General features: G+C 35.4%; 6 protein-coding genes and 1 non-coding gene across 11 annotated transcripts; 3 read left to right on the top strand and 4 right to left on the bottom strand.

Moving 5' to 3' along the window:
- The first annotated feature begins 13,251 nt into the window (after positions 1-13,251).
- On the top strand, positions 13,252-18,066 carry LOC126814739 (uncharacterized). 2 transcript variants are annotated; one of them, XR_008787404.1, is made up of 4 exons: positions 13,252-13,295; positions 16,584-16,735; positions 17,758-17,802; positions 17,994-18,027. It is a non-coding gene; the product is annotated as an uncharacterized LOC126814739 (transcript). The 2 variants fall into 2 exon arrangements; XR_008787403.1 differs by having other exon boundaries at positions 17,758-18,066.
- A 15,497-nt stretch (positions 18,067-33,563) lies between these two features.
- Positions 33,564-52,387, top strand: LOC126814740 (neuronal acetylcholine receptor subunit beta-3). The gene is made up of 6 exons (XM_050540115.1): positions 33,564-33,662; positions 38,348-38,499; positions 49,149-49,193; positions 49,413-49,522; positions 50,496-51,019; positions 51,717-52,387. The coding sequence occupies exons 2-6, from the start codon at positions 38,473-38,475 to the stop codon at positions 52,055-52,057; spliced, it is 1,047 nt and encodes a 348-aa protein (XP_050396072.2). The 5' UTR covers positions 33,564-33,662; positions 38,348-38,472; the 3' UTR covers positions 52,058-52,387.
- A 5,378-nt stretch (positions 52,388-57,765) lies between these two features.
- LOC126814733 (neuroligin-4, Y-linked) lies at positions 57,766-60,236 on the bottom strand. Its single transcript, XM_050540101.2, has 2 exons — positions 58,621-60,236; positions 57,766-58,113 (listed from the first exon to the last, which is right to left on the bottom strand). The coding sequence occupies exons 1-2, from the start codon at positions 60,156-60,158 to the stop codon at positions 57,825-57,827; spliced, it is 1,827 nt and encodes a 608-aa protein (XP_050396058.1). The 5' UTR covers positions 60,159-60,236; the 3' UTR covers positions 57,766-57,824.
- Positions 60,237-60,630: 394 nt separating this feature from the next.
- Positions 60,631-64,638, bottom strand: LOC126814732 (neuroligin-4, Y-linked). Its single transcript, XM_050540100.2, has 2 exons — positions 63,053-64,638; positions 60,631-61,952 (listed from the first exon to the last, which is right to left on the bottom strand). Exons 1-2 carry the CDS (start codon positions 64,594-64,596, stop codon positions 61,655-61,657), a joined length of 1,842 nt encoding a protein of 613 aa, XP_050396057.1. The 5' UTR covers positions 64,597-64,638; the 3' UTR covers positions 60,631-61,654.
- A 19,669-nt stretch (positions 64,639-84,307) lies between these two features.
- Positions 84,308-127,341, bottom strand: LOC126814726 (metabotropic glutamate receptor 8). The gene is made up of 3 exons (XM_050540079.2): positions 127,190-127,341; positions 100,240-102,555; positions 84,308-85,056 (listed from the first exon to the last, which is right to left on the bottom strand). The coding sequence occupies exons 2-3, from the start codon at positions 102,376-102,378 to the stop codon at positions 84,394-84,396; spliced, it is 2,802 nt and encodes a 933-aa protein (XP_050396036.1). The 5' UTR covers positions 102,379-102,555; positions 127,190-127,341; the 3' UTR covers positions 84,308-84,393.
- Positions 127,342-151,227: 23,886 nt separating this feature from the next.
- LOC126814742 (U3 small nucleolar RNA-associated protein 4 homolog) lies at positions 151,228-170,483 on the top strand. 2 transcript variants are annotated; one of them, XM_056099913.1, is made up of 19 exons: positions 151,228-151,357; positions 152,912-153,018; positions 153,665-153,719; positions 154,730-154,849; positions 155,480-155,548; positions 155,896-155,980; positions 156,913-157,081; positions 157,996-158,071; positions 158,314-158,361; positions 160,223-160,394; positions 162,422-162,498; positions 163,471-163,567; positions 164,052-164,212; positions 165,117-165,306; positions 166,000-166,106; positions 167,137-167,232; positions 167,606-167,788; positions 169,470-169,556; positions 170,348-170,483. In XM_056099913.1, exons 2-19 carry the CDS (start codon positions 152,915-152,917, stop codon positions 170,462-170,464), a joined length of 2,013 nt encoding a protein of 670 aa, XP_055955888.1. In that variant the 5' UTR covers positions 151,228-151,357; positions 152,912-152,914; the 3' UTR covers positions 170,465-170,483. The 2 variants fall into 2 exon arrangements, with proteins under 2 accessions (XP_055955888.1, XP_050396075.1); XM_050540118.2 differs by lacking the exons at positions 151,228-151,357; positions 152,912-153,018; positions 153,665-153,719; ... (6 more) ...; positions 160,223-160,394; positions 162,422-162,498 and adding an exon at positions 162,524-162,536.
- Positions 170,484-175,769: 5,286 nt separating this feature from the next.
- LOC126814738 (uncharacterized) lies at positions 175,770-282,835 on the bottom strand. 3 transcript variants are annotated; one of them, XM_050540111.2, is made up of 6 exons: positions 282,625-282,835; positions 282,448-282,480; positions 208,843-209,220; positions 199,238-199,300; positions 185,441-185,613; positions 175,770-185,133 (listed from the first exon to the last, which is right to left on the bottom strand). In XM_050540111.2, the coding sequence occupies exons 1-6, from the start codon at positions 282,647-282,649 to the stop codon at positions 184,564-184,566; spliced, it is 1,242 nt and encodes a 413-aa protein (XP_050396068.1). In that variant the 5' UTR covers positions 282,650-282,835; the 3' UTR covers positions 175,770-184,563. The 3 variants fall into 3 exon arrangements, with proteins under 3 accessions (XP_050396068.1, XP_050396067.1, XP_050396070.1); XM_050540110.1 differs by lacking the exons at positions 282,448-282,480; positions 282,625-282,835 and adding an exon at positions 224,639-225,845; XM_050540113.2 differs by lacking the exons at positions 282,448-282,480; positions 282,625-282,835 and adding an exon at positions 213,620-213,771.
- Positions 282,836-288,358: the final 5,523 nt, after the last annotated feature.

The following is a 288,358-nucleotide window of genomic DNA, read 5'->3' as shown; positions in this document are numbered from 1 at the left end:
ATCTGTTGTCCACATTTGGCGAAATGTTCTATTGCCCATGAGTGACCTTTTTTTTATGTGATTGATTATCCAGTATTTTTCGGGAAGTCAGGTAAGAGTTGTGCCCTTCCCGAAATAAATCTCGGAATTCATGCATTATTGTAAATAAACATGAATCTTGACGACAAATTAGGATTAATTTAAATATGATCCATGAAGAGAGAAATTTTACAATAAAAAATATTAAAGAGTGCTGGATAATGAACTGGCAATGCAAACAGATTTTCTGAAATGACAATTAATTTCATGGGCGTTGACATCTTTTTGTAGGGATAGTTACCTTCCTTAGACCTTTTCACGACAATGTCAAAGACCGGATAATCTAGCCAATGACCTATTATTTTCAAATGTTGACCACACATCCAGACTAATATTCTAGGAATATTTGTCTGAATGATAGAGACTAGTAATTTTTAACCAGCGTGCATACGCACACTACTATTCTTACCGAACTCCTGGAAATGCTTAGAAACACAAAAATAAAGCTGACTTTTACTGATTATTGAAGCTAAAATGCCTATTAAAAAGTATAGAAGCACAAATACGTTCAGAGGAAGGCGAATTCGATGTTTAGACAAGAAACCCCGGAATGTGCCGATAAAGCGAATGCGTCGAGTGACATTGATGCCCTAGTTTTAGAGGTCGATCAGTAGAACGATAACAAAAAGAACAATAATTACGAAGATTCTGGGGTAAATTTTGACAGTTCGAACGGCGATAGTGAATTATTAGATGAATCTGACGACGAAGCAGATGTCCAAAATGAAAACTTAAAGCGATAATTTCATATTTTCTAAGAAAGTCAAAACATAATTATTTCTATGTCTTTTGCTCAATAGGTTGTAAACTCACTATTATACGATTATAGGTATTATTCTCCCTCTTAAAAATCCTTTGACCCCGGAAAAATAACACAATTACCTCCCTTGTTTTTCTAACCCCCCCCCCCACCCCATCTTCAAAAGTTTAAAGTTTAAAATGATATTTGGTGATGGAAAGGCTGACCTGGACAAATTTGCCGTCTTACCTTGGGCAAAGAGACGTTTTCGAAGAAACTACCAATTGCTAGTCAACGAACATTTGCAGGAGGCAGCCAAGATTATTCGAAGGGCATACATTGAGGAAAAGCCAGTGCTTGCTTCGGATGAAGTTATCAATATTTATGTTGTTTGCGATGGAACTTGGCAAAATAGAGGCTATACTCATTGTAATACGACAGATATTATTACAGATCTTCTAACTGGATTAATTTTGGATTATGAAGTCATGTCAAATTATTGTACACCAGAAGAGGATAACGGCACCATCAAACACAAACGCTCATCAAAATCGATGGAAACAGAAGCTGCCTTGAAATTGTTTTGCAGATCAGTTGAAAAGTACAATTTCCGATATACGACATTGCTAAACGATGGGAATTTTGTTAATCATGTCGCTAAACGCATGAAAAATGGCCTTGACAAAATTATCCAGACACTAAAGGCAGCTGGAACTCCCAATTGATGGACAGGGGTGTCTGACTTAAAACCGAGTGCGAGCCTTGCAAAATTATTATGAGCGTACCATAAAGGATAACGATGGAGATGTCAATGCAATGGTTCAAGCAACATGGTCTATATTTTACACTACATCGATGATACCGAAAATCCTAGATACCATGCCTACTTCATGGTGTTGGTATAACCGTCAGTTAGCAGCAGGAACAACACCATAAAGAGAAACACATTCAAACCAATATCTAAACCATATTGCGTCTTTTCAAAGACTTATTAGCTAGATGTGTTGTTCGAAGTGCCACATAGAATGTCAATTAGTCCTTGAACCGGGTGATTTGGAAACGTGCTCTGAACCACAGTCGTGAGAGTGTGCAACCTGCCGTTGCACTTTGTGTCCACGACGATGGCTGTAAAGGGAGTCTCGTGGTCATGCAAAGGGATTCAAAGTTGGTGACCGATCAACAAATTACAAAATTACATATTTCTCTTATATGTCACCAGGTAGTGAAAAGTATCTCGGCGACGTTTTAAGTGGTTTAAATCAGTCGTCGTTCAGTACTTATAATGATAACGACGGCAACGACACCAAAAATTGTGCTCTTCAATATGCCGGAGTGTGTTGTTTAATGGTCGAAACGATTGCTCCAGAAATTTTGTTACATAGTTTTTCACATGTCCTACCTCAAATTGTGATCCAATGACAATAAAGCAGTTTCCAGATTGTCATAGAAATTCCTCATTTTTCCCTTCACAAGCGCCAGGACGCTAAAATACATACCTTGTTGTAATTATACGCATATTGTAATTGTGCGCTTATAGGATTCGATATAATCATCTTCATTCACCATCAAAGTATGTAGTCTTACAGAACATTGAACATAATAATAGTAAACACGATAAAAGTTTAATGGTATTAGGCCTATATCTAGAGAATCTCATAATTCTATAAAGTCCCTTTAATCTTGTTATTTTTATATTATCTCCCTGCTGTGGTCATGCCTCTCACATTGTGTATTGTTTTGTGTTGTATTTTATTGATAACATTCAGATACTTCTTTTCAAAATGTCATATTAATATATATTACATGATGTCGTTCAGGTGATTTAATGTAGATATATGTTATTGAGCTGTTTTGTATATTTCTCTTTTATCATATCCAATTTATTTTAAATATTATTGTCATTTTTATAAATATATCTGCTGTTCTTAACGGATGTATTGCTACACTAACCTATTATCTTATCTTACTTTACCTATCCTTTACAGACCAGGAATATAAACGACACTGTTTCAGGACTTAATCATCAATTTTACTGAGCATTTACACGAGAAATGTATTGTCTCTCCCGTTAGTTTTCAAATACAAATGATATTAATCTTAGTCCGCATATAAACACATACTAACATTTTGTATATGTGGGCTGTTTTCCATAAGTAGGTGTTAAAGTTATTAAATATTGGTAGTTGTATTTGAAATGATATTTAATTTGAAGTCCGCGATATGATTTTAAAGTATAACGTTTTAGAATTGTACAAATATCCTTGTTAACAGCAATTTTATTTATGTTATAATATACGGTGTAAGAAACACTCCCTTATAGTGAACAGTGGTATAGTAAGAAACAGTTTCTGGTATTGAGATATAGGATTCTGGAGGAAACTATCCCTTCTTTAAGACCTTGTCCAATATCACTTGCAGTCCGACTCATAATATATCTGTTTACTTTTAAACTTTAGAAATTCAGTCGCTGAATGATTGATAAACAATTGTCAACCGTACAGTGATTTGTTGAAATCCACTGTTAATGAGTTTGAAGCATATATTAGGAATAAGACCAAGTAGACACAACCGTTCCTTGGAAAGAGCACGAGAGCTTAAAATTTTTAGAAATCGGATTTCCATCCAATATTATACCCGCAGCACATGCCTGACACTGCACGCGCTCCTAGAGACTATCCACATGGTGTTACCCATACTCTTCGCATTGTTTGTTTCGTTTGATTATATCCATTGCTGGCGGGATGTCTTGGGCCATTGCTTCAGGAATACGAGTTTTACCGTAGGACCGGAACGTTGTTTAGCACTTGCAAAAACGATTAGACTTGAATACCAAAAGTGGACTGTGCGGGTATTGGGTAAAAAGGTAACTATGGGTATAACTCGAATTATCATATTTGTATACATGTTATCAACATTCAAAGTGATGGACATCGGGCAATCGCATGGAACTATGTGCAGCCCAGACAAAATCCAACGCTTCGGCGTTTTAGCAACATGGTGACAACAAAAATGTGTTTTAAGGTTAAAAGACGCATGAGTGAATGACAATTCCTGTTGGTAAGCCACTTGTGAATTTGGAAAAACTAATTCTTTTAAATGTCCGTGATTCGAGATTTCTTCTCAAAGACTTTACAAACGGTGGGTGTTATAACACCTTGACACACCGCGAAGGAATAATATTATAAAATAGATCAGATAAATGCGGATTGGGTTTCCATTACCATGGATCAAGCTAATGGTATCGACAGATTAATGCAACGTCTTTTGGGGTGCAACCGTCAGTTTATTGAATTGGATAACCTTAGTTCAGCAACCTTACTGAATACAGATTCATTAAACTCATCTTTGAATCTGTCACCATTTTTATTCTCTGAAATGGGATGGTCAGATTCCTCATATTCAGTGGTGTCCTCAACCAATAAAAAAATTGAATCGATATCAAGGTCAACACAAATAAAATGCAAAGATTGTAGAGGATAGTTTATCTGTTCGTTCGGATGAGACGAAAGACGGGTCCAGTGTATACAATGGTACCGTGCTCGCACAACCTCTCATATTAGCCTACACCAAAACTTTCCAGTGAAAATTAACGTACTGCACATTACAATTCAATTTAGTTACTAAATAGTGTGAAACGTTTAATGGAATTGCGTCCCTTTAATAAACCAAGATTTCGTCTAAGCCATGAAGAGATAGGGTAATATTTTCGAATAGATTAATACTTTTCGAATAGATTAATACAACTGCGTCGATCTTCTTTTGTCCGGTCAAATAGGGATGGGGACGGATAGCCTTATGGGTGCGCTTTAGATCATAAGGTCTGTCATTTAGTTATCGATTCCCATCTAGTACGTCACAAAAGTTTTCTCCGGGTCCTCTCACTGCTAAGAACTCCCTCTCCCAGCGATTTTTTTTAATTAAATTGAACCGTTGGTCATTCCTGCAATGACCTAATTTGTAGCTTGTGGAGTTAAACACCATCTCTCTCTCGTTCCGTATTTATTAGCCCAGTTTAGGAGCCGAACAGTAGGACGTTAAACCCCGTATTTCATTTCTCTCTCTCTCTGTGCTGGGGGGGGGGTGAATGGCTAGCACGTATTTCGATTACCGGGTTGTACATGACAAGGAATAGGGTGGCCTGTCCAACCCCATGTGTTTTCTGCGGGTCCTCCCATTGCTAAAGAACCATACGCGCAAGGGAATTATTGAAATACAATTGAACCATGTGATAGTCCCGAGATGACCTAGTTTGTGTCGATTGGAGGTTAAACCCCATCTCTCACCCGGTTAGATATCATTTACTATTTAAATACAGACCAGCAATTACAATAACAAATGATGTCAGTAACCGTTAAAATTCCAACGATACGAAAATAAATCCAAACAGTCTTATTAAATTTATACCAATTGGGCACATTTAAAGGGGGCAGTATATGTATTCTAATAATCTCTATTATAACATTCTGATTTTGCAATAACTTACTAAATTATTTAAAAGAATTAGAATATTTCATGTTGCTGTATATGGTATTTATGACATCTACATCAATTAATCTAACAAAGAGACAGACATTAAACCATCAGTCTGTGTCATGAATTAATAAATACAGCAATCTCACACCTTGAACTAGTAGCCAGTGTCGGTTCGTGGCGAGGGCAAGAGAGGTAAGTGCTCGGCGATTTGGTGACGAAGATATTTTTTTTTATATATATATTTTGCAGAAAGAAATAATGAAGACCCATTTCCCAAACATCTTGAAACATAGTGACATAATTTCGATGAGTTTTGAAATTATTAGGCTGGGGTCCCAGAGAGTTAACGGTCAGAAAAAAATTGATATCAACGATTCCACGTTAGGTGGGTTGGCAGCGGGAAATTGATCTCAGAAATGTTTCCATAACCCGAAACCCGAAATATTACTTCTGGTTGACAGGTAGCGGGCTTGTTAACTGTCCAATATTGCCGTCGGGCCCACGTTTCTTACTCAACCAGCTCGCTTGACAACAAGAATCGCGAACTGATGTCATTGGGCCCGTTCTGACCCCGCTCTGTCTGCGATAGTTTTTTTCTGCTTAGAACTAAGTATATGACTTCCCGCCCGGGATACACTCCACGGACACCATTTCAGGTCGAAATTTCGAATTCATGATCCGTCACTGCTGGGGGCCACGGTTTCTCGGTGACTAAAACGTCGGCTCGCTAACCTGGAGGTCCTGTGTTCCATCACTGTGTTGACTGAGAATGTTCATCGGGATTTTTCCGGCGTGGTTCCCCCTTGTAAGAGGCGGAGGACCGGATAAGGGACAACGCATATTCATTTGGATGAGTCGAAGAACGGAGGCCCTGTGTACACATTGGCATGCGGGTAGAAGAACCCTTAATATTAGAGTACGCCAAAGTGCCGCTGTCCGTGCTGAATTCCCCCCCCCCCCATAACACAGGGGGTATGGCACATGCCAGTGTTCATTCGTCTAGTCGGTGCAGAATAATGGGACGTTAAGCCCCATTAATTTCATTTCACACCTTGAAGCACGCCACTAATAACAGATCTTGTGATTTAAAGCACATGCGTCTGGTCTTAAGTGTACGCGTTAAAACACTCAAGTACCCAGAACGTAAACTGGTGTCAAATAAGAAACTAGTATTGCGTGTTACCGACGTACCCATTATTAAATGCCTAACCAGCGGTGCAATTGCCTACCCTTATTTGGAATTCCAACTGACAAGACTATCTTATGTGCAAGCCAACGTGTACAAGGGATCTCGATTTGTTGTCCCATCCGAAGGTTGTTTCTTGCTAGACCCTCCGTTCTGCAATCTTATCTAATACAAAAATATTTAATCGATCCTTTGTTATGGTGGTTTTGCCCTATCAATGGGCGTTTAAACTCTACGTTTCGTCCGTTTTGACTAAATTTTTGGTCGATTTGGTTTGAGGCTGTTTTGTCTTTAACGTTTAAAACAAGGAGGCGTCATCTTTGATTTTTGCTGAATTTTTTGTTGGGCTTGTGTATTAGTCCGATTGAATCAGATTGAATCCTTGTCCAGGTATTATCGTTGGTTCCTTTTTAGCCGCTCAGACTTTAGTCTGAATGATTATTGTTATTACTTAAATATTTTACCGGTACCGCCTATTTCTCGGTGTCTATAATTAAAATTTCCCTCGTTTCGAAGTATAATGGGAAATTATTGTATTAACGTTAAGTATAAATCACTGGCACGTGATCTGCGTCACGTGATAAAGGCGGGAGTTAGAAAGTAATTCATTCTTCTAGCCCACCTCGAGTTGCCAACAACAATGGACGACTTATAAACCACGAAGTTCAAACAGCTATCAATAGAAATCAACAAGTTTTGCTCAACAACTCAACAGATCTTATCAATTCCAGGTTGGACACTTTTAAGAGGAGTATTACTAGTCTCGGTCACCCAGAACCTCCTAGTCTTCAACATACGGAGGGTCTGGGATAAAGGCGGGAGTTAGAAAGTAATTCATTCTTCTAGCCCACCTCGAGTTGCCAACAACAATGGACGACTTATAAACCACGAAGTTCAAACAGCTATCAATAGAAATCAACAAGTTTTGCTCAACAACTCTTATCAATTCCAAGTTGGACACTTTTAAGAGGAGTATTACTAGTCTCGGTCACCCAGAACCTCCTAGTCTTCAACATACGGAGGGTCTGGGACTGTTGTCAATATTTGACGTAAAGTCCATTGCCCATGCGTAACCGGGAGTTTGGTTTTTAATGTGATTGATTATCTAGTATCTTTGGCCAAAACAAGTAAGAGTTGTGCCCCTTCCCATAATTCTTGCATTAATATAAACAAACATGAATCGTGACGACGAATTCGGATTAATTTAAAACGCATAGATATGGCCCATGGAGAGAAAATTAACAATAAAAAAATTAACTGGCATGCAATCAAATGGATTTTTTGAAATGACATTCTTAAATTGATTTCAAGGGCGTAAACGTCTTGTTTAAAGAGAAGTTACCTCCCTTAGACGTTGTTTATGATAATGTAAAAGACCGGATAATCTAGCCAATGACCTATTATTCTCAAATGTTGACAACGCATCCAGACTAATATCCGTAGAATATTTTTCTGGATGATAGAGACTAGAGTATTACCCGCTCATAACAAGAAATTTCGAACGATCAGGTCATAAGAATAGAAGAGAAGATAACCGATAATTACACGTTTAGTAGAATGGGGAATGGAAATCAGTACAGGCAAGAATCGAAGGTTTTAGCCAAACTAAAAGAAGCCAAATCATGTTTAGATGCCACAAAATCCAGTATATTAGAAGGTACAGGTTTAGTAACTGAAAGACAAATAATGATAAAATTGGCAGATTCAATAGGATGGAGGGTTGTGCAGGAGTACGTCACAAATCCTATAGCAGACCACTCAGAAGATGAGAGCTAGCAACCGAGCAGAAAGAAAACATCCAGTAGAGAAAGTGAAAAATCTTAAAACGAAACGAACACCATACAGTCGCATCTTTAAAGATAGAGACGAGGCTTCTACTAGTAGTAGCAAGCCGGGGAGATATTTTTCGTGTGGTAAATCTGGCCATTGGTCCGACAGCTGTCCAGAAAAGAAGTCCAAGATGAGTATTTTTGATAATTTAGCTTATTTAATTAATATGCACGGTTGTAAAAGTGAACCGAAACCTTATTGAGGCAGTCAGTCGACACTTGTTACGCATAGTAGTATTAGCGTCGAGCCGTCTTTAAGTGTAACTAGTAAAATTAATTCACCTGTCGGAAAACTTCGAGCACGCTCACATGAGTGGGATTCAATCACAACAAATCAGAATGCCATCGATATTGTCAAATATGGCTATAAAGTTCCCTTTAAAACAAATACTGATTCGGTTTTTCTTAGAAATAATAAATCAGCAAGAGACAACCCCGATTTTGTAAACTCCGAAATTCAGAAGTTTTCAATAAACCTGAAGTAATTAACCCTTTGACAGTGGCCACCAATATGACCAAATTGCGTCTTGTTTTGGGCTGTCGTCATAAAAATTCACATTTATTCAAATTCAGATTTCAATATGAGGACACAAAAGCGGCAAGGCATCTTTTCGATAAAAAAAATTTTTTTTTTTTTATTTATCCCAAGCTTATCATTTGGAAATATGTGAAGACTATAGAATCTTTTTGGGTTTCGCTTGGCATATTGAGGGTAGAACGAGGTTTTTCGTGTTTAACGTATTGCCGTTCGGACTGTCAACCGCAGGATATATTTTCACAAAGGTAGTGAAGTATTTTAGATCTAACGGTATAAGAATTATTGTTTCTTGACGACGGATTAGGCGGAGCAAGTACAAGCGATTCGTGTTCACAATCCGCTAGAATAGTGAGAGAGACCTTGATTTGATTAGGCTTTTTGATATCAGAAGCGCTGAAAGCAGTATAAGTTGTGTTTTTAGTGCAACAAACGGAGGGCAGTTGTATTTCAGGGCAAGATTTTTGGCCAGTATTGTCGGTAAATTAATATCAATGCAGATAGTCTTTGGTACTATTGTTAGATTTAACACAAGATTTTTTATATATTATGACTGTATTTTGGGGAGAGCAAGTTGGAACGCTTCCGTCAAAATAGCACCTGAGGCTTTAGGAGAACTGCGATTTTGGAACAATTCTCTAAGACATCTCAATAGTTCGGTGTGGAAATTTGCAACCTCGATGCAGAAAACACGTTTGATTTTGAAGTCTTTTGTTAGCCTCAGATGTAGGCTTTGGTGGATAATTTTCCGCATGTTTGGACGCTCGTTTTGAGAGCGGCGAGGTTTTTGGTAACTGGCACAATCACGAAAGAGTTCAGAACTCCACTTAGCGAGAACTAGCTGGTGTTCAGAAAAACGTTTAATTGTTTCTTCAGACAAGAAAAACGTTGAACATATTTTTAAAGCCGGTAGTAGTAAAATGAACTTGCATTGTATGGCTTCAGATATCGGATATAATTGTAACGAAAATAATATAAATTTGAACGCAGTCTGGGTTCCGAGGGAGCAAAATAAGAAAGCAGACAGGTCGATGATGACTGGAGTATAGTACCTAGTATATTTCACCAATTCACTAGGTGCTGGGGTCCATATGGTATAGATAGATTCGCACATCTCATTATAATGCCCAGTGCACGAGGTTTAATTCAAAAGTTTGGTGTCCTAACACTGATGCGGTTAACGCGTTGGGACAGTTTTGGTGAAACGATAACAATTGGCTTGTCCAACACCCTGTTTTGATTCCTGCAGCAATCAATAAATTTGTGATGGACAAAGCAATTAGAAATCCTCACCCTTTTGGCCTCTTATATGGAATCGTCCTTTTATCAAAGAAATCAGAATCCTGCCAAGATTTGGAGTTATTATAAGAGGCGGGGGAAAGAATTTGGAGAAAGACCTCTTATGTTTAATTTATTGGCACTCAGAATAGAATTTTGATTATGTTTTGTCATATGTAGGAATAAATTTAACAGATGGAGTGAAGTCTGTGGTTGAGCAAAGCGGGATACACCTAGATGGAGATACCAAAACTAAGACGCTGGCAAAAAAAAAATGGTGGAATCTAGAAGTAAAAACACATTAAAGAAATACATGTCCTCATTGAATCGCTGGGAAGCATTTATTATGTCGCTAGGACAACCAGCAGTGCCTGCCGATCCATTACATGTAGCGTTATATATAGCTTCATTGATAGACGGCAAATCTTCACCAGGTACTATCGAATCTGCCATAAAATGGGTGCACGGATTGCATGGTCATTCCGATCCTTCAAATAATTCATGTTAGATCCCTTCTAAAGATCAGCAAGAGGCTAAACGGTAAAGCTGTTCACAAAAAGGATCCGGTCACACCAGAAATGTTAAAAGATTTAGTTAATAAATATGAACCTTGCGAGGATTTACTTATTGTACGGAACCTAACCATGATTCTGATCGGTTTCGCATTAGTTTAAATGACGATTATTTGAAAATATTTATTTGTAACAGTAAAACAGATCAGTATAGACAAGGAAATTAAATTTTGATTTCGTACGGGAACTGTGTGTCCAGTCACCATGTTTAAAAAGTATATTGCTCTTGCCAATATTGAACTCGATTCGTCAGATTTCGTGTTCCGGCCAATATTTAGATCGGAAGGTTTAGCGAAGCTTATTTATAAAAATAAGAAATCAAGTTATACTGCCACAAGACAAAACAAAGTGTCTTCGTTAAAATCTGTAAATTTAAATATAGGCCTGCAATCTCCTAGGTTCTGAGGCGCAACCCAGGCTGATCGTGCACGCATAAACGAAAGATGTATTAGGAGGCATGGGAGATGGAAATCCGATATAAGTAAGGACGGATATGTATTAGACACCATAGAAAATAGATTATTGGTATCCCAGAGTTTGGGGCTTTAGATATCTACAGATGAATTTATAGTACATTTTAATTATTTTTTTATCATAATTAATAGTTCTATATAATTATTATTAACTTCGCAAAACATTCACCATGGCTCGACCCTTTCTTTTATTCTTATAGACGATAGTCCTAATCTCGTCTGGGTGATTTGCAAAATATGATTTTTGTGTTTTGTATTAGACAAAATTAAATAGTAAAGTGTGTACTTAAAATTTCCCTAGTTTCGAAGTATAGAGATAAATTATTGTACTAACGTTACGAGTTAAATTACTGGCACGTGATCTGCGTCACGTGGTAAAGGTGGGAGTTAAAAAGTAATTTCTTCTTCTAGTCTACCTTGAATTGCCAACAACAAAAGTTGATCACAGTTATTGTTTATATCAAAGATTTTCTATACCGTTCGAGTATATCTCCGGAGACGATTATTGCATTGGATTCGAACCCAGGTTCCAGAGCTTTTTTGATCAAAAAATCTCTTTATCTCTGGTTTTCCCGGCCGGCGAGGTCATCGTTGATGGATAAAAGTATAACATGTTCGTTATTCTTGTAAGTCGACATTTAGATCAATATGTATCACTGCTTTAGCACTATTTTGATGTCATTGTAATTAGCGTCTTGGATAGTAAATTGTACAGGAATAACTTTAGAATCTATTCTTCATATTCTCCATTATTGTTATATTCCATTATTTGTATTTTATCACCCGATAATACATTCTACAGAAGATATCGCTTGTGTGATTAATTTCATAATCTACTGCGATATCTCCAATTTGATTGGTCAATCAAAAGGGAACTACTTTTTTTTATTTTATAAGAACAGTTCATTTTTTATTAAACGTAACTTCTTTCTTATTAAAAAGGAACTATTTTTATTTAATTGGCCTTGAATTGCTATCAAAAAAATGATGTATCACTACGCCGTAATGTAATCGGGTTCAGTAAAAGTGAAATCTATAGCAAAGAATTATATTTATTTATTTGTGCATGTAAGAAGGGATTGGGTGATAAATAAAATCTCCTACTCGTCTTTTTTGATACAACACTCGTCGATAAAGTAAAAAGAAAACTCGGTAGAGCCTGTTTTGGGGCTTTTTTTTCTTTATCGACTTGTGTTGATATTTTTTTTTATATCAAAAGACTCGTAGGAGATTCTCTATATATCAACTTATTCATTCATATATTCCTTTATTTGTATGGTATCAACGTATTCATTTATTTCATTAATTGTATTATATTAACGTATTCATTCATTTATAATTTTTTGTTAATAAAACACGGTCGTCCTGCTCTCGTCTGGGCTATCGGCAAAATATGATTTTTGTGTTTTGTATTAGACAAAATTAGATAGTAAAGTGTGTACCAGATATCGATTACATGAATCCATGTGTTATTACTAAAATTATTATTACTATCATTTTCTAAAAAGATTTATATATTTAGATAGATGGCGTAATTACGATTCTAACGATATATAATATGCACTGGGTTACCTAAATTTAATTTTTGATATTTGATATTGTAATACATCCCTGCTACTCGACTAATAGATTGTAATGAACATATGGACTCCCTAGTGTAATCACACAAATTACGGACAGTAATATCAAAGGTCTAGTTTGATTTTGTTTTCTTTATCAAATGTTAAATAGTAAATTTGATTGCATTTTAGTGCGAATTAAGCCGTAGATAGGATTTTATAGACATTAATGTGAAATTAATATAAACAACTTTTAATAATACTAATATCTTAATTTATATCGATCGATTTCATTTTGTTTGAGTAGTTTTATTCTGGCATGTTATTGTTAATATAATATAGTTCTTTGCTTTGTTTTTCATTCAATTATTAATTCCGGGAATGTTTTACCTTTAAAAGATATCAATTAATAAACCCATTTCACCATATTGCTAAAACGCTTAATTGCGTCAGTTGAGTCCCACGAGCCTGATTATATACGACTCGGCGCCATAGGATGTACGCATAATAGGAAATAACCTTTAACAGAGGAAATGTTGATGCCTATGATCATCGTTTTGTTTTATTTTTCTGGTAAGTTCATAAACATTTTATACTTATCTTTTAAAGTATTTGTATTTAAACGATAGATATCGGATAACTTTTTATTAAGATAGTAAATCAAAATCAAGGTCATGTGGTTGATTGGGGTGGTATGTTATATTTGTAGAACAACGAAGGAATGCAATTAAACTGAAAGCTTATTAAAAAAAAATACTTTCATGTGAAAATATGACTTTTTTATATTAAGTAAATTAAACGAACCACGTCTAATATATCTGTAGAATTAATGAAAACAGGATATTTTAATACAAACAAGAAATAATTCATAATGGGGGTATATTTTGGCATAATGATAAGTCTCACACTACGGCCACACCAAATGATTTTCTGTTCTTCTGGAACACGTGTAAAAAAAACTATTGCTCCTGCAATGACTGTCCGTTAAAAATTTAAAAAAAGTAGAAAAATCAATCGTTTATTCCTGTACCCATGTTTGATAAACTCATTCAACATGATGACAATGAAGGTGGGTATTACGTTAATGAATACATGGACGTTGGATGATTGTGTACTATGAAACGTTACAATAACAGTATGTTAAACAAATGATACAGTACATCAGGTTACAACTAACGATGAAAGAACGAACGGTTTCACTGAAAAGATAAAAATACACATGCATGTATTTACAACACGCCAACAGTGAGGCCGATGTCCCCCGCCGAAATCCGCAAATAAATAGATGACACATATTAATTATTCGCATATTTATTCTTTTCAAAAGTATCAAGCAATCAAACCGATTATCAACTATACACCAAGTTTCATCACTCTTTATCAGATAAAATCAAAGTTATCTGGACCCAAAGAATCGACCAATAAAATAGCTTAGCTCTGTTTAGCTTTAGCTCGAAATGTTAATCATGGAACTCAAGTCAAGACATTCGCCTAATTAACATCAACATCAAGTTTAAACATTCTACCTCAATTAAAAGCAGAGTTATGTTCCAAAGTCTGGAAATTGTGCAATTATGATCATCGATCACGTCGTTTCGTAGTCTCGGTCACCCCGAACCCCCTAGTCTTCAACGTATGGTGGGTCGGACCCGCTGTCAATATTTGACGAAAAGTCAATTGTACATGCGTAACTGCGAGTTTGGTTTTTAATGTGGTTGGTTATTCACAAATATAATATAAACAAACATGAATCGTGACGACGAATTGGGATTACTTTAAAAAAAAACATAGATATGGCCCGTGAAGAGAGCAATTTTATAATAAAATAATAAGAGTATTGGATATTGAACTGTCGTGCATCAAATGGATTTTGTTTATGAAAATGTAAAAGGCCGGATAATCTAGCCAATGATATCGTGCTTTCATAAAAACTGTACGTAAATGAAGCAGCTGATGACCTAAGTTAAGCACCACTACTACCGGCTATAAATATAAATCTATCAATTAATAATAATTAGCCAATAGCAGATAAGTTAGAATTGGCTGACTAATTTTAGTAGCATGTTCGTAAGATTCGCAACATATCATGAACGACCATGAATGATCACGAACACCTACGCATGTGGGACGACCGTAACTTCATAGATAAGTGCCCCTGATTCTGTGTATCGAAAACTGTGTAAACGCGATAGAGGCTATAGGTTTTAACAGATTTTATTTTCAAATTTGGTTGGAAGCAATGGGGTCATAATAGGATCAACCATAAAGATTAGATTTTTTTATTTATACCAGATCTTTATCAAATTTGCTGAACATCTAAATTTCCTTTCGGACATGCTACCGCTAACACAAAGCTGTTGTTTGATGGGCATAGTGTACGCTTTGTACCGGTATCGTTTTATACGACCACTTTTTTGTTGTTTTTTTAAAGGAGGGGGGGGGGGTCTAAAGACAAACATACCTATATGCCAGTGTTCATGATCTTGTCAAAACGTGAACGATTTTTTCATTTAAGTTACCTGACCATATAACAGAGGTTATAACTTTTCTTCTATTGAAACTTTTAATGAAGTCCAAATATTGTATAACATCATGATTGTCCCGAATTTTCTTGTGAAACATATTGCTGAACCAAACTGAAATAGGTTTACATAATTATGAACTTTTTTAAGACTAGGTAGCAAATACGTTGGAGCTAATGTGTGTATAATTTCGCCATTTAACTCCCGAAAGAATTAAAGACCATTTGAATATGTATTAGAAACCAGTGGTATGACTGTCATTTGTTCTCATAGGTCCATTTAGCTTGTCCACGTTGACAGAGAGCTGAAATATATTTCATGTCGCCATGTCTGAAGATTTGCATTATATTTCTCCCATGATGATATAATGTACTGAAATATATTCGAGCTGCTAACTAGAAATAAAACACTATTGGTGTTACCAGTAATAACAATCCTGTTATCTCATGCTATTACTAGTTGACTGTAAAAAGGGGTTATTATTATTACAAACAAATAGCACATCTTTGTAGGAAAGAGCTGGGTAAATCTGAATGAGAAATATAGTCGAGTTATGGTTACGTTATTTACATCAGGGGAGCCACGGTGGCTAGTTGGTTAAGACGCTGGCTCGCTAGCCTGGAGGTCGGGTGTTCGATCCCTGCATTGGCCGAGAAAGTTCATAGGGATTTTCCGACGTGGTTTCCCCTTGTCAGTGGCGCAGAACGGAGGGCTTGACAAGGACAGCTGTCTAGTCCCTCGGATGAGACGAAAAACCGAGGTCCCGTGTATACATTGGAATGCACGTAAAAGATCCCTTGGCAGTTGGAATTCGATATAAGAGTAGGCGATAGTGCCGCTGCCCGGGCAAAATTTCCCTCATAGCACACTGTATGGCGTATGCCCGTCTTCATTAGCCCAGGTTAGGGGCAGAACAGTGGGACGTTAAACCCCATTTCATTTAATTTCATTTACATCAGATTGGTGATAGTTTCGGTGTAAAATCAAGAGAAACGAGCCATAATAATTTGTACAATCATCTGTTTGTAAATTGCTTGAAATGGTCATTATCGAACCTAGTCAGTGTACTGATGCAATCTATGTATACATTACGTTTAAGTTAGAAATGAGGTTTCGAATAATTTTTGGTCCAATATATCTAAATATTAGGGATGCTTGGGAAATGAAATGATGAGAAGAGTGCTTTTGATTGGACATGGTCTTAGAATTGATTTTTGTACTTTTAACAAACCCCCCTCTTACATATCATTACTGTTAATCATTGTTCTATTCGAAACGTTTACATATCATTACAGGTATTCATTGTTATTACATTCATGACGTTTATATATCATTACAGGTATTCATTGTTATTCTATTAATGACGTTAACAGGTTAAAAGAGGATCTCTTTAAGAAGTCAAATTATTCTGCAATGACCCGTCCCAAGATAAATCAATCTGAAAGAACAGATATTGAAATAAAGATGTATTTGTCAAGACTGCTGGGATTGGTAGGTAAATATTATACAATTTGGACAGTGACGTAAAGTTAGCTTGTGGGTCTTCGCGAATAACGAACAACGAGTAAGTTTGTTGTTCGGTATTCGCGAACTAAACCTTGACCGACGTGTTTGGTCGCACGAGTTAACTGGTTAGGGTTAGTGGAGTTATAACCTTTGCGGTCGAAACGTATATTCGCTCACTTGCACTCACTCTGCTTCATTTTTGTTTGTTTATTTGTCTGTTGTATATTATTTAACATAAATGTATGACACTTAAGTATTATAGTAGACAATGCGACAAGCGGCTTCTAAATGTTATAGAAGGCAATGGTGGTGCTTATTATCAGTTATTTAGACAATTTGATATCATTATTCTTGTAAGTAATCGGTAACCTTTAACAAAATAACTACTAAACGCGCTAATAATTTATTGATTTTTGAACTGATATCTAAATAATAACTAAACTTACCGACATGCTGTCGGTTAAGCCACACGACCAAACACAAGGTTAGGTTGATATTTGTTTTTGCGTTTAATCATAAATGACGATAGCCCCGCAAATCGTGGAAATACGCCCACACTACAGCGGTGTCACTTTAGTAAAGCTTTCTTCCGAAATGGAGCGAAATCAAAATTACAAAATAAACCGATGACATTCATTAATTGTTAGCTCATTGATCTTTCTGTAGAGCAAAATGATAATTATCGGCCTTATTCAAGGTATTTGTGCAATGAAACTATACACCTTAGCAAAACAAATGGAACTTAGTCACGGTATTGATGTAATTCAAATTAAATTATTAAACTATACACCACGTTTCATGACTGCACTCCGTGAGAAGCAAATAGCAAGTGAAGGAGGTACACACAAATACAGATATTACAACAGGTAAGCAACAAAATGTGACGGACAGACAGGGTTCTTTTAATGTGCGTGGACAACCATTTTATGGGATTAAAGTTTTTATTTGGAAAATGTAATTAGTGATGTAAATCTGTATTTTTTTTTTTTTTTTTTTTGCTCTTTCAGGATACACGGGAACAAGTTTTGAGAACATCGGGATTTTACGTCATAGTTTGTATTATTATTATTTATTCAGCAGTACACCCCATAATGATAAGTATACAGGGCCGTTTGTATTATAGTTCCAACCTAACAAATATTTGTCCCAGATAGAAAATCACAATACATTTGATATTGTAGGCTTCTTAATAACCTGGATATTCCCATCTATATCAATAAGTTGCATTCTACATATCTTTTAGTCTTGGACAGATGAGCTACTCAGATGGAATCCCGACGATTATGGTGGTATTCTCGAGATAACTGTTCAACAAAAAGAAATATGGTTCCCCGATTTATATGTATCAAATTGGTATGTATACCTGAAAGTGAAATAATTCTAAAGAGTCAATTTGGTTAAAGTTACAATTTCATATTTTTAAGTTATATTTTTAAAATGTATTAAAATGAAGCCCTAAAATAGATGGTATCTAAAAACAGTCCTACCTTGTTAAAGAATAAACCTATTAAACCTATAATTCACTAGCCAGTTGAGAAATTGGCAAAAATATCATTTTCCAATTTAAATTCAAACGGTTGAAGATAGCTACTCCATGGTGGAGAATAGAAAACAAGGGAGGTAATTGTGTTATTATTTCCGGTGTTCTAATTTTTAAGTGTGAGAATGACACCTATGATCGTATAATAGTGAGTTGACAACCTATTGAGCAAAAGACATAGAAATAATTATGTTTTGACTTTCTTAGAAAATATGAAATTGTAACTTTAAATTCTTTAAATCGATTGGCAAAATCAAGTGAACAGTGAGTGAACTGCCTAAGCGCGAAACTTTCAAAATGATTATACCCAATAGTGAAGTAATATAAATATCACATCTCAAAAAACAAATATGCCTAAATATAAACCTTTTGTATAATGCTGTTTTAACTGGCGACAATCATTTCAAAATATTAAAGTAGAAAAGGGACACACTTTATATTGTCTCCTATCTTAAAATGACAGATTTTGATCAATAGATTATGTAGGTAGAGTACGAACAAGGAAATATACTGAACGTTAAGAAGAAATAGGAGTCTTTAGCAGTGGGAGGACCCGGAGAAAACCCACGAGGTTGGACAGACAGGCAACCCTACTCCTTGTCACGTACAACCGGCGACCTTTGAAGTTCAAGTTTAAAATCAACGTGCTTGTTTAAAGTAAATATTTGGATTGGTGAACATGCCTAAGACTATGTGTAATCCCCATCTTTCGTTTTATTTTCCCCTTGTCTGTCTGTCCGTCACACATTTGGGACACAATAATTCAGCTTCTAATTGAGCTAGATTGTTCGAACTCGGTGTAGGTGTTTATTAGGTGATAATAGCCTTGATTGAGTTCGAAGATGAGCATTTTCTGCTTAGGGTAAGCAGAGATAAACAATTTGATTGGCTAATGCTTTGGGACACGATAACTTTAGTTCATAATTGAGAGAGATGAGACTTGGTGTATAGTTTCATCGCATCAATACCTTGACTAGATTAGATAATGAGTATTTTCGGATGCGGGTAAGCAATTTGATTGGTCAAGACTTTGGAGCTGGACAACTTTGATTCTGATTGAGTGATCGTTGTGAAACTCCGTGCGTAGTTTCATTGCATCAATACCTTAACAACGTTCGATGCTGAGCATTTTCTGCTTAGGCAAAATAAAGACTTCAATAGAATGTTCAGACTTGGTGTAGGTGTCTATTAGGTGAATGCCTTGACAGAGTTTGATCATGTGCATTTCCACTTAGGCTAAGCAGAGATAGGTAATTTGATTGGTTGAGACCTTGGAACACGATAACTTTGGTTCTAATTGGGTGAGACCGATAAAACCCCGTGTATAGATTCATTATATCAATATCTGGACCATAACAACTCTGCGTTTAATCGAGGTGGAATGTTTGAACTTGGTGTAGATGTTCATTAGGCGAATGTCTTGACCGAGGTCAATTATTAACATTTCCCGTTGAAGCAGAGCAAAGCAATTTCATTGATCGATACTTTGCGGCAAGATAACTTTGATTATAACTAATTGAGAGTAATGAAACGTAGTGTATAGTTTCACTACCAGGTACTTCAAAACTTGACTGAGTTTATCGTGAACATTTTTATGCTTTAGACTAAGTTAAGATAGTTAGTTTGACTGCTTGATACTTTTGAAAAAGATAAATGTGCAATTAATGAATATGTGTCATCTATTTATTTCGGGATTTCGGCGGGGATATCGATCTCACTGTTGGTTTGTTTTTCAGTATACGTGGTTATCTGAAGTTCGGAAGTGATGATTTAAGACTTTATGTTAATCATTCCGGTACAGTTGATTGGGAACCAACTTTTGCAATAAGTACAAGTTGTGTTGTTGACGTGTCGCTGTTTCCAGTAGATTCCCAGATTTGCAGCATAATAATCGTGCCCTGGATGACAACAAACCAGGAAATTACCATAAAAAATCCGAAATTCGACAATTCGCTCTTCGAAGCCCCTAATGGGGATTTTGCAATTACACAGACAACTGTGACTCAGGCTTTCTATCCGGTATTTAGCAATCCAAGTTATGAACTAACTGAATCAAAATTTACCCTTACAATGAAACGAAAGTCATCGTTATACCTTTTAAATGTTGTTGGACCTTTCGTGGGTATCTCATCCCTGTGCATCATCAGTTTTCTCATTGACTCACAGAGCGGGGAAAAGTTGTCTGTATCCATGACAGTGTTGCTATCCCTTACAGTATTTTTGAGTGTTATAGATGATCTGTTACCTAAGACAGCTAACAGTATTTCTTATTTTGGTTAGTATATTTCTACGGAAACTCCGTTTATCCATCCACCCGATCACTCGAAACAGTTAGACCTAAATGATGTCCATAAGAAGGGCGTCTTTGCTCGGCATCGATTTGAGGTATCCTCGAATATTGTCAGTGTGAAATACTGTTATTTATTAATCTGAGGACTTTGTGGCGTTCAAAGCAAATTAGATGCGACTTAAAACTTTAAAGCAAATGTTCATATTCAACGCGTGTCCGAACCATGCAAACACTTCTTATGGCAAAATATATCAACCCATTGCTTCAATATTTTAGTTCATTGTCATAGGGGGGCCAAACTGAGTTATGTGGGGGGGGGGGGGGGCTGAGGTGTTTTGCCCCTTTATTTTTTTGTCACCCAAATTTTCAGAATGAATCAATCATTAACTAAAACGAATTTTCCCACAATTGTTATTGCGCGAGGTCTTAGGTAGTCTAGTATTCAGAACGTAAACCGGCTACGAACAACTTCATTTAACAAACATACAATTATATTTCTATGATATATGGTCTTATTCTCTGATGTTTTTGCTGGAAAAGGGGAAATACACTGAATCTGATAGGGCCCCCGACGCGTATGTATAGTTTGTGATAACCGATGACCGGGAGAGATGGGGACACTTTCGCGGAAGCTTACCTTTTAACCTGACGTTTTACAAGACTTTTCACGCACATCCGATTTGTTAGTAATCACTTAAGGGATTCTATTTGACTCCGTAAATCTGCTGAGGTAGGGTTTGCTTTTACTAGGGTAGTAACTCTGATCACTTTATGGCCATAGTATATGCGACAAACTTTATACAATAAATGAAGCCAGTTGTTTACTTCCATATAATTTGTAAACAAAAATATAATTACTTCCCTTTACTTACCTTCATATCTTATTCTCTTTTCAGTGATTTATGTGGCATTAATGATTGGGATGAGCTTTCTCTGTTTACTCTGTAATGTAGCTACCCTCTACATTCACAACAGAAGCAAAGAAACCCCAATACCGACATGGCTGAGAGTGATTCTTATCAGAGAAAATTTCACTGAAAACTATAAGGATTTTCCTAAATCCGATCACAAACATTCTGTGAATTCATCAACAGATCTGGAACCATCTAGCTATGCTTGTTGTGATAACCTTGATTCCGGAACTAGCTCTAACCACTGGCCAGAAATAGCCAAAATATTCGATCGGGCATTCTTTATACTAATCGCTTTGGCCCTAGTTTCTATTAATTTGGGATTCCTTATAATACATATTATTTAATCCCCAAGCGGATGCGACTACATCTGACTATTCAGGTCAGGGTCGATTTTAACAACTTCTTTTTGCCTTGGAATTTTACAATTTAGACAATAAAGTTTAGTTAATCAGAAAGTTAAAGCCGTTTGGTTGTCGTGTTTCTATAAATTTGAATGAAGTACTGTTAAACTTCTACACTCAACAAATCCAATCACACTTGAAAGTTTGTTTGATTTAAAGTATTAGACACTAGTGTTATCATGCACCGTGAGGACGTTTTATGGTTTATTCGATGTATTAATGGACATATTATAGTGGGGAATGTGTCCTTATATGCACCCCCACCGCCTTATGGTGCCTCCTTGACAGGTTATCTCTGTCACACAAAATATTTTTTGTCTTATGTCCTGTTCTCTATCCCCTAGCTTAAGTTTTTCGGCGGTGTTTCCCATCCTCTCAGCCGAAGAGGCTGTGGAAACGTACTTCTGAGAATACGAAATGATTCCTAAAGAACCTTAAACCATGACGTTCTTTGTAAAGAGGATACGTCCACGAGCCCCCCCCCCCCGAAAGTGGTCAGGTATGCCTTTATCTCATTTTTCAGCTGCGCAGAAGCTACCCCGAATTTCAACACAGTGTACTTGTACAGGCAAGGAGGGCGAGTGTCCAAGTTTCTAACGCATGGGATTACCATATTTGGATTACAAGACTGTTGTCATTGCCCGCTTTTAAAGTACCAGCCATATCCTTGTTAGTCTAGTTATCGTTGTCACTGGTACTAGCTATCGACTTCAATACAATAACCAGGGCATCTTTTACGGAACTTAAATAACCTCTACAGTATATAGACCCTATAGTATTACAACACGCCCCTTTGCAATAAGTTAATTAACGTCGTTAACTAGCATGCAATAAATACAATACAAATACTTTTAGAATGACATTTCAAAATTGTCATTCCATATCGCGAACAATCTTTAAATAATCACTAATACTAATTACAAAACGCTTCTACTTATCGTTTAAATATCTCAAGTCCTACTTCTACAATAATATCACCACACTGATACGTATGCTACCACAATATAGATACACTGATTCGTTGTAGTTCTGTACCACTAAATAATAATATGTCCTATTCACAATTGTTCTGTTTTTCAACTTTAAATTTCATGATCCTTAAAATCAACACTTCTACAAATTCCTATCCAGAACCAGATCTGCTTGAATATATTTGTGTTAGCTTTTAGTTAGGAGACCCCTTGAAAACTTTCCTTTTTCTAACCCAACGTCCACATAATTATATAATTATTCATGCAACATGCAATAATATGCTTAAACATACAAGATTACATAAAATGATCAAGTCTGCTTCAATCTGTTTCAAAAATAAAAGTATCGACGAAAAACATTAATAAACAAAAATCAAAATAAAGTTCATCACTGCCCTTCAAAGTCCTGTGATACTTAAATTTAACCTAAACATAGTAAAATATAACTTAAATGGTTATAATTTCTTCACGTGTCCTAATTTCAAAATACTATATTTTACACTACACGTAATATTGCCAAAGTTCAGTCTCACTTTATCTTCGGCAATTCATCTTGGATTTACATTGTCTGTTTCAGCTACCATCGTCTCAACATCAAAACAATTCTTTAACCTAAACACAGTAAAATATAACTAAAATGTTCATAATTTCTTCACATGTCCTAATTTCAAAATACTATTACACTACACTTAATATTGTCTCAACATCAAAACGTTTCTTTTCTTGTAAGTAGGGTACAAGTCCCGACTTTAAAGTTCACTGGTAAAGGCTTCATTATATCCTTAACGACTGCCTAAATAGTTTGCTTTAGGGTAGTATTGGGTAAATCGTCCCATGTAATACAATATCATTTGGTATCTCCATTTTAATATTGTATTTTAATTTTATATTTCACACACTCTATCCCATCTTTGGACATGTTAAGTGACAGATAAATTGTAAGATTTAATCAGTAGCAGGTGTGGGGTTCTGACATAGTATACTATTCAAAAAAAGTAGGGGATATTTGATTTTGGGGGCATAATACTAAAATATGCAAATTACTACGAAAAAAGTCACTATAGAACCTAACAGAAGAAACATTTCCAGTTACATGTGACGCCCAAACGCACCAATAGCTACCGCATGGAATGCAGGTGATGCTTGGGATCATCATGGGGGTCCAACCCAAGATTTGCACGACTCTGACTTTGAATGTTACAGTCATTGTGGCATTGAATTCCAGGGTGGAAACATCAGTTTAATTGTTTTAGTGACCAGAAAACAAATTTTGATATGCGTCGGCTTACCCAAAATGAAAGGTTACGTGCCCTTGGCATGCTACAGATCGGCACAACACAGGCGGTTGTGGCGCGGACGATGAATGTTTCTCAGTCTGTCATAAGCAGGCTATGGTCCAGATACCGTGATACACAATCTGTACAGGACAGACCACGCTCAGGTCGACCAAGGGCGACAACTCAAGCCCAGGATCGATTTATCCGTACTTTGGCCTTGAGAAATCGTGTCATCACAGCAAATCAGATCAGCGCTCGTCTTCAAACAGACACTGGTGTGAGAGTGAGTGGCCAGACGATTCGGAATCGACTGCATAGGGGTCACCTTCGCGCCCGACGTCCTCGCGTGATCCCTTGTTTGAGAGATCATCACATTCAGGCAAGACGTCGTTGGTGTAGGGATCGTCAACACTGGGATAATCGACGCTGGAGCAATGTGATGTTTTCAGATGAGTCAAGGTTCACTGTTGATTTTTTGGACAGACGTAGGAGGGTGTGGCGTCGTCGAAACGAGCGCTTCCAAGACGTTAACGTCATCAGACATGATCGATTTGGGGGTGGTTCTGTTATGGTGTGGGGAGGCATCACTGTTACTGGAAGAACGGCTTTACATGTTGTTGCAGGGCGTGTTATAGGCCAGTACTACCGGGACAACATCTTGGCAGTCCATGTTGTGCCGTTCGCACGACGTCATGGCCGCCGTTTCATCTTCCAGGATGACAACGCAAGATGTCACAGGGCCAGGATCGTTACAGGTTACCTCCAACAACAGAACATCACCACATTACCTTGGCCAGCACTGAGTCCCGACCTCTCCCCCATCGAGCATGTCTGGGACATGCTTGGACAGAGGTTACGTCAACGTCAACAACGTCCTGCCAATGTCCAAGAACTTGCTGCTGGGTTGCAACAGGAATGGGACAATCTGGACCAAAATGACCTTAGACGTCTCATTAGGAGTATGCCACGTCGGATCAATGCTTGTTTGGCAAACAGAGGAGGATTTACCCGTTACTGACTTGGTTGTGATGCTGTGGTAACTTTGCTGTTTGACCCCGGGTATCATTTTACCCTTATAATGGTCAGTCTGTGCCTTACTTAGTCTAACGATCATTTGGAATAAATCGATGAATGTGAACTTCATTTCATTTTGTCATTTGTTTCTTCGTCAGTTTCATTAGGTGACTTTAATAACACTTAAAAATCAAATATCCCCTACTTTTTTTGAATAGTATATTATGTAAGATGTAATATGTTGTACAAACTTGTATACTCGGCGTGCCTTTAGACAAATTAGATAATATAAGAATTAAGTTTAACAGGTATTAACACATATTGTCTAGAGTTAAGATGTGTGACTCTTAATAATTAGTTTTCATTGTTCTGATTACCAACGCCTATTTACTCGGCGTGCTATAATAACAGACATCAAGTCATTAGTCTTTCATTGTTCTGTTTACCGATGTGACTACGAGTTATCCAATCAGCTTAATACTTTATATAACATGAAAACCAATCATTATTGTCTGCCGAGATCATGTGACAGATGTCGCTCGACATTATTAAAAAGCATAGTTTGAGAGTAAAAGAGAGAACAGGTCTTCAGAGACCTGGGAGAGGGTGTGCCCTCGGACCCCGGAAGAATTAGGTCTTCTGAGACCTAGGGGGAGCAGTTTTAGATAGACGTTAATATATCTAACCACAATGACTTTCATACGTAGAATTGTACATGTTAATATGTTATCCAGTAATAAAATATCTTTTTAATAAAAAAGGAGTTATGTATTCTATCACACCCACCCCCGTGGGATCGCGTCAGGCAAAAAAAAATAGATAGCGTGCGTCGCGAGACTTCATCTATGTTTAGCGAACATTCATCTATGTTTACCTGTGTAGAAATAACATACGCAGTTATCTGCCCTTTGGTATTTCAAACAATCGGATTCGTCAATGGGTCATTGCGTCATATTAGTCTTCTTTAATGTCAACAAATGATCAAACATACGTCAATATCGGCCTTACTTTCTTTACGATGGCAGACATTGAGGAACTATAATTTTTTGTCTAGCCTTACCAGTTCGAACAACCGCGAGACGTGATCAATTTAACAATGATTCATGCGACAACAGGCGAGACGTGATCAATTTAACAATGATTCAAGCCAGAACGATTTGTCCAGCAGTAGCGATACCTCTGAATCGGAAGGTCAACTGCACAATGTAACGTATTGGTTAGTACCATTCGACTTTTTTATTGTCACTATTAGGCCTATTACATCTATATTAATAATTTATTATATTCATTTGAAATACATAAACCCAAATAAACATGCTTCGTCGATCTAGCGTCAAGACGATAGTCGAATGGTCGGCAAACAATTAGAAGGCCTATAGGAGAGTTACCGCCAATACCAGTATCGGTCATTTATTTCAAGGTGTCATGTCCATGGGCCTATTTAATGTAGAATCTGTATGGGCCTAATTAGTACCTTTGTCAGAATATAATTTACCTCTACAATGTGATCTAATGAGTCCATGTAATCAAGGAACAATTTTAATGGTTATTTTAATAGCGCTGATCACGTAGATACCATCTATTGATAGGCTAGGCCGCCTAGGGCCTACTATTAAACTTTTGTCCAGGTGCAGTTGTGGACATTGCCTACAAATGCAAGTTCCACGTGAAGGAAATGCTGTAAAGATTGTCTGCAATGTGTGTAACAAACACAATCTTATATGGTAACAGCGACCAGTTTAGTAAATATAGGATTTATTTACATTCGATATGAATATCAAACAGTTACATAAATACGACATGAACTAAACTACATCGGGAACTAGACTACAACAGGAACACATATAACAATATTAAATCCACCATTCCGCTCCTCTGCCAAGCCTTTCTTCTCCTCCCGTCTAGTCGTCTGCATAACCGTTGTTGTTGTGTTGTTGTTCTTAGTCTTTAACGTCCGCTTTCACCCAAGGTGATGTCTTATTTTTATTATTTTAGCGCACCCGCTGGGGTCTTTCCTGTGGGAGGAAACCGGAGTACACCTACGAGGTTGAGAAGGCGCCCCTATCTCCAAGCCACATGCGCTCACACCGAGAATCGAAACCACAACCGCAAGCCAGAGGCCAGCGGCACTCCAGACCACTAAATACACCCCCACCCCGCCTTACTGTTAGTCAACTCCTTGTTATATACCTTCGGACAATAGATAAGACTCATGGTCATATATGCAATTGTCTCTTTTATCTCGTCATGGCATGCTTACTGACCAGTGCGTATTCATTTTTAAGTAATGCGGAGCGTGTGCACAGACCATAATATAATATGGGATTAATTACATGTTTAATTAGAACGTGGCTAAACAGAAGTATATACAGAGTTGAAAAGTCAATATCATATACATGTATTATCAAAAACAGCTTAGGTCACTAAGTTCTATGCTCATAAATGGATCGTTCAATTTGATGAAAGTTATAGAGTACTTTGTTACATGTGTCCAGAAAATAGGACAACGTAGTTGCATCTGTCAACATGAAGGTTTTGTTGGAAACTGTTTCAATCCTCGTGTACTAGAGGTCTCTTTTTATGAGTACATTGAACAGTAAGGGCCAGTTGGTGATGATGAACCTATACACGAGTACGATTTTTTTCGATTTTTTTTTTTACACATTCAGGTTATGGTTTGAATTTCTCCATTTAGACTCTAAATGAGTCAGATTTAACTATTGCTACATCTTATTATCCCAGTAGTATTGCTACATAAATATTCAGTAAAATACACTGCCACACACATGGGAGCAGTTTATTACTTGCATAAAAATATCTTGCTTGAGCATTTCAATAATTTAACAACATACAAAATTGATTATTGAACTGCTCACATGCAATGCTTTTAGTTAATGGTACCCAATTTATTTATTTCAGGGTCTATAAATACATAGCCTACAGACGGTTTACAAGATGGATATGGTATATCCTTGGTAAAAAGAACAGAAAAATCAATCCATCCTGTGTCGCAAATAAAATTCGTGAAACTTTTCCTTCCAGTTCTGAAACTTACACAGGATTTTAGTATCCTGATAACTATTAAATATAAGAAAATAAAATTTCAAAGTGTTTTGTTTGATTTTTTATTACATGGTGCCCACCTTTAACCAAAATGTTCATGGCCACTTTACTATGTACAATATAACATGAAATGAAATGGGGTTTAACATCATACTTTTCTGCACTAACCGACCTATAAAAGAAGACGAGAATATGCCATTCAGTGTGCTATGACGGAAATTTGGGCCCGACAGTGGCGCTATGGTCTATGCATACCGGTAAATCTCAAGGAGCTTCTACTAACACTTGGAATATAAAACTTATAGTTATCTATATCACAATTAGTTGATCAGTTCGACCCGCTATAACAAGGTAATGGTAATCGAATATAATCGTTACATTTTTTAATTAATGGCCATGTAATAAGTAATGGAAGTTTTCAAAAGTAATGAGTAGTGGAAATGTAATTAATTACATTCCAAAAATTACATTTTATATTATAGCACATATAAATATTTCCAATATAACAAGCCTCAAATTTAATAGCACCAAAGAAGTAAATTAAGTGTATCTGACACAAATCCAATTCATTATAATCTATAAAATTAAGATTTAAATCAGTTTTAACAAATCATAATAAAACTAAGAAGGCATTAAACATTTTCATTTAGTACTTTTTATTTAAGACCCTTGTTTAGACATGTAAGCTATTAAGGTGGATTTCTGAAAAGATGTATATTGTAATCAATGATTAGTGCTAATTTGCAGGCAATCAATCAATCAGTTAGATTAAAAGACAATAGTCTTACTACACTTTAATCTTAATGTTAAGGTAACAAGTGACAAACCAAACAATGGCCTTCAAGTATCTCATCATTTTATGGTTACTTAAGCGGCATTGTGGGAGATTAATTGGCTCTAATCAAGACGGGAATATGCCATGCTTTGTGCTATGAGAAAAAATTGCCCGGACACTGGCGCTGTGGTCTCTACTCAAGTAGTGTTAAATCTCGAATGATGCCGAGTAATGGCAACATTCAATTCAATCCTATTGGCAGACTTTAATGGCGTTGGTGGTGGAGCATCTCGACTGACCAATACCTGATCAGCTTTGTAAGAGGGAAATGCTTCTCGAAGCGCCATTACTTCTCGGAGAAGATCCTTTACATAACCTGGAACAAAGATGTATAAGAATTTAATTTTTATATCCCAAAAGTATTTGCCATTTTTGCTTCGATCTGCTACTATTAAGTACTTCGTTATAGTACTGTATTGTGAATTAAGTCACAGCATGAGTAGCTTTTTAGAACAGACTTTTAAATTGGTCTTCCATCAATTCACTCCAAATTCACACAACTGTAAACATTATTCAAACTAAATATTATCCAAATAATTGTTTTGACCCACGTTTAGAACAAGCTTCATTATTTAGAAGAAACCTGACTCAATACCGCAAGAACGTGAATCCAATACAACCTTCGAAGTTGGTCTCCTGTTTGACTTTTGGGTAGGTTATTTTTCATTTGGCATTGCCATCCTTATTAGTAGCCTGTTTTCTAACACAGTTTTCATTGTTATGCATTGCAGTCAATAACAATCTGTTATTATAGTAATTAGCATGTAAATTGTAATAATAATGATAATGTATAAGAATCAGATAAATAAATATTATTTATGCAGACATTTATATTGATATGTTGAAAATGAAAAAAATATAAACAGAGCATTATTCTTAAACTTTCATATGCCAAACCTTTCAGGCTAGCCTGTTGGAAATTGGGTGCAAATTGGCAGACAACTGCGTGGTAAGATTCCAATTTGGATGTCTGTTCGGCTGGGGGACAATTTTTAAATATCTTTCATAAAACTGTTTTTCAATAAACACTCTTTCAGTAGCTTGTGTGCTTTTGACCTGTTTGTAAAAAAGAAAATACCCCTGCTTTTATAATCTAAATACTATTATGTTAACAAAACTTAGGCCTACTGACAAAAACAATTACTATTTATAGTTGATCGCAATACTGAGGATATTATGGTTACTCGCTTGTCATAAATATATAATCAATAGTTTGAATGGGCAACATGAAAAATATAAAGTATCCTACCTTTCTTGATGCAATGACGGACTAGGTGTTCATGTTGGCATCTTTGGTATAGCTCACGATGTCCATCATGAAGATTGGCCAGAGATGTTATTGACTTCAATTTTGCCTCTACCAAATCACCATCTCCATCACTGCTAACAGCTGCCCAATGGTTAGATATGGATTGTGCCTGTTCTTCAATCTGTTCACAGCCTTTCTTCTTAGATAACAGTATCAGTTTCTTATAAACACCCGAAAATTAAATGTTCACAGCCTTTCTTCTTAGATAACAGTATCAGTTTCTTATAAACACCCGAAAATTAAATGTTTTAAATGAATAAGTCATAAAAATAGTTTGGCCATTTTCATGCCTGAAAGTAACGATTTAAATATTGACTAAATGTCAGGCCATAATAAACATTTTGAACTTTATGCAGAACATATATTATAGATAACATTGAAAAGGACAAAATGACAGGAATCACTGTACAGAGATTGAGCAGCCTGACAAGGCTTTAATTTGTGTCTAACAAAGTCTGTGACAAGGGCCTTATTTTCAGGCTTTGTCATTTGGAGTCTAAAATGCAGTTAATTTTACACTTGGGCTGATCCACGATGTTACATTTTGGTTTTAAAGTCAGTTATTATTATCTACATGTATACACACTGTGCTTTACATACGTGACTCATTATTCATTACCTTTAGCAACATGCCACACATCCAACCAATGTTAAATATCTGGTTCCATAGTTCTCATGTGCTTTCTCACTGAACAATGTCTGTCTGTGATTAGGTCTGTTGCTTGAACCCCTTTTCCTTTCAGAGCCTGTAGTCCCCCGATTCAAACCCTCCTTCTCCGTTGCATATGAATTATTGACTTCTGTCTGTAAATGAAGACACATGTATTCTGTTTAACACGGTAAGAAAACAGGATACTTACAGAAAGTAACAAGTTTCCTAATAGTAACTGATTGTTTGATGGCTGACTACTCCACAGAAACATGTTGCCTGCTTCACATGTATCCTCTATAACAACCATACTACCCACATTTTGCTTAAGCACAACTACACACTTATTGTGACATTCTTTGCACACCTCTAGAGGCTCTTTCAAAAACAATATATTTCCTTTCTTCGACCTTATCTGTGTTTAAAATATAAGTAATATTTCTGAAATAAATACAAAAACAAAACCAGCAAGTTAAAAATGAAATCTGATGAACCCTGGCTTATAGAGCGGTTACAAGGTTATGATGACGATATTTTATAAATAGAAATTAAGTCACGCCCACTCTATTTATAGCTAGAGTCATATAGTGCGGAAACAATGTCAACCTACCCTTTGTCTTTCTCTCTTTCTGAAAACACCTCGGTGCATCAGGTCCAAGTATCGTCTCATCCTCGGTATCCCCAGTGGTTTCATTCCGTTGTACTCCACTAACCCCTGGGTTAATCTATGGGGGAAGACACGTTTTCAAATTATTCGCCCTTTATGATTGTGCTATTTTTATCGACCAATCCTATGCATCGTAAATTGATAAGGAAGTTGGTAAAGGGAAGTAACTTTCATCGGACAAGTTTAGGAGTTGGCCTAAATGAGAAAAGTTCAAATTAATCTAAATGCGTATTTACTAATTACAAATTATATAATATGAAATTAATGAAGACCGGACCAAACTGCCAAGTATAAGTTCAATAATAATACACTTAACAGAATGAAACATTTCAGATAAAGAACGAAGAGTAATAATAACAAAACATCAAACATATAGATATTATACATATTTGAAATCAGCGAAACATACTATTATGATTTCATTTTCTAAAGAGGTTTATATATTTGGATAGCTGACGTAATTCCGTTCGTAACTTAAACAAGCGGTTGCCATGCAAGATACGCCCACATTTTGCAAGAGATGGACAGAGAACAAGCTCAAAAAAGAAGTGATTTTTCGTACAATCAAGGGCCATAATTCAGGAAGTCACAATCCGATATGCATGAATGTTGAAAGGAACCAAGATCTTTGGGTTATTAACATGTATTTCAAGTTTCATCAAAATCGGATCAAAATTGTGCCCTCTCTCTAGAGGGTCCAAAACCTTGATATACCATATATTTACAATATTTGCGTACGAGAGGCAGCCATTTTGTCCGGCAGTTTTGGCCCGATTTGTACGAAATTTGTAGCCATCCTTAGGGTGTAACGGTGATATACTAAAACGGTTTTTTAAATCGGATAAAAATTCTGACCTCTACAGTGTTCACAAGCTAAAAACGTGATTTTTCGTACAATCAAGGGCCATAATCCATGAAGTTACAGTTCGATACATGCCAATATCGAAATTAACCGAGATCTTAGGGTGATAAACCTATATTTCTAGAGTGTTCACAAACAATTGTGGACGGACGGGCAGGGGCGACGACAATATACGTCCACATGAAAATGTGGTCGTATAAAAATATGCATTGAGTTACCTAACTTTAATTGTTGATATTTTCCATTGCAATACATCATAATTTTATATGCCTGATACTAGAATAATAGATCGTATTGAACAAATAGACTCCCACATGTAATCACACAAATTACGTACATTTGACAATTAAGGTATATCCTATATTTTTACCTTTTTTATCGTCTGTCTTTCAAATGGCAACAGCGATATTTTGCAAGTTACAATATTTAGTAATAGTAGTATACAATGTGTAGGCCAGTGTTTGACAGAATATGTCTCTTGTCTGAAATCGCTACAATCCTGGATAATCGAGACTTTGTTTTTTCTTGTACCGACTTTAGTAATGATGATGATCGAGTCTATGCCTAAAATTTAATTGTTAATATCTCGGTTCAGAATGGAGCAATGTGACTGAATTTTCCAGCATATTCTTTAGGCGTTATCAATTTTTAACTATTATAGCGATAACAGTCAACTCTTTATATAATCTCCCATATTGCCCCTTTTATCAATTTACATTTAGCGCGGATTAAGCCGTAGATAAGATTTATACACTTTAATGTAATGTAAAATTAATATAAACAACTGTAAAAAAATAATAACTTTGTGTCGATCGATTTAATTTTAATTGAGTAGATTTATATTATTGTACTTATATTGTTATTAATATACTAGAATTCTTTGCTTTGTTTATCACTCAATTAATTATTAAAACCCAAATGTTTTTCCTTTAATATATCAATTAATAAACCCATTTCACCATATTTCTAATACGAGTAATTGCGTCAATTGAGTCCCTCCAGTCTTTTAACAACTCTGATTACAAACGACTCAGCGCGATAGGATGTGCGCATAATAGGAGATTATCTTTATCAGAGGAAATGTTGATGCGTATGATCATCGTTTTGTTTTATTTTTCTGGTAAGTTCATAAACATTTTATACTTATCTTTAAAACTATTTGTATTTAAACGATAGATATTGTAGGTGGTATAGATAGGTGGTATGCAACTGAAATAATGAAAACGATTATTAAAAATGTATTCTTATGTGAAAATGTTACCTTTATTGATAAACTAAAGTGCACCAACTATGTATAATATATCTAAAGAATTAATGAAAACAGGATATTTTAATACAAACAGGAAATATTTCATAATGGGGGTTACATTTTGGCATAATAATACGTCTCAAACTACGCACACCAACTGCTTTTCTGTTCTTTTCTTATTTCGCCGGGGGATCACGTGGCTAAGTGGGTAAGACGCTAGCTCGCTAGCCTGGAGGTCGGGTGTTCGATCCCTGCATTGGCCGAGAAAGTTCATCCAAATTTTCCGGCGTGGTTCTCCCTTGTCAGTGATGCAGGACGGAGAGGCTGACAAGGAAAGCTGTCTAGTCGTTCGGATGGGACGAAAAACCGAGGTCCCGTGTACACATTGGCGTGCACGTAAAAGATCCCTTGGCAGTTGGAATTCGATATAAGAGTAGACCGTAGTGCCGCTGCCCGGGCAAAATTTCCCTCATAGCACACTGTATGGCGTATGCCCGTCTTCATTAGCCCAGGTTAGGAGCAGAACAGTAGGACGTTAAACCCATTTCATTTCATTTCATATTTCGCCGTGAAAAATTCAAAACGTTCTTGGTTGTGATGTGAAGGAGCATTTAGTCTTGCCATTTTTAAGTTTTGAAATGTAAATAGACAAAACAATACATCTTTAAAATTATGAAATATTTTAACACTATAAGAACGATAGTGTGAAGCGCCCTTAAAGTTGATATTCTTAATTCTATTGGTAATGTGAAGTCGTTTCGTTTAGTCGACAGACTAAGGGAAAAGAATACATACGGGAAATACAAAATTCATATTAATAAGGAATAGACACATCCCCTCAAAAGCTTAAGTATCAGAAGCCAATCCAGCTTCGTTCTGTTTGGTTTACCCACCTATCTTCACCAGACAAAATTTCACGGAGTGCGCTGTGTGTTAATTTTCGTCATACTTTTATTGAAGGTGGTCCAGTTCTACAGTTTCAGGCCTATAACACTGCAGCCTTGCACCCTGGTTTCTCAATACAAGAATTTAGTGGTAAAATGTTAAAATCTTTGTGCTCGTCTTCAGATGCATGATTACGACATTTTGCTGAGGTTTATTGATGCTATGCTTCCACATGTTTTTGTACGTGCAGGACAGTCAAAGACCTTGCAGGATACAATTAATGCAGCCAAGCTTGGAGAAGGTTATGGGTATCGACGGTAAGAGCCAATCAATTCTGGTGATAAACCTTTAATCCTTACATCACAAGTCATCGCGATAGGAAACAGCTTTCCTTTAACCCTCCATCTGTAAGCTACTCAGATTTTGTAAACTTACATCAGCAGGGATTCTGCACTGACGGAACAGTTTTCGCCGATGCATACATCTCAGCCTCAGCCCTCGTCTCAGCCACCGCCCAAATCGTACAGTCACCTAGTCAAATGTCGACGACTTACCATTCAACGCCTGTATCCTCACAGCAAATGTCTGTTTTGTTTGTCATGCCCCAGGTCACCGTAAAGCTGGATGCAATTGGATCAAGAGAGGTAACTATAGACCCGATCTTCATTGTTACCAATGTAAACAGTATGGATATACAACCTTTCAATGCCGACTACGTAAGTTACCTGACCATATAACAGACGTTAAAACTTTTATTTTATTAAAGCTGTAAATGAAATCCAAATGTTGTATAAAATTTCTTCTATTAAAACTTTGAAGTCCAAATATATTACGTACAGCTATAAATGTCTATACTTACTCTTGTGAAGCATATTACTGGCCCAAAATGAAATAGGTCTACAAAATATATATACACTTTTAAGACTAGGTAATAAATATGTTGGAGCTAATGTGTGTTTATAATTTCGCCATTTAACTCCCGAAAGAATTAAAGACCATTTAAATATATATTAGAAAACGAGTGGTATGACTGGTCATTTGTTCTCATAGATCCATTTAGCTTGTCCATATATTTCAAATTGCCATGTCTGAAGATTTGCATTCTTTTTCTCCCATGACGATATAATATATTGATGCTGACAGAGTATTGAAATATATTCTGAGCTGCTAAACTAGATATTTTAAAAGAATACTCGTAGCAAGATTGCTAGAATTTTTGCTCTTTTAGTTAGTACCATATTAATTAATATCTTTGGCTAATTATTAGATTCACACATTGTATAGAAGTCATATTGTCTAATATGTACTTAAATCAAAATGAGTGACATATTGTTATATAAAAAGAGTTATAATTTTAAATTGTGAACAGATATCTTGTGTGAAATTTCTACTGTATCCATATAAGGGTGGTTTTCGGCGTCATTAGGCAAATTAACCAATCTTTATAATTATTTACGTCATATTTGACCAATTAGATGTTTGAATGTCCAAACCCAAAGCTACAAAACTATCATATTTTTGAGCATCGTCAGACGCTTGATTCTGGAAGGAAAAGATGTAGCAATTTCTATCAGCAGACTCAGCGAGTCTGGCTGGATGGGGTTTGAGGAATGACTTTATTATTGTAATCTATTACGCTTGTATCTATGTGTCCAGCTATGATATATAAAATGTAAAAACGAAGTATGGCATTGTCATTCCTTGTAAGACAAACGTCTTAACTATTGATATAGTAAGAAGCAAATACACAACGTGAAGAGGAAGCAAAGACGACAAGTGAAAATACTAGACGATTACAAGGCTATTAAAATATGTAGTAGGAAAGAATGCATGGGTGGCGACCGGATTGGGGTCCGCTTTCCACGTCTGACAGAAAGACCCATGGTGCTACACTGCTATTACCCGTGCTAACAATACTCTTCCCTCATGCTATTACTGGTTGACTATAAAAAAAGGTTATTATTATTACAAACAAATAAGCACATCGTTGTAGTAAAGGGCTGGGCTAATCTGAATGGAAAAAATTGTAGTGTTATTGTTGCGTTATTTACATTAGAGGGTTAATGATTGCGGTGTGAAATCATGAGAAACGGGCTAACAGTGAGACTGATATCGCCACGCCAACCCTATTTGTACAATAATCTTTTTGTAAATTGCTTGAATCGTCCATTATCGAACATCAATACATTACGGTTGATTAACTTAAAAATGATGCTTCGAATAATATTTTGACAAATATCTTTAATATTAAAGATGCTTGGGACATGCAATGATGAGAAGGGTATGTTCTGTTCATGTTCTGTTACATCACAGGTATTCGTCGTTATGTTTTGTTTTTCTACAGAATTAAACTCTATACTATCCGAAAGGTATTTAGTTCAAACGGTGAATGAATAACTAAAACTTCAAAAATGATAATAGGAAGTGACGTCATCGACCAAAATAGACCAATATTAGACATCAGAGAAAAATTTTGTTTTTAATCCAATTTGAATGCGGTTTTTACCAATTTGTAGCTGTTTGTATTTCTTAACTTTTATGTCGAGACATTATGGTCTCTACCACGCATGCGATGATCTAATTTTATGCTCAAAAGTGAAAATTTTTAATTTTGAAGATTTCGACTTGAAACTTTCAGAATACATTACAAATGGGTGGATTAAGCCAAACATGTCAACAAATTTTTTTTTTCGATTATATCCCCTTTGAAGATGAAGTCAGGGTTTCAACTTCTTTAATTTTGCCTTATTTAAAAATATTTGTCACTACGAGTCGTCTATCAACTTTTTAGAGTAATCGCTTAAAGTTAAAATTCACAGGAAGTGCCACCATTTTGAAAATGCAAGTCAATCTTCAAAATCCTACTTGTCGTACAATTCTTATCGAATTTTCAGCATCGTCTTAATTTTGGAACTATTCGCAATCGATTGCCGCAGTAGAAAATTGATACTTGACCTACATCTTTTTTAAAGTGACGTCATAAAATTGAAAAAAAGCCAATGACAAACGATAAAATGGGTCATTTGATGCATATTCGGAAAATTTTATTAAAATCAGTTTATAAACAATGGTTATGTGCACCTTTTAAACAAAAATATAGATTATATAACTTAACCTTTAATATTGGTTATGTTTAATTTAATTGTTTACCAAAATACGAGTTTCTGGCTTCTACAGTGCATATAAGTCATTTGGGTATGTAATTGGTTGCCATCGAATTTATATAACGCGTCTTTTGTCCACATGACGTCTTCATTGAATACCATTAAAACTAAAGTAAACCGATTATCTCATAACGTGAAGCTATGCACGCGCGATAAGAACGTTTGGGCCTGTTTCTAATTTTATTCTTTCAAAAGAGTCACGGTGACTCAGTGAGCAAGGCGGCTGCCTCGCTAACCAGGCGGTTGGCTACCGGTATTCGCGTAAAGGAATTATTGACGGAATTCAAAATAAAATCAGGCCGGATTGCCGCTGTCCGGGTAAAATTACCGCATAGCACACTGCATGTCCGTCTGCCTTAGACCTATTAGTCTAGGTAGTTCACTTAGCACGCATTTCGCTGGCTGACCAGGAGGATAGGGTTCGCTCCCATTTTTTTTTCAATTGTATAAGGTCAAGGTCAACAACACACATTCTATTCTATTTATGAAGTATATATATTATTACAGGTATTCATTGTTATTCTATTAATGACGTTAACAGATTAAAAGAGGATCTATTTAAGAAGTCAAATTATTCAGCAATGATCCGCCCCAAGATAAATCAATCTGAAAGAACAGACATTGAAATAAGGATGTACCTATTAACACTGCTTGGACTGGTAGGTAAATATTACAAAGTTTGGACTAGTAGGTTGAATGCGATAGAAGCGTAAGGTGTTAGATTAGTGGGATGCAAATAAAGTTGCAGTGGTTCATTTTATCTCTTTATCACACCGTCTTCTAGGTCGTAGTAACATTTGATTGGGTGGTACCATGTGATACGCATAATCTTGAAAGTGGGCCTCTATATGTTCATACGATGGAGATTATAAATTTACCGAATGATAGAAGCCTCCCATTAGGCCGATTTATTTTTGTTAAAAAATATCTCCTTCTTGGCCGAAATAGTATTGAATTTTGACAATATGATATATATAATAGACTGAAACATTTATGGTTGTAAAGGAAATGAAATGCGGTTTAACGCCCTACTTTTCTGCACCAAACCGGGCAAATGATGTCCACTCGACGCAAAGTGGGTCATTTCGGAACCAACATATGGTTCAATTTTATTTCAATTGTTCGCTTGCGCTTTGGGGTCTTTAGCAGTGGGAGGAAACGACGGGGCTGGACAAGCGATCCTACTCCTTGTCGGGTACAACCGTGGAATCGAAATCACGCCCGTTGTCTCAATGACAGACCTTATGATATAGCGCACACGCGCTAACCATTCGACCACCCAACCCCACTCTTATGAATATAGTTTGACCACACCAGAAATGGATTTCTTGTAATGATATTTGAAGAAATAAAAACTTTTGTGTTGGTCATACGTTCTCCAGTCTGTTTTAATCTGAAACGTTTAGATAAATAGGCGATTTCTTCAAGTGCTGCTGGCATTGCTTAGACCCACTTTTATTTTGGGTATCTAAGGAATGTTGGACCACCCGTTTTATTAATTCAAAGACACCTACTGCTATAACATTATATATCATATTGTAAATATACTTATACCCATACTTTTTCTCGACTCTTTGATGAAAATGGGAGGGTATACACCGATACACGGCCACTTTTCTGAAAAGTGGCCGTGTATCAGTTGAAAAGGGACAAAAATAACAAAATCATGATTTACATATTTATTTGAACATCTACAACCCGTTTTGAACATGTTATGGTAAAAGAGTCATCATTTTCAACTGTCTCAGCACTTTTCGAATGTGCGTCACTCTCAGTCATATTCTTACATTTTGTCTCACATTTCTTTACATTTTGATATCCAGTCGCACTTTCACATTTTGTCGCGGCTTATGCTCATCTGCAGCACATAATCCAAATATTTTACTACTATAAATTAATCTCTTGGCATTTTCAACACTAAAAACTTTCACATTTTGTCGCGGTTTATGCTCATTCGCAGCACGTAATTCAAATATATACTGAGCGCCATGGAAAACGCATCACTTTTTTTCCCAAATATTTTATTACTAGGTGGTTTTGTATGTATAATATTATACAATACTATGAACTATTGTTTCACACAATGCTCCAAAAAGCAAAAGATATCGGCCCGTGTGCACGAAAAAAATTGCACGGGATGCACATGACAAACCAAATATTCACGTGCAGCATTAAAATTGTGTGTGATCCCTTTAAAAGCATGTTTTTAACTTAATGTGCAGTACATGAACTGTGAAACGTCAATTTGTCGTAATTTGTTGTTGAACGTGTGAAGGAATCAAGCTAGAGATGCCGAGACTTACTGAAAATCAACGGAATGAAGCCACGGGAATGTCCCGGGCTGGCATGTCTACACGTGCTATTGCCAGACACTTCAATTATCATCAGACCACTATTGTAAGGTTGGTGGAACGTGTTAAGAGTTACTGGATCAAAACGTGACCGTCAACGTCCTGATCCACAACGCGTTACAACCCAGGCTCAAGACCGCTACATTCGGGTCACTCATCTGCGTGACAGATTCCTCCCAGCGACTCGAACGAAGCAGTCGTCGGGAGACAAGGACCAGTAAGTGCCAACACCGTAAGACGTCGTCTAAGAGAAGTAGGACTCCGTGCACGACGACCTTATGTTGGAGCTACCCTCAAGGATCATCACCGTCAGCGGTGGAGCAGAGTAGACTGACAAAGTGTGCTCTTCAGTGACGAGAGTCGCTTTCATTTTTATCACGCTGATGGCCGTCAACGTGTGTGGAGACGTCTTGGGGAACGTCTTGCAGACTGCTGCGTCTTCGAAACGAATCGATAAGGTGGGGGAAGTGTAATGGTGTGGGGAGGCTTCACATTTCATCACCGGACCGCCCTACACATTTGCAGGGGTCGGGTTAATGCTGTAGCCTACCGTGATGATGTCTTGCAACCAATTGTTGTTCCAATGTTTCGAGCGCACCCACAACAGGAAAATGCACGTCCGCATACCGCCCGTTTTAGTATGGACTACCTGGCTGCTAACAACATCATTGTCTTGGACTGGCCAGCCATGTCTCCGGACATGGCACCGATAGAACATGTCTGGGATGAGATTGGACGCCGTCTGTATCGGAGACCACAGATGCACACCATTGCTGCTTTAGAAGCTGCTCTTGTCCAAGAATGGAACAATTTGCCACAGGCCCTCTTTCAAACATTGGTTAATTCCATGCGACGTCGCTGCACAGCGTGCGTAAGAGCCCGTGGAGGACACACGCGCTACTGACATGTGTTGTACTTTTGGTTTTGACCCCTCTAACTTTGTACGGTTGATTACAGATTAAACATCCATAAGTGCACACATGTGTTGTTATTGATGTGTTCCCATTTGAATATTGTTCACAATAAGAAGCAAAATGTTTACAGGATCATTTTGTTATACGAAAAACTAAGTGATGCGATTTCCATGGCACTCAGTATATTACTACACTACAAACTTGAGAACTCTACAATTCAGACTCGTCTTCATTTAACGGCTGTTCTTGTTTTTGTCTGTCAGTGGATGTCAATACCTCGCGAAGTTAATGAATTGATCTGTGCGGAAATTACTGTCTGATTCATCGTAAATTTTAAACGGATTTCTTCGATTATGAACAAACTACTTAACGTTGGTTATTATAAACTTACCTGTGTGTTTGTAATGAACTCCCGTTCGATAAAATCCATTGCACAACTAATTATCACAACGATGAAAACAAGTTCTCTCTTGAAAAATTGAAATATCACAAACTTTTCCCAGAGAAAAATACCAATATGGAAGATGGTTACGTCACTCTGCGGAAGATATCATTTCGTATTAGGGGTGACAGTATAGGAAATTCAAGTACAATTACGACAAGAATCCATGACCACTCGGACCAAAGATCACTCGGTTCAAGACCAGTCGGACCAAGTGATAGACCACTCAGCCCAAACAAATAGACTACTCGGACCATACAAAAAGACTATTCGGACCCAACAGAAAGACGACTCGGACCAATAATAAAATGTTGTTTTAATAAATTGATAATTGCGTTTGTTTTAATATAATTACTCGAACCAATAATAAAGTGTTATTTTAATAAATTGATAATTGTGTTTATTTTAATATGACTACTCGAACCAATAATAAAGTGTTATTTGAATAAATTGATAATTGTGTGTGTTTTAATATAACTACTCGAACTAATAATAACGTGTTGTTTGAATAAATTGATAATTGTATTCCAAATCGCAAAATATCGAGAACCACACTTGTAGTCACGATTAAAAAGGGGCATATAAACGTCCGGTCTTCGTATTATTATGTGCTGTTTATATTAACGCATCAAGGGCGGATAACTTGAAAACGTGTCTCCACCCCCCCCCCATATATAGTAACCCAGGGGTTAGTGGGGTAGAACGGAATGAAACCACTGGGGATACCGCGAATGTGGAAAAAGTAAAATTAGGCTATCAGACAAGAACAGTATACCCGTATATGTAGAAACTGTCAAAAGTCTGGAAATACCGAGTCTCATTGCAAGAGTAAAGAAAAATTAGATTGATATTTTTTTTTTGCACCATTATTAATTAATTTTAAAACTAATCGTTGATTTATTTACGTACACAAAATTGAACCAAACAACTCTAAATATAAGAATTCCGTATAAGAATTATTTGCTTCTTTGTATTGTGATTTAATAATAAATAAATAGCATATTGTCTAGCCTTATAATATAATTTAATTGGTCCGACTGGTCTTGTTTTGGTCCGACTGGTCTTAGTCCGAGTAGTCTTTGGTCCGAGTGGTCTGGATACCTACGACAATTGGCATTGAGTTTGAGCGTTCGCACACATAACTACCCGCATTCCTGTATTTAGTTACCGTCTTTTACATTCTAGTAAAATCTCTGCAAATTTTATAGCTTTACTTTTTGAAATATTTTGTTCTAATTATTTGATTAGCGACTCGGATGTGATTATTTACTTTTGAACACGCATGCCGCACAAACACAACTATACATTCGTTTTACGGGCTTTATCACACTTCGGTCAAAACTGTCGAATCGAGAATTAATGTTCCGCTTCTTACGGGGTCATACGGGCTTAGTAGCATTATATACCCACCCGGGCACCCAATACGGCAATAGACACGCTGAGGGCTGCCGCAACAATCTTAAAGATGTTACTGAAGCGGTTATTATTCGATCGAAAGAATGCGTATAAAATTAAAAATACACTCAGAGAATTCGGAGGTAAGCTTCATGATCCTTGTTAAATTATTTATAACATAAAGAAGATAGGATATTTATAGTTTATTCATGACTTTATTTTTACGAGTATCCGTGCAATCAGTGATATTTTAATTGTGAAGAAAATTTGATAGACTGGCGATCAATGGTTTCCATATAAATCTCCTATGTAATTGCCTTCAATTGATATTTTTCGTCGCCCAAACCCATATACGATCAAAATGATCGCGCTGTCAAACTATCTGTCAATGTTAACCAACCCCCGCAATAGGTATATTGGATTCGACCAATACGTCACGAAGACATTGTTGACATCGCCTCTGTCGAAATTGCAAGTAAATTTTCAAATTTTTCAAGAGAGAAATTGTTCTCATCGTTGTGATAATTAGTTGTGCAATGGATTTTATCGAACGGGAGTTCATTACAAACACACAGGTAAGTTTATAATAACCAAAGTTAAGTAGTTTGTTCATAATCGAAGAAATCCGTTTAAAATTTACGATGAATCAGACAGTAGCAAATGTACTTTGCTTATCAAAAAAGTTAAAATCCAATCTTTTGTACTGATCCCGAAGTGTCACCATATTCCTATGCAATTTTTTTTTCTCGTGTTTGGCGGAATTCGACTCATCTGCATGGCTTTAAATTCTTGATATTATAAAGTAGGATTCTTCGACGAATTCCCGCATTCATTTCTGCCATCCACTACAATGACGCAGTCAGGGTGTTGGCAAAACAACAAGAAATGGCTATTGTACAAAATGATTGGGTGACGTTTGCTTTTCTCAACCAATCAATATTCCTGTTATGAACATTTTCCCTGACTTGATTTTAACCGTGAAATGCACGTGTGGTGTACTGACATCATTTACCTGAGTCGAAATATGCGTTTGCGATGAGATAATTGGGGGGCTCTGAATGGGAAACTTTGATAAATTTGTGAAATGAAAAATGCTTTTGAAATTGGGAAAAATAGAAAAAATCTCTATTTCCCGAAAAAGTATTTAGTATAAGTCAGTTATATACCTTGTTTTATCGGTGTATGGGTTGATATACCGTCTCTTTTTTAAGTGGAGATCTCCTCGGCGATCCCTCGGAGCCCCACTCAAAAAAGAGACGGTGTATCAACCCATACACCTTGAAAACAAGGTATATAACTATTACAAAAAGCAACTAACCCTTTTAAATATTTATAAACTGTGTTCATTTGCTTGAGCAAAGTTTTGGTTCGCCTTAGTTAACACGAGTTAACTGGTTAGGGTTAGTGGAGTTACAACCTTTGCAGTTGCAACTTATATTCGCTCATGTGCACTCTGTTTCAGTTTGTTTGTTTGTGTCTGTTGCCTATTATTTAGAATAAATGTATAACACGTAATTATAGTAGGCAATACGACACGCGGCTTCTAACGGTTATAGAATGCAATGGGGGTGCTCATTATCTGTCATTTAGACAATTTGATGTGATTATTCTTGTATGTAATCCATAACCTTTAAACAAAAAAATACTAGCCGTGCTAATAACTTATTAATTTGTGGAACGATATCTAAGCCGTATAAGAACTAAAATTTCTGGCAGGCCGTCGGTTCAGCCACACGAACAAACGCCAAGCTTAGGATGATAATTGCTTTTGCGTACGTCTCCATCTTCTGTTAAAACACTATAAATTAATCATTACATCAATGACGATAAGTGTCGCGAAAACAAGCCAGTAGCTTATCTAAACGTAAAACGTGGAAGGATGACTTCAAGAAATCTGATCTCTGTCGTGTTCACTATATTTTCCAGACACGTAATATATCTTTGAAACAAAAATTCATAGAAATCAAAAGGTTTCATTCTCTCCAATCAGAATGTTTCACCCCAAAGCCGGTGGACATGTTCGTTTCATTAGCGTAATTGGTGAAAAGCAGTAAGACGTTAAACCCCATTTCATTTCATTGTTTATCTACCGATTTTTCATTGAGGCCATATTCTCTCCATTGTACTGATCTTCGTGTTTTCTACTTTCACTTTAATTTCTATTTTACTTTGTTTTTACACCACCTACGCCAGCTGATTTTCGGCTTAATCTTGTGCTTTTCCCTCTAACTTCCTATATAGACCAATATTCCTACAATTAAGGCTATGTAGTCGGACCACTATATGGTACTCTACACAACTCTGCACTGCGGTTATATTTAGCTAATCCAAAATATGGTTTCTTAATTTCGTAAAATCAAATCGCCCAGATTTTAATGCAATGCTAAATATTTAGTTCAGAACCAGCCAAAGAAGGCGACATCACAATCGACAACATCTTTGAAGAATTCGGGCTGATCTATTTCAGCAAGTAATTGGTGAAATGAAATTAAATGAAATAGTGTTTAACGTCCTATTGTTCTGCTCCTAAACTGGGCTAATGAAGACGGGCATACGCCATACAGTGTGCTATGAGGGAAATTTTGCCCGGGCAGCGGCATTATCGCCTACTCTTATATCGAATTTCAACTGCCAAGGGGTCTTTTACGTGCACGCCGATGTGTACACGGAACCTCGTTTTTTCGTCCAATCCGAACGACTAGACAGCTGTCCTTGTCAGGCCCTCCGTCCTGCATCACTGACAAGGGGTAACCACGCTGGAAAATCTGGATGCAGGGATCAAACACCCGACCTCCAGGCTAGCGAGCCAGCGTCGTACCCACTTAGCCACTTGATCCCCTAGCAAGTAATTTGTACTCATATGGGAGCAAACTATGCCCCTTTAGTTTCTTATATATTTTTTATATTCTTACGGGACCGATTTTATGTAAAGCTTTCTGCCGATAAGTCCACAATGTACAGCATGATCCCAAAATAATAATTATCACACTTATTCAGGGTATTTGTGTAATAACAATATACACGTTAGCAAAACAAATGGAACTTAGTCACGTTATTGATGTAATTAAAGTTACATCCCACTTCTACCTCGTTGCCAGGGGCAACCTTTGATAAAACTGTCCTGTTTATTTCCAATACAGGCATAAAAGTATCCGTGTATCAGAAATGGACAGTACGCTTTCCAGAAAGAGTACTGTTCATTTCCGACAAACAAACACTTTTATACACGCATTGAAAATACGCAGGATGAAAACAAACGCCTAGAAAGTCATAAATTTTATTACAAATAAATTTCAACGGATGAACCATCCGCCGATGCACACTTCACCATTATTGACCCACGTTTTGCAGTGTAATTGCAGTCCTCTACGCCAGGGACAAGTTTTTTTGACGATGTGGTTGGCTCTATTTTCACGTCATCTAACTGTGGAGTGGGCAGTTTTGGCGATGTGGTATGCTCTATTTTCAGATCATCTTCCTCTTGGGCTGGTCGTTTGGGCGGTGGCGGCTGTAATACATCCGATATCTCCTTTTGCTTAGATGTAGAAGTACGTTTGTAGACTCTTACTGCGTTGCCTCGATGCCCTGTCCTTTCCATTACTAGCTGTTCTTCATAGCCTTCTTGAAATAGGATCGTGGCCAAAGTAACCTACAAAAAACAGTACGAACATTCGTCAACTGTATGGCCAAAATATTAGAAACGAAATGAAATGGGATTTAACTTCCTACTTTTTTTGTACCAGCTGGGCTAATGAACACCAAAAGACATGCAATGTGCCACGGCAGCGTCCATTACGCCTACTCTTTCGATTTCCAACCGTAGTAAGGGGCTCTTTTACGCACTGACAATTACATACACAGGACCTTGGTTTTCATCCCATCAGAATGACTAGGCGATTTTCCGTACGAGGCGCTCCAATAACATGGGAAGAAACGAACAATCCCGATGAAACCTGGGGACCCACTGGTACGTGAGCCAGTGCCACACTCACTGAGCCACCGCGGCTCCATAAGAAAACAAATTTATTCAAAATAAACTTGCCTTTCCTGAATGACCAGTAAAGCGTCCTTCAAGACCAGCTTGATTACACATTGTGCTGAAAAATTTCTGGATTTTGTGTAATCCAAGCTTTTGCCGAGAAAACCTTGTTGAGCTTTCTTTATTTGGTGAAAGTGCTCGTCTATAGAAGGGTCCTTCTGGGGGTATGTTGCTTAAATAAGTCTTCAACAGTGCAACTGCACATCGTTCATTACCCGGATATGCATACTGCTTAATGTCTCTACAAAAGAAACAATTATTAAGACATTAAAGTAGCTAAGTCTGTAACTCAATATCATCAAAAATCTTCGATATTGAAAACACAAATTATTTGTCAATTCAAATCAACATTGGTCTTATGATCTTACAGGGAAAAGATGGGCTTCTGAAATCCAATATTTAAGACAAAACAACCATTTTACCATTGGTACACGAATCGTGTACCAAAATGCGTTTTAGCGCCATTTGGAACAAACTAATCAAAGAACGCGGCTAGACATATTCCACAAGTCATGTCAAATGTTGACGCTATATTCTTATCTGGAGAGCATGCGCAATAAATACCATCAGTGTAGACTGGAATAACCAGACGCTAAAGATTGCCATTCAATTGAGACTCCTGACGTATTTCGCCGAATATAACTGATTAGAAATTACAGTAAAAACAGAAACGATTGAATGTAAATCAGTTTATATACAATCAGATTACATTATTTTATGCGTTGCGACCCATTTGTGTCAATTTCTAGATCCCAAATATTAGCGATTTAGCTCCTTTAAACACCGACTTCCAGAACTATCGGCAAATAAATATTCTCATATAATTAGCATAATTAAATTATAAGACTAGTCGCAAAAAAAATAAATAAATAAATCACCCTTACTTGAACTGTACTTTGTCCAAGTCCGCCCTGGTTGTTTTTCGTTTTTCTGCCTTGAAATCGAACAAATTCACCCTTGTCATCCTCTCCAAATGCAAATTGAGAAACTTCAAGATTACAGTGCTCATCCGCAGCCCTCAGAACAAACAAATTACAATTATAAAAATAAACAGCATTGAGTAATCCTCTGGAATTATTCAAAGCAAACGTTCCAGAATTCCACAATTCCTGCTGATCTGCCCGTGTCACAGGATCAGCACGTTTTGTATGCGTTCCTATGCCTTGGCTGTTTAACTGCTTCATTACTGCGGCTAATGTACTCCGGAAATTGACAAAATGATTGTTATTGTTGTCCATAAAATTCAGGTCATACCGTTTGCATGTGTCACGAATAAATCTCCAAATGCCAATACATATACTTTTAAGAGACAAAGCAGGGTAGTAACTGCCGTCCTGCCTTCTAGCTTCGCACACAAATCTGCACAGCCAATAATCCAGACTTTCTGCTGTTATTTTCGAAGAGAGAGGTGCCACAAAACAGTATTTTTCACTTTCTTGGACGCCATTCGAAGTCACAGATGAATTTCTCTGCAAGGCCCACGAATCATAAACTTTGACACACCACCGAGTATTTCGCTTGGTCTGAGTTGGAATTCTACTTTCCTGCATCGATTCAATATAACTAGCACTTACAGGTTTAGCAAACCTACTTTTTTCTTGCTCTTTCGTTAGATTAAAGTCCTCTATATCGTCAAGGGGAATTTGTGACAGCATCACGTCACCGACTTCGTCAAATACATCCTCCATCTTTCAGTACGGAGTGCAGTCTAAAAAAACACGTGACTGTTTTACGCTCAGGGTAACGCAGCAAAACGCACGTGTAAATGCAATACTACTCGGTCGTTTCTCCACTGCGAAATCATTCTACCATGACATGTAACGTGATGCACAGAAAGGGATAAATGAAAGAACAGAAAATATTTGTCACATTTCGATAATGTGATGTAAGTAACTTATTAGCACTACTACTTACATTATTAAACTATACACCATTCAGTCAGAATCAAATAGTAAGTGAATGAGGGACGGGCTACACATAACACCGACAAGACATACCCGCAGATGAGACACACAATTACAGACATTACAAGAGGTAAGCAACAAGATGTGACGGACGGACAGGGTTCTTTTAAAGGTGCGTGGACAACATTTTTATGCGATTAAAGTTTTTATTCCAAAGAGATAATTGGTGATATAAATGTATGATTATATGTTTTCTCTTTCAGGATACACGGGAACAAGTGCTGAGAACATCAGGATTTTACGTCATAGTTTGTATTAATATTATTTATTTAGCAGCACACGTCATAATGATAAGTTTACAGGGCTGTTTGTAATTTAGTGTCCGACCCTAACCAAAATTTGTCCAGATACAAAATCACAATAAATATAATATTGCAAGCTTCTTAAAAAAACCTGGGCATTCCGATCTATATCTTGCATTTGACATAAACATTTTGGGGTTATTGTTATTTTTTTTTATCTTTTAGTCTTGGACAGATGAGCTACTCAGATGGAATCCCGACGATTATGGTGGTATTCTCGAGATAACTGTTCAACAAAAAGAAATATGGTTCCCCGATTTATATGCAGCAAATAGGTATGTATAGTTGGAACTGAAATAATTCTAATCGGTTAATTTCGTTAAATTTCAAGGTATCCAAATACATATTTTTTAAAAGCGATTGGCAATCTCAAATAATGAATGAACTGCCTAAATACGAAACTTTCAAAATGATAATACCCACTAGTGAAGTAGTATAAATATATTTATCTCAAACAATAGATATGCCTAAATATAAACCGTTTGTATAATGCTCTTTCAACTGGCGACAGTCATTTCAAATTTAAACTTAAAGTAGAAAAGGGCACATTTAATACTGTCCGATATCTTAAAATGACAGATTTTGATCAATAGCTTTTATATGGCGCTAGTATGAACAAGGAAATATACTGAACGTTACGAAGAAACATTACCAATGAACAGCAAAACAATGGCGATTGCTTGATCATTAGCTATCTTCGTCAATTACTTAAACAGATCACAATTCTATGAAATACAATTACTGCGTATTGCTCAGCGACGTTTCGACTAGACAATATATACATGTGTACAACAATACTTGGTCAATTCTGAATTAATTAGTTGTTAAAATCACATGGTGAATAGTGATCCTCATTAAAATATAAGTTATGTCGTCTCCACTGCGGAAAAACAAAACAAAACCGTTTTACTCATAATCAATGTGGTTGTTAAAAGTAAATATTTGGATTGGTGCCCATGCTTACGACTATGTGTAATCCCTATCTTTCGTTTTAATATCCCCCGCCTTTAAAATTGGGACAAGATAACTTTGATTCTATAGCTGATGGAGAGTGGTGAAACTTGGTGTATAGTTTCTCTACCTGGTACCTTGACTATTTTGATCGTGAGCATTAGACTAAGTATGGATAAGCAGTTTGATTGCTTGATACTCTTGGAAAGATAAATTGGCAATTAATTAATATGTGTCATCTATTTATTTTGAGATTTTGATGGGTAACATTAATCTCACTTTTGACTTGTTTTTCAGTATACGTGGTTATCAGAAATTCGGAACTGATGATTTAAGACTTTATGTTAATCATTCCGGTACAGTTGATTGGGAACCAACTTTTTCATTAAGTACAAGTTGTTTTGTTGACGTGTCGCTGTTTCCAGTAGATTCCCAGATTTGCAGCATAATAATCCTGCCCTGGATGACAACAAACCAGGAAATTACTATAAAAAATCCGAAATTCGACAATTCGCTCTTCGAAGCCCCTAATGGGGATTTTGCAATTACACACACAAATGTGACTCAGGCTTTCTATCCGGTATATGAACTAACTTTATCAAAATTTACCCTTGCAATGAAACGAAAATCATCGTTATATCTTTTAAATGTTGTTGGACCTTTCGTGGGTATATCATCCTTGTGTATTATCAGTTTTCTCATTGACTCACAGAGTGGAGAAAGGTTATCTGTATCCATAACGGTGTTGCTAACCCTTACAGTATTTTTGAGTGTAATAGATGATCTGTTACCCAAGACAGCTAATAGTATTTCCTATTTTGGTAAGTATGATATTTCTACAGAAACTTCATTTATCCATCCACCCGATGTCCACAGTTAGACATAAATGATGTTCGTAAGGGGGCGTCTTTGCTCGGCATTTAGTTCAGGTTTCCTCGAACATCAGTGTGAAATACTATTATTTATTTATTTGAGGACTTAGATGTGACGTAAAACTATAAAGCTATGGTTCATATTCTGCGCGTGTCCGAACTATGCAAACACTATAGTATAAATCAACCCAATACTTCAATATAATTTTAGTTCATTGTCATAGGGCATCAAACTCAGTTGGGGGGAGGGGCTGAGGCTTTTTGCCCGTTTATTTTCTTTGTCACCCGAATTTTCAGAAAGAATCAATCGTTAACTAAAGCGAGTTTTCCACAGACGTTATTACGCGAATTCTTAAGTTTTATAGTATGGGAAATACATTGCCCGAAAAATAGACGGTTCACTGAAACTGTTAGGTCTGTAACCCCCTCCCCGACTCCTAAGCCTATGTGTAGTTTGTGATAACCGATGACGGGGAGAGATGGGGACACTTTCACGGTAGCTTATCTTTTAACATGTTGTTTTACACGACTTTTCACGCACATCGAATTTGTTAAGGGGTTATCCATAATTCGTAAATAAAAATTTAATTACTTCCTTTGCATGCATGGATATTTTACTTACCTTCATTTCTTATTCTTTTTTCAGTGATTTATGTGGCATTGATGATTGGGATGAACTTTCTCTGTGTACTCTGTAATGTAGCTACCCTCTGCATTCACAACAGAAGCAAAGAAACCCCAATACCGACATGGTTGAGTGTGATTCTGATCAAAGAAAATTTGCTTGAATCCAATGACACACATTCTGTAAATTCCTCAACAGATCTGGAACCATCTAGCTATGTTTGTTGTCATAACCTTGAGTCCAGAACTAGCTGTAACCACTGGCCAGAAATAGCCAAAATAGTCGATCGGGCATTCTTCATACTAATCGCTTTGGCCCTAGTTTCCATTAATTTTGGATTCCTTATAATACATATTATTTAATCCCCAAGCAGATAAGTCTAAATCTGCCTATTCAGGTCAGGGTCGATTTTAACAAATTGTTTTTGCCTTGGAATTTTACAATTTAGACAGTACAGTAAAGATCAATTAATCAGAAGAAAGCCGTTTGGTGGTCGCTACCGTTAAACTTCTACACTAAACAAGTTTAACCTCACTTGAAAGTCTGTTTGATTTATATATTTAGACACTAGTGTATTATGCACCGTGAGCACGTTTTGTAGATTATTCGCTGTGGGAATATATGCCCCCCCCCCGTATTTATTTTTGGGAGTTTGTAGCCCGGATTCTGCTGGAATAAAAAGTCGTATCTTGTCAGATTGCTGTTACCTGGTTTATAAGATGAGATACCAACCCCAGACGTGTGTTTAAACACCAACACACACCTGGGGTTACCTCGGTGTGTATTCCTTAGACTTTAAAATGTGTTTTGATGGATCATTTGATCAAATAGAATGGCTGTAACACTACGGGAACAGTTGTGACTATCTAATTAGGAACTCCCAGAAAACGGCCCGTGATACCAGGACTGTACATAGACTTATTTCCCATGATCAAGTAAATCTGGAACACTTTGTTGATAACTATGTTTTTAGATCTTAATAACATCTATAATACAACGGTTATATACAGGAAACTACACACACAGCTATGACATTTTAAGTTCTCTATCCCCTAGCTTGAGTTTTGCGGCGGTGTTTCCCAACCTCTCAGCCGAGGAGGCTGTGGCAACAAAAAATGATGCCTAAAGAAACTTAAATACCACACGTTCTTTATAAAGAGGATACGTGCATGAGTCATGTACTGACCCCCCCCCCCCCGGGAAAGTGGCCAGGTACACTTTTATCTGATTGTTCAGCTGCATAGAGGCTACCCTGAATTTCAACACAGTATACTTACAGAAGCGGGTGTCCAAGTTTCTAACGCATGAGATTACCATATTTGGATTACCAGACTATGATGCCATTGCCCGATTTAAAACTACCAGACATATCCTTGTTGGCCTAGTTCTCGTTGTCACTGGTACTAGCTAACTTTACAGAACTTAAATAATTTCTACAGTATATATGCCCTGTAGTATTACATGGCCATGAGTGACTGGAAAATCCCGCCATTTTCTGGGCTATCTACCGAAGACCGTAGGACTTGACTGCAGAAATTCCAAGCTTGGGCTCAAAACTACATGGGTGATAAAGAGAGTATGTGCAGTCGCCTGAACAAAATCGATAACGACAAAATGTAGGTACATTTCCGTGGTTTATTAAGTCAGTCAGTAGTACAACATGTACCTGAAAATTCATTTGAACCGACAAAACCATGATTATCGCTTATCCATAGGCTCAGATACTGTGCCAATTCTGTGTAATGTGTTAAATGTAGGTCAAGTTCAAAGCACAAGAATTTTACAGACCTTATCCAGTGCTGGAAAGTTAATTGTAATATTTTCTTTTGTTATACCATGTATTCATATAAAAAAAATTGTTTGAGACGGGCTCACCTTTACAGACCTGAAGCAATGGCCCGAGAAATTCGCACAGAGAGCGAAATGTTGGGGTTTTGACGGAGTGTCTATTTATGTCGTTCAATCAAATCTCTCCTGACAGCGGAATCTGTATTCAGCAGCCCTTCAAGGGAATTTTCATGACTGGCCGCTTAACAGGAGTGACCTCTTAATAAAATCAAAGTGTTTGTTAATAGGCCTACTGGTATCTAGTAACATTGTACGCTTGGATGCATCGAGTGTCGTCGCCGCCGATCAAAACACTTTTGACTTAAATCTCCGACATAAATTATGTAAACGTGTCTGTTTGTATCAACCTTAATTAGGGCCCACCTATCATGTATTCAATGATATTTATCCATTTTTGTGAAGAAAATCCATGAAGTACTTTTATTTTATCAAACAAGCACAAGCCAAAAACAACTGTTAGAAGTCAGCTACGTGGTTTAAACTTATGATAAACAGCTACCACGTATGGTGATTGTACAATGTTTACGTTTGTAGCTATTTTGGATAGCCTCCTTTGTCACACAATTAATATGTCTGCAATAGTTTACTATGCACTGCTTAATTAAGCATAATAAATTTAATTTCGTGCGTTATGACGTAATGTGGTCGCGATTGTCAATATATACTTTTATAGTAACCTAGTAACGATCTGACTAATACCGATTGATTTAGTAGGCTTTAATGTATTGATTGTTGACCGGACTGTTGATCAGTCATAATTTGGCAGTGTTTGGGTGGAATTATGTCTAATCAAACCAAACACTGCGAGGAGGATATCGGTTGATAAGGAGAATATCACATGATGCATGTTAAATAATTGGTCAGACGACCTGTGTCTGTGTTCTTTTTGAGAGACTGTAACGCGGAATTTGGATTAAAATGTATCTTGTCAGATTGCTGTTACCTGTTGCAGCTGTGTAGATTACTCTGTCCCTACTATCTATTTTCTGCCGTGATTCATCTTTCTTTTCTTTTTTTTTGGGGGGGGGGGGGCAAAAGGAATCAATTCTTCCCACATCTGACACAAATTTTATAATAATATAACACTATTTTTTCAAGTATAATTTTGCGATTCAAAACCTTAAACCAAATACGTTTGAATTGGTTCACCATTATGAAACTCGCGTTTGCGAAGATCGGGAGTTGTGGGTTCGAAGCTTCGTTGAATTTTGTGTCCGATGTGACGAGAAATGACCCCTTTTAGCGAACAATGAAGTATCGAGGTGAAAAAAAGAAGGTAAGGAATCCAAAATAGCCTTAGAACAGAGGTGGGATAGAGCGGTATATTCCTATTGCAGCTTAATAGGGACGGACAGGAATGGTGAGAGGACATTGTCCGATCTGAGACGACCGTTCCTATAGGAACACATATGACAGCAAAAGGGTTTAAGAAGTTAACTAGTTCATTGCTACACAAAATATTGAAAATAAGAGTATTTTTAAAAAAACACAGCAAGGTCAAAGATCGGTTGAAATACAACAATAGCCATTACCCTAATAGTCCAGTCAATTTACGAAAAATAAGTGTCTACCCCCAACAAATTGCAAGACAAAGTTTTTGATGGTTGTTGGGTATACTGAATGACATTCTAAAATTTTACCAAAATGTGACTTTCTAAAAGTTCCAAATTTTGAGATTAATTGTTAGGTCTTTTAGTACATCAGTGAAATTATGAAAAAGGGGAGGCCACCCCCCAAACAATTGCAAGAAAAGGTTTTTGATGGTTTCTGATAGAGTTCGGGGTACTGAATCACATCCTAAAAGTTTACCAACATCGGGGTATCGGAAAGTGGTAAATTTTGAGGGTAAATGCTAAATTCTTTAAATTATTTTCCTGTAAAAGGGAAAACTTCAGACAAGCATAAAGTCGTCAATTTCTAAGCGACACAAGGTGTCCGGGTCAATCTTTCATATGAAATGGTTTCCATATTATGTCCGATGCTCCCTTGTGCCATTTTCATGGGTAACCCTACCCTAGAAATCTATGACAGAGAACCCATATATATGAATGGGCATAACTCTGCATTATTGCGTCATAAAATAGCAAAATTGGTTATTCTCTCAATTGTAGACAGGCCCGCAACTGGGGGGGGGGGGGTGCAAAAAGTTTCGCCCCCCCCCCCCCCCCCCCGTGAAAAAGTTGTTCAGTGGGTTTGATAGTATCCAGGATCCATGGCATTGGTCAAAATTTGCTGTTCCAAAATTTTATAAAAGGAGATCAATAACAGAACGTGCAATATAGACCGTTTATGGCGACTATAACGTCGTGTTATTCTGTGGTCGCCATCTTAAAGTTTGGAGTGATAATGTTGCGCTACAAGCACCGTCCACTCATCTCCAAAGGAACTGTGTTCATGAACTATCATGATAATATCTTTAGGGTAGCTTACAACAGCTATAAGATGACAACCAAGAAAGACATGACATAACAGTACATCATAAACTGTCCACCTTGCGTTATTATAATGCCAGATGTAATTTTTATGATCAAAGATACTTCAATGTTAATTCCTGTTAACCTCTATATAAAGATTTATAGGGCATAAAAGCAAAACTTTAAATGTTTTAGTACGTAGATGTGCCGGTCGTCATAGTATGTCATTATTTGGCTATATGACGTCATATTACTTTTAATGGGGTCATTTATTTGACATTTTTGTATCATATTGTTATATGTTTATTATACATATAGGTTCTAAAAACAACCATTTAGGATTTTCTTGAACATTGAGTAGTCTAATGTAGGCCATCTTGGATTTTACCAATTTTTACCACGTTCTGGTGCGCAAAATTTGGTAACTTTTGGGATGTAATAAAGTATACGGTATACCTTATAAATAAACGCAAAAATGCATTAAAACCTTTTCTTGCAATTTTTTGGGGGTAATCATAAATTAACTGGCCTATAATCCACGCAATACTGATGGTTTTAATAGACCCCAAAATCAAAATGAAGACTTATTGACTTAGGGTGTCCATTAAACTGTGCTCAAACTTTGGATGTGTTATGTCCGTGAATGATTGATCAAAATGACGCAAGTTGGTCATTATACACGTTGATTTGAGAATAATTGTATACCTTCATATTTTTAAAACAAAGATCATAGTTACTTCCCTTGCACTTTGCTAATTTATCTATGGCGAACAGCATGTAACGATAACACAGTTGTAATACACCAATCTTAATCTTGTTTAAAGTTAGTAAGTGGTTTATCACATAATTAGAACCAAAATTATTCTTTTTTCATTATAAAAATCTTGAAAAGAGAATAATTCTGGTTTGTTAAAGTAAAAATAGTTTAGAAGCCAGGGGCCTGTTTCACCAAATCTTAACTAAAGATAAAATCTAATTTTAGCAGATACTTCAATTTTGATTGGCTAAGCACTAAAATCAATCTAATATTATCCAATCAAATTACTAAAATTTGGATTTTATCTTAGTTAAAATTTTGTGAAACAGGCCCCTGTTTGATAAAATGGGTTATTCCGTGTCAAATCAAGGCTGATATTCCAAATTTTATGTTGATCGGCCTGTCCGTTCATATGATATATATGGCCCAATTAATTCGGCGATTTCAGCAAAATGGGCGTGGCCGCGAACATCGAAATGACCATATTATTATTCATTATCTCAGTAACCAATGAGAATTGTTAGAAAGACAATCCCAAATGGGTGTTTTAAAGAGTTTACTGGTAACAGCGGAAGTTTGAGGAGACGAAGCATCAATCAACGTTCTATACTTTAAACGTTGTTGGGCCCGTAGCGACCATTTCTTTTGATCTGAATGATTCAAATCCTATAACTTTACTCACGACACATTGTTTTAAATACCAATATGTATTTAAAGTTAAAGATGCATTATGTACGAGCTAATTCCACCAATTGCGGGTTTTTGTTTTTGGCTTCAAATGATATAATAATAATTTGAATTTTAGACATATATTCACTTGATAAGCCTAACACTCTAGAACATCGGATGGGTGAGATTTAAATGGATTGAAACAAGATCGACATTTAATAATTTAATTTAAAAATGGATAATCTAGAACTTAGTCCCGATTATCAAGTACTGTTGCTACGATATTAAACCAAAAAAATTATAGCAAGCTTTTTATCTAAATCTGACATAAACATGATTATTTTAAGATTATTTTAAATAGATATGGGTTACAGGATTATACTATGTGATAAGAAACCATATTTATTAAGCGAAAACAAAGTTAGTATAGTCGTGTTTTCTCTACATATGTGACAAAAAGACAAATAATATCAATACAAATGGTATTACTATGTTACATCTGGCAATAGAAATATTGCAAGATGAGCTCGTACAGTACTCGTTCTCTTTCACAACAGTTTCTGTAACTCGTTTGATATACCCAGGAAGATAGTTTATCCAAAAGTCGACGTGTTTGGCATCTAAATTGTGTTTCATAGCTGTTCTTTGTGATGCAATGTATAAATATTCCCTTTTCGTGTTGGTATATTCATTCCATTCTATCGTGGGCGACCTCGGCACATTAGGATCACTGAAATTTGATTAAGTGCAAATTTAAGAATAAGAAACGATGTACATTACCGGATATTGAAAGGAAGCAGCATATCCATGGCACAGATCCTGAAATGTTCTTAAAAGCGGGGTGAACAGAGATGCAACCCGAAGAAAATGCTTGTGTGAACCTTAATTCTGGTGTTAAATACGTGCATCTTCTGTGTAAGCTAAACAGAGTTACGCTATTTGATTAATATGGGAGAGAGGTACATATATTTAGACAATATTCTGCTTGCGTACACGGGTCTTAAGCAGTGGAAGAAAACGGGAGAAAACTCACGAAGTCGGGCGATCCTACTCTTTGTCAGGTACATGTACAATAGCTTATAATCTATAGCGCACACGTTAGTGACACCCCCCCCCCCCCACACACACACACACACACACACACACTAGTTATGAACGACTACGCATGTTCCTACTTAAGAATGTCTAAACACCGTAATATTTATTTTATATTACTTAAACTATGAAAATATCTTACCCCGATTTGGCAAAATTTGTCCAATAATCCATCACTTTAGCAACTAAATTCCATTGTGACGCACTACCTAATTGGGTATAATTGTAAAATGTCTCGATTGATTCCGGAAAGCCAAATACATAAAGAGTTTCATCCGAATGGACAGCGCCTTTGATCCAAGGATCGCGATATTGAAATGGGAATAGTTCATCAAATTGGTATTGGTAGGTTTTAGCCCTCGTGTTTTCATTGGCATGGTTGTCTAGAGCTAAAATGGTTGGATATAGAAAGTTTATAGCTGTCATGAAATCCGTTGATTGTTTGATATGCAGATCTTTATTGGCGGCTTCCTCGAAGTTTGTATACTCAAACATTACAGCGTCAAGAATTTTGTGGGCGACACTATACCCATACCTCTCATACAGTACGGTAGATATTATATGTCTATTAACGCTTTTAATTTCATTGATGGAAGTTGTAGAGTTGGTTAAAATAGCATATTGCATTGCAAAGGCTGGTGGTGTAAGGAACGATTGACCATCATATCCATTTAAACCCATAAGTAAATCCAAATTATTAAATTCTGACAGCTTAGTGTTACTGGTGGGATCCGTCAACGCAATTAATTTATTTACGTCTACAATGTCGTCATCAAGGGATGGGCCCCAATCCTGGTCACCGATAGAGGAACTCAAATCAGACCACTTTGCAATTAAGGTAAGATTATCTAGATTTCTTAAACATCGAACCATGTCAATATTGGTGATGACAGGACAATTGAATTTGCGGGCATACTCTTTAGCTTTATCAACAGGTTTTGAAATAAGGGCCCATTCTGCATTACAAGAACCACTTTCAGCTATAGCTCTGTGTATTATACCTTGATTACCAGGATATGTTGCTTGATACATGACAGCTGCTGCACCTGACGATTGGCCAAATAGTGTGATATTATTTGGATCCCCGCCGAAACTTAGTATGTTGTCTTTCACCCACACCATAGCCATTCGTTGATCCCATAGGCCATTGTTTGCATCCACAATATCGTCGAATACGTTTAAGAACCCAAGTGGGCCTAAACGATAATTTAATGTAACTACCACCACTTGTCCATAAGCAGCTAATTTTTCACCACCGTAAGCTTTTCCATCTCCTATCCTAAACCCTCCACCGTGGATCCAGACCATAACAGGTACTTTGTCGGCACTACCAGTTGTATCGGGGGAATATATATTTAAAAATAAGCAATCCTCGTCCATTTTATCAGGAGTATAATAAGGCGAGTATTGAGGACAGGATGCGCCAAATGTCAACGCAGAAAAGGTGTCGTTAAATTTTTCTTTTTTTACCGGTTTTCTAAATCTCCGATTCCCTGTCGGAGGCTCGGCATACGGTATACCAAGAAACGTGGTAATGGCCGCTGAGGTTGGCCCAATAGTAATAGTTTGAACATCGCCTATAATTATACCCACACTAGAGTTAACTGTTCTATGAGATGCTAGACTGGTTACAATAAGTGTTAAAAACTGTATCCATAAAATCCTTTCAACGAAAGTCATGGTTGTGTAGCTATCACACACCGCTCTAAACCACGCGAGGACTAAATTTGGTCGCCAACCTAGTCTAATTTATCAAAGGCCGTTCCCACCTTTATCTTTCTATAAATATAAACCTCAATATCAACATACATTCATTTCGCGGCGTACAAGGGTGGATCCAGAGACCATTGATAGGGAGCACGGGCGGCAAAGCCACAGGCTGTGAACGCCAAAGACGCAAAGCGCACAACTGGGGATCTGCTGAGTGGTCTCCCCCGGAAAATGTCGAAAATTAGAATCCCGAAAATGCCATTTTCGGTATCTGAGACAAGAATCCGGTTCTAAAATAATGAATTATAATGGGACTTTTTCAATCAGAAATCTTGGAAAATAGTTCAGGTCGAGACAGGCAGTGTGAACAGTTTCTTCTGGAACTTATGAACTGTATAAAAGACGAAATTCTAAAAGTTAATTTATTAAAACATCTGACACCTGGATCCAGTTAAGGCGGGGGTGGCGGCGTGCACGAAGTGCGCCCCCACTAAATCCGCCCTTTGTGTACCTTACACATATTTGTCGAGGTCGGTATATTTATAAACACAAGTGTAGTAGTATCTTGTCCAATCAGGTCACCGTTGTTGTGAAATCATGATACAATTTTGTATTCAGTCACGTGTTAGCTAAAACGGGACGGGGTCAATTGCGACGGCGTATGGATCTATAAATGAGGCTATACAGTGGTACGCTTTGCGAGCGAGCGAAATATAATAAACATAAAATTTTGCTATTTTTATAAATAATTGATATTTGAACATTCGAATTTCAATTTAAATATTTAAGTGTGATATGAGCATAAATATATACACCAACACTAAATAAACTTTAACATGCTGTTGGTATACGCATAATATATACACCAAAACTAAATAAACTTTAACATGTTGTTGGTATTCGCATAATATATACACCAAAACTAAATAAACTTTAATATGTTGTTGGTATTCGCATAATATATATACCAAAACTAAATAAACTTTAACATGTTGTTGGTATTCGCATAATATATACACCAAAACTAAATAAAATTTAACATGTTGTTGGTATTGCCATAATATATAAACCAAAACTAACTAAACATTAACATGTTACTACTATTACCATAATATATAAACGAGAAATAAATAAACGTTAACAACAAAATAGTAAACTCTTTCGAAACAAAACGTGTTCGTACCGTAATAAACATTAACATGTTGTTGGTATCTGTTTAATATATACTCCAAAATTAAATTAACGCTTATATATACTGCACCAAAAATATATAAACGCTACCATATTGCTGGTATTAACATAATATATAAACCAAAGATAAATTTACTCTAACACTGGTATTAGCATAAAGAGTCCTTCGCCGTGCTTAGGAAAAACTTAGATGTCTTTTACTAAAATTATATTAGTTTCCATCCTTCATAAGAAATTGTCAGGTTTATCTGTTGATAGATTAAACAAATTGAAGTTTAAACGGAATAGATTAAAGTTAAGATCAAGAAAGCAATATAGCTAACATTAATCGATATTTTGGAGGATGCATTTTTGGGAACGGGACATGGTTTGGCTGCTGTATCATTTGTTACGATAGTTACTCTTTTAATATACGCAGGTAAATAACTGGTCCAAAATTCCACACGTCGGGCAAAAAGATTGTCTCGTTGTTCTATAAGCTTCGATGTCATATATAAATATTCTTTCTGGGTGTTGCTGAATTCCTTCCACTGAACAAGAGTCGAAGTTCGGTCGTCAGCATTTGTAGGAGATCTGAAATGATAAACGTTTATTTTACTTTAAAAGTATATGCTTTATATTATCAAGGGGTATAACTCGGATTTTAGTTTACTGTTGGTTTCGGGAATCGTTGATATTTATGGGTTCCATTCTAATCGCACAGAATCTAAACCTCTTAATTAAATATTTTCCATAATATTCGAAATAAAATAAAAATAAACGACATGGAATTCAATATTGATTTATTGCATTCAATATTGATGTCGTTATCTTACCGTAAAAATATCTAATATTTAAGACAGTGAAGATTTTAAAATCAGTAGGCTATACGACATGATGATTTCGAGCGCCATTTGTAATGAACAAAGCAAAATATAACTCAGGAGGCAGTGCTGAAGTAATTAGAAATGAATGACAAAATGATAATAAAAAGGTGTGTAGAATGGACTAAACGGGCCTCAAACAAGCACAATTGATTACAAATTACAATAAAAGGTTTAAAAATGGAATGTAGATCACTTTATATACGCCCATGTTACATTTATGTGCTTTTAGGCACATTTCGTCTTTTTTACTAGATAGGGTGAAATATGCAATTCGGAATATATAAATGACATGCTGTTGATATATTATGTAAAGCTAGTCCACAAAAAATGAATTGAAGTTTGTGTATTTTAGACAAGTGAAAAGCCTGGTCTCGTCTAGTAACTATATCTCAAAGGAATTATAACCGTATCCTGCCCTGTTACTCGCACCTATTTTACTACATTTTTAAGCAGCATATTCTATTGAATTTATTATCTAGATAATTATGCATTATTTATGAGATTTCTCATAATGCATTACTTAACAATAAGAAATTATTCTAAAATTTAATTCTATTCATATTCATTTTCGTTTCAAGGCAATAGGGGAGGGCGTTCAAACACAAGCTATTTTAGTAATCATTTGCGGTCGATGTAATATTAAAGGTATGTGGGTTCTTTCTATAGTAGTTCGTATTTGTGTACTTGCACAGGTAAACGATAGACTCTGGGACAGCTAAACGTATAAAATTTATTTTATTTTAGAATGACACTCTGGGATATACCTGCTTTGTTATTAGATTAAGAATAAAACTATTTTTTACTTACCCCGTTTTCGCAAAATTTGTCCAATAGTCCATGATTTCCGACGAGAAAGGCCATTGTGTAGCACCTTGTTCACTGGTAAAATTATAGTATACCTCTAGTCCTCTTGGAAAACCAAATACATAGGGGACGTCGTCTCCGTGCACCGCTCCTTTTATCCAAGAATCTCTATGTTGGAACGGGTAGAGTTCATCAAACTCATACTGAAATGTTTTAGTTTGGTTTTTACTGCGGACATGATTTTGTAAGGAATTGAGAATCGGTATGTAGAAATTTATGTCCGTTAAGCAATCGGTCGATTGTTTAATATGTAGGTCTCTATTGTTTGGCTCGTCAAAGTTCGTATACTCAAACATGATTGTGTCTAAGATCTTCCCGGCCAGGTCTTGTCCGTACGTAGCCTCTACAAAAAAGGAGATGATATTTCTGGTTGCCTCTTTTATATCGTCGATGGATGCTGTCTCATTTTTCATAACGGCATACTGTTTGGCAAATAATGGAAATGTTAGAATAAGAAATCCTTCATAGCCGTTGGTTCCCATTATAAGATCAATGTTATTAAAAGGTATTAGGTTTTTTTCACCAGTTAGGCTATTTAGGGCGTCTGTTCGGTCTTTTGATACAATGTCGCCATCAATTGATGGGCTCCAATCAGTTCCCCCTTGAGCAAAACTTAAATCAGACATCATAGCAAGTTCAGTCACGTTTGTTTTGCTTCGCAGACATTCGACCATTCCTGACGTAGAAGTTACTGGGCATTGCAATTTTGCAGCATATTGTTTTGCCTTTTCAGCCGGTTTCGGTACCAAAGCTCCGGGCATATTAGCAGCACCACTTTCACCTATAGCTCTTTGAAATAATCCAGCGTTCATGGGATATATGGTTTGGAACATAACAGCAGTAGCGCCAGCTGATTGTCCGAAGATAGTGATTTTCGTGGAATCCCCACCAAAGTCTTCGATATTATCCTTAACCCATTTAAGTGCAAGATGCTGGTCCCATAAGCCATTGTTGGCGTCCACAGAACCATCGTCAGTGTTCAGAAATCCAAAAGGTCCTAGACGATAATTTACAGTTACCACGACCACCTGACCGTAAGCGCTTAACTTTTCGCCGCCAAAGGAATTGCCATCACCGACAATGAAGCCACCCCCATGTATCCAGACCATGGTAGGAAATCTGGCCACGCTGTTAGATGTAGCTGGGGTATAAATGTTCAAAAATAAACAGTCTTCGTCAGTTTTATTTGGTGTGAAAAGTGGACTGGCCTGAGGACAGGATGCACCAAGTTGCAAGGCAGAAAATGTACTGTTAAATTTCTCTTTCTTCACTGGCTTAGAATATCTTCTATTTCCTGTGGGTGGTTCAGCATAAGGTATGCCAAGAAACTCTGTTATATCAGCTGTTGAAGGTCCAATAGTGATAGTTCGAACCTCCCCAATTACTGTTCCAATATTAGAGACAACTGTTCTTTCAACGGCTTCACCAATTATATAAAAAGAGAATAATAAATTCCAAATTAGTAAACACAAACTTGACATCTTCATTTTATGCCTGTGATAACTGTCTATCACCCGTGGTAAATAGCTCTCGTCAACGTCGTTCGTGTAGTGCGAGTCATAGTTAATGATCTTTATATACACGCTTATAGATGTGCCGAGTCATTATTTTCTTTTAAAGTAACCACTTTATAACATTGTGAAACAGATACAGTTCACTTATACATTGAGGTCTATTACTAATGCAAAATGGAATGAAATTGGGTTTAACGTTCTATTGTTCTGCTCCGATTGGTGTTTGATCGTCTTGATTATCCCGGTTGGTGCTGAAAATTAGGATGGCAAACCCCATTATCATCACTTATCGAAATAAAATACTTTAAGTTGGTAAATAGTTATATAACGAGACGTAATGAAAAGACAACCCCTTTAATTAGGTGATCGTACCTCTCGTTTTCGAGATTACACTTTATTCTAGCAACTCTATATATGTTATATCAGCTTACATGCGAAAATCATGTTTACACGATGTTCTAAACCCACCATAGATTAAAATGGAATTTGACAGAATTAGAATGTTGAAAATGTGATTTTATGGTATAAAATGTGGCTTTTAAAAAGCTAAGGTCACTACATTTAACAGGCGTGCGTTCCATCGCCAATGAAAGCAGATTTGCTGTTAGATTTGACAATGATCCCACAAGCAGTCATGCAGATGCTTACGGCATGTTGTATTTGATATTCCTGTCTCTTTAAATGTCCAGCTGACTATCATGCCAAAATGCACACATTTAAGCTAAGTATATATCTCCAGCACTCCCAGTTAAATCGGTCGTTTAAATTTCATCGGAACGAAAATACTTGCAAAATATAGGGGAGCTGAAGCCCGGGTACACTATCTATGATTTGACAAAATAGGCGTCTAGAAGTCGGGTGTGTAATATAAATTAAAAAGACATAATACGAAGTTATCGTTCGAGAATGTATGAGAAAGCACATTAGAGTTAGCTAATTCAAGGTAGTGGGCAAAGTCCAAATTTTTAAAATGTGGGGCATAATGCCTAGTGCATCACTTATATTCATAATATTGTATTGGAAAATAGACAGGATTTCAATTCATTCATGTACACAAATTCATTCATGTACACAAATTACTCTTTTAATATAGTTTTGTACGTCTTTCAAAAACAATATATGGGCTACATTTACTGACTAAAGCATGAATATTGTCAGGAAAAAACTTTTTCGCGACGGATCAATATATATACCCCATGAGATTGTGTAGGTTGTTATATGTGCTCGTCTGCTTTACCCAAAATGTAATAGCATCTCTGTAAATTTATTCTCACATTACAACAGAGGCCCGATCCCAATGCTTCTACTAGTAAAATTGAATGTATATATCTGTATATCTGAACCGAATATTCTTTTCTTGTTATATTGTGCAACAAAATCCTTCGAATTGTTTTTCATTTTAAAAAGCTTTTGGTCATACATGTATTCCGATTTCCCTCATAGCACACTGCATAGTATGTGTCTGTCTTCATTATCGCGATTGGTGCAAAAAAGTAGGGCATTAAACCCTGCGTACAATGCCTGTTCGATCAGTCTTAGATTGATTTCAACTTTAAGGGAGCTAAATCGCTATTCCTTGGCACCTAGAAATGGACACAAATGGGTCGCAACACATATAATAATGTAATATGAATGGATATAAACCGTATCTTTCAGTCGTTTCTATTTTTACTCTAATTTCTGATCATTTATCTTCGGCGAAATACACGAAGAATGCAAATTGAATGGCAGTCTTTGGTGTTGGTTAATCCAGTCTACTCCGATAGTATACCCTTGTGAGATATGTTTAACCTCGTTCATCCAGTCACTCCATTACAAATGGCGCTCGGAAGCATTCTAGGCTTTCTGACACGCGATCCGTGCGCCATTTTTTCATTTCATTTCATTTCTTTATTGGATACCAGGAGCCCATCTTTTCACGGGACGATAACATCATCAATGTTTATTTAAATTGACCAAGTTAAAGATATTTTATATAAATATCTCATGGTAGTCTGATATTGACAACTATGACTATCTAATATCTGAATTAAATCTTTAAGTCAATAAATGTCGCGTTGTCCCTCACTACACAGCTTGATACAAATGAACGTGTATTGTATTAAACAATATTTATAGTAATGAAGCCATTTAAACTACGGAGTATTTTAGATTAATAAATACTAACATATATCTTTATCATCATCCGATAGGGAGTGGTCATTCCGTTCATAGTTAATTTAGCGCGCCTTTATTCGTTTACGTTACACGATATTGTAATGTTTAGGTGATAAAATATTGTACTATTTATGATAAAAGATAATATTGTAATGTTTACGATAAAATATATTGTACTGTCTAGGTTATAAGATAATTTACTGTTTACGTTAGAAAATTATGTTGTTTGCCTTAAAAGACATTGTACTGTTTATGTTATAAGAAATTTACGGATTACGTTATATAATATTGTACTGTTTGAGTTATAAAATATTGTACTGTTTACATTATAAGATATTGTAATGATTACGTTATATTATTGTACTGTTTAAGTTTACGTCATAAGATACTGTACTGTTTATAATTTGTACTGTTTAGGTTATATGATTTTGTACGGTTTACGTTATCAAATGCTGTTATGCTTACGTTATAATATATTGTACTGTTTATGTTATAAGCTATTTAATTGTGCTATTTACGTTATAAGATATCATACTGTTTATTTTATAAGATATTGTACGTTGATAGTATTGATTATTTTGTTAAATGGTTTCCACTTGTTACCTATATATTGTACCACATTTATTGTTGATTATCATTATTTGCTTGAAAACGATATCTGTATGTGTATCGAAACCTAGCATGTTAATAAATTCAGAAGTAGTATATCCATATAAGTGTGTTTTATTTTTAGTGAAATCTATTTCTATATGTCTTATAAGGATTAAGATATTGTACGGTTTACGTTACATTATTTGTACTGTTTACGTTATAAGATATTGTACTGTGTACGGATAAGAAATTGTACAGTTTACGGTTTAAGATATTGGGCTGTTAACGTTATACGATATTAAAAATACATTATGGATACATACATTATAAGATAAAGAGCTGACAATTCTCACTATAATAGTTAAAAACTAGATAATGTAAAGGCAATTTGCTGAAAATTTCTGTCAAATTGATCCACTATGAACCAAGAATTAAGCGATCGAAATTTCGGCCTAGCCTCGATCCTCATTACTAAAGTCTGTGCGATAAAAACAAAGTCTCGATCATCCATTCCATGATTAAATTATGAATGGAAGTCGAGCAGCAAATGGGATCATAATCTAGTAAATATCGGAGGCTAGCGATGCCATCGAGAGTTGATTATGGTCTGGATAAGTTAATTAATGTCTAATTAATAATTTAGATAACATTTCAGGCCTAATGAAAGGCCTGCAATTGGCAGATTTAGCTCTTGCATGATGTATGTTTAACTGTTTACACTGTTTACGTTATACACTGTTAAAAATAAATGTAGAATTACAGTGAAAAATATGTAATTTCTTTAACATAACGCTGTAAAAATACCACTGCATGTTTTTATACTATACATTTACTGTATTAGTGCGGTTACATGGGATTACTGTAAAAATAAATGGTAAATTAACCATTAAAGTGTAGTTTTACAAGTTAGAACTGTATTTTGTTACAAATAACCTGTATTGATACAACTATGTTTTTTAACGTACATGTATGTTGTACTTTAACTGTTTTATGGGTAATTTTACTATTCAAACATGTTTAAATACGGGATTTGTGTACAATTTACAGGAAACTTTAACATTGGTAGACCCTTTAAGGTTTCATTACTTTTCGTCTATAGTCCACTTGGTGGGGTCTTGGTGGCTAAGTGGGTGAGACGCTGGCTCGCTAGCCTAGAGGTCGAGTGTTCGATACCTGCTTTGGCCGAGAAAGTTAATCCAGATTTTTCCGTTGTGGTTCCCCCTTACCAGTGATGCAGGCCGGACAAGGATAGCTGTCTAGTCGTTCGGATGGGTCGAAACACCGAGGTTCCGTGTACACATTGGTGTGCACGTAAAAGATCCCTATCAAACCGTTAAAAGTATAAATATATTTACAGTTATAAGTATACTTAAAATACAGTGTCCGATTTGGAATATCACATGGTTTGTTAACTTAAATGCATATGAATAGAAGGCCTGTGTAAGATTACATCAAACGTAATGTAGAAATACAACCATATTATGTCAGTTTACATTATGTGAACTGTATATAACAGAAATGCCATTTGAATTATTATTTTTACAGCAAATTGTAAATTAACTGTCAAATAGTGACCACATCGGTTATTCCCTCTTTGGCCACATGTAAGATTACATCAAACATAAAGTAGAAATACAACCATATGTCATTTTACATTAAGTGAGCTGTATATTAACAGAAATGCCATTTGAAATAGTATTTTTACAACAAACTGTAAATTTACTGTCAATAGTGTTCGAAACGGTTATTCCCCTTCGACCACATATCGAATTTTGTGCAAAATATTTACTGTTATGTCAGTCAGATTAGTCTATTTTTTTAGAAATAGGTTATTCAAAATATGAATGCACCTAACAGGCGCATGGAGACCGTGATATGTCATACATTGGGCTGTGTGGGACATTTTGCTTCGTTGCATGCCTCCCACTCTTTCCATTGTAAGAAGCAGAACAGTAGGACGTTAAACCCCATTTTATTTGATTTCTTTCCATTATCAAATGAGGTTTTGCATACTCGGCTGAAAGGTCCGCAAACCTTTATGTGTTCGCGAGGATCGAACCTAGGCCTACTTCGCCGAGTGGGGACAAACACATTCCCTTTAAAAATTTCACCTTTTGAAAGTATATTTCAAGTAAATATACGCTTCAAATTGTATTTTTACTGTAAAATGACTGGCAGAAAGTTGCCAGTAAAATCACTGTATTTTAACACTGACTTGTAAATGTACCCCTAAATGGTAGATTTAGATTTAAAAACACCACGTAAATTTACAGTGAGTGTAAAATAACTTTGAGGTAAATTTACAACCACAGTGTAAATTCACAGTGAGTGTAAGATAACTTTGAGGTGAATTTACAACCAGTGTAAATTTAGAGTGAATGTAAATTTACCTCACTTTCTATTAATTTACATCGAAGTTATTTTACACTCTCTGTAAATTTACATGCTATATGTAAATCTAAATCTACCACTTAGATGTAAATTTACAAGTCAGTATTAAAATACAGTCATTTTACTGCCAGTCAATTTACGGTAAAATACACAAATATTATTTACAGTGTAAGACATTTTACTGTGTACGTTAAAGTTTATTTAAATATATTCTTCAAAAAAAGTAGAGGATATTGAAATGCAAATATCTATGCAGGCTGTGAAATGATAAATAGTCATGGATACTTGACATGTTTTGAGAGTATGTTCACAGATGAAGAACTTATCGCCCCAGCAGAACCACTGTGCACATGCGACACGCAATAGCGCCATACACGTGGGAGGGGTTCATTGTCAACCTTGACACTACGAGGAAGGGTTGATGAAAACTGCCGTTGGCTGGTTTATCCTATCCATGTTTGCTTTCCTATCGGTTCTTTCATAAGATTTACTGTTTAGCATATATTTGATTTAGTGTGTTCGTCGACGTCAACGTCAACCGACAATACTGCAAGAATTGGCCGTTGCACTGCAAGAGGAGTGAGTCAGATTGTCCCAAATCGTGATTGGGCGGTTCATTAGGAGCATGCCACCACGAACTGCTGAATGTCCGAGGATTGGTGGACCAATTACTCATTATTAAGACAAAAATCAAAAACGTCCATTTCACTTTTGACAGTTGTCTCTTTGCGAGTGAAATGGGGCCGTCAGATAAGCCAGCCATATGAACTGTTTATGTTCATATGTAGGCAATTAACATACACTGGTTACCTCTAATAAAAACAGCAGTGCATTTCCGCAGTTTTGTATTGTTTCTGAATATCCCCTACTTTTTTTAACAGTATATATACTTACACGTCGGACCACTGATTAGCTTTCTACAGTAGGTGATACTAATATCGAATAGATTTTCACTCGTCCAAATCCAATTAGTTTGAAACGGTAACAGTTTAGCATTCATCCAGCCACTGTCGTCAGATAAGCCACCCATATGAACTGTTTATGTTCATGTGTAGGCAATTAACATACACTGGTTACCTCTAATAAAAACAGCAGTGCATTTCCGCAGTTTTGTATTGTTTCTGAATATCCCCTACTTTTTTAAACAGTATATATACTTACACGTCGGACCACTGATTAGCTTTCTACAGTAGGTGATACTAATATCGAATAGATTTTCACTCGTCCAAATCCAATTAGTTTGAAACGGTAACAGTTTAGCATTCATCCAGCCACTGTCGTCAAAACTAGAATAATATTATTGAGATTACTGTTTGAACAGGTCTAAATTTTAAACGGATTTCTTCGATTATGAACAAACTACTTAATTATGTTTATTATAAACTTGTACAATTAAATATTCCAACGAAATTCATCGGAATAGATCAATTCGTACAAAGGGGTGGTAAACAAAAAGGCGTGTCTATCGAAACTGTGTGTGGCTCTTTTACGACAATTCAAATTTTGTGTGTGAATAAGGTATCACTCTCAGGCCCAGTAAGGGGCCTAGTCGTTTACACACAAACATACGCCCGTAGTTTACCCCTGAGGTCCGGTTTTTTGTTTCGTCTTGTTTTAATTATTTTGATTTGAGAGTTTGGTGGGGTGATTATCTTTTGAATACATCAGCAGAACAAAAAGAACAACATTCGTTTAGGGGCTTTAAATTTCATCCTGAAATATCGTTAATATTTCTTGATGAACTACACCAGTCCTGTCAATTAACCTTGCAATTCTGCTATAGCCGAAGTAAACGCCGATATATTTTATATTTTCCTCAACAAAAAAAGAAACGAAATCATTGAATACATATATACCGTTTTTACTTAATTTTTAGGGTGTATTTTATTTTTATAAATTCATCCATCGATAAATACCAACAATTATCAACAAATCAGATATCTCCACCACCCATCGGTTTAATTGTCGACAGATACTTTCATTTCAATTCTCTTCGTATATTTCCATTGCTCAAGAACTGTTTAGAATTTTATAATCGTGCTTCTTCATAATTAGAAGATACCGGCTTGACCAAATTCGAGGGGCAATCTATCCATATAATTCCACTCTCAATTATTAACTATTAATCACCCGTTAAACCAACTTTCCATACATAACTTTTGTCACGAGTACGATCCCATTTTGAAATCTATGGCGAATATTAAATTTTCCGATGGTATTGCGTAGATCGCGATTATGCCTCCGACAATCAACGCTTTGAATTATATTACCGTATCCGACCATGTCATATAAGGTCTTGGATACGCAGTCTGTGGTGCCTCTTTTGACGAGTGATTTGTAAAAAAATACATTTCTATAAAGGCAATTAACGATATTTAGACATCCTGAACTATTCATATCACGAATGTGTCACTATCAGTATCTGTCGAATAAACGAAAATGTAACTTATTCGGGTAAGTATAAGGTCATATAAGGTCTTGGATACGCAGTCTGTGGTGCCTCTTTTGACGAGTGATTTGTAAAAAATACATTTCTATAAAGACAATTAACGATATTTAGACATCCTGAACTATTCTTATCACGAATGTGTCACTATCAGTATCTGTCGAATAAACGAAAACGTAACTTATTCGGGTATATTATTGTTATGGACCGGTGCATGAATTCAATATGGAAATTATTGAGAAGCGGTGGCCTTTTTTCATATTTTTTGTGGGAATCATAAACTATCAAAATGAATTAATAACTGTACGGCATAGCAACCAGAAAACACATTCCATTTCGATGAGATTCATAGCGCATGCTAGATTCAGTTATGAAATATGAACTTTAATTATAAAATACAGGGCAGTAAACTAATTTATAAAATTATTCTTAAGTAGTTTCTTCATAATCAACGAAATCCGTTTAAAATTGTTTTATTACCAAGGTCGCAACCGGGGAAGGGGTCTGATGCGCCGCTTGTTCGATGTCTTCAGCGTAATAAAAAATTGAAACTATCATAACTAGCTAGCTTTATTCTTGAACACACATGGTTTCATACATCATTTTATTCCGAGGTGAGCACAGTGTTAGTAATGGATTAGATCACCATAAAACTAGCCATACAAACGCTACCCCCCCCCACCGCCACAGACACACATGCACTCACACGAACACAGACACACCATATCCCACATACACACACCAACATGATTTTCGTTCGGACGTGATATTGCAATCAGATGTCGCATAGTTTAAGAATAAATAGTTATTTGGTTTTTACAAATATGTTGTTTATTTGTTACCTTTTGGATAATTCCTTTAGTGATAGTATACCTCTTGTTAGAGGCCGCCACACGTACTGGTAAGAGTAATAACAGTAATAACGTGATACGTTGGGTCAATGTAGTTTTAGAGTTTTGGCAGATTTTCGCGCTGCGTACGTATGATATAGCTAAGCTGAGCTTAGTTGTATTACAGCATGATGGCAGTTATCTACTACGATCAACGTCAGTACTAGTCAATTGCCTGGCCTACAAATTCCTGAAGGGAGCAAAGTCACACAACAGTCGCTGAGCTATTTAAAATAATTTAAAAAATTAAGTGTCGAATCTTATTAAAAATCTTCGACATCAAAAACAATTTTTGGTTTCACTAATGTATCGTTTCAGAAAGTATATACCCAGATTGCACGGTCCCACCTCACTAAATTTAGCAGGTAGATCAACCAGCATGCAGACAGACAGCAAAAATATGAAAATTCCGCCAAAAGCCCATCAAAAATAATGATTAAATTCCAGTCTTTATCATGGGTAAAATCACATCAAATATACACCTGTGTGTTCTAAGATACACATAGATTCATAAAAACGCTACGGCACAACATTTCAGCGTCTAAAACTAGCAAAAAAGACGACGATGTTATACGGACCTTTTCAGTTTGAAAGCTGTTCAATACGTGCTGCCGTTTCTATGTCCCGTATCACGTATGAGAAATACACACGCAATGATGGCGTCACACGCAAAATCAACATACGCGATAGGGGCCAGAACTTTACGATTGCCAAAAGTCTCTAGCATTACTAATAGACACGTGTAACTTTAATCGTCGTTTCATCTTACCTGGCATTTTTCCAACCGTTTTCCTCTTCATTTGAACATTTCCAGCTTGTATCTGTTCTAACTCCATTGCTTAAGACAACGTTGAGGCCGCATTGTCCGGCCTTATTCTCACATTTGATGGTTACAACTGTTGTATTTCCTGGTATGTTGATGGGTGACCCACGCTGCCATTTGTTATCATTCTCATGTGTATATCGAACACTATCAGCATAGAATTCCATAATACTAAGACACTGTGCGTTTCCAGTTATATTTGGACTGGCTAGGTAAATAAAATATCAATCTGATTACAACACAGATCCTTTTTCGTTTCGTCTTTTTTTTTTATAGTTCAAAATTTTATTTGTTTGTCTGTACTACACTAGGATCTGGAAGAGTTGTTATATAACAGGCGTTCTGGATGGCGTGGGGGATTAGCCATCTGTTAAGGCGAGTTCTTGGCGTGCCATGCACGGAACTGTGAGTAAACCACTAGAAACGTCAACGCTGATTAATTAAGTAATGTCTGACGTCATAGGTCAAAAGCCGCTCCTAATAGTACTACCCCTGACGTGATCTTCATGTAGTGTAGGCCATCGAAAGTATAAAAAAAACGAAACGAAATATAGATCTGTATTTTAATCAGATTGATCTAATAGAGACGTCATAAGAAGGCACCACCAGGCAGTTATATCTCGATAGCAGCTAATGCGCAAGAAAAACTTGGATGTTGATCAAACGCGATGAGGGTCCTTTGTGCCTACAAGAAATCTACACTCTATCGTGTTCACAAGCTTGAAAAAAATTGTAAGCACGAGATCGTCTTTCAAGATACGTCAATGATTTGCAAGAGCGGGGCGGAGAATCGGGAAAATCGATAATGATCATCATTTTATTGTCCCAATGCTTCACATAGAATTTATTAAAATGGTAACGTCAATCGCGTTCACGAGGTTTTAGGCAAAGGGAAGTTCTCGAGAACGGGAGGTGGCCAAATGCTGAATATCGATAGGGTTCGCCCGCAAATGATCCCAATGCTTCACACGTATTTAAAAAAAAATTGGTTAAAAAATGTAGCGACAGACGCTTTCACGCGTTTGAAAAAAAAATATTACACTTTCTTATAAATGTCATATCATAGTTGTCTATTTGTCAAGTAAACTATGTTCTTTATTTAATGCAAGGAAATGCAATGGGGTTTAACTTACCACTGTTTCGCACCGACTGAGGCGTTGGGGTTTAACGTAGTACTGTTCTACACCGACTGGGCTATTAGAGACAGGCATACACCACACAGTGTGCCATGAGGGATATTTTACCAGGACAGCGACACTACGGCCTACTATGCCAAGGTTGTTTTACACGGTACCTTGGTTTTTGTACTTTCCGAGTGACTATGCGTTGCCCCTTGCCAGGTCATTCGACCTGTACCACTGAAAAGTAGGAACCACTCCATAAAATCTCGATGAACTTTCTCGGCCAACACGAGACCTCCCAGTTATCGAGTCAACGCTTTACTCACTGAGCCAACGTGGCTATTAATTGAATTATAAGAAGGATGCCACGGCAGTAAACAACCAGCTTTTCATTCCTATGCCATAAAACAATCCTTTTAGCTATTCGAACGTCTATAACAAATAACTACACGGGATTCGAATAAAATAATTATTTATTCTTAAAAAATTTATATCACATTGGCCATTTGTCAAGTAAACTGCATAGGCAGTAAAAAATAACTACACTTTTATGTCATTGATCTATTTTGCTTTTCTAGCTTGAATAACGAGACATGGCCTCTGGAATCAAATAGCGAGTATTTCAGTAAATTTGGCAGCACCTTAGTTCTGTTCGGACTTATCTAAGTCTTTCGAAATAATTTCTTACATGAAGGATTGTGAACATATTTTGATTTTGTAGGGGGTGTAACAACGATCAAATAGTGGGTCTCTACGATTTACTATGTCTAACTAACATAAATACGTTCGGTTGATCAACTACGCTCTACTACGGCAAACTACGGTCATCACTCACTACGGCGAACTACGTGCGTGACCGTAAGATGAGACTGCGGCTTTAAGGCTAGGTTCCAACGAACACGATTTGCGCTACAGATCGTGTCACCTGAAAATGACCAGTCATGACTACATTGCATCCAAGAGCACCGAATCGTACTAGAACGAATCGACTCGCATAACCTCGTATTCAAAAGTGAAATGGCGACTATCGTGTTACATCTGGAAACGCAACGATCTAAATGGACGATTTCAGTCACAATTTTAATGTGTTATTATGGATGTTTGAATACTGGAGATATACTGTACCGCACACCAAACCCATGTAAACACAGGTAGTTTTTTGTAGGGGGGGGATGGGGGCGGTATAACTTAATCATTGATTCATGGCTTAAACCCAAACTATAAATCAAATAAAATGAAATTGTTTTAACGGCCAAGTTCTCTTTTCCACCTGGTCTCATTAAGTCGGGCATACGATTTGTAGTGTGCCTGGGCAACTGCGCTACAGTCTTTTCGTATTTTACGTGCATGCCAATGTGTACGAGACATCTGTTTTTCGTCTTTCACCACTAACAAATGGAATTCACGACGGACAATTCTGAACAACTTTCTAACCTAGCACCGTAATCGAACCCTAAATATATAGATACATGTATATATATTTAACCCGTCATCATTGGCCCTATCGGAGCAGAACAGTTTGACTTCAAACCCCATTTCATTTCATTATAGATATATTTAAACTTACCCATCACAGAATCAACAAAGCTCTGTAAAACAAATAATATGACTATCTTGTTTATTACCCAAAATGTCATCTTTGTGATCACCTGAATATAAAAAAAAGGACAACATTTTTTAATATGTGAGGGGGCGGGGCATATTGTGATTAACATTATTATGGTACATGAATAAAAATTGTTACAGAGATTATATAAATATATTATATAAATCTTTGCCGAAGTCGGTCACTATCAAGAATTTGTGCTCTCTATGTTTTTATAAAAGATTTTGGGAGCCACTGTGGCTCAGTGAATAAGACGGCTCGCTAACCTGGAGGTCGCGTGTTCGATCACTGCTTTGGCCGAGAAAGAGACAACCTGAGGTCATTCGGATGCGACGAAATACCGAGCTTACGTGTACACATAGGCCGCCGTAAAAGAACCCTTGACAGTTGGAATACGATATAAGAGTAGGCTGTCCGGCAAAATGTCCATCATAGCACATAAAGGATTGAAGGTTTACATTATAGTTTTCTTAAAATATTCAGGGAGCGCATAGCCACGTTCTCATACCAAGCGTGTTCAAAATAATATTGATCTTTTGTCTTGAGCGCGTGCGCCCTGTACCATAAGGTCTGTCATTGAGTCAACTGACATGGTTTCAATTGCCCGGTTGTACGTGACAAGGAGTGTGGTACGCTGTCTCTAACCTAGTGGGTTACTGAAATGAAATTGAACCATATGTTAGTCCCGAAATGACATAATTTGCATCGAGTGGACGTTAACCCCCCCTCCTCTCTCTCCCTCTCTCTCTCCCTCTCTCTCTCTCTCCCTCTCTCTTGTCTTGAATATTGAATAGTCACCTACTCCCATCGCCGTATTATGGAAGACTATTAAAAACAATATTCTGACTATCTTGTAATTACAAGATACGAAGAAGCCCCTTGGGGTCAATCAAATGAAAAAAAAAGTATTCTGAGCATCTCGATAATTCATTTCAAGGTCGCCATACACTGATTTATCGAATAGCTAGGACAACGCCATATATTATTTTATGTTACAGAATCGACACATTCATGTCATACTCCAATTAATATCTTTAGAATCATTCATTAACTTCATATTAACTTCATACTCCCACTAAATTCATACTCTTATTGATATCATTTATTAATATCGTGATTCATTGATTTCATGCCCTCCTTAAAGCCACAAATAACGCTATTTACATTTTTCGGAAAATTTCATTAATCTAAGCTAGAATGTACACAAATTGATTATTAAAGAAATCAAAATCAAGACAGCAACGGTAGATGATTTCCCGGCTTGTATTCAATCGGATTAAATAGAGGCGTATTAAAGAGGTTCAGCGAAACTTAACGATGGCAACGGCTTGTTTAAAAGGGGTATATACGAAACGGTGCTAAACCAAAATAATTAAAACTTATATAACTTTTAGTCAAAACGACTACAGATTGGCCATAATGGCCATAAAAAATCAAAACGATCGGTTAATATTTGTTACTTAATAAAAATTTAAGTAAATTTTGATCACATTTTTGACCGTTTTTCTTTCCGTTCTTTTTGATCATATGTCAAAACACAAGATCAGTATAAGTATATATTGCAGACAATTTATACTTACGCAATAAAGAATCCACTGTTGTCTGTTAATAGAAATACAGTTCTGGTTTTTATATACTCCGTTCAAGAAAGCCTTTGTTTGAAGAGACCATTCTGTAACTACCAACTTGATAAATATATAATGAATGGTTTGATTTACACAAAACTTAAGAGTATACAAACATATATGTTAATTGGTTTCAAGTAATAAACGATTTCACAAATATATTAAGTATTGTAAAGTAACTTTTAAGACATATTGAATTTTTTTTATAAGAGCTATAAGTATAAAGCACGAGTATCTCCATATACCTTAACAGGCCATAAGACACAAGGAGAAGGGGAAAGGTCAAGGAGAAAATATGCACAAACAGATTAATTATATGTTTATGTTTAAATCACAAAAATAAAATAAATCCATTTATGTTTACAGTAGATAAAGACATAAAAACGCGTTACGACACACAGACACAGCACCCGTGTCCCCGACGGCAGCTTATCCGAAAGGAAAACTTAGACGTTGACTAAATTTGATCATGCAAGAAATTTGAAAATATTTTGTTCACAAGGTTGAACAAAATAAGTTAACAAGCGGTTGCCATACAAGATACGCCGACATTCTGCAAAAGATGTACGGAAAACAAGCTAAAAAGGCGATTTTAGTACAATAAGGGGCCACAATCCTGCGTCAATATCAAAAGGACAAATGGACAACGCAATGAAAATGTTTTTTTTTTCTGCTGATTCATCTTTCTTATAAGTCAATTAAATGAAAAACGCAATTTACTTGACAAACTGATAATATGATATGAATTATCTAAGAAGCTAAAAAGGCGATTTTAGTACAATAAGGGGCTAGAATCCTGCGTCAATATCAATGAATACTGCTTATTCATGATTCCGCGACTGTCATATAATAAATATAAGGTTTGATGCGTTGAATTTATTTGAAAAATTTGACATTATGATGGCATTTCATTGCAAATTTAGGCAAATATGTAAACTACCACGAGAAACAAGGCAAGAGTTTTTATACAACTCATACTTATTTGAAATTAGCTGGGGATTGGCAGTATAGTATTGTTTGCAGCAGATTCTTGTGTTCATATATGTATATAAATTTACAAATATATGATGATGACTGCTTCTGTCAGCAATGTTTATCAAATTATTTATTGTATTAATTATTGCGTTTTACTCGGTGGTATTTATTCAGGTAGAAAATAAAGCCATGTGCACCCTTTGTAATTATTTAGTAACGTAATGTTCAGTCAACGCCAGACATTTTATAAAATGTTGGCACTGACAGAATTGTGGGGTCGAAACTATTAATCATTCTGCCACATTTCTGTACATATTTCTGTTCCCTCTAGAGATGATAATGACTTCCAATAGTTGGACCATTTTAAATCTTAATTACTTTTCGTGTATATTTCTAATATTTCACGCGTCAACGTTTAATAATTATTTTTTTTTACACCTATTTAAAGGGAGATAACCATCTACTGCCAGACGTTTCAACTCACCATACGTTTTCTCAGTGGCATTAAACAATTTTCCTTTCCTTGTTCGGTCCTTACATTTTCTGGAAAAAAATCCCATCACAAAGGAAGCAGCAAATTTGCATCAGGCTGGCAATGGACATCTTGATATACACAGTCTGGAAGTATGTAGTACTATGTACTTCTTTATTTGTTGTGTTTCCTTGTTATCGTTAATAGTACTACAGCAATAATAGTTTCACAGTTTTATTGGTATATATATGGCTTCTTGGAATGATCTGGTGAGAAGTCTAGTTAAAACTCACTTCAACCCTTCAATTTATACCGGTCTCATTCGGCAGGTCCTTGGTATTTTTCCATGAAAATACGTAATAAACTTGTTTATTTCCCACCACTAACAGAGATAGATATTACCTTATTTGGTCTAACAACCATAGGTCAATAAAAAGCTAGAATCTGATGACTATTTTGACAATGATTATAATTTGACCAAAATATCACTGTTTATACGTATAACTATACCGACGTTCAATAAGTAAGTGTGATTTGACTTTATAGATATGCAAAATTGAAGAGACAATTTTATAAAGACCCCAAATTGTCTCAAGGGCCAAAGTGCTACAAGTAGCCTACAAGTAGCGGAACAGTAAACATGTAATAATCCGCCACATCTTTCACCTTAACATGCCTCTTAACCATGTTATCCTTCCACCAAAAATGCATAAATACTCACCAATCAAAATGAAATCAATGAAGAAATGGCGATCCTTCAAGTGTATATCTTGCTTTTTGTTTTGAGGTACATCGTGTGTCATTTGTTATAAAAATGAATAATCTTTCTTAATTTATTTCGGGAAAATATTTTGAAGAGTCTCAAAAAAATGGTGTTTATATTGGAAATACTAGAATATTTTTCAAATTTTATTTTTTATTAATATGTATTTAAATATACATATATTTTCTCTCGAAACACCAAGGCATGTTTTTCAATGCTTGAACAATATGCAAACAGTAAATTTGCAAATCAACGCAATATTTCTGTCTATCAGAGGTCATCTGTGTTTTCACATACTCTTATTCGAAGTCCAACTGCCAATACTTACATGGGTTAACGACTAGGCATAATTTCCATGTTACCTCCTCAAGCTAAGTATATGTGAGTATATTGGATTTCTGATATCATGAAGGTTCTTCTCGGCACACGCTGGAATATATACCCGGGGGTGTATTTTTGTGGCTGAGGGCGGGGGTGGGGGGTGTGGTTGTGTAACAGGATCTACATTAAGAGGGTTCTTTGGTGGTGTGAACTCTTTAAACTGTGTATACATTAAAGATACATTATTTATAAATAATTGAAAATATTTATATTCAAAATTTCAGTTAAATGACTTTATTCTTATCGAAGATATGAACGTGTGAAGGTTTGTCAAGAATTAGTCTACGTTGTCTCGATTGTCAAGTACCACTGGCCTTCAATCGGTAGTCTCCGTGAGTGACGGCCATGATATCGATTAAAGAAGATTTATCACCCAATAATACATTCTACAGTAGATATCGCTTGTGTGATAAATTTCATATCCTACTGCCTTATCTCCTGAGGAGATATCGCTTTACATGAATTTGATTGGTCTGTTAATAAGGAACTATTTTTTTGTATTTTCAAAGTACACTTCATTTTTTATTAAAAATAACTCCTTTTTTTTATTAAAAATGAATTATTTTTATTTAATTGACTGGGTCAATATAAAGGACATTGCAATGTTTGAATTGTTGTCAAAAAATGATGTATCACTACGCCGTAATGTAATCAGGTTCAGTGAAAGTGAAGTCTATAGCAAAGAATTATATTTATTTATTTGTGTACGTAAGAAAGGATTGGGTGATAAATAAAATCTCCTACTCGTCTTCTCTGTCGAGTTTTTTTTTTACTTTATCAACGAGTGGTTTTTTTTTATATCAAAAAAGACTCATAGGAGATTCTCTATATAGCCCACATCGTCCAAGCCATCCAATCTAGAGAATTCATTATTATATATGGGGGTATGAATGTCTAAATAATAATTGATATAACATCTAAAGCCAGAAAAAAGACCAGCAATCTCCAGATTTAGTTTACTATAAAGTCAAGGTAACAATGTTTTAATTAAAGACGCTACAATACTAAGGTGGGCGAGAAGAAACCCAGCAACAGCCAGAAATAATTAGTTCTACTCAAGTTATTTATAATATTCTATTAACCCCTATAAACGTGATGTTTATATTACATTAACACAGAATTGTACTTTTTAAATTAATTGTTTCATAAAATAGGTTAATATAGCTTCCTTATACATGGTTTCTTTTTTCATCTCTTTTCCATTACCAGAATCCAGTTATTTAAAAGGAAGCACCCTTCAATGTAAATTAGATGAGAGTTATACTAATACGTGTAGGAGAACCGTACTACACACAATCAAAACCGATAAATCAAACCCGTGGACACACACATGTCAAGAAATAAACAACAAATAGCAAGTGAATGGATCCGAGGGCCAATTACTGGACTTTAGGAATCTAGTAGGAACTTTATGGTAACTTGGTACCTTAGGTGATTAAAACCTACATTAAGAATGAAATAAGGTTTAACGTCTGTACCGACTGGTGTGTGCTATACAGTGTGGTATGAGGGAAATTGTACCCGTACAGCGGCCCTACAACCTACTCTTAGTTCTTTTACCCTCACACCAACGTGTACACCGAAGCTCGGTATTTCACACCAACGTGTACACCAAAGCTCGGTATTGACTAGACAATGTCAATGCCAGGCTCTCTGTCTTCCATCCCTGACATAGCAAAATATTGAAACCTGCTTCTGCCAACGTGGGTAATCTAAACCACGCCACTTGACTCACTTATGGCTACACCCTCACCCCCACCCCGCAGACAAATACCTTAATCGTAGGGTGGACAACTTCGCATCTTTATCGATCTGGGGTCGGTTGTAACGGATCGTTATCTTTAATGGAGAGAAAGTCGAATCCCCGTTAACTTTAACATTATTGTTAACTTGCCTTTATCTGTTTGTCTTTAATCAAGTGTTGTGAACAGACAGCGCAGGATCTTTCTTCAGTTTCTATGAAATTGTTATACATGTACATCGAATTTAAAGGGACCCTCGCATGTCTCAGAAATAAAAGTCCGTATTGGTATGAAATTTAAGGGCCCAAATACAGAGGAATGGTGATCTTTTGGTCGTGAATGTCAAAACCGCTTATCTGGACATATTATAACCCATGGGGGGTGGGGGCGAATGGTTAGTGCTTGCGCGTTGTATCATAAGGCTGCTAGAGGTATACGCGAATACTTGTCTTCGGACAACAGGAATTTGCTTAGTGGTTTACATCGGACTATACGCGTACAGGGGAACGCTATACGCGTATACAAAGTATCGTGCATGTTCGTTTTATTTTCGGCGTATACTTGCTGCAGGGAGGAGTAAATTACATGAGGTGTGTAGAAAATAGGGCATTGGTGGACATATCCCTAGGCATGGAAGACTATTCTAGATTCTCCTGGACTATTGGAATGAGCCGACTCAAGACCTGACCTTCACGCCACCATCCTTCACGCCTCCGCAAGCAGAAACCAAGTCAGAGTTTCCTATTCTTGTGTATTCATTCTGTCCGGATATGAATGGGGGTACCAAAATCGGTGGGAAACATAACTGACCAGGCCAGTATACTTACGTATAGTATATGCCGTGTAAACCGCCGTGCCTGTATACCGTATACCGAATACCGTATATCGTATAGCCCAATGCCAATAGCAGTCTAAGGTGTAGGGTCGTCTGTCCATTCTCGTGGGTTTTCTCCGGGTCCCCCGGTTTCCTTCCACTTCTAAAGAGCCCTGCGCGCAAGCGAATTATTGAAATAAAATTGAACCATATGTTATTCCAGAAATAACCTACTTTGTGTTGAGTGGTCGTTAAACCCCATTTCTCTCTCTTCCCCTTTAAGATTGGGTGTCCTGATAATCTATTACCGTTCCTTTAGAGGTCAAAACAGTGCGTGATGCATGTTCTGTGCTTGATAACAAACGGTAAATTACACCTACACGTTATTGTCATAAAATAAAAGTCTGGTTTTATCCAGACACCGTATAATACAGCTTGGGACACCGGTCTCCATTTCCAGATGAATACTGACGGGTTTAAGTTGATTGAAAACGTATCACGTATATTGAGTTAGTTGCTCGGCCCTAAGGTAAAGGGTTATAAGGGCTTTCAACACAAAATTAAGCAGATTTATTCTCCAAAATATAATCGAGATTGGCATTTTAAAAATTTAAAATTCAGCCAATGAACAAATAGTCTTCTCATGGATTAACTTTAATCAGTCCATTTGCTAACGGATAATGACAGTTACTTTCCAGCAACGGAGTTTAACGGATCGTTAAAATAACTGAGTTTTGAGCAATCAGTCCCTGATCTTTCACGAAGTTCGTTCTATAAACTTTAAAAATACTCTCTTATACGTGTTGGGCCAAAACAACTTTGTTAATTTATATAACATTTATTATTTAAATTTATTATAACATTTATTATTTATATATGGCATGATGGTGTGATTTAATAGATGAATGCAGCATTTCATTTAAATTATAAATGATTCTATCCACAAAAGATTTCGGTAAATCTGAAACAAAAACTATGTGACACTTAAATCTGAATTTTCAGCTGAAGACGTGTTTGCTTGACCAGTGGAGCCATTTAATTTAGAGTCACTTTTAGTTTCTCGGATTGTGCCTGAATTCGAAACCACGGACGTGGCGCTCTCTTGGCTACCGACGAGCTGACTAACAGATTTGGATTTCATAAAGTTAGTGGTATTATTGAAACGATTGACAACGCCTAAACTAGTAGTCTCGGTGCGAATATTGAGTGGGTTGTAACACTTGTCTTGACTTTTCGCCTTCTGATGTTTTTGATGATATAGAGCGTATAGCTTTGGCACGAACAAACACATTAAGCTAACAACACTGTTCACAATTAAAGCTAAAGATAGTATGATGACTTTATAATAAGCTCGTGATGTCGTGAAATAAGTGGGAACAAATGATATCCACACTAACAAAGTAGTATCCACACAGAACGCGATATAACGAGATTCGTTATAATTATCCGGAAGTTTCCTTGTTTTGAACGCATAAAAGGTGCAGATCATTACCAAGAATAGGTTGAACGATAATGACGACAACAGACCCGCTAACGGCATGTCACAATATAATTCCACAAATTTCTCTGTTCGAATCGGCATGCGTAGCTTGACTGTTGGTGGTGACATAGTTGTTGACAAAATGATAATGAGTATCTGAAAATAGATTAACAAATATTAAATAAACCAATTAGCATGAACACGTACTGGAAATTCAAAAATCATTGATGTCTTATAATCATCCAATGGGAGCGCCACGGTGGTTCAGTGGGTGGGACTTTGTCTCGCTAACCTTGCGGTCCCGTGATAGATCCAACAGACTACAATAAGTTCAGGTTCTGTCTATCTGTTGTGCTTAAAAATATGAGGCACTTTTCAAGAATAACATCTGTTTGATATAGCTGTTATGACAGACTGTGTAAGTTCTGTCAAAATACACCCCAACCCAACTCTCTCTCTCTCTCTCTCTCTCTCTCTCTCTGTTAAAGATGCCAAAACACCCTAACCACATTACGTTATTGAAAGGTAGACATAAGATCGTCAAGCGTTCAAGGTCATGAAAAAAACAGTATTACCCTATATGAACACCGTCACATAAATCTTGTGTTTTAAACATTTTGTTTGAGCTTTAAAAAAATTATTCACAAAGCAGATCCAGATAATTATTCAGATTTTAAGCTTCGATCATGTTACACATCGATAAGACAATATCGCAGGCAATCAATGGTTGACGTTTTCACTAATGAATAATAGAACAACTTTACTGTTAGTAAAAGTACATTTCTAACAAGACCCTTTTTATGTCTTCTATGACGTTAATGCCATCTCCAAGTTTTATTTCTGGGTTTTAAAGTGTTGTAGTCTTAGAAAACAAACCCAAAACCTTTCCACCTACACTTTCTATTTTTATTGATAATACATTTTTACCACTCACATGCTGCATATTGAATTTCCAGGGCCGTTTTATTACAGTTCTTAACGAATGAGGCATGATATACTGGAATCGTGAATGATTTACATTTGAAGGTCTAGACTAATCAACATTTGAGATGGTTTAAGAATTTATAAGTAACCAAAAATAACTCTGTTAGTGACGATTTTCTATTTTAAGATTTATATGCTCTACAAAAACAGAATGCGGAGATAAATTTAAACAGGTTTTTCTTCCATTTTACCACGTTCTATATTCATTTAAAGGAGCTAAATCTCTAACTCTATATTGTCTATAATTTTCGAAATTTAAAACACGAATTGGAATTCAATATTGGTCCATTTCAATCAATATTGATGCTGTTTTCTTGCTGTGAAAATATGGCATCCTTATATCCCATATTTAAGACACAATGTACATTTTAAAGTCAGTACACGAGTCGTGTACCATATGGTTTCGAGCGCCATCTGTAATGAAAAAAGACAAGCATATCCAACAAAACACTGCGAAAGTAAGTCGTAAAGGCTGATTGAAAAACGACAAAATAATAATTAAAAAAACGCGTAGAATGGACTTAGTAGACGTCAAAGACTGTCGTTCAATTTGGACTGTTCGGGTATTTCACCGAACATAATTGATTCGAAATTACAATATTTTTTTATTTTTATTTTTAAATGAATATAAATCCCTTTATATACATTCATATTACATTAATATGTGCTTTTAGACCCTATTTGTCTATTTTAAGGTTCAAAAGAATAGAGCCATACGTCCTTTAATACGTACAATTGTTCTCAATTGTTACAATTTATGAGCCGGGCCCAATAACTTCACGAGTAATGTATACCCAACTCAATGAAGATAAATCGCGTGAGTGTAGCGGTCCTAATGATCCTTTGTCTCGCCAGATAAAGCATTCTTGGAAGAATATATCCCCAATCTGATGAAATTAGATCCCAAGGAGAGCATCATAGGCTTTGCAGTACAATATATAAGGCTGGAAAATATAGCGTATAAAACTCGAGAATAATGTTGCGATCAGGTATCACAAAATGACTACTTGGAGAAAACAGGGCGCGGTTTGTAGGCTACAGATTTCAGAGAAACATTATTACGCCGTGTATAAGTAGCTGTTCCGGCTTTTGGAATCCATGTTTGGCTGTAAGGCTGTAAGATTGGTGGTCTCCTACGTAGTAGGGCCACCTTATTGCTCCTAAACCCAATTTACACAATTTTAAGATCATTTATCAAGTATGCAATGTTTTCAGTTGGTATAGTATTTTAGAGAAATCTCAGTAATTCGGACTCGGATGAGTAATAGCTCAGATTTCTAAGTAGGGTCCGCTTTCATGTTGGTGGACGGCAACATTGGCCTTTAAAAGTTATTATGTCCACCGGCTTACTTATATTTTTCAAGCAGACATATTGTTTTATAAAAATGAAAGAGGTTATGCATCCCTGGTGTATTCTTTGATGAGTAAATTAATAAAACTAACATTATTATTGTTAGCCGAAAGGAAAATAAAGCGAACTTGTGAAATCACTACTGACGAACACGAAACGTTGTCTGCCTGAGTTAGCTCCGCTTGATAACAGACACGAAGCTGGTTCACCGACATTATTGATTTTAGTCGAAAACACTAAGAACGCTTCGAGAATTTTCAGAAGTATTTATTACGCTTCCATTTTCATATTTTCAACTCTTTATTGGTATTTGTGTGTTAAAAGATGTGACACGGGTTAGAACTCCATATGTTAATCGTGCGCAAATAAAGGAGAGGCGTGCCATTAGACCTACTCCATTATTGACAAGTGCTCATGTTACAACTGATTGAAAACCTAAACATTGGGACTGGGTAAGTGTCAAACTGCGATGTTATAAATCTCTTATGTAGTACTGGTTATTGTGGGCCCATTAACTTAAGTCATGCCAGGAATGAGTAATGTAGAATTCAATTTGCATGTATTGAGTGGTTACAAGGACACCGGAAGCTATTATTGCGCGACCAATGTTGCATCATTATGTTGAACTAAACAGTTGTGTTATTACGATCTCGTTGGACATGGAGTGCTACGTATATGGGGACAACATCAATGGCGATTCCAAAGGTTTACAAAGGACTAAAATAGCCCAAGGGTCCATGTGTATCTACCAGAGTTAAAAACTAAATAAATATTTTAAAAACCAAATCTTTGAAACGGGTGGGTGGCCAAAGGGCAGATTTCCCATTTCTTATGGTCTAGGGGAGCAAATCCATCAAAATTCGCTTGTCTCTGTCCTTTTTGACCCCCTCCCCCCTGTACATATGGCTTTGGGTAACAATCCATAAACATTCGTATGCCCCTGTCTCTTTGATAACCCCACCCTACAACCATTAATTAAGGGATTCGTGGAATGGGCGAATTGAGAAGTATACATGAGGGAAGTGTCATGCCGAAAAGAGGTACCATCCATTCACGGTTGGTAGCAATCTGCACCAAGGGCGAATTATATGAAAATGGTACTGAAGTGTGTTCTGTAGTGTTCCAATAAGCAAATAAAAGAGCTGCCATTTGATCTCCATATCGAATAGGTTTGTATTTCCTGATGTATACTTGAGAGAGAGAGAGAGAGAGGGGGAGAGAGAGAGAATGAAATGAAATGGGGTTTATCAACGTCCTATTGTTCTGCTCCGAACTGGGCTAATGAAGACGGGCATACGCCATACAGTGTGCTATGAGGGAAATAAATTTTGCTCGGACAGCGGCACTACGGCCTACTCTTGTATCGAATTCCAACTGCCAAGGGATCTTTTACGTGCACGCCAATGTGTACACGGGACCTCGGTTTTTCGTCCCATCCGAACGACTAGACAGCTGTCCTTGTCAGGCTCTCCGTCCTGCATCACTGACAAGGGGGAACCACGCCGGAAAATCTGGATGAACTTTCTCGGCCAATGCAGGGATCGAACATCCGACCTCCGGGCTAGCGAGCCAGCGGCTTACCCACTTAGCCACGTGATCCCCTAGAGAGAGCGAGAGAGGGGGAGAGAGAAATATGGTTTAACGTCAACTCGACACAAACTAGGTCATTTCGGGACTAATATTATATGGTTTAATTTTATTTCAATAATTCGCTTGCGCATAGGGGTCTTTAGCAGTGGGAGGAAACTGGAGGACCCGGAGAAAACCCACGAGGTTGGACAGGCGACCCTATTCCTCGTCACGTACAACCGGGGAATCGAAACCACGCCAGTTGACTCAATGACAGACCTTATGATGCCGCGCGCACACGCTAACCATTCGGTCATCCAAACCCCAATACTTGGTTGAAACTAAACGGTGCGTAAGTGGACTAAAATACTATCACGTCGTAATTAATGTCATTAGACAATACAGAGGGCCATGTTGACATTCTTCAGTTAGTGCCTTTATAAATGTCAAAGAAAAACAGCGCCCTCGGCATCTAATTAAATCCATGTGCCGAACTCCATTAAACAAAACAACATGCAGATTTATATTCGATAAAAACAGATCTCGTATTCTGAAAAGTTCAATGTGGATCCATGATTGAAATTCTGATAAAAACATTGTCGTCAACTTCTCTAAGATTGCATTTCCTTGCGTGAAAAATAAATCTATTGCTGTACACTCATTAATTGGTTTTTTTTTTGGTTTGTTTTTGGTTTGTTTTGTTGTTGTTTTTTTTTTGGGGGGGGGGGGCTGAGTTTCGGGGGGGGGGCATTGAGTTAAGTGGCGTAGTTTCGATTCCAAGCCTGTACGTGACAAGGCATAGGGTCGCTTAAATATGCAGCCTCGTGGATTTTCTCTGGATTCTAGCCCCTGTTTCCTCCCACTAATAAATACTCCTACGGGCAAGCGGATTATTGAAATGCGACCGTATGTTAGTTCCGAAATGGCCTAATTTGCGTCGAGTTTCAACCCCATTATATAATAATAATAATAGTAAATGTCCATTTCTTGAGCGCGAAATCCACCCATAAGGATGCTCAAAGCGCTTTTAAGAGCAATAAACTATATACATGTCTGTTCAAAAATTTAGTCAACATAAGAATGTTTGAGCAAGTGAGTTTTTAATTTGGATTTGAAACTTGTAAGAGTTTTGCTGTCGTGAATATATTGAGGTAAATTGTTCCACAGTTTTGGTGCAGCAGTGCTAAAGCTTCTATCTGTGAACTGTTTTAATTTTGATGATGGCATGCACAAAATGTTTTGATGCTGGGATCCCAAAGTACGAGTTGGCTGGTATACAGTTAGTAGTTCTGAAAGATACGTCTAGTCGGATTTCTTTCCGAAACTAAACATATAATGAATTTAACTGATTGCGTTTTAGTTACCTTTGATGTTGGATAGACAGTCAGTTATTTATTTGTTATAGACGTAAACATAGTAGATTATATATAGGTGTCTATATTGTTATTGTGTGTACATATGTATATACCATCCGACAAACAGGTGTGTTCTGTATAAACACGAGTATATAATATGTAAGTAATCAAGTAAATCATATTGACTACCTTGTTTAACCTAGTAACCTATAACTAATTCTTGAAAACATCGGCTCAGAGAGAGAGAGGGGGGGAGTGGAAGGGGGGGGGAAACTAGTTGATTTTGGGATTAACACATAGTACAATTATTTTTCAGCAAATGGTTTGCGCGCCTAGGCGTCTATAGCTATACTCTCTATCATCCAGAAAAATATTCTACGAATATTAGTCTGGATGCGTTGTCAACATTTGAGAAATATAGGTCATTGGCTAGATTATCCGGTCTTTTACATTATCATAAACAAAGTCTAAGGGAGGTAACTAGTCCCAGACGCCCATGAAATTAATTTAAGAATGTCATGTCAGAAAATCCATTTGATTGCATTACCAGCTCATTTTCTCTTCATTGGCTATAATCGGTGGCTAAGTGAGTAAGACGCTGGTTCGCTGGCTTGGAGGTCGGGTGTTCGATCCCTGCATTGGCCGAGAAAGTTGATCCAGATTTTCCGGCGTGGTTCCCCTTGTCAGTGATGCAGGACGGAGGGCCTGGGACAGCTGTCTAGTAATTCGATTAAGACAAAAAACCGAGGTCCCGTGTACACAATGGCGTGCACGTAAAAGATCCCTTGACAGTTAGAATTCGATATAAGAGTAGGCCGTAGTGCCGCTGTCCGGGCAAAATTGCCCTCATAGCACACTGTATGGCGTAAGCCCGTCTTCATTAGCCAAGTTCGGAGCAAAAGAGTAGGACGTTAAACCCCATTTCATTTCATTTTATTTGTTTATATTAATGCAAGAATTATGGGATTCATTATGGGAAGGGGCGCAACTCTTACTTGACTTGACCAAAGACACTGAATAATCAACCACATTAAAAACCAAACTCTCGGTTAAAGACTAGAAGGTTCTGGATGACCAAGACTACTAGCTGTGGGAGGAAACCGGAGGACTCGAAGAAAACTTCTTATCATGTACAAGTTTGGATCGAAACACTTGACTCATTAACAGACCTTGTGATCTAAAGGCACCCTTAACAGACCCCTCCCCCGCCCCTTCGATCGAAACCACACCACTTGACTCATCCATAGACCTTATGATCTGAAGGCCAATGTTGACAACGTCTCTTCGACTTTTTACGACTAACATTGTAAGTTATAATCTCGTGTATACAACAACGTATGCTTATTACTCTTTAGACACTATCTAAATAGCCAGCAATCCCTTTTGTGTATCAGAACAGTAGGACGTTAAACCCCATTTCATTTCATTTTATTTCTATTGTGTATTATACTAAATAACGGGCGTTGAGTGGCCAAATGCTCCGGGTCCTCTGGTTTCCTCTACAACCAAACACACGCATGCGAATTAACAATATGTTACTCTCTCCCTCTCTCTCACACACACTTGGCATCAATAAAACAACGTATCTGGTTTCTAATGGATCTAATATACATAATAATCGTGATAAAACGAAGAACACTTTGTGTATATACATGTAATAAGGAAAGTAACAGAATTCTCCAGAGAGTTTGGGCTCTGCGAATATCAAAGATGGTTGTTGATTACACTTGTATTCATAATAACTATCTCTTCGACATAATTAAAGGTGCATTATGCAAGGGCTAAATTTGTCGATTGCGAGTCTTTTTTGTGGGGGAGGGGGCTTCAAATGTTATATAAATTATTAATATAAAGTCCATCCTTAACCATCGGGTAAGACTGGCACTGTTTGATAGGAGGTTTGATGCACAGACCCCTAATACAAGTGCCGAGCACCGCAGGTGCAAGATTTCTAGGGCAGACCGAGTGCCAGAAATTTTGGAATCTATAGAGTACCTGAAATGCCATTTACTGGACTTTTTTTGGCGGGGGGGGGGGGCAGAATTCTGATGGTCAGAAAACACTTATGAGTAAAATTGAGTACTACGTATGGGAATTTATGTTATTTAAGAATTTTGTAAGAACGTACAAAGTACTGTGAATCTGTCACAACTTATGAAAGTGATAATAATTACATCATTTAAACGGATATCTACGATATATTGTTGTGGTGAATATACATAAATTAGCAAAGATATGACTATGTCCTGATATTTTCATCAAGTGTCCGTAAATGACCTAATTGACCCTTATAATATCGCCTAATTTAATTGTAACGTGGAAACTACGTGAATCTTTGGCGCATATTATGATCGGGACTATTTATCATCGCAGAAGTGGTACTTGACAATCGCGACTATTTTGCAACACGTCAAACACTCGTTACGTAATTTGACTGAAATTTTCAATAGACCTATATACATTTCTCATTATCTATTATAACAAGAACGATCAGCTCTTTATCAAATTTTTCAAAGTGAATCTGTAAATGATATGAAATGAAATAGGATTGAAGGCCCTACTTTTCTGCCCCAACCATGTTAAATGAGTTATTTTCAGTATATCATTTTTCATTATCTATTTTGAACTAGTATCGCAATAATGGCAAAATCTTACATAATGCATCTTTAAATCATTTGAAATGAAATAGGGTTGAATGTCCTTCTTTTCTGCACGAACCGGGTAAATGAGTTATAGTTGGATATCAAGTTCAACAGGTGGACTATGCATCTGGTAATACTTTCAAAGCATCCAGAGATAAGCAAAATATTTGATACAATTCAATATGATTAGAAATTGTTATTAACTCAATCATTTCAAAATCTTATTATACTATTGCGTGCAGTTCAAATACTCAAGTATGATTTATCTATGTCTGCATTTAATGCAAAAACGGCACATTGCATTTCAGCGTTATCTTTAACGGTATATTGCTTTACCTCATGCAATATAACTAATTTATAGTCTTAAAAATCTCACCCGCGGGCATTTATCACAAGTTTAAAGTTAAACAAAATTTACCAGGAACACATGTGCACAAAAATATTTATTTAAAGTGGTTTCTAATTATGAACTTCCTCAACCCGAAATAAGTTGAAATGCGTTTTAACATCTAACGTTTTTACTCCATCCGGGGTAATGAAGGCGGCTATGCCGTGTGATCTAAGGGACATTTTGCCAGAACAGCTGCATGAACTACGGCCTACTCTTTATTTCAAATTCCAACTGTCAAGGCTTCTTTTACCTCCCGGGGGGTTGGGTGGCCGAATGGTTAATGCATGCGCGTTGCATCATTAGGTATGTCATTGGGTCAAGTGGCGTGGTTTCGTTTCCCCGCTTGTACGTGACAAAGAGTAGGTCGTCTGTTCAACCTTGTGAGTTTTCTCCGGGTACTCCGGTTTCCTCCCACTGCTAAAGACCCTTACGCGCAAGCGAATTATTGAAATAAAATTGAACCCCATTAGTCCCGAAATGACATAGTTTGTGTCGAGTGGACGTTAAACCCCATTTCTCCCTCTCTCTCTCTATTATATGGTTGACTTTAAAACAAGTGAACCGATGACCCGATTGCACTAACGATATAAATTGGCTTTTTACCTGGATTCAACTTAAAGAATACAAATTCCTAAGTTCTGTATACGCTTGAATTCAAAACAAAAACCATCACATAACTCGAAGCTGGCAATTAAAGTTCTTCGCCGGAATTAATCATACGATTTTATTTAAAAAAAAAAAAACTAAACCACGACTCGAGTATACAAATATAAATTTAGTTTTACCTGTCACGTGTTTAATAAGTGATGACTACATGTATTTAAAACGAATGTTTTAACACCACATGTTGATATTAGGTGATGTGTTCACGTCAAGTGATATATAAAATCAAATGAAATGAAATGGGGTTTAACGTCCTACTGTTCTACCCCGACTGGGCATACAGTGTAGGCATACAGTGTGGGGGTGTTTTAAATGAAATGAAATGAAATGAAATGGGGTTTAACGTCCTACTGTTCTGCTCCTATACTGGGCTAATGAAGACGAGCATACGCCATACAGTGTGCTATGAGGGAAATTTTGCCCGGGCAGCGGCACCATCGCCTACTCTTATATCGAATTCCAACTGCCAAGGGATCTTTTACGTGCATTCCAATGTATACACGGGACCTCGGTTTTTCGTCTCATCCGAAGGACTAGACAGCTGTCCTTGTCAGGCCCTCTGTCCTGCATCATTGACAAGGGGGGACCACGCCGGAGGGGGTGTTTTAACATCACATGTTGATATTAGGTGATATGTTCACGTGAAGTGATATATAAAATGAAATGAAATGGGGTTTAACGTCCTACTGTTCTTCTTCGACTGGGCTAATGAAGACGGACATACTGTGTGCTATGAGGGACATTGATATATATAACAGGTAAATGTAAATAAACTATGGTAGTATCCTTTTTCTGGTCATAACATTGTATCTAAACACCAAATTCTAAGGAAATGAAATGGGGTTTAACGGCTAATGAAAACGGGCATGCTCCATACAGTATGCGGGAGAGCCTTTATCCAGACAGCGACACTAATGTTTAATGCCTATATCAACGAATTCGCCACCCATTGGCAATCATCAAAAGCGGGTCGCAAGAGTTACGAGCTCTACTCTTGCAACGTTGGGCCAAACGCTAGTTTTTAATAAATTGGGCCACCAATACCAATATACTGCTACCTGCACTTTAAAATAGTCCCTAAACGACAATACAGAAATAGAATGTCAATTAGAAATCGAGATTGGTTCGCGTGCTGTTCATGTATTGTTAATCTTTTAAAACTATTTAAGGAACCCGATGTCTTTAAATTCGGTTTTCTAATTATACTACTGATACATTTTAATCTTGCGAATGTGTTAAATATGTTTGTTATTGTGTGAGTCATTAAAACAATACATCAAGGAACTAATGGGAGGTATAGAATTCAGAAATGTTAGCACGCCAGTATTGCCCTCTTGGGAAACCGAACAATCAAACGAACACTGTACTGACATCTGCGGACACATCAAAAATAAAATGGGCGTCTTACATTTGTTCAAATAACATAATAAACAAGTACCCAGAATGCCAAGTTCGATCTAGCAAATTGTTTATCAAATTGAAAAGCTATTTTATTTTGTCTTTGGTTCATGAACAAATTTTGTACAAGTTCAAAGTAAACAAAATGTAAATTTAATCACATTCGTTCTAGCAAATAGTTGATCAAATTGAAAAGCTATATTTATTGTCTTTTACCTGATACCTTGACCCTGTTAAACCGTATACTGAAATGGCGCGATCCAATCTGATTAAAACACAGATCCTATTTCGTTTTGTTTTTTAAAGTTCAAATTTTCGTTTTACTTGTCTTTACTACAGTAGGATCTGGAAGAGTTGTTATATAAGCCTTGTTCTGGATGATGTGAGGGATTAGCCAATGAAACAGTCTGTTACGGCGAGTTTTTGGCGTGAGTTGCAACGGAACTGTGGGTAACCAACAAGAAACATCAACGTTGATTGGTTAACCAAACGCCTGACGTCATCGGGTCAAACGCTGCTCGTATTTCCATTACAACCGGTCAGATCTTCATGTAGTGTAGGCCATCGAAAGTAGAAAAAAAAACGAAACGAAATATAGATATGTTTTTTAATTAGATTGGTCGGGATCAGTACAAAACATTCCGCTAGGGTAGTTAAGGTCTGTCGTAATATAACATTTCCATTTACGAGAAAGCGAGAGAGGGGGGGGGGGGAATGTCCACTCTACACAAACTGGGTCTTTTCTGGACTAACACACGGTAAAAAATTCAATAATGCTTATCTGCGTAGAGGTCCTTTGGCAGTGAGAGGAAAATGGACAACTCGGAACAAACCCATTAGTACATGTATTTAGATTGCGCTGGCAACCCCACTCCTTGTTACATACACGCAATGACCCTTATGAACTAAAGTTAGGGCATTAGACCACTCGACCACTAACCCGCCCTTCTAATTAAGGTGTACTAAACCTCATCTAAGAAATAGTCTAGTTTACAACATAGATAACAGCCAACTGTGTCCTGTATTATAATTCTACAGGAGGTCGAGATTCCGTTTCACGTCTTCATCAGGTCATTTGCCGAGTTATTAAATCACCAGGAAATAATTCATGGCGTTTTAACCTTTTATGCCAGCAGCTCATAATTAAATCATACTTCAAACAATTTTCGTAGATTGATTTTTAAAGGGGGGTCTGATTTTTTATAATATTCTAAAAATAAATAAATAGTATAGGTATTTCATCTGGTTAGTTATCTTATGTAGCAACTTTGGTAAAAAGAAAAAAAGTATCCCGAGAATGTTTATATTAAAAACTGGACCAGTAAAAAATCGTTTCGTGATCTTATTAAAGATTCGATCTTTAAATTAAGAAATAAAGTTTTCCTTTTGCTCTGGATAATCACGTCTGGAATCTCAACACCACAGCCTGGCCTTTATTAACATCAATTATGCTAGAACATATATAATAATTGTATTTCATATTAAAGGACAGACGGCTATCGTGTTATATTCTCCAACAGTCTAGATGTAGAGATGCCGGAATAATCTACAGAAAATGAATTTCAAATCCCGCGGAGAAGACTGTTAAATCAGCAGCTACTAACTACTACTCTAATCAGAATGAAGTTAAAGTTTCCCGTAAGAGATACATTGGTACTTGTAATTTAAAAAATATAAAAACGAATCTGGAAAAGAAAGAGGTTTAGGGGTGGGGATCTTAAAACATGAAATGAAATAGGTTTTAACGTCCTACTGTTCTGCTCCAACTGGGCTAATGAAGACGGGCATACGCCATACACAACGGAAATTACTGCACGGCTCGTTTCAGTATTTTATGGGTATGCTACGTATATAGATTATCTTTTACGTTGGTCTTAAAGTAGCTAAGTCTCTAACTCAATATCATCTAAAATCTTCCACATCGAAAACACGAATTATTTGTTAATTTAAATCAACACTGATTAATGTAATATTACCGGGAAAGGGTAGGCTTCCGATATCCAATATTCAAGACAAAATAAACAATTTACCATTGGTACACGAATCGTGTACCATAATGCGTTTCAGCGTCATTTGTAACAAGGGACTTGAAGAATGGGGCTAGACATATTCCACAAGTCATGTCAAGCGGTGACTTCATATTCTTATATGGAGAGCATGCGCAATGAATACTATCAGTGTAGACTCGATTAACCAGACGCTAGATTTCCATTCGATTGAGACTTCTGGCGTTTTTCGCCGAACATAATTATTTTGAAATTACGAGTAAAAACGGAAACGACTGAATGTAAATCAGTTAATATATCCATATTCCATGATTATATGCGTTGCGACCTATTTGTGTCAATTTCTAGGTCCGACATATTAGCGATTTAGCTACTTTAAGCTGAAACAAGGCTTAATAAATGGGAATCATGAACTTGAATATTTACGTCAATGTAGGTGCTCGCACCCACTTTACACAGACATCGGAATTAATTCAGTATATTGTTACCTTTAAAATCAATAGATTATTGTGAACATAGACCTTAAACATACCAATAAGTTCGAAGTCGCTCAAATAAAGATTGCACTGGTTAGTCAGTCTACTAATTTTGAAAAAAAATATATATATAATGCTCAAATAATGTCATTTTCTTCTGATTTCAAATAAGTTGCGAAGTTTGAAATTTGTCTGATAGGACGTTATTTATCTAGGGTTTGGACATCAGGTGGGCTTTTGTTTTAGTTGTCAATATGCGATGATGACTTTGAACTTTGACCATCAAAATATCCGTCTTTTAACGTCAAAATACAGATGTTTCACGTCAAATTGGCAAAGCGTTCGTATTAAATGTTTAACTTTGGCTTTCAATTTTTTTTTTTTTTTTTAAAAAGTCTTGACCTTGAAAACCATGCCTTTAACGATTTCGGCGATTTTTGTAAGTTACTCATGGAAATGGGTGCGATTTTAACGCATATCTTTAGACCGTCTCTGGAGGACATGACTTTCCTTGTTTTATCTCCTGAGAGATTGGTCGTGTCTCTGTTCATGTCATTCTAAATTTGCCATGCACAATAATAGACCGCACTTTAAGAAACAGAGATGCAACCACATGGTTATAAAAATAGCTCACAAACTGCTGGATAAAATATCGATATGTCGGGAAGGAATTTACAATAAATCCTACCAACTAATAGAGGGATATGGAAAACAACAATATAGAACTGTAATTTGGCAACTTATTTAATTCGCTAAGAATTTCCAAAATAAGAAAACTAAATCTAATACGAAAATCAGATCCCTTCCAACATCGTCAAAATTGCAACAGTATCCCACTGTTCACCATTGTAAATCTTCGTAAATTGTAATATGTTAACCGATTTAATTCTATAAGAATTTCTAAAATACAAAAACGTAATCAGATCACTTTCGACATTGTAGACATTGTGATAGTATCGCCCTGCTAATCTCCTATGACTATAATTTTACCCAACGTCTAGTATCTCCTTCCTGACTATGATCAATAAGATAGATAGACCAACCATTGGGGTAAAATGATAAACGGAATTGATATCATATGAAGCAGCTTTCATCCACCGGAAAATAGCATCCTCTTTAAGACAACTGTAGTACGTCATGCGTCAAATATAATTCTAAAAACAGATATTTATTGACATAAGTCAGTATTATCAAAGCCTTATTTTGACATAATCAGATTGAACATGATCACGAATTAAGTCCAATTTCAATCTGCTTTATAGGTTAACACATGAACAAATTGTCCATTAATCTCAGACAAATGGTCGCAGTCGGATACAATATGGCTAACTACTGGAAAAAATCGATCAAAGTGGTAGACTGCGTCAATAACTAGCATAAACTACTATTTATTTCAAGTTGGGTACTCGGCAAGAAATTAAATTTCTTGTGGTATAATCTAATGGATAAAACCATGATTTTTCTTTTAGAAGAAGTTATATTATTCAGATTCGTATCAGGTTTCGTGGATATGGGCGAAAGGTGTGTAGGTCGGTGCACCTTTCAGCAAACTAAACAATACTGCGATGGTGACAAAAAACAAAATGATAACATCGTTTAGATGCATGACCTTAAATCTAACAAAAAGTATTGACACCTTTTATGAAAGCGCAGACGTTTTATAATTAGTTTATCTATCAACTATCAAAAATGTAAACGCATTATTTAAAATTTGATATAACACAACAGAATATAAACTGGATTCAAGTTTCAGGTTTTCTACAATTTAATTAACTTTAATATCCCATTTCCTGTCACCTTGTTGGGATTTATGTTGCTGAAACCCACGTAACGGTTGACAATATGTTAAAACATAATTATCCAATGCCCTATTCTCAGCAGAGGGATTATCCTATTACAGATTGATGAGTGCGCTTTACTATAATTCAGTATAAGATAACGGGCGTTTTAATCTGGTTCAACATTCCAATCTCATTTTACATCCGGTACATCACTAATGATTTTCATACGAAACTCCGACTATCCTTGATGTGCCAGAATATGTTGTCGGTTTTAACGTCCGCTCCCACTTAGGGGGATATCGCAGACTAAATTGTGTATGTAAACAAGGCGGCCATAATTCTATATCGTCGAGTATGTGTACAAATGAAGATTGTTTGGCTTCTTTAACATAACAGAATACAGAAAAGTGTTAGTTTCAATAGATTTAGATTTCCATTTTACACGTGTAAGTCAGGCGTTGGTGTTTCTTTTTAATTTACTATTATTGAAATGTTAAAATAACGATGTTGTCCTCGAGCATGAGCAAGTTTATATATCGCCGAAAGTATAATAGACGAAAATCGAATTCAAAGTTTGTCCCCGAGACAAATCAAGTCCTAGCGATATTTTATGTGATTTCTGAAAGAGCTACTTTACACACGTCAACGGAAGGTTGTCTGGAAAGAGTCTTATAACTTCCTGTTTTAATCATTAAAAAGGTGGATTGCATCCCTCATACTAACCTGAATGAAAATAATACCCGTTACTATGGCAACTTGTGATGTAGGGCTGGTACATTGTGGCAGTGCGGTTGTTTTTCTTCCCGCCCTGAAGATTCTGTAAATCCGATTAGTCTTTACCAGAAGTGGTGCATACACAAACGTGAAGGTGAGACTAAAACCTACGTGATTTAGGTAGCACGACACACTGTTTGGTACACTCAAAAAACTGAACACCAACATGAATGCCACAGAAATACCGACAAGCATCACTTGGCTTAATTCGCGACTTGATGATCGAATGATTCTCTCATGTCTATAAGTATGGAATAACATGACCACAAAAAGGGCAACAATAAGTCCTAATATGGCACATATACAAATAGAACACGCTATTAAGTCTGCTAAAGTGACGTAACTGGGAACTATTTCTACACACCTGCTACGCGTACGTTCATCCGGCCAAAATAAAAGCTCACACGTTTCACAGTGTGTAGAATTAACAGATGTTATTTCGTTGTTTTTACAAGATACACATTTCCAGCAACATGTTTCTCGCGAAAAGGAATATATTTGACCGCTGATGCAAGGTTCCGCACACACCGATTCTGGAATGGAATGGTCACTATCTGAACGATTACCAGTACTACTTCTCTTAAATTCTGACCATTTTAATTTATCCTTGTCAATAGACAATGCATTTGTTTTCATATCCCACATACCAACCTGTTCATGACGCGGAGTACCTTCGACCATTTGACACTGACGTATTTCATATTTACCCACTACGTCACCATTTTGGTCAAATGATATCTCACCGATTGAACTGTTAAATGTGACTTCCTTTAAGGCCTTTAAGAGGCCTTCTCCTTGAATACACTGCCTTACTGCTTTACCCTTTAAATCACCACAGTTCTTGTTTATATAGTCATGCAAGGCATGCGCAAAAGCATACACTGCGTCAATCACATATGACGCCGCAAATATTGGAACATAATTATCATCCTCTGTGCTTTGATGCAAACTACTTCTCTCCATTTCCGGTTCAGTAAATTTTCCGGATGTGACGTTGTATGGTAACCAGGACTGAACGTCCTTCTCAACTCGATGTTTCTCATGAAATAATCCTGTTTCACGTAAAGATTTCATATACTTAGAAAATCGTGGGACATTTGCTGAAAAAGGACGAACGCTAAGAGAACCCAAGCTGGAATTACAATATTCTGAATCGTCATCTAATATCAAGCTTAATGCGTCACTTCCGGTCCACAAGAATTCACGAAATGCGTTTTTACGTTTTGCTGCTTTTATAACAGAAGCTGCATGTGCACTATCTGCATACAATACGACTGCACGAGCACCCTTGTATTTTCTTAACGAATCGATGACACTGTCATACTGAGAATTACCCATAGAATTTCGTATTTCTATAGATTGCGCAACACAAATATCTAGTTCCCGAAAGAGTTTTATGAGTTGCCTTTCACTTTCCTGCCCATAACTTCCTTCCGAATATATGACGGAGACATATTTCCAATTAAAGAAATGCAACAGGTCCACTATAACTTTAACTTGGTACTTATCCGGTGGAACCATTCTCAGAAAATAGGGAAAGCGTTTCTTATCACTCAGTAGATCACTCGTGGACGTGTGACTAATCTGCGGTATCTTGAATAACGCTAATACATTGGCTAAAACTATACTTAAAGAACTCGTGTACGATCCTATGACGCTTACAACGTCATAAAATGGCGGTATTGTTTCGTTAGTGCGATCGAAGCATGGAGGACTTGGGCAATGATTTTGGAAATTGTGAAGGTCTGGCATGAACTGCATTGCTCTCGCTAACACCATTGATGGCATAAGGCAGTCATCCAAAATAACAGTTCCTAAAGTAACATTTGGTAAGATATCGGACCGGTTGTTAATTTCGTTGATAGCAAAGATAACGGCTTGTACGTATTCTATTGACGGAAATAAAGGAATACCTCTACCGCAATTTCGGTTATCTTCCGATATGTGTATAGATAACACTGCGCCTATGTTGATGTCCCCACACTGAATATATTCATAAGATTTATTAAAGATCTCTGGTGGGTAGCCCCATACTAAGAATCCACAACAAATCATATACACAAACCGGAGATAAAACGAAGATCCCATATCTTTAAGATAGTTGACCCATTAATAATACAATTCCATCTTGTGTATTTATTAAAGACGTTGCACTATTCTGATTCCTCATTAGAATCCCCAATGTATTGTACAACCTCAATATCTTCAAATTATCAGGTTTGGTAGCTGGAATGATATTCGAATATCGATTTTAACTCTTTCAACCTGAAAGTAAAAACGATGAAAAGAGTTTAACAATGCACAATATTGAACTATTGAATAATTAAACAAATTGTGGGAATAATAAATTGTTTACCTGCCTGGAAGCAGTACGTATTCTTATATTGATGAGGTTTGTTTATTTTACTTTACTCTGTGTATTTACACAAACTTCACAATCAGTTCAAAATCTAAACTAAGTTAAATATTTATGTATATCAACACGTTTGATACACATGCGTGAAAGCAAGAATTGGTATACTCCTCGTACATCAAACCCGTCACGCCTTATAATCTCTTGTCAAAAGCTTAATTGTCTAATATAAAATTAGTAAGCTATGCGATATGTCCAGATAAATGGTAACTTGTATAACATTTCTAGAAATAGTGAGCGTACAAAGTACCTTTAGAAAAATCTAACTTAATTCAAACGTTGAAAAACTACAAGACCTAACCAGACATGTATTTCAGATGAAAAACTAAGGCAATTTAATGCAATTTAAACAGATATGGTAATACTCCGATGATAATATTATAATGAAATGGCATTATGTTATCTCCACACATCTGACACCATCTGGCGACTTCAAGTCCCCATGATAACGGGATATAATAGCTATACAAGAAATGTGAATCAACGGGTTTTTTGCGTTAATGTCGATTATTTTGTTTGAATAACTAATTGAATACATGAATTGGAATATATCCAAGGACGGTGTTGGTGGTAAGCAACGTTAAATATGATAATACAAAAATATTGACAACACCGAAGAGTTCTGTCAGAAAGCGTCTAATATCTAGATACCGATCGGAAACTCTATTTGCCAAGCTTTTAGACCGAGTCATTCACAAGAAATTATTACCATTGAATATATAAAGCCATTAATAGGCGTCAATTACATTATTTATTATGTGACTCTTATCTTTACCATACTGAGACCTTCATGTCTGTACATGCTATCAACTTCTCGTAACATATTGACCAACATTTCAAACACAACACTATATACTGGTCAAAGGTTGACATGGGTGTACAGAGCAAGGGGTTCATCAACATGCTGGACAACATGTTGCTCATCATCATCATGTTACCGAAAGAATGCCAATACAACATGGCAGTCTTGGAATGGACACAAACTGACTGTCCTTAACCTGGTACCGAAACGTTGACCGGTGTAGACAAGGTAAAAATTATGACCTCGTAGATAAACCAATTGTACAAAATGCATACCGTGATATTTATGTCACACGTCCCCCCCCCCCCATCTTGGTTTATTAATGTCCCTGTTGTAATTGGTTTGTAGTATTTGTTTGTATTTGAATCCCGCTGCCCTATTGTCCAAAACTAATAGAACGTATGATACAACAGTCAAAAGTATCAATGGTTCAAAATTCCGATAGTCCAAAGTCTAGTTTCTGTATATTTTCAATTCCTTTGAATTATCTCACTCTTAGCTGCTGGACTAAGTTGTCGTTCTGTGGTTACCTTCTTTGGTAGAACAATCACTTGCAGTTTTACTGGTCAACAGTAGGATGGTTGTCAGAACATTTTCATTTGCTTACTAACTTAGCTTCATAGTAATATATTTATTTACGAAATAAATTTCTCTTGTGCGCATAAACATTTGATCGTTGCTATATTTTTTCTGTATACATTCATACAATCTAAGAAGGAAAACAGTAAAAGGAAAAGTCATAAGGGGAGCACAGATTTTGCGTTTAAATAGGACATAACTGTGGTTAACAGACAGACACATTGTTTAACACGGTATATAATCACACAAAAATAGCTCATAATACATAGGTTACAGCTGATCATTATATTTGACATTCATTCGAAAACAATAATGATAGCCTACTTCGGAAGTTACTCCGTTTTCCAGACAAAAATTATTCATTCTTAAATTCCTATACCTTTAAAAGCAGATATGGAGGTTTGGGAGTCGGGTATTTTAAAAAACATAAAATACATAAATACATATAGCTTTTACGATAAAATACCTAACCGCGCAAAAAATATCATTGTTGTCTCAACATTTCTATAATACAAAAAATATTTATTCCAGAGAACAGACGAAAAATTGACAGTAGGCTTAATATCCCTTAGGGTGTACATTGCAGTCTAGTTCTGGCATATCTAGATTATAATTCAGAGATTGGTATAGACTAAATATCAATAGGTTAAAGTGAACAATTGTAAATACGCCCTGGGGCCACCAAAATCATAATTAATCGTAGCTTAAGGGAATATATTAGAAGCAACTGTTAAATGCTATTGGTAATGGTAAGACTACCAGACAGTATTAATTCCAACTTTGTTTATGCTAACGTTTGAGTAAATGAAATGAAATGGAGTTTAATGTCATATTGTTCTGTGCGGTCTGGGCTAATGAAGATGGTCATACGCCACACAATGTACTACGAGCGAGCTTTGGCTCGGACCATGGCACAGCGGTCAACTCTTATTTCGAATTCTGTCAAGGGTGTTTTTATGTGCACATAACGTGTACACGGGATCCCGTCAAAACGACAAGACACTATTCCATGTCGCTAACTTTGGCCACAACATGGCCGTAGTTAAGAACAGATTCTATGATGATTATTTAATTCTTCATTAGGTTGACGGACCAGTCATGGATGCTACATACTTATGTTTAAGGTGGACCGCCTGTTATATATGAAATGTACACAAATTTATCACAAGTAAGTGATCTTCCCAACAAAATGAGAAGAGGCATCTGGTGTTGTAGAAAAGGGCAATAAGTCAGAAATGTATTGTGACAAGCGAACCGAAATTGAATAAAATGCTTTGTCAACCTATTAGTAAAGTAGACAGTTATGGAGAAAAAATCTTAACAAATTGAGAAGGGGCATCAGACGTTCCAGAAAGAACAATTAGTGGGTGTCAATATTTTAGTCAAGTAGCCAGTTTTAGGGTAAAATATCTTAACAAATTGGCCACCGAAAACAGAGCGAATGGACAAAGCTTTACTTCCCGTAGTGTGGTGTAACGCTTACAACAAAGTTGGCAATATTTTATAACGACGGCCTAAGTAAGCAAGCTGTGCGCCTGGGAAGAGTTGAGAACTGACCCGCTTCACACCTCCCCCACCCCTCCAATCCCCGACAATGGTTACTGCCAACACATCTTTAAATTTGTTGTTTGCCTCATGGAAAATCAGCGATTGGACTTCTGGCACCCTGCATAAGAAATCTTTTATTGACAGAATCTTGACCGGCTGACATTTCAAATATCTAAACGTTATTTCCAGTTGTGTTAATTCTCCAAGTTACTTTTTATCTGCCAGCATCTGTAGGGGATCGATAAGAATGAAATAATTATTGATTTTTACATAATCGTGAATAGATCACCATAAAATGGACATTAGTAACTGATGGTAGATCCTTATTCAGCTTTCTAATCTCTCAATAACAGCTGAGAATGGTATCATCTTGATCAAACATGCAGATTACATTTGTAAATATATCTTTGTGACATTTACATATTTATTTGACTTTTAACACGTCCAAAAATATTATATTTCGTTTTCCGTTTTAAAATACAATGTAAAATGTATACGGCGTAAATTCTACAAACACAGTCATGAAATTGTGTAAAATTCTTTGATCTTTTTTTTTTTTGCACCACCAGAGCTAAAATAACATAAACTATTTTTTTTTTGTTTCATTAAAGTTGGTGATTTCTTATGTATCAAATAATACAGAGACGAAATTCAACTAGAATGTGACAACAATCTGTAGAATGTAGGAACCTTTCTCTATTATTTATAACTAAGTAATGATATTAAAACAACATTACAAATCTATCATACTGATTACTTAATAATACTCATCGATCTTCCATTCGGCTCATACCTTGTGTCCAAAACAACATCACTTCCCGATATGAAATGTCAGAGTAACACTTAGTTCCAGGTCTAGTGTGTTGTTAACAACTTTGAATAAATAATGAGAAGCTTCATTTGGAATGAAGATAAATCATTCAGCTTTTGAAGAGTGTATCATAAAAGATATACCAGTAATGAAATGGTTGTGAACATTTTGAATAACAACCAAATCAGAAAAAAACAGTGAGAACAAAAGGGCTTATCACTTCAACCTCTCTCTGGTCCATAGCCATCAAAAATCTGAGAGAAAGGGGTCGACAATCTTTTATTTCCTTTTTTGATCTCGTTCATCTTCTTCAAACTAACATGTTAATGTATCATGTCCATCAAAGTCTGTAAGGGGAAGATGAGATACTTTGTATTCAATTCAATATGAGAAAGTCACCATATTCAGTTAAAAATATCTTTCATCGTATAAATTCTGCAGAGATTGAGGAACGTGGGATAATTTCTTCCAACCTGTGAAGTTAAAGATATCAAACAACATTATGTAAGATCAATGATATGCCGTTAATTCAAAAACTCTTTCATCAACCTGACTATGTTGCCGTGGGGATGATTTGATCAGTTTCCTGGTTGATTTGTTTTGCTTATCATAAATAGATTTGTTTGATTTATCCTCAGAACATCGGCTCGACATATCGTCTAAATTTTGCAAAGGTGATAGTTATAATTCACCCAGAAACAACACGTATTTTACAACACATTACCGAAGCCGACTTCCGCGTTCTATTGCCATTAGTCCGTAGCTAGCTGTACGGGTACAATCGTATTAATTACGTTGCTCGGTAGCTAGTTGTGTGCCCTTGGGCGGTACTAAATTACATTGCCCGTAGCTAGCTTTAGCCATTGGGTGGTAACTAAATTACATTCCCCCGTAGTTAGTTGTACGCCCTTGGAAGGTACTAAATTACTTTGCCCGTAGCTAGCTTTACCCACTGGGTGGTAACTAAATTACATTACCCCGTAGTTAGCTGTTTGGCTTGGGTGGTACTAATTACATTGCCCGTAGCTAGCTGTATGGCTTGAGGGTTCTAATTAGATTGCTCGTAGCTAGATGTACGACCTGGGTGATACTAAATTACATTGCCCGTAACTAGCTGCATGGGTTGGGTGGTACTAAATTACATTATTACATTACCCGATCTAACTGTATGGCCTGGGTGATACTAAATTACATTGCCCGTAACTAGCTGTATTGGAAGGGTGGTACTAAATTACATTATTGCATTACCCGATCTAGCTGTACGGCCTGGGTGATACTAAATTACATCGCCCAGTCTAGCTGTAGGACTCGAGTGATACAAGTTATATGGCCCGTAGCTAGCTGTGCGGCTTAGGTAGTACTAAATTACATTGCCCGGTTTAGCTATACGGCTTGGGATGTATTAAATTACACAATTAATCTACACAAGTCTTGAAGCCCTAAACAAACAAATATATATATATATATAACAACTGAATATGTGTAAATAAATATAAAAAATTGGATATGCACGAGAAGTTAAAGATAGTTTTTGTTTCCAGTGCATAAAGTAAAACAATATTAGAAATGAAATGAAATGTTAATGAACACGGTAAAAACATCATAATATAAAGCTTTAAAACATGTCGTTCACAAGACATGGTACATCTACTTGCTTCTAACACAGCTGCCCATACATTTTTAAAGTTTTGACAATGCTGTTGATTCGGTTGACAATCATGTCAAAAGGAAAAATATGCTGATACTGGTTTTAAATTTCATGGTTTATTTTTCACGTTGAAAATGTCCGATTGGCGTGTATGAAACAAATATAGTGGGGCAACATGTTTTATTACCTAGTAGGCGTACAGGGCTTTCTAAGAAAAGGTTGACGATGGCCAGATCTTATTGATTTAGGAAGTTTGCGTTGCTGTCAACTATGGCTGCATCTTGATTTTGTGCATATATTTATTATTATTATTTGCATTCCATATAATGCATGTATAATAGTCCATACATTCAGATGTCTTAAAGGAGTCGGGTGATCTCAGTGGGTAAGGCGCTGGCTCGCAAGCCTGGAGATCTCTGGTTCGACGCCGATGATGGTCCAGAAAGTTACTCGAGATTTTCCAGCGTGAGTGTTGCACCCCGTTAGTGTTGCAAAACGGACCCTTGGCAAAGAACAGCGTGTGGTTCGGAAAAGATTGAAAATCCGAGGCCCCATGTACACGTTGACTTGCACGTAAAAAAAATGCTTGACAGTTGGAATTCGAAATATGAATAGGTCGTATATTGTCGTTATCTGGGCAAAAAGTACCCGCTTAACATGTTGCATGGTGTATTTACGTGTTCATTAGACCGGTTGGTGCTGAACTGTAGGAGTTTAAACCACATTTCATTTCCGATATTTTAAACCTTTGTATTCCAGGGAGCATTGCTCTCAGACGCGTTAGCGTTGACAAATCTATTTAGCTCTTTGCCATTTGTTTGACTGTACGTATATAATCAGTGCCACTTTTTATTCAATATTACTTGATCTACATTCATCCTGTCTGGTGTTAGTTAAAGAAGTTAGATATGTGTGAAATACAGGGACTGACAAGAAGAAACAGATTATTTAGAATAACAAAAGCTCTTGGGGTCTTCCTCTGCAGACGAAGCTAATCTCTGAATTATGAAACAGTTTATTATAAAAATTGATACTTTGTTTTGAAAGTTGGGTTTTGTTTTTTGAAAGTTGATCTTATTGTTTTGATAGTTGATATTTTCTTGATATTTTATTTAATACTTGACATTTTCTTTGTATTTGAGAAGTTGGTATTTGCTTTGAAACTTTGAAAGATTTATATTTTTAAGGACATTGGCTTTGGAGATGGGGTATAGAGAAATTACTTAAAGAGATAATTTGTCTGTGTTGTTACACAGCGGGTTTTCCAATTTGATCGTATGCTGCAAATCTTAAGAAAAGTTAAATTAGCTCACCAGTAATTGTAATTGATAGATTTTCTTGATAATTGTTCGCCATATTGTTTGAAATCTACAAGTTTAATACAAAGAGTGTTCAATACACGATGATCAATTAATGTATATACTTTCTTTGATGATATATTATTGATCTACCATATGATGTTTTTGTACACTAGCTAAGTAGGTGGGTCTACATCATAAATATTATAGTCATTGATTTCGAAACAGACATGTCTTTCTAGTATTCGATACAATCTTTCGATAAGGCCCCATCAGTTTGATTTTCGTTTCTACGGGAACACCTGTAAAAATTTTCCTTTTTTCCTTTTGATTTTTTCGACAAAAAGACTTATTTTACAGCCAAAGGTATTTGATTGTGCTGTTCAGAAGCTTTTTCTTCCCAACTTTTAAGTTTTTAAATTTTAAACAAAATATATTACACTTGATTCCAGTGTATGGAAACCCCAAAGAGCTGAAAATGAAACTGGTGTGGCCTAAGACAGAATATTTTCCCAGCATTTACCTTTCAGACTATGGACGCGAGCATTCATAGAATATAAGGATGAACTGGATGATTGTGTCTGTCCTCTGAAGCCTATTGGAGAATGGTAAAATATAACCTGAAGATTTATAGGTAACGTGACTATTTCTAGATAGCCAGTGGGTTTGCACGCTATCGCTAAAAGCAATCAATTACACTTCTATTAAAATACCGGTTGTGTCATTAACAGTGGAGATTGACGAACACTGCCGATTTCTGTTACAGTCCTTGCTTAAAGCTGAACTCCTATTACAAAACTACAGAAATAAAAAAGATTAACGCCCCAAACAACCGCCATACTTGTTTTGAATTTGTAGAACAAACATAGCGTCCGCTTAGGGGTGACAAAGACACAGACAGGTCACGACCACATCCAGTATATGCCGTGTCAAGCAAAGTGTGCACATCCGGTTAGCTAGTCAACTACCAATTACCTCCTGACTGATTGAAGTTTTTTCACTATCAACTTACTGAAAATATTATTGCTACACAATTATTATGTCTGATCAGGTACATATAATTTTACTAATTACATGAAATAAGTCAACCACGATGTACTTTTTGATCTAGTGATAGTGAAAAAATTTCAATCAATCAGGATGTGCACACTTTGCTGGATGTGGTCGTGGCCTGCCTGTGTTTTTGTTATGGCGGTTGTTTAGGGTGTTAACTTTTTTGTTATTTAATTATGTCTGTAGTTTTGTAATAGGAGTTCAACTTTAAGCAAGGACTGTAACAAAAATCGGCAGTGTTCGTCAATTTCCACTGTTGATGACACAACGGGTTTTCTATTTAATTATGTCTGTAGTTTTGTAATCGGAATTCAGCTTTAAGAATCTACAAGGAAAACCAACACGTCTATTAAACTGGTATTCTTTTTAAAGAAAGAAAACTGCTATTATTTAGCGCTGGAGGCAAAGGTAGGGCAATAAACACATTTAAATTTGCCTGGTTCCTAGTTGTTTTCAGTAAAGTTATATATGTTACGTTGGCTTCAGATTTCCGGAGATGTACCTTCTGTTAGGTGCTAAACACCTATGATTTAGATCAGACAAAATTAATGAATTGGGGCTGATCTGATATGTTAATTTTAGTAGTGATGGAGCCAGCTTTATAAGATTAATTGATACACATTACATATATAACTTTTTTATTTTGTTTTGTTTTATGTTTGATAGAAATCTACAACATGCTGCTTGTTCAGGCGCCTGGCTGAACGCTCTGTTATTCGCTTGCGGAGAAGACACCCGAGCTGGGACATGCGACTCTACTTCTTGTCATTCATATACAAGCTGGGAATCGAAACCACGCCAGCAGAATCAATGACATATCTTGTGATCTAAAAAGCCTGCCTTAAACCATCCGACAACATCCCACCCCACCCCATCCCCACCCAAATTCTAATGACGGTTACTTAAAACTATATATCCTCAATACCTGCATTTAGCGGGGTGGGGTGTACTACATATTAGGTTGGTGAATTTCCTGAAGAGGGAAGTAATTTTTTTAAAATTAAAAATGGAAAAGATTATGTGTGGTCAATATGTATAGCAACCTATCAGTCTTAGAACTGAACCAACTTTAAATGTACATTATGTAAGATTTATATAAAGAGCTGACAGTTCTCGCTGTAATAGTTAAACAAGTGATAATGAAAAGGGAATTTTTCAGTCAAGTCATATTGCTACGATTATAAACAAAATCTCGATTATCCATTTTTAAAATAAATTATTAACTGGCAATCATGTTTAAATCCGTTAAAACTCAAAACCAGCCGATATCTTAAAAGTTGATCAAGGGCTTTGCATGTGAATACATTTGTTGTTGTTTATTACAGATTTAACGTCCAATACATTAAATATGATATTATGGACAGGGTGAGAATAAATGTCTAAATATACCATTTGAGATCAAACGACAGATCTGAATTAGGGAGATATAGCTCAATGCATCTTTAACCTGATTCTCCATAAAACGTGCTGATGTGCGCCTAACAAAAACAGTTGCATTTCTATATGGTTTTGTTATTGCATAGACTTGTGTTTATCTTTAACTTATAAGTTTATCTTGAAATCATAATAAACTTAGAGAAATGTGTATTCTTCTTGTGAGGTATTGTCATAGAACTATTCTTGGCATTTTCATTTGTCTTTTTCCTATAGTTTTGACGAAAATAGAACAACTAGTTCCTGAAGTATAGAGAATGTAAAACAAAATCGACCAATAATTTCTCCTTCATTTCGCAGGTTTTCGTTGATACAAAAACCCGATGTTTTATTTTGTTTGATTGGTTAAAAGGAACAATCTATAAATTTAAAGAGACAGTCCTTTAAAGTGTCTGAGTGTGATTTAAACGATATAAAAATTCCTGCTGCAATCTACAAGAGAGAGAGAGAGAGAGAGAGAGAGAGAGATGGGGTTTAACGTCCACCCGACACAAACTAGGTCACTAACTAGGTCATTTCGAAACTAACATATGGTTCATTTTTTTTTCATTAATTCACTTGCGCGTAAGGGTCTTTAGCAGTGGGGGGGGGGGGGAACCGGAGGACCGCGAGAAAACCCAAGAATCGAAATCACGCCAGTTGACTATATAACGCGGTAACCATTCGGCCATCCCGATCTACAATAGGTTGAACCACTAATGTCAGTCCAAAAGATATAATGAACTGAAATGCCATCGATTCTACTCCCTGTGTAAATGCCACACTTTACTTTTTCTATACTTTACTCTCTTATACTATAGTTTGTTTTCTTGGCAGAATCTGTCCGATAACGTCATGGTATTCCACCACCATCTTTGTTTCGCCGAATCTAATGGGCCTGTTTGTAATTCGGTGAAATCCCAGCCGGGAAATTATCTAGTGTTGGCATTTTGAATTTGTTTTCCTACTTAGATGTTTAATACGCACTCTCTGTAGCCTACATAAGCGTGGGTTAAGACGTGATGTTTTTTTTTTATTTTCCGAAAATCACGCACAGTTATTTTGATAATGACCCCAAGATGATTTCCGAAAACAAAACTGATAACAATGGGGTTCGCCGATGCGGATTTCACCTTACGGCCTTAAGTAAACATACGGTAGGCCATTTTTTAAGATTTTGCAACTGCGGGGGCAAGATAGCGATGAATCTGGCGCATAAATTTTGACCCTCTAAATGACCAATCATACCCCCGCACTTTAAAGATTTTATCTTCACTACGGGGAGGAGGTGGGCAAAACATTTTCAGTATGGGGGCGTACTTTGGCCTTAAAAATGGCCTGCTATAGTGTAAACATCGTCAACTACTTCCTGTCGTCTCCAAGGACGCACAATGACGCAGTATTGCTGTGTGCCAAACTACAAATACTCGAAAGGTGGGCACACTTTTCCGAAAGATCTAGTACTGCGGAAGTGATGATTAGTTGCCACAAAACGTAATGATCAGCACACTGGGAAATTATGGCAACCCGGGGAGCACAACCGTGTTTTACAAATGACAACTATACACAAGTACACCTCTCGGTACGAAAATAATAAAAACATAGACCCCTACATACATGTTCATCATCACTACATTCAATTGAAAAATGTCAAGGATTTGGATTTAATTTTGACCAAATCCCCATCCAAGAATAAAAAAGGCTTAGGTCTGTTGAAAAATAAACCCTCATCATTTTAAGATTGAGACCTGATTAAAGGCATAGATTTCATGATATTTTGTGCAATTGCAGGAAATAAACCCAACGTAGTGATGCAATAAAGATTCACAGTCTTTTATGAACATGGACGATATCAATGAAATATCAGCGTAGACAGGCTATAATTACAATTTTATCTAGTTTGAAACCAGAACACACTTGATGTAATATCAATTTCTTTCTGATACCATGTCTGGTGCTATCATTCAAAACATGTTACATTATGCTGGGCATGTAAACTTTAATTTCATGCTGTTTTATTTGGAAACAGATTAATCGATTTGCATGATGAGAACAGTGTTTGTCAGATGAAGCCTCATTTGGTCAGTTAAGACATGATGTGCAGGTCTCAAATGCAGTTTGGATTTTTAAAGGTCAAAACCTTTCGGAAGCATATTTGCAACAATACTTGGGTAGACCTTTAAATCAATACATTGATAGGCCCTTAAGTCAAATGAAATATCTACTGTTCACCATTAGAAAACATTAAACTGCAATTAAGCTCTTATCTTTTCTAGTCTACAGATAAATATTTTCATTGGGAAAATACAAAATAAATCACGGAAAATACAACGCTAATGATCATACATTATACAACGGCCGGTAGCACAAGTCTATCCAAAATAAATTTTATGTAGGTTCTATTTTTATTTCATCATTCTGAAATCCATTTGGTAAACATGAAACATTGTTTAATTTTATATAAATGATATCATTTGATAATATGCATATAAAATCAGCTAAAAAATCAGCTAAATGTTGATGGCAAAATGTGATGAATTTCTTATATTGTTACTAGCCGGCCATATTGGTTACAGATTTGCAATAATGTGGATTCGACGCTTGTAGCAATAATTTTTTTGTTTAATCTAAAGTATTGTGAATTTAGATTGACAAAAACATGCAGAAAACATTTTTAATTTATTGGATTCGTCCAGTTCTTGGGAGAGTTGGGGTTTTGTGAAATTTCCTTTAATTGCGATTGGCATGTTAATAAATGTATATACCATATTGTGCACGAACTGAATCGGTTAACCTGATTGACTGGCATTTTATTGAAGAACACTGTAATTACATTGAATCTAATGTCTAATAAATTCAATAAAGTGAAGTGGAATTTGTAGATATCAGTTGTCTGTGATTCAAATTATAGGTTATTTGCAAGTACAAATAACTTTCTGCAGAACATTAATAAACCCATTCGCTATGAAACTTTCTGCAGAACATTAATAAACCCATTCGCCATGAAATCTGTTTTATATATATAGAAGACAGTGAATATTTTATCGTGAACAGGCCAAGACCTGTTTTGAGTATTTTGCCGTGAGTTCCGATTACACATGCGAACAATTCATTTTATTACACTTTGTAGTAAGTCGAGTTTACATTAGTGTTTATAATAATTTTGCCGGCAGATAGCATTGACCCCTAACCCTAAAAATGTATATTCTACTGCCACAGCAACGTCAGCCATATTGTTCGTGTGCATCTGTATCCGCAAGTAATTTCATAATCTAAGTACATACTTTTAAAACATGTATGTGTGGGGGTGGGATATTTGAACGCGTGTCATAATGTCTGTCATTTAGTCAAGTGGCATTGTTTCGATCCCATCCTCGTGGGTTTTCTCCGTGTCCCTCGGTTTCCTCCTAATACAAATGAAACAAAATGGGGTCTAATGACCTACTGTTCTGCTCCTACTGGTCTAATGACAAGCGAATTATTTAAATAAAATTGAACCATATATTGGTCCCGAAATCACCTATACTTTATGTCGAGTGAATGTTAAACCTCATTTCTCCCTCTCTGCAATTATCAATGGAACTAGACGATGACCCGACTCTGATACAAGCTCGGGTCTTCAAGATTTAATATGACATGAACTTTCTCATATTTCTAATACCTCATCATATAACTGTCATATTTGGTTCTCTTATCAGATTTATTAAGTCTTTAGGACGACAGTAATTGAGTCTGGGCAGTCTATAACATGTTAATATTAATCACCATACGAATAGTAAAAGTGGTATTTAGTATTTAATTCGAGTACTGACTTAAATACTGCGTCACGCTCTTGTCAAAAACTGTTGTCTTCCCAAGATGTCAAATGGGTCATTTTGAGTAAACACATCGGTATTTCCTTGTTGATGATTTGAATAATCATTCGCAGTTGTGTAACAATTAGTTCCTGGCTTGGGGTGGGTTTCACCACCAGCAAGACTTAAGTATGCATTAATCGAGCGATTATTGGTCTTTTGAACTTATGCGTGCGTAAACTTGGCTTGTAAACTTCGTGAAGTTGGGGAGAAATGGGATTTAACATGTAGTCAACACAAACTAGGTCATTTCGGGACTAACATAGGTTACAATTTTATTTCAATAATTAGCTTGTGCGTAACGGTGATTAGCAATGGGGAGAAACTGGAGAACCCAGGGAAAACCCACGTATAAAGCACGACACTTGACTCAATGACAGAGAGAGAGAGAGAAATGGGGTTTAACGACCACTCGACACAAACTAGGTCTTTTCGGGACTAACACATGGTTCAATTTTATTTCAATAATTCGCTTGCTCGTAGGGGTCTTTAGCAGTGGGAGGAAACCGGAGGACCCGGAGAAAACCCACGAGGTTGGACAGGCGACCCTACTCTTTGTCACGTATCATACCGGGGATTTAGTAATAGTAGTTTCTGTTTATAGTTATTAGACTTGTCAATTACACAATTACACCCCCCCCCCCTTATCTTTTGGTACCCTGTCCCTCGCGCTGTTCCGGCGCCCCTGCACCCCCCCACCCGCCTGTCCGTCCGTCGTCCACAATTTATTGTGAACACTCTATTGTGACAGTATTTGTACTTTAATCAGGTTCTTTGATGACAACACTGGTATATACATCTAATAATAGTTTTATTCTGCTTCTTACAATATTAGGTACAAACATCGTGATGTAAACGACCGTAGAACTAACTATATGGAAGGAGTCATGACTTAATTAGCTTGGCTTAGCATGAGTGTGCTAACTCCAGAAGCTGTCGTCTCGTACCGTCTCGTGCCAAGGCGCCCATGGCCTTAGCTCAGTCCTGGCCGGACCTAACTCCTAGCCCTGCCTGGACCTCTCTCGTATCCATTAGGTACCTTGATCTAGGCACCCGCCTAGCATGGCCTCCTGGACCCGCCTGAAGATTCGTTTCTGTTCTGAGTTTATAAACGTATTCGAGACAAAGGAGCTCATTAGACACCTGTCTAATGTATCAAGCATCATATGAAGGTTTAACATTCAATATAGTTTATCAGACAAAGAAAGTTAGATAAGACATGCCAACAACAAGTTATAGTTACGCAATGACATAAGGAATACTACCAAGATCTCCAGCCGGGTATTGATAGCGACAGGTTTATGTTACAATCACTAATACGTATTTTAATATGGCAGGACGCCTCTATGACATAAGTCATTATGTTATATACCTCTCTTTGTTTGAATAAAGTTATGAATTATATGAAATAACTTTTAAAGACTATTACAAAATTAGATACCTATGGAGTCGATAATTACTACTCTTATAAAGATATAAACAACAATAATAATAATGAAAAAATATATAAAAACAAACAACACTCGTAAAATGTCGTATACAAAAATGTCTATAAACAAAAAGAAAAGGTAAATGAAACACACACGAATTTAAAAGTTATATATACATGTAAAATGTCATAATATCCAAAAATGAAAAGGTCAATGAAAAACACACGAACTTGAAAGTTATATACACACAATCGGTCACACACGCGAGTCAATGAAAAAAAAAAAACAAACGAGATCCTGGAATCACAAACACAGACTACTCTTATTATTCACATAAATGGTGGAATCGCGAACACAAACTACTGTAATTATCTTCTTAGACCGATTATTTGGTGGAATCGCGAACACAAACTACTGTAATTATCTTCTTAGACCGCTACTGCACTGTCGTAGCCAACTGTAGGGGTGGGGTACATATGATGCCCTTCCTCGTTCCAGTAATGTTGAGGGGTCAGAATATTCCCTGCTCCGTTTAGTTCAGCTCTTCTTATTGACCGGTAGTCTTTTCATTTTCCATACCGTCTGGCAAAACGGCGTGTTATGACATGTGCATATGAAGAGTATTAACTGCCACCCGTGTCGAAGTTTTATCATCTGCTTATCATATATATCATGGAGTGAACTTAATTAATAGTTAATCAAATTAGCAAGTGGAACAGATTTGACTTTAGATATCGATCTAACGATATTTACAGTATTATTTACATGGATACAATTGAAATTAGGGAGTCATATTGTTTTATCTCAAGAATAATGAATGATCTGAACACATTTAACCAATCTTAAATAAGATATTTTTGAAAGAACTAACGGTTTATCTCTATAATTTTTAAACACAACACAAAATAAGACGATACGTTCGCTCTTAAATCCGAGCACAACCCTCCTGGGGTTAAACCACTTAACATAAACTTCTCCCGTTACATATCGGGGCATTTCCCAATAAAACTTTGGGGTATTACAAATAAAACTCTCTACCGTAAATATCGGGTCTCCCGTAAACCTCGGGGCATAAATATATATAGACAAAATAACAACAACAAAAATTATAAGAGATAAAACCGTTAATACCGTGTGATTAAAGAGCTATATCTCTCAATTAGGATACGCTTAACTCTATTCCAGATAATTAAACAATCATAAAACATTTCACTTCGCAGTTATTAGCCTGATAATACTTAGCTACTACTAAATTTAAAAGCCAAAATATGTGTTCAAAACAACCAATGATAATTCATAATCTTTTAAAAACAACATGACGCATTTTAAAACAAATAATATATATACAATTTTGTTTTAGTCATTTTCCTACAAATAGTTAAGGACTGTTCCACTACTAGCTTGAACGGCAATATATTAAATCTAGTAACTACACCATGATATTTAATAAAGCGTGATGATAAACTGCTGATTTCCCAGTTAAATTATAATACATTATAGCACAATGTCATTATTAACCGGCCATGGTATGATTAGAAAAAGACTTACCCGTGTAGACTAATATCTGTGGCCTGTGATCTTCTAGTGGTATACGACTTTGCACGTTGCTCTGGTCTACGGCGCCAATTAATATGTGACAGTATTTGTACTTTAATCAGGTTCTTTGATGACAACACTGGTATATACATCTAATAATAGTTTTATTCTGCTTCTTACAATATTAGGTACAAACATCGTGATGTAAACGACCGTAGAACTAACTATATGGAAGGAGTCATGACTTAATTAGCTTGGCTTAGCATGAGTGTGCTAACTCCAGAAGCTGTCGTCTCGTACCGTCTCGTGCCAAGGCGCCCATGGCCTTAGCTCAGTCCTGGCCGGACCTAACTCCTAGCCCTGCCTGGACCTCTCTCGTATCCATTAGGTACCTTGATCTAGGCACCCGCCTAGCATGGCCTCCTGGACCCGCCTGAAGATTCGTTTCTGTTCTGAGTTTATAAACGTATTCGAGACAAAGGAGCTCATTAGACACCTGTCTAATGTATCAAGCATCATATGAAGGTTTAACATTCAATATAGTTTATCAGACAAAGAAAGTTAGATAAGACATGCCAACAACAAGTTATAGTTACGCAATGACATAAGGAATACTACCAAGATCTCCAGCCGGGTATTGATAGCGACAGGTTTATGTTACAATCACTAATACGTATTTTAATATGGCAGGACGCCTCTATGACATAAGTCATTATGTTATACTATAGACTACATTTATCATCTGATTGTTTTGATATATGTGGTTTACATTAGTGAGATTAAGAATCCTATTTAATTTCAATAATTTCCGTTAATTATTTAGGAGTCATGGCCCTTGTTTTACTTTATTCTACCTTGTAAACGCTCTAACGACAAAAATTAACATCCTGGCTGTATGGAATTTATATGTACCCTTGAAATTGGTGAAACAAAGAAGCCTTGAATTTCAGCAATTTCTGTTAAATACGTCTAGAGTAATGGTCCTTGTTTCACTTTATCGACCCCTGTGAACGCTCTAATGGCAAAAGCTATCATCCGATATGTTGAAACCTGTGAACGTTCTAACGACAAAAGTTAACATCTGATCTATATGAAATTTTTACGCATTATTTAAATAAGTGAAACGAAGAATACTATTGAATTTGAGCAATTCCTGTTAATAACGTTTGTTATTTCACTTTGTTGAAGCTTGTGAATGCTCTAACGACAAAAGCTATCACCCGACCCGCATGAAATTTATATATATGAATTTCAGTAGAGTTAAGTTTTTGTCACTCTGTGAACCCTCAAAGGACGAAAATTATAATCTGATCTGTATGTAAATGCGGACGATTTAGCTGCTGTGGGCTTATGTTTGGTTGCCTAGTAACTTATCTTTATGTTTAGTACTACTGTCCTTAAAGTCATTATTTTAGACTTTACCTAAAGCTCCTGATACTTTTAAAAGTAGTGATATCAATGTCAAAATCGAGGAGAAGACTGTGATTAGGATTACCATTAATGACTTGAGGCCATTGATTGGTTTAGCTAGATTTGTCTTCCCATTCTTAAAACATAGTATAATGGTCTCAGCTAAACGAATTTCCGGGGGTAGGCATTTTTTTTTGAACGGACAATGGGCAATCGTCGTACAATTTAAACTTTTTCTTGTCAAAATTTAAAACATTTATATTTTCGCTTTTCAGTCTCTATTTCTGAACCATTATAGCAAGAACGGAAAGCATTTTATCTAAATCTTACATAATGCCTATTTTATTTTTTTTAAAAAACCCATATGTTATAGAATTGAATGTTTTACATAAAATAAAATAAAATACGGGCGTATAGAAATGAATACGAATGTCAATAGAGATAAAATCTCATCACCCAACTTCTTATACTATATGATAATTTAATTTAGAAAGACATTGATTGAAATGTTGACATGATAAATTTTCATTAAAAGATATATCCACATTTCCATAAGAATTGTTTCTATATTTCTTCTATGTTAGGGGAGTAGAGTAATGGTTATAGTTCGATAAGATTAATGGAAAGAGTGTCTAGAGTTTTAATCATCAGTTTTACAGAGAAAGAAGACTTCAGTCGTTACATACTCCTGATATTTATGAGGCTTACAATGGGCTGTCGTTTATGATGGGGTTTAACGTCCTTATGTTCTGCACCGACTGGGCTAATGAAGTTGGGCTTACGCTTTACATTACTATGAAGGAACTTTTTCCCGGTCAGCAGCGCTATATACGGCCTATTCTTTTTTTCGAATTCCAACTGTCAAAGGTTCTTTTACATGCACACCAATGTGTACATGGGACCGGTTTTCCGTCCCACCCGAACGGTTAGACACTTATACACTTATGCAATAAGACTTTATTCGTTACACACTGATGGAGCTTTAAATCATTTTGTGGAACTCGTGGCAATAGATGAAGTGGACATTAATGTGTTTCACAATGCTGAAATGGCGAATCACAAAAACATTGAGGAAATTATACATCACGAGCAAAGACAGTGGGGGATTCTATTAAATGTGTAGAACTTCTTTTGTGACAGATGTGAAAACCATGTTGATGGGACCATGTCCGGTTGATGGATTATGGCTATGGTTGTTCCTGTTCTGATTTGTCAAAACTAACATGTCTTGAATATCTTGACCTTTGAATATGTGGATTGCCCAAGTAATGTTGATATGGACGGTTATACAAAAAGGTTTAAAGCTTGTCTCAAAACTTCATCTAATCCCTGTCGCCTACTTGATCAATGTGCAACCGATTCCGAGAAAACAAATCTTAAAGGTTCAATAACTGGTCGTAAAAAAATGGCTGATCTGTTTTGATTCCAGAAATGATCTAAATTATCCACGTGATTTTGTGCACGAGGCTGGGTATACTAAAGGCAGGGTTACACCAGTGCAACGCTCCTTTAAGACAAATGTGGCAAACGTCCAGGAGGAGATGAAGTGCTGGCCCCGAGTTCACAAAGCATTCTCAGACTTACATTAAGAATTTACCAAAAATTGTTCGCCTTATTTTAACTTAAATATAGAGCTTTATAAAATTTCTTTTGTTTTAATGTATCAAATAGATCAATAAGAAACTGCGTACAAAGTTTTGTGTTTCTGGATCAAAGATATTTCTCATAAACAGTGATTGACAGTTGAGTAAATTTGTAACTTAAGTCAGAGAATGCTTTGTGAACTTGGAGCCTGATGTTACTCTGTGGCAGCGCCATCTTTACATTCAGGTAAATTTTGGCACTTGGCATAAAACTTTTACATTTTGAATTATCTGTGCTATTTTTGTTGAGATGTGTAATGCTTTAAGACCAACTTAAGTCGTTATAGAATATTCCAAATATAATTAAATACATGCGCACTTAGTAACTGGATACGTTAACACCCTGCGTTAATGCCCCACTGCTGAACCAGTATAAAGTTACCTTGGTGCAATACCGCTAAAGTCAAGCGCAGATCGTGCGCTTTTGGTACTACTTTAGAGATGGAAAGTAGCATATTTAGGTAAACGTCACAATTGTAGCACAAAGCGCAAGCTGTTCAAATCCCAAACCTCCTCCAGGATAACATTCCCTGTACCGCCCAAAGACACACACGTTACACACGTCAGACACACACACTCCCCGATTCTTTAAACAATGCCATGACCCTATTATGATAGGCCTGATTAAGTATTTTCTTGTATATTGATTACTGTATGATCGATATCTGTATCAGTTCTTACATCTCAGTGATGCTGGACAGCGGGGCTGGCAAGGGAAGTGCGTAGTCGATCGGATGGTACGAAAACCTAAGGTCCAATGTACACATTAGCGTGCACGTAAAATAACCCTTGACAGTCTGAATTCAAAATAAAAATAGGACATAGCGCTGCTGTCCGGGCAAAATGTTCTTCATAGCACACTGTATGGCGTATATCCGTTAGCATAAGCTCAAAATTTTCCAAAGGCTTCATTAGCCCGGCTGATACACAAAGGTAGAACGTTCAACCCCATTTTTTCACTTCATTTCGTCTACACGATAGTCTCGTTAAAATTATATGCTCGAAGCTACTCCTTGGCACACTTCCAGTTTACTGTGTCGAGCGAGTGGTTATCGTACAAATTATTTGATTAATCACGAGCGAAATCGTTAAACCAAGCACGATAGTTTTAAACAGCTTAGGTGGCTTTCTTCCTATTATACTTTAAATAAACCCCTAACATTTCATTTTCTTTTTCTCTCACACAAACAAGCCGTACACCTTATTCATAAGCACGTAAACGATTTATACTGTCCATATCACATACTTTTCAAATACAAAATCTCGAAATACTTAAAACCGCGTAATAAACTTAAACCATTGTAAACATTTTACAGTTACATACACTGTACAATTAAGCAGTCGTATAAATAGTTTCATCATCCAATAATACATTCTACAGTGTGATAAATGTCATAATCTATCGCTTTATATGAATTTAATTGGGCAATCAAAAAGGAACTACTTTTTTTATTTTCAAGGAAAAGTTCATTTTTTTTATTAAAAGTAACTTTTTTTTAAAAAAAAAGAACTATTTTTATTTAATTGACTCTCATGGAAATACTGGGTCAATATAAAGGACTTTGCAATGGTTGAATTGCTGTCAAAAATTATGTATCACTGCGCCGTAATGTAATCAGGTTCAGTAAAAGTGAAATCTATAGCTAAGAATTATATTTATTTATTTGTGCATGGAAGAAAGGATTGAGTGATAAATAAAATCTCCTACTCGTCTTTTTTGATTTAAAAAAAGACGAGTAGGAGATTCTCTATCTCTTCTATAACGACTGTAACACCCAAACGCCAATGTGAACCAATGTTTTTTTTGCATCAAGGATGTAAAGATTTGTGTCGGCAATCTGGAATTCACCTTGCTTCTGGACTTTTGTTTATCCTCCATTTCAGAAATGAAATTTTCTAAACAAAAATAGTCCACCATCAATTACTGTTCAGTAAGATGCGTAGTCCAAGGTACTTTTCGCTTAATTCGATTGAGGGGGTAGGGTGTGGATGGCCGAATAGTTTGCGCGTGCGCGTTGTATTATAAGGTCTGTACATGACAAGGAGTAGGGTTGCCTTTCCAATCTCCGGGTCCTCCGGTTTCCTCCCACTGCTAAAGACCCCTACGCGCAAGCGAATTATTGAAATAAAATTGAACCATATGTTAGCCCCCCTCTCTCTCTCTCTCTCTCTCTCTCTCTCTCTGGTTAACTGCTAATAGTAAATACCACAAGCGAATTATTGATATAAAACTATTCTATAAGTTTTGTGAAACCCATTCAAGAAAAAGCAGTTCGTTTAAAGACTAAACATGTTACTTCTTTATTTTCACAAATCGGTTGCGCGCAAGGATCTTTAGCAAAACTAGAGAACTCGGGGTTAGATCAAATCAACAAGAAAATGACTATCGATGATCCAAATAAATGCTGCAAAAGTATAACAAAACGCATTAGCTATCTGACCCAGGGCGGATCCAGAAGAGGGGATCCATCCCCGCCCCGCCCCGCCCCGCCCCGCCCCGCCCCGCTCAGCTACATAAAAAAAATGTAAGATGGTGGGATGGGGTGGGCATTCAAAGCGGGAGATAATGATATAGACATATGTGATATCACAATTAATGATTTGCATCAATGAAATTGAATCACAATGTGATCCTAATTCATAACAAAAATTGACGTCAAACTGTGTGTTAGATTTCTCTCTGTAATAAGTTAAGTGTGCATGTATGCCTACGTAATTTGGAGACGATGATGGCATCATGCATTGTCAACTGTCAAATTCCCCTCAACAGGAACCTGGCAAACTCCCTCCTGCAAAAAATCCTGGATCCGCACCTGTGACCTTTCCAAGTAAATGGTATCAGGTGTTTTAGAATGATAAGACGATTATATCCTGCCACTATCAGTAGATAAACAACCTGACAATTTTAACTTTTTAATTAATGATTCTATTGAGGAGGGAAGGGGAGGGAGCTGTAATAACACCAGGACTGTGTTCAATTGGCGAGATTTGCCCTTTCATCTAGCTAATGTATAGACATTTTGGTTAGAAAATAATGATATTTACTCAATCAAATGACTAAATTTAGACTTCAAAGCCAAACGAAGTAGTTTATCTTCAGGTACTGAATGCCAACCAACATTAAAATCGAAATACAGATCACTCGTTAATTAGATTGCAACAGACAAAGTATAGCAAAAGTTATTATCTTCGTTAACAGATCTTTTAAAGAAAAAATCCAGATGAGGAAACATCTTCCAACTTGACATTCTGCATATAGAGAACTATCTACTTTGAGAATAGATCTTTGAACTGAATGGCCGCCATATTGAAAAAATAGTGCACTATTTTGTTATGCGATTCTAATCCTTTTAACTCTTTTACAAGACTAAAAAATAATTTTCAATTTCATTAAATATGAAGATGAAAGGGGGATGAATACTTCTCAGAGTTCTCTAGGTAAACTTCGTGTTTTCGACTGAAATTGCCAAGGTGGGAATTAAAATGTCGGTCAACTAGCTTCCTGTCTGTTTTCAAGACTAAATAATAATTTTCAATTTCATTAAATATGAAAATGAAAACGGAATGAATACTTCTCAAAGTTCTCCAGGTAAACTTTGTGTTTTCGACTGAAATGGTCGAGGTAGGAATTAAAATGTCGGTCAACTAGCTTCCTGTCTGTTTTCAAACGAAGGTAATTTTGGACAGACAGTGTGTGTTTCGTATGCTAACCTGACTGTGTGATAATATTTTCTGTTACGTATAACACCTTTTCAAAAGATTTTTCATTTCAAATTGGTACCAGACTTTATAAGCTTATTACAATTTTATGAAATCTAAGTACATAACTCTCATGTTTAATGAAAAATTTAAATTTTATAAATACCATATTGCGCTAGGAACTAACACTTCAAAATTCGGTTACAATTTTAAGCAACATTCAGAAATTTAATAAATGAAATGCAAACATGTATGTGTCATAGTGCTCGAATTTACGATATTTTTAGTAACATTCATAAATTTAATAAATGAACTGTATACGTTAGAGTGCTCAAATTCACGAAATGGTTATAAAAACTTCAAAATGGGGTTAATATTTTAAATAAGATTCTGCAATTTAACACAAGAAAGTTTAAAACAATGCATACTTTAGAGCTATAAAATTCGGGAAGTTTGTATAAAAACTTTGCAGTAACAGTTTTCAGCTGTTATTAATTTATCCTCAATCAAGAATTCCAGGTTTTACTCTGAAGTCAATTGGTTGCAGGCAATGAGTTAATGAACTAATTTCAAATACAGTAATATTTTCTGCCAACTTAAGGAAGAAAACTAATGGATTCAACACAATTCGTGGGTTATTCTGAGGCTAACATACAGTTAATTACTATGGTCCCGTGTGCAATATTAGGACACATTTTCCGAGAACGCAGTGCAACCGCATTCTCCTCAAAGAGACATTACGCAAGAGCTAAATATTGCTATTGTATTTCTGTTTTGCTTGTTTCAAATACTATATATTATTTGGACGTGTATTAACATGACATGGATGACTAAGATAGGGGGTGGATTAGACAACGCCCGCGATATCTTTATTAAATGTTAATATGGATCCACCTACGGAGACTGGAGCCCCGGTTGGCTCGCTAACCTGGAGGTCCCGTGTTCGAGAAAGTTTATCAGGATTTTCCGGTGTAGTTCATTTCTCACGGAGACTACGAATTGAAGGAATGGAAATCGAGATTTCGTTTATTATGGTAATTGACAATCGAGACAATTTAGACTGTTTCATTATTTCGGTCAGAATAAAATATTTGAATAAAAAATTTCAATATATTCATTTTCCATTAGAAGTAAGGTGTCCTCGTCGAAACATCGCTTAGTTTAAACTCAATAAATGTGTATCCATAAAATTGTACTCTGTGTTAGAAATAAGGTAATTTGAATATAAAGATTCAATATATTCATGTTTAAACTATAGCAAGGACGGCCAGCTCTTTATCTAAATCTTACATAATGCCCATCTTTAAGGGTTCGTATACCCGCAAAACCTGACAACTTAAAGTAGCTAAGTCTCTAACTCAATCGCATCCAAAGTCTTCGACATTGAAACCACGAGTTATTTGACAATTTAAATCAACATAGACGTTGTGGTCTTATCGGGAAAGGAAAAGATGGGCTTCTGAACATTTTACCATTGGTGCACGAATCGTGTACCATAATGCGTTTCAGGACAAGTCTAGAAATATTCCACATGTCATGTCAAACGGCGACGCCATATTCTTATCTGGAGAGCATGCGCAATAAATACTAGGTGGAGACTGGAATAATCAGACGCTAGACTAAAAACGGAAACGATTGAATGTAAATCAGTTTATATACATTCATATTACATTATTATATGCGTTGCGACCCATTTGTGTCCATTTCTAGGTCCCAAATATGAGCGATTTAGCTCCTTTAAAGAAGTATATATGACACTTACCTTGATATGTAAATATGGGAATATCCCGATTGTCGGGTTTAGACTGATGAAACTGTTTTGAAAATCTGCCGATTAATGTGTTAAAACTGCATTCTTAAGGATTATCCATTCGGATCAAAACAGAAAGCTTTGGATTACTTTGATGTTACCGAACTCCAGATTACATCACGGGATGATTTATACATTTTTAATCATAATCAACCCTTCAAGAAAAATATTCCATTAATATTGTTTGTTGTTTTTTTCGGTAGATTGAAGTTTAATCTCGGTAGAAATAAATGAAACAATTTACAGTCAAGTGAAGAAAGTGGTGTTTCTGTTAAACATTTCCAATAACTTCTCTCAGCCCTTGTACTAATGCTACATATCGTGCGTGTACTTGGCGCGTGGCGGGAATACTACATTCTGATCGCCACGAAGAACTATGTGCGCGTGCTGTACCAACAATTGATTGTTAGGTTGTACTATCGGTTATCTAAGTGATCAGCTGATAACGTGTATTAAGTCAATCACTGTAGGTGTTTGTCCTTGGTTCAATCAGATGCTCGACCGGTCATTTATCAAATTAGATTGATCTGCAAATGCACGACGAAATGAAATGAAATGGGGTTTATCGTCCTACTGTTCTGCTCCTATACTGGGCTAATGAAGACGGGCATACGCCATACAGTGTGCTACCTCGGTTTTTCGTCTCATCCGAAGGACTAGACAGCTGTCCTTGTCAAGTCCTCCGCCCTGCATCACTGACAAGGGGAAACCACGTCGGAAAATCGGGATGAACTTTCTCGGCCAATGCAGGGATCGAACACCCGACCTCCAGGGCTAGCGAGCCAGCGCCTTACCCACCTAGCCACCGTGGCTCCCACATGTACGACACTATAGTACGCTCACTTTATTCAATATGTTTTAAACGCGACGTAAGTTATTTTTATATATATATATATATATATATATATATATATATATATATATATATATATATATATAAATATAATAGGTTTAATTATCTACTATTGTATTCGGCGCACGAGAAAGAATGAGGGAGAGTGAGAGAGACAGTCGGAGAGAGAGGGAGGGAGGAGACAGAGATGGGGTTTAAATTCCACTCGACACAAACCGACGAGGTTCGACAGGCTACCCTACTCCTTGTCATGTACAACCGGGGAATTGAAACCATTCCACTTGACTCAATTACAGATCTTGTGGCTTAAAGGCGCACGCGTTAAACCATTAGCCCCCCCCCCCCCCACACACACACACACACACACCCACACACTACCCTTTCTGCAGAAGACCAACCCTAGTGTAGCAACCAACCCCTAACAATCAGACAGTTACAAATGTATTATATATTGCTTCAGTTGTGATCGGCCTCGTGGCTGAATTTTGAAAAATGCAACGCACGACACAAAACTTCGCATCACGCTTCCCTTTTTAAATGTTAAATTATGGTGGAAAACAACGTCGCCTTTTATAAATACTTTTATAGAGAAATTGGTGTCGCTTAGAATGACTTTATCGTTGTAAAGTATATAGATAGTGTACTACAATAACTATTGATCTTTATGTCAATAAAATTTTTGAGTGATATTTAATTATTAGAGAGTAACACACTGAAACCTATATTGTGTATTTGAATAACAGTTACTGGTTTAATAAAAACAAACCGTTAATAAACCAGTAATTGTTATTTCATATATAAGTTTCAGTATGTATACTAATGTCCAAAAGAAAGTATACACACTAAAATTATGACTAAGTTTTGTTTAAATCAAAAACATGTGATAAAACTACACTGAACATGTCTCGTGCGTCCAAACTCAATATTTCTAAGCAAATAAAAGGCAAAACAAATGGACATTGTACTCAAATACCGCATACAATGGAAAAACGACTTTGTTTGAAGCAGGACAAAATGCACAGTGTATACTGACTTTTGGACATTAGTATATATCAAAAGAATCCAGAAACCCAGACGTACCCTTATTTCACTATAAAGCCCTTCCAAATTCAACCAGGAAGAGTTTATCGTCATTGTAGCATTAAATAATTAGCAATTCAACTATGAGCTCTTTTTAAGTGATTTAACACAAACATTAACCGATTATTTCCCACGCTTTTTTTTCACATCAATAAATTTGAATTTGTGTCTGGTCGTTCGAAGTCAAATGTCCGGAGATTCGAAGAAGAGTTGTCCAGATAAACTTTACTTCATAGCAGACTGCATGGCGCATGCGTATCTTGAGTAGCCTGGTTGGTGCAGAAATATTATAAATAAAGATGTCCCATACATTTTTATTTTAAAAGAGTTTTGAGGTGCACAGTTTGAGCATTGTGTCCAATAAGTGATGTAATTCATCCAAATGAGGAAATTTAAATAACTACCAGGTCAATCACCTATGAGAATCCATTAAGGTCATTGACTAATCCTGGTTATTGTTGCGATATAATCACCTGCCTATACTTGACCAGATACAGACTTTTCTTTAGGACATTGCCCGAAAGTTCTTTATTTAAAGGTATCATTAGTTGACAAATAGATTGGTTTCCGATGGATGTGAAACTAGAGCCTGTTTATCTGTAGAAAGACATTGGTTTACGTCAGTCTGTATTTGTTCAACGTTTAACTGTACAAATATCACATTCCTGGAAATATCCAGGAACATCTTTAAATCAACAGAAATCTTAGATTTCGGGTTTCCTACGATTGTATAGTGATACTCAAAAACAAACCGGTGGAGATCAATCGAGTAAAGTCCCTATTTTATTAAGAATTGTTAGCAATGGGAATAATAATTTACACAAACCGCACTAGACGGGACTTCTTAGCTTCATTGGAATCATTTCAAGTGTTTCCATTTTACTCATCAAATGCTGGTAAAGATAGGGATTTATTCATTTACTGTTGAGTGTGTTTTGACAGACAATAAAGCTTCTGTCTTAAGGCATGCTGTTTCGACAGTTTCTTATCTTTGTGAAATTAATTCTAAGTTCTGTTCTTGACGATACTGGAAGTCTGAAGATAATAAACAAAATTAAAAACACGTTATCTAATAAAATGATATTAGCAGAAGAGTATTGTTTTCTTGTGTAGGGCATTGCTCTAACACTGTAGGCTGAAATACAACCTGTTCTGTACAGGTATGAAGTTTTTTAGTCGTCTAAATAATGTTGTAGGGGAAAGTGGGGTAACACGAACCCCCCGACCAGGTACCGTCATGCACTTAATAACCTATCTAGTGGCGTCATTCTACTATTAATTCGTTAACTGTTTCACCGCAAACACATTTTCGGAAAAGACTTATTTGATTTTTCGGAAACGACTTATTTGATTTTTTCGGAAAGGACTTATTTGATTTTTCGGAAAGGACTTATTTGATTTTTCGGAGGACTTATTTGATTTTTCGGAAAGGGTTTATTTAATTTTTGTTATTTTTCGGAAAGGACTTATTTGATTTTTCGGAGGACTTATTTGATTTTTCGGAAAGGGTTTATTTGATTTTTCGGAAAGGACTTATTTGATTTTTTGGTGATATGATGTTAAGGTAACTGTGAGTAAAACAAACCCTTAACGAAAACCTTTCAAAACTTTCGTCAAGCATAAAATTAAACATAGACCAGGGAACGCTTCTCAACAAAGTCTTAATGCATTCTCTCAAATGGTACAACCGACAACCAACTGTTAACGTTTTTCTACGTGCATAACAATATATAAACATGGCGGACCTCTGTTTTACTCGTTACATCCGAACAATTGTGTACACTTTTCTTGCCAGTCTCGCATGCGTATCGGGCAAGTGTGAGCAGGTTTGAAATATCCCGATGGTTCGGCAATAATTTTTATAATACTGACGATGGAAAAATGGGACTACATGTTTTCTTCTGAAATCACATTTACTTCTTGGTAGACAGTCATGTTTAATTTTTATGCTATAAGTCGGTATTTGATATTTTAATAAAAACAAGTTATAATCAATATGAAATTACAGAAACAAACAAAACAAACTCTGGCGGTCCATTTGTCCACATCATCAACGGGAATTATCACCCTGCTGGTATTGAACCTGCAAGTGCAAGATTTCATTGTACAGGTTAGCAACATTTCAAATTGAGAACGGCTTGTACCAATCATTTCAGGGCAGTAATAATTGAGTATGTAGGGTACTGGGCAAGACTTACTTATATTCGGCTGACAAAGAAAGTTCTTCAGATTGGAAAAACTTGAAGCCCATCCGTGTAAATGTTGGATTTGCAACGAGTATTCGGAAACGCGGATATTATTCCTAGCATTGCAAATGGCATATGATCAGAGTCTCAGAATGGCCAAACCATTCCTTCACTTCTTTCCTTCCTTCCACTCATTTCAACCAGGAACTTCCATTACATGCTCTCAATAAGAATGTGTCCTATATTTTGATCATGAATGTGAATGGTTGCCCTGGGACATCGAAAACAATTGTGAAGAGACGGGGTCAGTATAGATTAGTCAAGGACAGACTATGTTGGCCTATATTTTCATGACATATTTCTGATGGCTTATGTGTCTATAGGGAATCCATGGGATTTTACAAATATATAAGCAATTAGATCTTTTATATCCAGGGACCTCAACCAGCTGGAGGGCCTCCAGCGATTAGGTAAAAGTTATTTCATTTGTGAAGGCTAAATCAATGTATAAGTATTCCAATTAATCTATTTACAAAGCTGTTCTATTTGTACTAAATATAGTACAGCAAAATAAAACCATTGTACTGTACGCAAAAATCTGAAAATGTTCTGAGTTCACAATATACTTCTGGTGAACCTCACAGTACCTGTGTAAGACTATTGTAGAATTTTTGCTCTTTAAATTAATAATATCATTATATTATATCTTTAACTAATTATTGGGTTCACATATCTATTGCACTCAAATGGTGAGAGAGAGAGGTTGACACATAATAACAGTTATAGAACCAAAACATAACTGGTTCTATGTGTCAACAAAATATCACCAAATCTATGTGTCAACAAAATATAACCAAATCACACCTGATCGGAAAATTACGATTGCATCATTTGGCTTGAGTACCCAATCGTTATAATTAATTACGTCATATTTGACCAATTAGATAATTGAAGGTCCAAAATCCAAAGCTACAAGACCTTCATATCTTTGCGCATTCGGCAGACAGCAGCTTGATTCCAGAAGGAAAAGATGTAGCAATCTCTATCAGCAGACTCCCCCCAGCGAGTCTGGTTGTATGGGATTTGAGAGAATGACTTTATTATTGTAATCTACTATGTTTGTATCTATGTATCCAGCTATGATATATAAAATGTAAAAACAAACGAACTGTTGCATTGTTATTCCTGGTTAGACAAACATCTTAACTACTGAGAAAACAAACGTCTTAACTGAGATAGATGAAAAGAAGTAAATAAACAACGTGAAGTGAAAATACTAGGCGATCACAGGGCTACTAAGTTATGTAGTAAGAAAAGATGTATGGGTTATACGTCGGATGTGACGACCGGTTTTAGTTTTTTGTCCGCTCTCCTCATCTGACAAAAGACCCATGTTACTACACCTGTGCGTCAAGTACCTTCAAAATCTGAATCCAGCTTTGACTCTGTGATAGTACTGGTGAATTCTGTAAACAGTTTAATTCCATTACTGAAGCACCCTGACATTTTAACAACATTGAATCGTATGGTCTTCGGTAATCTTAAAGAAGTTAGAATTCGAAATAAGAGTAGGCTGTATCGCCGCTGTCCGGGCAAAATTTCCCTCATAGCACACAGTATGGCATATGCCCGTCTTTAGTAAGACGTTAAAAACCATTTCATTTCATTTCAGTAATCCTAAGGAGACACCTTTCTAACGATCACGCAGAATGGGTGACTCAACAGGATTCAATGAACAATAATCAAGGCAACACTTTCTGATTCTCCTGGGTGACGATTTCGGACTATGCCAACAGCCGCTTCGTTACACTGCACCTTTGTCCGTAGTTTTCGTACTTTTAAAATTGCTCCAGAAAGATAACAGTCACGCGTGGAAACCATTTCGTATCATTATTTATGAATTTTTGACAGGTTTATAGAGGAAATTGCCATATCATATGGCAGAGTTTGTCAGATTTAGTTACTTTCTTTTACATGGTGGAAAATAAGGAAAACACAAATCTTTTCTGAATTAATCCACGCTTTGGATGTTTTACGAAACATATTATATTAATTAGTTTAGCAAATTAATTACACACTCTGTAGTAAATATGAAATTCCACACCGTTACTGTGTCTATAGAACCAGTCATGTTCAATGTGTTAGGTCAACATTTATCATTCTGACCAACGTGATAAATTACAACTAACTTGAAACAGCTATTGTTGTAACTCATATCCGTCACTTGATATCAAGAATGATTGCAGATATCCAATCAATTTATCAAATTAATTGCTATTTAACATAAAGTGCCAATAGTGCATCCCACTGGCAATCTCACCGACACCATATTTGGATGAACTTGAGTGATCCAATCGCAGATTCCCAGCAAATGGAGGTCGATGGTTCAAGTGTCCACAGAATAATTCTAAATCTGTGGCTAACACTAACCCCTGATCAAATATAATTATCAGCTACTCATTTATCAACTTACAATTTATCCTCCAAACGACGAACTTTAGTGTTCCAGGGGCAGATATAGCCGAGCAAATGAAGGACGGTGGGTCAAATGTCCACTGAATATTCAACAACTGCGGTTAACAGCAGCATCCGATCAAGAAATGATTGTCAGCTACAGTTACAAGTACCAACTTACAATAATTAAACGCATTTGAAGCAAGGCCGTTTTCATATCTATCAGCTTCGCATTAGAATAACCTTCTCGAAACTTCCACAGAAGGCTTACCCGTTTCGGTGCTATGTTTAGGGTTGTTTTATAAATATTCCTCATACATAATGGAGCTGTTTTCATGCGCTTAACTGTCATTGAGATTTTCCCTACGCCCACAAACATCACACAATCAGCTTAAATAGGTATCATATTGACAATTCTCAGCAGCCAGTGCGACCTTCGGAGGTAGATTATGATCGCAACTATATCGAAACCAGGACCCGAACAGCAAATGGCCCAACATTGACTATTCAATATGACGGCTCCCGTGTCTATTGTGCTGGCTGTTACATTTTCTGCTATTTTCTCATGGGGGTGAAGTAGCTTGCAGATAGGATTAGGTTCGACCATGGGTTGAACTAAATGTCATTCGGATGCAGATAGTTCGACCATAGTTGCGAAAATAGTTGCATGCCCGATATACATTTATTGAAACAATAATACACAATAAACTATTTGAATATATAAACTTGTAGCAGGTAAACCACATGTACTGGGATTATTCCAGTACTGAATTATAGTCGGGATTCGTCGGTACTTTCCGTGAACTATACCGCTTTTGATCATCTTAGCATCTTTCTCCGAAAGTGGCTTTTTGAGGTAATCATACTTGTTTGACCGAGATGTAGATCATACCCCCCCCCCACCCCACACACACACACATTTTAACACATGATGTATATCATAGGACTTGTTATCTATGTGTGAGCTGCAGGGTTTCGATATCCCATGTTCATGTGAAAAGGAGTAGGTTCTTAATTCCGCCTATGTTGGGTTTTTCTCTCACCTCGCACCTCTAAAGACCTCTGCGCTGAAGAGTATTATTGAAATAAAAACCTCCCGAGACATAGTTCGCATTAGGTTGAGTGGACACCCGCCCCCCCCCCTTCTCTCTGTCTGTCTCTCTCTCTCTCTGACGTCATCAATTTACTGCACTTTAAGTCATCGATTTACTGCACAATAATGACAGTTAAATGAGAACAAATCTACATAAAGGAAGAAAAATTCTATAGGCGAAACATCTAATAAAAGAGATAATTTCCTGGTTATAGTTTTCACAACTCCAGTGTCCCACTGAGATGCCATGATTTAGTACCTATTTTATGACAGAATTGTCTGAAACTGAATTATGCGGGGAACGAACTCATTTTTGTAATTAAGTTCAGAATAGTACATTAGCCTTTAGAGACATCCTGTCGGCTTTGTTATTGTGTTACATTCCTTCCAAATCATACATTTAGTGGGGTGGCATAAATGGCTATAAATAAAGACACCCCATGGCAATTTGTGTTAAAATCTCAATTCGTTTTAGTTACAAAACTGAGAAACTGTATTTAGTAATCTGTTGCCTTACAAAATTGTATAATTACCTATTTGTTCGCATCAATTAACTAGGTTATTATTTATTTTACGTCAAAGGCTACACCAATTTGATTTTCTGTTCTTCGAGAACACCTGTAAAAATTCCCTTTTTATTTCTTCAGGAAAAGGCTTATTTAAAAACTAAAAGTACTTGGTTGTGCTTTTAGTTCCCAATTTTTAAAGATACATTATAGGAGATTAGATAAAGAGCTGGTAGTTCTCACTATAATAGTTAAAAACTAGATAATGTAAAGGGAATGTGCTGAAAATTTCAGTTAAATTGATCCGCTCTGAACCGAGATTTTAGCGATTGAATTTTCAGCCTAGACTCGATCATCATTACTAAAGTCGGTAAGATAAAACATAGTCTCGATTGTCCATATTATTATTAAATCATGAATGAAAATTAAGCAGCAAATTGGATCCTAATCCAGTAAATATCGCAGGCTAGCGTTGACATCGAGAGTTGATTACGGTTCGGATAAGTTAATTAATGTCTAATTAATAATTAAGATAACATTTCAGGCCTAAAGAAAGACCTGCAATAGGCAGATTTAGCTCTTGCATAATGCATGTTTAAGTTTTGCCATTTTTAAAAAAAAAAAAAAAAATCTTTCACGTATTGTTTATTTATCAACACCCCGAAGAACAGAAAATGAAATTAGTGTGGTCTAACCGATGGAATTAATCATTAACGATTATATCAGCTCGGTTGATTATCATAATTAACATCAGTTATAAATTCATTTCTCAACTCAACCAAACAGAATCCCAAATTATAATGTCACTGTTAATTAGTGTGATGTATCCAAGTAGCAGAACAAGATGGACGATTTAAAATGAAATGGGGGTTCAATGTTCTACTTTTTTGTTCCCACCGGGATAATGAAGTTAGATATACGCCATGCAGTGTGCTATGAGGCACATTTTGCCCTTGCAGCGGCAACGTTTTCCCCTTCGAATTTCAGTTGCCAAAGGCTCGGTTCTGCGTACAATTCTCCGCCCTGCAGGGAACTTTCTTCTACAACGCCTTCATCAAAACACAAAACTCCTGGTTAGTCCATGGCTCCTCGAACGATACAAACCCAACTACAATCCTACCATTCTGTACCAAGCGAGCTAATGAAGCCAGGTATACTCCACACAGTACGCTATATGAGAGCAATTTATTATTCAGTTTTTATTTTCAAAGAATTCGTGGAATTAGCTAAACCTACAAACAACAAACACCCTTATTCACTTCCTGCTTCTACATCAAAACCCAGTTTTCCTAAAACTGTCGCACCAGGTAAGAAGCCTGAAATTATGTGATGTTTCCAGTGGCGGCGCCAGGGGAGGGCAAGCCCCCCCCCCCCCCACATTAATCTGGTCTGCCCTCTGTTTGCCCCCCCCCCCAATAATTTTAGAAAATAAAAAAAAGTATTTGTGATACGTTTCGGTAATCAATACATTCTACGGTGAATAAATCCCACATCCCCACTCAGTCATAAACTTGCATGTTGTAGAGCATTTCCGACAGTCTATTTTTCAAAATTTTCTTGGTGAGGTCTCCAATGGACTCGCTACTTTGGCACTCACAAGGGGAATTCGTTGAGGTTCGCAAGTCTGTTCGTTTGACATTTTGTTCTCTAGTCGGATAAACTAGTGATCAGGCGACGAACGGTATCTGGGCAGATCTATTTATCTCGACGATCGGTGCCTGACAGAATACTGTAAAACAGCATTTCCGGCAGTCTATTTTTCAAAATTTTCTGGGCGAGGACTACCTACTTTGACGCTCGTGAGTGGGCTTCGTCGTGATTCGCAAGTCCGTTCGTTTGACACTTTACCTCATCGATCAGTGCCTGAAATACTGCCAGGCTGCATTTCCGGCAACGTGTTTTTCAAAATTTTCTGGGGGAGGCCCTCTACCCCTAGTTGAAGCTCGTGCCTTTGCCCCCTTAACCTTGGACTTTGCCCCAGCTTTGCCCCTCCAATCACCGACGGCTGGCGCCGCCACTGGATGTTTCGAAGACATTACACGTAAACAATAGACCAACATTATTTATCTGGGGCCTGTTTCACGAAATGTTAACTAAGATAAAAATCAGAATTTTAGTAATTTGATTGGATAATTTTAAGTTGATTTTAGTGCTGAGCCAATCAAAATTGAAGTATCTACTAAAATTTGGATTTTATCTTTAGTTAAGATTTCGAGAAACAGGGTTACGTAGCAATATTGGTAATGAAATGGGGTTTAACGTCCTACTTTTCTGTCTGGGCTGATGGAGACGCGTGCTCACACAAGGAACATTCTAGCGTGTAATGTGTATACTAAAAGGGATAACAGAAAATAAAACTGTTTGAAAAATCACAAAAAGGGCGTTCATGTCCTCTCCCCGTGTACCTTTGCAATTTAGATGTTAAAAGTATAAATTAGTCTTTGATTCGAATTAAACACCCATATATGATGTCGTAATCTCAGCCTTCCCCGTGATTAAAATAAACAGTAAACAATGCGTGACAGCATCAAGACACCATGGAGGATATATTTACGTCATACATACAGCTTACATTGCTTGTATTTTGTTGGGGTTTTTTTTTGTAAAATCATTACAATAAACAATGTGTGACAGCCTGGCCATTATCAATACTACAACATAAAGGTTATGTTTACATCATAAAACTAACGCTAACATTGGTTTTGTTCGTGACCGTGAAGTTATTATCGTAGAAGTAATTTCGGTATCTAAAAAACATTCTACGGGTTGATAGTATTTCATTTAGCAGTAGGGATATGTTTTCGTTTTTCAGAAGACCACGACAACTGTGTCGGTGACTTCTTTGTAAACAGTGGCCATCTTGCTAACCTCCATTGGCAAAACACGGTTTTAAAACAAGTACCACTGAAGCATTTTTCACCTAAAACTTTGTTGTTCTCTTTCATCCAAAACTGAACAATGACATGGTCTTGACAGTTATGGTTGGGCAGTAATTTGTAGATAATAAACATGCACAAAAACGCCCAAAATTACAATGACTGGTATACAACAATTTGGTATACATTTCAGAACCAATTGTTGATTAAGGAAACATTATAGAGATCTTGAATTATCTTGTTATTCATCTTATTCTTTCAAAGAAATAAACCATGGTCTAAAAGTTAATAAATATGGTTCTACGTGTTGTGATTTTGATCCCAGGCTTGCACGTGACAATAGCATCGCCTGCCTACCCTCTTGTGTTTTCTTCGGGTTCTACGTTTGTCCTCTCGAGTGTTAAAACACAACCTATCAGCAAGCGAATTGATGAATAGCGATTTACAATATGTTAGACCAAATTTGTCTTGAGAGGACGCTACACCCCCCGCCCCGTCTCTCTCTCCCTCTCTTTCTCTCTCTCTCTCAATCAACTCTACAAACAAGAATGCATGTACTAAGATAGGTTTAAAGTACACAAGAACGTATTGTTTACACTGTCATGCTTTATAAGGAAGATATAAATACACACGATACTTGTCCTTGGGCCTTCGGTGTACTTTAATCATACATCTGCAACATCTTAAAATCTCAAAATATAATTTGCTTCGGGAGAGAATTCCAACAGTTGCTTGTTATTATGGAAGAAAGACTGATGAGTGACATACGTGTACTTGTCTCTGGGTGATCATTATGATGTTAATTATGGCTGATAACTACTTATTTTACACACGAATACATGAATATATAAAATAACTACACGTCTAGAAATAATTGCTATCATCTACAAATCAAGCATGTAATTCTAATTCATTAACCCCAAAATAATAAAATAGCTAATTAAAGCCTGTTACATGATAGATCATTATTTTTTTTCTAAGAACACAACCTATTCATTAAACACACATTATTCAAGAGCTAATCTGTCTGTTGCAGGTTTTTTTAGGGCTGAAATGTTATATAAATTATGAATTAGACATTAATTAACATATCCAGACCATAATCAACTCTTGATGTCATCGCTATTCTACGACATTTACTGGATTAGAATCCGATCTGCTGCTCAACCCTTATTTGAACTTGAACTTGAACTTTTATTACAGGCGAAGCAAAAAAAAAGTTTGCTACAGCCAAAAACATATATAGGCCTACAGATATAAAGTTTCCCATTTCCCATTAGGTATTGATGATTAAATAAAAATTGGATAATCGAGACTGTTTTTTTTTTATCATACCGACTTTAGTAATGATGATCGAGGCTAGGCCAAACATTCAATCGCTATGTTCTCGGTTCAGAGTGGATTAATTTGACTGAAATTTTCAGCAAATTCCCTTTACATTATCTAGTTTTTAACTATTATAGTGAGAACTTCCAGTTTTTTTATCTAATCTCCCACAATGTATCTTTAAGCAATCTGCTTAAATTTTTGACACTACACGGTTAAAAGTATGAAGTCAATTACACTCAATCGTGTGCAACTGTATAAGCTGATATAACTCCTCACCTTCAGTAGTGTTTAACTGTTACACTACATTGTGATGAGTGTTACTCTGCAAATAGTGGAACATTACATTTAACTATAGGTTTACATAGGTGTAAATGAAGCATTAGCCTACACGTAAATACAGTTTTTCTTATAATTAGAATTATTTATTCCCAAGTCAACGACCCTTTAACGTCTTTTTGTGTGTAATTCTTTTAGTTGTGTGGGCGTAACGTTTTACAAACATAAGTTTTGGTGGACACTGCATATAGTCTTTAATTGCAAACATTCTTAACAGTGTAGAAATGTCCCTCCTTTTGATATACATGCATTAGTATATCTTTCAATGGTCTCCGCCTTTGGGCTGACATCTTTACAATCTGATTAAAACACAGATCCTATTTCGTTTCGTTTTTTATAGTTCAAAATTTCGTTTTACTTGTCTTGAAAGTATAAAAAAAAATGAAACGAAACACATACCAAGCAGTCCTTACGACAGGCGCCTGTAACCTGAACAATATTTTTAAAATAACATCAAACTATGACTAGGTATATGTTACTTCCATGTTCGTAATCGAGATTATCAAGTAACTGGTTTGATTCCAATTTCTAACTCAAGGGTAAATAACTCGTCTGAAACCGATTCTTTTTCAATAGATATAATAATAACAAGGTGAGAAACGGATTGGAATTAAATAATTGGAATCAAAGTTCACTACTCTAGATTCTGTCAAACAGTGGTAATACTCACTAATTTTCGCTAGGTAGACAATCGAGTCAAAGAATTGTCAGTGAGCTTAAATTCGTCCGTGTATCTGTGTTCGTCACTTCCTTTTGTAGAAACCTTCATTACGCATCTATCGTAGCAATGATCTCTGTGTTAAAATTATATTTGGAACGTGTTTAACGAGTTCTATCATATATGGGATAATGACTGACACTTAAATGCAAGAGCTAAATCTGCCTATTACAGGGTTTTTTTTAATTTTGGTTTCAAATGTTGTATAACAAGCCTATAATCAACTCTCTCGACCATCGGGTGGCGCAGATGTAAACTGATTTAAATAAGATCACCATTTAATGATTTAATTTAAAAATGGAGAAGCTAGGCTGAGTTTCGATTAACAAGTAACGTTGCTACAATAATAAACAATATATGTCCAAACGTCAACCAGTGCTAATGTCGCTCATAATGAAATTTTAAATAATAATAATATGTTCCGTCTCATAAAAGGTATTCACTGGTCTATTTATGGCTATTGACCCTTGACCTATGACGATCTTTGCTTTTATGGTTTCTGATTGGCTTAGAATTTGAATTTTTCACCCGATTATGGCTACACTTGACAAATATAGTTCGAGACGTAATTTAAGTGCAAGACGTATTGTGCAATGCATCGGAACAGAAAAGTATGCGACAGTGACGGCCTACTGGTTAAATTATGTAACAAAGCGTCAGATTTTCACCCGGAATTTGCTGGGACGAGATGAAACGATTTTCGGGGCTAAATCACAGCCTATAATATATTAATTTTGAATTATCTATTTTGAAACTATTATAGCAAGAACGACCAGCTGTTTATGTAAATCTAACATAATTCATCTTTAATGCACGTGCATCTTTGAAAGTCCCTAATATGGGTCATCTTAATCTAGATTAGGAAAAACGTATGAATGAAACAATATGTATTTTGATGATAACAGCAGACATTCTTGTTTGTACAGAATTCACGCTCACGTTCCATCTGATCAAAAACCATACAAAGATGATCGTCATTTCTATTAATTTAATTCATGTCCGAACACTAACAAATTATTCATACTGAATTTGCTTATCTTATTTTTACGGGGCCCTCTTTTCCCCGGGGACCCCTTTGACCGCACGGTAGACCCGCACGGTAGACCCGCTAGAGCAGTGGTTCTCAACCTTTTTTTGCCAACGGCACACCTTGGAACACATGAAAAAATAGCGGCACACCTGGCTACATATATATGAAAAATATTTGAATTTTGCAAAATAAAAACATGGTAAGTCAGACGGCATACAACCGTAGGAAGAGACTAATCATAGACACATAGAATGACACAAACTAAATAAAAAAAAACACAGCTATAATGAACTTATCAGTAGACAGCAGTATTGGGATCACATGGTATTGCATATTCTTGTGTGCCTTTATTTCACGGCACACTTAGGAAGATCTAGCGGCACACTGGTTGAAATCACTGCGCTAGAGGGGCAAACAGTGACTGTTCCAGAGGATTATATTATGCAAGGACGACGCTTTTTATTTCGAAATCTAACTTTCAAGGCTCTTTTACGTGTATGTCATTGTGAACATGGGACCTCGGGTTTTCCTGCCATCCGTTCTAAACCACTGATGGGGGGGGGGTGCACGCCGGAAAATGACGCCGCCAACATCTGAACCGGACATGGAACCTTCAGGTTAGCAGGACCAGTGTCTTACTTACTTAGCTACCGGGTTGAATGGGATTGTACGGATAATCAAGTCAGTTGAAAAATATGTATTAATGGAAGGTGTTTACGTGGTATATACTATTACAAATTCTAATTCATTCTAATAAAGCTCTATTATCTCTAAGTCATGATTTTTAACGATAAATAATATTAATCAATAAATATGACGCTAAATAATAACACCTTTATTTATTTTTGGTCTTGTGATTGTGTTTATTTTTTAAATAAAAATCAGATTAAATGTGTTATCTCAATTCAAACAATAATTCTCATATCCGCCCATTGCTGCAACCTGATCAATTTGCCGTAATTATTTGAAGATGCGATACGCTGCATTATTATTAAATCCGATTAAATCTTCCGATATAAAACTTACCTGCGAAAAACTGTGCTACAAGATTTAGTTAAACATGCATTAGGCAGGAGCTAAATCTACCTATTGCAGGTCTTTCTTTAGGCCTGAAATGTTATATAAATTATTAATTAGGGATACCTTATGGGAGATTAGATAAAGAGCTGGCAGTTCTCACTATAATAGTTAAAAACTAGATAATGTAAAGGCAATTTGCTGAAATATTTCAGTCAAATTGGTCCACTGTGAATCGAGAATTAAGAGATTGAAATTTCGGCCTAGCCTCGATCATTATTACTAAAGTCTTCCGATATAAAACTTACCTGCGAAAAACTGTGCTACAAGATTTAGTTAAACATGCATTAGGCAGGAGCTAAATCTACCTATTGCAGGTCTTTCTTTAGGCCTGAAATGTTATATAAATTATTAATTAGGGATACCTTATGGGAGATTAGATAAAGAGCTGGCAGTTCTCACTATAATAGTTAAAAACTAGATAATGTAAAGGCAATTTGCTGAAATATTTCAGTCAAATTGGTCCACTGTGAATCGAGAATTAAGAGATTGAAATTTCGGCCTAGCCTCGATCATTATTACTAAAGTCAGTACAATAAAAAAACCCATAAAACTCGATTATCCATTTCAGAAAAAGGGATCATAATCTAGTAAATATCGCAGGCTAGCGATGACATCGAGAGTTGATTATGGTCTGGATAAGTTAATTAATGTCTAATAAATAATTTAGATAACATTTCAAGCCTAAAAAAAAGACCTGCAATAGGCAGATTTAGCTCGTGCATAATGTATGTTTAGTTAGACATTCATTAACTTACGAAGACCATAATCAACTCTCGATGCCATCGGATGGCTCCGAAATTTAGTAGATTTGAAATTTAAATAAGTTTTGTGGTTGATGAAATAACCGTCAAAATGGATAATCGAGACCTTGTGTATTATCGTAACAACGCTAGCAATGACAATCGAGAGTAGACAAAAATTGTATCGCCGATAGCTGGGCTCACAGTGAAGTGATTTGACAAAAATTTCAGCATATTCTCTTTTCATTATCTATTTTTAACTAGTATAGCTAGAACTGTAAGTTCTTTATCTAATCTTACCTAATGCCGCTTTAATAATGTAGTGTGTTATACGAATAACGTGGGGGGGGGGGGGCGGGGGGTAGTGTATTGCGTGCGATTTAGATAAGGTCTGCCATTGAGTCAAGTGACGTGATTCCATCTCAAGCATGTACGTGCCAAGGAGTAGGGTCTATTGCCCAACCCCTTGGGTTTTCCCCGAGACCACCTATTGCTTAAGACCCATACGCGCGAATACACACTTTGTGTCGTGTGGACGTTAATCCCTCCCCTTCGTCTCTCGTGTTTACTACTGACCCCTGATTAGAAGTCTACACCCAATAAAATAATGCGTTCCTTTGAATCCACTCTCTTTAAACAATATATTTTCACAATCTGCTACAACATAGAATCGGCGATGGATGGGGACGGTGGGGCAAATTTGCAAATATATATTTTCCACACAATATCAAGTTCGTTCCGACGGGCCTGATCTCCATGGCTTGTTGTTGTTCTTGGTGTTTAACGTCCGCTTCCACCGAAGGGGATATCGCAGACAAGTCTTATTTTTCATTTTATTATCTTAGCGCACGCAGTTGGAATTCGATATAAGAGTAGGCCGTAGCGCCACTGTCCGGGCAAAATTTCCCTCGTAGTACACTGTATGCCGTATGCCCATCTTCATTAGCCCAGTCGGGGCAGAACAGTAGGACGTCAAACACCATTTCATTTCCTATACTCGAGTCTCAGAGCGACATACAATTAAGGCGTTGGCCCGGGCATTACCAAATCTCTGTACGTACACCATATTTACATGGCATGTTACCAAATTAATACTAAATTCGTATTTTATGATACATTGACGTTAATCAGGGCTTTCATTCTCATTTGTTTCCCTACGGTTTGAGGGCAGGGGATTAACAGTTACATTAATCTAACCGTCCTTTGGGAATATTGAAGATTCTGCTTACATATTGTCTAGTGTCGTCTCCAAGCTTTCCCGAAAATCAACTGTTATGGTTTTTAAAGCATTCGTCTAGACAGAAATATCCCACGTGAATTCAACATAATTTTAAAGTTATCAAGTAAAGCTGACCACCGTCAATCAGTCGGTCATAAAAAGGTCCAGGGAGTCAGACTATAAACTAACATAAATGTATTCAGCTAGTGTTTTAAGTACCGGCATTAAGTGGTGTATCTCTTCAACAGATTGAGAGAGAGAAAAGTGGGTTAAACGTCAACTCAGAAAAAAAACTAGGTCATTTCGGGACTAGAATATGCTTCAATTTTACAGTTCTGCTCCGACTGGGTTAATGAAGACGGACATACGCTACAGTGTGCTATGAAGGAAATTTTGCCCGGACAGCGTCGCTAAGGCATACTCTTATATCGAATTCCAACTGCCAAGAGATCTCGGTTTTTCGTCCCATCCGAACAACTAGACAACTTCGTCCTGCACCAATGACATGGGGAAACCACGCCGGAAAATCCCAATGAACCGTCTCGGCCAACACAGAAGAGAATCCGGTACCTCCTGGCTTGTGAGCCAGCGTCTTACCTGCTTAGCCACCACTCCTTGTCACGTACAAGCGGCGAATCAAAACCACGCCACTTGACTCATTGACAGACCTTCTGATCCAACGCGCACGCGTTAACCATTCGCCCCACCCCAATCTCTCAACAGATATACTGGATATGACTGGGATTACAAGAAGGAAATCTCTGTCGCGGCTAGTATATCCTCTTTAGAATTAGTTATAGCATTTTGTTTTTTTCATTTAACAATGTCTAGACCTTAGGCAAATATACCGAAGAACAACAAGCTTTTAGGTTGGCGAACGACAAACAATGTAAGGTTTCACCAGAGTGGGGATTTCATCAGATTTTAATCAAATTCTAATCCGCGAGTAATAGCAAGATTTAATTACATCGGATGAAAACTGTAGACTCCATTGGAAATGCTTTCACTAGATATTGCTATAATATTTTCACAAAGATAGGGGCAATTACATCACGACTAATGAATAAATGGCGCTCAAATTGGACCTAATCTTAGGTCGTATGAAAACAAAGTAATATGACAAGTTTCAATAAAACTAAAACCAGACGATAAATGTCGAGTCTATCGTGCTCATGGATTATATTTGAAGTGCTTTGTCAATAGCTTCGAAACCAGTCGAGATTTCACAGATATAAGGCACCATAGCAAGTTTCGTGACAATCGGAACCGCGTTCACGGGCTAGTTTTGTCTAAATCAGGAGTAATAACTCGTGAAGTGAAATCACGAAACGCCTTCACATCCGAACTCGTTCGAGATCTTGTACGCGTCAAGTCATATAGCAATTTGCATAAAATTCGGGTGAGAAAGCGTTCACAAGAAATAAATAAGTTGAGATTCTAATAACTTAATACACATTGTATTAGACTTGGCATAAGTCAGTGGTTCTCAATCCTTTTTTTTTTGCCAACGGCACACCATGGAACACATGAAGAAATTGCGGCACACCTGCCTAAATATTTATGACAAATATTTGAATTTTGCAAAATAAAAATATGGTAAGTCAGACGTCATACAACCGTAGACGGAGACTAGTTATAGACACAGCATGACTCAAACTACACGAAGAAAAAAACAGCTTTTCAGTAAACAATAGTGAATACTCAATTGGGATCACGTGGTTTTTCGCATTTTCTTAGTGTGCCGTTCAAAATTACGCGGCACACTTAGGAAGATCTCGAGGCACACTGGTTGAGAATCACTGGCATAAGTGCATGTTATTCATCTACATCAAGCTCAGAAAGTACAGAATTATTCCGATTATACCCGTGCATGTTATTCGCATCAACATCTTCCCAGAAATAAATACACCCTTTTGTTATTTATTATGATTACAAAATATATCAATTACTCGGACAGTAAATAAAACGTCCTATAAATATTGACGGGAATGAATAATCGACAAACATGTCGAGTTTAACTGTACCTTAACTTACAGATAAATCATGGAACCCTACTAAGGATTAAGTTCTGTTATATAAGGCTTTATATAAAACTAAGAACATAGAATTAATACTGTATATATATAATACATGTACATGTAGTTGGTGTCGTTAACCTTTTTATCAGTACGATATTGTAGTCAGGAAATGTGGAATGGGCCCATGGGCGTGTGCATTAATCAAGTCATTTCGGGACAAACATTTTTTATTTCACTAGATCGTTTGAGCGCAGGTACAAAAATCACGACCGCACCCAGGATTCCTTGATAACAGACCTATCATCTACAGCGACTGGGCTACCTAATGAAGCTGGGCATACGACTTACAATGCGCTTTGAGGTTAAGTTTGCCCGGGTAGCTGCACTGCGGTCTACTCTTATATCGAATTCCAACTGCCAAGAGTTTATTTACGTGCACGCCAATATGCACACGGGACCTCGGTTTCCGTCCCCCCTGAATGATTATATGTTGTTCCTCCTTATTGCCAGACTCTCCATCCTGCACCACGCCGGAAAATCCCTATGAAATTCCTCCGTGTAAACAGGGATCGAAGATTGCAACTCAAGGTTAGCGAGCCAAGGCATCACTAACGCACAGAGCTGTCGAGTTAACCGACATACAGAAATGGGGGTTTAACGTCCTACATTTCCGCACCAACCGGCAAAGGAAGACGGACGGACGTACAGGCGGTGGCGGAGATGACAATATATGTGGCCGTATGAAATCATTCAGACGGACCTGCTTTAAATCATTTTACATACGTATTCTAGAAAAATCTATTATTTAATTCCAGTGTGAAGTCCCAGTAAACCGATTAGTTCATTGATCTATCTAAGTATCTCTAATTGGCGTGTTTGAGTGATTTGTCTGGCACCAAAATAAAACGTGCCTTTGCATAATACACATCAGACTTATATTTCACGTCCATCATGTCTTGGTCTCTTGTCTGGACAATTCTCTTAGAAATCCGGTCACGCCTTGTAAAGACGTTATTTAGTAGATATTAATTCCAATTGTAGATTATCAACTGTGGGTCTCTTCAGTATTACAAATACCTGCGGGTAATGTCATGGAAAAGAATTTCAGAAAGCAAAAACAATAATTATTATTCTTATCAACACTACGCCTCACTGTGTTTGATTTTCGTCCACGTTTCTTCAAATGGATAACAGGGTCGAAAACAGCGAAGCGGTAGATTAGTAACACATAGCTTTACGACATGCACGGAAACACTGCATGGCTTTTAAAATATCATAATTTCTTTGGAACATTAGCAATGATGGGCTTGGGTCGAGTTTTGAATAATATTTTCTTTCTAATCAATGCTTCCACTTCATAGTGATTTTTATTTGACTCCACGTTGGTTTCCATGGCCTCCTGGTTTTCTGGTTCGGATTGGCATTTTTTTAAGACGGCAAATGGTTTCTCTAACTCAACGATTTTACCGTAAAGAATGTGATGACCAATAATAAAAATTGGAGCATCCTAAAAAAAAAGAAAAATATTAAAAACAGGATTTCAAGAATCCATAAAATGCTATCTTTTAGAATTGGAAGGATAACTTATAAATGCGGGCGGTCGTTCAACTTATTTATATAAATATTACGTACAAAGAGTTAAACATCAGTCTATTAATTTCTAAAGTGAAAAAGGTTTAAATAAACACGTGTCTTTCAAACAATTTATAGCATCACCATGGACTTGGTCGGAACTTTGCTAAGTCTTCCTTGTTTTACGGACAAGTGTGACGTTTTACAAAAGTGAAATAACAGATTGTTATATCGCAGACACCATCCAGTTTAGACCGGACTGTGGTTTTACATCCTAGAAACAATGCAATATTGGGTTATTAAATTTTCCCATGCACAGACGTAGCTTATATTGCCTTGGCTGGTTGAATGTTTGGCTTTAGAAACTTATTATTTCATGATCATCATTATCATGACTACGACCCGATCAAAACCATCTACAGTGTGATCATCATCTTTAGCCATGGTTACAGCTTGAAAACATGCAATGCAACGTTTTAAAACTGATTACCTTTTTAGTAAAATGAAGATCACCAATGAACTTGCCACTTAACGGAACTGGATTTCTGGTTTCTAGGTCACCTTGAAGATCAATTATGGCCCACTCGGGACAATTTTCACGGTCACCCGGTCTATAAGATAATAAAGCAGACATTATTACAGTATAGAATATGATGTTATACATTATACTTTTACAAATTACTTCTTGAGATACGTGGGCGGTCAGTCTATATTACCCCGGGGCAGATCATTGTCAAGCGCTGATACTTCAGAAATGGTCTGAAACGCTTAAAGATACAATTTTTGTCTCACAAACCCATCATTTTCCCTTTTTGTAGATTCAAATGAAAGCAAAAAGATCAGAAGTATGTCATAAATAAACATACAGGTCAACGCCTCCTGTCATCAAACCCTGGGCGGATTACTGACAAGTGCTGATATTTATGAAATTATACATAACGTTTAACATATAAATATAGTTTTTGTCTCAGAGATCAATTACCGAAGTGCAAATTGCAGCAAGAAAAACCATAAGGCCCACGTGGACTAGTCAAGTGCTCATATTAAAATACTCGTAGGTTGTAACGAAATAAAATCATGATGAAATGGGGCTTAAAATCCTATTATTCTGTGTCGTGTAGATCATAACGCCCCCGCCCCCCCCCCCCCCCGTACCATCAAACTCTCTTCGGACTAATATGTCTAATAATAAATCAACTTAACAGTGTTTCGTGGACGGAAAGGCGGGTGGCACGAGGGATGTGTGGACTAGTATTAAAATACTCGTAGGTTGTAACGAAATAAAATCATGATGAAATGGGGCTTAAAATCCTATTATGCTGTGTCGTGTAGATCATAACGCCCCCCCCCCCCCCCCGTACCATCAAACTCTCTTCGGACTAATATGTCTAATAATAAATCAACTTAACAGTGTTTCGTGGACGGAAAGGCGGGTGGCACGAGGGATGTGTGGACTAGTATACAAAGGACCTTTCCTTTCCGGCCAGTGATAGGAATAACATTGAAATAACACAAACATAGCTTTATGGACAACAATCATTAGCAACTTTATTAGTATAACATTTTGACACGAATTTTTTTGCCGTTATCAAACAGAGGGAGAGAGGGGGGGGGGGAACGTTCACTCGACACAAACTAGATCATTTCGGGACTAACATAATGGTTCAATTTTATTTCAATAATTCGCTTGCGCATACGGGTCTTTAGCAGTGGGAGGAAACCGGAGAACGCGTAGAAAACCAACGAGGTTGAACAGGCAACCCTACTCCTTGTCACGTACAACCGGCAACAGAAACCACGCCAGTTGACTTAATGACTTAATGGCTATCCCCCCACCCACCCCTGCCGTTATCAAGCACAAGGTAAACGATAATAGTGATTGTTATCCATAAAGCTGTGTTTGTGTTATTTCAAGGCTATTATGATGTTGAATTATACTTAGAACTATTCGTGGTGAATTCGACCATTTAACCATTTATAAATTAAAAGTGCAATTTTCAGAAGTATGTTAATTCTTCTCCTCAATCAGGTGACATCTTCCTGATTGCGCCAACAGCCTACATCTATTGGGTTACCGTAACTATATCACTAAGAAACCATAAAACATTTCCAACCACGACTTACTTAATATGTTTAACCCGATATTAACCAGGATTTGTTGAGTTTTCAAGGGTTTCTTACAGATCATTTATATAACATATATGTTTTTTTGTCTTTTTTTAGGGGGTGGGGGTCATGATGCGCTTAGATCTACTCTTCCACAGGGCAGTAAGATGTCAGTGGTGTTTTGTCTGTGGTCCACTGGGAGCCGCGGTGGCTCAGTGAGTGACTAAAACAAGCTGCCGTGAAGTCTAGTCGCTCGGATGGGATAGAATGACAGATAAATTAAATTAGAAACCGTGATCCCGTGTATATTTTGGCGTGAACGTAAAATAACTCTTGGCAGTTGAAATTCGAAAAAGGAGTGCGTCGCGGTGCCGCTGTTCATTCAAAATTTCCCTCATGCCTCACTGTATGACGCGCGCATTAAAATTTAAACCCCATTTATTTCTTTGGCACTGGTTTATCGGTAAAATGCATGGCAAGCCAAAGAAAGTGAAGGGAGATAACTACGATTTACCGTTCCGCTGGAGATGAATAGATAAAGTTTTTGGTTTAGTTTGATCTGTACCTGCGCATTTTGTGCCTGTGTGAAGTTCGGTATATTTTAGTAACTGGCATTATTGGTTTACACAATTGTTAAAATGTAAACTTACATCTGTACATAAAGTTGGACCATGTTTCACACACCGTTTTGCCTTGTTTGTTGACATCAATACATGACTTACACCCGCCAAATCTCTGCTCAATATTCCGATTGGCCGATTTTCCTGTGACCAATGAGATCAGACGAATGCATTCAGCACGGAAAGGAAATATGTCTGCGCCCATGAAAGTAAACATGTGAGAGAAAATACTCACGTTTTGTTAATAATTTTGTTTACAGCTTAATATATTTTCCAGAAATTTTCCAGAGATTTTTAGTTAAAGGTATGGATAAATGCCTCACCACAGAACCTCATTATTTTTCATTGCAGATTCACCGAAATCAATGTAGCAATAATTATAATGACTCTGAGGGCATAGGCTAAGGCCTACAAAAAATATTTTTATTTTTACTCAACAAGGAGTCAATATATCGTCGGGGAAGTGTCAAAAGGGTGTATCTAAGAATTTCTAAAGATTAATAAATAGAACCCTTTGCATTTCAAAATTTCCACAAATCAAGATACAACATTTGGAGTAGTAGTAGTATCCTGGTGTTTTACGTCTGCTTCCACATAACAGTTCTAATAATAATTGGCGTAGAGATACACAGCTTAGACAGAAATGTGCATATTAATTTGGAGAGTTTAAAAATGCAAAAAAGTGTATTTGACTCATTTCCGAGATACACCCTCTTGACACTTCACCGACGATATAGATTTGTGGTAGGGTGCCTGTCTCGTACAGTCAAATTCACTTCTATTAAGCTGACATTAGCAGTCAAATGAAATTCTCTAAATTGATTATGTTACACATCCCATGGCTCTGATGTACGTGAAAGATCAGAATGAAAGTTTGTTTGTCGATAAAAAGCCAAGCACCTGATATTGTCGGATGCATCTATAATGAAATAATATTAATATGAAGCACCAATTACAATAAAGTCTAATTCTAATGTTAGATTGTCAGTTGTAAATGTGACAACACAGAGTACACATTTAGAAAATCATGTTCAGTTTATTTTGCAATTTGCTGTTTTATTATTTTTACGATTTGCAAGCAGCAAATTATGGATCGTGCCATACCGGGTATGCAAAATGAGTCTACTGGTCCTGTAGTTTCTTTTACAACTAGGTTCTTAAAACAATTGTTCACTTGCCTGACTTGCAATCGTTTGAATTAGCATTTCTGTCTTGCTGTCTACTCAGGAAGACGAATATACTAGAATACCATAAGGTACTTCAAAGTTCACCATTTGATTTAAATACCAAAAGTATTGTTCTAGGATATTTCCTACTTGGATGACAAGTTAACTTGTCACTTTCAGCAAAGCAAAAGATAGAAACAACACCAATTTATGTACATGGAGGAAGTAGCATACATGTGAAAAGTTGTGTTTTCTAGAGTTAGGGTTACTGTAAATAATGAACAGAGGTGGCAAATTACTCCTTTCTACCCGGGTGGTGAATATCCTGTACCTGAAATGTTCATCCTCCCCTTTACGGAGGGGGTGGCCCAATGGTTAACGCATGCACGTTGCATCATTAAGTTTGTCGTTGAGTCAAATGATGTGGTTTCTCTGAGTAAGTCTGAGTACTCCAGTTTCCTCCCACTGCTAAAAATATCCCCATGGGCAAACTAATGAATAAAATAACACTGAACCATATGTTAGTCCCAAAATGACCTACATGATGTAGCTTGTGTCGAGTGGACATTAAACCCCATCTCTCTCTCTCTCTCTCTCTCTCTCTCTCTCTCTCTTGTCCACCCCTTGACAAATATCAAGCCCTTCTATAATTGAATTCTTGATGACTTAAATTTATTTTATATTTATTAAAGGAGATGGGTGAATTTCGTGTTCATCATGTTAGATTTTTTGAATATCAGCCTAAACCTATACACTGTTTGGCATATGAGAAGAATAATAAACAGTTAGCTGTTTCAAGGTAATTAGTGTGTATTGAATATTCTATGGTTGGGCACTAATTTGTATTGTAAATCAGTATAACGACAGGACGATTCATTGAACAAATAACAACAGATTCCGTTAAATTTTTAAAATAACAAACATGTACTGGTACCATGCACCACTTCTTTTCTTGTACATTATAGTATGCCCTGATTCGCTGAACAAGAACTGGGAACCCACTCCGAAATAATAACAAAATTCAAGTTCCCCCCCTTTTTTTTTATCTCCACAGGTGGCTCGATCACCCCCCGCCTCCTCTTCCCCAGATTAAAAAAGTTCAAGTGGCCTTTCTTATCCCCCACATATTTAAAGTAAACAAATAATAGCACAATATTTAAACAAAAAATGTGTCAATGACAAGAGCCAGTGGTCTTTTCCCAGTGAGTGAGTGGCCAACTAAATGTGTGGTTTTGGAATTGTCCCCCTTCTACAACTAAGTGACTCACATTTTTCAGTTTACCAGTAATATCCATATAAAAGACTGGTATGGAGAATTTGAAAAATAAAAAATATTGTCCGATCAGTTTCAAGATGGCATAGTAATTCTAGAGATGACTAAAAGCATCATTCATTCATTTTCTTTCATTTTAAATTTTGTATATTTCGATTATTTTTTTTTACAGATCTGATGGAAGTATTGAAATATGGTTGCCTGAATCAGACTGGCTTCTAGAAAAGGTGGAAATATTTACATTTCCAATGTTATTGGTTAAAAATTATTTAGATTTTGTGTGTACTTGTAGGATACATGTACACCAATTTGTTATGTCCTTCAAAGATAAGGTCATATGAAAGAATAGTTTGGTTCTCAGATACCACTTTATTGCTTAAAAAGGGCTGTATGACCTGTTTTTATTTTCAAAAAGTGGGTAACCCACATAAACCTTTCCCATTGAATTTGGAAAAGTCCAGTAGACCCTTTTATCAAGTACACAACCCTGATAAATATTATTGACATCATAAATGGCACTGGGTAGTATCGAATTGTCTCATTGTTATCTGGAAATGGCGACCATTGATTCATCTGCTTAAGTAGCATTTTAAGTCCATTGTTTTATGAATGATAATTATGTTGCGAATTACATCTGGTTATCGGGGGTCACAGTGGCTAAGTGGGTAAGACGCTGGCTCGCTAGTCTGGAGGTCGGGTGTACTACCCCAGCATTGGCCGAGAAAGTTCATCCAGATTTTCCGGTGTTGTTCCCCCTTGTCGTTTGGATGGGATGAAAAACCGAGGTCCTGTGTACACTTTGGCGTTCACGTAAAAGATCCCTTGACATGTGGAATTCGATATAAGAGTAGGCCGTAGTGCACACTGTATGGCGTATGCCCGTCTTCATTGGCCCAGTTCGGAGCAGAAAAGTAGGACGTTCAACCCATTTCATTTCATCTGGTAATATGCAACAGAAATGACTGAAGTTATAATCCATGGAGTTGGGAGACCGTTAGAGCAACATTTACATTAAAGCTACAAAATCTGTGCTCATTTCAAATTCATTGTCTGAATACCAACAATATCATACTGAATTTTACTTGCCTATCTGTTTTTACAGACCCTGTTTTTCAACATGGACCAATCAAACAGTTTTGCGTGCCCCAGATTGGGAAACTCTGTCAAATTGTTAGTTTTGAGGTAAGATACATGTAACTTTTAATTTGACTAAATTTGCATCATTTGTATTTTCTAGGTAATTTCTGGTAGGAGTGAACAGTCAGTAGAAGCTATTGTATGGCAAGGGAAACGACTCTTTACTGCTGGACTAGGAGGAGATGTAACAGAACATGATTTGCTTAGTTTAGAACCTAAGGTATACAAGGAGAAATTAATTGTTGCTTTAATATTGGGGGTGTTGGGTTGACGAAAGGTTTAACGTGTGCACCTCAGATTTGCTTAGTTTAGAACCTAACGTATACAAGGAGAAATTAATTGTTGCTTTAATATTGGGGGTGTTGGGTTGCCGAAAGGTTTAACGTGTGCACCTCAGATCACACGGTCTAACATTGAATCAGGTGGTGTAGATTCAATTCCTTACTTGTACGTGACAAGGAGTAGGGTCGTCTGTCTAGTCTCGTGGGTTTTCTCTGGGTCCCCTACACGCAAGCAGATTATTGAAATATAATTGAACCATATCTTAGTCCCAAAATTACCTACTTTGTGTAGAGGGGACGTTAAACTTCCTTTCTCTCACGTTCTAATATTGTCTTTCCAATCGGAAAATCAAACTATATGTGGTCTTCATATGTCAATGTATAGAATTCCTGCTCCAGTTATTTGTCCATATTTCACATTGTTCCGGTAGACTATTGTAGAAACTTTAAAGCCCTGCTGTGTACATATTGTATTCCTTCCAATAATCACACATTCTGTTATATATGTTATTTTGGATCCACTAGGTTTAATATAATGTATTTATGTAATTGTTGTTTATATTTTTCAGAATTCCGAGCCTTGTAATGCTGGAGCTATTTGGTGTTTAACCAAAAATTTCACTGGTACAAGATTAGCTGTAAGTTTTATAAACATATTCCAGATGCCAGCTGAAATTCAGTTGGTGCTTTGACAAGATTCTTCCCTATAATGTACACTCTATCAAAGGGAATAAATTTTCTTTTACAATATATTAAATAGTGTTGATCTACGACTGAAACTTTGTTTCTTACACCGATATACATAAAACCAGTTTGTTCATGGATTATTACACTGAATACTTGTTAAATCTTTTGAAAAATTAGGGTGTGTGGGAGGGGCAGGGCCAAATGGTTAAACACAGGTATGTATCAGAGGCTTTAAGCTGTGAAAAAAAGACATTGTCCAAAAAATACGGTTGTAATGTAAATGAATGATCTTTTATAGGCTGGAACAGAAGATGGCTGTGTTGTTTTGTTTGATATTGAGATGGGTCAATTGAAATATTTACAATCATTTGGAAAACAAGAAGGTATTTATTATAGTTATTTCCTACGATAATGTCATGTTTAAAGTCTTCTAAACAAGACATTAAATCACATTTATTTTTAAACAAAACTTATGTGAAATTGCATCAAATATTTAATTAAATGGTTGTTTTCTAGTAATTATTAATTTTTGTTGATAAACTTCATGAGATGATGGTTAAGAATTATTCGGGTACCAAAATACAATTGTTTAGGACTTAAGACTATGATTTAGTTACCAAATTACAATTGTTTAGGACTGTGTCAACTATGATTTAGTTACCAAATTACAATTGTTTAGGACTTTGTGGACTATGATTTTCCGGGAATTCTGGTATTTAAGCCCTGCTGTTATTAAGCCCTCAATAACGAGTTTAAATTTAAGCCCATGGGCTTAAATTAAAAATTCATTTCAGAGTGGTCTTCCTTTTAAATTTTCAAACCACATGTGTTGACATTGATGGAGTTACATCGAATTGGTGTACATTATACTTTTCGAATTTAAGCCCTGGGCTTAATTTCAGAAGAAATGTTTCATCACTGACATGGTCAAATTCGAAACTAAGCCCAGGGCTTAAATACGAGAATTCCCAGTAGTTACCAAATTACAATTGTTTAGTACTTTGTAGACTATGATTTAGTTACCAAATTACAATTATTTAGGACTTTGTAGACTCTGATTTAGTTACCAAATTACAATTGTTTATTCAAGATAGCATGTTATTCAAGGACACATCATGGTGCTCAGTAGTCTTTATACCGTAACTCTACTCCTCAGACTAGTGTTATGATGACAATATTTTGTTCTCTACAGGTACCAAATTATAATTGTTCACTTAAGATAGTTCTTTATTCAGGAACACGAGGACACATTAAGAGGCTCTCTGTCCTAACTTCTCTTTACAGAATTATGATGGCATTATTTTGTTTCCTACAGGTCGTATAATATCTATAGCATGGCATACACAAGAAGGTGTTATAGTAACTGGAGGTGTTGATAATATCAGATTATGGAGTGTGAAATCAGGTCAAGCTATACAGAGGTTGACTCTAGGTCATCAACAGGAAAATCAGGAAACTATTGTATGGTGTTTAGCAATAACAAGGTTTTTATTTTGATTATTTTATATTCAGCTACTTATTATTCTTCCCATGTATATATGGAACTGTAGCATAATGGTAAAGATCTTGTGCTTGTAATTGTCTGCGACATCACCTTCGGTAAAAGCATATGTTAAGCTCTACAAACACAAGAACAAACAAATGTTAGTACATGTAATTGCAACTGCTACTTCAACATTATATAGGGGGGTTGGATGGGCGAATGGTTAGCACATTGTATCATAAGGTCTGTCATTGAGTTAACTGGCATGGTTTCGATTTCGGGTTGTACGTGACACTGCTGTAATCACCGCCAATTTCTGTTCCAAAATATGACCGGTCAGCAGTCGTATCAACAACCAATACATTACAGTGTAACAAAATCATTCGGGTTTAAACAGAGCTCCACATATGTTTACATTCCGTTACGTTATTACCTTGCTGCTCCACTAACCAGTGCATAGCAGAATATTGCAGAAAAACTAATTGTGTGACAAACGAGGCTATCGAAAACGCGTACAATGTAAACAATGGATAATGACCAATAAACACATGGAGACGAACAACATTTTCACCGTTTTTTTAATACATTAAATCACTTGCCGAAGTTTTAGGGACAACATCAGATCAAGGAGAAGGCTCTCATGTTGCTGTACTTAATAGAGATTTTATTGAATGCGAAAAATAGACATACTCCGTCAAAAACTCAAGTTTTTGGTCTCAATATAGCAATAGCCAAAGAGGAATTTCTTGGGCAATTGCTTCAGGAATATGTTTAACCCCCTGTCATTTATATAGATCTATAGCATGTCTGGTTAGGAATTGAAATGTTTTTATTACTGTGTATCTTTATTTCCCTGTCTAACCAAACTCTATACAAAATATATGTTTGCCTTGATTAGTATATATCTATTAACAGTAATATGACTATAATCAGTGGAGATTCAAGAGGTAAAACATGTTTTTGGAATGGCAGACAAGGAACATTGATAAAGGTAAATAATGGTCTTTTATAATAAAATACACTTGAACATAAATACCGCTACACGCAAGCGAATTATTGAAATAAAAATTGAACCATGTGTTAGTCCCGACATGACCCCATTTCTCTCTCTCTCTCTCCCTCTCTCTCTCTCTCTCTATTTAAATATTGTTGTTTAGTGATAGGATATGTATGTTTATTAATGGTACTCTTGTCTGTGTATATTTTAATATGAGCCCTTTATTAACTTTGTAGAGTTTTTCCAGTCATAAAGCAGATGTTTTAACTCTATCAATAAATGAGGTGAGTGTCACTCTTGCATTTGATATCATAAAAAAAAAATCAACGCCCTTTCACATGATTCACGAATGAGGGTATATTGTCAGTATCCCTGTCTACAATTCGTTTCAATTATTTATCTAATTTTGTTTTCAAATTAAGTGGAATTGTTTGGCTACTCCTAAAGAAGAACATCTTTTGATATTATGAGTCAAGCTTCTATTTTAGGCAGAATCCTTAAAATATAAACGTACCTGAAATGGAGTTCATTCTCCATTGAACCTGTGGTGGCTTAATGAGTAAGACGCTGGCTCACTAGCCAGGAGGACTCCAGTTCGCTCCCAGTGTTGGAAGAGAAAGTTTCTTCAGATTTCTGACATGGTTTCCCCTTGACTAATAACAGTGTCTAGTAGTTCGGATAGGACATAAAAATGAGGTATTGTGTATGCATTGGCATGAAGATTAAAGAACTCTTAACAGTTTGAATTCTAAATAAGAGTAGTCCATAGTGCTGCTGTGTGGGCAAAATTACCCTCATAGCACACTTTATAGCTTTTATCCGTCTTCATTAGCCCAGTCAGTCCAGAAAAGTAGGATGTTAAATAAACCCCATTTCATTTCCATTGAAATACATACTGAGATGTTCTTTTGTCCATTCAATTACGGGGTAAGACGCTGGCTCACTAGTCTGGAGGTCGGGTGTTTGATCCCTGCACTGGCCGAAAAAGTTCATCCAGATTTTCCGGCTTGGTTCCCCCTTGTCAGTGATGCAGGACTGAGGGCCTGACAAGGACAGCTGTCTAGTTGTTCAGATGGGACGAAAAACCGAGATTCTGTGTACACATTGGCGTGCATGTAAAACAGTGGTTCTCAACCTTTTTTTGGCAACACATGAAAAATTAGCGGCACACCTGGCTAAATATATATGAAAAATATCTGAACTTTGCAAAATTAATATATGTCATACAACCGTAGACACAGACTAGTCATAGAAACATAGAATGACTCAAACTAAATAAAGAAAAACACAGCTATGAACGTACCAGTAGACACCAGTGAATTCTCAATTGGAATCAAGTGGTATTTCGCGTTTTCTTAGTGTGCTGTTCAAAATTTCGCGGCACACTTAGGAAGATCTCACTGGTTGAGAATCATTGATGTAAAAGATCCCTTGACGGTTGGAATTCGATATAAGAGTAGGCCTTAGTGCTGCTGTCCGGACAAAATTTCCCTCATAGCACACTGTATGACATATGCCCATCTTCATTAGCCCAGTTCGAAGCAGAACAGTAGGACGTTAAACTTCATTTCATTACCATTCAATTACTGGTCAGCGTATATTCGTTGCCTGGCAAAGCTATGGAGATTTTTTATACTCTTGGTTTTTTTTGATGGTGGTACCAATATTAGAATTTATTACATCATCTTTTTAGGGAAAAAATATATATAAGATACATTTTTTTAATAGGGTTACTAATATTTTTGTCGTAAGAAGATTGTGTGTTTTCACTTGTTTTAATACTGGATATTTTTGTTAGAAGAAGATTGTGTTTTCACTTTATTTAATACTGATGTTTTTTTGTTTGTTTTTTTTGGAAGAAGATTATGGGTTTTCACTTGTTATAATACAGATATTGTGTGTTTTCACTTATTTTAATACTGATATTTTGTTTGGTAGAAGATTATGGGTTTTTACTGATTTTAATACTGATACAATGTATGTGTTTTCGCTTATTTTAATACTGATATTTTTGGGGGAAGAAGATTATGGGTTTTCACTTATTTTAATACTGATATTTTTTTGGGAAGAGGATTATGGGTTTTCACTTATTTTAATACTGATATTGTGTGTTTTCACTTTTTTTAATACTGACATTTTTTGTAGGAAGAAGATTGTGTGTTTTCGTCAGGTGTAGATCCATTGTTAGTAGGATTTGAGTTTGTAACAACTAAAAGTGGTGTCGGTAATCAACATTGGGTTCAATCTACAACAGAGAATATACATAAACATGATGTTAGAGCTGTCTGTTTTCTTCCTAACTGTATAGTATCAGCAGGTAAGTCACATTTTTAGTACCTAATTTTGGGGTTGAGTGGTCTAGCAGGTGAGCTTTAGATCATAAGGTCTGTCATTGAGTCAGGTGGCATGGTTTCGATCCATGGGTTCCATGTCGGACGTATATGCCGGTCAAGACGTAGGGCTATGGAAAATGACCATAACTAGATCTGACCCATCGGTCATTTTGCACGCCGGGAAAAAGAGCCCTCCCCCCCCCCCCCCTATTTTCAAACATTGCTATGATCGACTCCACTATGTAACTATACAATTGTACAGACAGTACAGAATAATGCACACGTATAGAAGCCACATACTTTCATGATTGGTGTGATAGGGTTGTATACATAGTCAACAGATTATACTGAGTGTTGTGTTGATAATTAATGATGAGTGCCTTTTAGTAAAACGGAGGTTGGATGGCCGAATGGTTAGCACGTGTGTGCTGTATCATAAAGCCTGGCATTGAGTCAACTGGCGTGGTTTCGAATCCCCGGTTGTACGTGGCAAGGAGTAGGGTCGCCTGTCCAACCTCCTGGGTTTTCTCCAGGTCCTCTGGTTTCCTCCCACTGCTAAAGACCCCTACGCGCAAGCTAATTATTGAAATAAAATTAAACCATATGACCTAGTTTGTGTCGAGTGGACTTTAAACCCCATTTCTCTCTCTCTCTTTTTTAGTAGAACAATAAAAGTTAATTCGATCCCCCCCCCCTCTGAAAAAATAGTCGACCATACATATACATTGCCTGTCAATTTTACAGCACCCCTAAGAACACTTCCTGCCCCCCTGGTTGCTCTGAACTAGTTACGGCCCTGTGTGGAAGTCTTTCAGGTGTTGATCAGATTGTAATAATAATATTTGTAATTCCATCCTGTCAAGTTCTCAAATAATTAAATGAACTTTCTTATTGACAAATCACATTTGGACATTGTATCAAGTTTATAAATATTATGTCTAGACTGAAAAATTATCTATTATCTATTGTGTAAGGTCATATTATTATTACTATGACATTTGATGGTCAGCTTCATTTACAGATTGAAATGATTTCTATGAGAATATAAATTACTATTGTCTGAGATGTGTTTCATTTCCTATTGTATTTAATTACATTCAATCTATTAGAATTTACTAATAAGCAGCTTTTATATTTGTATTATTAAAGAAAAAGTTCCACGGTTTCTAATCTATATATATATTTGTGACTGTCGTTTGTCTGTCTGAGTTTCGGAATTATGATCCCCGTGCGAAGTCTGTCTGTTCGTGGTTGGCGGCTACATCTGCCCCGAGTCTGAAATTTGGGGTATAGGGGTAGCTCGGACCGGGGAGTAACATAGGCTAGGTGGCGTTAGTCTACCACTTCCGGTTTCGGAGTTATGACCCCCGAGCGAAGCCGGTCTGTTCGGGTTTGGCCGCTACACAAGGTCTGTCCCGACTCTAAAATTTGGGGTATAGGAATAGCTCGGACCGGGGAGTAACATAGGCCAGGTGGCGTTAGTCTACCACTTCCAGTTTCGGAGTTATGACCCCCGAGCGAAGTCTGTCTGTTCGGGGTTGGCGGCTACACTAGGTCTGCCCCGAGTCTGAAATTTGGGGTAAAGGGGTAGCTCCGACCGGGGAGTAACATAGGCCAGGTCGCGTCAGTCTACCACTTCCGGTTTCGGAGTTATGACCCCCGAGCGAAGTCTGTTCGGGGTTGGCGGCTACATCTGCCCCAAGTCTGAAATTTGGGGTATAGGGGTAGCTCGGACCGGGGAGTAACATATTTACCCAGATAACATAACAGCTGGAATACAAAATGATTGTATTTCTAGTTTGGCATGTTTGAAACTGTTTTGATATTGGATAATGAATAAAATATAAATAAATGCCAGCTTTCTCCATAATATTGAAAGCTTTATGGCATATATTCAACATCTGACATTTGAAATTAATTGTAAATTACTTTTGTGATAGCTTATAGAAGTTTTGAACTAAACTGTTCCCTAGAAGTTGGTAATATATATGTATATAATTTATTTTGTCAGGTATAGGAACTAATCTATGTTTAACACAGAGAAGACGGGATGAGACAATATCAAAACGAATAGCTCATATACCACAGGTGAGACAATATCTAAATGAATAGCTCATATACCACAGGTGAGACAATATCTAAACAAATAGGTCATACAGGAAAGTCAATATCAATTAGAATAGCTGATATACCACAGGTGAGACAATACATAGCGATTAGCTCATCTACCATAGGTGAGACAATATCTAAACGAATAGCCCTTATATGCTACAGGTGAGATTAGGTTGTATACCACAGGTGAGACAATATCTAAATGAATAGCTCATGTGTCACAGGTGAGATAATATCTAAACGAATAACACATATACCACAGGTGAGACCATATCTAAATGAATAGCTCATATACCACGGGTGAGATGATTTATTATCTCATGCTGATATCTTTTTCACACATCTTGTCTTCAATATACCAGTCCCTGCAGAAAAGCAAGATGTTAAATCTCATTTCTTTTCATGCAGCAGAAAATAGTTGGATTTCTTTTTCTTGTATATCCACCAAAACCGGCTAATTCCCCTTTACACTGACCTGTCTGTCGTCTACAAGATAATCAGTTTAAAGAGAGGTGGCGTGCATTAGGCAGGTATACATACACCTGATGTCCTAAACAGTAATTTGAACACTTCACTAGTGACACTATCGTCTTTTGGGCATTTATTAATTACATGTAGCAGCATTTAATAAATGTCTGTGATCATACAAGGTTCATAGAATCAATCATTTTCATTATATAATAAATCAATTTTTCATTTATAAATGGGTTATTTTCAAGACCTGTTTACACTTGTTAGGGCTGACCAGGAACATGAACATGTACCCAGTCATTGGTATTGGATGAAAATGTGAGGCCCAACTATGTACACATCAGACAAATGACAAATGAAGTGTCAACAAGGCTTAAAACCTCATTTCATACTTGTTTAAGAATTGTTATTTGCCTACTGTGACTACTTTTTATGCTACTGTGGTCATGGTTTTAAATTAAAGATATTGAATTTCAGAATATTGTTCATGTTGCTAAAGAAAAGAAAATGGTCATGTTAAGATATACAGATTATTTAGAAGTTTGGAAATTGGGACATACTAATTTTACTTCAGGTAAAACTTAATTTATTTATGTTTTATTAGAGTAACAATGAGCCATTTCATTTTTTTTTGCTAAAATATCAAACTTCTCACAGGTTAACACACTCTAATATGTACTCAGATTGATTATTTAATGTTTAATTAAGAAAACAAAATCAAAATACTAACTCTAGATAATGTACCGGCTTGGATTCAATCAGATTTAAAACAGGTCTACCAATAAATTTTGTGGACAACAAAATGGCGACAGGCTTATTACATAGCGAAGCAGCATAGATTAATGAAATATTTCCATTCCATTGAAAGGAATTAACCATTTTTGGACTGATATTATTTGTCTCTGTGCGTCATTTGTAATTTTTGGAAAATACAAATTCTAAAATGTAATCAACTTGATTATATAACATTTAACTTTTTGAAGAATTTGTTTGTTTCAGCTGAATAAATAGTGGACAATTTTTTAATATTTGGATTGATTATATTTTTATGTTTACAGAGAAAGATGGAGAGATATTACCATTACGTTCTAATCCTGTCAAACTATTACAATTAAAATGTAAAGGACAAGCTACAATACTATGTTGTGGTATATCTAATAATGGCAACCATATAGCTTATTGTGATGAACATAATTTACGAATATATCAACTATCTGTGGTACGTATTACAGTTGAATTACAGAGGGATTCGGTGCAATGGTGAACGAGTCTGATTTGTGACCAAAACAGTGCATCAAGTAGGATGTTGTATGTAATTAAACAAAACACTGTTGCGTTCTTTAGGCAGTATAGGCTAGGGTTCTTTCTAATATCTAATAAGTTCAGGTGTAAAAGAAGGTAATCAGGCTTTACCTGTATTTTAAAGGCCAGGATAGTAATTGTATCACGCTTCGGGCACAACCCCTGTTGATATGATGCGCTGCATCATTGTACCATACAGATTTATGTTTCAGGTTATATAGAACAGAAATGCAACTAAGGCCATATAAAAAAAATTTTTGGTTTTCAGATAAAGCCCTGTCACTTCAAAAAGGCTGCATAACACGTTTTATTTCCAAAAAAAAGAGTTTCATTCATTACAACTCGAGAAATGTGTCGTAGTCTCGTTCAGCCACTACGCAACCCTGAAAAATGTAACTGACAAATTTCAAAAATACTGGATAATAAAAACAATTCTTTAAACAACATGATAAAATAAATGTATTGCCTTGAAATATGTCTATGAGAAGTTATTTAGTCCAGTAGCAATCCTTTGATAAAAAAAAAATTTAAAAAAAATATAAACCTCCCCCCTGCATCAGATTTTCAGTAAGGATTGTCTGAGAATCAGAATATTTTTTTGTATGGCCTAACTACACAAAGTTATACACTGCTTAAACATTTAAAACATATATTTTATAAGACTATTTTCTAACAATTATTTGTAAAACAATAATAGAGTAGGCTATTCTGTAGTTATTCAATGTTCTTGCCATATATATCTCAATTTAGATGTATTTCAGACCTTATTGAAAACATTGTAATATAGATCTTAAAAAGATGAAACTATTTATTATTTGCAGGATGAGGAAAACTATACCCCAAAGGTAGAATTAACTAAAATAACAATGGCAAGAGAGGATCTTCGTGTACCTATTCATCATTTAGAATTTACCCCGGACGGTCGTTTTATAGTCACAGCTACAGCATCCGGTTACCTTCAGTTGACAGAAATAAATGAAGATAGAGCTCATGTTGCTAATACATTTAATGGTAAAACTGAACAAGTTATCTCATTAGAAACAGTATTTCAACATATACATATGTACATATAAGGCAAACAGGATTTTCCGGTACCGTCTCTCCTTGTCAATGATGCAGGATGGAGTGCTTGGCAAGGGCACTGGTACGAACGACTGAGGTACCATGTACACTTTGGCGTGCACATGAAGAACCTTTAATAGTTGGAATTCGAAATATGCAGTTCAGCACAAACCAGAATAAAACTGTTAGACACATCAAGATTGTGGTTTAAAATCCTGTAATCTATAAATAGCCATAACTTAAACATGCATTATGCAAGAGCTAAATCTGCCTAGTGCTGGTCTTTCTTCAGGCCTTTAATGTTATATAAATTAGTTAACTTATCAAGACCATAATCAACTGTCGATGTCATTGTTAGCCAGCGATATTTAGTGGATTTGAATATATTTTGTGATGGACAACTTAATGTAAAAATGGATGATCAAGACTTTGTTTTTATCATACAAACGTTAGTAATGATGATCGAGGCTAGACTAAAATTGAATTGCTGATATCTTGGTTCAGAGTGAAGCAATTTGACTGAAATTTTTAGCATATTCCATTTTCATTATAGTGAGAACTCAGATCTTTATCGAATCTTACCTAATGTTAGTTTGGCATGTCGGGTCTTTAATATTAACTTGTGATAAATATTTATTGTAGTTTTTGCTGATGGTATTACTATGTTAACTATGAGTCCAACTGGTAATTGTATAGCTGTAGTTAGTGGTGATCATACTATATCTATATTAAATATCACAAATAATAGAGTAAGTTTATTTATTATTTATACTTATTTGTACTGACTGTGAAGAATGATATGAGTTTTATTATTGTTTATACTTATTCATACAGGAGGCGTGGTGGCTCAGAGGCTCACTGACCAAGAGGTCTCCGGTTCATTCCCGCTGTTGACTGGAGAAAGTTCTTCATGATTATCCACCGTGGTTTCAACTTGTCAGTTGTACAGGGCCTGACAGTGAACAGTGTCTAATTGTTGAGGGGGGGGGGGGTTGGATGGCTGAATGGTTAACGTGCACGCACTGTATCATAAAGTCTCTCATTGAGTCGACTGGCGTGGTTTCAAATCCCCGGTTGTACGTGACAAGGAGTAGGGTCGCCTGTTCAACCTCGTGGGTTTTCTCCGGGTCCTCTGGTTTCCTCCCACTGCTAAAGACCCTTGCGCGCAAGCGAATTATTGAAATAAAATTAAACCATGTGTTAGTCCCGAAATGACCTAGTTTGTGTCGAGTGGACGTTAAACCCCATTTCTCTCTCTCTCTCTAATTGTTGAGATGAGAAAGAAAACCTGAGGCTGTGTGTACATGTTGGTGTTTATGTAAATGAAAACTTTACGTTTGGAGATTTTAAATAAGAGGTGGAAACAGCACTACCCTGTGGAAGATTTCCCTCGTAGCACACTGCATGCCATATTCCCCATTAGCCCTATTAGTTCTTTGAAGTAGAACGTTAAACCCCATTTCATTTTATTTCATTTATTATTTATACTTAGTCAGAAATTATTACTCTGTACTGGTATGTTGAATTTCACATAATTGTTAGGATTGGTGTTGATTTGAAAGACCAACATTTTTGGAAAGCTTTTTGGGAAATAGTTTATAGAAAGTATTATTAGGTCATTTAAATTATTATCCAGTGATTTTACCAATTAGTATATAAGGGTGTACTCATCTGTAGTTGTATGGCAACTCTTACATCTTATCCTTTCACAGGTGTTACAAGAACATATACCAACATCGATGTAACATTAATTTCTCTGTAAGATTGTTTATTTTTCAGATTGAATGTAATTTGCCAAAATATGATCATCCACCTCGAACATTACGTTTTTCACCATCAGGAGAAGATTTAGTCATAGCTTACTCTAATAATATGGTTAGTTTGATTTAAAACACTGCATATCGCCATATATAACAGTTTATTATCCTGCATCTTTCTGCCCATCTATTTTTTTGTTTCACATTCAAATAAGTTTTTGGTATGCAGTTATCGTTCATACCAAGGTTATGGGTACACTTTGCTGTGCACGTTAAAGAAGCCATCAGACGAAAACGTCAGGACACAATTTTCCTCTTCATTAGCCCATTGATGCAGACAGTAGGACATAAGTTGATTAAAACAGTCAAAATTCATAAATCTGTAAAATAACTACCCAATAAAAAAGTTTTAAAACATTTTTATACGCCCACATTTCAGTAATCTGTTGTCGCCCATGTTTGTGTATAAAATCATTTTTTAAATGTTTTAGATATTTGAGTTTGATGTTGACAAGAAAGAATATACGACATGGAGCCGAAGAGAAAGTCGTCGTTTTCCAAACCAATGGTTTAAAAGACAGAATAAAGTTTGTAGAATAACCTTTGACCCAAGGAATGATGATCATCTTGTTCTCCAGGATAATATGGCTTTTGTTATTGTAGATAAATCAAAGGTAAATAATACATGCTAAAGTTACAAATGTTATAGATACATTATGGGCTTTAAAGATGCATTATGTAAGATTTAGATAAAGACCTGGTCGTACTTGCTATAGTAGTTCAAATATATATAATGGAAAATAAATATATTAAAAATTTCAGTCAAATTACATTATTCTGAGCAAAGATATGCATGTTTAAACATACATTATGCAAGAGCAAAATCTGATTATTGCAAGTCTTAATTTAGGCTTCAGATCTTATAGAAAATATAAATTAGATCTTTATTTAAACAACAAGCCCAAAATCAACTCTGTAGACCCACGGATGGTCGGCTACAGCTTGGATTTAAATAGGATTTCACTTATTAATTAATTCAAATATGGCGCACCCCGATGAGAATACGTCAGTTAAATCGAGGCTAAATGATAGAGTGTACTTAGCGAGGCCGCTGTAGAGCGTTTCCGCATGCCATTGAAACTTTACTTGATAATCGAGATATGTAGGTGGAGTTAACGCCTGTCAATCAAACGATCAGCCAAGGTGAAGGCACATTTCACTACCATTTCTAGTCAAATATTACAACGATGATAACTATGTTCAGAATAAAGTAATTTGACTGAAATTTTCAATATATTCTTCCTTTATCAGCAACTTTTGAACTGTTATAGCAAGAATGTCCAACTCTCTATAAAAATCTCCCATAATGTATCTTTAAAGTTTTGACAAGAATAGCGTACTTTTGATTTGATTGGCATTGCTACAATAATAAACACAGTCTTGATTTTCTATTTTAACGTTAACCCGCTTCACCGATTAAATTGTGTGGATGGTTTAATCCACTTAATATCCCAGCCCACCGATGGTGTTTAGCGTTGATTGTGGACTTGTCATAGTTTAAACAGTATTTATTTCGATAGTATTGTACAATTGAAATGCATAAAGAATAGGATACAAAAATAAGCCAAGTAGGCTTATATTAATATAGTTACTTGTGGGTAGTGTAATAATAGAGTATTTTAGTTATGGGACAAGTATGTAAGTTAGTCTTGTCATATGAAAAAATTGTATAGACCAAGCATAATTACAGTATTTTAGTTATTGTTCAAGTATGTAAGTTAATTAATAGTTTTTTCATATGAATAAATGTCTAAATAAAAATAATAATAATAATAATGATATCTGTATCGCGCAACTATTCAATCCACTAGGAAATGGATTAGGTGATAGAAAATGTTCTCACTTTGGATTGTTAATGTTAAGTGACTAAATAATCAAGTTTTCACTTTGGATTTAAAAACTGACACAGATTCACATTTCAGATATTTTCTGGAAGCGTATTCCACACAGTTGATGCACTGTATCAAAAAGTTTATATAACATTTGAAGGCAGAAAAAAAGACTCGCAGTAGGCAGATTTAGCTCTTACATAATAGTTAATACACGATAGTTACCCAATCTTCAAACAAATTATTTCTATGAATATTTCTATTGTATTAACATGTCTAATGTTCACTTATTATGACATCTAGAACTTGTAGAAGCTTGAAATGAAATATATTTCATACATAATTTGTGAATGTGGAAGTGTTTGAATTTTAAAGTGACTGATCCATTGGTGAATAGACATCTAACTACGTTTCGAAATTGTTTAGATTGGTTTGTATTGTTTTCAAATCTATCATTTACTTTCAGACCATGCCAGAAAAGAAAAAAAGAATATTTGAAAAATGGTACAAACCCAAAAAAGAAGATGCATTTCACCAGTGTAAAAAATACAATGTAAGTTACATATTAAATAACTTTTTTCTCCAGACCATCCACAAGATTCTACAAAGTGAACAAGGGACGTAATTAACAGATTTCAATCGTTTATTTCACTAAGCATATTCCGGTAGTTATTTCCCTAAGCATATTCCGGTAGTTATTTCAAGCGGACAATAACTTTTAGTAATTTTTATAATAAATTGTTTCAATGACTTTTAGTGACCTGTGTATTTTATAATCAAGTTGGTCAAGTGGTTTCAGAAATTAAAGGGCGTGGTTTTGATCCCATGCTAGTTCATGGGTCATCCAATTTACTCCGGCTGCGAAAGACCCCTAAGCTCAAGCAAATTATTGAAATAAAATGAACCATGTTAGTCCCTATATGACCTAGTTTGTGTGTGTCTTTCTCTTGGTAATCAAGTTGAATCAGAACTTCTATTCCTACAAAAAAATTCACACCATAATTTCTGGGACTCATTGATGCAATTAAAAGGAAACTTGTGCTGCAATTTTTTCGTTTGGGAATTGAGATTTTAAATAAGAAATACACCAGTTGAAATTTTCTGATACATACATATATATATATATATATATTTTTAAAATACAATGTGTGGATTTGTTTCTTGCTTTTTTATTTTTAGTTTTTAGTGTATGTAGAATTACTAGAAGATGATTGGATGTTTGGGAATTTGGGAATTGAGATTTTAAATAAGAAATACACCAGTTGAAATTTTCTGATACATATATATATATATATATTTTTAAAATACAATGTGTGGATTTGTTTCTTGCTTTTTTATTTTTAGTTTTTAGTGTATGTAGAATTACTAGAAGATGATTGGATGTTGATTGTCGAACGAACTCCTCTCGCAATTTTGAATAACCTGCCTGCAACACTGAAACAGAAAAAATTTGGTACATAATAAAATATTTGATATAAGATTTGATTGTGTTTGTTATGTATAATAGATAAAATAAACATCTTACATCATGATAAATCAAAATGAGATCCATTATTATCTGTGTGAACTTCTCCTCACATAAATAAACATCTTATGTCATGATAAATCAAAATGGGATCTAATATTTTATCTCTGTGAACTTCCCACATAAATTAATGAGTGAGAAGTGATATCAAGTGTTCACTCACCATTATGGACAGCTGTCATTACATAAATCAAGTAAAAGAAAAAGGTTATTTGTATTCCAAACACATGGGGGATACTCGATTGAAATGAAATGGGGTTTAACGTCCTACCGTTCTGCTCTTTGCTGGGCTAATGAAGACAGGGATACTCGATTGAACATTCCTGAATTGTATTCTCTCAATCCCCAAAATAGTCAATCGAGTGAAAAAGGGGATTTCGGGCTACAATGCATGCCCCGACTGCATAAGAAAATATCTCAACCAATCATGACAGCTTAACAATATTGGTTGTGTTTAATTACGTCACCATTTTACTCACACCACCTCTGTTGTCAGGATTGAATTCCACTTCACTCGATTGTAATTCTGTCAATTCGGGACATTCTTGACTGACAATCAAGCATTCCCTTGGTGATCAGAATTTATTGAAATGAAATGAAATGGGGTTTAAATTCCTACTGTTCTGCCACGGACTGGGCCAATGAAGACGGGCATACGCCATACAATGTGCTATGAGGGAAATTTTGCCCGAACAGCGGCACTACTGCCTACTCGGTTGTACGTGACAAGGAGTAGGGTCGCCTGTCCAACCTCGTGGGTTTTCTCCGGTTTCCTCCCACTGCTAAAGACCCCTACGCGCAAGCGAATTATGTAAATAAAATTAAAACCATATGTTTGTCCCGAAATGACCTAGTTTGTGTCGAGTGGACGTTAAACCCCATCTCTCTCTCTCTCTCTCTTTCTCTCTCTCTACTGCCTACTCTTATATTGAATTCCAAATGTCAAGGGATCTTTTACGTGCACAACCTGCCGCCCTGGAAATATCAATTACTTGTGTATCTTGACAAAATGTTGGGCATTACTGAACTAACATCAGACATTGAAACTTTGCACAGGAGATGAACATTATTATAAATATCAACAGGGGGGGTGGATGGCTGAATGGTTAACATGTGCATGTTGTATCATAAGATCTTTCATCGAGTCAACTGGCGTGATTTCGATTGCCCGATTGTACGTGACAAGGAGTAGGGTCGCCTGTCCAACCTCATGGGTTTTCTCTGGGACCTCTAGTTTCCTCCCGCTGCTAAAGACCCCTACGTGCAAGCGAATTGTTGAAATAAAATTGAACCATGTGTTAGTCCTGAAATGACCTAGTTTGTGTCGAGTGGACATTAACACACACACACACCCTCTCTCTCTCTCTCTCTCTCAATATCAACTAAAACAATGTCTGTGATATGCGCTTTATTTCCAGGCTTGTGAACCACTAGTCACATAATTTCCATGTTCAACCTGATACAGACATGACCAGTTGCGTTACTCCATCTGTGATGGCAGCATTCAGATCAAAGAAAATTTGGGAAAACGTTGGAACCGAGCAAAGAGGCAAATCAAATCACTAGCAGAACATTAGGTTGTCTGTCTGTATATGAAGGTTGGAAACTGAAGTTACCTCCCTTGTAATATGGCTTCCTCAACGTATGCTATGCGCGAGGGTCCCTAGAACCTTCTGCGCCCAGTCGCAAATGGCAAAAAATCACGCGGTGTCAATGCGGTTTTCAAGATTATAATCATAATTCTCAATCCGTGTCAAACACAGCCCAATATTACCCGATGACACTGGGAGGGACTGCCACCCCAACCCGCACACAAATATAAATATTGTTTTTTTGGGGACCCGGACGGGATCTTGTTCCTCATGCAAAATCATGGGTGACCACACCCCTGGGATTAGCGTTAGCCCGGTTTACATTAGAACATCTCGTGACCTTTGGCCAAACTAGAAGTTGGCCTTATAAAATAGATCAAACCGTCTTATATACTCGTCAAAAAAGTAGGGGATATTCAGAAACAATACAAAACTGCGGAAATGTTCTGCTGTTTTTATTAGAGGTAACCCGTGTATGTTAATAACAGACCAATTGCCTACACGTGAACATAAACAGTTCTTATGGGCGACTTATCTGACGGCCCCATTTCACTCGCAAAGAGACACACCGTCAAAAGTGAAAATGGACGTTGATTGTTGTCTTAATAATGAGTAATTGCTCCACCAATCCTCTGACATTCAGCAATTCGCCGTGGCATGCTCCTAATCCACCGTCCAATCACGATTTAGGGCAATCTGACCCACTCTTCTTGCAGTGCAACGGCCAATTCTTGCAGTGTTGTCGGTTGACGTTGACGTCGACGAACACGTCTCCCGATCAAATTAAACGTAACACACTAAAGCAAAGATACACTAAACAGTAAATCTTATGCAAGAACCGATAGGAAAGCAAACATGGATAGATAAACCAGCACGCGGCAGTTTTCATCAACCCTTCCTTGAAGTGTTAAATTTGACAATGAACCCCTCCCACGTGCATGGCGCTATTGGGTGTCGCATGTGCAGCTCAGTGGTTCTGTTGGGGCGATAAGTTCTGTGAACATACTCTCCAAGCATGTCAAGTATCCATGACTATTTATCATATCACAAACTGCATAGGTATTTGCTTTTCAATATCCCCCACTTTTTTTGACGAGTATATACACATAAAAGGTGTTTTGAAGCTGAATAATTTTATCTGCATGATCGTTATTTATATCAGCTCATTTTTTTTGCAAGATTTTATCAGTGAATATTTTCAGGGTATCTGAAATTTTGTCCTTATTTATATGAAAACTCAGTCATTGGAAGAAAAGAAATAAAGCGTCATATTTCTTGTTATCAACAGGGGAAAAAATTGAAAATCAAACTATTTGAATAGGTTTAAAATCCCAAGCCCACATAATTGCACGTAGGCCATAAAACTATAAATAATATCATTAGGAACACGTGACGCCTTTCTCTCACCCGTATTTACGAAAGCCCAGAAGTGTCATTCTAAATTCCAAATTCATGTCTTATTGGCAGCCCCCCGCCCCCTCAATTAAACAAATTAGAATTTAAATAAATTGTAATTGTATTCCAGCACCCGGATTCGAAATGAAGTTAGCAAACATATTCCTAGCGCCAATAAAAACCTATAATTATCACGAAAATTTTGTTACCTTTATGTTAGAAAATAACATTTTAAGACATATTAATGCAAAGTATATATAATTGACAAACAAAAAAAAAGAAAAAAAAAGTATTCCTGTAAACATACTAAAATTTCGCACACTGGGCTAACTGACCATGCAGAAAAGGGTGCGCCAATTTTGCATCAAAAAGTAATCAAACCTGCTCCGATGGCAAATTATTTTTAATTGCACAGAATCAAGAGATAAATAAACTACTAGCCTGCAAAATTCCAGAAGCCTCATGGGTTCTCCCTTGTCAGTGATGCAGGACGGAGGGACTGACAAGGAAAGCTGTCTAGTCATTCGGATGGGATGAAAAACCGAGGTCCCGTGTACACATTAGCGTGCACGTAAAAGATCCCTTTGCAGTTGGAATTCGATATAAGAGTAGGCCGTAGTGCCGCTGTCCGGGCAAAATTTCCCTCATAGCACACTGTATGGTGTATGCCCGTCTTCATTAGCCCAGGTTAGGAGCAGAACAGTAGGAGGTTAAACCCCATTTCATTTCATTTCATTTCACATTGTATATTACCGTACACACACTACTAAAAATATGGAGGATCAAGTCAGGATAGGCTCACTGCGCACACAATAACTTCCAAACCAGCTTTGGTGGCTCGCAGATGTTTTTGTCACCAAATCGACAGATGCATAAGGTATGAACATGCCCAATTTTATTAAATTTCTATGTTGGCGTATCAAGCTATATTATCGCAAAGTTCCTAGCTTCAGAATTCGAGGCGAGGTTTGTGGGTTCAATAAACAAAGGGTACGCCCACACTGCACCCAAACCAGCTTTGGTAGCAAGCTGTTTTTCTATTTCACAGAATCCAGAATCAAGCGATGAATAAACTACTAGAACGCAAAATTTCAGAAGTCTCTTATGTTGGCTTTTCGAGAGATGTTACCGTAAACATAATAAAAATATGGGGGAAATGGGGTAAGAGTAGGCTCACTGCACACACAATAACTTTTCAACTATATAGCTTTGGTGGCTTGAAGATCTTTATTTCAACAAATTGACAGATGCATCAGGCATGATTTCATTAACTTTCTATTTTGGCGTATCGAGTTAAATCATATTCATCGCAAAGTTCCAAGCACCCGGATTCGAGGCGAGGTTCGTAGGTTCAATAAACAAAGGGTAAACCCACACTGCACCAAAAACCATCCAAGCCAGCTTTGGTGGCAAGCTGGGTTTTTTTTTATTTCACAGAATCAAGGGATGCATAAACTACTAGACTGCAAGTTCCAAATAGGGGGTGCTAGGAATTTTGCGATGATATAACTTGATAAGCCAACATAGAAAGTTAATGAAATTTGGCATGTGCATATCTTATGCATATGTCGATGTGGTGAAATAAAGATCTTTGAGTCACCAAAGCTAGTTTAGAAGTTACTGCGAGTGCAGTGAGCCTACCCTAACCCGATTTCCCAACATTTTTAGTTTACGATAATATATCTCGAAATTGCAACATAGGAGGCTTCTTGAATTTTACAGTCCCTCTGAAATAAAACACAGTTTGCCACCACAGCTGGTTTGGGTGTTTTTTTGATGCAGTGTTGGAATACTCTTGGCTTATTGAACCCACGAACCACGCCACGAAGAATGCAAAGAACTGTGGCATGTTCATAACTTATGCATCTGTCAATTTGGTGAAATAAAGATCTTCGAGCCACCAAAGCTAGTCTAGAGGTTATTGTGTGCAGAGTGAGCCTACCCTAACCCGATTCGCCCACATTATAGTTCGTTTATGGTTTGTATCTATAGAAAGCCAACATAGGAGGCTTCTGAAATTCTGCAGTCTAGTAGTTTATTTATCCCTTGATTCTGTGAAATAAAAAAACATTTTGCCGCCACCAAAGCTGCTTTGAATACTTTTTGATGCAAAATTAACGTACTCTTTTCTGTGTGCTCAGTTAGCCTAGTGTGCTATGTTTTAGTATGTTTACGGTAATACTATATAATAGTACAAGTAATTATGAGCATACAGGCCAGGAGAAATATTAGACAGGAAAAAAAAATAACTACATTAAAATTTCATATATTTTATTTTATCTAACAGCTCACAACACAGATATTGGAGCAGAAAAAAAACAATATAGATTGAGAGAGACTTTTTCTCTCTAATTTTTTGTAACTTTTCACTCAGATTTGTAATTTATTTCTCACAATTATTATTAACTTCTGATATTTGCCAAGCACTCATTCACACAATTATAGATTCATATATATTCATATACAGATATATCAGAAATCTTATTAAATTAAAAAAAAAAAAAAACATTCTTCACAGTATATTAATAATTTTCTTAAGAATCTTTCAAAACAATTCTGAAAAAATATAAATATATAATTTTCAGACATGATTGAGATAATTATTCTTATTAATAATCTTTCAAAACAACAAATTTCAAGTAACAAACAACCTACATTTTTCTTGTACTTTTTTTTTTCTAATTTTGTAAAATTTATTTAAATCTGACAACTGATGAACAGATACATTTATACCATACATAACAAAAGATCTAACAAAGGGACATCACTATCACATTACCATTTCATGGTAATTCATTTAAAAAAATCAAAAAAAAAGTGCATTATTTCTGCTTTTTTGTCTGTACCTGGGCTAGGCCCTACATTCATTTTTCATAATATATTCTAAAATTCATTCAGATTCATTCCAAATCCTTTAATAACAAACCTCCATTTCTACATGTAGTTTAAAAATATAAATACAGTTACATATCAATGTTTCTATCTTTGCAAATTCTTTTTCAAAGAGATGCAATTTTCTTCGGAAATAACATTTCATTTTCTTACATTGGAATCTGATAGGGTAATTCACTTGCAAAGAAAATGCAAATGCGTTGCCTAAATTCATGACCTTTTTACCCCAAACTCACAAACTGCAAATTTTCTGCTCAATGAAACATGAATACATGTAAGTAATGACATACATACAAAATAATGATGTAATAATTGTGCGCTGATAACCAATTCATAAATCTAGAAGAATTGACATGAACATCATTAGCCAGGTTATAACCATTCTCAAATTCATCAATATTTCCATTCCATTTTACATTAATTGTAGATCGTTGAAGGCCCATACCATAACATATTCAAATAGCATATACATAATGTAGTAAAACAAAAAAACTATTGCCTGCAATAATTGTAAATTATGTAGCCCAAAAATTACATTTCAGAAAAGAATTGAACTGAGCCAAAACTCATGGCAAACAGTCTAGTTCAGATTCAGTGAGCAAGCATTACTTATGCACATGCAAATTATGAGCCTTGACAACCAGTTTCAAAACTTATACAGCTATATTTTCAAATAACAGAATGAATTACTTTTAGTCTATAATTCTGTATTTCTTAGTCATGAATACATTTCTAATCCACAAGCGGTTGCCAAGCAAGATACGCCCACATTTTGCAAGAGATGGACAGAGAACAAATTTTTAAAAAAAAGCGATTAGGGGTCATATTCCAGGAAGTTTATATTGAAAGGAACCGAAATCTTTGGGATATAAAAATACATTTTAAGCTTCATCAAAATCGGAAATAAAATGTGATCCACAACCTTGGTATTACATACTTTTACACTATTTGTGTATGAGAAGCGGCCATTTTGGCGAGCAGTTTTGGTCCGATTTTTACAAAATTCGAACTCTCTGTCATTAGAGTGTAAAGGTGCTATATTTGAATGTTTTTTACAATTGGATAAAAATTGTAACCTCTAGAGGGGCCACAAGCTAAAAACATGATTTTTCGTACCTTCAGGGACCATTATGTAGGAAGTTATGATCCAATATGCACTAAAATCAATCTGATTAAAACACTGCTCCTATTTCGTTTCTTTGTTATAGTTCAAAATTTCGTTTTACTTGTCTTTACTACACTAGGATCTGGAAGAGTTATCATTGATGTGTTCTGAATGGGGTAAGGGCTTAGCCAATGAAACGGTCTGTTACGGCGATCTTTAGGTGTGTTTTGCACGGAACTGTGGGTAATCCACTAGTAACATCAATGCTGATTGGTTAATCAAATGTCTGACATCATAGGGTCAAAAGCTGCTTGTATGACCTCTGACACGACCTATCATTACAACTGGTCAGATCTTCATGTAGTGTAGGCCATTGAAAGTATAAAAAAATGAAACGAAATATAGATCTGTATTTTAATCAGATTGCACTAAAATTGGAAAGAACTAAGATCTTGTGGGTTATAAACATACATTTTAAGTTTCATCAAAATTGTGAGGTCTAGAGTGTCCACAAGCTAACAACATGATTATTCGTACAAACAGGGGCCATAATCCATGAAGTAACGGTCCGATACATGCCAATATTGAAATGAACCAAGATAAAAATTGTGGCCAATTAAGTGTTCACAAATTGTGGACGCACAGACAGCGAGACAAGAGACGACAATATACGTCCACAGATGTTTTGAAGAATCCCATAAGAGAAGTGGAAGACAAACACTTATAATAACATTGTATCAATCTTTGCCTATTGTGTATTAGATGTATCTGATCTACTAAATAAAATAATAATTCTATGGATTGTTTTTCTTTGGATTTACATTACTTTGTTAATGTTATCTATGACTAGAATAGGTTAAATGTTTTGGTTGGATTAAGGAGCACTTTTTGTTTAAATATAGCACTAGTGTATTCTTTATAAAGTTAACAGTAATGAATGAATGAATTTCATAGATAAAAGTTTGCCTTCTAGTGGGCACAATCAAGTGCCTGAAATCCACTGACTTTTATATAATATAAATTTAAAATAACTTTCATTACCGTAAATTTGTATTGAATTGACTATCGATTAAAACATTTTGTCTGGAGCCACTCTGCTTTGTGCGACATTTTTCTGGCACCAAGCTAATTTATTTAATCAATTTTTTAGGAATCGTAGTTTCTTTAAATTGACTAATGGATTGGAATTTAAAACATTTTAAATTTTTGTAATAAACAGTGTCTAGCACTACTCTTTAATAGTCACTTCTCTTTCTTTATGAGCAACAATTTTTTTCTGGCACCATCACTGTTTCGTCGCTTACAGGCAACCAACTTGGCCAGTTGCGACCCTGTGGACTCTTTAACAAGAATTTTTTCAAGCATCATTATTAAGTTTTGTCAAGTCTGTGATGGCATGAATTATGTGAGATTTCTAAACACCTGTGTTAATCCATATTTCTTGAGACTTGCAGGATTTCCATGAGAGACTTGGCAAGTCTGCAATCCCAACAAATATTTCAGAAGTTATGTTAAGAACTGGGACCTGGGAGTGTTTGTTGATGGACCAAAAAGTGACAAAAAGGAAAGATTTATTTTCCTGTACAATAATAAAGTGATTACCAGTAAACTGTGGACTACAAACCCAGAACAATTTTTTTTAATCAATTCTCTTATGGGATTAATCTTAGTCATTTGAATCAAATTAACTGGTGTATGACTACTGGGGAACCTCAATCATTCCAGACCAGGACAAAAGAATTTCTCAACCACTGAGAAAATGTGACATCAAGCAGGCATTAATTGACTTAATTGCTTATAAATTGGCCAGAGCTTTTTTTGCCTTTTGGAACTAGAACTGTTAAATAACCAAACTGTTATTCAATATCTCATTATCAGGTCAGGTCCTTTATAAATTCCAGAGTAATATGTAAAAATATTATTCTTAATCTTTATGACTGAACACAATATTTCATTTTATGGTAATTCTAAACAATAACATAACGGGTATATATTTTGGCAATTTGCACAACACATACCACATTGTAATGCATTTGTTTCCAGTATGAAAATAGGCCTCCAAACAAGTACAACTAACTACATGTATTAATCCTTTTAAAACAAAGAAATTGATGCCTCCAAGAAACTGATATATCTAGTTCAATATTCATTTCTCTTCTGTAACATAACAAAAAAACATTACCCTAGCATAACATCCTTCAAAACAAAACAAGAGGTTGCCATGCAAGATACACCCACCACATTTTGCAAGAGATGGACAGAGAACAGGCTAAAAAAGCATACAATAATTGGTCATAATCCAGGATGTTATGGTCCAACATGCATCAATATCAAAAGGAACTGAGATCTTTGGAATATAAACATATACATTTTAAGTTTCATCAAAATTGGATAAAAATTTTACCTCTAAATTGTCCACAAGCTAATGACACGATTTTTCGTACAATCAGGGGCGATAATCCAGGAATTTGTGAGCCGATATGCACTTATATAAAAAGGAACCAAGATCTTTGGGATATAAACAATCAGATAAAAATTGTGACCCTTTAGAGGGTCCAAAACCTTGATATTACTTTCTTTTACAATATTTGCGTATGGGGAGTGGACATTTTGTCGGGCAGTTTCGGTCAGATTTTCACGAAATTCGAACTATACTGCCATTATGGTGTACCAGTGATATAATTAAACAGTTTTTAAAATTGGATAAAATTTAAGACGTCTAGATGGTCCACAAGCTAAAAACATGATTGTACGTACGATCAGGGTCCATACTCCATAATCCATGAAGTTAAAAGTCTGATACATGTCAATATCGAAAGGAATCGAGATCTTGGGATATAAACCTATATTTCAAGTTTCGTCAAAATCGGGTAAAAATTGTGACCCTGTAGAGTATCCACAAACACAATGTGGACGGACGGACACACAGGGCGACGACAATATATGTCCAAATGAAAATGTGGGCATATAAAGATAATTAACAGTAATTAATTTCTTTTTTTTTTAAATAAATAATCAGTGTCCTTTGTATTAAAATAAAGCCTCTGATCATCATTTGAGTGATTTTCCATTCCTTGCAAGCTACAATATTATGAATTTGAATTTCTCTAAGGCAGTAAAAAATGGTTTAATTCCGTTCCGTAATTACAAAGATATGATAAATTGAAAATATGTCAACATTCTCTGAAGACGATATCAACTTGATATTTTTAATTTGACTGATTCCAAGTCAAGAGATGATTTACCATTGTTATTCTTTTTAAATTGAATGTGGAACAGTTTATCATGGATTAAGCTGTGTAAAATTAGATACTGTCCTAGAAAAGAAAAATCATCGGTGGGGAGCAAAAAGGTTGTATCCAAGTTTTGCGAAATTGTCTATGAGCACCAAAAATCACATAAAGGTCAAGAATCAAAATGTGGTACCGAATTTTCACATAAAAATGTTGTATGTAGTAAAAAGACATATTCCCAAAGATTTTCCCAAATATTTCTGTAAAAAAAAGTATGTGTAGCCTTTTAAACAGTATGTAGCTAACTTCACATATCGGGCTAAACATCTAGTGCAGAAATAAGGAGTGAAAGCTAGTTATTTGCCAATTTATACAGCAAAGACGTACCTTGTGAATAAATTAACCTTTACCTGCTTCAATTTCATAGATTTCACACAGTGGTGGCTAAACATTAATCTCAATAATATGTAGCTAACCATAAAAACAATACTGGCTATATTTCGCTTGATTGTAATGCTTTGGTATGATACAAAGTTGATTATTTCAAGGAAATATGACATTTTTACTATTATTGATATTATTCAACATTTTGAAACAATATCTAAAAGAACCCTTTTTATTGGCTCAGAAATATGTCAACTAAATGAAAAGATGCACAAGAAAATTCTCATTTTGAAGAAGCAAAATAGCGAATTTCACAAAATACGCCAGATATGACCTTTTCACTCCCCACTGACGAGTGACGAAATGACGATGAGTAGCTTTAACTTATGCCAATTCTATAGTTAAAGTTGCATGTAGCCAACTGGCTAAAAACAATCATTTACAAAGATAACAAGGGTTGTATTAACTTAAAGTAGCAATTATTTATGCAAGCCACAAAATTTTTTTGTCATTAAAGATACATTATGGGAGATTAGATAAAGAGCTGGCAGTTCTCACTATAATAGTTTTGGTCTTATTGAAACCGAGAATTAAGCGATTGAAATTTCGGCCTAGCCTCGACCATCATTACTAAAGTCTGTACGATAAAAGCAGTCTTGATCATCCATTTCATGATTAAATTATGAATGGAAGTCGAGCATCAAATGGGATCATAATCCAGTAAATATCGCAGGCTAGCGATGCCATCGAGAGTTAATTAAGGTCTGGATAAGTTAATTAATGTCTAATTACTTGTAAAAATTTAGATAACATTTCAGGCCTAAAGAAAGACCTGCAATTGGCAGATTTAGCTCTTGCATAATGTATGTTTAATCAGCATTTAATCATACTAATAATTTAATATGCATATCAGTTTAGAAATTTTAACAGTTTAAACTCCAGTACTAACAATATTATCGAAATTAAATAGGGTTTAACGTCCTACTGTTCTGCTCATTGTTTATCTCTCTATAATAATACAGGTTCCCAAACAATTTAAGAATTAGAGTTTCCAAAGTTTGTTATGAGAAATCTGGCGGTTTGTTAGATTAACAAGCAGTTGGCATGCAAGATATGCCCACATTTTGCAAGAGATGAACAGAGAACAAGCTAAAAACAAAAGGACATTTTTCGGACAATCAGGGGCAATAATACAGGAAGTTATGATCAGATATGCGTTTATTTCGAAAGGAACCCAATCTTTGGGATAGAAATCAGATACAAATGTGACCTCTAAGAGGTTCCACAACCTTTTACACTATTGCATACAGGGAGGGGTTATTTTGTCAGGCAGTTTCGGTCTGATTTTCACGAACTCAACTGTCACTAGGATGCAACGGTGATATATATAAAAGGTTCTTTTAAAAGGGCTAAAACTTTTGACCTCCAGAGGGTCAATAAGCTAAAAACATGATTTTCATACAATCAAGGGCAATAATCCAGGAGTTTATGGTCTGATATCCACGAATATGGAAAGGAATCAAGATCTTTGGGATATAAACATATATTTTAAGTACCATCAAAATCGGATAATGTTGAAATATAAACATTGACTTTTATCGTCTGCTAGTTAACCCTCTAGACATATTTTTGCGTATGGGGAGCGGACATTTTTTCAGGCAGTGTCGGTCCGATTTTCACAAAATTCGAACTCAACTGTCATTAAGGTGTACTATAACGGTTATACATTTAAATGATTTTATAAATCGGATAAAAATGTGACCACTAGAGGGTCCACAAGCTAAAAACGTGATTTTTCGTACAATCAGGGGCCATAATCCAGGAAGTTACGGTTTAATTTATGCCAATATCAAAAGGAACCGAGATCTTTGGGTTATAATCATACATTTTAAGTTTCATCAAAATTGTATAAAAAGTGTTACTACTTAAGAATGTCCACAAGCTAAAAACATGATTTTTCGTACAATCAGGGACCATAATCCATGATGTTGTTTTTGGATACATGCCAATATTGAAGGGAACCAAGATCTTTGGGATATCAAGTTTCGTCAAAATTGGATGAATATTGTGACCTGTAGAATGTCCACAAAAAAATTGTGGACGGACGGATGTCCAGGTGCGACGACAATATACGACGCCCACATGAAAATTTGGGCGTATAAAAAATTTCTAGATGGTCATAATATGGTATTTTTAACTGGATGTGGTTGGGTTTTAAAAATTAATTGACAATAACATTGTTACTTTAAACTGAAAGAGACATTAATTTCATTTGGCATTAATTTCTTGTTTTACAGTATACTGTTCTATATCTATGAAAGATATATATTTTAAATGTAAACCATGATGATATTCTCGTATTACACCGTCTTCATCACAAATACGCATCGTAAAGATGACTGGTTCTTTGATTTCTTGTACCATTTCTACACACACTCGCATAATATAGATATATATTTATATATGTCATCTAATAAATTGCACGTACACACACACTCCACATTTAACGTCACAACCATGCATACCTTAATGTCACACATTTATCATACATGTATCTCTAGTAGTAAATAATATATTATATGTCCCTTTCCTGTTAGAACATTTACTGATGTCAATTAAAGTTAAGAATCATAACACTCAGAAAGAAACGATCGTTAAAATTTAATTTGCGAAGTCTTTTTTTTTAAAAAAAAGGTAAATCTTTAAAAGATTTGTTTCTATATATTTTGATCAATTATGTATTGAATGGTTTATTCACAGATATTCCTCAGATGCAGCAATCTGTTTTTTAAACCAAAGCCCTATTTTATCTGGAACGTTGAATTATGTGAAGCACTTTGAACTGTGATAGTTCTATAAAAACTACTAATAGTACGTTTATAATCAACATGGGTTCTCGTTTCTCACATCTATCTGCAGTGTAACAAAGGTTTCTTTCGGTTGTTAATGAAATGCTTATCTCGTTACCAGGCACCAGTCTCTGTTTTATTCACAAAATAATACAAAAGCTGGTTACCATAGCAACACAGGTTGAGCAGAGGTCAAGCAATGGGGGTCAAGGTCAATAATAACATATTACAGAGCTATCATCTGCTGTTTAAAATCATACTTGATGTGTGTAATTATATCATTTGGTTTCCACACTAAATTGTCTGCACAGAGAGGATTAGAACTCACAAAGACCAAGAACACAGATATAATTTGTCTAACATAGTAACTGCTGGGGGGTTTTCGTGAAAGAACACTTTTTATCACAATCTAAAACACATGTATACATCCAGCCTTAGTTTCGCATCACATTATAATCAGGCTTTGAACAGCCCTAGTTTCACATCCATTTTACCACCTTGTTGTCACTGCAATATTATACTCAGATATTTTCTGAGCCACAGTTTCATATCACTAGAACACATTTATAAAGCCATAGTTTGGTATCATACATCCAGCTGTTTATTATTATTATTATATACATTCTCTGGATTGGCCAAATCTTGGGGTGAAGGTGGAGTAGCCCCAGAATAAAGTCGTGGGGAACTGTTAGAGTCACGTTGAAGATGTCTAGCAGGAGACATAGGTGCAGAGATAGAAGAAGTCCGAGAATGTGAATTAGATCGGTGTGACGAGTCTGATTTAGCACTATTTATAGATATACTGTTACAGCGTATCACTGACGAATAACCATTAGATGGTTTACCACAGGATGTGTCTAACGAAGTAGCAGAGGTGTAGGGATAAGGGGGAGGGGTTTGTTTACGATCAAAAATAGTTCGATTAGGCGGGGGTCGGAAATATTGCTGTAAGTCTGTATTTTCTAAATTACGTTGATTTGCTAACTGTTTTTGACTTTCTGCATACCCTTCTTCCCCATCACGGGAAATGGGTATTTGTGGGGGATATCCTAGTTCTCCGTCTCTCTGTGTAGAAGATATCTGGACATAACGATCACGCAACAACGCCTCCTGCTGCTCCATCTGTTCACGAGATGATGGTGTGGAAACAAAACCCTAAAATAGAAAACCATTTCTGCATTCATAATATCAATATTTTCAATTTCAAAGACAAAGGAAGTATGATGAACCTAATCATCTTTTGAAATCAATGGAATCCTACTTTTGTAAAAAAAAAAAAATTCAATTCCTCATATATGACTCCAAAACCATCTTATTCAGCAAAAATAATTACACTGGTTATGACTGGACTGAGCTTCCAAGGCAAAATATATATGGTCAGATATAATTCTCACACTATTTTCATGCATGTCATAATTTTCTACTATAAGTAATCTTAGAATACTGAATGTATGTACTTTACCTCTGAACTCTGAGACTGGGGGCGAAGCTGATCTTCTCTTGAGCTGTGTCGTTGCCAGGCCCTAGATACCATCTTGCACTGAGTTCTCATCACTAGGCAAAAAACTACGCCTAATGCAATAAATATGGCGGTACAAACCACTATCACAATAATCTTCACAAAATCAAATGATCCTGAAAATGAAATTTGATAAAATTTGTTAGTCATGATTGATAGTCTTGAAATATAAAAGAAATTCAAGCAAATACAGACCAGTGTTCTTACTATTTGATCTCATCTGATCAGACCCAAAATCTACTCAAATGAAATAATTACATAAAAATTAAATACATTTTCTTCAGTATCAATGGAATTATCAACTGTCAACATAGCATTTTTGATGGTCTATGGGTTTTGTTTGTGTGTGGTGCAGTCCTCCTGCACTTATTAATAGAAATGATAAGCAGTGGTAAAATAATGATATCTCAAATTGTTCAAACATAAACGTTTCGTAAAATTGTTCTGCATAAATAAGAATGATGCCTAAAACAAATGGCAGAAATAGTTACAGTAAACCCAAAATAATAATTATTCAAGCTTTTAACAATGATAAACCAAACATTACACTGTATTATAAATATAATTAAATTGGTTTGGTCATGACTTTTATTGGACATAAATGTTCAAACTAACAATACTAAAGTTTATGTAAATTGATATCCATACAGCAAGAACATACCCATAAAAAAATAATGAGAAAATATAAGCATCAGGCTTAAAACATCTATTTGACAAATTGACTACCAGAATATACTGAAACATTTCAATGTTATGTGAGATAATTATAAACATATTTTGTGAAAATGCAGACAGACGGTAATTTCCGTAAACGAGCCATGATTATTGTTTATATATTTCTAGACAAATCAATACGTAAAAATAGGTTTCTTTATTTATGTAACAAAAGGCTCCAGACACTCCGTTTTGGATATTTTCATAAATATTTTGAGAACTTTTAACTATTTATCTGAAGTATACAGTGTTCAAGAGATAGAGATTTGATTTAACATCCATTTGACACAACTAGGTCATTTCGATATAATTTTAGTTCACCAATTTGCTTGCCGTATTGGTCTTTAGCAGTATATAGTGAAGGGCCTCCTAATTTCAGGCTTGTCATTGTTGGAAATATATAGATATGTGCCATAAAATGTAATTTAAAAGTATATCACGGAATAGTGATACTAATTTTAATTTCTCTTTCAAATTTTATTTAAAGAATGCATAATTTATTTCTTAATTCTAATTCATATATACAGACAATATGACTCAGTTTAATATTATCAGTCTATCATTTATTTAATATGATAATATTTTGATTTATAGCTCTTAAAGCTATTGCCTTAAGCAAGAATGGTCTTGACTGTACTGTTATAATCTTTGGGTGCCAATAGGCTATTAAGAGACACCTCAAGCAAGGGTTATAGAATTAACATTACCTTCAGATCAGTGCCAATCAAGTGACAATGCTTTTACTTTATATATGGCTTAAAGCTTATTAACTGATTCTATTAATTATATTTAAATATAAAACTTTAACCAATGAAATTTATATATTAATTTAACTTCTTTCATTTTTATCCCTAATTGTATCTTTAATCTGATTTGTTGAAATGATTGTCCTTTGGTCTGTATGCAAATTAGTTTCTTTAAAAGACTCCTACACAGATAAGGGGATCACATGAGATCAGATGAGATGAGAGATAAGAGATAGGGTTAAGACATTTATTAGCCCTTTGATATGAACTTGTATATAATACATATATAACTTTATATAAAGGAATATTGAAACAGATTTCGAATTGGACTTTTAATGAACAGTGACCGCCTTCACCAGAATACTGCCCATCAGTAATGAGCTACACCCACCACCCTCATAGCTCGTCCACAGGTATTACCGTGGTGCGTATATTCAAACAAATAATAGCTTCAAACACGTTTGTGATAAGTAACTGAAATGTAATAAACCATTACATTATTTATGGCATGTAAATTGCTTATGAAATCTTCCATTACACATTACATGGCCATTACAAGAAAAATATAATGACTACATTCAACTACTAGGAGGACGCAGAGAAAACCCACCAGGGATCAAAACCACACAACTCGACTTAATGGCAGACCTTATGATCTAAAGCGCAAACTTGACCACCCAACCCCCATTAAACGATGTAAATATGTTGAATCAGTACTAGACTATAATTACTGGATCATTAGGCAAACAGTGTGTGTCCACACTCAAAATTGATATGGTAATGAAGGAGCTGTAATAATTCCACTCTGTTCTGAAAGCTATAACTCATAATTACTTATCAAACAAGATACTTTATGATACTTTTGTCTGCAAGCTAGGACAATTATATAAAATACATGTACTGATACAAACATCTTTCAGCGCCAATACAGTTTTACTTCTAGGTATAAAATATAACAAAGCTAAAATGTGATATTCTAGTCGAAAATAACCCAGCAAGTTTGGCAGAAAATCCAAATAATCTGATCTAGAGAGAGAGAGAGAGAGAGAGAGAGAGAGAGAGAGAGGGGGGGGGCAATTTGGAAGGAAGGGATTTAGCTTCAAACAGAGAGCGAAAGAAATGGGGTTTAACACGTCCACACGGCACAAACTAGGTCATTTTGGGACTAACACATGGTTTAATTTTATTTCAATAATTTGCTGGCGCGTAGGGGTCTTTAAGCAGTGGGAGGAAACCAGAGGACCAGGAGAAAACCCACAAGGTTGGACAGGCGACCCTACTCCTTGTCACGTACATCCGGGGAATCGAAACCACACCAGTTGACTCAATAACAGACCTTATGATACAGCGCTTGTGCTAACCATTTGGCCCGTAAAACCTCAGGTGCAAACAATGAGCCAATCAAAATTGAAATTATCACAAAATGAGATGGGTGTTGACAGGAATGAAAACAATAACTTGTGATAAATATCAAGCTCTTCTAATTTAAAGCACTACTCAATAGCTCCCAATTTTTATTTTTGCATCATTAGCCCAGTTGATGCAGCAAAGTAGTAAGTTTAACCCCATTTCATTTCAATTTTTATTTTTCTAAAAACATATGTCCCTTTTCTGCATAACTTTGACCTGGTTGAACTTAAAAACATTAAACCAAAATGCCCACCTACTTTATCTCAGTAGGCACATCTGACAATCTTCACAATAATTTTGAGGAAATTTGGCACTTCCCCCCAGACGACCTCTTCCCCATTAAAACCACCCTTCATTTTAACATTTCTTTGTTTAAAAGTTGAAAACCTATCAGGACTACATATATTATTACTTGAGTACATCAATGTCAGTATTCCTTCCTATAGTTCATGAATAGAGTGCTACATGCTCTAAATATAACACTAACTCATAACTTAAGTATGATTACTTCAACAAGTTAAAAACAATTTTAACCTCACCACATTAACAGTTGTTAGCATGTGGCATATGTAGTATATATTTCATTCAAATTCCTCTCTTGGGGATATATATATATATATTTTTTACTTTTCTTATATTTAATTCAACTATTTATAAAAAAATACATGTATATGGTGAAAGGAAAGAGAGACCTACATGTTTTATTAAATTAAATAATTTTGGCAAATCATTTCTAGATCTTTGCCTCAGATGATCATTTATGGTATCAAACACCAAGTAGCACTCTTTCTCAATTTCTATGCTTTATGTTAGATATATTGACTGTATTTAAAACTAACATTCAAAATTAAATACTTCACACAAAAATAAAACATAATTTCAATACACAAATCTCAGTTCATTTCTTTGTGAAAGAAAACCTCCAAATCATGTTCATGTGTGTCAAGAGATAAGACATTTAAAAAAAATATAGAAGTCTATATAAATTACATTGTTCAACATTCTTCGACATTAGGATCATAACTACATAGATAAAGTAACAGTTCAAATATACTTACTTACTTATAACAATAACTGACACCACCATACAAAATGAACATACATGTGTAGACTAAATATGTACAGTAAATTACCCTACCTAAAATACCTATGTCTATTACCGTAGTTAACCGGCAGACAGTTTCACCCATACGGAACCTCAAAACCAAATAACAATAATTTATGTCTTGCCCCAGACACTGTGTTCAATATAGCTCATATTAATCTTCGAACCGACAAAAAAGAGCTTCAGTCAGACACCAAGATAAAATACAATTAACAGTCAACATTGAATCACGTCTCATTCCAATACGAATAATAACTGATATAGATTTACCCACTGTGTTCCCCTGACATCCACATTTCACTACAATTTAACCTTGGTTTGCCTTCACCCCAACAGATCCTCCAAATACCCTGTGCCAAAGCAGACACCAGTGTCAGCCATTTTGATAATTTAAGATTTTGGATAGTTGCCAAGATCATGTTGACATTAAACTAGTAGAAAACAGGTGAACTAAGCAAGCAAGCAAGCAAGCAGGCAGGCAGGCAGTCGACCTAGACCATGCAATGGTCACATAGTAAGATGTAGAAAATGATAGATGCCTAGAGAGAAGAAATGTTGGGGGAGATGTGGGTGTGTCACAATGTTGTCGTGGAACCATGTATTCTTAATATATAAAGTATTTACCTACTTTATCTTTTCGAAAGTAATTTCAAAACCGCATAATAATGAAAACTGCAGACAATCGATGCAACTTGCATGTATATTAAATGTGCAGAGTGCGTGCTCTGTTCATAAGATTTGTGTGTGAGACTACATTTTTGTCGGCTAATAAGAAAATCCCAGCACATAGATAAATGTAATTATATTTTGACTGAATCAAGGCTTACACAAGAAATATTATTAGCTCCATATAATCAGTTAAACTTAATCTAATGTATTGAAAACAACATGTTGTCTCAAGTAAGCCCGAAAAAATACCACTACATCATCATGATTTGACCCAGACAAATGTAACCTACACATTTGGTCATCAAAAACACAAAACAAAATCAGGTTTTACTCCATCAAATAAATATAAGATGAAAGTAAAACACCATCTATGCATACATCATAATTTTCACCATGTTTTTTGAACATATAATACATGTTGGTTTAGGTAAAGATAGGTTGCCAGGCAACGAAACATACGCCAGCAGTAGCTAAGTCGTCAGTGCCGTCAACAAGGGTTGTTGCACATTTTTTCTTTGTCAGTAATGAGAACATTTACAACACATGAAAATCTGATTACCAGTAATAACCCATTCAATAATTATCAGAAATCATTAGAATTTGTTTCGTTTGTTTGTCTCATAAACTTAAACAATTTATATTAACTTTATCCTCTAGAGCGTCAACAAGATTTTTCAAAGTGGTCAAGGGTCATAACTCAAGCAGTAATTATTAGAAATCGGTAAAAATCAATAGGTTTCTTCCTCTCATGACCTTAAACACTGTGTATTAATTTAGAGTCAATAGGATATTAAATTTAGCCTCTAGAGCGTCCACAAGATTTTTCAAAGTGATCAAGGGCCACAACTCAGGCAGAAATTATCGGAAATCGCTGAAAATCAATAGGTTTCTTCATCTCATGACCTTACACTCTGTGTATAAATTTAAAGTCAATCGAATATTCACTTTAGCCTCTAGAGCCTCCACAAGATTTTTCAAAGTGATCAAGGGCCATAACTCTGGCAGTAATTATCGGACATCACTGAAAATCAATAGGCTTCTTCGACTCGTGACCTTAAACACTGTTTATAAATTTAAAGTCAATCAGATATTAACTTTAGCCTCTATAGCGACCACAAGGTTTTTCATGTTGATCAAGGGCCATAACTCTGGCAGTCATTAACAGAAATCTCTGAAAATCAATAGGCTTCTTCGTCTCATGACCGTGAACATTGTGTATAAATATTTACTTTAGCCTATAGAGCATCCACAAGTAATTGTGGACGCAGGACTGACGGGGGCTATGACAATATATGACCACATTTCAATGCACTTCTTATGCATACTTAATGCACAGATAGTTATTTCAAGGACTTTGACTACAAATTTAAGCATCATTCAACAGATGAGTAATGGAATGAGATTTGTATGTATTTTCTTTTATACATATTTCATGAGCTCTAAGTCTATGACATACATGTACATCTTAAAGAGATTAAAGCTTCAGGGTCATGTGCAGAAAAATGATAGGGTGAGTCTCTTTTTAATCCAAACTGTAAGATTATCTCATTAAATGTTAAATAATCAATTTGAGTACATTTTAGGGTTAATTAAAGATACATTAGTTACGAGTTTAATAAAGAGTTGGTAATTCTTGCTATAATAATTCAAAAATAGATGATAAAAAAAGAAAATATTGAAAATTTCATTCATATTACTTCAATCTCAGCCAAGTTATCATTGTTTATAGTTTTGACAAGATGTGTGCACAGTGGTAACCAGGGCACTGGTATAATCGGGACTTAGCCTCGCTTTCCCTTTTTAAATTTTTTAAAATGGCAAACCGTTTTAATCTAGTTAAAATCTTGAGTAACCGTTGCCATCGAGAGTAGATTATGGTCTTGTTTTGTTAATAAATGTCTAATTAATAGTTTATGTAACATTTCAGGCCTAAAGAAAGACCTGCAATTGGCAGATTTAGCTCTTGCATAGCGTATGTTTAAGCAGTGAAAAATAGATGATTGGTTGCTTTAATTAGGTCCAAAATAATCAACAAAGTTAAAATTTTATGTCAACAGGATGAAGCAATTGACAGAAATCAAATCACAAGCCTGTTCAGCAAATAGGTGAAACAAAGGGGATCGACATTCCATAATTTAACCGACCTGCACAACATTCTATAAACAGTAACCATATTCTATATCAAATGAAATGAAATGAAATGGGGTTTAACGTCCTACTGTTCTGCTCCTAACCTGGGCTAATGAAGACGGGCATACGCCCATACAGTGTGCTATGAGGGAAATTTTGCCCAGACAGAGGCACTACGGCCTACTCTTATATCGAATTCCAACTGCCAAGGGATCTTTTACGTGCACGCCAATGTGTACACGGGACCTCGGTTTTTCGTCCCATCCGAACGACTAGACAGCTTTCCTTGTCAGCCCCTCCGTCCTGCATCACTGACAAGGGAGAACCACGCCGGAAAATCTGGATGAACTTTCTCGGCCAATGCAGGGATCGAACACCCGACCTCCAGGCTAGCGAGCTAGCGTCTTACCCCCTATTCTATATCAAACCTGGGCCCTTATTCACGAAAAACTTAAACTAAGATACAATTGAAATTTTAAGAAATACTGCAATTCGATTGGCTGACCAGTAAAATCAATTTGCATATATCCAATGAAGTTGCAGTATTTCTTAAAATTTCGGTTGTAACTTAGTTTAAGTTTTCGTGAATAAGGCCCTGGGTTATGATTGATATGTCTGGGAAAAATCTTTACAGTCAACTCTTTAAAGCAGTGAATCTCAACCAGTGTGCCGCAGCACAAGAGATCTTCCTGAGTGTGCCACGAAATTTTGAACGACACACTAAGATTATGCGAAAAACCATGTGATCCCAATTGAGTATTCACTGGTGTCTCCTGACAAGTTCATAGCTGTGTTTTCTTTATTTAGTTTGAGTCATTCTTTGTATCTATGACCGGCCTGACTTATGTTTTTATTTTGCAAAATTCAAATATTTTTCTTATATATTAAGCCAGGTGTGCCGATATGTTTTCATGTGTTTCAAAGTGTGCCGTTGGCAAAAAACGTTGAGAACCACTGCTTTAAAGTATTCTATAATTATAATTACATCTTAAGGAAATATCAAAGTCTAATTATATAAATCTCAGCAGGTATAAAACTTTTATGTCTTGTATGATTGTTGTAGATCCTGATCTGAATATTCCTTTCGGTATAGTCAGCATGACTGGAAGTAAGTCACCTGTCACAGACATTGTCAGGTATAAATTCAGCTTCTGTCAGACACAGCTTCTCTGTCTATTTCCAGTATTTTTCTTGATATTTATAAAAGATGTCCGGCAAAATGTCGGCTACTAGGTCTGTAGTGTGATATTTTGTCAGGTGCAAGTAAAATTGTTATTTCCAGGCCTGGTAGTCAGACTCTGGCTTTCCAAATTTTAATCCCCAAAAATGGAATCCAGTTTTTGAGTAAAATGGAATGAGAGTGTACAGTACTTTTGGCAAGAACAAAAGTTAATACATTTTTGCACCATGAGTTGTTTTTTTTTTTTAGTCACAGTCTATACAAGTGATTTAGATAAGCAATCTCTCTGAATTATACATCTGAATATTTAAACTGTTTCAATGGCATTTAGTAATTGAACTAGAGTATACAGGTCACAATTCTATGGAATACAATTACTGCTTTTTACTGAGCGACGTTTCGACTAGGCTTCTCTAGTCATTATCAAGCTATGATAAAAAATGAAAATATGACAGGACAATATATACATGTACACCACAATGCTAAGTTAATGATGACAAACCAGGGATGTAACTTAATTACGTGTACCTAATGGTAATCTGATTTAATTGTACGCTAATAAGTAATAATACCAATTAACCTAAAAAATTGACTAATTGATTAATGGGTAAGTTGTTGTGGAGTATACACAATGATTAGTGGGTTTTAATAATACAAACGTTGCAAGAAAATGAAAATTGATAACATTTCATCAATTTTCATTTTCTTGCAACGTTTGTATTATTAAAACCCACTAATCATTGTGTATACTCCACAACAACTTACCCATTAATCAATTAGTCAATTTTTTAGGTTAATTGGTATTATTACTTATTAGCGTACAATTAAATCAGATTACCATTAGGTACACGTAATTAAGTTACATCCCTGGTTTGTCATCATTAACTTAGCATTGTGGTGTACATGTATATATTGTCCTGTCATATTTTCATTTTTTATCATAGCTTGATAATGACTAGAGAAGCCTAGTCGAAACGTCGCTCAGTAAAAAGCAGTAATTGTATTCCATAGAATTGTGACCTGTATACTGAATATTTAAACACAGTGAAATAATCATAAATACATTAAAATTCTAAACCAACTAAAAACCCTGAGATCATAACAATCCATAAGACTTTATTTTTATATGAATAATTTACAAGAAAAAAATATCCAACAACATTCCACGGGAGACAATTGTATCCCCTATGGATTGGGACAAAAAATGTAATTTCCTGCTTTAGAAAATTATCTAGTATCTGGTCTAGACATTTGTTAAAATTTAACAGCTTAATGAAAAACTATGATCATGAATACCACCTCCTTAGAGGCTATTATCTTGTTTGTGGGGCATTAGTCTCTAGACGAGTTAAATTTCAAATAAATCTATTTCTGGGACGTTTTTATGGCTCAACATCCCGGAAAAAATATTGTATCCAAGTCGCACTTTTAGACGAATCAAAGGTGGCACATGTTTCAATGAATACAAATGAATGTAAAAGTTTTCCTCATAAAAAACAGCAATATAGATAGTACTGCACCCAACAAACATAAAACACATAGAATACCTGTGACCACATTTCAAATCCTACACATTTCTTGATTCAAAACATCAGATCAGATATAACAATGAATAACAATGCTTCCACTGAGGATGATATCGCAAACAAGGAAATACAAGACAAGGAAAACATTAATTTATGTAGTTGTGTGTGTACACGCCTCTACTCTATGGAAAACTAAACATCTAATTTGATCTGTATCAGGGACTGTACACAGATTTTGGTCAAAAATTATATTTTCATGAAAGCTTCTAGTGGAATTTTATGGTTCTTATATTTTTATCAAATTTCATGATATTTTTATAATGTTTATGTTTTTATCACATTTCATGATTTTTTTGTATATAACTGCACTCACAGTAAATAACTTATCTCTGGTCAATGAACTATAGCCCGTTCAGACGCTTAAGTTGAACTGGTTTAAAAACCCTGGGGATCGCTAAACCAGTTTAACTTAAGTGTCTGAAGCAAATGTGGGGCAAATAAACCAGTTTAAAAAACCCAGCTCGCGACTTGTCTTCGAGAAGGCTTTTTATTTTGAACTGGTTCATCTTAGCCGTCTGAATGGGTTGGCTTAAAACCCCCAGCTCCAGCTTGCTTTGAGCATACACAGTACGCAGTAATTTACATTTCCGTGAAAATATCGGGGTCAGACAGTACCAATGTTATCGAAAGCGTGCGAGAACCGAATAAAGAATATGAAGCTACCCATGCGTAGTTAACTCTAACCTCCGACCGAAGAGGTCAGAATAGTTAAACTGGTTTGGCTTATAGTACGTGTGAACGCAACACGACGCTGTCTTAAAAAAAACAGCGATTATGAACTGGTTTAAAAATAAGCGTCTGAACGGGCTACTAGTGTTCTGCCAGTGTTATGCGGATAAAAATGTCCCACCAGTAGCACTGGTGGTATTAATGGTCTCAGCTTAGTACAGAGTGGGCTGATTTTTTGGGGAAAATGGACCAGTTTGCCAGAGTCTCTTGCAGATTCAATGAACCCAAAAGTTTGTATTGTCAAGTATTGGGTGAAATTATTCCATGCTCATGAGGAAACTCCTGCATACCGTAGCTACATTGCCCAGTATATACTGGTAAGTAGAAAGTGAACATCTTACATTACATGTAAATGATGAACACTGCCTGTCTTTTTGTACTTTATTTCAGAAATACGAATTTTGAGATTATGCGGGCAAATTTTCCTTTGTGTGTCGAATTTCACTTCAAGAGGGGGCAGCATTTTATTGACATGGTGGGCCAATATGATTTTCTAATGCTGAGTGGGCTGATTTTTTGATGCCCCCCCCCCCCCACCACCTTAGAAAATATGTTTGGGCGCCCCTGACTTTCAAATACCAAATGAAAGAGAGCAGCAAGCTGGGGTCATAAAATGACTGCATGATTTTCTTATTAACATCCAGATCTATTAGGATAGAAATTATTATTGGGTGTAGCAATTTATGGTTAATTTTATATTTTGAGAAAAATTTTCTTCTAATGAGAAATAGTGAAATCTTATATTCTTTATATTTTTATTCAGAGTAAATAATGATGAGGGGATGATGGCCTTATATCATTGTTAAATATCAATCAACTAATCATTAATCTGTGACAACTCATTAGTATTACTCAATGACACGATCCGGATTTACAGCTAATGGTTTTGATGAACTCTTAAACGGCAATCTATATACGATGATAATTTTAAGAGTTTTTTCCGCCACTTGTACCCAAAACATTATTGCCCAAATCAAATTTTTAGCATCAGCTTGAGCCTGAAGGCAGACATGATACCACAATGCACCACACGGGGTGTCTGGACCAATCAGCAAACGAGTTGCATTGGCTTTATAGCAACAAGCGGGGGTTTGTTTACATAATATAATGTACAGGTTTAAAAACCTGTCTGTTTTCATTGAAAATTAAATCTTTGGTAATACTTTGGTCATATTTATAAACTAGAGATTCATCGCTTCACAAAGATGCCAAAATCTATCAAAAATGTGCTTCAAATCCCTCTCAAAACTTTGTATTCGTCAGGAGATACTGCAAGTTATAAATAAACTGTTGTTAGACACCAAGTCTATCAGCTCAATTTATTGAGGTGGAGTTCATTTTTCATTACTGACTGTCCATTTATCATACATATTGAGGCACAAGTCAATTCTTAATTATTTTCTGTCAACTAATTTTTCGGCCATCTAATTGCAGAGTTTTTTGTATATTGGCACCCCTCAATGTTCCCAAAACAGCCTAACCATTTGATCAAGAAACAACCGCTCCCTCAGTCAAGCTAGCACACAATCAGCTGGCAGGCAACAGTCGGGTTGCCAGTTAGTGATACCCTGACATTTTTGCCCATATATAACAAATTTGTCATACTTTTATTGGAAATATTCACTCTATAAGTATATTCTGGACAATGTATCTTTACGAAAAAACAAAAAGATTTCTGAATACGGTACTCTTACGAAACATCCAAATAAAGGTTTTTTAAAATATGTTATTGCTATTTTGATCTTATTGGGTCGATAGATAGTATATTTATAGACTCTTTTTTGTCAAAATATCAATTTCGATCACAATCAACATTTTCACTTGTTTTGTCTGTAGCTCATTATAAGATTTTGCACATTCCGACTCATTTGCCAGCACAGGTCAAAGAGAAGAGAAGAATTTTACCTGGACAGGAGTGATGGATGACATTTGAAAATTAACATTAGCACATGTCAAACCACCATATGCAGAGAGTATTTAATTTCTATACTCCAAAGATTTCACTGGGGCCATATATATATATAGGTTCCATTAATATGAAAATACTTTCCAAGCACCTATGCATTTTATCCATTACATGCAATACATACATGTTGAGTCTTCCAACTTCACTTGTTATCACATTAAAATAGATTATTCCTAACATGTTTTATCTTGATAGACAAAGCTTACAGAAAGAAATGGATGGGCTACAATCTTTTACACTGTACAATTCAATATCTATAGGGACAAACCATCAAAGACAACAAGTCTAGTCTGTTAGAGAGGATGATAAGCCTTATGTCCCATGTGACGCTATTGTGGCAAAAAAAAATGTGAAGAATAAAATGCATTTTTTTTATGTCTGGATTCAAATGACTCACAAGTCAGTTTGTACTTCATTAAAAAGTAAAAGTTGTGTTGCTATGGAATAAAACCACTTCCAGTTCCAGACGGCCCATTTTTTTTTATGAATCAAATTGGACAACTATGTCAGGTTCTTCATTAATTGATACACTACACCATCTGTAGCATCTACACTTTCACAAAACCCAATGGTGTGGCTTAATTCAATACTGACACAAAAAAGTATTCATACTGGATTTAAAGGCACATATTAATGTGAGTAACTATTAGGCAGATTCTAAAAACTTTCCAATGCATCTCAAATAATAGATATTGGAAACACAAGAAAAAAAGAAAACATGAAAGAACAACCCTTCTCATCTGAGAACATCATAGCTCACATAACTAACACACTCAAGTAGTACTTTTATAGAGAAACAATAGCACTGTAGTATCCTCTGGTAAAAGACACTCTACTCCTAGAATGAGCAAAAACCAGCTAAAAAAAGGTACACTTTGTATGTAAAATGTTATTACTATTTCGATGGATTGACAGGCAACTAAAGCATACACAATGTTACACTGGCCTCGCATCAATGGAAATTTCTAGTTTTCCAATAATAATTTACTAATCAGATTGTTTATTGCCTTTTTTCCACCAATGGAGTCTGCAGAAATCAGATGTTGAGCACATTTACAAAATGACCAACATCTCTAAAATGTGTTAAATCTGAATGGTAAATCCCACAACTACAGGGGCTTGTTCAGGAATTTGAGGGGGGCCCCAAGATGGAGAGAACGTTGAGTTTGAAGCGAGGTCTGGGGGATTAACCTAAAATTTTATACAATCAGAAGCTCTGCGACAAGATTTCTGTTCATTTAGATGCATATTAGCCAAAGAGTTGAGTAAGGCCAAAACAACGGCAATGTTTCACACATTTGTTTGATGTTATTTTGATGAATGCAGGAGAACAAAATATACTCCCTCTGGCTAAATTCACCAAATTAATCAATGGAAACATCTTTGGTGGTAAATATGAATTTTTTTTTAAATTCAATTCTTCACCATCTTGTAAACCAAATATTACATGAATTAGCTATAAAGAAATACATCAATATATTCCAACTATTTAAATCACAAATTACCTGTGGAGGAAGTATGTCCCTGGCTAGAACACTTTATGTCCGAACTGGAACCCGAGTCACAATCTAAAAGAATAAACAGAATAAGAACAAGCAGTTGCCATGTAAGATACACCCACATTTTGCAAGAGATGGACAGAGAACAAGCTAAAAAAGCGATTTTCGTACAATAAGACCATAACATAACCCAGGATGTTATGGTCCGACGTGTCAATATCAAAAGGAAATGAAATGAAATGGGGTTTAACATCCTACTGTTTAGCTCCAATATCAAAAGGAACCAAGATCTTTGACATGCTTTAACACTATTTGCAAAAAGGGGTGCGGCTATTTTGAAGGAAGTGGTCCGATTTTCATGAAATTTGAACTAAACTGTAATTACCATGCAATGGTGACATATGTAAAAAAAAATTTTTTTTAATCAAATCAAATAAAGATAGCTTGCCAGGCAATGAAACATATGCCCACAGCAGCTAAATCGTCCGGGCAGTCAACAGGAGTTGTTGCATATTGTTATGCTTTTATGAAAACATTTATAACACACTAAAATCTGAATAAGAGTAATAACTCATTTAAGTAATTATCAGAAAATCATTAGAACTTGTTCGGCCCATGCTAACGTTTAGTATACAAAACATTTAATATCATGGATTTAGTTGTTCGAGTTATCAAAATCATTGAAAATCAATATACTTGTTTGTCTCAAGGCCTTAAACTCTGTGTATCAATGTCAATCGAAACGATTATATATAGGCGTAAACACAGTGTATCAATATAAAATCAATCAGATGATAACTATGGACTCTAAAGCATCCACAAGATTTTTCAAAGCAATCAAGGGCAATAACTCTGGCATTAATTATCAGAAATCAGTGCAAATCAATAGGCTTCTTCGTCTCATGACCTTAAACACTGTGTATAAATTTAAAGCCAATCGGATATTAACTTTAGCCTTTAGAGCGTCCACAAGATTTTTCAAAGTGATCAAGGGCCATAACAATGGCATTAATTATCAGACATCTTTGAAAATCACTAGGATTCTTCATCTCATGACCTTAAACACTGTGTATAAATTTAAAGTCAATCGGATATTAACTTTAGCCTCTAGAGCTTCCACAAGATTTTTTAAAGGGATCAAGGGTGAGATGACAATATATGACCACATTTCTATGTGGGCGTATAAAAATTGTGACCTCTAGAGGAGCCATAATCCATGAAGTTATAGTCTGGTATGCACAAATTAGGGTTGTAAAAATCCACTAGCCCCTCAATCTGAAAAATATCCAACTCTTATTTCTTCAATCCAAGTTAATACACATCAGTTTAATTTTTCTGTTCAACAAACTGCTTCGGAGCTACATGTAAAATGGCACTTTTGTTCTTTTGGCGGGAAAAAACGAGTCATGTGGGCAAAAACAATAACATGGAGATCATACCTGTAGGGGGTTGGGATGGTCTAGAGTGTCGCGCTTCGAGCTCTGGCTTGCTGTCGTGGTTTCGAACCCATGAGTGAGCGTATGTGGCTTGGAGATAGGGGCACTTAGGGTACTCTGGTTTCCTCCCACATGAAAGACCCTTGAGCGTGGGTTAAGATAATAAAAATGAAAATATGACAACTTGTCTGCGAAGAGGACGTTAAACACCAAGCACAACAACCACACCCGTATATGGGTGTCGACAGTGCTCACTCTGGGTTTCTTTTTTTTTTCTGCCAATTTCTCATTTTAATTTATTAGCCATATATTTTTTCCGCCCCCCCCACCCAAAGTATCTATTATATTTTTTCAGTAATATATACAATATACATATGATATTATAATTTACAAAATGCCTCTCTGCTTTGCAGAAGCCTTTTTTTTTAAAAACTATTTCAACATCTGGGGTAACCACTTTAAGATTTTATGATTTTAGAAATTTTTCTCTGTCGCGAACTTTTGAGGTAAACTAAAATGCAGACCTATTGCAGAAGCTGATATTGCTTCAACATTCAAGGATGTAATAATATTAGATGGACGAGAGCTGATCATGTCAGTATCATCTGTAGACTTGGAGCATTTTGGTGGTGACATACTAAATAAAATCTGACATTCTTCTATCGGACGTTGACGAAGGATGTTCAATTTTTCGCTGTGACCCATGACACGTGATTTGATGATAACTGACTTTCGACAACCCAAAGAATATATTATACGCATTTATAAACTTGGAACAACAAACCTGGCTTCATTTATTAACGATACGGGCAACAGGAGTAAGAAAAAGATAAAACAGACGTCATAATCCAATATTCCTGAACGAAATGAGTATTATTCAGTGTCCGCCATTTTGAATATATAGAAACCGTCATGAAGTCACCGATTCGTAATTGAAGACAAATAATTAAATCTTTTGTCTCTTAATTAGTTTATTCCTACTCTTACTGTAAATAGTAATCAACACTAATCCAAGATTGATTAATAGACAAAAGATATATCTATTATTGGTACCCAATTGATTGATAACTGACTCGGCCAAGTGCAATAGACTGTAACGACCGTGTGTATGCACGTCGTGGAAATCAAAGCTTTGTGGCAAGAAAAATTTATCGCCACGGTCAAAAAAGAATCGCCATACAGGAAAAAGTTATCGCCAAAAATTTCGCCAGACACAATATTTTATCGCAAAAAATATATTTTTATCGCAATTTCCGGAAATGGCGATCGACAGCGTGAGCGCTGGGTTTCGATGCTACGCCGATGTAATTTTAATATACTGTTTTATGAAAAAGATATACGATGTTTCGACATAACAAACTATTCATATCATGGGCAATTATCTTTCATTTTCTGCCGTATAAACGAAGACACATAATTTTGGAGGAATATTAGTGCCGTGGATTTGAAACAGGTACGGGTCGGTACACTTTCATTCTATCGTATGACGAAAACACACAATTTTGCACTAATATCATTGACATAAATTTGAATACCGTACGAGAATTAAATATGAAAGATAGCGAGGTGCACATATTTTTTTGTATTCATAACACATGCTATATGACATAAAATTATGTGTAGTAGACCTCTATTAGAGGGAATGGATGCTTATTGACACTATTTTGTGAAGCTCAAAAACGACTTCTTGCTACCTAATTCTGGACTCTATTAACCACAACAAAAAATGTCTGTATATTCCGTACATGTCCTATGCTATTTTACAAATGTCCGAAAGCGTCCGACCTGGAATATGCTCAATTGGACATCAAGATATGGTGAATTATATTCCAAATTCCAAAATTAATATAGTGTAATGAGTGAAATATCTACCAATCAACCCGATTATCATTGATAATAGGCTGGATTGATTAGGTAATTAAGTTTATCAGCGTATTTATGGTGTTATACTGCCTATACACCTACCATAATCAACTACTTAATCTGCCTTGATTGGCTGAATTAATCCTTCGTCGGACAATTCATCAATCCAATCCTGAACAGAAGTCATTGCTTCTCCTTTGTCGGACAATGTATCAATCTTTTAAGAGTGATTATAAACTTTATCTACGTGATTAATCCATGGTTTCTCCACTGTCGGACATTTTAATCTCTTAAGTCATATATGTCACATATCCTAATAGTATATACATGTAACACCCCAAATCAATATATCCGATAACTTGTCTGCGATATCACTTCAGCATAAGCGGATGTTAAATAAAGCTATTTCACACTCACATCTGATAAATACTTCACAGTGCAAGCACATGGTTATAATAATACAATAACTGAAACGAAAGTAGAAATCTCACGAGACGCATGAAATTAAGTGATGGAAACTTGACAATTTTGAGAAGACTGATGTCAGAGCAAGGATTCTATTTTGATGGCATTTTCTCGGATCTATAATAGTATTTTGAATGGGGTTTAGGTTTTGAAATAATGAAATGTCAACAAATATTTTGATTGGAATAGTGTGAGTAGTTAATTGTTTTAGACGATAGTGCGTGCAAAAGTCTACTGTCAAAGTAATTTGAAACAGGTACAAGGTGACCGTAGTCGGCACGCTTTCATTCTATAGAGTATAGTATTATGACAACATGTAATTTTAAAGGAATATTACTGACATATAAATTGAATACAGCACAGGAACTAAATATGAAAATAACAAGGTGCACTATTTTTTTAGGTGTGTGAATTTGAAACAGGTACGGGTTGGCAGTATTCAGCACCCTTAAATTCTATCATACTACGACAACAAGTAGGAATATTACTGACATAAATTTGAATACCACACGGGAAATAAATATGACAAGCCAACAGTGAGGCTGATGTCCCCCGCCGAAATAGGAAAATAATTAGAGAGTTATTGTGTTCCAAAGTCTCAGCAAATCAAATTGCTTATCGCTCTGCTTAATCTGAGCAGAAAATGCTCATTATCGATCTTAGTCAAGGTATTACTGTAATGAAACTATACACCAAGTTTCATCACTCTCACTTAATTAGAACTAAAGTTATAGTGTCCCAAAGCATCAACCAATCAAATTGTTTATCTACTTAATTAGAACTAAAGTTATAGTGTCCCAAAGCATCAACCAATCAAATTGTTTATCTCTGCTTACCCTAAGCGGAACGGACAGACAAACAGACAGACGGACGAACCCATTTTAATAGTTCCCTGCTTTCTTCGAAAGGCGGGGGACAATAAGCATGAACATTTACTCAGTTATCGTGTCCCAAAGCATCAACCAATCAAATTGCTTATCTCTGCTTACCCTAAGCGGAAAATGCTCATCTTCGAACTCCATCAAGGCATTGACCTAATAAACACATACACCAAGTTTGAACATTCTAGCTCAATTAGGAAGAGAGTTATTGTGTCCCAAAAAGTGTGACGGACAGACAGACGGACGAACCCATTTTAATAGTCCCCTGCTTTCTTCGAAAGGCGGGGGACAAAAAATAATGAGGTGCACCTATTTTTTATTATGTACGAATTTGAATATTTTGTCGACACATGATTTTTAATTGTGGTCTGAATTCGTCTGCTTAACGATAAGAGTTATGCCCCTTTATTTTCAGTAAAAATGTCCTACTGGAAATATTTTGGAATGGCAACACTGGTTTCAACATCGGTAATAAGGCGGTAAGTGACCTATCTGTAGAAATCAGTATTGACCGATACACAGCCATTTTGTCGATACTTTAAAATATTATTCAAATTGTGAGTCACCCGGCCATTTAATCTTAATAGCAGTGTGTGAATATTTAGACATAATACAAGGCTCCACGCTAAGAGGCCATAATAGGCGGTTATATTTTCAACTACATAAATAGAAAAAGCCGGGATAGTGTCATGTAACATTGACAAAGACAGAAGCTATCACCGTTAGCTATGATGAACCATTCTACTGGCACCGACTAATTTAGGGATTTATACTGTAATCAACATTTAATAAATCATAATCTCAATCATACGGCCAGTGGTCGAAATTCAACACAGCATACAACTAGTGCTACCGCAAAATAAAAATACATTAAATTGTGCCGTTGTCTAAGTATCAAGTGTTCATGTAATAAAAATGACATACTAGATGGTTTTCTACCTAAACAGATAGGTTGCCAGGTAAGGAAATGTATGCCCAAAGCAGCTCAATCGTTTCGTAGGTAATAAGGAGTAGTTACAAGACACTGATATTCACATTTAATAAATTTTTATAGATTTACAATATCTATTGCACAATAGGTGGGCATCGGCAAACTTGATCATATTAATACATGTAGGTCTAAACTATTACTATTAGTGATATGCTTTTAAGTTAAGGTTTGTTAATTCATTCATTCTTGGCATTTCATTTCTTCATCTTTCCCTACTTTGACCGGTGACGAAGTGACATCTTCTAATCAGGTAGATTTGATAATTTGTTCTGACATAATTATTAAAAGGATAAAATTGGTGCCAATCATTATCACATATGTGATAGAGCTGGTTAAACACATTCCAAATATAATTTTAACAAAGAGATCATTGCTACGATAGCTGAGTAATACAGGTTTCCTGAATCGGAAGTGACGAACTCCAAAGGAAAACACAAGTCATATCTCTAAATAACTGACTGATGTGACGAGTGATAACAGATACACTGCCAAATTTCTGCTCATTAATAATTCCTTCGAAGACCAAAAGTTGTTATATGGGACTGTAAGAGGATACCTGACAATTCATAGAAAGAATTGATTGCCACTAGATAAGAGAACCCGAAAGAAAAACAGAAAAAGTCCGTGCATTACCATGTTTTTATAAGGTATAGAATGAAAATAAACAAGGGAATGTACGGACTGTTACTGTTTCTATTTTTCTCGTGTTCTCTTATCTAATGACATTAATTATATTTGGAACGTGTTTAATTAGTTCTATGACATATGTGATAATGACTGACACCAATAATGTCCTTTAAAAGCATACCGTTGGATTCTTTAATACAAAATAAGATATGTTATTTAACTTTGATCCCATCGGCACATGGCATTGTGATACATAAATACTTTTATTATTTTCTCTATTTTTATCAAACCATTTAAATTATTAGTGTCCTTGTTTCCTTTTGAAACTGTGTTTATATGATAGAGTGTCCTGGTTAAAGCCAGATTTTGCGAAGCAAACAAATTAATAATTCAACAGTTATTTAGAACCTATTAATAAGTTTTGTGGTCTTTCTTAAATGAAGAACATATTTTTAAAATGATACAGCTCTATTACGTATCAATATAAATATCGCGGGAAGGTATCTATACATATTGGCGTATCGATATATCGACACAGCCCTAGTAAAGCCAGTGTCAATCAGTAGGTACCTGATGATTGAGGCTCATGTCAACAGTTTTGGGATCGTTGGTCACCGAGTCCTAGTCATGTAAATAAAATATTTTAAGAATTTAAAGACATTTATGTCTTCTGTGAATTTTATTACCAATGACAAGTGCCTTATATAGTATGTATGTGGTCTTTGGTTAAAGAAAATAATGTTGCAGCTCCAATTCCTTGGTTTGAATGATATGATATGTTTTATAACTTCCTGTTTCACAGATGGACTTTGTATACTTGTCACATTCTAGCCTAGTTTATTATCACCTACAGTGTTCTGTTTATCCATAAATAGTGAATTTTAATGCGTCAATTCATTGTTTATATTTAAAGGCAAACAAATTATAGTTTTACAAACATTACAGGACAAATCTCACTTAATTAGAATCATAGTTAATGTGTTCCAAAGTCTCGACCAATCAAATTGCTTATCGCTCCGCTTACCCTGAGCAGAAAATGCTAATTTTCAAACTTAGCCAAAGTATTGATATAACGAAACTATACACAAAGTTTCATCACTCTCACTTAATCAGAACTAAAGTTATCGAGTCCTAAAGCATCAACCAATCAAATTGCTAATCTCTGCTTACCCTAAGCAGAAAATGGCCATCTTCAAACTCCATCAAGGTATTTACACACCTACACCAAGTTTGAACACTTTAGCCCAATTAGAAGGAGAGTTATTTAGTCCCAAAAAATGTGACAGACCCATATTAATAGTCCCCCGCTTTTTTTTTTTTTTTTCGAAAGGCAGGGGACAATAATATGTAGGACATTGATATTTCAGAATGACATTTCAGATTTAGTGTGGTTCTCCTATTACAGTATATTTGATATTCCAATCGCTATCATAATAGTACCTCATTTGTCTAACCTATTTTTAAATACAAATAAATTAATAAATATATGTAGTACATTGATATTTCAGAATGACATTTCAGGACTTTTGTATATTTACTGGTATTCTATCATAAGTTTTATTGTGTAACCTTAAGTATTTTAAACATACATTAATAATGTCATTATACAAGTTGCCATGAGTTGCACTAGATGGCGTTTAGTAACTGAACTAGAAAAACTTGGCAATATTTCGACTAAATCTTTGTTCACATTGATATTACACAAAGCAAATTACAAGCACAAAACAGTTTCAGATTACCGTTAGTGTGCAACAACATCAAATGGATAAGTCCATTTTGGTAGCACCGCAAATATATGTCACTTTTAATGTACATACGAATGCACTGTTAACATTTTCACATCTGTGATATCTTGTGAGAAGCAGCACACCAGGGATTAAGGAATCACTGCATTCGCAATGGAATCTCTACCCATACCTTCAGAACAAGATCCTACTTTTTAACCAGAGCAAATCGACCATTATCTTTGGATATTAATTTAAATATAAACCAACAGAAGATTCTCTAGAGTCTTCATCAAGCAATAATACCACTGGACTATTCAAAAATAATTGTGACAAGAGCAGGTGTGGAGGTTATAAAAGTTTAAAAGGGTCAAAGTATCACATTTAGGTTTATAGTTTGGACCTATGTAACCTAATCCATGTAATGTTCACAATTAGCGCATTGAGTCAATTAGAAACACAAAAAGGTGCTAATTCATTCTGGGGATAATGTACAAAATTGACTCAACTGGTTGATGTAGTGATATTAAAAGAATATATAATCATTATTAAGTGGAATCTATCAAGGTAGAATAACACAGATCAGGATGTAGTGTCTAGACATATGACATATCACACCTTTTTTCTCTATCCAATCAAAGTAATCTATTTTAACACAGTCCGTAAACTGACACAGTTCAAAAGCAGATCACCAACAAGTATATAATCAGTTTGAGTAAAAAATGCTTTAACGACTGGATAAACCAACCAACAAAGAGGCTGATATTATCGTAATTAAAAGCAGAAAGTCAAGTAATGAAATTATACCCCAAGTTTATGACTCTCATGTATTCCAAAGCATCGACAAATCAAATTGCTTATTCTTTTTTTTAGAGTAAGCAGAAATTTCAAACTCTCAACCACTTAAATTGCTTATCTCTGCTTAGCCTAAGCACAAAATCCTCATGATCGAACTCAGTCAAGACATTAATCTAATAAACACCTATACCAATTTGAATGAACATTCCATCTCAATTAAAAGCAGTGTTATACATTTATAATTGGGGGGGGGGGGGGACGAATGGTTAGCACGTGCATGTTGTATCATAAGGTCTGTCATTGAGTCAACTGGCGTGGTTTCGAATCCCTGGTTGTACATGACAAGGAGTAGGGTCGCCTGTCCAACCTCGTGGGTTTTCTCCGGGTCCTCCAGTTTCCTTCCACTGCTAAAGACCCCTATGCGCAAATTAAATTGAACCACGTTTTAGTCCTGAAATGACCTAGTTTGTGTCGAGTGGACGTTAAATTCCATTTCTCTCTCTCTCTCTTAAACACTTGTAATGATACGGACAGACATACTGATGGATAAAGATACAGACAGATTACTCATCTTTAATAGTCCCCTGCTTTCGTTGAAAGGCAGAAAAAAATTAACAAATGCTGCAAACTCACAACATCTAGGTCTAATCTTTAAGTCTGGCAAGTGTGCTAGGTTTATTATCAATGGTTTTTGGTAAAAGTTCCAGAAACAAGCCATCAACAGGATGAAATGTCCCACATTTCAAGAAATACTAAATGACCAGATTTTCCTATTTTACAAAGATCTCTTGTTGTGAGTGAAATATATTAAATATATATTACTTACTATTTTCAGGAAAAAAATGATAAAATATGTGAAAGCCACTCTTATGTCCTTTCTTCCATGTAAATATTATTCTTAACGAATTTGAGTTTGAACGAAAGACTTGTGGGGCATATGAATTATTTTTCTGCCAACAAACTGTTTCTGATTTCACTTCATGACCGTGCATCATATCTTTAATCTCCACTTCTGGCAGACAGGAATTATGGGTATTATTAGAAACAATAAACCCAGAGATTTGTGTAAAGTTTAATCTAATTTGATATTTTTCTGGAGCATCTATTTCATAACGACAACTTCTTAAATGTCCTTTTTTCTCTAGTTCCATAGAAAGAGCTTTGATTTCACCGGTTTTGTTGGAGAAAGTAAAACTGCAATCAGCTGGAAAGAAAAAAGAAAAGAAAATCAATATGATAAAATCAATAACAACCTTTTATTATAACATTCTCAACATTGGACACAAAAATAAAAGAAAATTAAATATTAAAATTTTGAAAACAAAGAATTTCATTGGCAGTAGTACTATTTCGGAAGTTCTGCATTCATTTGCTGCGGTATATTCGAAGACACGTAATTCTAAAGGAATATTATGGTTGTGAATTTGATGCCAAAGCAGGATCGGCAAGCTTTCATTCAACATATTACGAAAATGCTTAATTTTGTAGGACATCTACTGACATAAATTTGAATGCCGTACGGGAATTAAGTGTGAAAAATAGCGAGGTCACCAATTTTTATTAGGTACGGGATTTGAATATTTTGTTGACATGTGATTTTTAATTGTGGTATGAATTGAATACTGTACGGGAATTAAATATGAAAAATAGCGAGGTTCACCTATTTTTATTACGTACAGGATTTGAATATTTTGACATGTGACTTTTAATTGTGGTACGAATTTGTCTGCTTAAATAACGATAAGAGTTATGCCCCTTTATTTTTGGTAAAATGTCCGACAAGAAAAAATTTGAAATCCCATCACTGGGCAGTACATGTCATAATTGCATCATATGTTCCATGACTTTTAGGAGCCACAGTGGCTTAGTGTGTAATGTGCTGGATCGCAAACCAAGGGGTCTCAGGAGGCTTACTCCCAGTGTTCTACTGGATTTTTCATTGTGGAGGCCCTTGCAAGAACAGCGTGTACATGTAGTCATTCAGCTCAGGCAAACAACAGAGCTCCCTTGTACACGATGGCGTGCACGTAAAAAGAAACCTTGACAGTTGAAATTTGTATGGACAAAATTTCCCCACATATCACACTCAAGGGCAGATGCCAGTTTGTGTTAATCGAGTTGATGTACAAAAGTAGGACGTTAAACCCCACTTTAATTTATTTCCTACAAAAAAATAAGAATAATGGAACCTAATGTTAACTTTTACAGACATATAATATAACAGCATGAAGCCATTGTAGTGTTTCGCTCAGTTCTATAGGCCTATTCTATATATTTGTCAGTACATGTATGGTACAATTTCATCAGGCAACGAAACATACGCCCACAGCAGCTAAATCGTCCGGGCAGTCAACAAGAGTTGTCGCATATTTTTACTTTTTTTCGGTAATGAAATATTTATAATACACTAAAATCTGATTAAGAGTAACAACTCATTAAGTTATTATTAGAAAATCATTAGAATTTGTTGGGGTTTTTTAAAGTTCTGCCCCATGCTAACGTTTAGTATACGAAACATTTAATATCATGGATTTAGCTGTTCAAGTTATCAAAATTGGTCTCAACACCTTAAACTCTGTGTATAAATCTGAAGTCAATCAGATGATAACTTTAGCCTCTAGAGCATCACAAGATATTTTGAAGTGATCAAGGGCCATATTAACTCTGGCTGTAATTATTGGAAATTGCTGAAAATCAAAAGGCTTCTTCGTCTCATGACCTTAAACACTGTATCAATTAAATTTAAAGTCAATCAGACATTAACTTTAGCCTCTAGAGCATTCACAAGATTTTTTGAAGTGATCAAGGGCCAGAACTCTGGCAGTAATTATCAGAAATTGCTGAAAATCAATAGGCTTCTTCGTCTCATGACCTTAAACACTGTGTATAAATTTAAAGTCAATCGGATATTAACTTTAGCCTCTAGAGCGTCCACAAGCAATTTTGGACGCCGGACAGACGACGGGGGTGCCGACAATATACGACATTTCAATGTGGACGTATAAAAACCTTAAGCTTATTATTAGAAACTCATCCACATATAGCACCAGCTTATATGATTAAATTATACAAAATCATCTAACTAGCCAACACAGCAATATAGTCTAGTTCAGTTTAAACTCTTCATTGTGTTTCCATGAAAATTATTGATAAGGTGGAAAACTTTTTCTGAATAAAATGAATTAAACAAAAAAAAAATAGAGAAGTGAAATCAAGTCACGATCATATCAATTCGCTCAATATTTCGTCATGACATTAAATTTATTCTCAATATTTAAACTATAATCTGTGATTAGAGTCCCTTGAAATTTCATGCTGTCTGCATTAAGATGTCTACAGAATGAATCACTGTCTAATCATGTGATTTATTTTTAATATAAAGCTTATTACATGGTTGATATTCGTTAATATTTCAATTATCATGACCTGCAGATTGACAAAACCATGTTACATAGTTTCCTGAAATTAATTTCTTCAATTAAACTTAAGATTAGCTATCTATTGTTGGTTTGTGTGTAACAAAATCAGTATTCTTGTTTAACAAAGCGACTTTGAATAAAGTTCATATTGGGATATACAATTCAAAACGAAATCACATTCTAATCAGATGAAATCAGAGTATATTAAGTACCAGTCCTGAATGCAGACTTGAGATGAATCAACTGATATTTTGAAGAATGTAAACTTCTAGCATGCCAGGCCTTGCCAGACACTTCAACACAAAGACCACATATCAAAGCAAAGAAATCAAATTTCAAATATTCTAAAAATACAATTTTATTACTGACATTTCGACTCCTACTTAAAAACCTAAACCCCCCCAAAATCGCAGACAATCTGAATTACTAAAATCCTTCCTACTTATAATGTCTTTTTTTTAATGTCAACTACTGTCTGCCCTGGCCTGGCGTTCAAGACTCTTGAGTCACAGACAATTAGTCTCAGACGATACTTATAGAATTTCCATTTTAAGTAATGGTACAGCTTGCTTCCTTTATACATGTATAAACAGTTCGAGTCAAACCATTATCACAAATTGGAACCAAATTTTTCTTTTACACAAAATTAATATCTCTTCGTAAGCTTTATAGACTTTATTACTTTTAGAATTATTAAACTTTGAACAAGTATGTTAAGGATAGTATACTTTAAAATGGAAGTCCCATCCATTATGAGAAATCAACATGAACTTAAAGACAGTGTATAATGGTAAAGGGTACTGCGTCTAGTCATAGTAGTCGTGACATTCTGTCTAGACTTCATGACATTACGAACTGGTCATGTTTAATTAAACCATTGTGCCTAAATTCATGTTAATCATGAGACTATCCACAATGTGTCTTGACATTATGCCTATCTATAGTGCAGTAGTTTAAAGGTACAATATTCAAACAGAAAGTTGGTCAAGAAATTACTTAATTACGAATTCTATTTATCGGATAAAAATTGTAAAATTCTTCCATACAAACAGCCTATTCTTCATGTAGTTTTGTATATTAATTATAGACAGACATCATATAATTGTTTATTTTCAAAACATTGATGGATCATCTGGTTTGTTGTCCCATTAACTTTCTAACTTGACATAAACACAGATAGCTACAAGTTTTAATAAAAATCAACAGAAACTTCGCCTGTAATTTTTGACAGAGCCAGTGCATTCCAATTTCCATTTATCACTTTAGATCAAACTGTTCTGACCTAGATATGGAAATGATGAGATTGTGTGAGGTCAAAGTTAATGAGTATTGTGTTTTATTCACCTTGACGAACAAAATCTAACAAGTTAAATGCATGATTTATGTGTTAACATTATAATAGCATACGGAAAGTATATCAATCATTCACTGCAACACTTGAAATCAAACATAAAATAAACTCAAAATTAATTGTTCTCTATAATGAATAATAAAAACAGTTTTTTTTCTCTCTGATCAAAAATAGCTAAAACCATATTCAATTCATTATAACTGTTTATTGTGTACATTGATTCTAATACTAAACTAAATATAATAAACACCATCATGGTCGTTTTATGTAGAAATATTGGTCTTAACTAAACATAAATCACCATTCATAAAGCAGAGTTTTGTGTTTGATATTGGATTTACACTCAACGTGAATTTGACAAAAAAATGAAAATCGATAGAGAATAAAGAATCAAGCAGCAAACCATAAATTCAGCACTATAGTTACAATTTTATCACCAGTTCATTTCAAAATGCTATAATTCTTTACCTCCATTAGTTTGCTTGGAATTATTAATTGCATCAAATAATCAAATCAACCCATGCCGAACGCAAAAGATAAAGTGTTTCCTTATTTAATTAGACAAAATAAAATGATAACAATAATCCATTAAGCAGTAAACCACTATTGTATTACTTTGAAACGGTCACAGTAAACTTCACGCTAAATTGGAAATCAAAGGGTATAACACGCACAGTTGAAAGTCACCAAGGAAATCTTTAACTCGATCAGAATAATCATTCTGGAAGATTTTTTTTATTTTATTTAATAGAACATTTATATAACTCGATATTGATGTGTGACCGACCATTCTATATGTTCAGACTGCAGGTTCATGCAGTACATTTTCTAACCTTTCACAGCAAAGTGATGTCTCTATCAAGTTATCCAGCTTCATATATTCCCATCTATTGATATCTATCGATCATGTATCGTGTAATTTATCGCACACATCCACACACACATAGTGATTATCATTATTCAAATAATCAACCCTCTGATGCTTCAAAACTTTCATCCAAATACTTTATTACTTTCTATCTTTTAAATAAAGTGCCATGGTTTTAATGTGTAATCAATAAATGTGTACTCTGTGTTACCAGACCAATGACGTGAATACACAAAATTAACTTTAATATAAACCAAAATATCTTTTTTATGCCTTTAATGGTGATCGCCATGTTAACAACCTCATTTATTTATTTCTCAATCATTCATATCAAATATTCAAAAGCTAATCTACATATGACTGGGCTCCCCTTGTTGGAATAAATCATATTTGAAATTTAAATGAAAGCAAATAATGTCTACTAAGTTACATGTTGTAACAACAATTTTCAGACCTGTAGAATACAACAAAGAATATGTTCTAGTCTTCAAGTCATACATATTAATATAAATATAAGTCAAGCTGAATAAATTACTTGAAATTATGTCTATGTGTAAGACTATATGTACAGAACACTGTGACCGGCTTATTCATGCATGGCATGTCATTACGTCTAGTAACAATGTCTTGTTTGCTTCTATATACATGGATTTTAAAATAAATTGAATTCATGCTATTTCCCTGTTCCTTGAGGAAATTATCTACTTGTACGGTCTTATCCATGCCAAATATACTGTCTGTACTACAGATCTTGATATTTCAACAATGAACGTCTACATTTTTTTGCAGCTATTAAGATGACATCTAGATTGATACAAATGATCGTTCTCCATACAGCATCATCTCCTCTTAAATTTAATCATCACTTTTCAAGTCTATATGCTGCCCTGTATAGTGAACATAATATATTTCTTCAAATTTAAATGAAAATCATCACAAGCAAAGGATTTCATAATGATACTACTAGAGCTGTTATAATACAAAACTAAACTGCATAAATGTTTCTATCTTTCTTCTCTTTAAAATAACTTAAGATATGGGAAGATGAGGTACAATTTTATTCAAAATGATAGGCTTGGTAGTCTAAATACAGAACTGATTGAAATTTAATCATCAAATACAGAAAGCCTTAAACTGTTTATTTTTTTTCTTGCTTAATTTCCACATCTTCACTTGCGTCATCTAGTGTGTTGTTTACGAACCAGATAACTAAATAATGCAAAGATAATGCAAAGATGAATAGAACCATGTTTTCATATTATTTTTCCTAGTTAGGTACCTTGACAGAACTTTAACACTATAATCTTCAGTCTTTCACTCCTTGTGGAATAAAAATATTATCAAGTTTAATTACGTATGAAGCAATAATGTTTTATTGTAAATAGCTTTATGTTGACCATCTGGACAACAAATCTGTATTTCTGAATTCTGAAAATCTGCAGACTTACATGTTACATGTACATGTATATTATTATAACACACAAAAGAAGTGATACGTGTATCCCAATGCATAATATATTTCTGAACTCTACAATCACATATACAAACAATATAGCTGACATTAAGATTATCAGCAATAATTTGAAAATATAGAAATTCAAAAGCAGTTTTGTTTTTTTTTTTAAATCATATCCGCAAGGAATGTCTATTTGTAACCATAAAACCAGAAATTGGGTTATCTTATGTCTATCAGGATTATCTATGTGTAATCCTGTATGTAATGTCATGTCATACGAGTACACCACGGCGGATAGGTGGTTGAGACGCTGGCTCGCTAGCCTGGAGGTCGGGTGTTCGATCCCTGCATTGGCCGAGAAAGTTCATCTGGATTTTCCGACGTGGTTTCCCCTTGTCAGTGGTGCAGAACGGAGGGCCTGACAAGGACAGCTGTCTAGTCCTTCGGATGAGACGAAAAACCGAGGTCCCGTGTATACATTAGAATGCACGTAAAAGATCCCTTGGCAGTTGGAATTCGATATAAGAGTAGGCGATAGTGCCGCTGCCCAGGCAAAATTTCCCGTCTTCATTAGCCCAGTATAGGAGCAGAACAGTAGGACGTTAAACCCCATTTCATTTCATTTCATTTCATTTGAGTATACAGTGACCACAGAACTGGCTTGTCTCTGTGGTTATTTTGTATTATGTGATTTTCATTGAACAAGACTTATTGTATGTACCTGTGGTTTAACTGTGGTAAATGTAGGTGGGGATATATCTTTTCAATCGGACATGTAACCACAACCACAAACCTTTTTTTACATAGCTACTACTTCAATACATTGTGGTTTTAGTTTAACATTAGAACTGAAATGAAATGGGGTTTAGCATCCTACTTTTCTGCACCAATCAGGCTTATCAGTGTGCTATGAGGGAAATTTTGCGCTGACACGATAGGTTGCCAGGCAACGAAACATACGCCCACAGGAGCTAAGTCATCCGGCCATTCAACAAGAGATGTCGCAATTTTATTTTTGTTTGTCGGTAATGAAACATTTATACAACTCAAAGATTAAACTCATTAAGTAATTATCAGACAATCATTAGAATTTGTTTGGTTTCTAATTCTGCCCCATGCTAATGTTTAGTATACAAAAAATTTAATACCATGGATTTAGCTGTTCAAGTTATCAAAAATCATTGAAAATCAATATACTTGTTCATCTCAAGACCTTAAACTCTGTGTTGTATCAATCTAAAATCAATTGAATGATCACTTTGGCCTGTAGACCACCTGCAATAAGATTTTCAAGGTATTCAAGGACCATAACTCTGGCAGTAATTATAGGAAATCCTTGAAAACATATAGGTGTTGTCGTGTCATGACCATAAACACTGTGTATAAATTTAAACTCAACTCGCATGATCACTTTGATCTCTACAGCATCCACAAAATTTTTCAAAGTGATCAATGGCCATACCTCTGGCAGTAAGTATCAGTAATGGTTAAAAATCAATAGGCTTTTTCATCTCACGACCTTAAATACTGTGTATAAATTCAAAGTCAATCGAATATTAACTTTAGCCTCTAGAGCATCCACAAGAAGTTATGGATGCCAGACTGACAGGCGGGGGGCAACGACAATATACGACCATATTTCAATGTGGGGGTATAAAAATTATTTATCAAACCAAATCTTTATATGATATCTCATTAAAAATATTGAATTCCAATCATCTTAGAATCCTATAAATCAAATATGGTTTAAAAAGAAGTTCAAATATCTAATTTTTGATAGAAAAAGGTCAAACTTTGCCAGTATGCTGAAGCGGATTATGAATAAACGCTTCAATTTATAGGTATTATTGCTATTGATTACTCTCATAGTTTCATCATACAACATTCTTTTTACATATTTCATCAAGATAATCGACATACTTTATTTTACATATTCATGCCATATTTGTGGCTAATAATTTTCACTTACAGTTACATCATACACATTAGATTTTAATATGATAATGTAAACATGTGGCATGGATCAGATAATCCTATCAAGTCATTTCTTTATAACCCAGATTAATAAAAGGTGGTGCCCAGATTACAGTTTAAAATAACCCAATGTCAGAGCACAATTTCATTATTCAATGCTGATTATGCTTAAACATACATTATGCAAGAGCTAAATCTGATTATTGCAAGTCTTTATTTAGGCTTCAGATGTCATAGAAATTATAAATTAGATTTTTATTTACACAACAAGCGCAAAATCAACTCTGTAGACCACGGATGGCTTGGATTCAGCTTGGATTTAAACAGGATTTCGTTGACTGATTTTATTTTAAATGGCGTCGTGAGCGGAGATTAACCATTACGTTGACGTCATACTCCCGGATCGAGGCTATTTGATAGAGCGTACGAAGCGAGGCCGCTGTTGAGCGATGCCTTAACAAATGATATTTAAACTATTTAAAGTGCAATAAACTAAACACAGATAATGACAAATTATACAATTCCTGGTGACCGTGTGATGACTAATACAGACGGACAGGTCTTCTGTCTTAACCCTTTCACTGCGTATACCCGGTAGTACCGGGTATTATAAAATGTCGGTAAAATGCCCGTACCCGGTATTACCGTGTACTCAGTAAAGCCCTCGCTAAAATTAGTACCGTAACTGCAAGTGCCATCTATTGTATTTTCTATACACTAGAACATATTTCCACGTGTTTCAAAGCGGCAAACCGTAAAATGGCGGAGTGCATAGTGACAACGTAGACGATGCACTCTCGACGAAGTCGTGAATGACGTCTTGCTGACCAACACGTGGACAATTTCGAGGCGGGTGATACACATAATTCGTTTCCAGTTACTTGATAATGATAGTAGTCAGGACAGTGATTGGTATTATGAAGTGTGTGATTTGTTGCGCGACGTTCCGCCCATGGCTAGCTATGTCTCCCGTGCATGATGAACAAGCCCAATGTGAACACGATAGCCCTGTGTCTGCAGTAGATTCTGACAATTATTCTGATGCTGATAATAATGCTGGCCTGCTGGATCGTAAAAGACGTAGGTAATTCCTGATTCCCGAACGTGTAGATCTATTGACTGACTATATTGATAATGATATAGGACTTGGGGATGAAAGTGAAAGTGAAAGTAAAAACAAGGTATTGCAATCCGCACGTGGTCATGGCATCGGGAGACGTGATGCGCATGTTCGCGGCGCCATTGCTCATGGCTGCTATTGATATTTTTGTTCATTTTATATATCTTTATCAAAATCCAGTGAAAAAAACAATATCTTTTAAGTATTTCATGGAGAAAAATTCGTTTTTGTGTTAGCTTTAGTGAGAAATGAGCAATCCAAAATGGCCGCCATGACGTCACGTGACTACATTATTAGGCAAATTTCCAAAATTCTAACTTTTCCTCTTAGCCCAACCTCATGCCCATCCCAACAGACAAAAAGATTTTTCATAAAAGCTTCCATAAGTACTGCTTGGCATTCAGTTCCAACCTCCCTTTTTTCCTCAAAAAAGGGTCTAGCACAGGCAGTGGATTTACGTCTAGCATTGAAAGGGTTAATGATATCAATAAAAATATTTTTATTTCCCCAATAGGCACAACGCCACTGGTGTATACCTATAGATTTATCATAATTGTATTATAATATTATGTCCTATATTCAATTGATTTAATGTATGCCCAAAATACAAGTAAGAATGAAAATTTACCCTCTCACTCATTTTGTCCAATTGTTATAAATATCCAAAAAGGTAAAACACAAATTCGGATATGATGACAGCAGACAAAAGACAGCAGGGATTATGTAGGTGGAGTTAACGCCTGTCAATCAAGCGATCGGCCATACTAAGAATCGGTGAAGATGAAATTCAATCCCATTTCTAGTCAAAAATTACACTGGTGATACCTATGTTCAGAATAAAGTAATTTGACTGAAATTTTCAATATATTCTTCTTTCATCATCTATTTTTGAACTGTTATAGCAAGAATGGCTAACTCCTTATAAACATCTCCCATAATGTATCTTTATACATTATGTAAGATTTTGATAAAAAAGCTGGCCATTCTTGCTATAACCGCTCAAAAACAGATAATGTAAAATGAAAATATTGAAAATTTCATTCAAATTACTTCCTTCTGAGCCAAGTTATCACTGTTTGTAGTTTTGACAAGATGTGTATTGTGGTACCCAGGGCACTGGTATATTTGAGACATACCCTCGCTTTCCCATTTTTAAATTAATTTTTTAAATAGTGAACCATTCTAATCTAGTTAAAATCTCGAGTATCCGATTCCATTGAGAGTTGATTATGGTCTAGTTTTGTTAATTGATGTCTAATTAATAGTTTATATAACATTTCAGGCCTAATGAAAGACTTGCAATAGGCAGATTTAGCTCTTGCACAATGTATGTTTAACTTCTACGTCACTGCCTGCACAGTAATGTAATTTTATGCACACTTCATGATGACACAACTTTTACACACAAACCCGTCAACCAGATATTGTCTCTACAACAAATATTCGTAAAACCTCACGTTTGATCTTAATGTCAAAAACATTTTTCATTAACAATGTAAACTGAATTAGGTAGAATCATCTGGTCAAAAAGGGATAAAAACAGTAATCAATATGTGATCAGTGTATGTATTTAAATATCAATTCGCCAGTGGTTAGATACTAAATATGATTGATATCAAGACAGACTGTCAGTATAAAGTTGATCTGACCTTCAGATGTCTGATTTATAAACTAATAGCTCTAGGTATAAAGTTCCCAGACCTTATCAAATTCTACACAATATGTAATTGGCAATAACAATTTACAAAACAGTGTGGTGCTTTGTAGTAAGAATGATAATGTATTTGGAACCAAATCCTTTGTCATTACAATCAAAATGGAGGGGACCACTAATACTTTCTATGCAAACCTAGAAATAGGTATCTGTCATAGACATTGTTTAGGGTTTGTCAGGCACAGTTCCTCTGGTGTCTGTCGTCCTGACCCGCACGGATTTGTCTTTTTACAGCATTTTTATTGATATTTTTGATACATGTCCTGGAATGTCCGGCATAAAGTTGAAAATGTCATGAACTTGTTCATGTTCATGGCCTTTACTCATAGCAGTTAGACACTTAAAATTATTATTAAGCTATATACGTTTAGATGCTTATTTTTAAACCAGTTCAAAATAGCAAGGGTTTTTAAGACAGGATAGTGTTGCAATCAGTTTAACTATTCTGACCTCCATGGGTAACTTCACATTCTTTATTCGGTTCTCCAAAGCTTTCAATAACACTGGCACTGCCTGACCCCTACATTTTCCTAGGAATGTAATTTACTGCGTACTGCACATGCTCAAAGCAAGCTGGAGCCGTTTTTATTTTTTTAAGCCAACACGTTCAGACGGCCAAGATGAACCAGTTTAAAATAAAAAGCCTTCTCGAAGACAGGTTGCGAGCTGGGTTTTTTAAACTGGTTTATTTGCCCCACATTTGCGTTCAGATAACAAAGTTAAACTGGTTTAACAATCCCCGTTTTTTTTTTTAAACAAGTTCTACTTTAAGCGTCTGAACGGGCTACCAGTTTAAGAACCTCTGTTTGCTGGCTTTTTTTCCTAAACTAGGTACAGGCTTACACATTTCATTATTTTTGTTTGGAAATTTGCAGTTTCATTTACGTAATGTACTGTTAACGTCTGTGGCTGTCAAAACAGTTAAGCTGGTTTTGATTATAGTCCAGAGTTTTTAACTTAGCCACCTGAACTGCATCTAAGAATTTGTTTTGTTTTCTAATATTCAAACGTCACAATGGTTAATGTCAAGGATTTTAAAAAAATCTAAATGATCAAAATAAACAAAACCCAGCAACGAAACATTATCTGCGGTTTAATCAGACTGAACCTTTGTCTTAAAGAGTATCAAATTAATTCTGTCATGTTATAAGATATTGTTTGAGAAGATATAGTCAGACATCTGGGTTCAAGAAATCCATTGTGAATATTGTGATACACAAGATTAAACAGGCATTGTTCAATAGCTAAATATGCCCATTGCCAGCCTTTCTTTAGACCTTCAATGTTATATAAACTATTAATTAGACATTTATTAACATGACAAGACCATAATCAACTCTCCATGTCATCGGAAGGGTCCAATTTTAAGTAGATTAGAACAGTTCGGCCATTTAATGATTTTTAAAAATTGTGAAGCGAGGCTAAGGCTCGAACAATCAGTACAGTGGTTAAAATCAGTGCATACATCTTGTCAAACCTTCAAGGGCTAATATTTTGGTCCAGAATAAAGTAATTTTAATGAAATTTTCAATATATTCATTTAGCATTATCTATTTTTGAACTATTATACCAAAGAGGCCAGCTCTTTGTCTAAATCGTACATAATGCTTCTTTAAGAGTTTAAGTAAGAAATAATGTACATTTGCAATCGGGAAAAAACATCACATTTTATTTCAATATCAATTTCACAAAAATATCACATTTCTAATCATCTTATTGGTAGTTTTGCTTTGCTATACTTATATGTATTTACAGATAAATTTAAAGTAGCGAAATTTTTATTTAACAGGGTTACTTAGCACAAACGAAAAAAAACAAAGCTGTTGCAACTCTAGTGTATGGATGATTGTAAAGATAGACTTTAATCTTGCAATTCCTCTTTGTAACAACATCAATCACAATGATAACATGATAAAATGATGTTTTTGTCATCATGTAAATGCACTAGGGCTGGCAAAAAATATTGATATTGCCGATAATCGTCAGTATAGCGTTTTGAAGATCGATAATCGATACGGATTTAAAATATCAATAATCGCGCAATTATAGGTTGTCATTTGTGAGTACAAATCCATAAAAGATAATCCTTATCACAGTATTCTTTGCAACGCGTGATTGGGCCTAGCTCGGTAACTGTAATTAAACAGAAAAGTCATTCAACACACACGTTTTGTTTTTCACGAAAAATGTTAGTGCCATGTCGGCCACTTATGATGAGAGTAAATAATTCCTAATGACGCGACATACTGTGGAATATTGAAATTATATAGATCTCAGTGACCAAGAGTCAAAACATGAATTAAGCCACTACAGAAGGCGTTCTGAGCGCATGAGAAGTCACTACGATGGGTATCTGAGCCATCCATTGAAGGTTTGGATGTCATTCCACTACTAACCTGAGACAGGCTGATCATTTCCAAAAGACTTGGTGTATTAGAGATCGGAAAAGGCCTGGACAACACCAACATATTATTACCTGGCAATGTCTGAAGGATCGCATTTGTTGCTGACTAAGCTCTGCCAGACTGCGTGCCAGACAGCCTTACATTGTGCGTGCCAGACAGCCGTACATTGTGCGTGCCAGACAGCTGAGACACACTTACATTGGCCCAATTCTGACTCAACGCTATTACTGAATTATGATTTTTCTCACTGCAAAGTAAAGTTGTTATATGGCAATCGTGTGCTGTTGTTGATATGTCTGTAAATCTTCATCCTACAATCATGCTAAAATTCCCAATTCACCGGCATAATGTCGCGCCAGCACCTCCAGCCAAATCAGTAGTGCGGTTTCATTGAGTATATCTAAAAGTTTATTTAACCTTTGTGAACAAAGTAGAATTTGTCAAATTAAAATGTCATAACTTATAGCTTTAGGGCCATTTTCAAAAATTAGAATTCAAGCCAAATTTTTGGAGTGGATCTTACATGTATATCATTTTGCAAGCAGAGCTAATAATTTCATGTGGATAGCTAAGGATGAATAATTTGAATGTACCTAACAATCTATGCCATGCAAGTTGATAAGCGCCACCCAAACTCACAGAGACAAATGAAACAGCCTAATCAGCACCACCCAAACCCACAGGGACAAATGAAACAGCCTAATCTGCATCACCCAAACCAATAGAGACAAATGAAACAGCGTAATCTGCACCTCCCAAACCAATAGCAACAAATGAAACCCTTCAATCTTCACCACCCAAACCAATAGCAACAAATGAAACCCTTTAATCTGCACCTCCCAAACCAATAGCAACAAAAGAAACCCTTTAATCTTCACCACCCAAACCAATAGAGACAAATAAGATGGCCTAATCAGTAAATCATCCCAATACAACTTTTCTTTTACAAAAATAAATGTTATTATAATGCTAAAGCAGACATTACTTTTCTTTTCCCTTCCCCTCTAAAAAAAATGTTTATATAATTTCCTTTCTGGTTTATTTTAAACTGTAAACCCATAAACAATTACAAAATGTGCACACAAAAACTCACTAGGTTCAATGAACTTATGCAAACAGTTTGTTTAGATTCCGATATCACCATTCTTCATATTAATATTTTTGGGTGAATTCCAGGACTTCATGTCATATAAAGGACAAGGTTTATTTGTATGAAGGGGATTTTGTTGGGTTTTTTTGGTGCTCAAATTAAACTTTTGCAATTTAACATCCACATGACCCAGAAAATCTTAATGATCACGTCACCAGACTTTCCTTTTAAAGATGCTGCAAGTTAATTAACAATTACGAAGTGCTTTCAATGAAATTTGATATATTATATGTTGCATTAAATCCACAGACAGCATTTCACATTAAGTCTGTGAAGACAAAAAGTCTCAACTTTACAGGGAATTGAGAGGGGAGGGGTCAACTATGTAGGGTTGAATAAAAATTCTACTCAACAGTTGAATACAGGAATATTATTTTTTTATCAAAGTAAGAATGTTAATGCATATGGGGACCGACTGCCATCGAATGCAAAAGAATAACTACTTGGTAATAGAAAAATGTTAAAGATAATGAAATCTAAAACTAAAATTGTGTTGTGATTTTACAGATTGAAGGTTTATGCAATTACCGGTAATGTAAATATAATTGTATACAGATAGTTCCAGATCAATAGCCATTCTCTCACACACAAAACGTTCAACAAAGAAGCAGGATACCGTTGCACTGTCAATGAAAATATGTGTTTTTGATCTACCCTGCTCTTTCACTCCTTTTAGTACATGTATATTTAATCACCTGGCATACATGTTTTTCTTGCGCCCCAGTGATTACAGTAGTGGTTGCGAGTCTTGTCAGGACTTGCACCAACAGAAAAGTATCCAATGTTGTATTTTCGGTTCTCTGATTGTTCAATAGATGTTGTCCTAAATAGAACAAGACAAATCCAACTGTTTCCGAATGGGAAATACATCTTGAATGAATATTGACACACTACATGTACCAGCTACAAAATTATTAGAAATAAGACATGCATACCCGTCGACAGCCAACACCTAAAAAAATTTACTTGTATTTTAATCCTGTCTCCTTTGTCTTAATCAAACCAACCATAATAAACACAAGGGACAATCCCCAACAGGTTTAAATTTTTGCAATGGGTGACCTTGACCCTGCTGCAAAAATTTGACCTTTAAACCTGTATTCAACAACAACCCCTACAGCCATAGAATAAAAAATATTGCAACAACAATGATTGAATAACTTACCTTTTAAAGGTAGTATCATAGATGTTAAAGTTAAAACAAAACAACAATTAAAAGTTGTCACCAGAAGTTGAATTAATTTCATTCCTTTTCTCTACTATCATGTCTCGTAACAGGGTGAAATTTATTACAGCTACAGATACACAATAATATAGTTTTCTCTTTAAATCTCCTAAACACTCAGACACATTCACTTTTCTTACTGGTGGCTATTATCTCTCGCTGCTGGCCATCATTCTTCAGACATTTATAATACACATGAAAGTTGAAGACATCTTTTCTTCTCCCGGAGACAACTCAGACGGGGAAAAAAACTTCTATAATTATTTTGCTTGCAATAATTTAAAACCATCTACCACGAAAAGACGCAGTTGTTTTTGTGATTTTGACACGCACAATTTTTATTTTCTTTGAATTTTCTTCACCATTAGGTTAGGGTGACCAATGTGAATAACATGGACACATCAATCTGATTACATAAATTCAGTGTAAAAGTACAAAAACTTGTTGGCTCCTCTATAACAATTCAATAATAAAGACAATAGATGATGGCAATGATGAATCAGACTTTTCCTAATAAGCAAGATTTGTACCAAAACTTTTCTTCTGTTGACAGAATGAATAAAGGATCTAGAAACTAAAATATTACTTTAAAACTGAGGTGGATTCACAAAGATATTCTTCAAATTTAACTTCACTCGTCAATAGCCAGCTTTTTTAATAATACAGTTTATGGAAAGTTCACATTTCATTCATCGAGGACTGTCTGTCTGTCTGACTGTCTATGTGTAGCAAAACTGAATTGAATCCAAAGTTTGGTATGAGAAATCTAACCTTAGTGTATTGTGTTATAGAATTGAACTACATCTGTATGGTGTTAATCTAAACAATTACTTTTAAAACAATTTTATATCATCATAGTTACACTACACTTTCAAGTCACAATGACCAGATTTATATATTGCTTTCACACATGTTACATCCAGCCATCTAACAGAAATTGCAAGAAAATCCAAATATTTCGGAAGTTCGGAGCAGGAGTATGTCTTATTTCTAACTAGTCGTAAACTTCTATCATTGTTATTATATGCATCTATATTAATTATGCCCCCATGCATCTGCAGTTGTTATTACTTACATGTATCAGTGGATTTGATAAATGCGTAATAACGATAAATTAGAGTTTCAAGTGGCCTGAGTTGGACTGTATTCAGTGTATAGTATTTTCGCACTCCGTAAAATACCAAACAAACCAAGTTCACGGTAAAACACACAAGTTAACTTCAACTCACAAATCTTTTAAGTCTATTTCACTGGATCTGTTGGCCTACAACTGCAACAACTAAAATATTCGTCTGAGGGTGTTGAAAACAGTACTCATGTGTTGAAAACTAGACTATTTTCTTGATAATACATTGGTAATCTGGTGAAAGAAGAGTGGAGAGAACAGAGCTAGCTGGAAATACACTGGATCTAATACAACGCCTACCTTACTCAATGTAAACGGTTGGTCAAGTAACTGCACCAGGCAAAAATCATTACATTACATACACACACGGTCTAGACTAGTGTTGAGAGAACAACGTGACCTGGTGAATGAGTAGGCCGAGTGTGTGTGTGTGTGTGTTATAGTAGAGAAGGCTACATACATATACATACAATCAGAATACACAAACTTTATTACAAAATGAATAGGCTTAAACCACTATGATTTCTTCAACACTACATTTTGAGACTATGACACTTTTTGTATGGCTGTGTTTAAAAGGTGGGGAAGATTTTTCAGAAGACCTGTGATAACTGTTGCTTACTTTATGTACATTGTCAATAACTGTATCGCACTAGGTTTCACTACAACATACATGTATTGGACTAACTTGCATAAATTTGACCACATACAATACCACATGCCCCAAGTTCTGCATATGATCAACATAACCTATTATGATCTTCAACTGGGGATTAGCCGACCTTAAGTCACAAATCATAATTTAATGGATGAAACTGACATAATCTAAAATGAGTTTTACATCCCACTTTTCTGTACCAAGCTAATGTAGAGGTGGAAAATGCCATGTAGTGTGAGAGAAATTTTGCCCAGACAGCAGCGCAACGGCCTACTCTTTATTTCTAATTACAACTGTCAAGAATTATTTTACGTTAACAACAACGTTCTTGGCCAGCACTGGGATTGAAGCCAGGACCTCCTGGTTGGTGAACCAGCGCCTTACTCGGTGAATAATTGTGGCATGGGATTTTGTTTTGCCATTGACACCACTTTGTACACAGGACCACTGTTTTTGATCGGACACACTGTTCTTGTCAGCCCTGAAAGTACCACCCTTCTAAATTAAAGCCAGACATGGAAAATCCAAGTGGGCTTCTGTCAACACCCACACCTGGGACATTTGTCTAGCATCCCAACCACCAATGTTCACAGGATTCACAAAGTGATCATGGGCTGAAATTCAATATACTTCTTTGGTCTCACCAATGTTAACATACATAAAGCTTAAAAAGATTGAATGATTAATCTAGTCTGTCAGGTGTTCACAAGAAAAGACAAATATAGCCTCTATTTTTAATTACTTGTAGATTAAGGGCAGTGGAGCATAACAGGGGTTAAGGTAACTTAACTCTTTTTTCCTTCCAGTAATTTCTTTTCAATATAAGTTTTTACTGGTTGGCTTTGACTAGCATATCGAAATACCATTACACATATTTTAATACATGTATATTAATTTTTATAGTGTTTGAAGGACAACTCAGGCATTTGTTTCAACAAGGTACATGTAATATATAATTATACATATTTGCAGTGTTCATTTCAGATCCTTATCCAAACCGACTGTGATATACTGTGAGATGGTATACAGGGGTATACATGCCACAGTTCAATTCATGATACAGATTTCTTTAACCATCCATTTTCTTACGATACTCAACTATCAAGCAGAGTTATGTCCCCCTGTTGTTCAAGTGACAAGGAGGAAAAATGGCTTCCAGCAATGAAACATTCACCGCCAGCGAACCACAAATCACAGATATGGGAACATTTTGGATTGAAGTGCCAGATTAAATATCATGTACTTGTTTTTATTTTTTAAGCAAATTTGGGAAGAAAAAATACTGTGATACATATCGTATTGTGAGGTCCATACCCCTATACGTATCGTGAGGTTAGTGTATTGTTGCAGCTCTACTAGTAGTTCACTCCAATCCAATGAACAACTTGGAACTATACTAACAATTTATAATAACCTTTTCAATTTGAAGTGAAGTTATGTAACTTATCATGCCCCTCCTCCTTTTAGGTCATTAAAAACCATATTTATAACATGTAATTATTGATGACCAAAAAAGAGGAGGAGTATGCCTATAAGTTCCATAAGATATGTCACATTTTAAGTCCTTGTGATGGAGCAAAGAGATGGCAATGGGCAATTGACGTATATATTCTAGAAAATATATACCCCGATACGTATCGTGAGGTTAGTGTATTGTTGCAGCTCTACTAGTAGTTCACTCCAATCCAATGAACAACTTTGAACTATACTAAAAATTTATAATAACCTTTTCAATTTGAAGTGAAGTTATGTAACTTATCATGCCCCTCCTCCTTTTAGGTCATTAAAAACCATATTTATAACATGTAATTATTGATGACCAAAAAAGAGGAGGAGTATGCCTATAAGTTTCATAAGATATGTCACATTTTAAGTCCTTGTGATGGAGCAAAGAGATGGCAATGGGCAATTGACATATATATTCTAGAAAATCAATTGTACATGTATATCTATTGAATATTTTGCGTTGTTTTATTTTTCATTTTAAATTCAACAGGGCAGACATGTATTGTATGATGAAAAATAAATATGATTTACCATTTAGAACCAACGTCTGATATTCCGGTCACTTTTGTTTTATTAATTCATATTATATGAAGGGCATTTAGTAGTGTAGGAAAGAAAAGATAAAACAGATGAAACTCATGGCCTGCACAGATGACAGGCCTGTTATCTGCATCATAATGCCCGAAATCCCAAACCCACAAAATCTTTCAAACTTCAGATCATTTTTGAAAGCAAATCAATTTTACATTACTGAATAACCTACACTTGACCAGTCCACACAGTCAGCAACCCATCTGAATGTGCCCAAGTGTCCATGCAGATAAAATTCGTAAAAGCCAAAAAACTTACAAGGTTTATGGATTTTATACTGTACAATTAAAAGATAAACTTTGGAAAGGGGTACAAGGATAAATGTTATTATTCATAGAAATTATGTATAGAAATTTATTAATTTTGGCCAGTGATCAGACACACAAACACGTTGATCATGTAAGACTGCTCTCTTGAATTGATTGAAACAAAGTAGAATAATAGATTTATGATTAGAACCTACTACATCACCTTACATTATCATACCGTCTGCCCATATTGATTTCTCTACTAACAGTAGAATCCGAAAAGTGAGAAAGCTTTCTCATCTTCGGGTCAAAGAAACTTTTTTTGTAGTGCTTATTTATGTGTGTGCGTCTGTCAGTCTGGGTATTAGAATACAGACATTTAACAATGAAGTGACCAGACAATTAATTTCCACAGAAGAAATTACATTCCCAGTTACATTTCACTGAAATTCCTTTCATTACCTGACATTGTAAATAGTCTTAAAATAATTATATGTCTAGCACATTTTCAGAATGATGGCTCACAATCACAGTATCTAATACGATTATAGAAAAGGGAAACAAATTGAAGTATATGAAATTGTTTCTTCTAATCAGTTATTTTTTAGTATTTGCAAAATATCTTAACATCAATCAATGAACCATAGTATTAGTACACACAGTATTTACAGTGTTCATCCTTCTAAATAATCCAGAAAAACAATTTTTGCCCTATTACTTTTTAGGGCGAAGTCATCTATGGGTTAGGCGACTATTTCGCCCACATCGCCCGCTAGTTCAAGCCATGAGCTACATGTTGTATCGTTAATATACAGAACATTCCATATGTTATTATAATGTTCTCAAAGGAGAAATCACAATTTTCTGTGTCTCTGTGAAGAAAAGTTCTTAGGTATACAAATCCAATGCCTAAATGTGAAGAAATTGTATATTTACATTGTCTCACAAAGTTTCAGCTTAAAATAGTGAGGGATTTAGAAGTAATGACCAAAACAGTTCAAAATATAAGTAGACTCATAAATTTTACTATTCATTACTATCTGTAAAATTTGCTAGACAGTTTCTAAAAGCCTACAAAGTCTACAAATTCTATTACTGATTGGGGGGAAAAAAAGAAAGCATGCCTGAGTTTTAGATGATCGCTAGACAAGAAACTTGTCTCACAAATCTCCAATGGACAACTTGTATTTCTTTCAAAGTATATTACAGAGGTTCAGATAGTTGCTTGGGACAAGAATAAAGGATTCTAACCAATAAGTAACCAATTTTTTCACCTCAAAAATAACTGGAATTTTTCCTTTAATTAGATTTTCGTGTCTCTTTAAACTGAATGAGTAGGTGGAGTCCCATCTATTTTCATATACTAGGTACATATATCTATCTGTAATATTAGATTCAGTAGATGTAATTTAGATAATTTAATTATGCACATGCATGTGTCCATTATCATATGATTTTAAGTAGCCCCACCTAGTTATATCATTATTTACATGAATCGGATTACAATCTAGGTTTTATAATGCAAACAGACCCAGTTATGTCTTTCTCCTCATTTGAATATTTTACTTCTAAAAAAAAAAGGAACATTTATTTAGGTTAAAGAGACAAGATAATATTCTAGATTTAATGGCTTTAACTTCCATTCATTGTCAGGTTTCAGAATATATTTTTATTTAGAAAATGCTGTTCCTGAAAGAGATTGCAGAACAAAGGCATATATCTGGTCTCACCTCCAGTTGTATAATAGAAAATTGGGATTTAATGTCCACTAGACACAAACCACGTCATTTCAAATTTCAATAACCCACTTGGTCTTTAACAATGGGAGGAAACATGAGAAAACACCAAAACTAGGCAGGTGACCCTTACACTCATAGGATCGCAACCATGCCACGTTACTAATGACAGACCTTCTGATCTAAAGCACACACTTTAAACCACTGACCATACATGTATGTAAACTCAATATCAAACATAACTGATTTCAATATGTAAACTCGCTTCTTTCTGTACCAGGGTTTAGCACAACAGGCACTGTCACAGGGTGAGGAGCATGGAGAGAGAGAGAGAAATGGAGTTTAACGTCCACTGGACACAAACTATGTCATTTCGGGACTAACATATGGTTTAATTTTATTTCCATAATTCGCTTGCGCGTGGGGGTCTTTAGCTGTGGGAGGAAACCGGAGGGCCCGGAGAAAACCCATGAGGTTGGACAGACGACCCTACTCCTTGTCATGTACAACCGGGGAATCTAAACCATGCCAGTTAACTCAATGACAGACTTTATGATACAGCGTGCACATGCTAACCATTCAGCCATCCACCAATAAATTTTTATAATTGACAGCCAGAAACGCAGTTTACGAGCATTTCAGAAGAAGAAACTTACTCATCGAATTAACAGAAAGACATTGAAACTCAAAATCAGTCACGAATCCACGACAACTGGGCGAACCTGTCGAAAATATCAAAGGTTCTATTCATAACTCATTTCTAATTTCGATACATAGCCTCACTTCAATGTGAAATCTGAGCATAACAATAGTTCATAAGTTTTAATAGGATTAAATGAGACAGTAAAACTCTGTCTGTACATGTTGTAATGATCAAAATTGAAATAATTTGTAAAGTAAATTAGACAGATCGGACAATCATAATCTACCGGTAGTTCAAAAGACTTTTAATCTAGGAAAGGACTTCCGTAGTACAGCGAACTCGATTACAGCCGACTTCAGATCAAAGAATCAAAGTAAAACTGACAGATGAAATCAGCATCCTATATTTTTTGTTCTCATGAATACTAAAATCAAAGTCACAAAATTACTGTCTGATGCACAGTATTTTACAGATGGATTTGGCCATCTTTTATGCATTCAGTTTAATAACAGCACTAATTTGTAATATACTATTCAAAAAAAGTAGGGGATATTTGATTTTGGGGGCATAATACTAAAATATGCAAATGACTACGAAAAAAGTCACTATAGAACCTAACAGAAGAAACATTTCCAGTTACATGTGACGCCCAAACGCACCAATAGCTACCGCATGGAATGCAGGTGATGCTTGGGATCATCATGGGGGTCCAACCCAAGATTTGCACGACTCTGACTTTGAATGTTACAGTCCTTGTGGCATTGAATTCCAGGGTGGAAACATCAGTTTAATTGTTTTAGTGACCAGAAAACAAATTTTGATATGCGTCGGCTTACCCAAAATGAAAGGTTACGTGCCCTTGGCATGCTACAGATCGGCACAACACAGGCGGTTGTGGCGCGGACGATGAATGTTTCTCAGTCTGTCATAAGCAGGCTATGGTTCAGATACCGTGATACACAATCTGTACAGGACAGACCACGCTCAGGTCGACCAAGGGCGACAACTCAAGCCCAGGATCGATTTATCCGTACCTTGGCCTTGAGAAATCGTGTCATCACAGCAAATCAGATCAGCGCTCGTCTTCAAACAGACACTGGTGTGAGAGTGAGTGGCCAGACGATTCGGAATCGACTGCATAGGGGTCACCTTCGCGCCCGACGTCCTCGCGTGATCCCTTGTTTGAGAGATCATCACATTCAGGCAAGACGTCGTTGGTGTAGGGATCGTCAACACTGGGATAATCGACGCTGGAGCAATGTGATGTTTTCAGATGAGTCAAGGTTCACTGTTGATTTTTTGGACAGACGTAGGAGGGTGTGGCGTCGTCGAAACGAGCGCTTCCAAGACGTTAACGTCATCAGACATGATCGATTTGGGGGTGGTTCTGTTATGGTGTGGGGAGGCATCACTGTTGCTGGAAGAACGGCTTTACATGTTGTTGCAGGGCGTGTTACAGGCCAGTACTACCGGGACAACATCTTGGCAGTCCATGTTGTGCCGTTCGCACGACGTCATGGCCGCCGTTTCATCTTCCAGGATGACAACGCAAGATGTCACAGGGCCAGGATCGTTACAGGTTACCTCCAACAACAGAACATCACCACATTACCTTGGCCAGCACTGAGTCCCGACCTCTCCCCCATCGAGCATGTCTGGGACGTCAACAACGTCCTGCCAATGTCCAAGAGCTTGCTGCTGCGTTGCAACAGGAATGGGACAATCTGGACCAAAGTGACCTTAGACGTCTCATTAGGAGTATGCCACGTCGGATCAATGCTTGTTTGGCAAACAGAGGACTTGGTTGTGATGCTGTGGTAACTTTGCTTTTTGACCCCGGGTATCATTTTACCCTTATAATGGTCAGTCTGTGCCTTACTTAGTCTAACGATCTTTGGAATAAATCGATGAATGTGAACTTCATTTCATTTTGTCATTTGTTTCTTCGTCAGTTTCATTAGGTGACTTTAATAACACTTAAAAATCAAATATCCCCTACTTTTTTTGAATAGTATATTTGCATATTCATACAAGTTGCACATTTTGACTAGACCATGAAAAGTATAAACTGTGATTTATTTCCCCATCTGTTTATTAGATTTCCCGACATTTAAAATAAGCTATAATAGTTGTATTTTAACAGACGAATGACAATTTAAATTTCAATAATTCAATTGAATACTTATCTCCCAAATATTATTTGTTAACAGTTTGAAGCTGCTGGTCTTCAGTCACATTTTTTGGAGCAATATCTAATTTTTCACAGATAAATCCACACTAAACTGTACTCAAAATTCATTATTTACCAATTAACTAAGAAAACAAGACCATCAGACATTTCGCTCAGCAAGGATTCAATCAGATTAAAACGCGACCAAACACTAATACATGTAGGTGGCACTGGATTAATTATATCATCTGCTGAGGATACTGAATGTTAGGAAATTTTCAATGTACATGTATTATACTTTGAATATTATGGTGATACTGAGTTAGAGGTTTAGCTACTTTAATTTGCTATATGTATGTCCCAGCCACCTGGAAGAGAGAGAGAGAGAGAGAGATGGGGTTTAACGTCCACTCAAGACAAACTAGGTCATTTCGGGACTAACATATGGCTTAATCTTATTTCAATAATTCGCTTGCGCGTAGAGGTCTTTAGCAGTGGGAAGAAACCAGAGGACCCGGAGAAAACCCACAAGGTTGGACAGATGACCCTACTCCTTGTCACGTACAACTGGGGATATGAAACCACGCCAGTTGACTCAATGACAGGTCTTACGATATAGCGCCATGTGCTAACCATTCAGCCATCCAACTCCCCCCTCCCCCTCAGCTGGAAGAACTTAACCTTATTGACCAAAGCACACAGATATAATTCTGCATCAACATTTATATTTCAATGGAATTCTGGTAGACAATGTTTCTATATGAAGAGTCTGAATTCAGAATTATAATAATGAGCCATATTTAATATTGTGTGTGAGAGTGTAATAAGTTTGTAAATGAGAATAAGAATGGCAGACAAGAGATGATGAAGAAAGAGTAAATTATCTTTATCAAGTGTCTAGACAATGAATCAACAAGCTCTCCTATCTCTAGTCTATTTATGATTAAACTATATCCATCTTTCAACATAGCATCATTTTTATCAATTTATCTATCAATACCTACATGTACTACACCTTGTAACATGGAATTCTTCTTTCACACAAAATTAATATATAGCTTTCTTCTCATGTAAGTAATAGTAAATACAATGAAGTACATGTATTGGGAAACTGCCATATTAAAATGTGGTGACAGCAGGTACAAGCAAGGTAATAACTGTAGGCAATATGGTTCTTTTTTTAAAAAAAACAGAGCAATGTTCACTGACAACATAATAATACATCTATTTTTGATTGATGTTTTTCTTACATATTTCATTCTATTCATATTAAATAACTGTCTGTACAAATTGTCCTAATATTTTGTTGTTTATTTTGCTGGCCTTTTCTATTAATTGCACATATAAATACAAAGATAGGTTGCCTGGCAATGAAACATGTCCACAGCAGCTAAGACATCTAAGCAGTCCACCAGGGTTGTAGCATATACTTTCTTTTGTTGGCAATCAAAGCATTTACGACTGATTAATAGTAACAACCCAGTAATTATCAGAAATCATTAGAATTTGTTTGACTTTTAGTTCTTCTCAATGCTAACCTTAATTATACAAAGCATGTAATATGATGAATTTAGTTGTTGAAAATAAGCTTCTTTCTCTCATGAATATAAATACAATGTATAAAAGTTAAGGGGATGGTAACTATGGTCTCTAGAGCATACACAAGATTTTCCATAGTGATCAAGGGCCATAACTCTGGCAGTAATGAATGAAAATTGTTGAAAAACAATAGGCTTCTTCGTCATAATATTATGACCTTTAACACTGACTATCAATTTAAAGTCAATTGGATATTGACTATAGCCTTTTAAGCATCAACAAGATTTTTCAAAGTGATCAAGCACTTTATTCTCTACGGGAGTGAAGACAATCTACGACCACATTTCAATGTGGGTATATAAAAACATTCAAAGATACATACGTTAAAAATCATTAGGAACCTAGGGTGCTACATTTAGACCCAGTTTATCCAGAATGAATATACTAGCAAAGGGAAATAAAAAGATTCTTTAAATAAATAACAAAAGTGTGTTTATTAAAAATAACTTTGATGTTTGGCAGTAGATCTACTCGACAACATTTCATGATAACAATGGCACATCAAGATTAAACACAAAACACATTTCATCATAAATCGCTCTGAAACAAATCACATAGTCACGTTGATCACTTCACATATAATCGCATATCTTTAGTCAATTGAAATTTTTTAAATTGAAACTTTCTTTACCTCACAGAACAACAAATTACCACATACAGCTTTAAAGAGCACATCAAGTGAGAAAACAATATTGTATGTACGTATAGCCAGTGGTAGCCAGTGGTTACTATATACACCTTACGGCAAGTTCAGACCAATCTGATTAAAATTATTTGACATATTAACGTTTAAGTATGGGACACACGAAAACGTTATTTAATTTTTCAATTACAACCTTAATCTGGTTGATTGGCTAGTGACATCACAGGGACCACACATAGAATATACACTATTATGATCGTATCAACGTCTATACACACTGCCAGTTGACTAGTGTTTATTGACGGTTTAATTAACATACTGACTGACCTAATTATTATCTCATAATTATCTACATATGCAGCTATATATCAAAATTTAAAATTCCGCATTATCATAGAAACCTATGGCCAACTTCCGCGTATTTTGATGTCTGTTATTTGTGTATATGACATTTCATTATGTATTTTTTTTTTTCAACAATACCAATATAAAGACTGTACATGCATCCATTTTTGGGAGCAAGAGGGGCCCCGAGAAACAACTTATTTTATTTGTATTTGATAAAACATACTCTAGATAGGATTTAAAATTAAAATAAATTACAAATCAAATTATCCCGTAGTTAATTTTTTATTTAATTAGGGTATTAAGGAATTAGCCAGACGTTAATGAATACACCTCATAGTGTGTATAGGTAATTAAGGAATAACCATTCCTTATATGCACTGGGTCACTGTGACATCACTGGTGTCTGAGAAGATTAAGAGTGTTTCGATAATTGGCATAGTCGTTTTTACGGGAAGTCTACATTTGCGACTTTCAGGATGGCTCAATTAATATTATTCAGATGGGTGTAAACTTGAAGTGATGTGTATATAGTAACCACTGGCTATACGTACATATAATATTGTTTTCGCACTTGATGTGCTCTTTAATCTTCATATCAAAAATACAAAGTTATCCATGTACAGTGACTATTATAATCTGTCTGTACAAATGTTGACATACATTACATAACTTAGAAAAAAAATTAAAAGACACAATCTTCTTTATTTACTAATGTACTCAATCACTCATTTGGTCAGAATTGAATCATTTCAATGAGTCAACACTCGGCCTATAATTTTACCCACACACAAAATTAGTCTGCATAAATTACAGACATTATGCAATCTATCTTATTATATATTATACATGCACTTTAGTCCATATAATATGTCGGTGTCAGAGCGACCTGACTCGCAATAAGAATTGCATGTCTGTGTGTATCCGACATACAGTAATGTATACATATATGTATCTAGGATAGTGGTGTGCTAATCTCAAATATCCGGCATAAAACCATAATTTTATTACGGACCATGCATCTTACACTACGGTAGTGTTTTGTATAATGGGACAAATTTAGTAAGGCAGCGAATTGCATAAAATGATATCAGGTTCAATTTTCTTGTCTAGGTTTCTTGTCTCTTTCAGACATAATTCTTGATATATTATGATAAAATTTATTTCCCAATCCACAATATTCGACACGATCTGAAACTGTTCTGTTTATTTTAAGCCTAAATGCAAGTTTATTATTACATTTTCAACTCATTTCCAATTAACGTCACTAATACAGATATAATATTAAGAATTGGGATTCGTGGGGTGCTTATTTTTTAAAGCTGGTTTGACATGAATATTTGGTGAGTGTTTTTAAGAAGATTCTCATGTGCATATTACAGACAATCTCTAATTTTTCACAGCTCAATCCCTGCCAAAATTTAATCAAAATCATTATTCAATATTTAATTAAGAAAACAAAATCAAAATGAGTAGATAATCTTCTGGTTTGGATTCAATCGGATTAAAAGATAATAGCGAAGATTAGCTGGTTTTTGACTATATCCCCCATTTAGATCATCTGCACAAGATGTCGAATGTTGACAAATTTTCAATTTATTATAACTTTACAGATAATGAACGAAAATTGGACCATTTTTCGACTGACGTTTTCTTTATCGAGATCCAACTTTTACAATATTGTAGTTTGTTAGGGATAACAAAATTAAATCCCTCAAATGACAATTAGAGACTTGAAGTATCTTAATCTCTAAATAACAGGAATTTTTGAACACTGCTGTTTGGGCAAAGTTCTCTCCTTAACACAAGACCAGTCCTGTAACAATATACTGACTGGTATATAGATATATTCAACTAAACAATATGCTGTGAAACAAAATTCTGAAAGTCGATAGATCACAATTTTAACGAGACATCTTTTTTTCTTTTTTTATGATGATGATGACTTCAAATAATTTTTGCGCACAATGTCTCTGCAGATAAAATAAAAACGAACAGTCGACATCATTTGAATGATTGTGATTGGTTTACAGACGTTGATAATCACACCGACAATCAACTTACTTTTTTATTTACAGTATGAAATAAAATAAGTGCAGTTGTTACTTGCTGTTTTTAAGTTCTGAATATTTTCAGACTTAAAATTGCATATTAATTTGATCATATTAATCAAGGTTATGCCTACATCTATATTTTGTTTTATTTGAAATAAGCATTTTCTGGACAAAATTTTTGGGTTTATTTTTAGATGAACAGTTGGGTAACTTCCCCTTACAACCATAGCTAAAGATTGTTCAACTAAATGTTACAATATATTTGTTGTCATGGCTACAGAAGAAATAGGCCTTTATTATATGTGGAGATACATGTACCTATTTCCAGATCTGGTCAAATGGAACATTGCAATACCAGAAGATGAGACTGTACATACCTATGATTTTCAGCTTGCTCTTAAACTTAAAATACACAGCCTCTTTGATTTGGGTCAAAAAAAGAAATTATTGAATTCAGTGGATTTTATGTAGGGTAAGCTGATTTGTTAAGCGGGATGATAATTTGCCTTTGTTGAATATTATGGCTCATAATAAAGCCAGTGAAGATATAACTGATATTGTGTTCCACTGTTGACTAAAATTATTAAACAAGCTGACTTTGTCTTAATCTTTCAAAACAAAAATCTAATCTAATTGATCAACACAATTCAATACTTCATTTTGATCTTAATCGAGTATAACGTTAAACCCCATTTTATTTCATTTGATCTAAATCTGCCAAACTTGAGCCCTAGTAATATACAGATATTTCGGTTCCTTCTGTTTGCTCACTAATTTTATTTCATACGAAGTATGCAATCTTGAAAATTATTATTTTCACTCACACCCCATATTTTCAATTTCATTCAGCGATATCCACATATCTGTGTTTTACTAAAATCTATTTTGAATGAGTAACATATTAAATAACTCCAGTGTTTATGTAGCTGATTGATCTTACATAAAGAAAAAAAAATCTAATAAGTTATATAAGTTATAACTACAGTTAACCTGCAATCATTTCTTGATTGTAGAAAGTTATACCCACTAACCCCAGATAGACATAAGACTATATTACATCTGCTATATGCACCCAACTACCTTTAGTACTGAAACTTATAGTTCACTGAGGGTCCATATAATTAATTAGAGCATAGACATTTGTTTGGTCTCTGATTACATGCCATAGTATGAATTAATACTGTATTTCATATTACTGAACAGGTTTTTTTTAACAATACATGTATTTTTCGGGTTTCACACTGCATAGTTTGTGTGAAACACTAATGTTTTTCTTCAAATTATATTAATCTTTTTTTTTTCTTTTTTTGCTACATGTACTTCACTATTTCTCAGACGAAAATAGGTGTGACCTAGCAGATAGAACTACATGTATTTTATAACTTTTTGCGAGAAATTTGTATTGGTTTTTTTTTGTTTTTTAAATTGCTGTCATTTGAATACTGAATATGTCAGATCTCAAATATTGTTACATCTTCGCATACTCAGAATAGTCAGATGAAGGACTCACAACTTCACTTATTGCACCAATCAGGCCTGTAGGTCACTTACAGTGGACATCAAACTAGCATACCAGCTGAAGGATGCCTTGTCCCACAGCATATTTCTATGTCAGATCAAAACAAAAAATTTGAAAATCAAAACCAATTTCTAACGCTCTAGTGCCACAGTAATTTATTTGTCTAATGTTAATATACCTTTAAATACAACAGAAGGATTGGACACATATAAAACAAACAAATATCATGGGTTTGTGAATAATGTAAATTTGCGTCTATAATCATCCAATGGTAAACAATATCCCAAAAAACATAAACAAGAAGAGCAACAGACGGCTTTGACATAATGTACATAAGTGTCCATAGTGCAGCTGGAGCAATAGACATTACACAAATGACAAAATAACCTTTTTTTTTCTTTTTTTTTCCCACACATCCAATCAAATTTTAAAATTGGAAGTCAAATTTTTATTTTTTATTAAACATGCTTTTGGAAACATGTTCATTTCCAATAAATAAATCAACAGCAATTTTGTATTGTTAATTCTATCAGATAGTAGCGTACATCAAAATGAAACTGTTTTCATATGTAGCTTGATTACCATGAATATTGGCAGATCACGTACTAAGTAACCTAATTGATTATTAATTGAAAAATGGAAGCCGCTGTCTACCAATTGCTGTTATATTTGAGATAAACATTTAGTTTTCATGACTATTGGTGAAATTCTGGAATATGAACACAAAAGAAAGAATGACATAAATCTAATTACTGTATTGTAAACAGCCAAATCGGTCATCTTCATCTACTGTATTGTTAACACAATAAATATCTATTGTTAATTACAATAATTTATCAGACCATGTTTAATATATCTTTGTATTTTTCAAATAAAAACTTTCTGAAATAAATTACATGCAATTTTGCATATCAATTTCAAGATCTTTGACAATTAAAATAATAAGATGATTATGTCGGACATCATTATAAAGAACTGAACAATGTTATCAAATACATGTATTTACAATATTTTTTGGAAACCAGCAAATTAAGTCTTCTTTACAATTCAATTATATTTACAGTAATTTTTAAGATATAAGACAATATCAGACTTAATGTTCTTGGAATGGAATGAGGTTCATATCTAACACAATAATTTCATGAAAGTGGTGATATTTTTCAGTGAATGTCAGTCACAATACATGTATGCCAACCTCTGGCAATCCAAACAGTTCATACATGCTGTCTGCTAGGGGCTGTGGGGTTCTTAGCCCCCCTGCCCTCAAAACAATAAGTGTGAGAAGGTGATCAAGATGCCTCAGAATCAGTATTGTACATGTACATCACTGGTCCAGAATGGAACAAAAACAAGGTCTGTGTACATGTTGGTGTGCACGTAAAAGAACCTTTGACAGTTGGAATTAAATAAAGAGAAGCACACTACTGGGCATACATGTATGTCCATTTTCATTAGCCATGTTTGTGTAGAAAAGTAAGCAATTAAACCCTATTTCATATTACAGAACTAATCCAGCTTCAATCTGTAATTTTAATCTTTTTTTCACTCTGTATATAAAAAGCATTTGTTTATATTTCATCATCTGTGAGTATAATTAAGCACAGTTGAAATAAGTCCATTTCATGTTTTTGTATTAACATTAGGTCTGTTTCCTTCCAACATAAAGGTTCAATTTAATCCAAAAACGTCAAATCAAACAAGAAAACACAGAAGGCTTCAAAAGCTTATGTAGAAAAAAGTAAGATTTTTTTTTATGTTTGAAATATTAACATACTTCATAAGAAAATTAATTTTTGTAACTTGTATCTAAGGGATGATAGCATCCATCCTGAAATATCAATCATTCAAGATCTGTTTCATCATACATGTGTAAAATGGAACTTTTAATTGGCATCTTAAGTACAACTTAAGCTGTACTTTAGCAAAATCTCATTTAAGTTCAGGAATTTTTTCATAGGAGTTCAAAATGATAAGTGATATTTTAGAATAGAAAAACAATCTATATAAATGTACCACTAACGATAATGTCCAATGTTTTACAGAAAGGCTAACAACTATTACAGAACCGACCAAATTATGTCTGATTTTAAAAGCTTGACCTACATACTAAATATTTGATGGTAATAATTGCATCCTGATTTAAATCTAGAGAACTGGGTTATAACATACTGGTTTATGGACAATGAGAACAATCATTATTATGTGCATGAAAGGCAGGCTTCCATCAATTCTGTAACTCTTTGGTTTCATTGTTTGCATATTGTGGCAAGCGAATTATTGCAATAAAATTAATTAAAACATATGTTAGTCCCAAAATGACCTAGTTTGTGTCGAGTGAACGTTAAACCCCATTTCTCTCTCTCTCTCTCTTGCATATTGTGTTCTGTAGAAATCCTCACATGGAAAAATATAGACGTTAATTTCTAACGATAACGTGTTGGACACAAAGACCATAGGGAAACATGGTGTTTGCAATTAAGGCAACCACAGCTTGCAGACATTGAATAATAATTATATACCGATATATGCATGGAAACCAGCCTACATGTATGTGAATAATATGTGATCCATATTTTAAAATATATCTTGGCTAGTATATTATAAAATTTGAGTTAAAGAAAAAAATTTGTTAACAAAACGCTCACTTATCATAGTCACATGTAAATGCAGTTTATGTTGCTCAAAAAGGGATACCAAACCTGCCACTCATGTAATACACTACAAGTACAAAACTAAGTTCCAAACTAAATTTATGGCAAAATAGTTTGGCTTTAAAGATGGGTTCCCCGCGTACAAACTGAGTGATTTAATGGTATATATGGACTAAAAACATATTTAAACTAATTAATTTGTCATAACTTTGCTTCAAATCCTTCTCAAACATTGTAATTGCGAAAGAATGTCCTGCTATAAAAATTTGATCAAACCAGGTCATGTTTACGTCACGTGACTTACCTCTCTTGGAAGTCGGAGGAGAATTCATTGCATACATAAGACAATGTTGTCTTTAATCGCTTACTATTCATAACAAATATCGAATCCTAATTAAATTCTCGGATTATCCACTACCCGCGTCTTTTTCCGTCATTTTTATCTCCGAAAGTGTTGTACGTCTAACTCTTCACAAAGTTTATCAACTTGTACACCAAGCGCTCAATGTTCGTGTGTGACCTTTGACATCACGCGTGCAGAAATTCCTAATCATCGGGCTGTTGATTAGGGGAACCCTTATATTTTTGTCCTGTATACGCTCCATGAGTGTTTTTCGGGGAATCCAGTATTTTTCTAGTAAGATTGGATATCTCTACTTTCCATATATACCAAAATTACCATACTTTTACTGGAAATAACCACCCGATAAATACTTTTCTGGGAACCCATCTTTAAGAATGATATCAATCTGATACAATGAGAAATTAAATAATCATTTTTTGAATTTGAATAGCCACTTTACAGAAAACAGATCTACAGTGTTCTATATCTTGATAAGTCATTCACATCAATCTGAAACACGAAACCTGAAGGAAGTTGAGTAATATAATGCATCTGTTGAACACTGTTATTTATAACCCAGACACAGCTAGTTCAATATGCATGTCAACTGACATTTTTATCCAAAAAATCTCAATAAAACATGTCATGTCTTGTGTCAATTAAACTTGGTTCAATAATCACATGGCCTATGTTCTAAATACAAATGTCTACGTTATTAAACAAAACTAAACTAAATGCAATTTCAATAAAGAGAGGCATTATTCAAATAAATATATGAATGCTTCATATCATTCAGTAATTTCATGTTTTTGCAAGATCAGAATAAAATGCCCATGGCACTTATACTTTATTGTGGACACCTCGAGCGTCAAAAAAGAAATACTGCTTTAAGGTGAATAACATTGGCAGAATGTACATGTAAGGCCATATCAAAAAATATTTCTGGGTTGTCGGATACTCCTTCAAAAGAAGTTTGATCTTACTAGATCAAGATTCAATTTTTTTGTTTTTATTTTGCAAAATGATAACCCAACAACTTCAACTATAATGACTTATCACAAAATTCAAGATTCTACATACATCTCATCAGTTTATTAACCCTTTAGCCCTAAGACCACCACAAACCGCCTTAAAGGGACAATAACACTCTTGCTGGCTTGAAAGCTCCAGAAAATAAATAATATCTCTATCTAGGTACTAGATGTTTAAGTGTCCTACCTGTTGTGTAAATTATCCATTACATCCTATTTTACTTGTCCAGAGGGTTCGAAAATATTTTTAAATCGAAGTTTCATTTGAAAAGGTTTACGTTAGACATTTCAAACCATTATGTTGAATTTTTCAAAAATTTTAAATAAGGTGTGTTAAGATGAAATTTGTATCATCAATTAATTGAAATATTCTAAAATAGTACAATTTGTTGACCAGAATAAAGATTGGGACATATTATTCAGTTACAACAAGAGTGGTATTGAGCCTTTAACTAGGTATCCTTAGACCACATCCTCCTTAACATGCACAGCTGTCAAGCCCGAACAAACTAGTAAACGGTCGGAAAACTATTCAAATATCGTGGGCAGTTTGAGCCAATCCAAGGAACAGCAATTTTGGACTGTTTCAGTGTGTCCAGTGGTGTACCGGTATTAACAGACCACTTTTCTTTAATTTTCTTGAAGGAACTGGGGTAATCAATATTTACACATACCAAGTTCTAAAGGGTTAATGCAGAAATATTCTGCATTAATACACAATATTCCAAATTAAAAATACAAATCAGTATTCAATATTGGTCCATTTCAATCAATTTGATAGCATGAAAATATGGGCTCCTGATACCCAAGATTACATTTAAGACCCAATGAACAGAAATTTCCTGTCAGGTTCTCTATGGTCAATGAACAGAGCAAAACATATCCTACAAGTCAATGAGGAAGTAATTAAAAATGGCTGATCCAAAAACAACACAAAAATGATAAACCTGTCCACTGGACAAATCACATATTTCAATGAATACAACTGATCATGACAAGAAATTACTATAAATATGTTAACAAGCGGTTGCTATGCAAAATACATGTACACCCACATTTTGCAAGAGATGAACAGAGATTGAGGTGAGAGAGAGAGAAATGGGGTTTAATGTCCACTCGACACAAACTAGGTCATTTCTGGACTAACATATGGTTTAATTTTATTTCAATAATTCGCTTGCAGGTAGGGTTCTTTAATAGTGGGAGGAAACCGGAGGACCCGGAGAAAAACAACGAGGTTGGACAGTCGACCCTACTCCTTGTCATGTACAACCGGGGATTCAAAACCATCCAGTTGACTCAATGACTCAATGACCAAGGTATAAAAAGAAAATCTGATTTTTTGTACAGAGCAAGTTATGGTCCGATATGCATGAATATCGAAAGGAATTGAGATCTTTGGGATATAAACATATATTTTAAAGGACAATATTGGTGTTGGTGTCAGTCATTATACATTAACATATGTGATAGACCTGATTAAATATATGCATAATGAGATTTCAAGAAACATAACTGACTGAAGTGACGAGTGTTAACAGATACACCTGCAAATTTCTGCTCACTAATAATTCCTTCGAAAACCAAAAGTTATTATGTGAGACTATGAGAAGATATCTGACAATTCAAAAGATAGGTTGCCAGGCAACGAAACATACACCCACAGCAGCTAGGTCATCCAGGGAGTCAACAAGGGTTGTCGTATATTTTTTTCTTTTATCAGAAATGAAAATATTTACAACACACTAAAACACTGAGCATAAATTTAAAGTCAATCGGATATTAACTTTAGCCTCAAGAGCATCCACAAGATTTTTCAAAGTGATCAAGGGCCATAACACTGTGCATAAATTTAAAGTCCATCGGATATCAACTTTAACCTCTAGAGCCTCCACAAGATTTTTCAAAGTGATCAAGGGTCATAACTCTGGCAGTAATTATTGGAAATCGATAGGATTCTTCGTCTCATGACCTTAAACACTGTGTATAAATCTAAAGTCAATCAGATATTCACTTCAGCCTCTATAGCGTACACAAGTAATTATGGACGCTGGACTGGTGGACTGACGGACATGGGCGACGATAATATACGACCACATTTTAATGTGGGGTATAAAAAGTAATTGAATATCACTAGGTAAGTGAAAACAGGGGCGACTGGGCCATCGGGCGATCGCCCGAAGGGCCGGTCGGACAAAAAATGAAAAAAATAATTTTGTCCAATTCATCAAAAAAACCTATTTCTGCTGAACATTATATGGGGTTGGGTGGGGGAGGGGGTATTGGACCGGCCATGAAGCTATGATGATCATGTTGTATGTGGCAGGTGGCTTTAACGGGCCGCCACGCCATCACTGGAGTCTGGAATGGGTTGGTATAACAGACTTTCTGGGCCAGCTGTGCTGGGTGTGGGCCGAAATTCGGAATCCTGCATTTTTTAATGAAAATATTCCTACTTTTTCAATATCCCTAACTGGTTAATCAAATGGTCAAAATTTTCTCAACTAGTCCCATTTTTTAACCAGTTAAATATTCTTGACTCTTGATGATACAATAATACGTTACTTAATAATATGACGATATGATAATTTTACAGGTTGATGGTTGTAAATTACTTGCAGGTCGGGGTTTGGGCCTAAATTAATCAATTTATGAGATATATTATTTGACAGAGATTATAATCAGATATGCCACCAAATCACATATTTGAGGTTCATTTTTCAAAATTTTCCCGAGGGAGAGTCCCCGGATCCCCCGTCCGGGCTCCGCGGTCAGTAAAAGGGGGCCGCTCCGACGCGGGACCCTGGGCCGGTTCCCGGCCCCAATCCGCCCCTGAGTGAAAACAAGAAAAATGGAAATAATCCGTACATTCCCTTATTTTTATTCATTCTATACTTAATGAAAACATGGTAATGTTCCTACTGTTCTGCCCCAATCCGCCCCTGAGTGAAAACAAGAAAAATGGAAATAATCCGTACATTTCCTTATTTTTATTCATTCTATACTTAATGAAAACATGGTAATGTTACTACTGTTCTGTTCCGACTGGGCTTATATATAATATATGCCATATAGTGTGCTATGCGAGAAATTTTGCCCGGATGGCAGGGCTAGGGCTACTCTTATATTGAATTCCAAATGCCAAGGTATCTTTTACATGCACGTCAATGTACGCTGTCCCTTCTCAGGCCCTCTGTCCTGCATCACTGACAAAGTGAAAAGACGCAGGAAAATTTTGATGAACTTTCTCGGTCAACACAGGGATCGAACACACAACCTCCAGGTTAGCAAGCCAATTTCTTACCCGCTAAAGCATAGTATATAGATGTGTGTTCTATGTTTAAGATTTTACTACCGATCTTTTATAATATATATTGACTAAATAGAGAGGGTGTAAATACTAGACTCATAAGATTTTAATATGTTGATTGCTTGTACTATTTAAATGACCTAGGGGAGGTCTTAAATTAATCATGTGGCTAGATAAGGGATTATATTTATCTAGTCTAGACGCTTCAATGTCAAATTAAAATTGTGAAACCACAAACATCTTTATCTATACTGTGTATCTTGTAGTTATACATGTAAACCATAACATGATAATATTAACACATGTTCAATACTTTAAAACTTATTTGAAACATCACTAACCCACTGTCATATAACTTTTCTTTTTATGTCAAAACATTTACATTCATTATATTTTTGTTGTAATTAACATGTGGATTTCTTAACTTCATCACTGAAATCTGGCAAAAATTGATATAACAAATTCACTGCCAAATGCACCCTCTCACCTACTGGCCTTATGGTAAATGTTTACAGCACAACTCCATATACATATTAAAAAAAATAAAAAATAATATAATCTGAATTTGATTTCCACAAAGTTAAGAAGTTGATTAGAAATAATGATATTCTACAGGCCTTTGTATTATTCACCTAGATTTTTATCTTGTGAATTGGTGAACTGGCCAAGGACGGTTGATGACACAGACAATAACTTAATGTGGGTGTTTAACCAAAGAAATTAAGTTCTTTTGACAGTACTGATCTTAAATCAATGTTTAAGATGAGCAACAAAGATGTCTTCAGATTTATCCTATTGATATTCAAGCCATTACAGACTTACATCACCAATTTAGGATAGCCTTAAAAACAGATCACATGGAGTGAACTCTCCACAGAATGTAGCTTAGGTCTGAATAAATAAGTGTTTTTCTTGTGAAATGAAATGAGTCCTTCTTATATTTGTCCTTGATTTTAAATCAAATATTTTCTAGTATTAAAATAATCCCCTTATTGGTTACTAGAATAAGTTTTTTGGCAAAGAACAGCTTTAATTTCCAAATCAAGTTTTTAACATATACATGTAGATCAATTGCATAAAAACACTTTACCGTCTTTCTTTTTCTTCTACGCGTAATGGGAAAACACAAAAATATTTTATTTTTTTATGGAAATAAGAGACACATAACCTATCAATCTTTGTAAGTTTTGGTTACAGAGGCGGAAAAATGATGGAACATTTGTGAAACATAAACTTTGTTTACTACATTAGCTTTAATTTGTTGCTAAAAATGTAATAATTTACATGTCTAGTCACTTCCTCAACACAACAAAAAAAAAATCATCCTTAAAGAAAATATCTTTTTGCTCCTTAACTGATTTTATGCCAATTTTCTTTTTCTTCATCACCCCAAAATATTTGTTTAATCACTTACAAGTTAATTTTAATATAATCTAATTAAACTTAAAGGCTAAAATATATCTGATAAAAATAAACTGAGTATCAGAGGACGAAACCACACGCAACATTAAATGAACCAGAAAACCGGGACACCAATGAGACAACCTACAGACATTTAAAGAAAAATGAAATACAGCCAACAGGTAATTTCATAAACTATGAAAACTGCACCAGGACATACACCTTTATTATTACATGTACCAGTACCACCCAGCAGGATCTATTTTCAATTTCATCTCAAAATTTCTTTTCATAATGCATATGTTAAAAGATTGCAAATCAAGTTGTTTTTTTGGTATGACTTTATTCTATTTTTCTGTAAAAAGACAGATAACTATCAAACTGTCTGTTAATGTTATATACCTGTTCTGCTTTTTGTTAAGACACTATACGCTGACCTTTGACATGTAGTATATATCATGTCAGCCTCTGTTTGATGTCAAGCGGGCTATATATAACTTAAAGGAAGTGAAGCAGAACCTGTAAAAATGTTATCTTTTTTTAAAACAGGTGAATCAAAATTTCCTGCCTAGACATAGCTGGTTTTTACATGCGTATTCAAGTTAAATTAGAGACATGTTTTATATAATACAGTACTGTCATTAGATTTTATATACCGTAGTATTAGTATACCCAATATAAACATATTTCAAATATATATAAAGTAACCAGAAATATACATTAAAGAAAATTGGTCTACTTCTATATTCTATAAGGTTCCACCTTATCAACAGTAACTGACTCTAGAATATAGGATTCCACCTATCACAAGTAACTGACTGGAGAATGTAGGATTCCTCCTTATCACCAGTAACCAGTCAAGGATTTAAACGAATGTTAAAATAGTTGAGGATGCTAGTGCAATAAGAAGGACAAGTACTATTTCACACAATCTACCCAAAATAGTATTTTGGCATATTTTTAGACCAGAAAAATAAACAAGTTGTTAAAAAAATCTCTTAAATATGGATTTATTTCAAAAAATACATTAATGATCTTATTTAAAAACAACGGCACCAGTCCACCTTATGCACTAGCATCCTCTTTGTGATCAACCAGATCACATAGTTTCCTTAAAGATACATTATGGGAGATTCAGTAACGAGTTGGCAGTTCTCACTATAATAGTTAAAAACTATATAAGGTTAAAGGTAGAAGGCAATTTGGTGAAAATTTCATTCAAATTGATCCACTATGAACCGAGAACTAAGCGACTGAAATTCCCATAAGCCTCGGTCATCATTACTAAAGTCAGTACGATAAACAGCATAGTCTCGATTATCCATTTAATCGTTTAATGAGAACGAAAGTTATGCAGTAAATCGGCTTACAATCCACTAAAGATCGCAGGCTAGCGCACCCATCCAGAGTTGATTATGGCCTGGATAGGTTAATTAATGTCTAATTAATAATTTAGATAACATTTCAGGCCTAAAGAAAGACCTGAAATAGGCAGATTTAGCTCTTGCATAATGCATGTTTAATATTGTATGACTGTGTACTGCTAAAGTATCAAGAAAGATTTTCCCAATCCAAACAAAACAACATAGCCGGGCATTTCTGTAGGTATTCTGACTGGTAGAATGTGGTTTGAAAGATACTGAAGGTTCTTTTCCACCAACACCAGGATTGCAATCCCAGGATATGAAAATTTTTCCTAAAGCTTCTAGAATGAGGAAACCTTCCACTGTGTTTTTACATCTCACGTTTGATGACCCAAGACAACCTTTTTCAGATATACAGAATTGTAGTGAATTCTAAGTAAAAGCACATGTAGCAGATTTCATGAGGTTTGCACCATTCTTCCTATAATTTCAATTCTATTTTTAGAATATTTGGCATAGCTGAACCAAGTTTCATGAAAATATTTGTAGATATTATGATGTTTTAATGCAATCTTTATCAGGATGTATGATATTAGACAAAACTCTACACTTTTAGAGTGAGTGGGATGCAAGACTTAATTAGGAGACAAGCTATGAACAAACTCTTAGAACGAAGAATTTCAAATCAGCTGGTTCAACTTGTTTTGAAATAAATGTTGCCTAAAGAGCTCAGATACATGTGTACTTATTCTATTAAAGAATGCCATATTTTACAGGAAATTAACTAGTCACCTCCAGCTTCTATTTATTTGGATAGTTTGTGATGTCTTTAAATGTGTTTTTTGTAATAGTGAGCAGTCAATGTAAGGAATATGTTAATACAATGGGCAAACAGAGCCCAGTTGGCAGGGGGTGGGGCATCTTCCCTGATAATTGAAAATAATTATTGATCAAGTAACATGTAATATTTTAACCGCTGCTAATTTTTCTGAGCATGTATGCCGGACTGCATGCTGGGCCTACCCCCTTCAGTGCCTAAGTAAGGGGCCTCATAACTTACTAGCAATGGTCCTCATTTGCCCTAAATCTAGTACTGGGTATGTTTATTAAAATCAATCAATTCCATTTCTACATGTTATGTAAGAAATATAAAGATTGATTTGTTTTTTTACAAACAAACGGTTGCCATTCAAGATATGCTCACATTTTGCAAGAGATCGACAGAACAAGCTAAAAAAAGGATTTTTCGTAAAATCAGAGCCATAATCCAGGAAGTTACATGTAGGGTCCGGTGCGTGCATATACCCAGATCTTATACTTTGGTATATATACATGTAAACATAAAATTTAAGTTTCATCAAAATCAGAAAACAATTGTGTCTAGATGGTTTACAACCTTGGCATTGCATACTTTTACACCATTTGCGTACAGGAATCAGGCAGTTTTGGACTAATTCCACAAATTCGAAATCAACTGTAATTATGGTGTATATATTTGAACATTTTTTTTTTAAATCGGATAAAAAGCTAAAGTTAAAAATTTGATTTTCCGTACAATCAGAGGCCATAATCAAGGAAATTATGGTCCAATTCGTGCAAGTATTGACAGGAGCCCAGAACCCAGATCTTTGAGATATAAACATATATTAAGTAAGAGGGTCCACAAGCAAAAAAAGCTTTTGTACAATCAGGAGCCATAATCCAGGAAGTCACGGTTTGGTACGCGAGAATATCAAAAGGAACCCAGATCTTTGGGATATAAACATATATTTTAAGTTTCATCAAAATTGGATAAAAATTGTGATCTTAATTGGTATTACATACTTTTACACTATTTACCTACGGGGAGCAGCTATTTTGTCAGGCAGTTTCAATCGATATTTTCACGAAATTTGAACTCAACTGTCATGGTGTAACGGTGATGTATTTGCACAGTTTTTAAAATCTGATAAAAATTGTTACCACTATTGGGTCCACAAGCTAAAAATGTGATTTTGCGTACAATCTGGTGCCATAATATGGAGAAGTTACAGTCCAATATGCACCATTATCAACAGAAACAAAGATCTGTGGTTTATAAACATACATTTTAAGTTTCATCAAAATCAGATTAAAATTGTAACCTCTAGGGGGACCACAAGCTAATTTGGGGCAATAATCCATCCAATATGTGTCAATATCAAAAGGAACCGAGATCTGAGGGATATAGCCCTATATTTTAAGTTTCGTCAAAATCAGATAAAAATAATGAATTTACTGGTGATTCAACATCAATAAAAGTATTTATATACATTTAAATACAGTAACACTTGTGGCAATACCTTTTTGAAGACTGAATTCAATGATTAAAACTGACATTGATTGGTCACGTTTTCCTAAACTTGACTGAAATCAAATTAATGCAGTTCAGTGAACTTCTGATGACACAAATTAAAAGACCTACATGCATAAGCTGTTTAATAGCTTATATCTCAACTAGTTTTAAAATCGCTTGGCCAGTTTAACTATTTTGGGGCTCGTTGGATAAAGGTTAGGTTTAATTATGCATGGGTATACATGTATGTTGTCATTTTGCCAGGACAATAACTTAATGTTCGTACCCAAAACTACATGTAGCTGGACCCAGTGTTTTCAAGCTGATCTATTCAGATGGCCAAGATAAGAAAACTTTTTTCAAATGCCATCATGAGAGCTGGTTTACTTGTTCCACCTTTGTGTTCAGACTACAAAATTAAACCGTTTTCACGATCATCAGTGTTTTTAAACCTGTTTCACTTGAGCGTCTAAAAGGCATAAAACATCTGTAATTCATTTCTTCATAAAAAGAAGATTTAAATGAGGTTTCTTAAATTATTCGATGTGTTGAACAAAGAGTCAATGCAACTTATACAGGCTAACAATTTGTACAGGAAATGCTTGTAAAAACATAACCTTGCAACCTGAATAAAAAGTTATCCATGCAAGGGTATAGTTGTATTCCTATATCCCCAATTCCTTATGGTTCACTTTTCAGTTTTTTCAGTGCATGAAACATTTACTCCTTCTGTACAGATCTGTTTGTTGCTAGTGAGACAGCTGGGTGTTTAACATTATAAAAGATGACTAAATGAAATAAATTTCCCTAATTCGAACTGCAACATGTAAAACATATGTCCTCGGTTTTTTTACTCTATCAGCAGTAGGCCTATACATGTAGGATAGGTCTGCTTGTTTTCACTGGTATCAATGATATTCGCCTGCTAGACAAAACTGTAGCAAAGAATCAGAGATGTAGACATAACTACATAATATCAAATCGCCGTGGTGTTCCAACTTCTAGCCATACCCATACTGTAAAAGATATCTGTATTAAGTTAGGACGGATTAACCTGCTAGCACGAAATACACAAATGGATTACACTCATTACTAATATCACCATTTAAAATAGAACTCTACCAAGCGAAAAACAAAAGCGATTTTTCGTACAATCAGATGCCAGAATCCAGAAAGTTATGGTCTGAAATGAGCAAATATCAAAACTGACTAAGATCTTTGGGATATAAAGATATATTTTAAAAGTCTCATCAAAATCGAATAAAAATTGTAAATCTTCGAATTACATACTTTTATGCAATTTGTGCACAAAGAGCAGCAATTTTGTCAGGCAGTTTTGTTTTGATTTTCCCAAAATTCAAATTCAACCTCCGTTATGGTGGAATAGTGATATATTTAAACGATTTTTAAAATCGGATAAAAATTGTGGCCTCTAAAGGGACCACAATCTAAAAACGTGATTTTTCGTACCATCAAGAGCCATAATTCAGTTAAGATCAGATATGCATGAATATCGAAAGGAACCAAGACCTTTGGGTTATAAACATGCATATCAAGTTTCATCAAAATCAGATGAAAATTGATGGATAATTTAATTAATTTCTATCCATGAACATCAGTCCTTTTATAAGGTGTGCTTTCGCTCCTGCTCCTCTCTACGCACCTCGACTTTCCTTTGCGGGTATTCATTAAATAGTGAGATTAATAAACTACTTCCAGTTTCTGTTTATTTTTAAACTGCATACCTTCTGCTATCATTTTCCATGATGATGATTCTGACGCTACCATACATGTATTCACCAAATATTAAACAAGACTAAAGCATAAATACATCTTGGCTCTCCTTAATTCAAGAAAATGTAGAATTTCCGGGAGCTGTTTTCTCATTTTTGAAATTGGCAGGAGTTTTTTATGGCTCCCGCATAATTTTATAAACATGAAGGACTGGAACATCCGATGTCAAGATGGTTTCTAAACTTGGTTACCCCAGTATATGTTTTATTTTTGCTAAATCTAAATTAGGAAAATAAGTTGAGAGAGAAATGTTGAACACAATGTACATGTATACTGAGCGCCATGGAAAACGCATCACTTTTTTTTCCCAAATATTTTATTACTAGGTGGTTTTGTATGTATAATATTATGCAATACTATGAACTATTGTTTCACACAATGCTCCCAAACGCAAAAAATATCGGCCTGTGTGCAATAAAAAATTGCACGAGATGCACATGAAAAACCCAATATTCACGTGCAGCATTGTGTGTGAGCACTTTAAAAGCATGTTTTCAACTTAATGTGCAGTACATGAACTGTGAAACGTCAATCTGTCGTAATTTGTTGTTGGACGTGTAAAGGAATCGAGCTAGAGATGCCGAGACTTACTGAAAATCAACGGAATGAAGCCATGGGAATGTCCAGGGCTGGCATGTCTACATGTGTTATTGCCAGACACTTCAATTGTCATCAGTCCACTATTGTAAGGTTGGTGGAACGTGTTCGAGTTACTGGATCAACACGTGACCGTCAACGGCCTGGTCCACAATGCGTTACAACCCAGGCTCAAGACCGCTACATCCGGGTCACTCATCTGCGTGACAGATTCCGCCCAGTGACTCGAACAGGTGCAGCAGTCGTCAGAAGACAAGGACCAGTAAGTGCCAAAACCATAAGACGTCGTCTAAGAGAAGTAGGACTCCGTGCACGACGACCTTATGTTGGAAGTATCCTCAGGGATCATCACCGTCAGCGGCGTTTGATATGGGCTCAAGGACACCAGACATGGAGAAGAGTAGACTGGCAAAGTGTGCTCTTCAGTGATGAGAGTAGCTTTCATCTTTATCACGCTGATGGCCGTCAAATGTGTGGAGACGTCTTGGGGAACATCTTGCAGACTGCTGCGTCTTCAAAACGAATCGATGGGGAGGGGGAAGTGTAATGTTGTGGGGAGGCTTCACATTTCATCACCGGACCGCCCTACCATTTGCAGGGGTTGCGTTAATGCTTTAGCCTACCGTGATGATGGCCCGTAGAGGACACACACGCTACTGACATCTGTGTCGTACTTTTGGTTTTGACCCCTCTGACTTTGTACAGTTGATTACAGATTAAACATCCATAAGTGTACAAATGTGTTGTTATTGATGTGTTCCCATTTGAATATTGTTCACAATAAGGAGCAAAATAAATAAGATATGTTTACAGGATCATTTTGTTATAAGAAAAACTAAGTGATGCGTTTTCATGGCGCTCAGTATATATCAATACATACAGTTACTGTAAACGAGTGATAAATGTACAATAATTAAAGATAAAAGAATTCAATCATATATTCCACATTTATTCAAATAAAAACAATTTATAAATGTTTTATTGATTTGTTTTTTGGGGTTTTGGGGTTTTTTTTATTTCAAAGGCAATTCATTTCCTACGTTCCTGCTTCATATATTTACAAGTTTACCATATCGTAATTTAAATTAATGGTAGCACTAGCAATGCGTATTTAGAGGGAATTGTTTGCTTGTTTTGTATGGGGATATCAGATACCCAGTACCGTAATATCAATAATGTACATTAAAATCTTGATGCCTCGTTTAGCATTATAGGAATCCCTTGCAAACTAAAATATAGTGACAGTTTAATCTTTTATAGAAATATTGGTACTAAAATGGCTCAATTCTGTTCAGTATTTACAAAGTTATGATCAACTGAAATTGTACCGATCTATGCTACTCAAGTGTATCAATTGAATCCAAGCTGGGAGATTATCTAGTGTTGGTATTTTGATTCTGTTTTATTAATTAAATATTAAATGAGAGAGAGACAGAAATGGGGTTTAACGTCCACTTGACACAAACTAGGTCATTTCGGGACTAACATATGGTTTAATTTTATTTCAATAAGTCGCTTGCGCGTAGGGGTCTTTAGCAGTGGGAGGAAACCGGAAGAACCAGAGAAAACCCACGAGGTTGGACAGGCGACCCTACTCCTTGTCACATACATGTACAACCGGGGATTCTAAACCACACTAGTTGACTCACGCACCTGCTAACCATTCAACCCATCCAAATATTAAAGGAGCTAAATCTCTTAACTCAATAATGCCCATAATATTGGTAATTAAAAAATACGAAATGGAATTCAATACTGGTCGATTTCAATCAATATTGATGCCGTTATCTTGCCGTGAAAGTATGTTAAATCAGTACACAAGTTTCGGGCGCCATTTGTAATGACAAAGAGAAACATATCCTACAAGACATGCAGAAGTTATTATTAATGGCTGATTCACACACGACAAATAATTAAAAAACGTGTAGAATGGACGTGTATATGGAGCCGTAAGAAATTAAATATTTTAGCGAAAAATACAAATAATGAATCATTACTTTAATGAAATAGATACTAATAGATTATTTGTTGTTTTGTCAGTAAACAATAAAGTGGGGGACTCCTCGGGACTACATCTTATCGTCAATCCCATCATTAATATTTTATACGTTCTGAATTCTTTGTAAAATATTTTCTGCCTTTTCAAATTTTAATTGTATATTTTTTAATGGAATGTATATCTATCTGCATATCTTTCTGTATCATTTGTCCTATTTATCATATGTTCTGCATTTCTCTAGCACAGACTTTTAGAGTATGTTTAAAGTATACATGTGATCTACAACATCCTAAAACTAAAATCAAGTTATATGAGCCCAAAAAATACTTGCTGACAATGTGAACAAAAGAAGATATTTGTCTGAAAGTTAAGATGCGGCAACCAGGAACGCATTACGCTTAAAAACATTCACCCAGACAATATGATTATAATAATTATATTACGCATGTAAAATAAATCTAATAATGAAATATCTTCTTCTCCATACACAAATAATTTTATTAAGACTACAATATGGAAAATACAGGGATTTCTATCCACAAAATCTTGCCATAATAGACTTTTACAGACATCATAATAAATTCTCCCCCAAAGTGATACCTGTTTGTACAGATAGAAATAGCTGTTCAAATTAGAGGAGAGGGAGTTACCGATATATTTGATTTATTTATTTGAAAAAATGGGCAATAGAATAACTAATTAATTAAGTACTGGTAATAAAACATTTTTCTTATTTGGACTGATACAGCTGTTTAAGTCGTTTTATTGATTATTGTAACTACTATATCAGTATGATCATTTTCAAGAAAAAAAAATCTCAGAAATATTCTTTTCAAATGATATTCATCATCATAAAAAAACTGGGGAAAAAGTAAATGCATTTGTACTTCAACTATCAAAATGTTTATTTATTTCAATTGGTTTTAGGTTTCTTACATCGCAGACTACAATAAACAGATTATTGGTGAAAGCCTGTTAAATCTAGAAATGAAAATCAATGACATGAAAACAACAGATTAAAACACATACAAAGCTATTCCTATATTTCCAATCCTTCTAACCCTAATGAATTTTATACACGTGGCTTCAACCAATAACTCAATCTATCTGGCAGATTTTATTTTTGAGGTCAACGGAATTTCTTTTTTGTCTGGTCACCTTGTACTAAGAAGATAATTATCGTCCAGAACTTCTCTTCTGATTTTTTTAATATTTTATTGGAAAACACGAACGTCTAGACATGATCAATAACGAAATCATTAAACATCTCCGACTACATTACATCATGTTACTATAAATACCCATCACAACCATATAATGAATCCTGATGAAGTCAAGTATATGACGATGGTAGAAATGTCCTATACAAGTAAATAAATTATTTATTGTGCTGAAGTGGGAGGGGATGTTTTTCATAAAATATATTGAAGGGATATTTAATTAGAAATAAAAGTATCTTATTCAAGAAGGAAAGAAATAAAACTTAGTTTCATAACACACTTGCTCAAATTGGACTAAATTATGACAAACAGTATTTTTTAAGTACAAGTAAGTGTGCTTTAGTCTAGACATCTTACTCAGCCTTAGGAAAAAAAATTACCAATTTCTGATAAATGGTTTGCAAGAGTTATTTACTTTTCCTTATCTTGGTGTGTTTGTAAAAAGAAGAGCAATAAAATATAAACATGTGACTTTCTGGTGCATTTGGTGGCTCTGGTCCAGATCTGGACACCATTTACTTTCAAGGCATTTTGTCTCGGTATTTTACATAATGGGGTTCAGACTGTATCTTGTAGATTATTTGTGTGTGTAGTGCCGTCTTCCTGCACTTACTAATATAGCAAACCTTACAGATTGGTTTTCAAATTTGACCAGAAAGGTGTTTATTCTACCAAACATGACTAAAGACTGTAAATTCAATGCACATAATTCATAACAAAACAATGGGGATTGATCAGTGATTAGCGAACTCAATTGATTAACAAGTTAGTGAATAATGTGTGTGAAATACCTTTATCTAACGTTCGCTTCCACAGAAGTGATATTACTTATATCGCAGACAAGTAGTAAATAATGGCAGATAAACATTAAAATTCTTATTACAGGAACAAAACTTAACAATAAAGTAAAGATGGTCTCACAAAAGAAATACCTGGTATTAGGTGGTATTTACATGTACTAAAAGGACTAAACAAGATATTTTTCTGTATTGTTTCTGTACATAATTTAAAAGTAGTTGTTGCGGTTTTCAAAAACAATTATTGAAAGATGGTATATAAGTAAAATATCAGATGTGAAATTTCAGTTACATGTGCAGTTTATTATATATCCCGTTCACTAAATGCCTTCCAAAGATACTATGTGCAGTAGCAGGGGAAGAATTTTGCCCAAACAGCTGTTTTCACCAACTTTTCAGTAAACTTAAACAGCCAAGGAATCTTTATGTTCAGTGCGGTACACTATCAATCTGAACATGGGACTTGCTTTTATGTTCCATCGAAATTGACGTAAAGTACATGTGTCTATAAATTCTGGTAGCACTTTTATTTCAAGCTAAACTAAAAATATTTTAAAATTTAATGAAATCATCTTTTTATTCCAAACGTCATTTGAGATAATACCTTACACTTGAGACTATTTATCTTCTTTGTCAAATAAAAAATAAATATGTCTGAAAAATAATTAGGTTAATCAAGCTAACAATGTTTAATAAAATAATGAATATGAATCCTGTCTACATGTCTTTTATGTTTTTGTGAACTGGGTATTCAAACTGTAGACAAGATTATTGATTCCCTTACAAACCCCCCCCATCTTCGTACCTTCAGCTATCATCAGCTTTTAAAGTATAATTAATCAATGAATAGAAATCGATGATCACATTATCTCCCGGTTTGTCTTTTTTTCATCTTTCTTTTTATTTTTTAAATTCGTATTGCAAAATGGCACTAGGGTGAACTAGCAGATTGTGATATGTAAAGTCTATCAGTACTTCTATCCAACTAGCATTATTAATTTTGCTACTGAATGAAAAGCCCCGACAGGATGTGGAAATTTTACAATTTGTCATGACCGTATCTATCTGAGTCAGTACTGTAGGATAGAGTTTGACAATAACAGGATTCCTCCAAGCTTGTCTGGAGCACTGTAACCTCACAAGTAGCTTCTTCAATGACAATCCGTTCTCCTCTCCCTTATCGATTCCGTATTGAAATCAGGATTTTGATTCATTTGTTCGACAGACAGAAGAAACATAATTGAGAAAAATAGCTGAAAATTGACAAAATTGTGATTTTGCTTGGTTTTGAGATCGGAGATCTGTCGTGCATGCTGAAGTAATGCTAACACAGAGTGATATAAATAAATCTTACGTCATCATTTTCTACGATAGTCAACAACCGGAATCGGTCATTTGTGCCTACAACATTCAGATCAATATTACAGACATGTTTTATGCAAAAGTGGCAAGAAAATGGAAAAAAAAGAAAAGCAAACATGTAAATTATTATGCAAATTTAAAAACATCATTGTTATTTATGATGTTTTCCTTTATAAATAATACTGTTTTGGGAAAATCCTTTGGCATGACACCAGGGCTGTCGGTAATTTTTCACATATGATTAGCACCACTGCTAATCAAAAAGTCCAATTTTGCCAATGTGAACATTTCCGAATGAATGTAGACTTTTGGTTAGGCCTTATGTCTGGGCAGTGACTTCTTATTTCTTCGTTAGAAAACAATTTCGTCTGCTTTTTATCGTGTGTTATTATTTTTGTTCAATCATAAGCACGCGGTATTTTACGAATAATCTCAATTAACTAGATGCACGCGATATAAACAATAATAGTTTACAGGAATTCTTACTTTGATTTCTCATTTTACAATACGTTTACACATATTTATTTTTTATATTTTATTTACAATAAGTGGGGGATACACTGAATTTAATTTTTTTCAAATTGAATACTGATATAATTACTCGAAATTGACATGTCTCGCAACGTGAGTGGTACTACTTGATTCCCTATATCCGGTTTAATAGTCCCGATACATAGAGTTATGTCCCTGTATTATATAGCATTGTTATATAGTTTAATGAATTGAGTCTGGGTAGTTGGAGAAGAAAATGTCACACAGAGAATTCCGTTTTGTTTATAAAATTTATTTGATATTTTTTATACGTTGAAAGCGTTGAGAAATGTGGATAAATCTTTGTGTCAATATCCAAAATGACAGGCATGTTAATGATTTGCAGTTACTGCGAATCAAAAACGTTAGATTTTAATTTTTGATTAGCAACGGACAAAATATGTATCGCAAATTGCGCTGCGATACTGGTTGTCAGCAGCCCTGCATGCCACCTACAAAATAAAGTATAACGAACAAATTATCTCACATATCCTAGCTCTGTGAAGTTTGATGTAAACTTTCTATCTAGCCTCTAGAAACAGTTCAAGATAATAGATATTAACATCATGCTAGGTTAGATTTCTGTTTCCACAAGAAGAGTAATTTCATCTACTACGGTCAGTCCAAGTTAGATCAGGTGAAAATTTCGGCTATGTCCACAGGGCAGATATCACCCTTGTTGTATTACCTACATTCCTGCACTTTGTCTATACCTCATGAACTTCGAAATATTTCTTTTTCTTACATTACACACATAGATTATAGATAATCTCTAAAATAGATCCTAAATTAACCTTGTTAATCTTGATTAAACATACATTATGCAAGAGTTAAATCTGTCTATTGCAGGTCTTTCTTTATGCCTGAAATGTTATCTAAATTATTAATTAGACATTAATTAACTCTCGATGGCATCAATAGCCTGCGATCTTTAGTGGATTAGGAACCGATTTACTGCATACATGTAACTTTCCTTCACGATTTAATGATTAAATGGATAATTGAGACTATACTGTTTATCGTACTGACTTTAGTAATGACGATCGAGGCTAGGTGGAAATTTCAATCGTTTAATTCTCGGTTCATAGTAGATCAATTTGAATGAAATTTTCAGCAAATTGCCTTTACGTTATCTAGTCTTTAACTCGTTATCTAATCTCCTATAATGTATCTTTAAGATTAAAATTAATATCTATATCACCCACAAGCATTGTTCATTGGAATCAGAAATAGGCATTACCATTTACAAAGACTTTTCTACATGAACACATGTGTGATAGTGATCAATTATGTATTTCATTTCTCTTATGTAGTACACTCTTCATCACTTAAAGTTAAAGGAGAAGATAAAGTTTTTACCCACCGGGTTTTCAACAAAAAAAAAATAAGTTTCATTAAGTACGCATATCAAAGACAAGATGTGAAGAAATAGCCCATTTAAATTTCAGCTTTAGAAATTGCATTGTTCCAATAGGTTTTCTTCTCACTCTGATTAAAATCTGAATTTTTTCAATTACTTTTCTGTTTTCTTTTGTTTCAGCTTCTGTATTTTACATTACCAAATTTATGATCATGTTCTTACTATACAACGTAAAAAGCTGATGACAACGCACCTTTTCAATTAAGCTGGAACTTTGTATTCTGACCTATTTATAAATTCACTGGGCAGCAACCATTATGAATATATGTTAGATAATATAATGTAGAAAGTCAAAACTATAAGGAATGAAATGAAATTGAGTTTAACGTGTACATGGGACCTCAGTTTTCCGTCTCATCCGAACAACTTGATGTTTTTCCTCACCACACCTTGATCGAACCCAGGTCCTCCAGGTTTGCAAGTTATCGCCTTACTCACCAAGACAGTGGGTACATAACTATGAACACGAAATGAAATAAATATTTATTAAGATTGTTATTTTAGATAGCCACCTATGATTAGAATAAAGGGTTCTAAACCCTGTTTATACCAAGTCCTCATAAAAGTATGCCATTAAAAGTCCGGCCATGATAAAATTCAAGAAGTTGTACCAGTTAACACTATCTGTACCAAAACCATTCTCAGCACAGGTATGTGTAGAACTCTAAACAGAAAAATTCAATTAAGCTAGTCAGCAAGGCGGGTAATGCAGTTAAGGTGACTACTAAAAAGCATGTGCACATGTACCGAAATAATTTACACTTCTAATATTCGAACCAATCTGTACTTGTCCTGGAACGAGATCACATCACTTCATTGGGCCAGTTCTGGTCTGGTCTTGACCCATTTATACAAATTTAGCAATATGGTTCCTGATCTGGACTGAGTACCATTATAGAAATAACCAGCTTTCTTCACTGAAACAGGAGGTTGGGCAGGCGACCCTACTTCTTGTCACATACCAGCTGGGAATCGAAACCATACCACTCAACTCAATGATAAACCTTATGATATAAAGCACATTCAGCAACCCAGCACCATCACCCCTTGCAGAGAGCAAAGATAGGTTTACATAAAAGTAGTATCAACTGACATTAGATAGCCATTATATATAAATGGACGAGCAGAAAACTAATTATAGTTTAGTTAAATTCTCTACATGTTACTGAGCATTATGAGGAAAATTTTTGTGAAAAATGTTGATTTTCTTTCATGAGTACCTTGTTTCTTTTATTTGTAAATACACATGCAATGGCAATATTAATTATCATGTAAAATTTAGGGGTGGTTGACATAGACGGTATCTTGGTCTGGCTTAATTTCGTGTTAAAGAGAGTTGGAATCTTTGATGTCAATTCTTTGCTCAGAATGCAAAACAAAAAGAATGGGAATTGGTCAGTCACTAACGATTTTCAATAAAATCGAATATGTTTGTTTATGGTGATTGTCCTTGGAATACACTTTCTATTATTTGACTGACCATCTTCTTTAGGCCAGTCAGAGCAGAATAGTAGGGCGTTAAACCCCATTTCATTTCAATTGACTGGCAGATCAACAAAATAAGGTGTTTCTAATCATACTCTCAATGAAATAGGCAGAACTTGGGTCTGTGTAGAACTTTGATCTCTACACAAAAAGCTTTTTATTTTCTCCCATGTCCTAAAATATACCTGAAACCCTTTCACAAGATAATAAACTGTGTGTCAGCCTCTCCTTAGTACTTTCCTATTTTCATTTCAATTACTTAGTTTGATAAATACCATTAAGTAAACCAAGATAAAAGCTCTAATCTTTAATTAGGAAAGTAAAAATAGATGTCCACAATTAATTGACAAGCTTGTCCCATAATAAATGTTAAATCTGGAGTTACAGATGTCAAGGTGACCGTGTCTCTGGAGAAGATGGAATAACTTAGGGTCAGTGTGACACTTACTGACTTAGTATTTTCTTATTCAAGATATATTATCCGTCAAACCATTCTATATAATGCAATCAATGACAAGAAATACAAACCTACATGTAAGGAACATGTTTAATACGGAATCTACTGGTAAACAAATCCTTAATTGGTATAATTAAATCCTTAATTAAATGGTATATTTGGAAACAACATTTGGAAAATGATTTAATATGTATTCCTGTAGTGACATTCACCTAATTCCTCTACATTCCAAATTTCCAATTTCCAATGCCCTCAGTCACAGGCATGCCATCACCATTTGGGCCAATTTTAGAATATCTTTGAATAATTTCAAGTTTTTCTCACAGGCATGTGATTCATGCCATCTCAATGACAGACAGTTTTAAGAGAACTTTGAATGACTTCCAAGAAAAAACAGTTTTCTGTTAAATTGCTTTGTAGTGTGAATGAAATGAAATGTTTAGCATTTGCTTTGCTGCACTAAAGCGGTTTATGAAGATAAGACTTTGTAACAAAATATTTATTTTTATAGACAACTAGCAGATATATAGGCACTGCCCAAGTTGTGCCCGTAACTCAGAAACCGCAGAGGTAGGCAATGCCACCTACATGTTGCCTATGTTACTCCCTGGTCAGAGCTATCCCTATACTCCAAATTTCAGCCTCGGTACAACCCTGAACAGACAAAACAAACAACAGTCACATATATTAGTATAGATTACGAATAGGAATAATTGACGAAACATGTTTAAATTCAAAATCATTGGTAATGGATATAGTATTCAACCAATTTGAAATAACTATATTCTAATCTATCAGACAAATACATGTATATATATATCGTTATCAGCATTTTTCTATGATTCTTATTTCCAACTTTTTTGGAACTTAAAAGGGTACAGGAGTTTTCATATTGTATCTAATATTTAACAAATAATTTTCTTGTTCTTTAGGATTTTTTTTTAGTTTTCCTTGTATTTCGACTTTAATACAGATTTTTCATGCCATATATCTATAAAAATTACAGAATGAATGACTTCATTTCAAGCTAAACTCTTCCACAAACACTTACAAAATACATAAATATTTACATTAATAGAACATAATACCTGAACCAGGTATTAAATATTTTTTCAAAATGAAGAATAGAATCTGGGTTAATCGCTATTGGTATAAAAAAATAAAGCCCTAAATGGAACTTCCATAAATAAATAAAGTGTCCTTATAAAAAATGACACGCAACATGAAAATTACTTAGATGCGATAAGAAATACAAAACACAGAAAGCACTAAAAAATCTTAGAAAAAGTACACATAAATTGAAAATTTGAAAGGGGAAGATATTTAAAATTAGACGTAAAAGATCATTTGTTTGGTATATGCCAGGAGGTAGACGACGAAATTAATTTTTTTAACAAAGTGCAAACGACATAACGAAAAATAGAAAAATTAATGTTTTACACAATTTAAAATACTTATGATAAATAAAAATGTAGAAATTTTGAAATGTTTAGGAGCATTTATATACAATTTGATCATGTTTCTATAAAGTATGTTTATTATATGTATGTATCCTTTGTTTGGCTCATGTATATCTTTATTAAAATTTTATTTGTATATGCACATAACTTTGTAAGGTTTTTTATGCAATAAAGTTTCTTCTTCTATAAACTTACAACGGTTAATTTACCTATATAGAAATATGTCAATGATTGAAGTCTAATCTCTAATAAAATAACAGGTTATCTTCTTAGACTAACAATTTATTTATAATGTAAATCCAATTCATCATATTATCAATTGGCTATTTATAACAACAACCAACACATGGGAGATTAATCTAAACTGACCTATTTAAAGTTGAAAGGGCATGTAAGGTCAGCCTGTGGTCAATGCTGGCCTCTAGCCAGTGTCATAGCAGCAGGCTACAGACAGATTGACCTATATATGACTTGTCTGACAGGTCAGTCTGACCTACATAAAGCTATATTTGTAGATCTATAGGTGATAGATAACATAGAGTAGATAACTTCTTTGATAGGCATTTAGACAGACAGTGAAATATATAGTTTGAGATAAAATATATTGCTCTTTCTACAGAGACTAATATAACAGTTCTAATTCTATACAAATCAATTTTAAAGTTTATGGCTGTAATTTTGACTAATAAAATTTTATTAATAACCCTTTTTTTTCAATAATTATCCATAACATATATGTATCCAGTTGTGTAACTTGATAGATGTTGAAATTAATAGGTTGTCAATTTAGTTTATAAATTAAACTGAATACTATTATTTTCCTCGTAAATTTACAATATATAGCCTTGGTCAATACTGTAATGCTTAGTTTACTTATTTAGTAAATAATGTACACTAGATATACTGTCATTTTTAGTCGATTTAATTCATAAATTAAATTTTTGATTGTGCCAGTTAAGCCTGGTTAGTCCAGTCTACAAGTTTATCTCTTTCTTTTTGTCATTTATGGATTGGCCATGATTAATCAAATGGGAGAGAGAAAAATGGGGTTTAACGTCCACTTGACATAAACTGGGTCATTCCAGGACTAACATATGGTTCAATTTTATTTCAATAATACACTTGGACAGGCAACCCTACTCATTGTCACGTACAACCAGGGAATCGAAACCACGTCAGTTGACTCAATGACAGACCTTAATATGATACAGCACGCATGTGCTAACCATTCGGCCATCCAGCCCCTCATTACAAATGGTACTCAAGAAATTAGGGAACCTGATATTTTTATATAGCGTCTTAAATATTGGATAAAAGACACCCATATTTTCACAGAAAGATAACATCAATAACGACTGAAATTGACCAATATTGAATTTAATTTACATTTAAAATGTTGAGTATTATGGATAATATTGAATTAGAACACAGTGTAACTAGGCTACCTGTAATATATGGTAATGCTCACTAGTCAGCAGGTGCACTAGTCCGCCGATATCTCTTATTGCCATTTTTACGATTGATGATCACATGCAAATGCACACCCATAACGAGCTCTGACAATAATACTAATGCACTCACCCTGAATATGACATGTAACACACCCCCACTGACAATGAAATGTAAAGCACCAGCCCCGACCGACAATGAAATGTAATACACTGACCCCGACAATGCAATGTAATGCACCAAACCAGACAATGATATATACGCAACGCACCCACACCGACAATGGTATGTAACCATTTTTCCAAGAATTGATTGAATTCAATATAAGAGTAGGCCAGGCAAAGTTTCCCTCATAGTACACTGTATAGCGCATGCCCGTCTTCATTAGCCCACTCGGAGCAGAACACTAGGACGTTAAATTCCATTTGATTTCATTTAATTTTCCTACTTTTCTGCGTCAATCAGACTATTGAAGATAGCCATACGCTATGCAGAGTGCTATGACGGAAATATTCTAGGGACAGTGGCATTTCTCCATCGAATTCAAATTGGGAGGGTTTCCTTTACATGTATGTGCACATCCCATCTACACAACTAGATAATGTTGTTTGCCAGGCCCTTCGTCTTGCACTTCCAAAAGGGAGACACCGCGCTGCAAAATCACGGGAAACTTGCTTGACCAACAGCAGGATCAGTGTACATAACAATCGTATATTGAAAGGAAGATGGCCGACATCACAACATTTCAACAGGACAATACGCGTTGGGTAAAAATGTCATATTGTCAGGTTAAAATGTTGCGATGTCAGGTTGCTGCCTTACGAAGGGCAACACCACGACATGATACCAATCAGCCACCATACCCACTGGTTTTGATACCCATATTTACGGTATGTTTTATAGTGCACCCACGGATTAGCCTAGTAAACCAGCAAACTAGTGAACTCCTCTCGTAATATATATCTTGTTGTAAGTACACTCAGTTTAACAATTTAAAAAAATGCATTAATATATAAATCAGTGACATTTTATCAAATAAAATACAGATTACAAAACCAATATTATATTACAATACTTGTGATAAAGTATAAACTTGGTCATGATAATAACTTGGGAGTGGGTTGAACACTTGAAATAAATAATTGACAAGTCAATATAAAATAGCAACTTAACATAGAGTGTTTTTATTCATTGCATGGATACTGAACTTGCATTAGTGATACTGCATGTAATGCATTTCGATTGCGCAACAAATCAAACTTGTGTCTCGGCTGTGTACATATTCACTCGACATGTATGATCTCAACTCAGGTATGCATTTCAGGTATGAAATTATAATATCATCTTTGACCTTGTCTACAAGTTCTTGTGTAATGGGGCTCATGTACCCACAAATTGACATAGGGTTGGACAATAAACCAATATGTAAATTTATTGTCAATATTTTTTTTTACCGCAATAATCCTCTATCCCTTTCCCTAATAATATTCTCTCAAGGAATATTACATTTTATTGAAACATATAAGCTTGACCCTACAATGATTTAAATTCACATGCTTCTCATAGAAATCTGTTTGCAAGGTTTGCCACCTCTTTCCGAGCGTTTGTCTTGAAGCAGTATAATGCTGCAATACTGGCAATATATTGTGGATTTTTATAATGATTTCGCAATAATGAAAATTTTAAATACCATCCAGCCCTAAATTGACGATTCAAATGCTTTTAAACATTAAAAGGTTGTTTACTGGTTGCCTGCATGACACAGGTTTATAGTGACCTCACGCTTATTAAAACACCCAAGATCACTTCCCTACAAGATTTCATGTCATTGGTGCTTACGAACGCACCAATGGACAATTCAAATACTCTGAAAAAGAGACAAAATGGGGTTTAACGTCCACTCAACACAAACTAGGTAATTTCGGGACTAACATATGGTTGAATTTTATATCAATAATTTGTTTGCGTGTAGTTATATTTAGCAGTGGGAGGAAATTGGAGGACGAGGAATCGAAACCAAGCCACTTAACTCAATGACAGAGTTCTTGTAATTTCATGTGCACGTGTTAAACTGATCCTGTTCATTGTGGTACAACAGGTTCAGTCGTAGTGTCATATTAAAGTTGACTTTGTTCAGGTCATTTTGTTCCAGTCTGTATGACCTATAGTCATTGTTAAAATAAGAAATGGTCTTAGTTTGGTTTCACTTCTTGTCTATGTATTTCTTCTTGTGTCACTGTGAATTCTACAGATCAATAGCTATTAAATATGGAGGAATCCAGACATGGCACGCATAACAAGTTTCTTCTACATATGTAAACTATACACCACTTATTTATAACCTAGGTGTAAAATATTATAAATAATCAATGTTTTAGATAAAGAATATATGTAAATTTAATGTGTTAGGCACCTTCATGCACTAACCAATGGCTGTGGGTATAGAAAGACTACATGTACTACATGGGCAAATTGATTTCTCCAAGAGCATTAATTAAAAAAACATGTATTTCAACAGTTGATAAAGTAAGTTTGACAATTCTTACTGGTAATATAAAGATTTCTTGTGTTTAACTTCATTCATGTTTAACACCACACTGCATTTTCGAAATGGATTATTATTTATTTTAACGTTTATCAAACCGACTGCCCCTATCATCAGGACCTACATGCACCAATATTGTTTTCCACCTGTATTTTAGCACTCATAAAATATTAATCAATAGATATATTATATGGGAATTTAAAAAATGTATGAAATGCAATAGATTTAGCCCTGCCTTTCATTTTGGACATCAAACGAAAATGCCTGCACAGTATTAGTAAAGGCTTCAGTTGATTATGTTGATCTGAGATCATTTCCCATGTGTAAGGTTGGATTAAATACATGTTATTGTAGTTGGGTGTTGAGAGAATTAAATAACAGTCAAACCTTAATTTTGAAGATATATTAATAGATCTATGGGAATTAAAAAAATATATGAAATGCAATAGATTTAGCCCCGCGTTCCAATTTGGAGGTCAAAGGAAAATGCCTGCACAATTTTAGTAAAGGCTTCAGTTGATTATGTTGATATGAGATCATTTGCACCATTTTAAATACAAGTTGTTGTAGTTGGGTGTTGAGAAAATTAAACAACAGTCAAACCTTACTTTGGAAGAAAATTATAATAGTTTATGCTCAGTTAATGCTGAAGTGATTCACACTAGTTATTGCCGAACCATAGTACCTTTTCTATAAAGGCAATTAAATGTTGTGGATTTTTTAAAATGACTACAAATATCCATACCAGTAAGCATATACATGTATAATAAAATCTATTTTCTATCTCTAAAATCAGACAGTATTGTTAGACTGGCTGGTTTAAAATAAAAGAGAGGAAAATCAATGCTAACAAAAACCAATTAATTCTTAATTACCCGTCTAGACAGTAGATTATCAATATATAACACTTTTTCATAGTCAAACAATAATATCATTACTTAGCAATAAGTAGTTGAAAAATGCAGACAAAAGGCTTAAATATTTTTCTTTCTAAAATTGTATCAGAAGAAATAAGATAATAGAATTAAAGGCCACACTCACCGAAAATGATATTTCTCATGAAAAAATACACGCCAGATATTTGGGATATATATACTTAATAAATGGATGTGATTTTCCACCCTCAAATAATTACAAATTCTATTTTCAATTTGGCTGTGTTTACAACTTATGCACTTGACCTGGTTCAATATTCATTAACCAGGCTAAAGATTAGACTGAGATATATATATATATATATATATATATATATATGAAACCAGATCTACATTGCTATCTATAGCCGTAGACACACTAGGCGGATTTCTGCCCGAATCATTCAGCCAAATCATTTGGCGCCGAATCGCAGCCAATTGTGTGGACATACTAGGTGAATTCTCTGTCCGAATCACCAGTCCATTGCATCACATTTCACGTCAAATGATTAATCATGACAGCGACCAAGAAAACAAGAAAATTAGCTGCTGCTGGGGGATTTTTTAATTTCTACATAGAAAGGTGGGAGGATAGGAGTGGCTGGGCAAAAACTGGGATACATCGCCGAGACACACAGGTTTTTTTTAAAAATCTTATTTAAGAATTGGCAGAGGAAGATGTTGGCGGTTATGAAGCCGTGATGGTTACCATTGTCTTCAAACAATGATTTTAACCTCTCGACATCAGTGGTGACTGGCTAATGAATTCTACAATCGGGTGAATGCTTCGACAAACAGGACACTAGGCGAATATAAACAGGCCGAATGAAATTCAGATGAAAATATTTTGGATTCGAGCGATTCATTCAGGTGAATAAAAATTCTGCATTGGGAGTCCCAATTTGGGACTCTGGATACACTAGACAAATTTCAGCAGACGATTCAACCCAATGATTCGGTCATTGTGTCTCCCACTTATGCCAACATCTATTCTGATTTTGCAAACAACACAAATATGAAAACAAAGTGTTGAACTCCACTTGTTACGAGTATGTTTAATTTTAGTCAAATTATAAAATACGAAACAATAATTTATGGCCATGTTTTTTGTTTTTCTATAAAATTCTTACTAATTTTCTAAAAATTGTAAAGAGTACCAGTATACAGATTTACAGACACATGATTTTGACTTAAACTGAAGAAGAATTCAATATGTAAAGCTTTGGTAACTAAGTACATATTGATATTAGTCTAGTCAAGAAGTTGGTCAAAAAAACTCTATTTGCTGACCTCACTCAATCAATAAGCACCAGTAATACTATTATCCCTTCATTATGTCTAGACGTTCAAGATTACGCTTCGTTTACTAATTATCTCCCCTTCTTTACTACTTAATTAGACTTGTTTACCCAGACTTGCATCATTTTAGTCATCCATACAGTCAACTATCATATGTCAAAAGAGGTCTCTACAAAAATTGTCTGACAAAACTTGTAGACATATAAATTTTAACCACAAATACAGTAGTCTTTGAATTTAACACACAAAATAAGCTTTCTAAATATATTCTCTGAGTGGATTTTATTTTAACAAAAGAGCACCAGACAAACCATCCTATATACGATAGGCTAATTCAAAAATGAACAGAAACATTTATTACTCACGAATTAACCTACTATCATTTTATTTTAATGTAAAAACAATCCATATTTTCGAACTCAAACTTCATAAGATGACAATCATTGAGAAATGCCCACAGCTTGTAAAAATGGAGGGCAAATGAGGGCAAAGGTGAAGAATGGGGTCAGATATGCCAGGAATGAATAAGCAAACTCTTTAAGCTATAAATAGTAACACATGGAAAGCAACTGGAGGTAGAAATATTACCTAAAAATATGTTTTGTCTATCAAAGTAAGCCTAATTTAAAAGACAAATTGTTATTTCTAGCAAATGAAAATAAATGTGAAGATGTTGGCAGTAATTATTTTGCAGGTAATTACAGCAAGGTGTGCATTATTGTATATTGTAAAACTGATGTGCTTTTAATAAATGTAGCAGACATTTTTTTTTTTTAACTATGATACACATTAGAAACTCCATGTCATATATAGACCTACCAATATTTCACAGAACACTTTAACTAAAATATTACAAAACATCTAGCCATTATTCGACATTCCAAGTGTAATTTAAATTTGAAAAAAAAAAAATCCTGCTGAACTTTAAGCTCTAGACATAAATCTGTACCTGTACCAAACCAGCTATATTCTATAAAGAAATAAACATACCATGTACATGAACTATTCTTAAAATATTGAGAGAGTTAACGATTTTCTATGTTAACTTTTTGGGAGCCACAGTGGCATAGCGAGTAAGGTATCGGGTTTGCTCATGCGTAGGCCGAGAAATTTCCTCAGGATTTTCCCAGCCTGGGTTTCTCCTTGTCAGACAGCCACGGTGGCTAGGTGGGTAAGGTGCTGGCCGAGAAAGTTCATCCCGATTTTCCAACGTGGTTTCCCCTTGTCAGTGATGCAGGACGGAGGGCCTGACAAGGACAGCTGCCTAGTCCATCGGATGAGACGAAAAATCGAGGTCCCGTGTAAACATTGGAATGCACGTAAAAGATCCCTTGGCAGTTGGAATTCGATATAAGAGTAGGCTATAGTGCCGCTGCCCGGGAAAAATTTCCCTCATAGCACACTGTATGGCATATGCCTGTCTTCATTAGCCCAGTACAGGAGCAGAAAAATAGGATGTTAAACCCCATTTCATTTCATTTCTCCTTGTCAGTGGTTACATTACGGAGGGCCTGGCAAGGATATTATCTAGTTGTTTGGATAGAACAAAAAACTGAAGCCCAAAGTTCAAATTTGATATTGTTGCACAGAAGAAGATATCTGAATGCCTCAGGACAGGTAGAACATGTAAGTTAAAGAGGCATCTCGGGGACATGTCCAGGAAGGACAGGTAAATTATAGAGGCATCTGTACTTTATATGATTTGATGATGTACGTTTAGATTGTAGAATGCAAAATTTGACACAGATCTTCTAGTCCGTCACTGATAGTCCAGGCCATGGGTTCCATGTCGGCCATATATGCGGGTTGAGACTGAGGGCTATGGAAAATGACTGAAACTAGATCTGACCCAACCGTCATTTTGCATGCTGGAAAAATAGCACATGGACTCCAGGCATTTTATTTCAATTTCGCATCATTCTGGACAGTTGCTGCAATACAGTGCCAACCACGGTTTATGGTCCGTCAAGAAATATATTATCACCAAATAAAAGTCCCAGTCTGTGTCGAAATGGGTCAAATTACCCAAAATGGCCATCAGTTTTGGCAGGAAAAGGCCAATTTTTATTCAATTATCGTAAAAGAATCGAGTTTAGTATCAAAATATATTCCTTTTGGGTAGCTGAATCCATTTTCATACACATTGGGAAATAATTCCAGATGGTGGTCAGTTTTGGTGGGAAACTTAAATTTTACAAAATGACCATATTTGGTGTCATATTATATATTTTGGAGATAGGTGATTCTATTTTCGACACATTTTCTCATCTGAGCAATTAATTGGTTCCCCTGGGTCAAAATAGGTGGAAATCCCATTAGATATTAGGAGTACACGAGTCTACCTCTGATCTAATACGATGGCATTCCTCAAGCATCAACTAAATTTCATTTAGACTTTCTGGCCGACCACTGCTCACTGCAGAGGCAGCTTACCAGCCATGACGAAAGGAGCCACTCTCAGCTCACCGGGAGTGTCTGATTTGGATTACCAAACTCGTAAATTGAGTCAAGAAAGTCCAATCTATTGAAGTACACAGCAAATTTATTTCACAAAATGATTATCCTGATATGCAGTGAACTATTTGATAAGGAACTGCCCACCTTCATTTCGAAAATATCGGAAAGAAAACAGGTATTGGAGACCGACAATAATGAGTCGATTAAGATCCCTTAGCTTGACTAAGTTTAATAATGAGTGGAGATAACAATTGCAAAGGCAGAGAATTTAGGACAGAATAAAACTTGGTGTATAGTCATGACTAAGTTCGACAGTGAGCATTTTTTGCTTAGGTTACACCAAGTGATGAACAATTTCATTGATAGATGCTTTATAAAAATGTTAGATGTGCAAGTAATTAATTAGTGTCATCTATTTAGGAACAGCAGCCTCACTGTTCATTTGTTAAATACAACTAGATTAATGTCCAGTCGTCATTTGTCCTGTCTTGGCACGTCCAAAAAATAGTTGTTGCAATTTTTACTGTTTACTTTTGTAACAGCGGTCACCGATTATATCTGCTGTGATAGACCATCTACTTATCGTTCCTACAGACCATGTAAAGGACAATGGTCCGTAAAAATGAATTTTGGCTGCATGGACCGTCTAGACCTTGATACTCCTCCACTTCAATAGCTTTACAAGATTGTGCAATATTAGTTGAATGATAGTGAAATTTGCAACATTCCACATGGTATTTTTCACCAAGCTCGAAGACACAACCATAATTTCTCAGCTTAGCCGCCTTATTAAAGCCTTCAATAGATATTATTTTCGGAATGACGGTGGGCTGTTCATTATCAAATGGTTCACTGCATATCTGTTAAGATTAATTTTAAGGAAGCAATTTTATATAAGATGATAAAGCTTATCATATCCTGTATTTATATAAATTTTGTAAATTCAAATGAATAAAATATTGTTTGAATAAATATCTGACAAACCGGCGATACTGTATCCATCTGTGTCTCAACATTTGAATCATTTTGGCAAATAAATTCGCCAACAGGCATGACCAGCTTTTGCAGTAACCTGAGAGTGGCCCCAGTCAGCATACCCGCTATGCTGCTAACGCAGCAAATGAAATTTAGTTGATACTGGATGAATATCATTGTATTAGGTTTAAGGTGGGAGTATCATTAATCTCCAATCCCTAATCGGAAATCTAAATCCCTAGTTGGAGTTCCTCCTATATTGACAGAACGGATTTAGCTATTTTGACACCAAACTTGATCCTTTTTATGTAAAATTCAAATTTTTCCGCCATCTTGAATGACCCCCCCCCCCCCCAATGTTGACTCAATGGTATCACTAATCACATTTTTATGGAAACGATTCAGCTACCCAGAAAACATATATTTTGATACGAAACTCAGTCATATAATGATAATTGGGTGGAAATTAGAATTTACATGCCAAAACTGGCGGCCATTTTGTATTTTGGCCAATTTGAGTCTTTGAACTTCAAACAATTTGGACATAGATTTCGGACAGGGACTCTTTTTTTTTTGATGATAATATACATCTAGACCGACCATAAACCGCGGTCAGCATTTCTATTGCAGTAACTGCCCGAACTTATGAAATCTTGCCTGGACCATGAAATACAGATGTTTTAAGCTTCATTACAAGCCATGCATATCAGGTTGTTTTAACAAGTTTTATGGCGGCTTGACATTAATATCATTAGGTGAGCTTAGGTTTATTTAAATATATCATAAAATAAATTCATATTAAATGAATGACATTTATTCTCTAGCGGTAAGTGACAATGCATTTTTTAAGATATTTTGGTATTAGAAATATTAAAGTAAAACAGTCAAGGTATTGAGTGCTTTTTTTACACCTTCCATCTTAGGCTTAATTCTAAGTTAAGTTGATCTTGCCATAATCAGAATTATCTCTTTGAAATTCATTGTCCATTTTTTATACATTATTATTGTTGGTGTTCAAATATTTGATTATTTTGAAAATGACCCTTTATAGCTGTCAGAAATGAAATGTGATTTAACATCCTACGTGTACATTTCTGCCTGACTGGTCTAACGAAGAAGGGATAGCTGTCAGACAAGGCAGTAATATCGTTAGAACAAAAAGGGATAATTTCAGTACTGAACTGCATGTTACCGTTTAATAAGATTACACCGCAAAGGTTAATATTATCATATGTTCAAAAACTTCTCTAAGTACAGTACATGACATAGATGTACATTAAGTGCTTATCTTATGGCACACTCACAACCTAACTTACACTAGTACAGACAGTCATCGAGTACATTATTACCCTCCTAATAAATCGCCTATAAAATCTACTAGAAATAATTATCATAACCCTACATTCACAGAGATTCATGTTTAATATTGCACTTCCATTTGGACCACACGGTACACTAAAGCTAAATTTCCCAACCGGATTGGGTAGTTGATTGGTTTAACGTGTTTGCTTTCGATCATAAAATCTGCTATTTAGTCAAGTGGCATGGTTTCGATTCCCTGTCTGTATATGTACATGACAATAATTGGGGTCGCATGTCCAAACTCATTGGTTTTCTAGAGGTTACCCAGTTTCCTCCCACTGCTAAAGACCCCTATGCACAAGCAAATTATTGAAATAAATTTAACCAGTCGGGGAAAAAAGGGGACCCATGAAAGAAAATAATAACTAAAGGTGAACAAAGTTCAGAATGAAATTATTGGTATTCAGACAAAGAATTTGAGTAGCTTATATCAGATTACATAAAAATGAATGGCGATCATCTTGCTATGTGTTGATGTAGGCTACCACATGTTACATCTAAATCACTATAAAGATGGCCAAAGTTAGGATTTATATATGAAATTTGATTGATCAAGGTAAATATACAAGATTCATAAAATGACCAATGAGATATGAGTTAAAAAGGGTTGGAATTTAGAAACCTATACACTAAATAACATTGTTTTTGATCAATACTTTATTTTGATAGCTGTTATGTTTCATAAAATGATATAAAAAAAATGATCAAAATACAAAAATTTACAATGTTGTTGTTTTCAGATGTTAAAAAGAGAAAGAGAAATGGGGCGTAATGTCCACTCAAAAAAAACTAGGTCATTTCAGGACTAACACATGGTTCAGTTTTATTTCACTAATTCACTTGCGAGTAGCAGTGAGAGGAAACTGGAGAGAGAGAAATAGGGTTTAACGTCCACTAGACACAAAATAGGTCATTTCGGGACTAACATATGGTTTAATTTTCTTTCAATAATTCGCTTGCGCGTAGGGGTCTTTAGCAGTGGGAGGAAACCGGAGGACCCGGAGAAAACCCACGAGGTTGGACAGGCGACCCTACTCCTTGTCACGTACAACCGGGGATTCGAAACCACGCCAGCCAACTCAATGACAGACTTTACGATACAGCGCGCGCACACTAACCATTCAACCATCCAACCCCCACTGAGCCCCCCCCACCCCCGACCAAGGAAACTGGAGGACCCAGAGAAAACACATGAGGTTGTACAGACGACCCTACTCCTTGTCACATACATGTACAACCCCGGGGAATAGAAATCATGCCAGTTGACTCAATGACAGACCTTATGATTCAGCACGCACGCGCTAACCATCCACCCCCCCACCACCCCTGATGTTAAAAACAAAGTGAAATCTGAACAAATAACAAATTCATGGTCCAGCATTTGTATATCCAGTCAAAATGAAATGTGAACTTCGACCACGTAACATATTTAAATTTAATTCACAAAGGAGTAAGAATCTAGATTTATAACCAACTAAAGCTCAATTTGCATACAGTGAATAATATAAGATATGTACATGTATGTATAAGATTGTAAGTATTTACGGCTGTGGTTATATAAAAACTTAATGTTACACATTATTACAACATACCGGTATAATAATACCACACACTGTCATCACCACACTATGGACATGTTTAACTATATACAAATCTACATGTAATATACATAACATACATTATTAAACAATCTCGTACAGAAAGTCAGATTCAAAATGACGACCATTATTCAGAGATTACGATTACAGGCTTTTGAATTGTTAATGTAGTTTAGAACTTTTGTGTTTTTAAAAGTTTGGACACACAGAATTACATTCTTATAAATCAATCACCATTGAGTATACAGTATATTATAACACATGTTATACAGATTCAGTAACTCTTATATTGTATTAAATGTAATTTGGTTTTGTAAGTTGTCTGCATCCAATTTTTGTTCACATACAAGAACCATAGACTTAACTATACATAGTTATCATAGTAATTCTTATCCATATATAGTCATTTTTCCCTTTTTTTTAAAATGATGGTATCATTTTGAAATGACTAATACCATTTTTCAACATTGAAAAAAATACAATGTCAGTGTCTATAGGTTTATTAAATTTAAAACTGGTCAGGTAAAGCCAATATCTATGTAAGAACTCTTACAAATACATGTGTACTAATATAATTATGCTATCCCTCATTACTTGATAGAACATGACTACAATTTGTGACATCGACCAGTTGACCAAGTGATTTAAGGTTGCCAGTTTCCATACCAAATAGTCAATAATAAGAACTTGTTAATACCAAGGGAATGAATGTCTGATATACATGTACCGTATGTTACCTGTTAAATGACAACAATTATACAATGTTTTATCAAATGAGTATCATAGACTGAAATATATCATCAACCCCTGGATCCCTAAATACAGACAAGGAATGTTTGCGCTGAATAATGTATCAATTTGGTTGCTACAATTATCAGAACAATTCTGGACCAAAGGCAAGGTTATGTAAAACATCTGTCATAGAGATTGTTAGGCGCCTTTTTACCCAGCACAATTTTTTCCTTTTTTTTTTTTTGAGTTTTAATGATTTTATGAATACATATACTTGATATACCCAGCAAAAAGTTCAAAATGTAAACATTTTGTAAGATACCATTTACCAGCCTGACAAAAGGTTTTGCATTTCCAAAAGCACTGATAGCCCCTCCCCCACTACTTTCTAACCAATATTCTTATGTGTACCAATAATTGAAATTATATGTGTAAACACTGTAACCTATTGCTGGGAGTGGCTTGTACCTATACATGTATATTATCTTATATATTATATTTTCGTTACCTATGCGATCAGTAATTTGCTGTCCATTCATCAAATACATCGTATCAACCCCAATGCATATAAACAAAGACAGTCAAGATAAAAAAAAAAAGATACACAAAAGAGACAAAACATTAACATAATTGTATGGAACCTAGACAAAACATATCATTATCTCAACAATATTTTCAATTTTAGTACATTCACAAATTGCAAAATGATAAATATTGTGATAATTTAGATTCCACAACACAGATAAATATTTCAATCATAATTTGACATTTGATGTGAAATTTGTTCAGACATGGTCTGTTATTAAGGACAATTTTGTAACAAATAATTTACAATTAGTCTGGTCATACAGCACTTCCTACAGTTCAAAGGTTGTGGACTATCCAAGGTTATATAATAAAAACAACCCATTTGGACAAATAACTCATTACAGGGTGAATGAACTCAAACTACTTTTAACGCTGCAGTCAATCTCATTACCACTTCAAACAATTAGAAATTATTGAAAGTTTCTTGTTTTTACTGTTTACTAAGTGTATATATGATACATGCACATGTATAAATTTTTCTTTCTAGAAAAAGTTAGGTCAGGTTCGTGAGTAGAAATATCGTAAAAATACATAGAATAACTTGTTAATTTGGGGTGAAATCCTAATAGTGGAAATCTGATTGTGTGTATATTGCCACTATTAGGAATTGGATGTACATTTATTGTCTTTCCACTAAGGTCTGTTGAGGATGAAGAAAGGGGGTACATGTAGGTCAAAGCGTTCTTGACTAGTGAGTTAGGATTAATGACTTAAAGCGGTGGACACATTATCCAAATTTTATTTGGTCGAATGGGTGGACACACTAGGTGAATGCTTTGTCCGATTCACCAGTCGATTGCATCACCTTTCACGTCACAAGATTAAACATGGCGGCAACCATGTCTTCAAACAATCACATGACTTCTCGATATGAGTGGATTATGAGTAGTGATTGGCTAATGAATTTTACATTTGGGCGAATGCTTCAGCGAAGTGGACACACTAGGCGAATATAATTCAGCCGAATGAAATATGTTTGATTCGGGCAAATGATAGTGGACACACTAGACAAAATTCGATACCAATTGATACGGCCGAATCATTAGGCTAGTGCGTCCACCACATTAGGACTAAAAGACCACAACGCCATTACATATGTTGATCACTAGTTTTGTAATGTTCATTGTCTGCATGTGAAGTAACTGATATAATTATTCTTGCTGATTATAATATAAACAAACAAAAATGTCTACCGTCTAGACAGTTATGATATATAATACATGAATGTGTAATTTGTACAAATAATATGTATCAAGGTTATGTGTTTATTCTACCTTCATTTTATTTTTAAACGGACAATAATCCAGAATCAAGGCCAATGATGGAGCTTAAAGACTGGTACACAAGCCAAAATACACATACCAACAACATACTGGTCCAAAATTATTCATTTGAAGCTTATATCATATTAGCTAAGTACTGATTTGAGGGTACTATCTCTATGCGTATAAAGCATATAACAAAGCAATCATAATGCTTTATTTATCCAGCATAAAAGTAATGAAACCTCTTTTGTACTCTTATGAAGTACTGGTGTTATTCATCGATGCACCAGCCGGTGATGCAATTATCAGCCTCTGGTTATACAGGTACATCAATGACGACCATTAAAAAAAACAAAAGATCATAGATTCATTGCGTAATTTTAGCACAATGGGAATTGGTTTCAAACTAAATTATTGTGCAAGATGAATATCTTATAGGAATATCAATCCCAAAATGCTTCAATTCAGTATTTACAAAGATACATGTATGTTCAATTAAAATTTCATCAATATATTTTGCACGCTATGTAATAAGCCTGTCGCCATTTTGTTGTTGCAAACATAATTGATGATGGGTCTGTTTTGAATCCAAGCTGGGAGATTATCTAGCATTGGTATTTTAATTTTGTTTTCTTATTTAAATGTTACATACCGGTAATCAATCTTATTAGTGTAGATTAAGCCATGAGATGTTGGATATGTCATGCAAAATCCAGACATTGGGCGCCCAAAAATATGTTACTGCTCTAATTGTTATTTTTGCTGATAAGAGTGAACATCAACAAATGTGGCAAAAGGTTTTCTAGAATCAAATGACTGCTATAAGAAAAGATTAATCTCATTGTCACAATTATCTAGTAAGCCTATCTGTTTTCTATAGTTGCAATATTAATACATGGGGTTTAACATCCTACTTTTCTGCACCGACTGAGCTTATAAAGACGGGCATACGCCATGCAGTGTGTCATGAGGGAAATTTCGCCCAGACAGTGATGATACAGCCTACTCTTATTTCGAATTCCAACTGTCACAGTTTATTTTATGTGCATGCCAATGTGTACATGGGACCTCAGTTTTTTTTGTCCCATCCAAATGACTATATGTTGTCCCTTGCCAGGCCCTCCTTCCTACATCACAAGCGGGACCACCCCAGAAAATCCTGATGACCTGTCTCGACAAAAGCAGGGATCGAACAGAGGAATTCCCGGTGAGCTAGCCAACGTCTTACGACTGAGCAACCGTGGCCATCAATAACACAGAAGTTTAACATCCTCTATATATTTAAGTTATATCCCCTGGAAACCACTTAAAATCGCAACTGTTTTCTTGACACATTCAAATGGCAAGTTTTGGTGCAGCACAATTTTATGTGAGTATTGTATCGATGCTTGCTTTTGATGCATAGATTTGAAACTTTACCCAATAGCAACACTAACTAGCTTTAAGTAGATTATGATAATAGTTTTTACAGTTAAAATAATACATAATTTTGAACTTTGAGATATTTGTCAACCAACTGGCTTGTTGCCCTTTTAATTTTTTCATCATTTCTCATCATGTATGAAATGTTACCAGTTAATATTAATTCAAATTTAAAATGTCAAATGAATTTTTAAGTACAGATCAAATAAATTCCTTATTCATTCAAAACATTATTCATTCAACTGGATATCTGGTTAATATGAGTAATGCATGATTCTTCAAAGGTTACATTTATAGTTTACTAATATAATTGGGGTGAATTAATATTGCTTGACCCTTGATAACATTATTACATCAGGATTACACATTTCAGACATTCACTGGGTCATGACCTATCTTCTGTACTGTAGGATGATGTCTACAAAAAGATTGCAGACCATTTAAATGCATTTAAAAATAGTGACAAGTCTTGTCAAATTATTTTTATTTATTTACCATATTTTAAGATTGTGTGCTTGCCCAAAGTGGTATTTAATGCAAAGTGTATGTTATTATGTCAGCATTGCATTTAGCTCAATCAATGCAGTAGTTATTATGCACCTTGCAGCTAGATGGTACAGAAATGAATAGGCCTACCGGGTACCAAGACATCTCTATTCAACAGCTGACTTGAGTGAGAAGAGGGGATGGGGGTTTCGGTTTATCGTCATTCAAACAAAATATGACAATGACATGTATTTTTTAAGTGTTTAAATGAAAGTATAGTTACCATTAGCAACAACTGTATTATACAGTAATAAGGCTGAAAATAAATAAAAAATTAATTAATTTTTTTAACTGACATTCAAAGGAAGAAAGGTGTAAGTTTACTGTGTAACTATTCCGGAAGTGAAGTTAAAAAAGTCATGTCGGGGACGGGGCTCTGCTAAAAATGAGTTTTACTTACCAAACAATCCAAAACAAAATAGCATGTCGATGCAGCCGGTATATCTCCCAATAGCTGGGCAACTTGCATAAATTGCCAGACTTTGCTTTGGCGGTCATATATGCGATATTTTACTTCACCATACCATATACACTTCAGTGTCCGCCATAGCCAAGTATATGCAATGCGCGATAATCCGTCTGCGCATCTAAAGGTTCCAGCCGGTCACGTGCCGTTAAGCCCCGCCCATGTCTGTCTGTAGCCAAATAACGCAGAAGTAGAATTCATGAAAATGGGCCGCACCGATATAAAATTGACGTGTTCATTGCTTGATTATCTTGAAACAAATAACAAAAAACGCATGGTTCGAGGGAATCATGTGTCATTTTCTGTACATTTTAGATAAAAGAGCTATAATGAAATACTTCGTTATAATTACAAACTTCCGTTGCACACATTAAAGCTGCACCTGCTGAATAAACGAATGCATCATATTATACAGTGCTGTAATGTCGTTTTGACATAGTTTAATACACGTATCAATTCTTAACGGTAATGTTTTTGTCTATAGTTTGTGGTGTCATGTCACATAATTAGCTACCCATTCAGAAAACAATATTCGTACGTTATATTTAATATTTACTCGAAAGCCCCACCCCTTCACCATTAAAAAAAAATAATTAAAACAAAAATTTCTATAAGGGATATAAAAAAATTGCACTTTTAATGAGTTCCGTTTGAAATTTGAGCTACATAAAACATTTGGTTTGGTTTATATTTTGGTAATAAAATAGTCTTGTTAAATAATCCAATTTCATATTTCAAATTATTTTGCGAGTATACATACATCTTTTGGCGTAAATATATAAATGTGATGCTTTGTTTGACAATAACGGTAAAAGTTAATATGCCAAAAATGTTCTTACTCTCTATTATTGACGTCTGACGTCTTCGTTCATTATGACGTCAGAATTTGCAGGTGTCCTAGTCTGGGTCACCAAGTCGCAGAAATCATTTGAGATAGACGAGACCTGTCTGGAAATATAAACGTTGTAATTCCTGAATTATTTTTTTTAAAAAAAATGATTTGTTGGGGTTTCACTTGCCTCTTTTTTTTTTCGGGATTTTTTTTTAATGTCTTTGTAGGGCGGTGGTTTATCGTGTGGCTATTTCGTTTTTTAGGACGTTAAAACCCATTTCATTTCATTTTCATTTCATTCATTTCGATTTTGTTGTGTGTCTTTGTTTTGGGTTTGTTTTTTGTTTCTTCCCTGATTTTGTTTTTTGTAGGATTTTATTTATTTTATTAACTCTTTTAATTTGTTGTTTTGTCGGGGGGAGGTGGGGGGTGCGAAGGCGGTTGTTTATTTTCGGAAATGAGAAGTATGGAAGTTTCCCAATTTACCTTATAGTTATATTTATGGTTAGTTTTGTCAAAGTCAGTGCAGTAGAGGTCTGTATAGTGTTGTACACCGGAACGAAAAGGTCAACACCAGTATCATAATTATGCATATCGGATATAGCTATATATTAATTATATTATACTTTGATATACGAGCTCACAGTGTCTGTGATTTTTACCGTCATATAATCCCACTCATAGTTTCGACTAGACAGGTATTAATCATTTAGTTCATATCGTCTCCAGTCATATTAACCCTGATCAAATTCATGTGTAGGTTCCTTCCAGCAAGAAAGGGAGTTTTGGAAGAATACAGATTTATCATTTGCGGGGGACAGGAGACGCGGTTGTTCAATGAGCAAGACTGGCAGACCAGGAGGTCTCGGGTTGGCTCCCAGTTGGCCGAGGGTTGGCCGAGGAAGTTCTTCAGAATCTTCCGGCGTGCACATCTTGTCAGTGGATGGGACATGCACGTAAAAGAGAAATTATTTTTTTAATGTATAAATTAAATAGCTCGTTATACGAGCTTACAGTGTCTATGATTGTTGCCGTCATATAATCCCTCTCAACTTTTCTACTAGACGGATATTAATTGTGTCAAATCACATTAGCCCTGATCGTATTCGGGGCAGGGGCATACAATTTCGGACTCTCTGAAAGATCGGGAAAAGGGACCTAGTTTTATTTTAAAATCTAGCCAATCTAACATAAATGAAAGATATATGGACTACAGATTTAAATAAATAATAATTCTCGTTAAAATGGATCGACTAACAAAATCAAAGTAAAATTGACAAACTATATCCAAAATGCTTCATGAAAAGGTTTAAAATTTTCTTTTCGCTGGGAAAGTAAAGTAAATGAGCATCAATCAAAACCAAAAACTTAACATTTTATATTGCAGATAGATTAAAGATGGATTATGTAAGAGCTAAATCTTCCAATTGCAGGTCTAGCTTCGAATGTTATACGCATTATTATCATTTAGACACATGACAAGCTCATAATCAACTATGTAGGGTATCGGACGGCTTCGATGTTGAATGGATTAAAACCCTCCAATATTTTAAGTATTTAACAATAAAATGGATAATCGAGACTGTTTATTATCTTAGCAATGGTGTTTGACAATCGAGACTATGTTGTCAAACTTCAATCACTCATAACTTCTCTCAGAATATAGTAATGGGTCTGACGTTTTCAATATATTCATTATTCACGATCTATTTTTGAACTCTTCTAGCAAGAACGGGCAGTTCTTTATCTAAATCTTACATGATGCATCTTTAAGTTATTGGGAAATTTATTCCCGGTGATCTAAATATTATTCAATTTTCTACAGAAAGATTGGGTTTTAATTTCTCATAATAAAATGTAATATTGAATATATTTCATACATTTTATAATAGAAATTAAAGGATTACAGAAATTGGCAGATATATATATATATATACAAACATTTTAAAATGTAAATTTGGGTAGTTGTTTTTCTGTACTTTTCGTGTTTGAACTAAACAAGTAAAGTTGTATTGCATTCACATGGATATTGATAATCCTTCATATTATGACAAAAATAAAATGTGCAAATAATCATAAATCAAAACATTGCATATATAGTCAAATGGATTGCAATAAGGTTTAACTTCCTGCCGAGGGTAATCCGCAACGGAAAATTCCGGGGATGTTTCTCGACCGGGACCTCGTGGTTAGCGTACTTTTAAGCACCACAATGTAAATAAAAATGACCGCAAATATTAGAAACTTAAAGGGACAATAACATTCTTGCTGGCTTGAAAGCTCCAGAAAATAAATAATATCTCTATCTAAGTACTAGATGTTTAAGTGTCCTACCTATTGCTCAAGAAAATAAATAATATCTCTGTCTAAGTACTAGATGTTTAAGTGTCCTACCTATTGTGTAAATTATCCATTACATCCAATTTTACTTGTCCAGAGGGTTCGAAAATATTTTTAAATTGAAGTTTCATTTAAAAAGGTTTACGTTAGACGTTTCAAACCATTATGTTGAATTTTTCAAAATTTTTAAATTAGGTGTGTTAAAATGAAATTTGTATCAACAATTAATTGGAATATTGTAAAATAGTACAATTTGTTGACGAGAATAAAGATTGGGACATATTATTCAGTTACAACAAGAGTGGTATTGAGTCTTTAATAATTATAGCTTGTCTGGACCAGAAATCAACAATTCCACCAGTTGAGTTTAAGAGAAATGGGGTTTAACGAGCTCGACACAAACTACGTCATTTCGGGACTAACATATGGTTCAATTTCGATTCTATAATTTGGAGAAACCCCACGGGGTTGGACAGGCGACCCGACTCCTTGTCAGCCCTCACTTTATCTACACTCATATTACATTAATATATTAAAGGGCGTATGGCTCTATTCTTTGGAACCTTAAAATAGACGAAAATGGGTCTGAAAGCACATATTAAAGATACATTATGTGAGATTTAGATACAGAGCTAGCCATTCTTGCTATAATAGTTCGAAAATAGATAATGTAAATGAATAATTTGAAAGTTTCATTCAAATTACTCTATTGCGAGCGACGATATAAGCCTTTGAAGGTTTGACAAGACATGTGCAATAATTCCAACCACCGTACTGGTTGTTCGAAGCTAAGTCTCGCTCCTCCATTTTTTTTAGCTTAAATCAAAATATGGCTGAACAGTTCTAATCTATTTAATATCGGAGAAGTCCGATGCCATCGAGAGTTGATTATGGCCAGGATAAGTTAATTAATGTCTAATGAATAATTTAGAAAACATTTCATACCTACAGAAAGACCTGCAATGGGCAGATTTAGCTCCCGCATTTTATAATGTATGTTTAATGTAATATGACTATACATATCAAGTGATTTATATTCAGTTTTTTTAAAAACAATATTGTAATTTCTAATCAATTATGTTCGGTGAAATACGTCTTCTTAGTCTCTTCTATACGCTTTTTTGATTATTTTTTTGTTTTTTGTAAATAAGATATTACTAATTACTCCCGCATTATTTTGTAGTAAATTTTTTTTTTTTTGGTCATTATAAATGGCGCCCGACTCATGTACTGATTTTAGAATGGTTATTTTGTCTTAAATACTGGATATTAGGATCCCATATTTTGACGGCAAGATAACAACATTAATATTGATTGAAATGGACCAATATTAAATTCTATAATTCGTGTTTATAATTTTGAATATAATGGACATTATTGACTTAGAGGTTTAACTCTTTTAAACCAGTTCAAATGTCGATTTTGTCTATACATTTTATTAGAATTATAAATGACTTAATGGTCCACAAATTGCAGAAATCGAAACAGAGCTGCTTAAATGTATAAAAGTCGTTAAAGGGCAACATGTGAGTGGCGAAGATGACAACAGTGGTTGACGCTCTGTAATATAACTTGTCTAAATTATTGGGGGCATATTGCTGCAATTTGGGCCTATAATTTAATTCTCCTGGTCATAACCTACTTTCAGATAAAAATAAGATGTTACCTCTGAACTGAAAAGTCGACATACTCCCTCAACTTAGGAGTTACGTCACGCCAGTCGCGCCATATAAAAATTTGAAAAACTTGAAATATTGACAAGAGCGGGTTGTTTTTCGGGGTTTTTTTTTTAGGTTTGGGAGGATCTTTTTTGGGGTTTGGTTTTGTTTTGTTAATAGCACCCAAAGTCTTGCAATAGTTACCGACAAGGAAAGATGTTATAGATGCATATCATATCCAACAATAAAAGTGATTACATTAACATATGACGAAATTATGGATTTAAGTGAAGTTAATAAAAACAGCTCTTGTCAGTTCATGTGGGTAGTATGACCGTTTTTGTTAAAATTTCACTTATCCATAATGTTTTCAATTTTTATGAAATAATACAAATTTTGGATATGTCGATATCATGGGTAAATAGTCTCCTGTCATGGATTCAATCGCGTTAAAAAGAGATCCATCCAAAGATTTTACTCGATATCTATAGGTGGCGCTGGCTTGTTATGTCGTCTGCAGAAGATGCCAAATGATGCGAAATGTTCTATTCAACTTACCTTTGTAAATACTGAACGGTAATGGTGCAATTTCATAGACCCAACTTTCACAACGTCGCAATCGGCGTCAAATGACAATAAGCGGCTTTAGCAAAAATCATAATATTCAGATATTTTTTATGAAGAAATCAACGACTTTCGCAATGATAGTTGATCCCTTTGCTTTTAAAAAAGAAATCTTGTGGAATCAATCCATCCAATTTCCTTTTTGTAAATACTACCAAATATCAATCGTATTTCCTTCTGAAACTTAAGCCGATGTTATTCTGTGTCCCATATT

The sequence above is a fragment of the Patella vulgata genome, chromosome 3, assembly GCF_932274485.2.
Source record: "Patella vulgata chromosome 3, xgPatVulg1.2, whole genome shotgun sequence".
Taxonomy (NCBI): domain Eukaryota; kingdom Metazoa; phylum Mollusca; class Gastropoda; family Patellidae; genus Patella; species Patella vulgata.
The sequence above is the reverse complement of the archived record's forward strand: the minus strand, read 5'-3'. Positions and strand labels throughout refer to the sequence as shown.

What these genes read in the sequence shown, in the direction of transcription:
- LOC126814733 (XM_050540101.2), bottom strand. Translation starts at nt 60,158, where the DNA reads ATGACTTTCGTTGAAAGGATTTTATGGATACAGTTTTTAACACTTATT. An exon ending in ACAAATTTTGCCAAATCGGG is followed by an intron (nt 58,114 to 58,620) that starts GTAAGATATTTT and finishes ATCAAATTTCAG; the next exon opens with TGATCCTAATGTGCCGAGGT.
- LOC126814732 (XM_050540100.2), bottom strand. Translation starts at nt 64,596, where the DNA reads ATGAAGATGTCAAGTTTGTGTTTACTAATTTGGAATTTATTATTCTCT. An exon ending in ACAAATTTTGCGAAAACGGG is followed by an intron (nt 61,953 to 63,052) that starts GTAAGTAAAAAA and finishes TTATCATTTCAG; the next exon opens with ATCTCCTACAAATGCTGACG.
- LOC126814742 (XM_056099913.1), top strand. Translation starts at nt 152,915, where the DNA reads ATGGGTGAATTTCGTGTTCATCATGTTAGATTTTTTGAATATCAGCCT. An exon ending in AAACAGTTAGCTGTTTCAAG is followed by an intron (nt 153,019 to 153,664) that starts GTAATTAGTGTG and finishes TTTTTTTTACAG; the next exon opens with ATCTGATGGAAGTATTGAAA. An exon ending in TGTTGCTAATACATTTAATG is followed by an intron (nt 165,307 to 165,999) that starts GTAAAACTGAAC and finishes TATTTATTGTAG; the next exon opens with TTTTTGCTGATGGTATTACT.
- LOC126814726 (XM_050540079.2), bottom strand. Translation starts at nt 102,378, where the DNA reads ATGGGATCTTCGTTTTATCTCCGGTTTGTGTATATGATTTGTTGTGGA. An exon ending in CGGGTATTATTTTCATTCAG is followed by an intron (nt 85,057 to 100,239) that starts GTTAGTATGAGG and finishes ATCTATTTTCAG; the next exon opens with ATACTCATTATCATTTTGTC.
- LOC126814740 (XM_050540115.1), top strand. Translation starts at nt 38,473, where the DNA reads ATGTACCTATTAACACTGCTTGGACTG. An exon ending in TATTAACACTGCTTGGACTG is followed by an intron (nt 38,500 to 49,148) that starts GTAGGTAAATAT and finishes TTTCTCTTTCAG; the next exon opens with GATACACGGGAACAAGTGCT. An exon ending in CATCAGGATTTTACGTCATA is followed by an intron (nt 49,194 to 49,412) that starts GTTTGTATTAAT and finishes TTTATCTTTTAG; the next exon opens with TCTTGGACAGATGAGCTACT.
- LOC126814738 (XM_050540110.1), bottom strand. Translation starts at nt 224,720, where the DNA reads ATGAAATTAATTCAACTTCTGGTGACAACTTTTAATTGTTGTTTTGTT. An exon ending in TATGATACTACCTTTAAAAG is followed by an intron (nt 209,221 to 224,638) that starts GTAAGTTATTCA and finishes TTTTCTTTCCAG; the next exon opens with CTGATTGCAGTTTTACTTTC. An exon ending in GGGACATACTTCCTCCACAG is followed by an intron (nt 185,614 to 199,237) that starts GTAATTTGTGAT and finishes TTTCATTTTCAG; the next exon opens with GATCATTTGATTTTGTGAAG.